This window comes from Melanerpes formicivorus, unplaced genomic scaffold (genome assembly GCF_026170545.1).
Source record: "Melanerpes formicivorus ecotype bairdi unplaced genomic scaffold, bMelFor1.0.p_v2 SCAF_6, whole genome shotgun sequence".
Taxonomy (NCBI): Eukaryota; Metazoa; Chordata; class Aves; order Piciformes; family Picidae; genus Melanerpes; species Melanerpes formicivorus.
In genome coordinates, this window is record NW_027142358.1 from 4642116 (window position 1) to 4930473 (window position 288358).

Here is a 288358-nt window from a genome sequence, read left to right on the forward strand (position 1 = left end):
CCCATGGGGCAATTAGATCTAAGTCTACACTGAGCTTTCTTTTTCACTCACATACCTCACTCACACTGTGTTGACACTCCTACACACGAGAGTAAATCCAGATCTTTATAACTGTAATCAGTAGCCTTCTTGTATAGCTCTCTTCATCTTCTTTCAGTTCACTTTTCTTTAAAATTTATCAGAGATACAGGACTTAAAAACAAGAGCCCATCTTTAATTACACAGCCTTGACTTCTGTAGAGCCTGTATTCCGAACAGAGCGCTCAGACCAGGAGCTCACAGCTCCCATGTGGGTGGAACACCAAAGACTGACAGCACCCAGCTGCAGATGCAGGACACAGCAGAGCAGCTCACCAGCCCAGAGCAGACACCCAGCTCTTTGTGGGTGACTGTTAACTGTCTGCCACAAAGCCCTTGCATAGCATGCAGCTGGCAGAAACCTTGTACTGGGGAAAACACACACAATTACCATTTCTGTCAGCTGCACCTAACACTCCCTTCCCTCTCCAATCATGCACTTATTACAAGTGCCCCTCTCCTTATGCATACAATGCCCTTCGTCTACCCTCACTACCACAGAACTTACACAATCCATCACAACAGCCTGCCTTATTGCTTACTTCCCAGGTCCCTCCCCACACACAAATACAAAATACCCCCACGCTGTTCCCATATTAACCTCGAGTTCCTGCTTCCCAAACCTCCCACACTGCTAGCTCATTGCTTCACCCTCCTCTGCTAATCCTCCCAGGCTCCCCTGCCCACTTCAATGGCCTTTGCTCCCTCACTTTCCAAACTCTCCTCACCTTCTCAACTTTCCTGCCATTTAAACTGCTTCTGGACATAAGGAGTGTCAGCAACAGACTTCTTGGCACCCCAAAAAGAACAGGCATCTACAGCTGCCTTCTTCTAAAGTACCCATGCCTCCAACACTGACATGCCCCCTGATATGGATAGCAGAATGCTTCAGAGAATGAAGCTGCACCTTGACTTGGCATATGGCTCCAGGTAAAGACTCACTTTAAGCTGAAAATACTGCCTGTGTATCATGTGGTCCTGATTAAGACCTATCAAATGGACCTGCTGCTTGTGCCAGTGAAGTAAATGATCACACTGGGAGCTTGTCATTTCCCACATAAGCCAGCATCTCGTCAGCTCTCGCAAGCTGGCAGTTGCAGAGGAATGGCAATCCAAGAGCCTCAGATTCTTCTAAAGCAGATGATGTCCTAAGGGATGTAAGATTTCAGTCCATTCTTCCCAATTCTGACATTTTCTCCTTATCTCCATGCCGCCCCACCCTGACTTTTACTACTCATGCACTTCTGATTCACTTTTTCTCCCTCGGTTTTAGCCACTGTGCCTTTTTTTCCATGGATGGGGTGTAATACTGCAATGACAACAGACAGCACAGATCATGTTTGAGCTCTCAGTTTCTTTACTTAGCACCATAATCTGAGTCGGCTAGTAGCGCTGCAGAGTTTTAAGGTAGGAAATGTGCCCATGCTCACCTGCCTGACTTCACTTCCACACAAACTTCTATGCAAACAGGTAGTTCAAAAGCTCACAGGCCAAGTTTCAGGAGAGCAGAAGAGCAAACCCAAAACTTTTAAACATGCAGTCCTTCTCTAAGAGGTTTTGAGCCTGTGCTTTAAAACAAACAGGCATTTGCACCTCTCAGCAGAGCAGCTGTACATTTTAATTGTGTGCCTGGCCAAACAGCATTTCTTTCTGTAACTTGATTTTATATGAGTCTAACTGCTGAAGACTTCCAAAGTTCAGACAGAGTCAAGCAGCCAGGGCAGGGAGGAAAAAGGAATAAAAAAAAAGCAGCCTACTGAAATGAGTTTTGCAGGAGCAACAATAAAATGGGAAATATTGCCTAAGTGCATTTATGGTCAAAGCTGACAGCTCAGCCTGTGATGACCAAAGGTAAACCAAGTTAGAAAATAAAGCTTGTTTTCCTTAGAGGCACAGGTCAAGTGAAAGAAAAACAACCAAACCCAACATGCATCTTCAGGGAAACACCACTCCAAATTCAGGCATTAAGACAGCGTTTTCTTGAAGGTTTGATTCAAATCAACATACCAACAACGGTCAAGCCTTACATACTTTCCTGCTAGCAGGGCAATGCCTGCCAGGCAGGCAGCCTACCAGAAAAGCCTAAAAATTCCAGCCTCCCATTTTGGCCTAGACTTGGATTGCAATTTCTGTCATCAGGGCACATTGTTTTGTTGCAGAAGCAATTTTTTTGCTAGTGACTAGGTCCCTGTGCTGAGTACAATTCATCCATACAGACAAAGTGGAAAAAGAGGGACATTAAGCTATTTGGATATAATAATGTCTTTATGGCTTTAGCTGCTTCTGAGCACTCCGAGTTCTGACCCTGAGCTGCTTTGGGATTTAACACTAAGGAATGCAGAAAATTGCTGATTTAAGTGTACTTCTTCATCCTAACTTGTGCACATTTCAAAAGACTGTATAGTTCTAGCTATCTTCAAAATTAACTTCAGAAATAGGTTCCCATTAGCATTAGCTATAAAAATAATACAGCAGAGACATAATTGTGGAGCTACAACAGAGGAAGTTATCTGTGTCAACAGACTGTTTTAACTAGCAACACAGGAGTCTTCTGCAGCACCACTACCACCTCCTGGTCAAGCCAAGCACGGCTGCAGGATGTACCACTGTCTCTTCCAACTGTGAACCATTTTGCCTTGAAGACAGGTAGCCCTTTTCTGTGCCCCAAGGTACGTTCTGCTATACAGGTTGTTAGAAACCTCACCTGCTCAACAAGCTGTCCCCTTCACTAGAGAGTATCACCCCTCCCACTCCACTGCTGCCCCACAGCAAGCACGTGGTGAGTTCCCCGTTGCACCAATTTTCCCTGGTGTTCCCCAAGCAGTCACATCTATTAGCTTCCCACTAGGAATTACAGCTGAGAGCCTCAATGTTAATGGCCACAGATTTTGGCTTAGATGAAAGGCGATCAAGTTGCCTTTTCTTTCTAAGTTAAGGAAACAAGTTCTATGGCATTTGTGACAAAATACTGTTGTCAATTCACATGCCTTCATTTGGCAACAGAGTTCTACATATGAAAAAATGTGATGTATAAACTCCAGGAAGACAGGATCAACTGCATTGTAAGAATATTACAGTAGTATAATTTTGTAGCCTGTAAATAATGGGGCTGTAATATTGCACTACAGTGCAAAAAGTAAGGATTTATGAAAAGATACAGTTTTGGTATCTACTCTGATCCCTGTGGATAAGGTGAAAGCACTGGACAGAGTCAGAAACATTCAGACATAGCACAAACATACCTGGACCTGCTTTGATCTCCCAACACACAGAAAAAGAACAGAATGTTGGCAAAAAAAGGGTATTGTTATAAAGAGTGCAGAGAATCTTCCTAACACCAGCTGTTCAATGAACTGTAAAACCTAAGAGTTTCAAAATTGTCATCTGTAAGGTAGCAGGAAGATGTCCTGCTTATACTGAGGATTTTCCCAGTAGAGCTTAAACGAACTTCTCTAGTCAAAGCATAGGAAAAGAAATGGGTGAAGACAAATCCAGTTTAAGGATGCAATTAATAAGAATTTCCAAACTTTAAGCATTAAAGGTCAGTTGTTTCAAGGTCTGGTTTTTCTTCAGCTAAGTAGCACAATGTGTTTGAATGAGGTGTTGAAACAGTGTGTGAAAAAGCGGTATCCTGAGCTAAACAAACCAAGAAAAAAACCCAAACCCAAAAATCTCTTAAAGGTAATTGTACCTTTAGCTTTTAGCCAATTGGGCATTGCAATTATTTTGGAATACTGTATACTATTTTTCTGTCAAACATTGTAACCAACTTGCCTCCCAGTATTCTTTTGAGCTAAACAGATCGTGCATTTCAGCCTCTCACTGCCAAGCAGCCTCTGAAGAGTGTATTTTAATTATCAAGTCACACACAAAGATGGAGACATGCCTTTTGTCCTCGGTCAGGATATCCTCTGAGGACATAAACCAAGCGTCACAGAACACTTGATATGTAAACAAACACAGCCACTCCAATGAAATCACCTTCCTGTGAAGACCTGGATGCTGACAACCACGAGGGACAGGATGTATGCAGGAGACGCCAATGCTCCTGGTAGTATTAAGACACTTTTCGGGTGCCAGCTTAATTTGCCTAGCTCGCAGGGTCACGGTCAAATTAATTACAGGATTTCCACCAGGAAGTACTTTTCCCCTTCCTGTTACAGGCTCGACAAAGCCACAGTTTTACCTTCTCCTTTGCTGTCCTGCTGCAAGAGCAAATAGCAAAACTTAAGTCTCTTCTAATTGTGTAGCACCGAGTTTTGCCTTGCTCTAGTATCACTTAGTCAGCCAGAAAGCATTACGTTTGGTACCGCCATGAACCAAGCTGTGAGCACGCGTCAGGTGCAGAGACTCTCAGGCCCCCTACCGCAGCGAACAGCTAAACAGCAGTAACCTGACATCACTGCTCTGAGAACAAAGACCTAAACCTTGCTCAAAAGCGGGACATTTCCATATCGTCAGCAGCTTCCACTCAATGCCAACCCTATCAGGGCAGCCGAGGTGAAAAGACAGGGCAGTTCGCACCCGGCCCAGCGCAGCGGCAGGAAGGAGGGCCAGGGCCGTTTGCTGCTAGCTTCTCCTCACACGGGACTCGCCAGCACACAAGAGAGCCGTTAGGGAACCCCCTTTTGGCGAGGGGACCTCCTGCCGCCTCCTGCCCCAGCACAGCGTAGCTAAGTCAGAGACACGACCGTCAGAGGCAACGGCTCGCCCCAGCCCGCTCCGCTCCGCCGCCCAGGGCCCTTCCCCAACGCCACGCGCCGCAGGTCCCCCCAGACGGAGCTCCCGCGTGGCCGCCCGCTCCCGCCCCACGACTCGCAAGGCGGTGATGGTAACGCCCCACGTGACCCGGAGGCCACGTGAAGTGGCGGAGGCGCTCGGCCAACCAACACCGCGCGCCGGTAGCACGTGACCGGTTGGGTGCTCTCGCGAGCGCCGCTGCGCGCCGGGCCTTTGCCCCGCCCCTACCCCCGGCGAAGGAGACGGAAGCGGCTTTGGCCCGACGGGATCTTGAGCGGCGTCACTCCGCTCTTCCCCCTGGCCCGGCCTGGGCCCCGTACCTCCGACGAGGTGAGAATCAGTGGCTGTTTGTCGGCTCCGCGCGTCCTTTTCTGTCCTTTGGCGGTCTTGTCCGTACCGATCTGAGGAAACTTGGGCCTAGGTCCAGGCCTAGGCCTCGGCCTCGGCTCAGCCCGAGCCTAGGCCTGTTCGTCGGCGCGGGCCCGTCCTCAGCGGCCAGGCTCTACATCCTCGCTGTTCCGCGGCGCCCTGAGGCGTACGGCTCAATCCGACAAGAAGCGGGTGGCGTTAGGCATGACTTGCCGCCGCGGGCCCTGGCGCCGGGCGGTTGGCTGCTGGGAACACACCCGGAGTGGCGTTTCATGGGTGCTGCACATGATTCCGCTGCTGCTGAGGCTTGTGGCAGCCAGAGGGGAAAAGGGTGGTTTTCTGAAGATGTGGGTAATTCTGGCGCTGGCTAAAGGCCCTGCTGGTTTCGTACTGTAAGATAACGTGATTTCCCGGTGCACGCACAGGCACGTGTTTAAGGGTTCCTTTATTCAGAAGTGTCTTGGTGGCAGTAGTTGAACAAAAACCAACAAGGTGAGCAGCTCTTTATATTCAAAGAGTGCATTATGGGAACGTAGTGAGTTGTATTTTTAACACTTCACTAGTATTCTTACTGTTACTTGTCCGTTTGACTTTACTTGCACAGCAGTACTTGATTAAAAAGGGCAAGCCTGTTGTTTTGATGTGCTGTGCCCCTGTGTTTCTTGCAGATGTCAGAAGACCTTGCTAAGCAGTTGGCTAGCTACAAAGCTCAGCTTCAGCAAGTTGAGGCTGCCTTATCTGGGAATGCAGAAAATGAAGACTTACTAAAACTGAAGAAAGACTTACAGGTGAGAACTCGAGGAGATGAGTAGCTGAAAAATTATGGTCTTTAGGAAGTGTTTCACCTTTCCTAATATTGGCATTGCAACAAAAATAGACATTTGGTGGCTCTATTACTTTTGATACAACTTGATACAATTATGGTAGGATTGGTTGGGGAAAAAAATTAAATGTGGGCTATTTTAAACCTCTCTTATGTATGAGTATAAAATAGGCACTAATTTATAGCACATTCTTCTGCTACAAAGGTTAGCTAGAATGATGACAGATATGCCAGTGCTGTCTGTACTGTCTGATTTTCTTTAGTTTTTAACCATTATTTATCAGAATTATTTTTGTTGTTGTTGCTTGTAGCAATGCTAAAGCCAGATGGTTGGGCTTAACGTTATGCTTTTCTGCCTGCTTTTGAGTTGTCAGTGCCTTTGATCCGGAATCTGTTTATTCATTTGCATTGCTATTGCTGGAAATTCAGATGTTAGGATGTAGTTCGGTGTTCCTGGTATAGCTAACTCTTGATTGTGTTATGGCTTTATATAAGAAAGAAGAGAGCTGTGTCCTTTCTTGGCCATCTGCAGTTTTTTAAGCATTTAAGAGCATGCTGCATTCCTAAGAGCTGAAGGCCATTTCTGATCTTCAGGGTATTGTTGAGTGGCAGGAAGACCACCAGCCTAATTTTACATTGATAAGTGGTCTTCTGAGTCTTGTGCACGTAAAGACACATTGGCATATAAGAAAACCCCAGCACTACTGTTAAAATTTGTCACAAGAGTGCAAGATGCTGCTTAATTTCTGTTGTGGATTGCTTTAGCTACTAGACCTTTCAATACCTTAAAACCATCCTGTTCAAGATTTGAGTCAGCACTGTTGTGTGTGGAGGTAACAGCAGTAAAAGCGATGCTTCAACCAGAGTATGCCTCAATTCTCTAGGATTTCTCTTAAATTACAGAGGCTTTGTGCCCACAAAGCACTTTATAGATCATCTTGATGTCCTTGGTTGTACACTGTTAAAAGCATGTGTATATGTTTATATTTTTAAAATGCACAGCAAAGCCCATATGGGATGATATTTCCGATACCAACACGACCTCGTCTTTGATATGCAGAGATCATTGATGTGAAAGGACAACTTGCAAACTTTTTAATAAAAGCTTTCTGCACAGAATGGGGAAGATCTTTACACTTTCGTCCCCAAAAGGTTTGCTATCCCTATGTTCCACCTTGAAAATGACAATGTTTTGCAGACTTAATATGTTGCCGGCCAAGCAGTTGTAGAAATGGGTTTGATGCTTCGGTGTCCCAACTGGACAGCTTTTTGTCTGGTCCAAAGGATTGTTATTATGTTATTGAAAGGTTTTTTTTTTCCCTTTTGCAAATAGGGATGGCACTAGTGGCTGGAGAGCTGCCAAGCAGAAAGGGACCTGGGGATGCTGATTGACAACCACCTAAACATGAGCCAGCAGTGTGCCCAGGTGGCCAAGAGGGCCAATGGCATCCTGGCCTGCATTAAGAATAGTGTGGCCAACAGGAGCAGGGAAGTCATTGTGCCCCTGTACTCTGCACTGGTTAGGCCACACCTTGAGTACTGTGTCCAGTTCTGGGCCCCTCAGTTTAAGAAGGACATTGAGACACTTGAACAAGGCTGGTGAGAGGCCTTGAGCACAAGCCCTATGAGGAGAGGCTGAGGGAGCTGGGATTGTTTACCCTGGAGAAGAGGAGGCTCAGGGGAGACCTCACTGCTCTCTACAACTACCTGAAGGGTGGTTGTAGCCAGGAGGGGATTGGTCTCTTCTTTGTAGCAACCAGAACAAGAGGACACAGTCTGAAGCTGTGCCAGGGGAAGTTTAGGCTCGAGGTGAGGAGAAAGTTCTTCACTGAGAGAGTCGATAGTCATTGGAATGGGCTGCCCAGGGAGGTGGTGGAGTCACCATCCCTGGAGGTGTTCAAGAGGGGATTGGATGTGGCACTTGGTGCCATGGTCTAGTCATGAGCTCTGTGGTGACAGGTTGGATCATCAAGATCTTTGAGGTCTCTTCCAACCTTGGTGATACTGTGATGTACTTAGCTTGTTCCTGAGTTTCGAGATAAAAATTCTTCTAAGTATTTTTTTGTGAAAGCTGAGCTTTTCCCTTTTTCACTGAAGCACTTCTAAGACAGTGTCCATGCATCCAAGGACCAACCTTACCTTTTGTGTCAAGTAGAATTGATAGTAGCTGTCATCTTCTGTAATTGGAGATGGTGGGCATCGTGTTCTGGAGTGTAGGGCTGGGTCTGGTTTGTAAAGACCAGTTGATCAGGGAAAAAAGTCAGGAAATTCTAACTCTGTGGGTCATATCTTCATGTCACAGGGATGTGGCAGCAAGCTGTGCTGTGCAGCTCATTTGTACTGAGTTGCTGTGGCAGTCTCAGTTGTGCTCAGAAATTGCCTTTGAACAAGCTGGTCTGTTAAAGACTTTAGAACTGCCTCATGAGTTACAATAAAATTAATGTTTCTTGTGTGCTTAGCATTATGATACTTAGATATCAGATGAAGATTTTTACCAAAAGTTTGCTGTTTCATGAAAAGTTTGCCTGGTGTACAAGTGACTTGAGAAAATGTAAAGAATTGTCATGATAGACTTGTCTGAAACGATTCACATCTGAGTTCCACAATAAGCCAACGATGACTGTGGCAAGAACAAGCCAACAGTTTCGTGTTACTGGTACAGTCTGTGTAGCTGAATCACTCACTGTCAGGTAGCTTGTGCCTGATGTATTGTATTTGACCTGCTGAAACAAGATAGCTGTTCCAAACCATGGTGTCTCTTGGATTCGCAGAATACAGCTTTCTGTATGCTGAAGGATAGTTTGTGATTTTGTGTGTGGGAGGGGAAATTAGGTTAATGCTGTGTGTTTTGTGGAGCACTCTCTAATTGGGTAACTTGATAAACAAAACCTGTTCTGGGCCAGCTGTAGTAGTACAGAGAATGGAGACCGCAGGAGCAGAACTAATTGGAAGCATATTTCTGTGCTTACAGTTACTACTGATTGTGCTTACTAGTGCACTTACTAGCTGTACCTCTAAAAGAGCAGAAGGTGTTGGAAATTCAGACATTAAGCAGAAGCAAACTTGTTAATTCCATTCATGCCAGCTGCATCAGATGAAAATGTGTATAAGTTGTAGTATTCACTTATTTGGGAACTGCTCCTGATCCTCTAAGGCAGTGAAAAAGGTCAGCTTTGCTGCTTTTTCCTGAACTAGTGCTTGCACGCCCACAACTGAACAGGATGTGAGACTGAGAGGAAAGCTTAGGCTCCACTGAGCCTCATTTGAATGTTGTTCATCTTGTAACCTCCTCCTGTTTACTGTTAGGAGAGTGACTGGTTTATGCCAAGATACTCAAACTGAAATATTTTTCTTCATCGAGGACTATTGAATTGCTTTGCATTGTACAGAAAGCTTAAAAGGCCTTTTAGGTGCTGTCTCCTTTGCCTAGAAACACTAGTGAAAACCATCGGTCCTGATTGTGCAGAGTGAGACTGTAATATTGACAGGAAGTTGGGGGGGAGGGTGGCTTTTGCTTATTCCTGTCTGGGAATGAATGCTATTTAAAAGACCTGGAGAAATCTATTAATTGTTACTTGTCTTGTTGGGATTAGTAAGGGAGGGCCTGACCTGAAACCTTGTGATCAGGAAATTTAGAGGAGAGCTAACACTTGCATCAAAATGACTTAAGGAAATATTTTTTTAAGACACTTTTTTGGTGGTGTTTTTTGGGTTTTTTTAAAATATGTATCTAAATACTTTCTGTGAAAGAAGGCTTTACAGGGTGGCAGTGGTGGAATGTACTTATCCACCCTGGCTTCAGGTGCTTCACATCAGGCAAGCCACATAATTTTGAGTAAACTGAAAAACATTTAATGACTTAGAAATGCTGCAGTTGTAGTTTCACATGTTTTAGAGGTTATATACATAATTTATCCAGCTAGCCTAAAGGGGAAAGGATGGAAGAAACTGCCAGCTACAGAGACAATAGCAGCATTAAGTCCTTTAAGGTTTTGTCTTTAGAGCACTGTCCTGCTGAACACTTGCTCTGCCCACGTGTGGGTTTTTTGGTCAATAACTAACCTCATGTGCAGCCACGTGTGCAGTCACATTGATTTGTATTTTGTTGTTAATTATTGAGGCCTTTGTGCCTCTCAGTGAACAATTCATCCAGAAAGAAAAGCTATAAAAATAACAGGTGACTTTTTGAAATGGGGAGCTTCACTGCATCCACCTTTTTAGGTATCTATTTACCATACATCGTTTAAAAATGACCAAAAAGCCAAACCAAACTTAGACCACTTTGCATCAGCAGTGAATTTAATACAGCAGCTTCAGTAAAACCAAACCAATAAGCTTGGGATAAAAATGTGCATGGTAACAGAGTTCAAGAAATTATTCTTTGTGGGTCTTTTGTCTTTTATAGGAAGTCATAGAACTAACCAAAGATCTTCTTTCAACACAACCTTCGGAAACTCTTACAAGTTCTGACAGTTCTGCTTCTGCTCTGCCCAGTCACTCCTGGAAGGTTGGAGATAGGTGCATGGCAATATGGAGTGAGGATGGACAGTAAGTGTAGAAAACTTCTCTAACAGTTACATGAAATAGTTCAATGGTAAGAGACTTTAATTCAGTTTGAACTGCATCTAGGGTGACTAAAAGCAAGAAGAAACTAGGAAATAAATACAATATTAGCTATCATTGTACTCTCTTAAAGGTCAGTAGATAAAAGCAGAGGGATGTGGAGGCATTGTCTAGAAATGCCTTGCTTGTCATTAACCTTATAAAAGTAAAGTTGCTTGAGTAACTTACCATTTATTAATGTAATAAATGGCAGACTTTAATGAACTGATCTGTCAGAGCAGTCTTGTGTGAAGGTTTTCAGGATGTATAATTCATAATTTATCATTACATTCATATATGTGTTACTGCTTGCAATCAGGAAAAAATCCTTGCTGTATCTCAGTTTCTGCCTCTGATTGGAATTATTATTTAATTGGAAAAGCTGCTTTTAGCCATGAAGTAACTAGCTGTGTGGTGTAAATACAGAATTAATCAACACACAGGTTTTTGACATAGCTGTTGATGTGCTGGGTAGAAAACAAACAGTGAACAGTTCTTCTGTTGCAGATTAAGTAAAATGCTTTTGTGTAAGAATTTGAACATTGAGTCTTGCTGTCTTAGGTCACCACTGGGTCACTTTTTTTTACCCTGTTCACTGGGTTAGTAGAGTAGAGGTTGGGGAAGAATGTACCAGTGTCCACTGAAGTGGACCTTACTGGACTTAAAGGAGTTGCTTTTTTTAAGCCTCTGTTGCAACATTTCTTAAGTGACTAGTGCTTCATGAAGGACTAGCCAGAGATTCATGTTTGTTGCCTCATTCAGTTTGGATTTCCATCTATTTTCATCTAACTCAGCTCAACGTGTTGGCTCAATAAAATTGCACAAGAAATTAATTTGGTTAATGTTACCTGGAATATTGTTCCTGAAACATCTCTGTTTCAGTCTTCTGTTTGCTTTAGGTCTATCTTTTTGCACTAAATTTAGACTCAGTTGTTTAATTTTGGAAATGCCACTTGTCTTTTTCTTTCCTCATTCCCATTTATGAGGACAATCTGCCCGAAAAGTTTCACACACCTAAGTATGAAATGGATGGATTTCTGCTCAAATTTAAAAACTGACATTTTAAATCACTAAGAAAACTTCTCATTTTATAAATTTGAAGAGGGAATATTTCAAAACCTTCGTTTTTTCATTAGTGCTTTTTTGTGTAGAGAAAAACAGAAGCAAAGCTTTGGTCTTATGAGCTGACATTTTGCAAGACTCCTCTGTGAATTCCTTGAAAGGCTCTCCTGTGAGTGCAGTGGTTTGTTGGGTCATCTGGCTTTTTTAATCCCATGACCTGCCAGAACTAGAACCAAATCAGGGGATTTGGTTAAATTGGCCCCAGCATTAATCATTAGTCTAACTATGAGGCCATTGCCTCTTGATGCTGAAGGTCAGCTACAGCGGATTCCAGTCTTTGTACTCGAATCCCTTTAAGAAAATAATCTCTTGCTAAGATTTGTGCATTGTCCCTGAAAATGAAGGCCAATGTTTGCAAATTTTTTGCTTAATGCCATTAGCTGGCTGACAGTGTAGGTGTTGAAGGGCTGAGTATTCAAGCTTTACTCACATGCTTACAGCCATGATATCTTTACAGGTGTTACGAAGCTGAGATTGAAGAAATAGATGAGGAGAACGGAACAGCTGCGGTCACGTTTGCTGGCTATGGCAACGCTGAAGTGACACCTCTGTTCAACCTAAAGCCTGTGGAAGAGGGAAGAAAAGCAAAAGAGGACAGTGGCAACAAACCCATGTCCAAGTAAGTGATAGAGGGGCAGAGGTCTGAAAGCTGCTTTGGGGTTTTTTGTTGTTGTTGGTTTGTGGGTTTTGTTTGCTGTTTGGTTGGGTTTTTTTTCCCTCCACAGGTATAAAATTCCATTAATGAAATTTTACCTCACTTTTGAAAATTTGCATCTCTTTAATGTCTTCACATATTTGCTGCAAAAAGGGTCTTAAATCCTTGTAGCACATGATGTTTGGTAGAGTATTGTGGCTGGTATTGTGTGGTACGTATCCTGGCAAGATGGTGTGGTGCACTTTGTTTTACTTAGCTTATGCTCTCTCAAGACACCAAGTTTGTAAGCCAAAAAAAGCTGGGGAGATGTGCTTTGCCCAGTATGCTGCTGTACCTGACACAGAAAGGTGTTTTTAGAGACTAAACCCAAGATGGGTTTGGTTGTTTTGTTTTTTTCTTAGGGGGAGAAGCAGTACAATTTCAGAGTTTGTTGTAGGCAATGATTTAATTCCTGAGAGATTGCTCTGAGAGGTGCTGCATTATGGCATAGATCCACTCCTTGAACTTTCTTCTTAGCAAAGTAACTTTTCCTTCCATTGCTGCCTAATACTTGATAGCCTGAGAGTCATGCAGACCTACAGAAAAGTTTAGGCTTTTCACACAAAGGGGCTGTTTAATTTTTTCAGATCTTAGATGTTTCTGAAGTATGGAAGTGCTGGTTGACAGTTCCATTCTCAGTTTCAGAAACAAGTAGCGTGCAGTCCCATAGGTTGCAGTATTTGGCATTGTCTTAGTCAGGTGGTGGTGGTTGTTCATATGCCCAAATATAGACTCATAGAATCAACCAGTTTGGAAAAGACCTCAGAGATTATCAAGTCCAACCCTATCAGCTAATACTAACACCTCATGACAACTAAACTATGGCTTCAAGTGCCACGTCCAATCTTTTCTTGAGCACCTCCAGGGACGGGGACTCCACCTCCCTGGGCAGCACATTCCAATGGGAAATTATCATAGTATCAGTCAGGGTTGGAAGGGACCACAAGGATCATCTAGTTCCAACCCCCCTGCCATGGGCAGGGACACCCCACACTAGATCAGGCTGGCCAGAGCCTCATCCAGCCTGGTCTTAAACACCTCCAGGGACGGGGCTTCAACCACCTCCATTTAGACTCAGTTCTGTGAAGAACTTTCTCCTCACCTCCAGCTTAAACTTCCCCTGGCACAGCTTGAGACTGTGTCCTCTTGATCTGGTGCTGGCTGCCTGGGAGAAGAGACCAATCCCCACCTATATAAACAAGCAATGTAATGTTTATATATGGAAAGACTGGGGGGTTAATTTCTCTTTTTCTATCAGTGAAGAATACTCCCAGGCTTCTTTTTCTGTCATACATTAATAGAGGACTGTTGTGCACTTCTGTCTCACAGGGGTTTTAGTTTCTTACAGGAAAAGGTACAAACAAAATGTCTTTTTTTCCTTCCCTCTAGAAAAGAGATGATAGCCCAGCAACGAGAGTATAAAAAGAAGAAAGCTTTGAAAAAAGCTCAGAGAATTAAAGAACTTGAACAAGAACGAGAGGACCAGAAAGTCAAGTGGCAACAATTTAACAACAGAGCCTATTCTAAAAACAAGAAAGGCCAGGTTTGTTTGGGTTTGTTACTATGTCAGTACCAGGGCCTACATTTCTGTGTGGTACTTTGGGAGAGAAGTAGTGGGTTTTAATGGGATTTAATTTAAATGGGGTTCATCTTTGGGATTCTGAAGTGTGCAGCTGGGTATTCTGTACACTGAAAAGGCCTGGATGACTTCAGGGGGCTGCTGCTCTTAAGAGGCTGAGCTTGCACTTGGCTTGGAGAGCTGGGGTCACTGTCAGTTGTCAGGTACTACTTGTTGGAGCTTAGAACTTGAAGGCCTGTCCAAGGCTGACTGCTTGCCATGTTTATGACCTGGCAGACAGAGCTCTAAGTAATTGCTCTGGAATAGCAAGGAGAGTGCAGGAAGGGCAGCAAGGACATTTTAAAGCCTTATTTAATTTTCATCATGGCTTGACTGGGAGCTGCTGGACATAGTGGTAAAACTTCTAATAATTGTTTGTAAGACAGAAATCACCTTGAGAGTGGCAGATTTAATTTCTTGTTGGCCTGACCCAAGGTCCTCGGTACCATGGTCACATTCAGTACTTGAGTGCCAGGAAGTTCCCAGCTCTGTTGTCTCGCTGATTGCACGTCATGGATGAGGCAGCCTTTAGAAAACATCCTGTCTATGGAGTTAAGAAGTGGAAGGTTTTGAAACACTTCCAAGGGTAATGTTTGCTTGATGTTGATGGTTGGTTGGTTGGTTTGTTTGTTAACAGCAAGTAAGTAATTATTCAGAAATGGCATTTTCTGTTCCATTTGCAGGTAAAGAGGAGTATTTTTGCCTCCCCTGAGAGTGTAACTGGCAAAGTTGGAGTTGGAACGTGCGGAATCGCAGACAAACCTATGACACAGTATCAAGATACCTCCAAATACAACGTTAGGCATTTGATGCCTCAGTAACAGGGGGAAAAGGTGGAATTTCATCTCTGCAGGGCTTTACACTTATCTTTTTATCATTATATTTTTCTAAAAGTAAATTATTTGTTAGCACATAGCAAATAGTCCATTTTGTCACCATCACTTTGGCTTCAGCTGATACAAGCCTTAAATCCCCAGATATTGATTTGACACCCCCCAGTCATTAACTTTTTTTTTTTGTAGGTGCATTAAAATCCATTCTGCAGGTAAATGCTTTCATGAACTGCTGTTACCTGTTACTTTGAAAGCAGTAGTTATCTGCAGCTTTCATCTCTGGAATCTTCCACTCATACCAGTAGTGAAGTTTAGTTGTCGTTGGGGTTTATTTGTTTTTGGTCGGTTTTTTCCCCCTTAAGAAAAGTGGTGGTATAAAAATGGCACCTTAACAGCCTCCCTTGTTTTGTAGTCACAGTGCTGTCTGCTGTCTCGACAACACACTCAGCACTGCAGAGCTGCTGCAGCTCTGGGAGAGAGCTAGACTCCATCAGAGCTTACAGGAGCATGGAATTGCTAAGGAAGTTCTAAATGACTGCCTTACAAATCCATTGAAGTTTGATTTGTACAGCTGTAAATGAGGGCAGAACAGGGCTGACAGAACTTTATTACTGATGATGATTCATGTGCTAGAAACAAATGAACTTGAATGCCAGTCTGCATTTCCTGTGCTAGAAGCTAAGCAGAGGAGACACTATTTTTTTTCTTTTTTTTTTTTTTCCCCTTAATCTATCAGATTTTCATCAGAACTTACTAAAATGTAACCAGAAAAAACATAGGACAAGCTCTTGAGACTCCCTTTTCAAAGCAGCACCCTTGTAACTATACACCCTGCCCCTCCCCAAGGAGGACAGCTTTGGGGAGCACAAATGGTTATGCTTTGGAAAGGAGCCATCCCCTCCCCTCCTGCAGATCTTACAGGTTTGATGGTACAGTCACTGACCTGGAGTACACCATACCAGCTCATGTCTTGGCCTCCTCCGTCCAGTCGAGTAGACCTGCAGCACAGCGGCACAAATGCCTAGATCCCACTTGGCTGTGAGTGAGTAAAGGCCAGTCAGAAGATCCTGCCCTTACATAACCGACCGGCCCTAGTGTTGGTTAGAACTTCAGCTGTATTGCAGTGCTGCTGAGCCCCTTCTGTTCTGTTCAGGAAAACAGGTGTAAGAGCTCTTGCTTTCTGTATTTCCTCTGTGATTTGCTTTCCTCTGTTCCTTGTTCTCTCACTTCTGGTAGCGGTGCCACCTCTGCCCCGTCATGTGTTTCACGCAGTTAATGGGTAGCCCTGTATACAATGTAGATATTATTTTTGTAAAATCTAGGGCCGAGTTAATGGACAGGAGGACATCAGCTGGTCCCCCCCTCCCCCATTGGGTAATTGAAGGGTGTTTCTTGTCCATTAACCCTGACCATTATTTCCCTGTATATTATGTTAATGTAGCTCATTTTGTAATTTGTTAACTAGATCAGGTCACGTCAGCAATTGTTGATGCACTGATTGGTGGAAATGTCCATCAGTTACCTGAGTCACAACTCAAGCTAAACTCTACAACTGGTAGTTTAGAATCCATACATAGGAAAAGGTTCTTCCTATAATGGGAGAAGGTGATTTTTATGAATACAAAGTGTGTTAATTTCAGTTTTGTATGTTTAACTTTTATTAAATAAAGTGTTTAAAATCTGCTGGACACACAGTATCATAGTATCAGTCAAGGCTGGAAGGGACCACAAGGATCAGCTAGTTCCAACCCCCCCTGCCATGGGCAGGGACACCCCACACTAGATCAGGCTGGCCAGAGCCTCATCCAGCCTGCTCTTAAACACCTCCAGGGATGGGGCCCCAACCACCTCCCTGGACAACCCATTCCAGGGCTTCACCACTCTCATGGGGAAGAACTTCCTCCTCCCCTCCAGCCTGAATCTCCCCACCTCCAGCTTCATTCCATTCCCCCTAGTCCTATCACTACCTGACATCCTGAGAAGTCCCTTCCCAGCCTTCCTGTAGGCCCCCTTCAGATACTGGAAGGCCACAGTTAGGTCACCTTGGAGCCTTCTCTTCTCCAGACTCAACAGCCCCAACTCCTTCAGTCTGTCCTCATAGGAGAGGTGCTCCAGCCCTCTGATCATCTTCGTGGCCCTTCTCTGGACATGTTCCAGCATGTCCATATCCCTCTTGTAATAGGGGCTCCAGAACTGGAGGCAGTACTCCAGGTGGGGTCTCACCAGAGCTGAGTAGAGGGGGAGGATCACCTCCCTTGACCTTGGCTCTTGGCAAAGTGAAAATCTGCATGGTGTGGGGGAAAAGCAGCAAATACAGAACCTGCTGCACAGAATGTCCTGCACCAAAGTACATCAAGGTAGGGCGTGAGAAAATAGCTTTTGCTTGGTTCCTCATCTTCACTGGGAGCAGGGGAGTTGTATTCTGTTGTGCATAAATTGAAAATAATCTGACTCTTCTGCTTTCTGGAAAGGGAATTTCTACTACAGCCTACCCCCTGTGGAAACAAGTCTCAGCAGTGACATTAAATAGATGATAGTCCTGCAGCACTGGCCACTGAGTGTGGGGGACGGTCACCTATTGTCTTTCACAGATGGCTGGGATACAGCGATACCCTCTCACCTCGCTGTCCAAAAGGAGCATCTTCCTGAAGTTAGAGCTGAAGCACTCTTTACTGTGCAGAACTGGAGTTCTCAGGAAACCATCTGAGCCTTTCCTTAATTCCACCTGTTCTTTAGAAAACAGAAAAATTCTTTCTCCAAGGAGCCGTAATCCCTGTCTGATCTGCACTACATGTGCTCGTTTTCTGGTCTAGTAAATGGTCTATCACAGGACTGTTTGGTCACTAGTCCTGAAGAGAACTTGAGGTGCAGCAAATCATTAGAATGCAATTATGTTAGAATGCAGTGTGAGCCTACCTCACTGTAACAGGCAGTCCACCCCAAGTTAAAACCTGTTGGTCTCTTGGCCTTTTCAAAGGAAAAAAATAAGCAAAACTCAGTACCTTGAGTAACTGCCACTCACCTCTCCTACCCTCTGGGTTGCCTAATGAACTTCACCTCTAACTCCACTGTTGGGCTCTGCAAACACTGAAAAAAAAGTTTTCATGTGCATTAGCCTTAAATGCCTCACCTGGACTAGACACTGACACAGTGATGGTGCTGTGGCTGGGGTGGGCTGCTCTATGGAAAAGAGAGGATTTTGGTAGTAAATTATTTAATTAAAAACCCCACAAACAGCCAAACTCTTCTCTTGGCCAAACAGCCATTATGCTGTTTCCTGATTGGCAGGTTCATGTCCAGCCTGGCTTTGGCTCACTCCCTCACATATTAAAATATAAATGAGTTAAGCAATGCTGGTAACTGCCAAAACAACAAACAAAATGTTACTTACTTATTTTACAAATGCTGAGGGGACCTGAAAGGTGTGGGAGTGTTTGGGTTGGTTTGTTGGGTTTTATTAGGTGCTCTAAACAATGAGAAATCTGATTTTTCAGAGCTCATGCTCCGCATTGACTTCCAGGCCTCTCTCAGAAAGCAGGATAAGCACCTACCCCACTACTAGCAAATCCCACTCTAAAGCAAACATTGCTTAGAAACACTGAAGTGGCAGAGGAAAAGTTAGAGCCATTGTGGAAAGGATATTTGTTGTAGAACAGAGCTTTGTCCTTTTCAGGTAAGGGCACTGCAAAGTGACCAGTATGGGCTACACGTTTCCTCTTAAGTTACTACAAGGAATAGTTCATCCAGTATAGCCTCATTCTTGTGCAAATTGTAATCTAGTGTGGAGACTAAACAGCACAAACTGGACTCAAATCTGGGCCTGCTCAAACATTTAAGTATTTAGAAGTCTTAAGGGCAGCAATGTTGAATTTTCATGGTCACAGCAATCCACTTCTCTCTTGCTTTCCCTTCTGCCAGAGTGCTGTCTCTTAACTCTCAGCGATCTCAACCTGCTCTCAGAGGTTTGTAAATACAAAAAAAGGACTTTAACTCAGAAGACTGCAATTTTGTGCTGGAGATGTTTAGAAGGCAAAACTGGTACCAAGCTTCTATGTTGCTCATTGATGTTTTACTCACCTGAATCAGCTTCATATCCTACAACAGCCTGAGATGAAGGAAAATCTTCCCCAGGGAAGGATCACTACCTTGCAGCTGGTGCTGCTCCTTGCATTGCAGTCTGTCCAATCCTTACCTGAGCTCTAAGAAGTTTGACTTGAAATTGCAAAATAAGGAGGAACACTTGCATGAGAATGATGGTAAACATCCCTGCCACATACCCAGTCTGACTACCTGTTAACATATGACCTGGTTAAGCAACTTTGCTGACACATCAAAACTCTGGCCTTGGGCTGAAGGCTCTGCTGCACCAAAGCACTCACATCAAGTCCCTTTTGTAAAGCAATTACCCTCCCACACCGAACTCACAATGGTTCCTTGGTCTGTGCAAAGCTTTCCCAGATGGACGCTGACAGAAATGTCTTGCTCTTATCTAGACTGAAAGGTGATGTTACCTTCCAAAGAGAAGTTCCCTGTGAGGAATGCGAGTGATGCCAAGTTTAAAACCTGACATTTTTATCAGACCTGCTGAAGATGTATTCCCTAGGGCAGTAAGTGCTATTTTGTACAGGTGTTCACCACTCCAGGAGAGGAAAGAACTTTTACATTTCCCTATTAAGTCCTCCAGGAGGAGATCCAAAACAATTCATTATTTTGAGACAAGTATTTTTGAAAAGAGGCTAAATGGAAAGAATTTCCTAGGGCTTAGCTAAACCGAGCACTAGCTAGAGTGCTACTAGTCCAAGTCATGAACTAGGTCTATGTACATTCAGACTAGCAACCCCAATGTTAAAACCACAATAAAATGCTTCAAATTCCTGCTTTGCCACAATGTCCCTGAAGATCAAAATTAATCCTTGCTGAAACACAGCCCTGCTGCAACAGCCACAACATCGATGAGCCCTCATGGAAGGGGTGAATTAAGCCCAAAGCTGGCTGCACATGCATGGAGTAGCTTTTTGGCTCACTAGTGTTTCTTTCATCAGGAATCATTGTGAGTGGGATCAGATAAATGATAAATCTGTCTCCTCTCAAGCCACCCCTGTAACTATCACTTCATGAAGAAGGCATGCTTGAGCTACTGCGTGCTGGAAGGCAGTAAGAAATGCCAGAATCCTTTAGCCCTGTCATGGTACAGTCAGATCTGTATGACAAAACATCCCAGAGGGCCTTACTGCAGAAAATACCAACCTGGGAGCATCCCCCAAAATGAGACTAGCATTATTACTAGTGCTCAGAGCCACTTCATCATTCTTCTCTGCCCAGTTTTTCTGAACCACCAGTGTCCACCACTTCTGCAATCCATTTGTGTGAGTATCATTCTTTTGCCCCTGTGGGGGCAGGAGAGGATCTGCCTGGCCTTAAACCAGGACATCACTTAACCTCATAATGGAGTTCTAGTTTTCACCATTCTCTCCCAGGAAGTGACCCCAGTTTCTCTTTCCAGTGACACATAGCTGGTGACAGAAAATACCTTATGATCTTGGGGAAAAAAAGACTGTCTCCATCTAGTCCACATGATGGATCCCACTTTCACTGAACCCAAACACTTCATCCATTTCAACGCGGCAACAGAGAAACACAGACTACAAACAGGGAGCAGCAAGTGCGAGAGAACAAAATGCAGGGAAGCAAGAGACTGGAGCTCAAACACAAACAACAGGAGAACACAGCCACAGAACCTGGAAAAATGATAGGTCTGTACAGTTAACCTGATTTCTAATGACCCCCAGATTTCTTGAGACAGATGGATTTGAGACCACTTTTGTCACTGACGTGCCTCTAATGGAACGGACATTAAAATGACCTTCAAGTGACAAGTCGCCACAGGATAACCATGACAAATGCAGCCAGATAGTCATCTCCAGCTTGTCTGCAGACACGAGATGACACACTGTAATACACTTGTGTCAAAAGGAGGAAAATGCTGGATGGTCTTTTTAATGGGTTTGTCCGTAGCAAAAGGACCTGCCAGGGATCTAATTTACACAGGGAAGACTTGACAGAATCGGCGTGTGAGGGAGCCGTGTGTGCATGTGTGAGCAATCTGCCTAAGGAAATGACATCCAATTCTGGTTTTATGGGAAAAGCCACCATGTCCTTGCAAAATGAAGAACAGAATACATTTAGGACTTCTATTACTCAACCCCACCCCCCCATACAACCCACCCCAAAAAACAACAACAAACCCCCCCAAACAAATGAAAAAACAACAGAAAAATAAAGCAGAAAACCCGTATCATCCATAAAGCAAACTATGGAAAACCTCACACAATGCTGCAAAGATTAAAGGAAAATGTGATTCCATGCCCAAATTACCATCTGGCCAGAGTTAAGTGTTACTCTGAATGAAACCAGTTGGTGTGGAGGGCAGAACCTAGGCCCAGAAAGCAGCGTTTCACTTGACTCTACTTGCAGAGGAGTAAAACGAGGCCTCAGATGCAGCACAAATCCCACACAGTTCTGCATTAAAACTATACTAGAGTTAGGAGCCCAAACAGCAAACATGCTTTCAGAGCCTTTATGTTTTAGGGTGAATGAAAATAACTTTTTAAAAATTATTTTTAAGGACAGTTTGGCAAAACAGAGACTAAGCTTCTGTGAGCACTTCTCTAGGGAAAACTGTTTAAGTCTGAATTGTCCTGTTGAGAGGACACAGTCTCGAACTGCACCAGGGGAAGTTTAGGCTTGAGGTGAGGAGAAAGTTCTCCACAGAAAGAGTTGTTGGCCATTGGACATGGCACTTGAAGCCATGGTTTAGTAGTCATGAGGTGTTGGGTGACAGGTTGGACTTGATGATCTCTGAAGTCTTTTCCAACCCTATAGATTCTATGATCTCTCAGAGTTCAGTAGCGTGATGGACTACGTCAGCTTCCAAATGGTAAGGGAGACTTGACCCTCCAGAGTTTGGATCTGCACCTTTGGATACTCACTCTGTTTCACAAGAGAGCAGGGTGGCTAGCAGCAGAAACATTGATAATACTTTGAACAGCGACAGGACCTTAAAGCAGATCTGGCACAGGGAGTTATTGTGCCTTGCTGCAACAGGGAGAATTTGGATTCATGCAGTTTTAGGCAATGGTCCTAATAGTTCCTTCTAAATGATGTCCTGCATAACCATACAAATTGGTGTGTCCACAAACAACTTAAATGTCTCTGAACAATTAGTCCAACATTTCAATGCAAAGAGACAAGACCAGGGACGGGAGATGCAAGGAATGCAACAGACCGTGTGAGGTGCAAGCATATAGGAAAGGCCAGAGCCCACAATGCAGTCATAAAGCAATGCAGGACCAACTCAGAGAAATGGTCCATCACATAAGAACCTATACAAACTCTAACTGAAACCTGTTAAGACCTGCCACAAAACTTCCCAGTGCCTGTGCAAGGAACTTCATGTCTTTAGCAGTTAATACAAAAGCTCTTTACTTTGTTTTATCCTTGGTCCTCTTCCTGGCTGGAATACTGCTGCTAGCTGAGCAGCTGGGTGGCTGGTGAAGCTCATCTGCTGTATTTTTCCCATTGCTTTTGCACTTGATATCAAGACTCCTTTGAGTCCACAAGGCTAGAGAAGGTTAGATAGCAAACCGGTGCTAGAGCATACAAACAAACATTTCAGATGCATTTACCCAGCCATAAATATGTCACTGTTTTATGCCCACTAGGAGAGTAAAGACATCCCCACCCCTTGAACTTCAGTGTTTCTTAGCTGTGGTATTTCTTTCCCAAGTGGCCATTTAAAACAAACAGAAATAACAGGGAAGAAGTGCTGGGACAGCTACAGAAACAAGGTCCTAAATAAGTAAACCTCATTGGCATTCAACTGCTCAGCACCAGTGGTCAATGCTTTCAAGGGCAGTAATAACAAAGAGATAAATAAGGCCTTACTAAAGTTTCCCACCTTTCACTTAGAAGACTGTCCCAAACCTTGCTCATTCAGAGACTGATGCCAAGCAGCATTTCTTCTTTGAAAATGCTCAGGTCCCACTTGTAAACCTAATGTTCAGCTCAGCCTGTGGCAAATTCCTGCTGCTGCCAGGTCACCTCCCAGAAGGAAGAAGAACAGATGTACTGAGCCACTGGATTACATACACAGGCATGAAAATAGATTTAACAGCAGCTATCTGATTCAGACTTAGTAAGCAAATTAAGTGAAAAAACCCAAACCAACCAACCCAACCCACCAAAATCATTGATTACATCCAGAGAAGGAGTACTTCTCTACTCAGGCACGGGGATGATACATTTTGGAGGAGAGTTGGAGGAAATAATCACAATATTTAAAAGATAAGCAACTCATCATAACCCAAGTCTACAACAGACTTGCTCAGGATCTTCTCATGGCAGGATCAAAGAGCACCAGAAGGACAAAGAGTCAGCTGAAGTGATAGGAATGACCAAGCTGGAAGAACACGACTCATTTCAGATACAGAAATGTTTAATGGCATTAAAGTGCTACTTTAATGGGGACCATATGCTAACATTTAAACACAATTCCACTGCACTGCTAAATATGGTTGTCTTTATTTTTATTTTCTTTTTTTTTTTTGTTATTTTATTTTACCTCTTTTTGCCCAGCCCTACCTAAAACAACAAAATAAAACTCTAAAAGGACTGAAATTAACAACCCATTCAAATCAGCAATAAGTTATGACTTTCATAAAGCATTTTTTTTCCTTCTTTTTTTCCTTCTTAGTAATGAGGGGTAGTTAAATTACTGAAGGAGATACAAAGTTTCAAACAATGCCATAGGTGAGGACTCTATTAAGGTGTGGGGTTTTGTTTGTCTTTTAAAGTTGGAAAACAATATAATCCTGGCCATCAAAAAGACAAAAATTGGGAAAAAAATAAAAATAAAAGCAAAGCCCTCAAAGTGCAGGTTAGAACGCTCCTCTCCAAGGAAAAGCAGAAAACATTTGCTACAACAGCTCTTAACAGCACCTGCACAGGTAAGATGGCAAGGCCCTTGGGAACAGGACGTGCAGTCAAAACGTTACATTAACATGAGAGACGTGCTGAGCTTAGCTAAGGTTAACTACTGGACTGGAACTTCAAAAGTAGCAAAGGGAATGATTCTAAAAAGAAAACCAAAGAAACCCCCACCAAACCTGGCCTCTTCCAGCTAGCACAGCCTTCATCCATCGTGCGCACGGCAAAAAGCATCTTTGCATTTCACTGGGTCAAGTGCTTCATCAAAAGAGAGATCTTTTCATGGCATAAATTTATATAAAAGACATCTACGGTTTCGTATGGACAAGCTCTAAAAAGACGCAGCAGACTTGGGGTGTTTGCCCTCCCAACACATTTACAAATGTTTATCAAAAAATCTCTTCAAATAAAAAGGTCATAGTGGCTCAGTATCCGGGCATGACTTCCTGTCATATCACCTCTCGTATGTGCTGGTTGCTCTCTGTCCTCAGCTGGTTGTGTGCCTGCGTTATGAGCACGCATCTACTGGGAGATCTGCTGCGGGCGCCACAGCCTGAGGCATGACACGGCCCAGGATGTGCTGGTAGATTACAAGCGCGCACCTCTCGCTTTAGCCACGCATCAGAGGTACTTGCTGTTTTTAAATGATGTCCAACAGAAAGCTGAGCTGAATGGTGTTCTCTCCTGAACATCTCTTTGCTGCCCTCCCCCTCTCTCTGGGCACAGAATGAGACCTTCCTCCTTATCGCCACTGTCATCCCTAGGCTACGTAAGCCTTCTTTAGATTTCCTAGAACGTTACGACAGCATCGGATTGTGATAAACTGTAGGACACGGTCCTTTTAGGACCACACAAAGCTCTTCAGAAGGGCCTAAACTAGGTTGTTCAACCTGAATGCACTAGAAGAAATTCGGACACTTCTCAAATCTCATGACGTAAAGAGAGGGATGAGTCTCTCGTATCCTCTTTCAAACAAATAAATTCAAAACAAAGTGTTTCATCACTAAGGTCTAGATCCGGGTCCCACAGAAACAAACAGATTTCACTGACTTCAAAGGGACTAGTGTTTGGTCTAACTTTTTGCCAGCAGGGACTGGGATTGGTTACATGACCAAATGAACACATGTGGGTTTCTGTGGAGGCTTCCTTTACCCAAAAAGCTTTATATACAGGTTTCTCCAGGACTAGCTGTCAATATGCATTTCTGAAAGAGGATACTGGCATCTAAGACCCAGTTTGATCGCCCCAGTAAAATCATTCACCCTGCACTGTTGCCTCACTTGGTTCTAGGAAGCAAATGAGAGCTTGACACTGGCGCTGGAGTAACCCTCGTCACTCCCAATACTCTGCAAGCTGCTGTGATCATCAATGTCACTGATGCTGGTTGTGCTGATATTGTCCACTTCTCCATGGGAGAACTCTGTGCTTTCAACGTCCACTTCAATCTCTTCTAAAACGGAAAACGAGAGAAAAGCACACAGGTTAGCACCACAGGCCAAACTGCCCCTTCAAGCCAGTGAGCTGCTGGGACTCCCACACTCAGGGATTAGGCAGCTTCCAGCAGGTAGACTTTCAGTTTTCTCCCTGGAATGGGGTGGGCAGTCAACATGATTTATAAAAAGACTAGACACCAGTTTGGAGTTTTTCTTAGGGACTTGGGGGTTGGACTAGAAGATCATTTCAGGTACCTTCCAGCCTCTAACACGCTGTGATTCTGTGACCTAGCAAAGGGGTTTGACTCCTCCAGCACACTTCAGCGTAGGTGGACCACCCCACACACTGAACTTGAATGTTACCTCTTTCTTTGGAGCTCTCCTACCTCAGTGTTGACAGCAAAATGAAACAGGTAAACCAGAGGGTAACAAAGAATATGGAGCATGAAGTTACCCTGAAATATGACACTTAATACAGTGTTGCCAAAACTGGGATCACTCACATTGGGCATTACAATGCATTATCATGGGGGATCTGGCTTACTCTCAGAGCTGCTCAGTGGATTTTAGACTATAGATCTTATTTTTAAGACCAGACATAGAAAGCAGAGATCCAATTAACCAGGTATCTTGGTTCATATTTTGTTTAGATTTTACAAAAGGAGTTTTATTTATTGGATTGGATTGGTTGGATGCTGCTTTGCAACATCTGTTTCAGTCCCATTGATACCTTCTCACATTGTCCTCTGAGTTGCCAAGAGATTCAGCAGACCAAGGAGCACCACGAGTATCTCAACTTTACCATCAAGTATTTATCTGTCATCTTGGGATCACTTTGTTTGTCCTAACTAATGCTTTGGCATTTTGGAGAGTGTTTCAGAGAAACAGGTCACTTTAAACACCACAGAAAACAGCTCAGGTTGACAACAGCAACACCTCTTCCAGATTTAACTAGGACTCATGCAAAACACTAACCCCTTCATAAATAACTGTGTGTCTGTACCTGTGCATGTGCACGTGTGTGAGCAAAATCAGCAGCCTAATCACCAAAGGCCCTAAGAAGGGGGTAGCTGAGACAAGAAATGGATGACTCTCATGCCCTGTGGATTCACTGCTCATTGAGGACACCCACCTCGCTCCGAGTCCGAGCGATCCGAGGAAATGGTAGATCCAATGCTGTCCATTCGTATTCGCTCTATCTCCTGAGGACCCTGTAGCTGTTCCAGTCTTCTCTTTAGGAATCTTTGTTCTCGTTCCAGGTTCTCAAGCTGGTGTTGGCTTCTCCTCTCAGCCTCTTCAAGTTTCTAACGTGAACAAGTTCATAATTAGTTTTGTTTTCCCCTCCTTCCCTCTCACTTCCACTGCCCAGCCACCTGCTTTGCTTAAGACCTTTCCAGGTCCTAGAAGTATTTAAGCTGCGAAAGAGCCCCGAAACAAGCTGCCTTGCATTCCCTAAGAACAATGCCATCTCCTCACACCTTTTCCACCTCCCAAGTGCTGAAAAATCATACACATTAGTACAAAGGGTCTCTGAGGACAGAGCCTCTCCAGGGGAAACCGTTTGAATTGCAGCAGTTTGTGGGTCATTCCACATGGGTTAAGTTACTTGCATTACCAAACCTATCCACGAAGGGGCCTCAATCCCTTAACCAAAGCAATTCAGGTTTTGTTATGATCCACTGTAACATAAAAACGTGCCTTGGGAGTTCAGTGCTCCTTGCTGCATGGTTTAGTAGGATTTCTCAGAAACAGTTTTCTATTCAGTAAGTGATTTACATAACTACTACAGATTTCTTTGATCACGGCTGGGAAATCTACCAGGGCACTGTTCTTTGTTTCCTACAACAAGCACATTGCATAAGGAGGAGTCATTTCAGGCTAACTCTATCCCCTCGGCAGTGCTTTTTCTCCTTCACCACCCATCCTCCCTCCCGCCATCCTGACCTGAGACAAAGTACTTCAGCCTCTTCCAGACACTGACAATGCTGCATTTTCTTTTCAGGCTTCTCTTTGCAAGAAATTAATCTAAAAGAGTGCAGGGCTAGCTGGCAGGTTCACACATGAAACCCCAGCAAGCCAATTCTGTCTCTCACTCTCGTGGTTTGTGCTAATGTTTTGCCAGTGGAAACTCACTAGCACACAGAAAAAAACACTGCATTGCCCATGAGAATGCAGCCATTTGAGAGCAGGTATGTTTGTCTTTGAAGAGATGCAGCTGTCAATGAACAATTACAATACAGAACAAGACCCCTGCCCTCCAAATCTGTACTTAATAGAGCTCATTATGAACTCCCTAACAACGTGGCTTGTAGCAAGGACAGATGATGAACCAAGGGGGCAAGGCTTTCTGGCTTGGTTTTTAAAAGATTTTAATCTCCTTCCACAGTTGCCTCCAGATAGGGAGAACAGCTGAATTGTACTTCCTACAGCCCAGACTGAAAGTAGCTGGGAAAAATCAGCTCTTACCTTGATATGTGCTTTGGCTTTGTTGAGCAGCCCAAGCGTTGTGTGCCTGGTGCAGTCTGGTCCTAGCGGTATCAGAACTTTCAAGCGCTCTAGACACAGGCGGAGGTGAGCTCGGCTGCAAGGGGAGAAGAGGAGGGTCAGAGCTGTGCTTTCAGAAAGGCAATGTCATTTCCTTCTCAACTTCCCTCCCAAAATGCAGTTTTCACATTTTCTTCTTTCTGCACACCACAAGACTCCCCACAGGTACCAGAACAGACTGCCACTAAGCTATTTATACTGCAAACATCATCTGCTCCCCAACACTTGCATTATTGCTAACCTCTGACAGACACTTTATTTTCTTGCTGTCTGAACTGATAATCTGGCTCATCTGGATGAACTTTGTGCAGGGCTAAGGCATGCAAGCACAGGGTGCAAGCATCTCATGGGTTTCTTCTTTCAGCTGTTTTGAATGACTGCTACCCCTTGCACTCTTGTGCATTGCTGGCTCTGGAACACCTGCTATAAACTGCTCTAAGCACTGTCTTTTGGCACAAAATTGAGAAGATCAGTGAGAAAAAATGGTCAGCCCAAACCAGCCAAATAGTCCCTGCTGGCAGAGGATCCAGAGGGATGGGGTTCCCAAGAACTGCTCTCTAACTCCTTCCTGGGCCCAGGTCTGGGGTTGCAAGGTCTGTGGGAACAAGAGAACCCAAGACCTTCCCCTGGGCAATCTTCTGACCTTGGCTCATGTCTACAAAGGCAGACTCAAGCACAACAGAGCTGCTGCTGATATGAGCCATTTTCTGCAGAATATGGAAACAAGTTCTGGCAAAAATGGTTCAGGCAGCAGTGGCAAAGCTCATCGTACTTGGGCTGCACAGGGAAGCTCCTCCTGCTGTGTTCTCCTCTGTATCACGTATGCAGAAATGAGCAGCAGATTTATGGAAAACTATCAAGTGTGGGTTGCCTTTTTTGCCTCCCTCTCTCTTTGCCAGACATTAATGATTTATGTCCAAACTTGTCATCCTAATCAATAACACAATGACATCAGCTCCACCATTCACATGCAACAAACACCGGTGCAAAGGAGTCCTGAAAGCCTATCCTGCCCCCTGCTCATGCACAAAGAAACCGAATCTTAGCCTGATCCATCTCAATGCAGGGGGAGAAAAAGGAAAAAGAAAAACCCAAGAGCAAACAAAACAAACAAAACCAGAGCACGGACAGTTCATTTCCATTTGTTTTTCAAATTCACTCTTGCACCCGCTTTGAAAGGGGTGGGGGAGAGGAGTCTGTAATCAGGCAATTATGTCAGTGACAAGCAAGGATGATTAAGGGTGGAAGGGTCAGGGGTTTTGCTGATGAACCGTCAGTGCAGGGGAGTTTCAGTAGTGGTGCTGTGGCTGCGAGCTCCTCACTGTTTCTGTTATAAATCTCTTTACGAAGGGTCCATCATTCTGCCTCAAGAACAGCCACAGGGCTGCGTGCCATCGGAAAGGGCCTTGAAGAGCACGTGGTTTTCATTAAATATTAACAGCTTGAGGGGTGGGGAAAGGCAAATCATAATAAAAAAAGAATCAAACTGAAAAAAATACTTATCACATCAATCTCATCTTTTACTTCTCGGCTTGCTCTAGGGCAAACCCTGCTCACATTAAACCCATATGGCTGACATGAGGGGTTGTTTGTCTACCTGGAAGCTCTTTTTCAATGTAGAGCTTAGAATCAAAGAATCAACCAGGTTGGAAAAGACCTCAGAGATCATCAAGTCCAACCTATTAGCTAATACCTAACACCTCATGACAACTAAACCATGGCTTCAAGAGCCACATCCAATCCCCTCTTGAACCCCTCCAGGGACAGTGACTCCACTACCTCCCTGGGCAGCACATTCCAATGGCAAACAACTCTTTCTGTGAAGAACTTTCTCCTCACCTTGAGCCTAAACTTCCCCTGGCGCAGCTTGAGACTGTGTCCTCTTGTTCTGCTGCTGGTTGCCTGGGAGAAGAGACCAACCCCCACCTGACTACAACCTCCTTGATCAACAGGAGTTGTGTGCACCCACTACAGGTGTTTGCCCAGTGTCCCATGATGGCCTGCATGGCCAGCAACAAACTGCTGGTTCACACTGTCACTACAGTTCATGTCATCCAACAGGAGACTGCACACTGACTTCTTGCAGCTAGACAAAGGAAGAGGAGGTTGATCTCATGGGTTAACAACACTCTGGGGTTTGAACCCAATTTTGGGTTCTATGTCACAGATTTCCTGAATGGCCGCAGAGGCAAGTCACCTAGGCAGAGAACTGTCAGAGCACAGCCAGCAAGCTGCAGTACAGAGCAGCACACGTCTCTTCACAGCATAAATATGAGCACATGCAGGATCAGTCCAAGTTAAAAATGCAGCTGTGTAAAGCCAAAGATGTGTGCACAGATCTGGGGGCTGAGAAGCAGGTTACACCTAAGAGGGGACTCATTAAATAGCACCTGCTGCAGGTAGGGACCACAGACTGCCCCCTGGCTCTGCTGGGCAGAAGCAGCTCCCAGCTCTTGGTTAAAATGTTTTTATTCCTGCAACACAAAACAAAAACCTTGGAGAATCAACATCTAACCAGTGTCAAATGTATCACAGCCCACTCCTGAATGTGGAGAGAAATGGACAACACATCTACAGCCTGAGCTTTGGGCTAAGCCCCAGCACTGGAGGTTTTACCAGGAACCAGAGAAGGTGCTACACCAGGAACCACAATTCCTGGAATGAGCAATCAGCTTTGGGCGGAGTGAGCACTGGCTGGATTGCAGACACCACAGTTAAAAGGATGGCACTGGTCTGCCATGTCAAAAGCTTGGTTAGTTGCAGACTTGATGAGAACAACCTGATATCTACATGCAAAGATCCAGCCATGTAATAAACACACTTCCCATTTTGTCTCAGTGCTATGGTGGTTTGAAGGTTACAGCATTCTGCTGGCCCTCATAAGGGCAGGTAGAAGACAAAGCAGCCAGAGGGTCTGTCCTCATAAGGACACTAGAGAAGTTTATAGAGAGTTATTTCCCCAGCACACACAGCCCCAAAGGGGACATTCCCCCAGTTCTGGATTCCCACACTGGCTCTCAAAGCCCAGAAGATTGGCCTAGGCTCACACAGGTGATTTTCACAGCAACTAGTCCTGGCAGCAACTCTGCTGGCCAGCTGCCAAATGCTGTGGCCTGCAGCAGGGGTGATGGTCTCTGCTGGCATACCAGACATCAGGAGAGGACACCTGGCTGTAACACTGGGTGTGAACACAAGCTGATAAACTCACAACGGCACATAGCAGGGCTCCTGCAAGGAGCTTACTGCAAGGGCAGGTGCTGTTGGCTGAGCCAAGGCAAGTTTGGAAAGGATTAGACCAAATCTATCACGTTTGTGCTGCTGCTGGATTTTCCCTTCATTCTGCACTCTGAGCTCTGATGCCACTGCAAACTGGGTGCATTCATCCCTCCAAGCACAGCCAGAACAAGGGCAACACACAGAGCTTTACACGAGCATCCAGCAGCAGGCCAGCACCAGTGCACAGGCTGCTGTGAGCCGGGGATGGCTGCTGTCAACCGGGGATGGCCTGGCCCTTCAGCCCCAGCAGCCACCTCCCACTGCCAGGGGGGACACTGGCAGGAACAGCCTGACCCAGTGCAGTGGGACAGTGAAAAGCAACCAGGCCCACAAACCATCTTGCATGTGAGTGTGGCTTTCCCTCAGTGAGATCAAATCAACCAGCTCCCCCAGCTCTCTTCCCTCTGCAGTGCTCAATACCTTGTCTCTTTATTTTAAAAATCTAGCATGGTCACAGTCCCTGACCTCTCTCAACTTCCAACAGCCCAAACAGGCCATGATGGCAAACCAGAGAGCACACAGGCAGGTCTGATGCACTGAGGGGTGGCTTCAGTAAAGCCCAGGGAAATAAATAATGAATCAATCTCTAGAGATCAAAAGCATCACAGCAAACTTCAGCAAAAGACCATCTGAGAAAGAAAGCAATCACAAACCTATTAATCTTTCTTATCAAGTCCTGGAGCTGTACCTGGACACCTGTAATCCCACAAGGTCAGGCCACCATGGGAATGTCTTTTCTCCTTGTTTACCTGGACTCTGCTGCAAAGGTGGCTTTACCTACGCCGCAGGCTCTTGTACTGAAGGAAAATGGCAGCAGTGTGCGGGCTCCAGACGGAGCCAGACAGCTTTCCATGCAAACCGCTGGATTATGCCAATATTCGACGCATCTGCCAATCTCTGCAAAAACAACTCTAAATGCCCACATTGTTATATAACAGAGAAACAACTCCAGCCTGGTGTGAAGGGCTGCTGCCTTGAGCCTGGGGAAGGCAGAGGAAGACAAGAGAATTCCAGTTTCAGCTGAGGCACAAGACGTTGCACGCTAGCTACAGGGGAGATGGGAGAAACTGGAGCCCTTTCCCCTGTCTAAGTAGCCTTGGAAAAACACCCAGGCTCTCACAGCCCGTGGGAGGTGCTGGATGTGCTGAAGAAGGAATCCAGGGATGATTTGAAAGGAGGAGGTGCTCCTCTTTCCCAAGAGTAAAGTGGGTCCAGCGACTCCTGCTACTCCTCCTGATGAGGAAGAAGATTCCCATGTAGGGCATCAGGGTGGCCAGAAAAAGAGCAGAGCACTTACATAAAACCAGCCCAAAGAGCTGAGGACAGCCTTTTATTTTGTTCCACCTGGCTACTCTAGCTAACATAGCACCACTCTGCCCATTCTGCTTCCTCCTCTGTGCAGGGCTGGGAGCCCAAAAGCCACGTTCCTCTGGGATGCAGAGGGGAAGCAGAGTGAGGATGCATTCTCATCTTTGCCAGGAGCTGCTGTGAGAAAAGATACATTAGCTCCTAAATGAACAAGCCAGGAGAGTGAACTAGAAGAAGGATGAGCAAGCTCAGCAGCCCCATAGTCCTGCTACAACAAGCTACAGGTGGCTGCATGTAGTAGAAGAGTGTGCTGGCTCCTAAAATGGCAGCCCCACTGCTGCCCACTGGACACGTGCAGTTCTCCCCACTTTCCCTTTGTGCTGTGTGAGAGCTGCATTCACATTAGCTAGTTCTACCCCAGCTCCTCTCCACGCCTGAGCCCCCAGACCCTCTGTCCTGAGCCTCTGTTGGAGAGGAGCCTGGCTCTCACCCTGTGCATCCCTTCCTTGCACTTGGCTCTGCCTGGCTGCAGAGGGCTGTAATTTCACAGCCTGCTCTCCTCTCCAGCTCCCAATGACATCATCCACTCTGATTATATAAAGCACTGGGAAGAAGCCTTTATTTATGCGTGCTTTTTGCTCATAGCTTCAGCTGTCTCACTGAACAACACGCATCCAAATTCTACTGCAGGAACCGTGCTCCCTTTTGCCTGGATCAAAACTGCAGTGCAGGACAAGGTATGAGTGCAAAAACTATTCCCCATTTCCTCTTCTCCAAGCTTTGTGTCTGCTGGTCAACAAACTGCTACACAGGGCTAGACATCTACCTACCTTCAATGCCCAAGGAAACCCCTCAAGGGGTTCAGCCAAGCCCCTGTGCACTCACGAACCACAGTGCACACACGCACACCCTCCCCCCAGGGTACATCCTCCTCTTGCAAACGTTGCAGCAATGCCTGCAGCCATTCCTGAATGTAAACATCCCTGGAGAGACTGCGGCTTCTTTGCTAGGACAGGTTCTGAGGTTGTGGGAGTTTTTCAGTCGAAGATTGTGGGTTTTTTTCCCAGCTTCCACCACGAGCAGAAGCAATGGAAACTGAGATGAGAAACTTTCTCTGCTGAGGAGTCAAACACATGTGCACACTTAACTCTGAAGCACTGGGTTTACCAGACTCGGCACTATCCCCTAGTCAGACACTGCTGACAGACTTTTGCTGAATCAAGGCCCAAGCATCTGCAAAACACACAGACACATGCACAGTCTTCCCATCTTTAAAAGCTTAAGCCTCCCTCCCAGCAGGATATGACCAACTTGCCTCTAGCAGCATTTCAAAATGCTGAATTATGATTTTTGCATGTTGAAAGAAGGGGGCATCTGAGGGAAAAGAAGAGCATTTCCCAGATATTTCTGTACTATGCCTGCAGGTCTATAGGGCTTGAATTCAACAGTGGACTTAAGCATGTGCTCAACATTAGGAATATGCTGAAGTCCCACTGAGGCTAAATCAGACACTTGATCTCCTAGGGATGTTAAAAAACCCAGAACCAAACCAAAAGAAAACCAGAACCAAACCAAAAGAAAACCAGAACCAAACCAAAAGAAAACCAGAACCAAACCAAGCACCAAAAGAACCAGCAGAAGGATTAACATGCAAAAGGACATCATCATACTTCCCCTCTGCCTTTTCCCCCCTCTTCCCTCTGCACCTTTACAGAGTCGAGTCTAATTTAACCCTGAAATTAGAAACCACCAACTTTGTTTGGATTTCAGAAGCAATAGATTGCTTAAAAAATTCAGGAGGGATCACTGGTTAAAGTAAGCAAGTCCTTGAGAAATGCAACTGACCCCACATCAATAATTCACTGGATGAGAATGATTTTGAGATAAAAGTAATAAGAAACACATGCAAAAACCACAGGGCAGGGAAAAATAGGGGAAAATAGGGTTTCCTTCTAAAAGTAATTTACAGGTCAGAAACATGCTTATCTCTACTAGCCAGCATTAAGACTTGATGTTTTTTCCTTACCTCTGTCTCTAACCCCTAACCAGGCTACCTCTCTGCAGCAGTATCTGCACCCCCCTGCACCCCCCTGCCCCCCCCGCCCCCGGCTTCACTGAGTGCTTCAGTGAAGGAAGAGCTTTTGCCAAGCACCTGGACAAGGGATGGAGAGGCAGCCAGGCAGAGGCTGTGCCTTCTCTGCTGCAGAGTGTTATGCAACCGCTGCGAGCCCTCCAGCCACGCGCAATAAAGCTGTGGTGGCGTCCAGCCAGCCTGCAATAAACACACTCACACCCGCTCACCCCGATTCCACAGGACACCAGAGAGACGAGACACGTTTGAGAAGGAAACCTGGCTCAGAAATATGCAGTTAAAAGTTAATAGTCTCCACCTGAGCTGTGAAATAATTCTAAACAACCCCTCCTTTCTGATTTAAATTGGGTCTCTTCTGACAATGATTTGTTTTCATGCCTTTGCTCTCAGTTGCAGGAGGTACACCCTCATGTGCCTCTTTGTTTCTAGTTAGTTTCTACGGATGACACTGTATTTGTATTCCAAATGCTAATAAAAATACCACGAAAAAAAAAAAATGAAGAAACTTTTAGATCTTTATGGGTTTTTTTTTAAAGCCTTTCTATCATTTAATGTAAAGAAAGACATGAAAACTTAGGGCCGACAATAAAAAGATTTGACGTACGTGAGTATTATAAATGACTGACTGGACAGATGGGCAGAGTCCAACAGGACGGCATTCAGCAAATCCAAGTGCTGGGTGCTGCACTGTGGCCACAACAACCCCATGCAGAGCTACAGGCTGGGGTCAGAGTGGCTGGAGAGCTGCCAAACAGAAAGGGACCTGGGGGTGCTGATTGACAGCTGCCTAAACATGAGCCACCAGTGTGCCCAGGCGGCCAAGAGGGCCAATGGCATCCTGGCCTGTATCAAGAACAGTGTGGCTAGCAGGAGCAGGGAATTCATTGTCACCCTGTACTCTGCATTGGTTAGGCCACACCTTGTGTACTGTGTCCAGTTCTGGGCCCCTCAGTTTAAGAAGGACATCAAGACACTTGAACGTGTCCAGAGAAGGGCAACGAGGCTGGGGAGAGGCCTTGAGCACAGCCCTGTGAGGAGAGGCTGAGGGAGCTGGGATTGTTTAGCCTGGAGAAGAGGAGGCTCAGGGGAGACCTCATTGCCCTCTACAACTACCTGAAGGGTGGTTGTAGCCAGGAGGGGGTTGGTCTCTTCTCCCAGGCAACCAGCACCAGAACAAGAGGACACAGTCTCAAGCTATGCCAGGGAAAGTTTAGGCTCGAGGTGAGGAGAAAGTTCTTCACTGAGAGAGTCGTTCGCCACTGGAATGCGCTGCCCAGGGAGGTGGTGGAGTCACCATCCCTGGAGGGGTTCAAGAGGGGATTGGATGTGGCACTTGGTGCCATGGTATAGTCATGAGGTCTGTGGTAATGGGTTGGACTTGATGATCTTTGAGATCTCTTCCAACCTTGGTGATACTGTGATAAAGAGGACTTTAAAAATAAAGAGTTCTGTGGGGAACATTTTCATCAGGATCCAAACCACATCAGATCTATCTGCAAAAGCTGAAGATGAACATGCACCCAACTGTACTCTCAAACTGAGGGCAGTCAAAAAAACCAATCACAAATGATGAGACCTATGGTTAAACAATAGTAAGGATATTAAAAATAAAACAAACAAACAAGGCAATGATGGAGCTTTTCAAAGTGACACAAATCAATGCTCCTCTGCCTTGTGACAAGCTCCATAAGGGGGAAATGACGAGCGCTCCAGAAAGCAGCATCCCGATTCCAGCCCATGAACACATGAATTACTAACAGCAATGTATCGATGAGCTCTGCAATGGCAGCGTTTTGTCCAGTCACAAAGGCAAAGACAAGGCACACTGGGAAGGAAAGCATCCTGCCAAACCAATGAAGTACTTGGCGAAAAGGGCCACTTCTGTAGGCACACAAACCCTACTCCACATATGCAACAGAAGCTGTAAGTCTTAAGGTAAGCAGCTGCCTGTCCAGCAGCAGCCTGTCCAGCATTTTCCTTCTGTTGCCTTTCTCCAGCAGTCTACTGGATTGGAATCTCTTGGAAAGAATACAGGTTTCCAGATTCACTGATGTCTAAACAGGATCTTGTGACTGCACTCAAGAGTTCCTAAATCAAGCAGATCCCAAATACTAGACTAAAACAACATTATGATTCTGAACTGATGTGTCTAGGGCTATTTTTATTCACACAATATCTTCTGAAGGGCCTTTGGGTCTTATTTGCTGCATATCTTTACGTTTTTCTCTTTGAACTAGAGGGTTAGAATACAGAAGCTTCATTTAAATGAGTAAAATAATAATAGGAGACCATCTGTAATCCCATGACTTCAAAAAACTAGGATGCTTAAAGGAATAGCAAAATAAAAACCCCAAATAAATAAATAAATGTTTGAATCCTGATGCTCCCAGTAATAAAAATAGTACCATTTTGGAAGATGCCTCCTCCAGAACGGACTCAGCTGTTTGGGAGCTTGACTACTCATCCTTTCCTAACCCCTTTGATCTTCAGAGGCACCAATACAACAGACCAATTCAATAAAGAAAGATCAAATACAACAGCCTGTGCTTCACAATGAAAAGGTGGTGGGAGCAGCACAGGTGCCCATCTGCCCAGTAGAGGAATGGAGTCAATCAATGCCTGGCATTTTCTCTCACCCCTTCATTTTCACCCAGATCTAGCACCAAGCTCTCAGTGCCCATCCCTCAGTTTCTCTTCCCTTCTCTCAGCTCCTCTGTGCCTTTTATTGAAAGCAGTTGCAAAGAAATGCCTAACAGCAACAGATGCTCTAGAGCAGTCTATTACTATTTATCAAAGTTAGTCACCCCCTGAAGTTATATATTGAGGATTATTATTGATCATGGCCATTAGCCATGAAGTATTTTAATCCTTGGTGAATATAATTAACTGAACTTTACAATAGCAGAATACACAATGTTACCAGCTAAACCTCTTTCAGGCTAAGCTGTGCTTACAACAGTATGTTAAACCCTATAGCTGTCCCAGGCCATAAATACTCTACACCACGTTCTCCTTCTGACCTAAAAACACTGCCCAGGTGCCACCAGTATGGTGTGGCAGTTTAGGCTGGGTGCCTCCTGTTACTGCCACGTAAGTTACACCTTCGGTGTCCTAAGTGTCCAACCCAGTAGGTGGACACAGGAAACAGCTTGTTTCTACCCATAATTCATGTCTCCTATAAATTCATCTACAAAGCCATTCTCTTCCTCTTTCTTCCCTCTCTGCTCCCCTGAGAGATGCTCCCTATTGGGTAATGGTGGGAGAGTATCTCAAGGTCTCTTAGGCCTGTCTAGGCCTAATGCCAGGAGGAGAAAGGGGTGAGGGGAGTCTCAGACCTGGCCAGCCTGAGACTAGCCTAGCAGTGCGGGGGTAAGAAACAGCCCTAGGGGTTTTTGGGTAGACCCTCAGGTGCGGAGAAGAGAAGTGTTGGGGGGGACCTTTGGGTGTAGTGTAAAGGACTCTCTATGCTTTGGGCTTCTTTGTCACTATGCTCTGTAGTTTCTGTGAAACACTAATTGCTTTTCCATTTAAACTTTCCATCACTTTCCAACCCGTTTGGGTGAGTGTCCTTCTTTTGCCCCTTTCAGGGGCAACAGAGGGTCTGTCCGGCCTCAAACCAGGACATATGGTCACATCTAGGTACCTCTTGCACAAGACCACTTGGCACCAACTTTTCAATGATGCTCACAACCACACAAGTATCACAGCTCTGCTTCCTTGGCAGCAAGATCCATCTCCAGTCCTGCCTTTGGCTATCGGGGAATGTGCAAAGCAAGCTGTAAACACCAACGTGCAACCCAGGCTGGTTAATTATAAAGCCCTGCCTAGCCCAGTCTAATAAAAACTCCATCTTTGTTAAAAGGTGCTTAAACATAGACCTGCTCTTTAAATAGCCAACGGTGTCCTGTGCCCTCATTCTCACTAATGCCATTATAATCATCCTTCCAGGGATACACAGTCTGCTCACAGCCGCAGAGTCTGGCCACACTGCTCCAACCAGCACGCAGTGTCCTCCTCCTCCTCCTCCATGCCTGCAAAGCAGCAGCACCATTCATCAGACACCTGCCTCGCCAGAGAGGAGGCAGTAACCTGCTTTGCAACCGTGTATGGATTTGCAGCTTTACTGCTAGAATTAGGTCACTGGCAAAGATAGCCAAGATTTTCCAAACTTGCCAGCTATTCTTGATTACTCTCTTCAGAGGTTTCCTGGCTAAGCACCATGCCTTTGAAAAGAAAGGAGGTATTTCAGGCTCCTGCAAGGTGTCTGCAGTCAGACATGGAGAAATGGGGATGCTCTCGCCTCACAATCCTTAACTGCCTCTTCTAAAACTGCCAGGCAACAGGAAGAGCTCTCCAGAGTTACTACCACTGAGTCCTTACAGCTTCTCAAAGATAAATCAGTGTTGGTGCAAACCTGAAAACATGAATTATCAGGGACCTGCAGAGACCCTTTAAGGCCACCTGCCCGCACTGAGACTGGAATAAACTGAGATATTTGGCAGCTTCCCATTAGGTAGCTGTGGAGTGCCTCTGGACTACTCTCCTGGCTACTGTGGAAAAGCTACCCAAGGCCCACAGGATGTCAGAGAAGTACAGGCACAGAGAGTCCCTCAAACCAGAACCTCTGTTTCTTCACAATACTACCAAAAGAGAGCCTGGGCTTTAGTGTCTACTAAATACAGTAAGGTTTTAAACTAGTAATGCCATCAAGTAGTCAAAAGAAGCAATCACATGCTTTGTAAGATGGACATTTGTCCAACAACGAAAGAGTAAAGGATGCTACCAACTTGCTATTTTGGAAAACATATTTTCTGTTTTCAAAGTAATGAGCATGGAATATGTTGATATCAGGAATATATTCTGATCTGGTACTATGTACTTTTTGTCATTAAAAGTTACACAGATAAGCTAGTGCTACTACAAGACAATTTGACTTTTACTGTTCAATAAAGTAAAACAGAGTTGTGGGTTTTTTTCCCACCCCATACATTTCTTTTCTGATGCTATATTCCAGCTTCCTCACCTCATGGAAGAAAAATCAAAATCCTGAGAGGAAAAAAACCCAAAACATTCTAAGAATGTGACCATTTGGAATAGCTGTTTACATGAAATCTTTTATGCCAGAAGGAAAGCATGTGCTCTTCATCTAATACCTCTTCACACTGTCAGAAATACTTAAGGAGTCATCAAATATCTGCAGTACCTTTCAGGTAGAGAGGGCACACATCTGGAACAGAGGAAGCCGTGCATGTAATTTCACCTTGTAAAATTGTTTTAAATTTAACCTCAAACTTCCCAGGAAAATGGAGTTGCCAGCTAAGGCCACTATCAGATGTATGGTTTGGAAAAAAGCTCTGGGAGGAAGGACTTAAGACATCCTATTGGATATAGGGGTCTTTTGTACTCAAAGGACAGCAATATTGTGTTTCAGAAGCTAGTGCTAACTCAAATTAACTATGTACGTCACTCAGCATGGGAACCTGAACAGAGAAGCACAGCTCCCAGCACTGTGATGGCAGATGAGTCACGTCCTGATCTCACAGATACAGAGGTACCAGAGAAGATATCTCGAAAGGAGGTACTGGAGTGTGTGAAAATACACCTTCATTCTGTTTAGCTGGTGTGGTGTGCTAATACAAACTCACTGTCAATACAGCTCTTCCAAAAGAGGAGCCGGGTTTGAAGGCCAGGAGATGTAAAGCTCCTCCAACCTCAGATGAGGAAAAAGTGTGAAGCTGGCCACTTGGAAACCATTTCCTTGGGCAGGAAGAAAGACAAAATTTATCCCTAAGACAAGAAAACTACTCAATTTTTTTGCAGCTCAACTGCAAAACTCTTAGTGTTTCCAACAGGACTCAAGAAGTCTTTACATTAAGCACAGAACATTCTACTCCACAAGTAAACTCTTTATCAGCTGGAGAAGATCATTATGACCCCTGCCTGAGTCAGCAATGCCACAGAGGGACACGATTTTAATTCCACCAAACCAAGAACAGCTGTAGTTGAATAAACTAACATTTGTGGGAGGATTAGCTGCCTTACACTCATTCACTCTCTATTCTCCCAGCAGGAAAAGGGTTAGGGTCCCACCTGGGAACAAACCAGACATTAAAAAGTTCATGGTTTGTTTGAGAAGAAAACTTAAAACAGAAAAAAAACAGAAAGAAAAAAACCCCAAAAAACAGAGTAGCTGGCACACACAGTCCTCAGGTTTGGTGGAAAGTAGTTTCCATTTGCTCAACTAGTAGAACACAAATATTAAGAACACAGCCATGAGAGCTTACAGCAATACCTGCAGCAGCACTGCATTATAATCACAATCACACCCTTCCTTCCCTGTTATTTTGTAGTGCTTGTTTCACTCACAGGGCCTCAAGAATAGAAGCAAAATAAATTGCTGCTCGATTATCAGATATCCTCCATACAATGTCCCAGTGTGAAATAATTTCTTGTTGGTGTGAAAAAAAATAAAAATCAGGGGTGTTAATAATAATTAAAACCCAAGAAACACAACAAAAAAGGGTAATTCTAATGGCAAACCATTCAGCTGGGGAGAGGCTCTGCTGGGCTTCCTTATCACAAGAGCCAAGTGGCAAACCAGAAGCGCAGATTCCTTGACGTTCCTAGTGCTGTGCTAGCCAGGAGCATGCACTTTCAGGAAGAGAGAGGCAGCAGCCAAATGGAGATGACATTTCAGCTCTCTCCACAAGCAGGAAAGGGTTATGCAGCAGGCAAGACCTTTAAGTGAGAGTTAGGAGACCTGTCCACAGACAGCTTGCATGACCTCAGGTAAATCCCCTGAGGAACTGAAGCACGCACTGCTCATCCACAAAATGCAGCTTATCCTAATTCCTTCACGGAATACTGCACAGCTAAATCCACTCTTGGTTTTCAGGTGCTCATATAGCTCAGTAATGACACTGGTATGTGAAGTGCCTAGAGAGTAGGACACTCTGGGAAGTTAATTCATTTAACTTTCTTTGCTAGTTAATGATGCCCAGAGTATAAAATGGCCACACTTCTCCCAACAGATCAATAACCCCTCACTGCTTCCCCCCCTGTATGCAGCAAAACCTGAGAGTTCTGTCCCAAGAAATCCCCAAGATGGAATTTCAGCAAAGTTCAAAGGAGTTTAGTCTGAATCAAGACCATCAGATGAAGGCTGCATTGTTCAAGCAATCAAACATCTTATTTCTTTAAAACATTTAGTTTCTGGTGTTCTACTGTTAACCCAGTAGGTCCAACAGATGATGCTTTAGGACCCTTGAAAACAAACAACCCAACCAACCCAACCAAAACCACCAGAGTGGCTCAGAGACTGATTAAAATCCCCCAAACATACACATCTACACAGGATGTTAATCCTCCCTTTCTATTTTTTTAGATTATGTAGGTTACAGTGGCTCATACACTGGTTTGATGTGGGGTACACAAACACTTCACTCTGGGTGCTGGGATTCAAGAGCCACAGACTATCACCAGAATTGCTGATAAAAAGACTACAGAAGCTGGCAAGATTATTCACATTTTTTACTTTAAATTACAGAATGGTTTAAACAAATGCACCTTTAAAAAAAAGGAAAGAGAAAAGCCTTTAAGAAATTCATTCAGCTTGCCTTCCATTGATTGCTGAAGGGAAGTGCAAGGCAGCACTGCCTCCACAGGCCTGAGAGCCAGCTTGGCAAGCTTATAGGCGTCCCCCACTTCTGTACAACAGCCTTCCATTCCACTCTGACTGCTGCCACCCACATACGATGTGTCAAACCTACAGTCTAACCCCCTTCCCACTCTGCTCTTTCCCCATCACATGTATTTTTCTCAGAGTCACTAAGTAAACCAACCCCACAACGCAAAGAAATTCCAGGAGGCACTCGTGATTCCAGAGGGCTTCACATGTTTTCCTGAAGATACCAGATTTCTCCTGTTCTCCCCCTTCACAATCCCTTCACTGAAAGACATCCCTATATGTGCTTTTTCCAGCGAACACCAAGCCTGTTAGCTGCTCCTCCAAGCCAAGGTAAGTTTAAAAGAGGTCCTGTCACAGAGAACAGGCTCTGCACGTTTCCTAACAGGGCCATATTACATAGAATATCCACCACGAAGTGTTGAAATCCTGTTTCCCACTTCTTTTGGCATCAGAGTTGCTTTTCTGGGTAGGTGAAGTGGCAATACATGCATCAAGAAAAGGAAGGATGAATTTTTTTTTTCCCCTTCTAATTGCTTATCTCAGCCAGAATTCCTCAGCATAATTGTAGGGTCTACACAGAGTCATTCTTGCTATGAAAGCCAATTATTATGTTCAGCATTTGGGACTCTTCCCCTCACACACACAGAGGCATTCAACTTCAGATGGCTTTTTTTTTTCCTCCTCTAGAACAACACTGAAATAATTTTATTCTTAGTTAGGCAGTAGGAGAAACTTTCCAGTGGTACCAACAGTTAATCAGGGCAATAGGTTGCTCTGCTTCCCCAGGCAATCCTGCTGTCACAGGCTTTTAAGGCCACGCTAGATCGGCATCTGTCAGGAAAGGTTTAGATAGAGCTTATCCTGCCTTGGGGAGTGGGGACAAACCAAATGACTCCTCTCAGCCCCATCTTTGACAGCTTCACAAACACCACATAAGTCAGAGTGCTGTTTCTTGCTCTCCTTTAGGCACAGGGCCCAAGCAGGCTGCACTGGCAGCATGGTAAGTTGCTGGAAAGCGAAGGACAATTTTCTATCTCTGAGCTATGACCCTGGTGACAGAGCAGTAGATTGGCTCCAGAGTGGCAGTTGTAGCTGCTGCGTGCAGCTGGGAAAGGGCAGCAATGCCACGTTGTGTGGGAGCAGGAAGGCAAAGGAAAAGGGAGGATCCTGAGGCATCTGCTAGGCACAGTTTCCATTAGCAGAATGAGACAATTCCCTGCTGTGCAGCTTGGTGAGGAAAGGACAGGAGCAAAGCAAACAGGAGGGGCTGCAGGGAAGAGGACCCCCCACCCCGAGCTGCTGAAAGCAGTTACACCACAGTCACCCTAGTGAGCTTCTCTGTATGCAGTTATGCAGCTGCAAACACGGGAAAGAGCAGCCAGCTCTGAAGAACGCCAGGATGAGAAACACTGGAAACACACACAGATCAAAGGGAAACACCAAGCTGTATACACAGCTGGGGCTGTCTTCCCCTGTTAAAAAGAGATGGGCATGTAGATTTTAATGGCAGGCTCTTTGTGTGTGCATGCACGTAATTGTGTGCATCTGTGCAAATGCCAGCACTCACCCCCTATTTGGCATTACTGACATGTGGCTAATGAATGGTGCTTTCTGATCTCTAGGAAGATTCCCATACAGCTGGGCAAAATCTGACTGGGCAACCCACAACTCGACCCATCCCAGGGGACAAGGCCAAATAGGTGGGAATGAAAGACCTGGGAAACAGGAAGAAACTTCTTTTTAGCCTCTGATTTCTCCAGTAAGCTTGCTATACCACTCCCCTTTTCAGAACAACTCATTTGAAGAATTTCACTGAGTTTCTAGAAGGAGCACAACGTTTCTCACCTAAGGGCTGGACTTTGGCCATGTGATTTTACAGCGAATCACCCCAAGCATTCAACAGGTTGTGCCTTTAAGTAGCATTGGAAAGTCCCACATGGGAGGAAAATGTGGTGGACATCTCCCAGGACTTCCTGGGAGTGTCAGAGCAATTCCTCCTGTGGTCTCAGTACAAAGAGCAGATGAACAGACTGCAGTAGCAGATGAGAATGCTGGTAGCTGCTTGTTCTCAGGTCCTGAGACACTCTTGACTGATCAGATCTTCTTCATTAAGCTCCTCAGGGCTGATATCGCCTCTGATACTCTCCTGTTCTGTTCCTTTTCTCTCCTGGGCTGCTCGCCCATACACAAATAAGCAACACAATCAAGTTTGGCATCAATTTCCTTTTCCTTTCTACATATACGTTGTGATGAGTGCATGGCTTTGCCAGCTTTCATCCTCACAGAATGGTCCTTGCCCTTTCTCTACAAACACATACAGTCATTCACATGAAGAGCAGCACGCATCAAATGCCCTCTTTTCATTGCTGCATTATTCACTGTCCTGGACAGTAAGCCATTGGGGTAGAGGAACCTTTGGCACTGCTCTCCAAATGACTAGGCGTAACTACAGCACTGTAGAGACAGCTTGGGAGCACCAACAATTGCCCAAGTGGAAGAGCAAGTATTCATCTGAGAGTCATTAAGAGCTGTGCTTCTAAATGATTCAGATGCTTTTAGATGTTCTACCCTAGCTCAGCAGCCAGTCAACTCAGAGACAGCAGCCTGCACTTGACTTTATAAGCATGACTATGTTTTGTGCAGCTGTTTACTACCTACCATGATAAAACCCCACACCCTTATCATATGAACTGTTATCAGCCTGGACCATGTGTGAACCCACTGATACCATTTGCAGAGTCTATCTGTATGAAAGTTACACTGCAGTTCAAGCTCACGTCCTGTTTCCACGGCAAGTTTCAGTGCATAAGCTTATTTTGTATCAATTTCTGCCTCCTCCTTTCCCTCAGCCCCTTTGGGGCAGCTGCCAGGTCGTTGTGTAAATGCTATATCCCCCTTCCTGCCTCAAGTTCTGTGAGCTGAACCTGCAATCTCCCCTTGACAGTGATCTCTTCTTCATTTTGAGACCTAAGGCACTCAAACTCCTGGGCAAAAAACCCAGTAAGAGCAAAAGGCTCTTTACAAAAGCTTTTCATTTTTTGCTAAATAAGTCATGGTGCTCTCAAAGGTAAATAATTAACAGGCGAGAGGGACAGAAAATCTTATTGAACAGCTAATAGGAACTGATGCTCAAGCTGCAGTATACACATGAAGAATACCTTCAAAAGATGGCCTTTAATATTTATTTATTTTTAATGGAACTTTGGGCAGAAGACCTGACTCCATTGCTCTGGGATCCAGGGACTTCTCTGCATTCCTCCAGACTTGGACAAATCCAAAACCTCCATAAAAGATTCAGCCTGCACCTGACAGGAACAAGTACTACTTCGGAAACAGGGGAGACTGCAATTTTGCACAGGCACTGTAAGGATCTACCAAAGAGCAAACACAGAGAGCACTAGGCAGAGGGGATCCGTATTTCTATACAAATTCACACTCCCAAGGCACATAAAAAAGGAGGCAGGTACATAACACCATCTGCTGTGTTCTGCCCTGACCTTAACTTAGCCCTGTCCACATTACCCAATGGCTTCATGAGAGGAGAATTCCTGACCCTTGGTTGCACATTGCCCACTGAATTGTTTTATGGTCATCACATGCACTGTTGGGAAGGAAACCTGCCTGGTCTGTTTGCCCATGGCTATGCAAACTGCTCAGCATGACCAGCACCATTTGCAGCCAGGCAACAACCACAGTGACTTTGGTTTCATTTCATAGACAAGCCATGAACATCTTTTACACAGTTGCACTAACCATCACAACACCTAAAGCAAGGGACTAGCCCATACTGGACCAAGCCTCACCAGCCAGCCACAGCAGCAAAGTGTGTGCCCTTCTTCTCTTTCAGAAGGGAAAAGGTATGAGAACAGCAAAACAGCAACACCTCCTGGCCCTGGGCAACACTGACATAGAATAGAATAGACTAGACTAGACTAGACTAGACCAGACCAGACAAAACCTTTGAGATCATTGACTCTAAAGGGAACACAAGGAGTGAGGAGGATGAAGTTTTGAAAGAAGCAGAGGTGGAAGAGATGCCACAGGATAAGTTATGTGAAGGAGAGAAAAAGCACACAACTGGCTGGAGGTGTGGATCAACTGGGCAAAGCAGTGGGTCAGTGCAAACTCCTTCCTTCATGCCATTCCTTCACACTATGTATTTCTGCTCCTCATCTGCTACATGGGGTGTCTGATTCTTCCCACTCCACCTTGGTGTATCATTGAGGTTATAGGTTCTCAAGATTGTGATACTTTGGTAGAAATGGGCCACGTACAGAAAGGAGAAGGAGAACATTTCTTGTCCGTGCTTCCTACGCACACTGAATTTCCTTTGCCTATCACAAGTCTGCAAGGGCTATGCTGTGCCCTTAATACACGTGCCAGATACAGATGTATTTACAGATATATACACAGATACAGATCAGCACACACAGCTCTAGCTTCTGCACCAAGGGTACAAAGTCCTGAAAGTTGCAGTTAACAGGTAATCTGTCTCAGAAATTATATTCCTATTACCTCATGTTCTCTAAGGCAGAAACTCCCCAAGTAGCTTGTATCTAGTAACACTTGCAGGTCCACGAGCAGTGTCAGTCACTTGAAGAAGAAAAGTTGTTTTATCAGAATTTCTGTCTCTTAGCACTCAAACAGCAGGAAAGAAAAAAAGAATTAAAAATATAAAAATAAAAGCCACTCCACCTCCTGCAAAGTCTCCACAGATGCATTTGGGGGCAATATGGCAAGTACAGAGCCCTGACTTGGCTGAACATGGAGCAAGGAAAGCTGAATGCTTGACTTCCTACCTGAGCCCAGATTCTCCCCTGGTCCAAGCTTGCTGCTTACAGAGGGGATTTGCCCAGTCTTTATTTTTTTCAAGACAGCAAACATACCTAACTGGAGAGGGAACAGCTTGAAAGAAAACTACAGCAACACACCCAAGTAGAAATTTGAGGAGGCAAGTTTGGGAAGAGATTGAAGAACAAACACTGGGAATGATGCACTCCAAATCAGATACGATCTAGGTACACAGGACTGCTTTCATTACACATCCCCAGCAACTACCAGACCCCCTCCTGGCCCCCTGAAAGCAGTAAATAGCCAGTAACACACCATCTGATACCTTTTCTATTCACTACTCTGGAAATCTTAAGCACAGGATACTGAATGCAAGAACTCAGCCAGTAAGTGAGCACAGTTGACTGCAGACCATGTTTCTTTCTAAGATGAGGGTTTCCTCTAAAGTCTCCTTTCTGGAAGGCAAGTCAACAAAAGGATTCTCAGCAGCAGACCATCATGGCATGGCCAAACAGATTGCACTAACAGTTCTTTCTACACTAGGGGCAGAGAACACATCAGAAAGTGTCCCAAAACCATATCTTAGTTGGGAAGGGCTTTGTGATAAATAGCTGTTTCTGAAGACTGGTTTATAACAGGGATTTTATTGTGCAACATTCTTGAAACAAAACCATTTTGCTTTGTGATAGTCTATCCAAAATAGTAGTATTGTTCTTTTTTTTTCTTCTCCAAGTGCTATAAAGAGGCACAGAGATCTGGGAGCAGAAGGGAAGGCAGGCATGCACTCATTCTTCACTGCATCACTTTGAATAATAATAAAAAAACCCATACAGAAACCAGAAATTCCAGTATGAGCAGTACTAAAGAACTTGGGGGGGGAAAAAGAGGATCATTTAGTTTCCTTCAAATTTTGGCATGGAAACTAACTGTCCCTTTTCAGCAGCTTTACTCAGAGTTCAAAATGTTCTACTGCCCAGCCACTGTCAAACAAAGCCTTTGCAGACTTTCAGTTGCAAGTGAATCAAACACTGCTTCTGCACAAGGCAGCACTTCACATGAACCAGTGTGGTGGTCAGCCAAAGAGATCGATCCCAGTTTCACAGCATCTGAATTGTGAGTTCCCAGAGCAACGCAAAAGGCAGATTGACACTAAACAGTGACTGCGCCTGAACACATCCAGAAGGAACATCTTTACAACAGCCTTACTCCATAAACTACAGGCTTTACTGTCTCTCTCTCCAGGTTAAGCAAAAAGAGGCACAGAAGAGCAATAAGTTATCCAGATCTCCTAACTAGAGGAACATGCTTCAGCTCTGCTGAAAATTGTTAGTCCCAGCTGAAAATGGAGCCATCTGTCATGCAAGCAACAGAGCCGAGAACAGCTAGCTACCTCCACCTCTTGTTCCACGCAGGCCACAGAGACAGAAGGGTTTAGCTGCAGCTCCCACAAGGAACAAGTTGGATCGGTTCATGCTCTGACCTTTGGGATGTGTCAAAGAAAGATGCGTGCTCAGCTGTGTTGGACAGGGTTCGACTGCTGCAGGGAATCTCACAGGTTCCAAGTTTTATTAATGAGGAAAACAATATGTACTGTCAACGTTTGCTACATGAAGTTAACACGAAAACAAAGCCCATTACAGAGAGCAAATGAAATTTACTGGATTAGTTTCTTGTTCCAGTTCTCCTGATAAATAGCACTAAACTCAACACCACATTGATTAGTTGGTTCAAGACAAACACTGATCAGATTGCCTTGGCAAGTATATATAGCACTGCAGAAGCACAATCATCCATGTCTATTCAGAGTAGCAGGGGTTCACTATACTTTCATTTCTCTTCCCTCTATCTTTTCCAGCTTAGACAGCTTGTCTGCACTTTTCAAACACCCTATGTTAAATGCTTTCCCCTCCTTCTCCTGCATTTTGCTAATAGACACATTCAAGCCCCTGCTCAAAAGAAACAGAATCAAACTGTGCAATTGCTGTGGAGCCTCAGAGGGCCCCACATTTCAGTGCAAGATAACCCAGGTGATGATTTTCTCCTCAGCATTCAGTAGGGTTTTACTTTATCTCATCTGCTACCTCTCATATGCAACCTAGCACAACAGCCAGCCCTGCATGAGGAACTGTTTTAAGAAACAGTCTGCAATGTAGAATCACATAAAGGAGAGAATGGGTGGGGACTCACCCACAAGACAAGGACCCTGGTAAGAGTCAGAAAGGCTAAAAACTACGGCACTCAATCATTTATGCTCTCCTTCTTTGCTTTGTTTCTGATCATCTCAAAAAGTACCAGAAAGAAATGACCTCACACTACTTCACTCTGTGCTCTGAGAATAGAATAGAATAGAATAGAACAGACCAGACCAGACCAGGTTGAAAGAGACCTTCAAGATCGTGTCCAACCTATCACCCAACACCACCTAATCAACTAAACACAACTCTTCAGCAAATTGGTTTAGAAGGAAATTTTGTCTCCTTTAGACTTTGTCCCTTTTTTTGTTTTGAGTTTTTTTTTTTAATGAGGTGATTTTGCAGAGACACAAATTACGTGAGATCTCCAGAAACACCACCATTTCAGTGATTCTCCATAGGTCTCCCTTCCTTCCTCAGATCTGTCTTTCGTTTGAACTAAATTATTGCTACTATGAGAAAAAAAAATGTGTCCTAATAACTCATTCTTTACCTAATTACCCAGCTTTGTTTCGCTTTTTTCTGCTGTATTACAACGCAAACACCACCAAACCCAAACAGATCTATCTAGGATATACAGAGAAGCTATTTTTAATCTTTGATACTTTTTTTTTTTAATGTAATTAATAGCTTTACAAACATCCTCCTTGTACTAGCAGGAGACAAAACTTTTCTGACAGACACCACCACCATGCTGGTCGACCAGAACTGCCACTTCACAAAGCAGCTGGGAAGTCATCTCAGTGCTGTGCACCTTCTCTCAATACCGCACCGACCACATCCTTCCAAAACTGGCGTGTGTCTGAAATGCTCAGAGGCAACAGTTAATTCAGCTCTCCACATAATACACATAATTTAAGCCTGAATTTTATTTGCCTCCCTTTTTCTGAGAAAAATACTAGAGTAGCAAAGCTGATCTGTCAGTCACTTGCTTTCTTTCAGAAAGTGATGAGATGCTGCTTACGAATCCCTTTCTTGGTAGGCACGTTGAAGGACTAAAAAGTATTGTTTTAGTTAAGCCTTGCAGCAGATGAGAAGCAGACTACTGGTTTCTTGCAAGCTCTGACTCATCCTGGGCAGAGATAAACTGAAACACATACCCACTAAAGATAAAACACAAACAATTTTCCAACATGAGGATTAATGACAGATAATAACTATAAATTAACTTTAATCTTTGACAAATCAAACAAAGCCCCTTAGATAAATGTCACTGCAATCTTTTCAGGTTTAAAAAAAAAAAGCCCCAAAACACCACAACAAAACCCCCCCCACAACAAATCAAAGCAGAAAGAGAAATCACCTACATTTTACAGCTAATATTTGGTACCAAACCAAGAAGCTTCTTAGCAGAACAACCGGAGTGTTCACACAACATTTACAAGGAGTGTTCAAAACACCGCTTCAATTTCTCAAATATAATTTCAGTTGCTTTTTAACATCAAAGGGGTCCAAGATTCTTAATCCTGATGCACTGAAACAACATCAGCTCTGCAATAGTTAGCCCTTAACTTAAATTGCATATTCAAGAAAGGAGGAGGAGAGCATTTTGGTTTTCTACTGTTCTCTCGCTACTGCTTGAAAGAAAGTCTGCGGAATTGTGCAACGGGTTCAGACAAAATTTAACTGAGCACAGGAAGGGTGCTGCTCACAGACAAGAAGGGAAAAACCAGAGTCAGAGACCTAATGGTGGACAATTTTGAAAATTATAGTGTGTGTCAATAATGGAGGTAACAGTGAGATTCAAAAGGAATAATCTCAGAAAATGAGCACCTGCCAGCCACAAAGCCATTAGTATCAGGGCTTTTATCTTTGCAACAGTTAAGTCTGGAGACACTGACAAACCTAATGACACAGCAAATAAAACATGGTGAAAATTTAAGTGGGAAGCAATCCCCTTCACTCAGAGAACACTGCTGTGGAGTATTCAGTGTTAAACTCGCTGTCCTAATCACTGCTAACAAACACTGCAAACCCAGCAGGGTCTAGCTGGGTTTGCAGATGTGCGTAGCTGATCAGGCCACAGAATCTGCATTAGGGGACAGATAATCCCAAACCAGAAGCAGCAGGCTCCTGACCAAAGATTCCTGATTATGGAGTTTGCCTGTACAGACCACCCAGGGTGATCAAATGTGTGCCCTTCACAGAAGGAGGAAAAACAAGGGCTTGTATAAACACGTCTGAGACACAGACCTGGAATACAGTGCCTTGGAATGGGAAGCTGTGGAAAAAAGACCTTCTGAGAAGGTCTTTTGATGGTTAGGAGTCTTCATTTAGTAGCAGGTGGGGACCAGGGAGCATGGCTGAGACAAGGAGAGGATGAGAGAGATACTACACTAACTGGGAAAGAGAAGACAAATGCTGTAGCAGGCAAACAGCTTGTCAACATTCAGAAAAAGATGGCATAAGTAAGCACAGGTAGTAATGAGAGTTATATAGAAATATATATATCACAAAGTGCTGGGTAGTATTCAGTCCTCATGGTGTCCCCATCCCAGGGAGTATTACTGTCCTCACTTAAAGGCAAGGAATCAAGGCAGAAACTTCCTCAACTCACACGGACATCTCTATCAGGCAAATCCTAAACCCATCAATACTTGCTAGTCCTTAGCTGGACAGTAAGTATTTAGCTGCTGAGATCTCACCCACAAGGAGCTGGAAGCATCAGTGCCTGCCCCACAAGCCTGAAGAGTGGAAGAAAGATGGTCACATATCCAGGCAAACCTGGCCAGTGTGGTAAGACCAGGTTGGTAGAGGGAAAGAGGGAGACAACTCTGCTCTAAAGCTGTACTGAGGGCAAGCAGTGTTTGCCATAACAATTAGATATGCAAATAAACACATTGAAAACTAGTGACAGTTTACTGTTGTCATGGAGAAAAAAGCACTCTCCATTCTGGGTCAGACCCAAGCACACTGCATTTTCTTTCCTTCAGTGATAAACTGTAGGGAGCACTGGAAAACCCAGGAGTCACCCACAGCTCAGCCTGGGACTGGAAAGGCTGAGACTTGACAATCAACACAGCCTTTGCTGCATCACCCCAGACGGGGCCATGACAGCTGTTTAGATCCTCAAAGGTACCAGAAGGTAAAAGCACAGCCTGCAAGAAAACAGCCACACCATGCAAAGGCCAAAATGGTTCCCAGCATTGCTGCTGCTGGTGGGGAAACTGAGGGTGACAATGAAGCACAGGATACTTAGCTCCAATTTCCTTGAAGCTGCCTGGCAAGATCTTGTCTGAATAGAAATACAAGGCTTGGCTTGAAGCCTTTGGGTATCTTTGGCCATCCTTATAGCCCTCCCAGCCCTTGTTAAATGATGGCTGCTAAGAGGGAAGAGGAGGCAATCAACCACTTTAGACTCAGCTTTCCCACCCTGGGGGTTTCTTCGTAGAAGCAGCTGGCCAGAGCACTGCCATTGTTCTAGCAGCCACAAAAAACCCACAGACATCCCCCTTAGCCCCCCTAAAATCCCATAGAAGAGCCAAGATAAGTTTATAATGGAAACCCTGACACAACCTTAACTATAGCATCCTGAATGGAAGGCGATAATCTGATCTGTGTGTGAACTAGCTCCCCTTGTCTCAGTGGTATTTATCTTACTTTAACTCCTGTTACAAAAGGGTTGAGTCACACAGCAGAGCTAGCCAAGTAACAAAACTGCAAGGCTTGCTAAAACTTCAGATTCAAGGATAAACAGGCACAATCCTGAAACAGGTTGGAAAAGAGAGTCTCCACAGGCGTGCTGGTAGCCAGACCTCCAAGTCCCCAGACAATGGTGTTTTCTTCTGCCTTGCAGAGATTATCACAGCCCAGCAGAGGGGTGGGAGGGAGAGGGTGTAGAGCATAGGGCTCTGCCCTTCGGTTCATGGTAACATGGTATTACCCAGGGCCCAAGAAACCTGATCCCGTAGCAACCTCATGTATGGAAAGTGCCCCAATCAGATTTCACTGTGTCAGGAGAAGAAGAGTATTTACTCTGCATACAGATTAGTCACAAAACTGGGTCACTTCTTTCCTTTTCAGAGAGAGGGGGAAAAAAACCAACCAAAACCAAGGCTTCTTTTTCGGATCTTTTTGTGTCTTCCTCTCTCCCCCCCCCCAAACTTCTAAAACTATGTGATGTGAAGTGTGGTCATTCACAGCTGTACAAGCTGCTCACACAGCACCTGCATGGGTAAGGTTAAAGCATATTCCCCTCGCTGGGCTTGCATTTCTCAGAACCCAGCTCCTTAGCTACTTACCGGTTCTTTTCCAGCTCGTTGTGCGTAGACCTGGAAGATAAACAAAAATTTGGATTAGCCATCTTTGACCTCTCAGCACCAAAGTTCAATTGCTGCAAGCTGTACACATCCCCAGTGGCATATCACAGCATAAAGCCAACCAGCTACATACGCGAAAACCTACGGCTACAACCTCAGCCTCCCTGCTGACAAAATTCCTCCCTCCAGTACTTACCTGCTGCATGCAAAGTTGGTGCTCTTACTGGAGCTATAGAAAGTGCTTCCTAGAGACTTAAATGCACACAAAATCCCCCAAAGGATCAATGACTATAACAGGGGACCAGTCAGGCATATCCAGACTAGTTCTGGCTCTGTCGCCATCTCAGTACATGAATGCAATTAAGTTCCTTTGTGCTTTAGTTTCTCCACTCGCCATGTAAAAATACCGGTATCATCTGCTGACACTGGAGCTCGTGGAGTATTAATGTATGCACATCAAATACATGGGATCCTCCCAGCAGAACTGGCTCTAAGGACAATCCCTGGGAGCCCTTCAGTGGCTACATGCTAGGTTTAGCAAACTCAGTAGAAGCAGTTATGTCCAGCCAGTACAGCCACATTTGCAAACATCAGTGTGGCATTGAATATCCCTTTCAGGATGTCTGGAAACCTCTCAGGGATTGAAGCAGCACTGCCACAGCACCAGCTTGGAGCAGAGCAAGTGACCCATAAAGTGGCACTGTGACCACTTTACAAAGGAGGGGGCTTTGTCTTTATACCTGCCCACCATGCCAAGCATGCTGCCAGCACTGTCCAATTCAGAGCTCACAGCTTGAAAATGAGACCAACTAGACCCAAAAGGGAAAGAGGCAAGTTCCTTCTCCTTCCCTCTGTGATGACAGGACAAGTGGCAAAAAAACAAAAAAGGCTTAAATCCTTTTTCTAACAATGTTATTAGTAACCCAGGTAAGGTTGTTGAGGATTATTTAAAAAGGATAGCCATTTACCCAACATTTCTCTTCAACAGAAGGTCACCTTAAAATAAAGAGTAAAAGGAGCCCAAGAGCTTAATAAAAAGGATCTATTTTCTGTAATTTGGCATCACATTTCTTCCGGAGCTCTGAGAAGATTATCCTCTATCCCCCATCTGGAGAATCCCACAGAGAATTCTACAATTAGGGAACTGAATGGAGGATGTGCTCCAAGGGAAACCCTGTCATAATTAAATGCTTCTCCAAAAAAAGGGAGGAGGAGTGCTTAACAGGTGTTAGAACCTCACTGAAGACGATGAATAAACCGCGGATGCCTGTGAAAAACAAGGTAAATGAGTCGTAGCTAGCCCTGGCTGAGAGCTGTGGGTGGCCAGAGGAAAAACAAAACCTTACCACATGTCTGTGCAAGGTACCTTGCACAGCAGGATATGGGACACCTTAAAGGCAAGGTACACTACAGCCCAACTCCTAAAGTTGAGTAAACTCCCAAAGCAAATCCTTTCCTCGCATGAAGAGAGGATTCCTGAAGTCTGGCTCTCAGGAATCAGAGACCCAAACATAACATTTAGGCCATAAAATCTCCCAGTTCAACCCCCTACCTCCCATGAAACCTGCAAAATCTATTTGTCCAGGCAACTTGGGTGCAAATTAACCCACTAGAGCTGAGCTGAGGCCCTTTAAATCACTGGCTGTACGTTCTCAGGAACACGCTCGTGGTTCTTATTTACTGCTTGTTCCCGCAGGAGCCTTTGAGCTCTTCTTGACTCTGACATTAGCAGTTATAAAGCCAGAGATATGCAGTGGCTTGAATTCCTGTATTATATCGAGCCAATTATTAAGGCCAGCACTGAAAGAACAAAGTTTGGCCCACTGCTGTGAACAAAATTAAACCAGCAGGTTCTTCATGCTCCTCTCACACAGGAGACTCTTTATTACCTATCTGCCTTCTGATGAACAAGACAACTGAGAGGGGTCACAGGCTTTTCACCAAGTCATGAAATTTATGCTGTGACTTTTACCCATATTGGTGGCAAGGAACAAAACAAATCCCAACCCCCACAACACTTTCCCACTGAAGCTGAATGCAAAGGAAAGAATCTCAGAAATGCTGAACAAATCCTGCTTCTCTTACCTGCTTTTGCTTTGCTTAGTCTTATGGATACATTTGGAAAAGTTTTAGTTTTCCCCTTTATCTAAATTTAGGACAAAAACCTAACCCCAGAACTGCTCCTCACTACCACTATTCACTCACTAGCTCTTATTTTCCATGCCAGTTTCCCTCTGCTTGAACAACAGATACAGGGGAAAAAAAAACCCTACCACCCTCTCTTCTGTTCATAATTCATTTCATTTCTGTAGCTCCTGATCTAGAGATTAATTTTCTCCCTTCATCTTTGTGCTGCACATGTTCCTAAGATTTATTTGGAGTTAAACAAGGACAGTACTGTCAATGAAGTGGAAAAAAGTACAGAAAGCTCTATTGATACTACATTCGGGGGGGGAAAAAAATGTTTTGAATAGGTACAGAAACAAATGTAACCGGACCTCTTGAACTGAGCTGGTCTTATCAACAGAGAACTTAAAGAGTATCACCAGGCTGAAATCAAAGCTCCATCCACGGCCAGCTTTTTGATGGGCACAGGATGAACATCACAACTGTAAACGATTGCAGCACTTGGAGAATGGTTCAGGGTTACTTGTCACGCACTGCATTTGCAACAGCAAGGTGCGTTCCGTGTGATGTTGCTTTGCTGCAGCTGATCGTCAGTCACAGCCTGTGTCACCTATCGAGGTGAGGACAGGGCTGGGGAGCGTGGAGCTCACATTCTTGCTGTCGGGCAGACAGGGCAAGCAGGACCTTGTCCCCACCTGCAAAGCTCAGACCAAGGCCAAGCGGGTATGGACACGTTCATGGAGGAAAACACAGGCCCAACCACACATACCATCACTGCTCAAAAAACTTCAGCTGCAATTTAAAAGTAGCTCAAGCACAAAGTGTCTGCAGGGTTCTCATTTACAAGTCAGGTTTCTATAGCAGTCAGTCCTTAACGGTAAATTTCGAGCACCCGAACAAATAACTCCTCCTAAACTCTGAATGGATGTTATATAAGGAGGAGGGTCCTGCTGGCTGGGTTTTGAAAACAGCTTGGGAAAAGATCAAGAAAGATTTTTAGAAGCTTAACAGAAAGGAGTCAAGCAAACAAAACAAAAACCAGCAGAGCAGTCCACAGCAACGTTTTAAACCAAAAGCTGAAAGAGAAGAAACTGAAGTTTATCCCTCCTCAGCCCAGACACCTGGAATGACATACAAAATAGGAAGAAACAGAGAAGCAGCAATTGTCAGTCACTCTGATCCAAGGTCAAAAGCAACAACATTTTTGCACTAGTTACCCTGATTCTGCCTGCAACTTGCTATTCAACACTGTAACAAAGTGTTGCTGAAACATTAAGCTACCCTGAATCCCCTCAGTTAATGAGGCACTGTAAATAATTTGTCATTTTATCCTATTTTGTTTACTTGATAAAAAATTCTCCCACCAAGGCACAAGCAGCCAAACTTTCCCCCAGCACAGGTAAGCCAACAACACAAACTGCATCAGGGAGGAACAAGCTCTAAAGAGCACTGAATTAATTTGTCATTGGATTTTTCACTGTAATTAAAATCACAAAGCTGCCACATGACATTAAACACAACTGACCTTTCTGGTTTACACATTTAATATTGATAAATAGCCCAAAGAATGCATTTGCAGCATATCTGCATTTTGGGTTGACTTCTTACTGAGGTAACTATTTTCTACTGGGAAAACTGAGTAAGCTGGAGTCCTTCTCCCATGTGATACACAGGTGGCATTTAGACCCAACGGACCTGTCATTTCCTTATACCTTGTCACCCTCCTGTCTGTCTCTGGCACCAGCTCCTGGCTCCACAGGAGCCCAGGACTCCAAAAAGCTCTATCAACACCATGGAGATAGCAGTGGCTCAGGAGATGCTGCTGACCCCAAGTACAGTCAGTTAAAGGAGGTGGGGAGAACAAAATGGCCTCTTCCTTAATGCCAACACAGAGCCAGTGCTTCTCCTCCAAATTCATTCACTTCACATTGATTTAACAAGAGGTTAAAATCAGGAAAGACATATCCCACCAGCTTGTGCAAACTAAGGCACAGTTACCTGAATCACATTTAGCAAAACAGCAAGAACATCCATTCACAGACCAGGCCACTGCTGCATCATCACACCACATGCAGCTTCATTCCTCTCCATTTCACAGACCTTTACCACCTTCTGGCTCTGCTGACACCCATTCACTTGCTCACCAAACTCCCCCGCAGGAAGACGTCTTTTTCCATTCCTCAAGCCAAGATCAACCAACCCTTCTGGAAGCAGTGAATTACATTACTGCTTTCTCTTTTATCTAAGTTAAAAGGAAGGGTGATCAACAGCTTTTTTCAATTTTAAATCCACCTGTGTCCACAAAGCAAAACTTACTGGTTGAAGAACCCCAATGGTTGTGCCAGGGTTTCAAGTAGCAGTGGATCAACACTGTAAGCAGTCTGTGAAACCAACTGCACAAGCCATAGTCTGGGAAGCCTCCGGAGAAGCTTCTCCAGCAGCAGTGCGTGAGTCTTTTGGCAAGACAAATGATAGCTGCACAAAAATCAAATCTTTCTGCCCACACTGAGATGCTCAAGGACTGAGTTTCTAAGGGAGCTGAGAAGCCACCTCTGAGAGGCCTTGGAACCTAGTTCTTCGAGGGCTGCACAGGAGCCTTTGGAACACAGCAGCTTATGGTACTTGGTGCTGTCAAAAGCTCCTACAGCAAGGAGCAAGATGCAACTAAAAAGGAGATGGCACAGCTGGAGCAGAAGTCCTGCTGCCATCTTTATGGCCTTTACAAGTACCAGACTCAAGTCTACCAACAGCCTCACCTCAGCCTTGCATATCAGCAAATCTAACAAAACATTTCCTTAGAAGCAATACTCAAGTCAGAAGTTACCTTAGTCATTACTATTCCATGATGTCCCTACACTGTCTGGCCTCAAAATCCAGAGCAAACACTTCTCCATGAGAAGCTGAAGTGAGAAGACAGAATAGTTTCACATTCTTGATGTCAATGGAGATCCCCCAGATTAACCTGGCCCCACATTATGCCTAGGTTTTTCTGACACTCTTAGATGGAAATTAATTAGATTCCTCCCAAGGCTCTGATTAAAGTTGTTTTCCCAGGATCAAGCCAGACCCTTTCCAAAGTTCACATTCTCTGTCTCCAGCAGGGAAGGGGACACAGCCATCCTGGCATCTGTCCATGTTTGTTCATCTTTGGAAAAGAAGAAGTGGCCTCTCAGTCCGTTTTCAGCCCAAGGAGAGGAAGTGAACTCCTGTGTGCAGTTCACAACTGCAGAGTGGCACCTAACTCTGGGATTTTACACAGTATCCTGAAAGCCTCCTCAAACACTCAGTCAAAAGTAACTTCAAAAGCTCCACTGCATGTATCTGTTGAAGAAGTAAATGTCTTCAGAGCCACCTACAGTATTTACACAGCTCCCCTCAGTTTGGGATCTGCTGGAGCTGGGCTCCCCAAAACCACAGCAGCAACCTGTTAAGCAGTACTTGGCTGCACTCTGCAGAGGAAAGGTTTTCCAAGCTAGGCCACACAACAGCAAGAATAATGTTTTGCATTCAGTGCTGCAATCTGGGGCCAGCAAAGCCATCCCCAGCTGCACCCTACAAGCTGGGAACAAGCATGCTGGTGTGGGCCTTCTCCTGTCCACCTGAGGCCCTAGGTGCAGAGGCTGGCCCTAGCCCCAGGCACCAGGGGAAAACTGCCCCTTCTCATATGCTCCCTCACGCAGGGCCCTGCACAGCCAAGAGGAACTGGGTTTGCTGAACAAGCAGCTATTCAATATTTTGTTTTCTGCTCATTGTTCAACGTGTGGCCTCAAGCCAAGCCCTGCTCTGAATACAGAACCGGTGCTTTCCTTACAGGCTTTCTGACAGGCTCACCGAGAGCAGTGGCGAGGCAGCTCACAAGCATTGTTTACTGTCAAGTACCCCTGCTTTCCAAAACAGAGGCTAAGGAGCAGGAAAATGAGAGTTGCAGCTTCTTGTCCCTCCAAGTGCCTCTACAAAGACCCCCAGGGGTCTGGTTTTCTGGGCCACTTTACACGTTCAAAGCACAGCTCCTGCTGATGGCCCTCAGGGCTGTGCATCATCAGCACTTCTGCAGCTCAGATCCCAGGCTCATGCCTTGGGGGAAAAAAATAAAATCCAAATATGAGGAACAAACTATTTGGGGGTCCTCTGTGACAAGCCAGGCTGAAATAAACTTGCTGAATATACACAGGGCTGCTGACAGGGGCCACATTGAAGCGAGTTCTCCAACGTGCTATATTCACTGCTCCATTCTTCTGCCTTCTAACTTGTGTGACAAGTGAGCAAAGGTCCTACAGAAACCACCACCTTCCTTTCTCAGGCCACAGTTAACCACATCAGAAGGGGCTCATGCATAGAGATCAGAAAAGGGTTGATGTATATTCATTCTGGGAGGTACTTTAGCAATTCCAGTAGAGAAACTCTAGCCCACCTCCCATGCAGCAGCCATCTCTCATGATTTATCTTGGACAAATTCAGGTAGATTCTCACTGGTCAGGGTGGGGAGGGTGGGGGAAAAGTTGCCTATCAGAAAAGGACCTCAGGGTGTTGGTTGACAGCTGTCTGAAAGGAGGTTGCATTGAGATGTGTGTTGGTTTCTTCTCTCTACTATCAGGTGATAGAATGAGGGGAAATGCCCTGGAATTGTGCCAGCAGAGGTTTAGTTCAGATATTAGGAAAATTCATTATGTAAAGAGTGGTCAGGCATTAGAATGCCTGGTGGTGGAGCCACAGTCCCTAAAGGTGTTCAAGAAATGTGTGGACATGGCACTTGGGAACATGGTTTAATGGCCATGTGGAGCTAGGTCGAGAGTTGGTCTCAGTGATCTTAAGAAGTCTTTTCCAACCAAGACAGTTCTATGATTCTGTATTTGTTGCATTTAACAAGCCAAGATTCCTGTCTATGATCCACAATGCAAGAGCCTCTTGTAGACAGACTCTTCATCTTACATCTTTTTTTCTTTCATTTTCTTAAAATCCATTCACTGAACCCCATTTTTCAGGACCTGGTGAGGAGAAGTTCCAGGTGGCTTCACCATGGCACCTCCAAGCTGTCCCACAAAGATAGAAGAGCATAGCACAGAATGAGCACATGAAATGCCAATACCTCTTCACACTGATATCAGGTCTGCACTGTCCCTCAGCTCTCTCAAGTGCTACTTGGGAAGGACAACCTTTCTACAAAATCATCATAAACAGGTCATTTAAAGCCAAATTAATTATGAAGTAGAACGAGGCACAGACTTCCTCCATCCCCTGCTAGCATCTTAGCATCTCTGTTAACAAAATCTTCTCTGCTGAATATTCAAGAGCAGGGTAAGGGCAAACAGATAGCTTTGTGTGGCTCCTTGTCCCACTGTCTTCCAGCAGGCTCCATGAGTCCCACTTCATGGTCATAGGCCCTTCCAAGGCTGCACCAGAATCAGTATCATAGTTGCTGGTACTTGCACAGCAGAAAGATTGCAGTGATTGACAGAAAGAGGAAAAAAAGGCACAGGAGGCAATTTTCAAATCTACCTAGAGAACTTGGGATCCCAGGTCTCATCTTTGCAAACAGCCACAAGGCTCAGAAACACCAATTCCACTTCATGAAAACAGCATTAGAAAAGTGTGCACATTACCCCAACATACAGATGGTGAGAAGCACGTAATGTACAGATGGCAGGACCCATGTAGGTCATCTGACATGCCCAGATCTCGCAGGCTTTCAGCAGCAGGCTCAGCAAACGATCCAAGAGCCCAGCATGCCAGCCCTCTGCCCTATACCTTGCTTCTTCCCACACATAACATTACCCTTTCAAGGAAGATGGTCACATCCAGAAATAGCCTTAGCAATGTCATCTGCAGAACAACAGCCTGTTTGGGGAACATGTACTTGTCTGCAGCATGCATCTTCTGACCTAAAGAAACTGCCTTCAGCTGCACTGGGGAAAATGAGGCTAAGTAAGCATCACCTGACTGAAATGCACTTTGGTTGAAAAGAAACTGATGGCATTTGTATGGCTGTGGGCCAGGACAGACTTCTTTCACTTCTATTTAGACTTGTTAGTTACCTCTCAGGTTACAACTATATTCCTGCAATACTGTGCCTGGAGATGGAAAAGAGGGGAATTACACTTGAAAATACATTACCATCACTGCTAGCTACACACTGTATTAAAGAAAGAATTACACTGGCTGTAACAATACCAGGAAGAGAACCCAGATTTCCTGATGTCTGGGGTTATGTTCTGTCAACAGGGACATACTCATCTAGCATCTGGGAGATCCATGAAAGGGGAAGGTTGAGAAAAACAGAAGAGCTCTTATTTCTTCTGTTCTTAGAGTACTGGCTCACAAGCAGGAGCAACTAACAGGAAGGCAGCGAGGTGGCTACCTCCTACTGCTCCCAGATGGCCAAGCTACTTGTGAAAGAGTTCATGAACTGCTGCAGCTTGTAGAGTTAACTGTTAAAGGCAAACCAGAACTGATGGTGTGTTACCTTACCATATCTATACACTGCCCAAGCACCTGGGCAGTGACAACTGAGTAGCAGTCTCAACAGCAATCCCAAATGCAAAGGGACAGATGACTAACTTCTCCTTTCTTGACAGTGTAACAGATGGAAGGAGATAAAAGAGAAGTGTTCAGAAAATAATCATCTTGCTTATGCAGAGGAACTTTAATCAAAACTGAGGCAAAAGAATTGCTCTCAGTCCACATACCTGCTTGTCACAGAGCAAGCAGCAAAGTATAAACAAGTAATTAAGATAATGCTGGAAATCATCTAAGCTACTTCAAAATGGGTTCATGAAGCAATAGAACTGAAGTGAAATCACTTTCAGGTCAGAGAATGGAAGTACAGTAGGGAGCAGAGAAATAAGACATGGGAATACATCCAGCAGGATGGAAAAAGCAGGCCTGTTCCCTCTGAGCTGATCAACAAGGCAGTGTCTCATAGAGAAGAGATCCGGGCAAAGGCCAGCCAAGTGCACAGCCCCAGAGACCTACAGCCTCTGATCAAGAGAGCCCAAAATAGTCAACAAAAACAAATCCTGTCTTTGTTGGTTCAAAGAAAGTAGGGAGTAGAAGCCAACATTCTCATGAGGAGAACAAACAAAAGCCACTCTCAGAATTTGGGGAGAAGTTTGTCAGGAGGAACCAGGCAATGATCAACAGAAGGAACTCAAATGAGCAAGACATGTAACTCAGCAACATAACATGAGCTGGTCTGTTTGGGTCAGAAAGAGAAATGGAGTGAGAAAGGAAAAAGTGAGTCTTACCTACAAACACAGGAGAAGATGGAAAACACACTACAGGTGACAACCAATTCACTGTCAAGCAAAGGATCAGGTCAAGTTAAATAAAAGCACAAAGGGTAAACTTCTGCATGTGTTGTGGATGAGGCATTACAGAGAAGATACAGAAAGGGTACAAACCTGTAGAGAGGAGACAAAAACACCCCAAAACATCTGACAAGAAGTACTACTTAAAACCAGGGAATTGACTGCACACTGAATGCAATGGGAATAGAAAATGAGGCAAATAGATTCACAGACTGCATTGGGTTGGAAGGGACCCTCAAAGGTCATCTTGTCCAACAACTCTGCAGTGAGCAGGGACACCTCCAGCTACATCAGGATGCTCAGGACCACATCAATTCTGGTCTTGAATGTCTCCAGGGATAGGGCCTCAGCCAGATCTCTGGGCAACCTGTTCCAGGATTTTACCACTCTCATTGTCAAGAACTTCCTCCTTATGTCCAACCTGAATCTACTCTGCTCCTCATTCTGTCACTACAAGCCCTTCTAAACAGTCCTTCCCCAGCCTTCCTGTAGGTCCCATCCCATTCAGGAAGTGATTCATAGAATGGTTTAAGTTGGAAAGGACCTTGAAGATCCACCTAGTTCCAACCCCTCTGCCATGGGCAGGAACACCTTCCACTAGACCTGGTTGTTCAAGGCTTCATCCAGTCTGAAATCCACAGCCTCCCTGGGCAACCTATTCCAGTGTCTCACCACCCTCACTGTAAAGAATTTCTTCCCAATATCTAGCCTAAATCTACCCTCCTCAAGCTTAAAGCCATTCCCTCTCCTCCTATCACTACAAGCCCTTGTAAAAAGTCCTTTCCCAGCTTTCTTGTAGGCCCCCTTCAGGTACTGGAAGGCTGCTCTAAGATCTCCCTGGAGGCTTCTTTTCTCCAGGCAGAACAGCCCCAACTCTTGTCTCCAGAGGGGAGGTTCTCCAGCCCTTTGATCATCTTCATGGCCCTCCTCTGGACCTGCACCAGCAACTCCACATCCCTCTTATGCTGGGGGCACCAGAACTGGATGCAGTAGTCCAGGTCTCATAAGAGCAGAGTAGAAGGGGAGAATCACCTCTCTCATCCTGCTGGTCACACTTCTTTTGATATAGCCCAGGACACAGTTGGCCTTCTGGGCTGCAAGTGCACATTGCCAGCTCATGTTGAGATTTTTATCAACTGACACCTTCAAGTCCTTCTCCTTGAGACACCTCTCGAGCCACTGGTTGCCCAGTCTGTATCTGCGCTTGGGATTGCTCTGACCCAGGTGTAGAACCTTGCACTTGGCCTTGTTGAATTTCATGAGGCTGGCTTGGGCCCACCTCTCGAGCCTGTCCAAGTCCCTCTGGATGGCATCTCTTCCCTCCAGCATGTCAACCAGACCACATAGCTTGGTGTCATCTGCAAACCTGCTGAGGGTGCACCAAATCCCACCGCCCATATCATTGACAATGATGTTAAACATCACTGGTCCCAGTACTGAGCTCTGGGGGATGCCACTTGTCACTGGTCTCCATTTGGACACTGAGCTGCTGAACACAACTCTGACTGTGGCCATCCAGCCAATTTCTTACCCAGCAAGATGATGTGTTTGACCCAAATATCATCCCTTCCATCCTAAATCTCTCTAGGAGCTGGAGCCAACAACCTTCACACTTCTAAAGACCCCAAGAACCAAGTTTCTTTCCACTACACTATCACTGTTAGCAGTGATGTATGGGAAGAGAGCAGAGCACAGCAGAGCAGAATGCTGCAACATGAACAGCATGAGACCTGACAGTCCCACTGCTGCCAAACAGTGCTCCTGTGCAGGCTTTCCCCAAATCTGAGAGCTCAAAGGAATCACAAGCCTTCAGCCTCGGAGAGTGACAACTCATGACAGATGCTGCAGCAGTGAGTTGTAGCCAAGTTGCAGATAACATCAACAAGTGGGCCTGCTTCTAGTTTACACAAAGGCATCTTCACACAATTCAGACAGAGACTACAAATTAAATTCTACATCTGCTGAAGGTATCATAGTATAAATTCAGCCCAGAACCACAGGCTGCTGCATAGACTCCCTGCTACACACATCTCCCTGCTCATGGCTCTATTATTAATACAAAAAGGAAAGCACACACTGCAGCTCTGCAGCCTCTGCTTGGAGGGCTATTCAAACAAACAAGGTGACAAAGGGTAGCAGAGCAGGTTCCCCCATGGAAACTCCTACACCAGCCCTGCTGTTCTGATGGCCTCATTCCTCAGGGACTGGGGTTTATGCTTCTCCTGCCATTTGCTAGGTTGAGCAGAGCAGGTTCCCCCATGGAAACTCCTACACCAGCCCTGCTATTCTGAGGGCTTCATTCCTTAGGGACTGGGGTTTATGCTTCTCCTGCCATTTGCTAGGTTGAGCAGAGCAGGTTCCCCCATGGAAACTCCTACATCAGCCCTGCTACTCTGAGGGCCTCATTCCTCAGGGACTGGGGTTTATGCTTCTCCTGCCATTTGCTAGGTTTATCCTCTGTTTTTTGCCTGGTAACCTGCCAGCTGTAGTACTACAAAGCCAACCATCACTGAATAGACATTGCATACAAAACCTCACTTATGTGGGGTGTTTTTTCCCCCCAAAACCACTGGCAGAATCTCAGCTTCTGATGCAGACTGGTAGAGATAAGGAAGGGCACAACTTAGGACCAGCAGGTTCAGGAACTCCAGCATCAGTATGACTTGCTTGCCTACATTTACAGATCACACTGGGGCAAATTACATCAAATAGGCAGATAGGATGTGTTGAGGCTGGACTGAGCTATTTCAGTACAGCCCTATCTGACAACTTGTTCTGATCAATGGTACCCCAGCACAAACCTACAGAAGATACTGGGATTTTAAACAAGGGCTGATGCCACCTCTGCTGCATGGACCAGCAGCCCATTTTCCCAGTCCACTATTCAAACTGCCACTATGCTATCTCAAAAAGAAGTCATGCTCACACCTGTATATAGTCAATACTGACAGCCAGTCCCTCTCAGCATCTCTAACAGAGAAGCAACCCTTAACAGTTCAGCCTTGTCTGGTTTTCCTTTATTGAAAAATTACCTAGAATATTCATGTATACTCTCTGCTGAAAGGCAAGACCCCATCTTCAGTTATTTCTAGACAAAACCTCAACAGCAGCATGAAGATGCCAGATAGTAATCACACTATTTGTACATTATCAAAATGTGGCATAAATCAAAACACAGCAGAGCAGATCTCATCCATTCTGTTTTACACATGTGGATTTGCATTCCATGAAGCAAAGCCAAGTCCTGAGCCATGAATAGAGCTCCCTGCTACTACAAGGATTGAGACAGAAAGCAGTCTCTACCCCCAGCATATCATACAAGGGCCAGATTATAACCCACCTACACACAGCAAGTCAAAATTCAACTCCCACCAGCTGTGGACTAAGGTGTGATCCAGCATGAGTGCAAGTGGCTAAGAAAACAAAAGAAAAGGAAAAAAGGTCCACAAACAAATAAACAAAGGAACAAATAACACCTGACAGAGGCTAGGAAGCAACAAAGCTGTAAACAAAGAGCCTCAGCTCTTTGGGACGTGAGGAAAGGGGTAGGGTCTTTGTGCAGAAAAGCAGACACAGTGGTTTGCTCTTTCAGGAATTTCTTGCACAAAATGTGCAAACCACTCAGCCCCCAGTAAAATAGAAATTACAGCACTGTCCTAACTCCAGAGGCTCTAAGAAGCACTGAAAATTGCCAGGTACTCAGCCATTAGCACAATAGGGGGAAGGGCAATGAACCTCCTCCAACAAAAACTAATGTATTTTATATATATATATATATATTTATAACTATGCTTAAGCAAGTGTTCACCAATCCCCCTACTCCTCCCTTGCAAAGAGAGGTACTGCTGCACAGCACTGCTGCTCTGGTAAATCAGGCATTCTTATGCACCAGACAGCCAAGGTTAACTTGCAGCTACATATGCCACATCCTTTCAACTTCTGCACCCACATTTGTGAACCTGTGGCACATTAAGCCATCACTTAAGGCATATGAGGTCCCTTATGCACATCCACCTGCCCCCATCTTTGCTCAAGGACATGGTGAGCAAATTAAGTTTAAAGCCAAGAACACCTGAGGGTTTCAACAGCACAGCCCCATTCCAATCCTCATAAAACAGCTTCAAAGGTTATGAGAGTGAAGGGCTACAGAGAAGATTCAGCACAAAACCAAGTGATGGGATTTACAAGTGTGGGGGGAAAAAAAAAATATCAAATGGGCAGAGGAGAGGGAAACACTAGAGAAAATGCATCACTAGAACAGCCAGAAGGGCAAAGAAACCCAGACACTAAGATTTTTCAAGACACCATATCCAAAATTCCTTACCATACCCATTAGAGCTGCTGATTTCAAGCTCTGCAGCAACCTGCAGTCAGACTGTAGATGTCCAAAACGCCCTTGGGAAGCAGCCTCAGACACAAGGGAGGATAATGGGAAGAGAGGAAAATGAAAGGAAAAAGAAACTGGACAGAGATCAAACCCTCCTCCATGGAGCTGAGCAATAGATTCTTTGAGTGCCCTTAACAACACAGGCCTCCTGGGAGAGCTGAAGGCTCCTAGCACTGCTGGGAGGGTGCTTGGCAATTCCCCAGGACCAGACCCAAAAACCAGCAGGCATTTCTACATAGCTGAGAGTCTAAATAAATAAACAAATGAAACCCCTCAAATTACAATCTGATGTTGTAACATCATTTCAGATGTTCTTATACATCCTAACTTCATTACACTGACTGTATTGGGGGGGGGGGGGGGAAGGGGGGAATAAAATCATTTAGCATCCCTGCTGTTTAGTTTATTTCCTGCTGACACAATGATTTAACTTGATTAAAAAGTCTTCTCAATTATTTCCATCAAAAATTTATAGATATCAAACCAGTCTAATCCTAACTAGCTATAATGAACAGTTGTTTAGAACTGTTCAGAACTGCCTATGCAGGATCCACAAGAGCAGTTTCCAGTACCACTGAATGCAAGTTAATGTATCCATAGTACCATACTCATAGCATGGACTCCTTTACTTCTCTAGCAAGGCAGCTTCTGTTCCAGAAATACCTTCAGAAGGAACAAACATTAAATTAAGTGGCACTGTATGTTACAATAAATCTCTGCTAATTTTTCTCAAGAGAAAACTTTTAAAAAGCAAAATTAATGTTGAATTTATGTGAGCTGGCCAAATAAATTGCTTGGGCTTTGCTTTTAACTATGTGCTAAATGGTTTGGGGTTGTTTTTTTAACAACTTTCTCTTGTTTATTGTGAAGTCCAGTTAACAATGGCTGTGATTCTCCACATAATTTTCCAAGGTGGCTAAGTTTTAGTACCTAAAGATCCCTGACTGCAGCAAGACTGCATATTCTTAAATATATTCAGGTCTTAACTCACAGCATGCCCACACTAGGCTTTTACAATACCCATGCAGAACACTACAGATCCATAGATAATGTCCCAGGGATTGCAAAGGGAAACCCCTCTGCAGCAACCTGCACGCTGTCAGTTGTGCAACTGAGACAAAGGGAGAGACAACCTGATGCAAAATGTCCCTCTTTAAAAATGCATCATGTAAATTAGAAACAGTAAGATATTTCCCCCACCCCCACCCCCCATCTTCACCGCAACTCCTCTGTTTGGGATATAAAAATAATTATTTTTCAGGGACTGGGAGACCATCACAGTTCTGTAAGATCTGCTCCACCACTGGCATGCAGAGCTGGGCTGTTTGTCCCTCAGAACTTTCTGGGTGTTTGTGCTATGACAGCACAGAGGCTGTTGGAAAGAAAAGAGCTGTCATGTCTGGGCTGCAAATTGCTGAAGGGAAATACCTGGATTCAAACTATGAATCAAAGAGGACCTGTAAATATCCTGCACTACAACCAGAAAGAGTGCAGACATGTCAGTTTCTAAATGTGTATAAATAAATAAAGGAGAAGAAAAATAAATAGAAGACAACTGTGCTTTGCCAAGGTTGCTTGAGAGACCCTTTTACAGGGGGCTTTTACAAGGTCTGTATCAGATCTAAAGAGGTATTTTCTCCATGCTAATGAAACATTTTCAGACAGCAGCAATCTAAGAAAAATCTCATGTCCACACATGAAATAGAAGTTTACCCCTCCATCAAAGGCTTGATATTTAATTCAAAGTCCACTCAGACTCTACTAAACAGAACTTACTGAATTGTCCCTTTGATTTTAACAGGAAGGAATGATACAGAGCCTTCCTTAAACAAGGCTGATGCTATACTCAGCATCACACAAAACACACTGCAGTGCATTTGGAGGCACCCTGAGCTTCACAGTTGTCACTTCCCGGCACTGCAGCCATCTGGAAGGCCTGCCATCTCCTACAGCAAGTGCAAGCTGCTACAACATGCACTAAAAGAAACTCCCCTTTCCAACTCTGGTGTGTGAGGTCTGAGCTCCCCAAAAGACTTGCTCTAGTGTCTTCCTGGAGTAGACCTGGCCCTGGTCACTCCCTGAGGCCAAAACAATCATGGGATGCAACACACTAACAATCTTGCTCTACAGATTCAGTTTGGCCTCAGTATTCCTTGTACAATGAAGGTTTAAAAAACAAACAAAAAAATAGAACACCCCTTTTCTGCTTCTCTGCTGCCTTTTCCTCCATACCAATCTATTTAGCTTGTCACTCTAAATGGCCTAGTGGGCTGATTTCAGCACAGAAAGGTGCCCCCCGAGAGCTGTGCCTGGGGGCTCTGTGCTGGCAGGGCATGCTGAGTGCCCAGACTCCTGGTATGGGGAGTGCTCTGCATCCTTCTCCAGCCTACAGGCTGCTGGATTTGGTGCTAAGGAGCTCCTGAGGGGGATGTGCTTCCAGCCCTCCTCTGGAGAAGGGCAGGTTGCCATGACAAAGGCCTTTGAGAGAAAGAGGTGTGGGATGGAAAAATAGTATGTGAGAAACCTAGAAGGGAAAAATACAGATCTTGGTTCAGCATTTGCAAGCATTTCCCAACACAAAGTCACTGGGATTTTGGTTCATGTGAAAGAGTAAAGAGCTACAACTGCCCTGCCATCCTAAGAGGATGGATGAAGGAGGGAAGCATATGCAAACATGCAGCATACAAAGAGATTAGGATACACTGATCCTGATGAAGCAAACTTCCCCACAGCAAAGTGTCCTAACATCACTTCAAACAACCTTTATTACCAAATGCTGCCAAAGCAGAATCACTGCAAAGACACCTTTCCCCTAGGCCTTCACAGGTACTTCCCAATGGCCTTAAGAAAGCTTTACTCACCTGAGCCACCTGCCACCATTTTATGGATTGCACAGGCCTTGTTGCAGTAAAAGCAAGCTTGTAACTACCTTTTCAAAATTACAGTCTGTTCCTAAAATTTCTCTATCCCAGAAGGTCTGAACAAGATCTGAACAATTGAACAGAAGGAAGCAAAAGAAAACTAAAAGAACAGGAACAAGAGGGGATCCCACCACAGCACCCAATGATAGACTTAATCCTGTCATCTCTCCTAGATTGCAGAAACCAAGAAACAGGGCACTGTATAATAAGAGAAGTGTCAAAACCATGACGTTCTACAATTACCAAGCAATTAGAAAGCTGGGAAATCCCACTGCCCTGGAAAAGCAGAGTGAAAGACAGCTTCGTTTCTCTGAAATGAATTTTTAACACATTGTACATAGCAGCCAGTCATCTCCCTCTCTCCCATTTGTTGTAGGGTATCCGTTTCAAAACATCATTTCCTTGCTTCAAATCATGCCTGTCATTACAATTCCAGAGCACCCAGGCTGCATGCACACTATCCCTTAAAAGCAGTGACTTCTGGGTTGGAAAGACATCAGCTGTATATAATGGGAATAGCTGTTGCCTACCTCCTCCCTAAACCCTATGAACAGATCTCCCTATTCCCCTTCCCTCTGCAGCATCTGAGCCTTGGCACAACGTCAGCTGGCAGTGCCACTTCAGATACAGCTCCCCCACGTCCCCTCTCCTCTCAGGGCTGTGGATGTAGTAGAGATGCTGTACCTGTGTGCTCCAGCTCTGCACCACCCTGTGCTCAGACTCAGACTCATCAAGTTTTCACCACAGGGTAAGTTCCTGTCCTCCACCTCCAGCTTTTCCCTCCAGCTCCATCCTCCCAACCAGTCAGCCAGCCCTGCACCCCACACTTTCCTGCCCACATCATACCTGTTGGCAAGACTTGCAGTGCTGCCACTGCCGCTGTGTTTTCTTGCTCGGCTCAGCCTCCGCGTGGGCTTTGGGTCTTGTAGTCCAGGACTCGGAACGGAGGGGAAGGTCGAGGCATAGCCATGTTCACACTCTGCATGAGAATCAACAGGCAGAACGTTAAAAAGACACAAAAAACAGGCTCATTAAAAATAAAATAAAATAAGAGTCAGCAAGCAGGCCTCACCACAAACCTGTCAGCCTAGATGGGGAGGCCCTTAACCACAACAGCTCAGGGAAACAACTGATGATGTATTCAGAGGGAAGTGGACTGGGAGGTGGAGAGAACAGAGGAAGGGGAGCATAAAGGCTTTGCCAACCTTGGAGGAAGGACACCACCACTCAAACACCTGAAAACATCAAAATAAAATATGACAGCCTAGAGCTCTCCTCACCTCTCTCCTGTCCAAGCTATCTGAACCGGGCAAACCAGACGTATCTCACTGTGCCAACAAGGTCTCCGCAAAGCCAGAGCCACCGTCCCTCCTGCCCAGTGGGGGACTTTAACACCAAGGCTCACTTTTTCTTCCAGAAATCGCATTCACCGCAATTTTCCCCTCTCTGCAAAGACCTTCCACCTCAGCCACCACCTCCAGGAGGACCTGTCAGCACTGTCCCTCATCAAATCCCTCGCTGTTAGGGATTTACCACCAGCCCACCAGCAAACACTCGCTCTGATCTCCTTCTTCAGGGTCACTCTCACCCCTCCGCGGGGATTTCTGACCCCAACCCCACTCCCCCCCACGGAGGGCTGTTATCCCAGCACTCCTCCTCCCTTCATTACCTCTCTCCCTTCGCTCCAGATACTCGGCCGCCTCCAGCAGCCGCTGGATGTTGATCATCTGGACCTGCTCCATGGCCCCCAGGCCGGCAGCCGGGGGACTCCGCAACCCCGAGCCCCCCTCCGCCCCCACGCTCCCAGCTCCCCCGCTGGAAACGGGGGCGGCTGTGGGGGGGAGGAGCGAGGGATCGCCGTCTCTCCCTAGTGCCCGGGCCTCCTCACACCGACAGCCCTCTCGTCCCGGGGGAGGGCGGCTCTCCTGGGAGGACGAGGAGTGGGCGCACGGAGGCAGGAAGGGAACACGCGAGGAAATACCGGAGGAAGGACCGGGACTCGGATCCTCCCTCTGGGGGAGGCAACGCGGCCAGAGCTGTTGCTGTTGCTGTTGCTGACCCAGACCAGTCCCTACCGCCCGCGCTCGCAACCCCCACGCCGGCCCGGCCCGCCGCGCAGCCCCCGCGCACCGGTCCCGGCCTGGATTTACCCCCACTTCGGGCCCTGCCAGGATCCAACCCCCTCGGGCCCTGCCTGGGCTCACCCCCTCCCGGACCGGCCCCTCAGCCCCGCGGCGGGACCAGCCCCCGCGGCCGCCCCGCCCCGCGCCCCCGCCGCCCCCGCCGCCTCGCACCACTTTGTTTACCTCCGCCCGGCGCTCACGGGAGCAGGGGCGGGGCGGGCTGCAGGGCTGACTGGGAAATGTAGTTCCCCCGCTGACCCGGCGCCGCGGGACGGCACTGGCCAGGGTCAGCGCCGAGAGCCACGCGTGAGGGCCCGGGCCGCCCCCGCGGCAGCGGCTGTTTCCCCTCACGCCTGAGGTGACAGCTTCGTGCCCACGCGGGCCCCGAGGTCTCGGCGGTCAGGCCCTGAGGAGATGGTCGCGTGCCAACACAGGCCCCGAGATGACGGCTCCGTGCCCGCTCCGGCCCTGAGGTGAGAGTGGCTCGCTCTGTCCTCCTCTCTTGCTCACAGGGCAAGCCCAGCAGCGCTCACAGTTCCTGTGCCCAGCTGTCCGTGGTGGGATGAGGACTTTCACCACGGCTGCCACCGCTGCATCTGAGGCAGCCACCCAAGGGCAGCAGCCCCCTGCCACACTATGGTTTTCAAAGTTTTTAACGACTACTTTTAAAATGTCTTGCTTAGTTAGGGTCTGCACGACAGAGCTCCATGCTCCAGCAACACGCTAGGGGCAAGACATGCCATCACCTAGAAAGAACCCGCAGGCACTTAATCCCTCTCCTTGTAAACACCAGGGCTTTCCACACGTTGGAGTGTCAGGGCTGTGGCAAGGATAAAGCAGCGAAAGGCTACGTAAGACAAAGCTGCTGCCACAGGGTGGGAGCTCCCCACATCCCACCTGTAGAGATGTAACAAAAGCAAAGTTGCCAGGCTCTGGGAAGTCACACCCAGAGTCTCTGATGACAGTGTTTTTGACGGGAGACAGAGGAGTAAGACCCATTTTTTAATGGGAACACAACCTTTTTTAAGATCATAGGCAAAACATGTCACAGAGAGCAATCTCAGTATGTACCACTCTCTATGTTTGAAGTAGCAGGTAAGCAAGTAAAAACGATGACCACCTCCACATTCAAACAAATACTGTCACACCTACACCTTTTCAGTCCCATCTCTGCTCTTCTCAGCATCTTAATAACATACTTATGCCCTGACTTTCATACAGGTACAAACATTCATAATCCCTTCTGGAACTCTGAATTCTGCCAACTACTTTAAAGTCTTCTAGAATGGAGCTTAACAAATTGTTAGCATTTAGTAGTATGATACCCATCTCTAAAATATTTGATTTATTGAGGGATCTCCCTCTTCATATGAGTACTATTCCCTTTGGTCATTTAATGAACAAGATAGGCCTGCTCTTGGCTTGAATTCTTTGTTCATTTTGTCTCCAAGATTGCCATTTCTAAGGGAGCAGGGGTTGTTTAGCCTGGAGAAGAGGAGGCTCAGGGGAGACCTCATTGATGTCTACAGCTACCTGAAGGGAGGTTGTAGCCAGGTGGGGGTCGGTCTGTTCTTCCAGGCAACCAGCAACAGAATGAGAACACAGTCTCAAGTTGTGCCAGGGGAGGTTCAGGCTGGATGTTAGGAAGAAGTTCTTCACAGAGAGAGTGATTTGCCATCAGAATGGGCTGCCTAGGGAGGTGATGGAGTTGCCATCCCTGGAGATCTTCAAGAAAAGACTGGATGAGGCACTTAGTTCCATGGTCCAGTTGATTGGATAGGGCTGGACAATAGGTTGGACTGGATGAGCTTGGAGGTCTCTTCCAACCTGGCTGATTCCATGATTCAACAATAGGAGAACATTAAAAACCAGAATCAGAACATCTGGAGCAAAAATCTGAATCTCTAAATCGATACTGATCATCTCCAATGATTATTTTTTCTTTAATGTGTAGTTCAAACAGGGGGGGTGTTTCATGGATCTCAACCTTCAAAAAAGCTGTGACTGGTTACATTTGCAAGCATTCATCTGTCAGAATGAAAGCTGGAAATGTACCTTTAAAAAAAAACACACAAAAGCTGGGATTGTCAATGGCTTGTTTCTGGTAGCAAGAGCTTTAAGCAAAGCACAAAATAGCAGGAGATTCATGACGAAGAGAGCAAGAGTTGGCAGCACTGGAGAAGGCCTGAAAAAAAAAGGGGATTCAGGGGAGCTAACTCTTATTTAAACACATTTTGCTGATTCACCATTTCTGAGGTTTCCTCAGAAAACTGCAGGCTTGCAGCTGATGGAGGTAAAAATAATAGCACTATTCAGTTCTTATACAGCCCTTTTCACTTCTGAGTCTCAAAGGGTTGATTTGTTTTGTTTCTCTTAAGATGGGATAGTTGAAGAATAAAGGCAGCTGGGATACCTTCAGGGACACACTTCCCTCCTTCTGCAGTGCGGAAATGGAAGCCCCAGTCCTCGCTCAGGCAGGACAGCCTCCATTCAAGCGCCTACACTGAGCCAGACCACAGCACTTGTTAAAACTAGCTTTTGGAGGGGCGGAGAACTCAAGGAAGGAAATATTCTCTCTCTCCTGACCTCTTTTTTTTTTCTACACTGGAAACTGCCAATAGAGCAGATTGTTAAAAGCACATGGAACGTTTGGCGTCTGAGCAGTCTCGGGGAGTACTTACATGATCTTGGACTGCTCACAAAGGAAAAAGGACACAGGTGCACACACTGCTCCCCGACAGCGGAGTTAACGCAAGAGCATTTCTGGGCTCTAACTGTGCTGCCTCTACTCGCTTCCAAAACCGGGGAGCCATTTGCCTCTTGGGATCAGAAATACTGAACATTAACACATGCCTCACCACAATCCCCCAAAACACCCATGGTGAATCCCCCAAATCCCTGCAAGACAGATTCTTGTCAGCATCCACCAACACTAGGGGGTTTTTTGGTGGCACATATGGAGATACGTGATGCCGCTTTAGGGATTAAATGGGGAAAGCCATAGCTAGAAAATGAAGGGGTAGTTTAGGATTGTAGCAAAGAGTCAGCCTCCTGAAGCTCGCTCAAGATACAAAATAAGGGAGTACAAAAGGAGGAGGACACTGAAACACATGGTAAATTAAATCGGCGCTGGAATGAAGTAGCAGCAGGGTCAGTTGCGTGTGAAATGATGTAGGATCAGCTCTTCCATTTACACATCAGCTCAGCTTCCAAGTCTTTGAAGTAAACAATGCACAATTAGAAAAAAAAATCTGTGTGAAACAAAGACAAATTTGAGAATAAACTGTGGGACATCTTCCCAAAGAAGGAGCCCTGAAGAGTCAGGCAAGCCAACCACAGAGCCTCAGCAGATCTGCAAAATCCTTCCGTTGCCATCCCAAGTGGTTGTGTGGGCAGGTCAGTCTGCAAAATGCCAGAGTTGTATGTGACAGAAACAAAAGTGGATGGAAAGTGAATGGCAAGAGGCCTGATGCTATTCAACTGCTGACCGAAAGTCCCCCCCAAGTAAATTTTAAATGTGGTTTGAGTAATCCACGGGCAACACTGGAGAAGGGCTAAGGGAAGAGTATTCTAGGGGAGAATGAGATCATTTAATTTAGTGGCTTCGAATGATCTGTAAGTACAGTTTTCTGATTATAAGTGCTTGCTGCTTGGCATCCCTTCTGGCAGCTGTGATTCACTTTCATTGTGTGTTCTGCTGCTTCGCCCTTTAGAAAGGGGCTTTTTACATTTTATTAAATGGCACTTCGGCAGCCCTCCATTTCCAGCCTTAATAATGGATTTGTTAATCTCCCTGATAGCCTTTCCCTCCTCCTTAGCAACAATTTAAATATCCAAGAAGAAATCTGCAGTGCAGAAATCAATTAATATTTACATCTGAAATGCTACTGTACTGTTTTAATCAAGTAGAACAGATGTGGTCCGTTTTTTACCAACATCACCATCACTTGCATCTTCCGTCGGGGAAATCTTCAAAGAGCTTTCCAGAAAGTAATGTTTTAAGCTTCTCAAGCCTACGACAACTTTAGCTCTTTTCTTTCCACTCTGCAGGAAGGGAAACTGAGGTGTAAGCTGCATAATCACTCACATGAAGACACACCCTAGGCCAGAGGTGGAACAGGAACACAGCTCTCAAACCGAGACGCCCAACCCTTTGCTTTGAACGCAAGGCTCAGAAATAACACAATGCTTTGCGACATCTATGTTACCATCAATAAGAGCAATCCTTTTGGTTCAACTGCCTCATTTTCCATCCCTTCTTTGGCTTTCTTTAAAATCCTCTGTTCTCAACTCTTTGCAGCCTCCAGGAGGAACATAAAGATGGCAACAGTTGCAAGAGCTTCATTTGCACACCTTCACACAAATCCTGCAAATTCTTAATACTGCTTTTAAAGCCTTGAAACCTAACACTCCTTCAACCAAGGCATGAATAGAGATCCATAACAGGAGTCATTCACAGATGCTTTCATATTAGTGATAAGATTCACTGATTTCCCAAATTTCTGGAGATGGGAGATCCATGTAACTCCCCTGTTTTTCTACCTAGGGGTACAACAGCTCTGGCATACCTGAACATCCCATCTACCAGCACGCACTGTAGAACACAGGTCTCTATTCTTGTACTCATGACTGTAACAGCTCAGTATTGGAGGACGTGTAGCAGCGGGCTGGAGAACATCCCAAGTTCTGCCTACTCAACACCCTTCTAATGTTCGCAGTACCTTCATCAAGGGACCTACACTGCCTATAGAATGTGGCCTCATTTCTCATCCAGGAGCCTCATTCTTTCACAAGGCATCAGATAATCCCTTTCAGCACTCCCACTGGTGCTTGGAACCCATCCATTGGTGAGGACAGACAAATCTCAGAGCCAAACCACCTGGATATCCAAGAGTCTGAACAGGAATAAAGCACATGCCATATACCTCACTCTGATTTAAAGACCAAGCTCTACGAATCAGGAAGACAAAAGCCACAGGTGCTCCATCTCTTTGGGCTATTTGCTCCTTTCCTCTGGGAGAGGTGTTGCTCTGTTTGCAGACCTGTGCTGTGCCCCAGTTTACTCAGAGTCAGTGATTTATTCTGTGACTCTGTTCAAGTCACTTCACTGACCCACCTGTGAAATAAGTCAAAGCACCTCCCATGAGAAAAAAAATGCAACAGGAAGAAGGTAGGATTCTCCAGCCAAGAGCAGAAGGTGCTTCTCCACCAGCTCTCAGGATGCTCTGCTGACAAGGATGTGATCAGTTCTCAGCAGTGCTTCTGGCACAGTCCCATGGGTTTACCTCTGCACCATCATTTCTCCCGCTGTGGCTTCCTTCTGAATTTTATGCTAAGGACCAAATAGCATGAGTCAAAATAACCCAACCTGGAAGTGGCAAACACATGAATCAATGGGGCCAGGTCACGAACCAAGAGGAATGAAAAGGGTTTATTGTGAGCTGGATGAAAATACATATGAATGGAGGAGCCCAGTTCTGCTTCACGTATCACATCGCTGTAAGATCCGAGAACATCAATACTGACCTTGAGCCACATCTTCAGATCTCATCGATTCAGTGGGAGCTCTACATACAAACTGAAGATAGTTTTGACTCCTTCTGCCTTCCACTAATTACAGGTTTCTGATACTTCTTTACTTTGGTTTGTCAAAAAAACAAAACAAAACACCCAAACAGCACATGAACAACAGAAGGGAGCCACATGATGAAGATACTGTTGACTCACCCTCAAGGCTCAGTTTTCTGCTCCTGACTTAAGAGAGAGGATTATTGAGGAGCAAAGGACAAATCTAAGGTCATTTATTTGTCATTCCCGGTTAGAAGCCAGCACTTGAAGAAGATCTAGTTATCTTCTGTGAGGGGCCACAGTCCACTGTCCCATTCCCACACACCTCTACTAGACTTGTGAATAAGGTCACTGCTGTTACACTGGTTGGCTGGCCTTCATACTTTGAGAGGAGGGTATGGCAACAGAGGTCTGTATCTGTAGTGAGATCAGTATATATTACATACCATGTCTATTACAGATAAGTCATCATATCCTAAGAATTCATCGTGTGTTTACGCAACTCCTACTGGCAAGAGCATGAGTTCATACACACAAAGGGGATGCTTGGCACACACTAAGCCTCAGCTGAGTTTACTCCAGGTCTCTCTGAAAACATCTTCCAAACGCCAGCATTTCAGCTGGTAGATTTCCAGCCATGCTTATTCATGAAATGGCATTTGCAGAGGTTACAGACGCAGCAACTCATCTGCCCTCAGCACAACTTTCATTTCTGAAAACAGCCAGTGTAATTTTTTTTCCCCATGCTGTTTCTTTTCCTTAGATACCAAGCTTAAATTTCTAGAAACAGGTCATTTGGAAACCTGTACTTGCCAGCTAGCAAGGTGTGCTGGGATTGGGTTTTGCAGTCTCGCCATGAGAACTGCAGCAAGCAGGCAGCACTGTTATTCCTTTTAGAGGCTCAGCTGAAAAAATAATTCTGTTATATTTCAGTAGCCAAAGTACTCCAGTTTACCCAAGCAGCCTGATAACAAGACTCTAGCCTCCCTCATTCACCATACCCTACTACAGAAAATGTGTATTCTTTTTTTGTTTGTTTTGGTAAAGGTGAGTGAATATTATGAAGGTGGTTTCAGTGCCGGTGTTGAAAGTGCCCTTTCCTGAAGCATACTCTCCCCCAGCCATAGCTCTGGATGGTATATCCTACTCTGCTCAATGGCTCTCAGCCCTGCGGTTCTGTTCCCAGCCAAACTGTGGACCCTCTGCAACTATTCTTGACCACGAAAAAGGGATGTGGGACCTATAAATGTAAAAAAAATCACCTCCTTGTTTCTCCCTGAGCACCAAGCAGGTAGGAAATTCCTGCCTTAACTGAAAATCCTGCCCTAGACATGGCAAGCTCCACATCCCATATCATACCACTGATCTGCAGGCAGTGGTGGCAAAGTGGTGTGTGCTGAGGGCTGAAAAGGGCCTTGTCGCTCCTCCTCTATTACCTAAAGGTGTGACAGTCATACTCTGGGATATCTGAGAGTTTCGATCCCCATTAGACAGGGTTGCCTCTGCCTCTCGGGGGGGGCCTCTACCAAACAGCACCCACTCTTGCTTGGGACAGCACTAAAAAGACGAGTAACCTGGTACAGCCATGAAAGGCTTGGAAGAAAAAATGCAGACAGCAAGTGTGGTTTACCAGAAACTGCATAAAACTGAGAAAACCACCTGAGCTCACCCAACAATAATAGCCCTTCCTTAAAATTCCTGCCTTTGGCTCCAAATCCCTTCAGCTCCCACACAGCTATGATTCTGATCCCAGCCAGCATCCTGGTGTTTCTTCCTTGCTTGACCCAGCCCTGTTCCCATTCCCTGTCCTGGCCAGGAGGAGACAAACACGTACCTGTCACCTCTGTTTTTTTAAGACTGCATTTCCTTGGGGCAGGGCACTGCCATTCCTCAGCACGTACAACACCCTGCACAACAGGGCTGTGACTCAGCCACCCTCCTGATGGGACTAACACCAAAACAGCTTGTTACAGCCCTGCGTGACACCACAGTCAAACGATCTGGGCATCCTGCAGGAAGCAGACAAGCACCAAGCCTGCCTGTGACCAACTTTGGACGCCATCTCCATCACCAAACTTTTTTGAGCTGGTCTCCTCTGTTACTGTTAATTGCCAGGTTGGATGTAATGAGAAGTGACCAACCATTACCAACATCTCTGCCAGGCAGCCAGCACAGGGTGCTATGAGCAACCACTCCTGCGCTGGCACGTGAAAGGGCATCGTATCCTCTTGGTGCATTAACCTGAGCTCCACATGCAAATATCTTCCCAGTGAGACTATGTATATACATTAGGACAGAGCTCTCCTGCTTCTGTGGGCATTCCTCAGCCTAGATAGGGCCCATCATGCTTGGAGATTGCTCTCCAATCCAAGCAGCATTTTTCTTTGTTTGGGAGCAACTCATAAAAGCTGCCTGGTTTATGACGGTCACGTTCTGAACGGCACGTCCAATAGTTAAACCTTCGGTTAAATGGGACTTTCCAACCTAGAATGTCCTGATTCCAAACTAAAATGTGGAAAGGTTTTGCAAAATTGCCTAATAGAAGTGAGGATTTTCAGTACTATATAGACCATGGTGATTGCTAGTGTAAAGCTTCAGTGAAAACAAGCTTGCGGGAATGGAGCTGCTTGGATGCAAACCCCTCCTTTCAAAAGTCAGCAATAAAAAGAATACTGTGTCTTGCTGTTCTGCTTGTTTTCCAGTTTCAAACAAGGAACTGCATAAAATGATGATTTTTTAAAAATGGAACATATGAAAGATTAGGTACCATCCATTTCAACGGCAAGAAAATTCTATCTATCCCACTCCCTCCCCCCCCAACCCCCGCACAATTTGTACAGTTTCCCTTCCAGACAGGAGGGCTCCTAAAGCAAAAACAACAAAACAAACCGAGCCAGCGGTCTCACACTTGATTTCCAAAGCAGCAGTCATGCTGCTTTCACACGCAAACCCGTTTTTTTGCTGGGAGCTCCTGTCATTCTCCTGCTCGCAGCCGCCGGCCGCGGTGCTGCTCAGCTCAGACGCACGGCTTTGCAGATTCATTACGAAACAACAATTAGCAGGTGAGAGAAAAACAACCCACCCTGCTCCCGCACGATTCAGCTTTCGAAAAACAGAAAAGCAGCCGGGATCTGTTCAGGGCGAGCGGACAAGAAGGGCTCTCGGCCCATCGACACAGCGGCTTGAGCGGCAGAGCAGCTTCTCTGCAGCGGGACCCCCTTCCCTGGAAGCCTGCGTGTACGCAGCTGTTCCCGCAGAACAAGGGCATCCTACAGCGTCACCTGCGCGGGACCTACAGCGGCCATGGGGACGGGCAGCGCGGAAAGGGTGACGGAGACGCGCCGTTAGGGTCTCGATCATCCCTTTGTAAAGTTAAACGGAAAACGAAACGCAACACACGCTCCGTGAAGAGGAGGAAAGCGGGGGAAAAGAAAACTGGGGAGGAAAGCGAGGAATAAAGAAGAAATTGTTATTTTTTAAAAATAAAAACAAAACACAGACTGAAAGAATAACAGGGGAATCGAAGCTAAACAACGGCAACGCGCCGGTGGGGGATCGGAGCGGCGTTTGTATGTGACCCCTCCCCGGGGGAACAGTGGTCCCCCCCCCCGCCGCCGGCTCGGCTCCGCTCCGCGTCCGCTCCGCGCACCGCTCGGCAACGCGTGACGTCACACGGGGGACCCCGGCGCCGTGCATTGGCGGAGAGGGCCTCTCGGCCCCGCCCCTCGGGCGACAGCCTCCAATCAACGCGGCGCTCTGCCTCCATGTGCGAACCATGTGGCCGCCGAGGCGGGGCGCCGGCGGGCGCAGCGCCGCGGGGCCGCGAGTGTCCGCTCGGCGCGGGGGGTTCCGCGGGCGCGCACCGCCGCGGGGGACTCGCCGGCCCCTTTGTTCCCGGCGCGCTTGTTCCCAACACTGCCGCTGTCCCTCGCAGCTCGCGCCTCAATCGAGACATCGCTCCGTGGGGGAAAGGCGCAGGCTACGCGCACCCTCCGCTCCCGCGGAATAGGAGGCTCGGCGGTGCGGGTGACCGCCGCCCCGCACCGGGCGCTCGCCTTGCCCTGCCCTGCCCTCTACTCCCCTCTCCTCCCCGTCGGCTACCTGGCGAGCGCTGCCGCTTGCCTACGTGACTCTGCCCATGCCCCGGCGGGGGGAGCGGGGACGTGTCACCGCCTCCTTCCTCGCCGCTCCGGCTCTGCCACCGGCTCTGGCTCCCCGCGGGGCCCTCCGGACCCTTTCGAGGCCCCATCCACTATCCGCCGAGCCCTGAGAAGCGGAGATGTCTGTGCTGCCCCCGCGCCGTTCCGCTCCGCTTTCCATCCCAAACTTTCCCCCCGGTCCTGGCCTCCCAGTCGTGGGGAAGGGGAGAGCGCGGAGGGGGTGTCCCACGCGTGCCTCCGCCACGGGGGGTGCAAGACGGCCCTGGCGCCCTTTGTCACTGTGCGCCCGGCCTCTGCAGCGAGCCAAAAGTTTGAGCTGTTATATTTTTCTCCCCTCCACACCCCTCCTTGCGCCGGTCACGCACTCGCCCGGCCCCAAGCCCGCACTTACTTTTATTCTCCTTCTCGATCCGCTCCAGATAGCTGGCGGCCTCCAGCAGCACCTGCACATTGTAGAGGAAGGTGTCCATGCCCGCCGCGGGGCTCGTGTTGCAGATGTCCCCAAGGGGGCACCGGGCCCCGCCGGCCGCCCCCTCTGCGCCCCGCGGTTCCCTCCGCGGCCGGCCGCGCTTCCCCATGTCCCGCCGCGTTGCCGCCTCCCTGTGCGGCGCTGCGTGCGCGTCTGTCCGTCTGTCCGTCTGACGGCGAGCCCGGCGGCCGCCGCGGTCCTAGCGCTGCCGTCCGCCCCGGCGCTCTGCCGCCCCACGGGCCGCCGCCGTCCCGCCCCCCCCGCGACTCGGCGGGGCGGCCCGGCCCGGCCGCGCCTGCGGAGTGCGAGCGCCGGCGGCTGCAGGGCTCTCGGGGACGGGGCGTGGGGTGGGGGGGGCGGTGTGAAGCGGCCGGAGGCGCTGGGGCAGGCTTGTCCGGGGCTGGGGGGACCAGTGGCAGACCAGCAATTCCGGGATGCTTTGCACCCTCCCCAGAGGCAAATGACCCACTGGAAACAGGGGAGTTGTGGCGCTGGCCGTGGTGGCACCGGGGATGCTGGCATGGTTCTGGCTATGCCAGTGGGAACGCTGCTGCAACGGAGAGGCATGGCCAGGCCCACCGTGCCCCCTGTCATCCCGTGCAACTCCTGTTACTGTCCGAAGGTTGTTCCCTGCTCAGGGACCCAGGGCGACCTCCGGGCCGGGTGCCTCTGCTACACCCAGTCTTGGGGGCCAGTGCTGCAGACACAGCCTGTAACTCCGATGGACCCATTAGCACAGCACATCCATAGTTCAACACCAAATTCCTTCCTTTTTTTGAGCAGTGCCCTCCAGAAAGCCGACTGTGGGCAATTAATAGATTATCTCTTTCCAAATCAAATGAAAGACGGAGAGCAGGCAGAGGGTGCACCAGCTCCTCCCAGACCCTGTCCATCCCTGCAGATCCGGGGTCAGGGCTGGGCACACCGTGCCTAGGGTGTATCCTTATTTCACCCTTGTTTTGCAGCCAGGCAAGTGGAGAAAGAGCACCTGTGCCGCAGGGAGAGAGAGCGCAGAGCCTGACCCAGCCTGAGCCGGAGGTGGAGGAGGAAGGCGAGGCTTCGCACTTCCACAAGCCATCTGTGATCTTGCATCTGTGAACTTTGAGGGGTCAGCGGGGGGGGGGGGGGGGAAGAGAGAGGAGGACCCTGCCGACAGAGAGCTGGCAGCAGGTGCCCTCTAACACCCTCCTTGCTCTGCTTCCATCCGTGGTGGCAACGCCCAAGCTGCGATACTATGCCGGCAGCACAAAACCCTGCTCCTGCCCGGCCAGTTCGGTTGGTCTGGGTCCGTAGAGGAGCCCTGGGGGGGAGTGGCCAGGATGAAGCATCCCCCCAGAGATGTGCTGGGGTGCAAGGACCTGCTAGTGCCCAGGTGCCACGGGGCTCTGAAGATCTCACCAGGCTCACTGGCTTTGCAGGTGCCAGCATTGGCTGGAGGTAAGGTAAGAAGAGAGGTCATGGTGTCATTATAAGAATGCCCTATTAGTAAGTGTTAATTGGTATCTGGAGCCTGCAGTGTCACGGGGACCTGAATCATCCAAGAGAGGAGGATGCCCCAAACTGCAGCACATACAATGAAGTCTCTCTAGCTGCCAGGTGCTGGGGGCTGACAGGCTATTTTTGGGAAGCATGGCTGCAGGACTTACATGACCTTTCCAGGGCACATGCTGGAGCCAGGCTGGGTCTCTGGATGGCTGAGCCCATCCTGTTCTGCGGCCACAGGTCTCTGGATGGCTCAGCCCTTCCTTTTCTGTGGCCATGTGGCATGTCTGTGGCAACACCACATAGCCAGCACATTCTTCCCTGGATGCTGCTGCATCAAAGATGCACCAACTTGTCTTGGCAGAGTTCTCCTACTGCCACCTGAAATGGGTTGATGGATGGCATGAGATGGACCAGCAGTGCCCAGAGATGGGAAGGTCATGGAAAATTAGGAAGTGTGAGAGGTCATAAAGTATCAGCTGGATTTGTGCATAGCCTGGAGAAGAGTGGGGAAGGCAGAGATGTGAGCATGGTGTGCCAGGAGTGGGACACCACTGCCAGGCTGGATTGTGCCCAGCACCTGCAGGTGTCTGGCCATCCGCAACAGCAAGATTTCAGATGGAAGAGCAGGCACTGACCAGTGCAGGAGGTGGGTGCCAGGCTGAACCATGAAGTACACCTAGGCAAGCAAAGAACTCAGAATGTAATTGTCTTTCATTATCTCCAGTAACTGGCTGAGACACAATTTCTGCCTCACAACTGTGCTCTGGCAAACACTCCCATTAAAACACCAGGCAGAAAGTCCCTGGCAGTCTAACCGTGCAGGGGCTGAGCTGAGGATGTGACTTTGCCCTGGTTGCATTGGCTGGAAACCTGGGCACACGTGGCTGCCCAGCTCAGTGCAGTGCTGAGCAGTGCAGTGCATCTTTCTGCTGGCTCACCAACAGGCAGAAGGCTTTCCATGGCCTTAGCTGGAAGCACAAGAAGTTGTTATTGAAACAGATCAAAGGCATCCAGCACCAGATTGCTTAAAAATCACATGATTTGAAAATCTCAGCTCCTCTCCCACAAGCAGCTGAGGATGTGTATGATCATCTGGAGTTCAGACAGTAGATCTTGTGCCTAATGGCAGCATCCTCTGTTCCCTACTGCATTTCTTGGTCCTCCTCATGCACACCCACGACCATTCCCCTGGGATTTTTTGAATGCTTTGTGTGAATTGATGCTGATTCAGCTGTTGGCAAGTGGGTTCTGCTTTTCCCAGTGTCACATCCCCAATTCAAAGCCAGAGTGATCATAATTTTGATTCTTTTCCCCTCTGGCTTAATTCTGAGGATTTGGGGGTTTTGTTTATTTGTTTTTAAGTTACTTTCACAGAGCAAAGCAATATAATTTACATATATCCACAAACAATTTGCTCTGGAAGGGTTCTCCCATGGCTGGCCAGAATGCAGATTGTCCCAGACACCCCTGAGGATCATGATGAGTCTGGTGCAGCTTTGAGCCTCAGTTACTGGCCTCAGAGCTCCTGTCTGAGGAGAACTGTGCCTTGGACTCTTGAACACTCTGTTTCTCCTAACATTTTCTCTCTGGACAGCCATCCTTGACCACCAGAAGCAGGGTGCTGAACTGGCCTTGCTGTGCTCATGTTTTGCTGCAGCAGCCCCAAATCACAGCTCCCATCTGAATCCTGAGAGTCCATGCATGGTTGTGTCTCTGGAAAGGTGTTGAAGGCTGTGCCTGGATACCTCCCATGGGGACAAAGGTCCTTGTCCCATGACAAGCCAGGGTAAGGTACTGCTTAGACTCTCACCTGTTGGTGATGCCAGGAAGTGAGAGAACACTTGCCTGTCCTGTCTGCTCCTGGAACAGAGTTTGTTAGGGAGTGCAGTAGGGAGATACCAGCGTGTCCAAGGGAATGGTGCAAGGGCAGGATTTCCAATGGAACTGGCTCAGAAGAAACCAGGACTGGGAGGTACACTGCAAAAAAGGGGGATGGTCAGGGAAAAATGCATGGACAGACCAGAGAGGCAGTGGAAAAGGAGCAGTAAGGGAGGAGGTTTTGCAGTATGACCAGCTCTGCACATCCAGCAGCAGTGGTCCAGCACCCCCATCCTCCACAGCCTTCTGAAAACAGTCCCTTAAGGGCCTGCTCTCTTTCTTTGCTTTCTCTTTTAACATTTGAGCTCACCCTGAAGTTTTGTTGTCATTTTTTTTTCTCCACAAGGGGATGTTGGAGCTGCTTCTCAGACAAAAGTGGAAGAACCGAGTGCAGTCCCATGGGCCCACAGGAGATGGGGTGACCCAGGCCAAGCCACTGGCACAGCCCCACTGCCCATGCTGTCAGCACAGCCACTGCTGCCCGGGCACATTGCCAAAGCATTGCTCACCACGTGGGAGATCCCTGGACCTTTTATCAGCAGCTGGTGGCCACGTGCTGCCCTCGGTACAGCATGGCACAAGGGGAGCACGGCCCAGGGGTGTGGAGCTTGGGTGCCCGTGGTGCTGCTGCCAAATTCACGCTCCTGAAAGGGAAAAATAGCCACTCCATCCTTTTGGGATGGCCAGATAAGAGGCAAGATTGCCAGAGTGCCTTTGTTTTGCAATGCTCCATAACGCAGCAAGATGAGTGAGGTCTTTTCCAACCTTACTGATTCTATGATTCTTTACTGTGAGGGTAGCAGAGCACTGGAACAGGCTGCCCAGAGGGGTTGTGGAGTCTCCTTCTCTGGAGACTTACAAGGCCTGTCTGGATGGGTTCCTCTGTGACCTGAGCTAGGTTTTATGGTCCTGCTCTGTCAGGGGGGTTGGACTCAATGATTTCTTTGGGTCCCTTCCAACCCCTGACATCCTGTGATCCTGTGATCCTGTGTGGGTTTAGGTGGAAAGCTGCCTGGTGGTGTCAGCAGCATGAGAAACCTTCCAGGTTACGAAGTGAGCATCCTAAAGCACTCTGCAGTGGGTGTCTTGTGTGTGTGTTGTGCCCTTGTTGGGCCAGACAGCAAAAAATGCAGCCACCACTCTGAGCATGAATGGTAAGTTCCATTTGGTGAGTGTATTCTGACATTGTTCTGGTGGTATTGTGCACTCACAGACACTATTTCCCCACAGCACAGAAGTTATCTGCTCAGTTGTTCCAGTAGCAGCACCAGTGTACATCACCCCCTGGACAGACCTAGCAGGGTTTGGAGGGGGGGGGCGTTGAAAGGGTGAGGGCCAGGACAACTCTGGGTTTTGGTCTGTAAAGGCTCCTGAAGGCACCTGCTCTCTCTCCACTCTGCCTAATCCTACAGTAATCCTTTTATGAAATTTCACCTGTCTTTACAAGTCTGCTGGTGCCCTTTGGAAGGACAAACTTGTTTTCCAAGCGATAATTATGGCGCCCATCTGCCAAGGGCAGGCGTTTCTCACTAGTGGCACAAGAGTGATAGCAGTGTATTAAAACGTTGTTTAGAGGCCTATCACAGCTCCTTTTATTTTTTGTCCTTCCCCCCCCCCTTATTGACACAGTTGTTGAGGTGATGGGCTAGAGCTGGTCTGGAGCAGTTGTACCTTGGAAAGGGGAGCAGATCTCTGGTGAATCCTGAATGATTCCTAAAGGTTTAACATTACTATTGGACCCAGGAAGTTTCTGAGCTCAGACCCAAGCCAAGAAGCTGTCTACAAGCTGTCTACAACTACCTGAAGGGAGGTTGTGGCCAGGTGGGAGTTGGTCTCTTCTCCCAGGCAACCAGCACCAGAACAAGAGGATACAGTCTCAAGCTGCACCAGGGGAGGTTTAGGCTGGATGTTAGGAAAAAGTTCTGCACAGAAAGAGAGATTAGACTTTGAAATGTGCTGCCCAGGGAGGTGGTGGAGTCACCATCACTGGAAGTGTTTAAGAAGAGACTGGATGGGGCGCTTGGTACCATGGTTTAGTTGGTTAGATGGTGTTGGACTTGATGATCTTAAAGATCTATTCATTCTATTCTATTCTATTCTATTCTATTCTATTCTATTCTATTCTATTCTATTCTATTCTATTCTATTCTCTGCTGCTGTTATTAGGGTGGTTATTCCAGCAGCACCATTAGCCCTTACAGACCCTTTGGGTGCCTGTATGGGATGTCCAGCACTGCCCTAAAAACTGCTGTGTGGGGGTTGGGGTCTTCCTGCACCAGCACCTTCACTGGGACACCCTGTGGTTTGCAGCAGGGAAGCAGAAAGCCTCCATCTGTGCTAAGCAGCATGGCTGTGAGGAGAAGCATTCTGTTTTTCAGCATTTCTTCTCCCATTCTGATACCAGCCTTTTCACTTCCAAATATCCAGGTGCTCATTTCTTTCATTTTCAGCCTGGTTTGCAAAAAAATCAGCCCCTGGATTTGGTACTCAGCAGTGTGCCAGGTTGTAAGGGCTTGCTTTGGAGATGAGCTCTGTTCCTGGAGATGCATTACTAGCATCACTATTAGTGGTCAGCCAAGTGGTCCCAGCCTGACGGTGAGCACACTTGCCCAGGTACAATTTAACTGGGGTACAGAAATCTGCCATCACAGAGTGATGCACAGAGGTCAGTGCAAGCTTCTATTTCATCTCTTCCATTTGCCATTTCTGTTGGAGACAGTTCATAATTCTGCTAAGGCCACTACTGAAAGTTGTCTTCATCATCTCAAGTCCAAACCACAGTCCCTATAGAGTAGCCAACACTGGGTCTGGGGTCTGGCTGCCAACAGGTTTGGGCTTTAGGAGGTCAGGAAGAAGTGGTTTTCCAACAGTAAGCTTCCCTGTCAGCCTCTATCCCTTGTGTGCTGACAGCACATCCATACAGCAGCTCCTGAGCCGCCGGGTGGGAGCAATACTTTGTCAAAGCAGCAGCAGCGTTTCTGTGGATGCTGGGGGCCCAGCCACCTTTTGGACACTTTCCCAGCACTCTTTCCTGATGACACTCATTCTGTGGTGGGTTATTTATGGGGAAGAATCCAGTGCTATTGACCGAATATTTCCCGTGTTCGAAAGAGAAAGGGGGAAAAAATCATGACAAGGAAAAAGAGAAGAGGTTTAAAGAAGATGTATTTTTCTCATGTTGCAATCAGATGAAGTTTTCCACTTTTTCAAAGCACAGATACATCTCATGGGCCATCAAACACCTATCCTCATTTTGAAGAGGAAGGGCAGATGAGGAGGAATGTTGCTGTTTTATTTTCCTCTGTGATATTCACCCAATTCATTTCAAACTCTGAGAAGAAGGTTTCCAATTCAACCAGTGTATTTTACAAGAGGTCAGCTGAGAAGTGTTCTGGGTGATGTTGCAATGGCCTGTGAGTATCTCTGCTTCTGAGCACCATTCACTAGTCAGTAATTAATAAACCAAACTCTCCCCAGCACTGAATACAGGTTCTCCCACTAGGCCCTTGGCTGCCACCTGCTCTTGCTGCCTGTTGTCCCTCAGCCTGAGGCATGACGTTGGACTTGGATTTGCAGCAGGGGCACGTGTTCTTTTGTGGGGCAGGTAGATGTTTGGATCCAAGGGTTGTGTCTCTCCTTAGTGATGATGTCGGAGCCTGAGTCTTGCCAGCGCTGGGGAATGCATCCAGCATTCTGGCATGAGGTCATCGTTTACCGTGACCTTTCACTGCACAGTTGCTCCCTGCACTTAAGCAAGAGATCAGAACGGCTCAGAGGTGCCACAAGAGAATGCACACTAGTTAGCGTTACAGGTGCCTGCCCCAGCACTCCTTATGCATGGGGTTGTTCCTTAGGCCCATGTGTGGTCCTAAAGGCTCCTTGCTGGATCTCAGGGAAGCCACTGGGTGGATCTCTTGCTGCCTGGCCCTGCAGCAGGCACAGCAGGCAGCAGGGAGGGTGCATTGCCTTTGCGATCTGTCGCTTGATGCTCTTTTGGTGTGTGTGTGCTAGAAATAACTAAACTAGAAAGGGTGTTGACATTCCCTCTTGCCTTTCCTGTCTGGCCCAGCCATACCATATATCTCAGATCCATTTATGTTGTTCTTATTTACAGCTTCATCCTTCAGGTACCTTTATGGCTCCTACTTCATTTCCATTGTAATCCCTCCTTGCAGGCTCCGTGTGTGCTGCATCCCGATCTCCTCCAGCATTCATTAAGCAAACCTGAGCTATGATCTCTCCTTTCACAATGAGCATTTTTTAATTTCCTCCTCAGCCTTCTAATTGCACTCCTGACTTTCCACCTTTGCAATTGTGAGTTTTCTGTCTCAGGGGCTGTGAGCTGTGCAAGCTCTTCTCGGCTCTTAGTAGTTCTTCACTGTGCTTAGCTGTTTGCAGTAGTTGCTACGCAGGACTGATATAAAAATAATGAAGCATTTTTTTTCCTGCCCATCCTTGAGGGAAAGCACACATATGGTCTAAAACTGCACTGTGCCAACAGAAAAAAGCACATCTCTTGGTGGGTGGATTCACTGATGAATAATTCTCAGCGGGTCTGGGTGGATGGGATCTACCACAGTGGGTGGGAGGATGAACGTGGTGAAAGGCTGGAGGGGATGTCCCCGGTGAAATGGGCCAAGTGGAAGGTCTAGTCCTCCAGCTGTTGAACTGAAAACTTGACACCACTCTTAGGAATACACTGACTGATCCTCAAGTCTAGACTGGCAGGTAAAGAGAAGGTCATTTGACATTGCTCCAGGCAGAAAGAGCTTGTAATATTTGCAGTGTGCAATTTTGTATGCTCTGGCTTTGGCATTTTATGTTAAACTTGACATCTGTGACACGCAACATGGCACTGAGGTTTGTGCTTTCTGGGCTGAGGGGCTGTCAGGCTGAGTCTTGCAGGAGGCACTGGGGAAAAGGCATGGAAAGAAGGGCCCACACCTCCCAGTGGATGGTAGTTTGAGCTGCTTCTCATTTCAAGCATTTTATCTCTGTTCCCCCAGCTGGCATTTAAACTGATTTCATAGTGAAAAAAGCCTTCCTGATGTTTTCATGCACTAGCTCAGGACAGGCTTCCCCAGGCACTGAGGGCTATGAAGCTGTGTGGCCCTGGGCCATGCACAGATTTTAGCTCCTCAGGTGCCTCATTTTTCCCTTTCACCTCCCTGGGTCTTGTGTTTCAGTGAGCTGGCTGCAGAAAATAAAGCCTAGAGGAAGAGAAAGGCAGCAGCTTTACAAGGAGGAATATCCTAAGAGGTTTCTAGCCTTCTCCTACAAGATGATTGAGTGCATGGAAATGATGCCCAGGGCAAGGATGGGGGCTCAGTTCTGCCCTCCCCAGGCAGAATTCTGAGTTTGGACTCATTGCACAGCCTGTATAAAGAGAAGACTCCAGTGTGTGCACAGACAAGTTTCTTCCATCATATTTTCTGGCTAAATTGGGCTTTCCCATAGCTGGGGCTAGCACTGAGGTCAAGAAATCCATCAGGGCACCGACAATAGTTGACTGCAACAATGGCAGCAACAAAATACTAGTGAAAAATTCCTCACTACCTTCCAAAGGGACCCCCCCAGTCATTCTGAATAAAAGCTTGGGAAAAGGTTTAAGTAAAATAAATAAATGAATAAGATTTTAGAAAAGAATGTCATGTGCTAAGAGGGTCATACCCAGACATGGTGTTGCTGCCTGCCTGCAGCCAGGAGGAGTCAGTGCCCAGGGAAGGACTGAAGGAGCCTGATGGGCACAGGCTGCTGGGGTGGTTTTGGGGGTCAGGGGGACACAAGGATGCTGCTCTTGGCCTTACCAGCATGCCACAGTGCATGGGGCAAAGCAGCCCCTGGCTGCAGTGCCAGCAGTGCTGGAGACTGGCTGGCAAAGGGAACAGGTGACTCAAGGGTGGCAGTGCTTCCCGGGAGGAGATCTGCCTTGGGAGTAACCTTGGCCAGTGTGACCAGCCCTTGGCTCAGCCAGGTTAGTGTGGTAGCGACTCATCCAGGGACCACTGTGAGTCTCATAATGCAATTATGGTAGCCTAACAATTTCCTTCCTTTCTCACCAGCATGTCCCTCCTCTGCCTCCATGGCCTGCAGCAGGGCTCGCTGTGCCTCTGCAGGCCACTGGCAGGCAGGGTTTGACCGCAGGAGCTGATGCAGGAGAGTTTCCTGTCACATCCCAAGAACGGAAAAAGCTCAGCAGCGTTTGGATGTAATTTTGTTCATCTTTACTCATGTGACATCCTCGCAGCCAAATACAAATAGACTGTTGCTGTTGCTACTCAGAGCACCTGGTGTTGTAAGGGGAGGGCAAAACCAGAGGGGATCTGCTGGGTCATTTAGTCCAACTATTCTGAGCAGCTGCGTCATATAATCCCCTTCACAAATTTCCCAGCCTCCTGGCAGCCCCCACCACTTAATACCCATTTGTTCGTGTGCCAGCGTTAGCTGCGGTTTAAAAGCTGTTCTCTCTCCTCAGTATTTCCCTACAGCTTCCTCTTCATCTCCCTCTGCCCCCTCTCACTGTAGCTAAGGAGAAGGATCTTGCCTCCTCCTAAATTTATCCCATCTGCCCCCCCCCCATCTTCACCATGGCCATGGATGATCATTGCACCAGCACCATGGGCTAGTCACTCTACCCTGGCTGCTGGTCTGCAGCCCACAGCCACACTGCATGGATGGCTTCTCATTTCTTTCCAGTCAGATGAGATCCCTCTGTCTTACACCTGTGGTGCCACAGCAAACCCCACTGCTGCCAGTCCCAATTCCCCTTTAGTACAGGTCCTTCATGCAGTGAGAGATCTGCTCTGCTTCCACTAACAACACCTTGCATGGTGCTGTCAGATACCTGTCTGAGGAAGCAATGTGTCCAGTGGCACTTCCTGGCCTAGAAAAAGCCCAGGTTGTAAAGAAAGTGCACATTGCACTTACAGCCCTTTCTCCTTTCTCTCCAGCCCTTTGATTGTTGTTTCCTCCAGGACCCCAGATGCTGTTGGATGCCCTAAAGAGTAAAAGGCTTGCAGAATAAAAGCAAATAAAATGCCCCAAAACCAGTGTGCAGTGCAGGAGAGAGTGACTGTGGCTCCCTGACATGGTTGGCCAGGCAGTGCACACCTTGCTTGAATCAGCATCTGACCAGGCAATGTCTCCAGCAGCAACACATTTGCTCCATGTTACTGACTTGCTGCCCTGCATTGGGTATTTCCCTCCCTACAGTCACTCTTCACTCAGGGCTCCAAAACCACTACAAACCTGCAGCTACTGATTCTCAGAAAGCCAGTGATAGAAAAGAGTACAAACTCTCTGCTCTGGATTTCAGGCTGCTGAACTGAGTGGCAGATGACTTGGTCCATGTTAGCCAGTTTAAACCTTTGGCTGTGATAAGACTCTGGTGATGATTTTCTCATGGCCTGCTCCAGCTGCCAAACCACTTTGCCACTTAAAACGATGTTTTTAAGATGCTGTTTGCAAAGGTATCTCTTTAAATCTAGCCAGAAATGCCCTCAGCACCTGCAGGAAGCTGATCTCTGAGATTTTGGTTCAAACCTACTCCCATTTATATGTATAACTCTCAGAAAACACTCCAGCCTACAGCAAGAGGGACCCAGCCCTCAGCATGCTCACAGCCTCCAGGGAGTGGGAGAAAAAATTATGTATTTGGCTTCCTGGGGCTAGGAACAGGACGTGTCACCTTCAAAACACCTGGGATGATTCAGTGTTGGAGGCTGAGTGGTGGAGACTTGAATGTGCTGCAGGCTGTGGCAGGTGAAGCAGGGTAGGGACAACAAATCCCAACTGGGGCTGGAGAATGGTGGTGGGACAGCACCAGAGCAAGCTCAGTGCCAGGAGCCTGGGCATGCTAGCACTGAAGAGGACACTGTAGAAACCCAGGGCTGACTCGATGGACAGCTGAGCTGAAGTACTTAATTATACTGGAGGTGTACAGGATGTGGCCACCTGGCACCACTGCCAGCAGGAAGAGACCACAGGGCTACAACGGCTGGAAAGCAGCTGGAGAAAGGCAGAGGCTGCAGGGTGGAAGCTGAGCCTCGTGGCTGCTGCTGAGCTGGCACCACAGAGGATGGGCCTCAGCAGCCCTTTGTGCTGAAGCCAAACTGGTGAAAACTCACTGCATCCAGGCACCATCCCTCCCTCCTTGCCTGCCAAGCCCTGCCCTGCAAGGGCTTCACCCAGCCAGGGCGGCCAGACATGGCAGAGGCTAGAGCAAGGGCATAAATAAAAAGGTTAATATTTTCCACTCGTCTCTCCCAGCTGCCATGCAGCTCGCAGCTGTTTCTCCCCAGTCAGGCTGGCCACAATACTCGTTGGGTTGGTATTTAATTGCCTCTCCCTAACGATGCATTAGGCAGGGTGTAATTTGCCAGCGCTGGCCAAACAATACAGATAAAGGCAGTTTGCACACAAAGGCAGCGGAGCAGAGAAACTGCCCCGTCTGATTCCGCTCCCCTTTGGAGCCGGTGGCTCCAGACATGGGCGGGATGCGAAGCGGCCGACGTCGTGGCCTTGGGGAGGAGGAAGGAAGATGCCAAATAACAGGAGGCACCCGCCTGTGCTGCCCTCAGCCGGGGTGAAGTCATCAGTGTCCCCAGCGTCACCAGGACTGGGCTGCCGTGTGCCAGCTGAGGGGCTGGCCGTGTGTTGTTACAGCTCAGTGCACCCCTTTCATTTGGCTTCCTTTTCCCCGAAGTTCAGGTATAAGGATACTGTAAGATTGCTCCCCCTACCATTGTTTAAGCACAGCAGCATGAGCACATGCATGGAAGAGTCCAGTGGAGAGCTACCAGGATGATTAAGGGACTGGAGCACTGCCCTATGAGGAGAGACTGAGAGCCCTGGGGCTTTCTACTATGGAGAAAAGAAGACTGAGAGGGGATTTAATAAATGTTTATCAATATCTGAGGGCTGGGGGTCAAGAGGCAGGGGACAGGCTCTGCTCACTTGCACCCTGTGATAGGACAAGGGGCAATGGATATAAACTACAACACAGGAGGTTCCACCTCAACATGAGGAGGAACTTCTTTGCTGTGAGGGACACAGAGCACTGGAACAGGCTGCCCAGAGAGGTTGTGGAGTTCCTTCTCTGGAGAATTTCAAGACCCATCTGGATGTGTTCCTGTGCAACCTGTGCTAGATTCTGTGGTCCTGCTCTGGCAGGGGGGTTGGACTTGATCTTCAGAGGTCCCTTCCAACCCCAAACATCCTATGATCCTATGAACTTCGTTCTTACTTGGGACTCACCCAGCTGGAGTTTTGAAACCCAACAGGTTTAATTTAGGAGGCAGAAAGGTTCCTGCAATACTGGTGTGGGTCCTTGGTGTTTCCTGAGACCTTGGCTTCAAGGGAAGCAGGTAAAAAGCAAACAAAAAGGGAAAAGCTTCATCTCACAGGCACAGCTTCTCATTCTGGCTGTCAGGAGCCATGATGCTCAGAGCATCTCTGCCCTCCTCAGCTCCTCTCAAAACCCAAAGTCCATCCAAGGGAGAGAGGTTTCACCCAGGTGCTCTAAATAAACAAGAAAGAGGGAGTTAAAAATTAGCCTGCCCTCACAATGCAAAAAAGACAAACCTGCCCTTCCTTGCACTGACCCAGGGCACAGAGCTGTGTTTATGACCATGTATAATACAGCCATGTATCATAAAGAAAGACACAGGCAATCCCCACAGACAAGGGCAGTCACACAGGTCACAGGTGGATTTGAGTGTTCCTTAAATATTTACACAAACTACACTGTTAAGAGTTTCTGCTAAAGGACTGCAAATTTCCTGCACACAGCAAGCTTTTAAATTGCCCAGAAATTAAATCTTGTCATTAACACTAGCAGGGGAACCACCTGGGTTTGGACACCCAAGTATCTTTAGGACCTCAGGGGGGTGTGCAATCCCACCTGTGCAGTAGTGGCTCCCATGGCTCACTCACTCGTGCGTGGGTCTGCAGGAGCCCAGCAGCTCAGCCCCACCCTGCAGAGGGAGACTTGTCTGAGGTAGAACCAGGCTCCTGGATCCTGTCCCCACACAAGTACAGGCACCAGTACAGGTTAGGGGCTGCCCTGCTGGAAAGCAGCTCCACAGAGAAAGACCTGAGAGTCCTAGTGGACAACAATGTGACCCTTGTGGCCAAGAGAGCCAGTGGTATCCTGGGGTGCATCGAGAAAAGTGTGTCCAGCAGGTCTGAGGAGGTTCTTCTGTATCTCTACTCTGCCCTGGTGAGACCACACCTGGAATACTGCATCCAGTTTTGGGTTCCCCAGTTCAAGAAAGACAGAGAACTGCTAGAGAGAATCCAATGCAGAGCCACGAGGATGATTAGGGGACTTGAGCATCTCCCCTGTGAAGAGAGACTGAGAGCCCTGGGGCTGTTTAGTCATGAGAAGAGAAGACTGAGAGGGGATCTCATCAATGTCTGTAAATGTCTGAGGGGTGGGTGTCAAGTGGAGGGGGCCAAGCTCTTTTCAGTGGTGCACAATAACAAGACAGGGAACAACAGGTTCAAGCTTGAACAGAGAAGACTTCACCTCAGCATGAGGAGAAACTTCTTTACCGTGAGGGTGACAGAGCACTGGAGCAGGCTGCCCAGGGAGGTTGTGCAGTCTCCTTTTCTGAAGACTTTCAAAACCCACCTGGATTCATTCCTGTGCAGACTACCCTAAGTGATCCTGCTTTGGCAGGGTGGTTGGACTCGATCTGTGGAGGTCCCTTCCAATCTCTAATGTACTGTGATACTGTGATACCACTCAGCATCCTCCTGCTGCCGCTAGCACGCCCCCCACCCCCGACGAAACCGGCTGCTTCGTCACCAGGTTGCACATTAACGCCCACACCTACGACTGGAGTAATTTATGAGGAACTGTCAGATAACCTTGTCCTGGCGCCCGGCATCCTGGCACCTGGCACCCAGCACCCGGCGTGCGCCTGGGCACGGGAGCTGCCTGTGACGCCTGCGCGGACGCAAGCTGAGAGGAAGCAAACGAAAAACAACAACAACAACAACAAGAAAAGAGGCTGTTTGAAGGTCTCTGGAACAGGAGGAAATCAAGGGTGTGTCAAGATGGAATAGCACAAAGCCAGCAGGGAAATGGGGTTTATTTATAAACTCTAGAGGAGTGCCATGAACAATGGAGTGGGTGGTTCTCATCCCACCCAGAAATGGAAAAGGAGCCCAGGCCCATCTGCCACCGGCACGGAGGGACAGGCCTGCTGGGGAGCCCTGGCCCGACACTCAGCTGTGGGATCCTGGAGAGCTCCAGAAAGGCAGCATCCATCCCTGGGCAAGTTTGGGGTTGCACCACTGTTCCTGCGCAGCGGCAGTCCTGAGCCTGTTTCAGAGCAGGTGATGCAAGAGCAAACCTTGCTTCTGCTCGCTGGGTGGGGTTGTCTTGCCCTCTGTTCCCCTCGCTGCTGCTCAGCCCTCGGACGGGACACAAAGGAGGTGCTGAAGTTGAGCCTTTTGACCCAGTGCCTGCGGACACAGGCTGGTGGTGCCAGGTCTAGACATGGCTTTAGGGACAAGAGGGACACAGCTAGAACTCGGTACATCAGTGAGTCAGGTATTTAAGGCCACAGGGTAAAGCTGAGTGCATAGGTAAGAGCCCTGCAAAGAAAGTTTGTGACTGCAGCTCCCTGCTGCCCAGGGCAATTGTAGACACATTCACAGATTCATAGAATGGTTTCCATCTGCATACCAGGGACATTCCTCTTCCTTCAAAAACATTCTGAGTTTAGCTTTTTTTTTCTTTTTTAATGACATTTGCATGAACATTTTCTCCTCCAGCAGAGATGGCTGAGGAAGATAGGAGTCCAGGAAGAGATGAAATGAAAATCACTGTACCACAGTACATCAGGGGTTGGAAGGGACCTCCAGAGATCATTGAGTCCAACCCCCCTGCCAAAGCAGGAGCACTTAGGGCAGTCCTCACAGGAATGCATCCAGGTAGGTTTTGAAAGTCTCCAGAGAAGGAGACTGCACAACTTCTCTGGACAGCCTGTTCCAGGCCTCTGTCACCCTCACTGTAAAGAAGGTTTTCCTCACGTTGAGGTGAAATCTCTGTTCAAGCTTGAACCTCTTGTTTCTTGTCTTATTGCTGTGCACCATTGAAAAGAGCTTGGCCCCCTCCACTTGACACCCACCCCTCAGATATTTATAGACATTGATGAGATCCCCTCTCAGTCCTCTCAAGACTAAACAGCCCCAGGGATTTAGGTCTCTCTTCATAGGGAAGATGCTGAAGATGTTTATGCTGAGAACTTTAGAAGCTTCAGTATGTACTTACAGGTACACCATAGACATGTATACCCCCACAAACACACGCTCTCATTTTTCCTATGCATGTCACACTTGCAGCTGGGTGAATTTGAGGATTGTACAGAATTAACCAGACTGGCAAGAAAACTGACAGGGACAGAGGATGGACCCTGTGACAGTGGAAGAGCAATGGGTGGAAAGGAGCTGTCAGGAGCTTGACATTATCCCTGCTGCCTTGCATGTGCAGCACTGGGCATCGCCCTACCCCAGGCTCCCAATCCTGGATCTCCAGTAAGGCAAGAGCATCCTTCCTGGCTGCTGGGGTTCTGGTCACAGCCCTGGCAGCACTGTGGTTAGCACAGGAGCTAAGAGGTGCTGTCATCCCTTTAGGACTGGTGGAGTTACAAAATCTAATCCTAAAATCAATTTGTAATCACATCTATCATGTTAAGAGGCAGCTGTCAAAAATGGCACACGTGTGTCTGCTCCTCAAAGAGCCTGGCCAGCATCACACAGCAAAACCTATTTAATCCTTGTGCTGGCACATGCTGGCAGGGGCAATGCTCTACACACTTCCCAGACCATTTTCTTTCTCTTTACATGGGGTTAAATGGGGACTATGCCCCATTTAACCTAAATTTCCCAGATATTAAGCCATTTGTGAGCTATAGAAACTCAGGCATTAGGGCAGGCAGAGTGGCTTTTGCAGCCCATCTGGCAGGGGAACAGCTTGTTGCTGGCTCACAGATATGGGGAATTTGCCCTTTTAAAATCCAGCTGAAAAACAAGTTAGTTCTGGCTGCCTCTGCCTGTCCATGCCCCAAAGCAGCTCAGAAAGGACAGCAGTGTCTCTGGTGCTCCTTCTAAGCCCTGCCTTCAGCGTCCATACCAGCCAAGAGGTGGCAGTGATGGGACTTGGGCACACCAGTTCCTGCTCTTAACACTTCTCCATCCATCCTGCTGCAGCTTGGGGTGTCCAGGGCTGCACCACACTCACACAGTGCCCAGGCAGCAACTGTGCAATATAGGAGGCTCAGCTCTTCCCAACAGCTCTATTACAGATCTCAGACTTCTGCTCAGTTATTTAATTATGGCAAGAATCACTTTTCCTTTAAGATTGCTGGAGTCAGCATCATCATGCAGGGATAATTAGCAGCCTCTTCTTCAAGCACCTACCTAGTCACAGAGTGGCTCCCAGAGAGGAACATCATTTCTCTGCCCAGCTAAGCAGGAGAAGGGCTTGGAGCTGCTTCTTACAGCATCCCCTCATTTCATTAAGAATGAAAGTCAAAGCACTGGAGATGCTCAAGATGACAAGTTCATGTTAAAACATAACAGCATTTAATGATCTAGCCACTGCAAAGAGCCACCTAATTTATCAGCCCACAAGGACAAGGTTATATGAGCCTGTCCCCTCTGCAGGCTTGGTGTGCCTCTGCATTGCAAATGTGTCATAGAATCAAAGAATTGTTAGGGTTGGAAGGGACCTCAAGGATCAGCTAGTTCCAACCCCCCTGCCATGGGCAAGGACACCTCACACTAGATCAGGTTGCCCAGAGCCACATCCAGCCTGGTCTTAAAAACCTCCAGGGATGGGGCTTCTACCACCTCCCTGGGCAACCTGTTCCAGTGTCTCACCACCCTCATGGGGAAGAACCTCTTCCCAACATTCAATCTGAATCTACCCACTTCTATTTTTTTCCATTCCCCCTAGTCCTGTCACTACCTGACACCCTAAAAAGTCCCTCCTCAGCTTTCTTGTAGGCCCCCTTCAGATACTGGAAGGCCACAAAAAGGTCTCCTCAGAGCCTTCTCTTCTCTAGACTGAGAAGCCCCAACTCTATTTCCTTAACATCCTCTGCTTGGTGTTGGGCTCTGCCCAGGCAGCTGCTGAGCTGCTGAGGGAGCACAGCACCGTGTTTCCATTCACCCAGACACCACTTTGGTTCTTTCATGTAATATTGATTTCTCAAGGTGAGTATTTTTTTCTGAGTGTCTAGTAAAGCAGCAATATTGAGAGCCTTGATTAGAGCTAAATGAGAGCAGGGAGTATTCTCAGGGAAGCAGCATATCCCTGCTTTGGGGGGCAGCACACAGGGTGCACTGGGATTAAAGGCTGAATCCTAATCTCTCTGGGGGTTAATGCAACACAGGTGGATTGCCAAAATCCACCCCAGAAAGGAGTTGGTAGTACATGATGAACCCCAGAGCTGTTCCATGTTGATGTGGGGTTCAGGGGGGCTGGAGGTGCTGCCTGGGAACCCAGTTCCTCTGGGGAAAACTTTGACCTGCTTGCACAAACCCTGCATGGGTCAAAGGCTCAGACAAGATTATTTTCACACAGATAAAGTTGCTGATCCCCTGTGTAAAACATGCTGATCTCTCCAGCCAGGCCGGATGCCTGTTACTGCCCTGTGCCACATGCCAGGGTGTGCAGTTGCTGTGTTCACACCAGCACCTGTGCAGGTTAAACTGGAGGAAGAGGCTGAAAGGAAAAGCAAAAGCTTTTGCATGCATACAGTGTACCTTGCTTTCAACTCGAGCCCAAAATAGCCTAGGTAAGAGAACCACCAAGAATATTTCCCCTTGTGACCCCTTGTTTGCACAAAGCTCATTTTAAATGAAGGGACAGGACACTTACCTCTTGAAGTATTCATCACAGGCTCAGCAGCCCCCAGGGAGTGGCTGGTCCTGCAGGTGTCCTCACCAGACCCACAGGCACAAGGATGCTGGCAGGGCAGGCCAGGTAACACTGACAGAGCACTTGCATCTTTGCCCCAGGAAGGCATTCAAGGCATCTCTGGTACCATAAAGCAACTCCAGAGGCAGAAATCCAGCCAAATGGAGTAAATCAGCCCCAAATACCTGGTTATATTAAACAAACCAACCAAAAAATTATCACTCCAGTAACCAAATATTCTTCTGTTACCCAAATCATGGAAGAGAGAAGTCTGCCTGGCATGCCTCTTCCAGCTAATTTGTGAAGCTGGCCACATTAAATATACCCAGGAAGGACCAAATGCTCCAGCTGAAGGTGAGTGATCACATTTAGGTGACATGCCAACCATGTTTAAATGGATGTGGTTACTTACTAGATGTAAGCACGGCTGAATACATCTAAATAAACTCTAATTGTTTATACAACATACCTCTAATGCTGCCTGAGTGTTGACTCTTACCAGCTTTAAAATAGAACTGAAGCCAGGCATGATAAATAATGTAATGGTTTTATACCTCTGCAGATAGAATTAGCATGTGTAATATATATATACACACACACATATACAAACATATATGTAATTATAGGCACTGGTGTTTGAGAGAGTTGCCTAGCCAGATGGAAAAGAGTAAGTACTGAAAACACTTTGCAGTTGCCTGCTGAAGAGAGAATGATGCATAAATTCGCTGGAATGAATTGGCAGCTGGTACTTGGGGAAGGGAACTCTTGCCCCACATCCCCAAACTGCTGAGTGCATTTGGCAGCCAACTTCTCCATGTCGTCCATTCACCTAAAGAAGAATTTGGGGTGGAAGTGTCCCACATCTAAGGGCAAAGCACTCTGTATAGCAGCAGCTGCTGCAGTGCACTCACATCACCTTTGTAGGTAATTTTTGGCATCCAGCAAAGATGCAACTCAGGAAACAATGGTCCTCTGAAGAACCTCAAGAGGTCCCAGTGCAGCACCTGCCCAAGTACACATCTGCATTCCTACAACACCCAAGTGATAAAAGCGGGGTCTGGGCTCTGTCCTCCCCACTCTGCCAGGCTCCTGCTTGGCCCACAAATCCCTCTGCACTGGTTGCTTGTACTGCAGACCTCACAGTCACCTTCAGATAAACAAGGTGTGCAGAGAAAGCCTTACCTGCTACTACTGCCTTCCATTTTCCACCTAATATGTCACACACAATGAACAGCATGGCAAATGTCCTCCATTTCATGACCCATCTGGGCTTCAACCTAGAGGTTTTTGGTGTGGGAAAGGTAAGAATTAATCCTTGTGCCTGGTCTTGCTGAAAAGGAGATACATAATACAGAATTAACCAGGTTGGAAAAGACCTTCGAGATCATCAAGTCCAACCTATCACCCAACACCATCTAATCAACTAAATCATGGCACCAAGTGCCTCATCCAGTCTCTTTTCAGACACTTCCAGTGATGATGACTCCACCACCTCCCTGGGCAGCCCATTCCAATGTCCAATCTCTCTTTCTGTGAAGAGTTTCTTCCTAACATCCAGCCTAAACCTTCCCTGGTGCAGTTTGAGACTGTGTCCTCTTGTGCTGGTTGCCTGGCAGAAGAGACTAACCCCTACCTGGCTACCACCTCCCTTCAGGTAGTTGTAGAGAGCAATGAGGTCTCCCCTGAGTGTCCTCTTCTCCAGGCTAAACAACCCCAGCTCCCTCAGCCTCCTCATGGGGCTTGTGCTCCAAACCCATGCAATGCCATGCAATTGCTTGTGCAGCTGATGCAAGTGCAAATGCACAATTTAAATGCATGTGTTTTCCAGTTTTCCCAAGGCAAGGCTCTGACTCAAGTTCAGTGTTCAGAACTTTGGTGCCTCAAGGAGCAGAGTTTCATGCCCAAGGAACCATTAGGCAGATAACATCTCAGCATGTGGAGGGGCACAGTGGTGGCTTCCAAAATGCAGGAAACGGTGCAGCAGCAAGGCAAGGCCACCCCACTGCCTCAGCTTAGAGACAGACTTCTTTATAGAGAGGGTTTTAAAAGCAAGCTATCTTTACAGGCAGGCATGGCTTGGGACTGAGTTTACATGAGTTTAATGAAGTTTGGAAAGTTTGCAGAACCTCTCTCATTTAGCTGTTATGGCAGAGGTAAACAGAATGAGGTCATGTCCCACACCACATGGCCATTGGTATGGGGACTCAAAGCATTCCCAAGTCTTAGTGCCAACATGTGAGACATGATGGGCAGGTCCCTGCCCCACCATTAACACTCACAGATCCTTAACCTGTTCATTAGGGGTCAGTTAGCTGCTCTCAACACCTTGGATGGAGAAAAGCAGACATATGAAGCAACCTCCTCATTCCCCTTGCTGTGGGAACACACAAAGGAGAGGGAAAGAGCTCAGCTACTAGGATGACCAACAGGTAACTCAGTCCTCAGAAGGCCCTCCAGCATAGCAGCCAGTTGCTGTGTTCCTGGCTTTTGGGACACCTTTTCCACTTGTAGCTCAGGACCTTTCAATACATCAAGCCAAGGGCTCCTCTGCACCTTGCCTGTGGAGAGAAATCAGGCTGGTAATTCCAGCACCTCACTTTAGGCAATGTTTTAACTTTCTGCACCTTTGGGATGAGAGGAATGTGTGCTGTGCATGGTGAGGAGGTCAGAGAGCAGCCAGCAGCTGACGTGCTGAAGGTCAAAACAAGCACCAGCTGGCAGCATCTGCTGGGCAGCAGAAGGCTCCTGCTCAGAGCCCTGCTTGAGACAATTTCAGTTATTCCTTATAGAGTTGAACTGCTTGCTGGCCTGATAACCTAGAGCACAAGGATTGGTTTTGCAAATCAAAACTTTGCAAAAGCTACAGCAGCAGCCAGCACCAGGCAGTCCTGCCAAGCTGCTCCTGCAAAGGCAAAAGGAAAGTCACCAGGAAGTTTTGACACTAAAGTGGGCAAGGCAGAAAGGTGCAGGATCCTTTGGCCCTGGTGGATAGTAGCTGTCTTCCCCTTGAGAGATGGGGAGTCCTGGGAAGGGCCTTCAGCAGCCCCTGACTTGTCCAGCCAGGGAAGGTGAGAGGCTGGGCAGCTCTAGCACAGCTGGGTTGAAACTTCTCAAGTCAGTTTCTCTTCACATCCCTCCATCTTGGTTCCCTCCTGGGACCAAGAGAAAACACTCCCTCCAAATATGGGAAGACCAGGACACAAAGCCAGGAGGGACAGCAATGGTAGCAGTGTGCCAGCTACAGCAAGGATTTTCAGGTGAGGTGCTCACCCCTGTGTGCAGCTGAAGCCAGCACATCCACTTTCCCCAGTCCCAAAGTGTTCCACAATGAAATAAAAGCTCCCCCAGGAGTTTGGCAAAACGTTACCTGACACAGACCACAGCCATTTCTGCACCAAAATTCAAATGCAGGTGTAGCTTGGAGCTCCTAAAACATGAGACTGGAGAAAGACCTTCTCTGTCTGGTGAAGCCTGAGCTCAGCCCAGACCTCAACTCTGCACAGCAAACATCCCAGCTGTGGTGGGCTGGCAGAGGATCTTCAGCATCTGGCCCTGGGCACCACTCCTTGACTGTGACACCAACATGTGAATCACAAAACCCTCTGCAGAAAGCCTGACAGCATTTTGACGATGAAATAAAATGAAGCAGAGTCAGACCAAAGAGACAACTTGCAGAGGAAGCACCATGCCACCAGCCCTGCACAGCTGTAGTGAGAAGCTTTTATGTTCACTCCAGCAGCCAAATTAACCCCTAATTGCTTTCCCCCCACTTTTGCATAGCAGCCATTCTCACAAAACTATAAAGGCCAAGGCATTTTTCACTTAACTTCTGCGGTGGAAGGAGACAGGAAAGGAAAAATAATAATAATTTTTAAAAGGATCAAAAAGGCAGAGAGCAGCCCCACAGCATGGGCACTGGGAGCACCCTGCAGACAGGCAAGTGCCACATCAGCCAGGGCAGTGGGATTTGGCCCATTTCCATTGCTCTGAACTGTGGGGATGTCGTCAGAGCTGAGACGTGTCTCCTGGAGCCCAGGCAGCCCAGCACAGCTGGCAGGGCAGGCAGGGCAATGAAGCTCAGCCCCACATTTGCTGGCTGCCAAACTTTGTTCTCTCCCTCCTTGCTTAATATAACTAACCTTAAAATAAAACAATAGCTGTGAGCTGCTGGCAGTGGAGGGATGTGAAGGGTGAGGAGCAGTGTTGGCTTCAGACAGAGCTCAGCAGCAGCTTCTGAGGCCCCTTTGGGCACATATGGGATTCAGTCACCCCCTAGGGTGGCCAGAGAGATGCAATACCAAGAGGGGTATAGCCTCTACTCACCTGGCCCCCAGAACAATGCTCCCCTATTCTGGCCAGAGCTTCATCAGGAGACAGGAGAAGAGCTGCACACAGAGGCTCCATGATGCCTGCACCCACTGCTGCTGGAGAGCATGCAGCCCTCCGGGTTATGTGTCTTCACAGGCTGTGACAGTGACCCCCAGGCACTTACCTTGTTGCATGGTCAGACCCTGTGTGAAACGCAGCCTGGGACTCTGCCAGGATGTGGTTTCCCTGCTCAGGCCACAGCTTGATGTAAAGCTGAGGATCTGCATGATGTGCTAATGTCAATGTCACACCTGAGCACGAGACCCTGGATGGGAAGATGCCTGTTTTCTCTTTCATATCAGCTTGAGCCTTTGGCTTTCCCTCCCCAAGTTTGATGCAGTACAAATGTTGGCCAGACATAGGAAGGAGAGACTAGAAAAGTCAAGCAAAACAGACCCAAAAGGAAGTTCTGCTAAACATGTGCTCCAGATGCTTCCAGCCATCATTTTTCCTTTATGTGCTTCATTTACTTACAAGCAGATCCCAAGTAAATAACATACTGACAACACCTTCACTTCTTAAAATGACAATCATGCCTTTCTTTTCCTCCCTCTTAAAATCAGCTCAGGGCATCTGTCCCTTTGACCATTCTCTTTCTCACCATCCATCCCACTGCCTTACCCAACTCCCTCCCAACCACTATTTTCCATGCCCAGCAGTTAACAATACAAACAGCTAAGCTTTTCCCTTCCAAAGTTTGATCAACAGAAAAGCAACTGTAACAAATCATACTGGAAGCCCAACCTGCCCCATATCTCATTTACAACAAAGCCAAGAAGATGACCCTCAAGCAAGAGTGTAAGAAGAGGGCAAGCATACAGTGATGCTTCACAAGACCTCGCCTTCAGCCTCCAACAAAGTGCAGTTCAGACTGAGAGGCCAAACTGTGCCTTTGGCAGAATTTACCAGCTGAAGAGAAAAGAGTAACAAAAGGGTTGGCAGTGGTGAGGCATGCCATTCTCTGCCAGAGGCTTGTGAAAATTCGGTACAAGTGTCCAAACTCTGTGGTTGAACTTCCAAAGCAGCAGTTTTGGTTTTTTTTTTTCCTAATATTTTAAGTATTTTCCTTCTCTGTAGACCTTTCCTGGAGACACAGCTGCTATGACTTCTGGTTCTCCATTCACACACCCACAGCTCAACCCCAGGGTGGGGGATCAGCAAGGCTCTGCCCTGACCCCCAACATATCTGGAGCTCTGCTACTTCTCATCTCTCATTCCCCTGCACCAGGAATTTCTGCCACTTCTGCCCCAACCACTCAGAAACTCTGAGACCTTCTGGCCTCTGGGTAATCTGGTTAGAGAGAAAATATGTGACATAAGGATAGTCTTCTGCTCGGTGGAGGATGTGGAAAAAAAAAGGGGGTGGGGAGGAGGAGAGCAGGGGAGACTTGCCTCCTGGCCAAAGCCCACTCCGCTGGTGGATTTTGAAACGAACCAATAGAGAGAGTGAGTCTGACAGCCAGATGTCTGCTTTCATCTCGCTGCGCTGGGACTGGAGTAAAGCCCACAAAAATCTCCACCAAAACACTTTCCTTGCGAGCTCTTTGTTAATGGCTTTCTGACTGCAGAGAACGAAGGCAGCAAACGTGAAAGTCTGATGCCATCTAAAGGCCGCTGGAATTTTCACCTTTCAAAGGCTGCGTTTGGCTTTGGGGCTCAACCACGATTTCAGAGCTTGAACCCTCCCATTTACATCGATCCCTGCAGACAAACAAAATGCTGTAACTGGCTGGAAAGGGACCTCGAGAATACATCCAAGGAAATATTTTCTCCAACCCCCTGCTTCAGCATATCTGCCCTGTGTAGCTCCCACCACTGTTGAGGCAGTAGTGTGTGTAAAGGATTAAAGATCTGCAGGGCTAACTCAAGAGTCAGCTGGGATGCATGAACAGAGCTGGTGGCACAAGCTGCCACCAGGTTTGCCCTCCAGTTCTCATCATCAGGCTTTGTTTTGTTTGCTAACATCTTAGATCAAACTTGACTGAAACTTTCCATGAGCAATACTGGTCCAGCCTGGCTTCCAAAGAGGGTGGTTGGAGGAAAGTAAGTGTTTCTCCACGACATCCTAGCAAATCTTCATCTTAGAAACCTGAGTTGCTGCTGGCTTTACAACTGAGATTAGAAATTGAGGCAAAGGGCTGAGCAACCTTAGTAGTAGGGATGAGCTTCCTGCTGTTCCTCCAAGAGCCTGTGCAAGTTTGGCTAATCTGCGAGTCTCTAAAACTAGGAGTTTATGAAGGTTCTGTGAAGCTAAAAGGTCAAGAGTGCCCATCTCCACTGAATGCCCTCCTGGCCTCCTCCACTGGGCTGCTTGCACCATTTCAGCTGTGCACATGGCAGTGCCCACAGACAGGCTGACTGCACTCCAGCTGCCTGTGTGCACATCTCGAGGCAGTTTCTAATTAGTGTGAGTCCTCCACCTCATTTAGCATACTGGATCCCCAACAGCCTCTGAAAGAGCAAATGCCAACCCATGCAACAGCCCTGTGGGTGAGGGGATGCATCTCCCTACCAGTCTGCAGGAAGGGAGAGGAATATCAGACCCACGTGCCCCACATGCTGGCATACAGCAGCCCCTTCTTCCTGTCCTTGGCTTCTTAGCAGTACATCATGGTGAAGAAATTTCCACAGGCTGAAACAGTGAAAACTCAGTTTTGCAAACAGGACACCTAGAAAACCTGAAAATCCTCAACTACTGAGAATCAGAGGAAACAGCTGCTTATGCTACATGTTCAGCAGTGTACAGTAACTCAGCTGGCAAGGCAGGAAAATCTTGGTCAGAATGGCCTCTTACAGCCTTCACCATGGCACAATCCTCTCTTCCTACAGCTTCTGAAACCTGACCTAAAGCATATCTCATTCTGCTGTTCTTGCTGATCAAGCAAAATCTGTTTTGCTGTGCAACACTTACCTCCAGAACAGGTGACAGTCTATAAAGAAGCCAGCAGGTGGTCACCCAGATCACAACAGAGATCTTAGTATGGCCATACATAGAAGTGGGGTAGAAAGCAGCTTCGTTTGTTTCTGAGTTAGAATCATAGAATCAATAAGGTTGGAAAAGACCTCAAAGACCATCAAGTCCAACCTGTCACACAAGACCTCATGACTACTAAACCATGGCACCAAGTGCCACGTCCAATCCCCTCTTGAACACCTCCAGGGATGGTGACTCCACCGGCTCCCTGGGCAGCACATTCCAATAGCAAACAACTTTCTCTGTGAAGAACTTTCTCCTCACCTCGAGCCTAAACTTCCGCTGGTGCAGCTTGAGACTGTGTCCTCTTGTTCTGGTGCTGGATGCATGAGAGAAGAGACCAACCCCCACCTGGCTACAACCTCCCTTCAGGTAGTCATAGACAGCAATAAGGTCTCCCCTGAGCCTCCTCTTCTCCAGGCTGGTCAGGCAAAGTTAATGCCGGGGGAGGGGGGAGAACTTCAACCCACCACAGCTGCACAACTCAAATTCTTTGTTTTTTCTTTATAAGGTTCTTGGATACCACTTTTCACAGCATCTACTGCTGCTGCTTTGCACTGCTCTCTTATGTTAACCATCCTAATAGTAGTAATTATTCCCTGTCATGTCAATGATCCCTTTTGAAGCTTGAGTGTTGTTTGGTGGTTTTTTTTTTTTTTTAAGGGCTCCTACTTGCTAAGGTTTAAGCCTTAATGTATGTTATATGCTTGTTATCTGCTTTCTACAAACCAAAGCATGGAAATAATCTCAAATCCTTATTGTAACACTGTGAAAAAGGAAGAGCCAAGTAAAAATGAAGGGTCTGTTGTGGTTTGTAGAATCTTGAGAATAAAGAGAGCTCAAAGAAAAGAAAACAACAACCTTACAGATGCACTTCACCTTAAAGTGTAAGCTCCTCCGTGTTGATACAGTGTCTGCTTTCATGTTACTGCAGCACTAAGTGGACTGTAGATGCTCCTGGAGACCAATCTTGGCTAAGATTCACTTAAAAGGCTAAACCAAAATTATCCTCCCACACGGGGACTGAGTTCATGAAACTGTCACCAGACTCAGAGGGCTGGATTTTGATTTTCCTGTAAACAGAAACAAAAGGCTGATTTGTGGAAAGACAATGAAAATAAACATTTGTTGAAGCCCTTAAAGACACTTCACAGAGTTGATACAGCTATAAAAACATAACACTGCAACTTCTGCAGCCTCAGAGGCTCCAAGGTATACCATATGCTGGCAGAGCATGACACAGATGTCTTGGAATAACTTTGCATTAAAAGCCTTCCCTCCAAAAAAAAAAAGCTTTGTTTTATCTAATGGGAGGGGGGGAAGGGTAATTCCCACAAGCTATCTCCATGTTGTGTACTTACACAGCACTTAAGCCACTTGAGGCCCAAGTCTCAGGCCATCATACATAAATCCATGCTGTGGAGCAGGAGACACAGACCAAAAAGATGGGAATCATGGCCCAGGAGAGAAGAGCCTGCAGCACAGACTCAGTGGGGTTCAAAACAACTGACACCACCATGTACTTTACCACAGGCCTGCCCTCTTTCATCTCCAGGAACTGTGACAGAGAAAACAACCATTCTCTAATCAAATCAGACTATTTTCTTGCAAAGCTTTCAGAATAGGCACCAGAAGTCATCTTGAGAATAAATTCTCGAGAAGCAATGTGCACAATCCAGTGGAGTGCCTGAGGGGTGGTACTGGGACCAGTGCTGTTCAATATATTCATCAGCGACCTGGATGAGGGCACCGAGTGCGCTGTCAGCAAGTTGGCGCCAAACTGGGTGGAGTGGCTGACACACAGGCAAGGTTGTGCTGCCGTGCAGTCAGACTTAGGCTGGGGAGTCGGGCAGGGAGGAACTGAATGAAATTCAACAAGGGCAAGTGTAGAATCTTGCACCTGGGAAAGAACAACGACATATATCAGAGTATAGGCTGGGGACTGACCCACTGGAGAGCAGTGAAGGGGAAAAGGACCTTGGAGTCCTAGTGGATGGAAGGTTGACCAGGAGCCAGCAATGTGCCCTTGTCTCCAAGGCGGCCAATGGTATCCTGGGCTGTATTAGAAGGGCTGTGGTTAGTAGGTTGAGAGAGGTTCTCCTTCCCCTCTACTCTGCCCTGGTGAGGCTGCATGTGGAATAATGTGTCCAATTCTGGGTCCCTCAGCTCAGGAAAGACCTCAGGGAACTGCATGGAAGAGCCCAGCATGGAAGAGTCCAGCACAGAGACAAAAATTAAGGAACATCTTCCTTATGAGGGCAGGCTGAGGGAGCTGGGGCTCTTTAGCTTGGAGAAGAGGAGACTAAGGGGGGACCTCATACATGTTTATAAATATGTGAAGGGTGAATGCCAAGAGGATGGAGCCAGGCTCTGCTCAGTGATGCCCAGTGACAGGATGAGGGGCAAGAGGTGGAAGCTAAGGCCTAAGAAGTTCCACGGAGACATGAAGAAAAGCATTTTTCCCTGTGAGGGTGACAGAACACTGGAACAGGCTGCCCAGGGCCATTGTGGAGTCTACCTCTCTGGATGTATTCAAAACCCACCTGGATGCATTCCTGTGTGATCTGGTATAGGTGATCCAGCTCTGGCAGGGGGGTTGGACTGGATGATCTTCAGAGGTCCCTTCCAACCCCTAACACAACCTGTGACAATCAGAGCATCTTCTCAACTTAGCAAGAGACACAGGAGCTGCGCCTGGACAAAAGGCTGCTCTACACCCATCCATCTATTTAAAATACTGTTTATTTGTGATTTAACATTAATTAGCATTACATCTATGAGCGATTTTCAGATAACATTTATATATTTTCTTTATTTTTTACTTGTTTTTTTTTTTGTTTTTTCCACAGGACACACAGGAGTTGGCTGGCTCATTCTTTACGCCGAAGCAAGTAAATAGAGGCATTAGCAAAACAAAACCAAACCAAAAGAGAGAGAGGAAAAACAAAAAAAAAGAAGAAGAAAAAAAGGTGCAAATAGTTCACTGTTGCATTTTAAAAAATAGTTCTGCACATTGCATTCATTTTAGATATATTCTTAAAAAAAAAAACAACCAAACCCCAACGTTATGAAAAGCGTAGTTCACAGGGTTACTGTTTCTACATAGGTTGTAATACAACACAAATAATGTAGAAGGTGAAAACAAACCAAAACGAAGCAACAAACAACCAACAACAACAAAAAAAACAACCCAACAAACCCAACGAAGTAAGCAACTGAAAGTTTCCACTATGATTAAAAAAAAAACAACAAACAAACAAACCCAAAACACTGATTCCAGTATTTAGTGAGAGCTAGGAAATAGTTTCCAGGATCCATTCCGACATCGCATTACCACACTGAACACGGTCAAAGCTAACCAGCCCCCAGAACATGCTATAATCAACATCGTGTTTTATTGTGTTTTTTTTGCATGCCAAACCACTCTCCAGCCATATTTAACAATTATATATTGTATAGTATTTCAACTGGCAATTTAGGAATCGCATGGATCATTAAAAAACAAAACAAAACAACCAAGGAAGATGTCCTCCCTACCGGGGATGATGATTTACAGACTATTCGACACAGCGAAGGAATAAAACCCCTCTATGTTAGCTTCTATGGTTAGTTTGTATTTACAATACAGTAAGAGGACTAAAATGACAATATCAGTAAAAATGAGGAAGCGGCAGGACAGCCTTTACCCATGGCACGAGGCTCTGATTTGCTCTGGGTTCATCCAAAGGACAACACAGATTCACGAGACCCTTTCAGAACTCAAATGAAAGCCAAGGGAAAAAAAACAAACCAAACCAAGCCCTACCCCGACGCGTTGCGCTTTGTATGGATCCGAGGTTTAGCTGGATGTCAGGAAAAAGTTCTTCACAGAAAGAGAGAGTGGCCATTGGAATGGGCTGCCCAGGGAGGTGGTGGAGTCACCATCACTGGAGGTGCTTAGGAAGAGAATGGATGGGGCGCTTGGTGCCATGGTTTAGTTGATTAGATGGTGTTGGGTGATAGGTTGGACTCGATCTCAAAGGCCTTTTCCAACCTGGTCAGTTCTATTCTATTGTAAAACCTCTGCTATGGAAATGTCACTTTGCTGATGTAATAAAAATATTCCACAATCCATACCATATACTTGGAAAAAAAAACAACCCCAAAACAAATCACACCCAACTTTTTCCTTTCTTTGTCTCTTCCTATTTCTCCTACTATTTCACTTTCCCTTTTAACAGCTTTTTGTTTCCTTCATTTGGTTGCCGTTAGGAGATTAGTTTTTCTTCATTCGTTAGCGATACCACGAGAGGAAGGGGGGAAACAAAAAAAAGTAAACCCCAAAACAACAAAACCCAAACACCACAAAAATAAACCCACACGCACTCTTTAAAAACACGAATCCAGCTCAATTTTATCTGCTTTTTAATCCTTTTGATTTCTAAGCCCCTGGATTCCTGAATTATAGTTAAAGTATACTCTAAACCAAGCATTCTTAAATACACTCTACTATTAAATGCTTGATTCACATGCTTATAATACCTTTATACTGAGCGGTATACAAACATTTGAACATATAAAATCTTTCTTTTTGTTTTGCCAGTTAAACTAAATTATCAATGTTAAGTGTATAAAATCCCCCCCTTTTCTTGAAAAATAAGGGTTTGCCCCCCCTCCCTCTCCCCCCCCTCCCCCCTCCCCCAAACTGATAGAATAAAAAAGAAGTCTTCAAAAATTATATTTCAATAAACCGAAATATTTGGCAAAAAAGTTACCGAAGAATGGAATTCTTTAGACATTTTGTATAATTCCAAATAAACTTTCTCTTACACAGTTCCCCCCACCCCCCTAATATTATGTGCCAGTGTATCATATTCTATATGATCTAACCTTAAAAAAAACACAACCAAGAGATCGATGGGTGTGTGTGCTGTTACTGCGCACCCACTCCCACAGGGGGTGCAGAAACAGGAAGGAGATGGTCAAAAACAAAACCACGATACAAAAATGTTATGGTCTGGTTACCACATGAGACAGTAGTTTAAAAAAAAAGTTACTCAGCTGTAACTCTCACAAAGACTTTGAACTGCACTGAGAATTTTAAGGTCTGCAAATTTACTCCAAGCAGCTCTGGCCGCTGCGTACTGTGAGGGGACGTGACCTTGCTGTGATGGCAACGGAGCACCGGCCGGTGCGGTTCTACGGGAGACCTTAATGAACGCTCCCAACCCTCACAGCAATTTTGGACACCTGTTAAGTGAGAGGTGAATTAATTTTCCATGAACATGAACATTTTATTTTACCTTTTTTTTTGTTTGTTTGTTTTAAATGTTTGGTTGGTTTTTGAATTCTTTTTTATGTTTTTAAAGCAAAACCTCTTCCAGTTCCTTTTCCTTGTAGGTTAAAAGTCCAGTTACTGCACACCCCTAACGCTAAGCTGTTAACGGTCAACTGAAAGGTTTCCAACGTGCAACGGCTCCTCACGCCAGAACTGCACTCATGCTTCAACTTTCTCCTTCTTTTTACTCTTCTTCAGGAAAGATGGGGTGCGGAATTTCTTCTTCTTCTTTGAGGGGGATTTGGAAGGTGACCCTTCAGGGGACAGGGCCTCTTCTATCTTTTCAGAGCTTTTAATTGTAATCTCCACGCTCTCCACAGTACTGGTGGTTAACTGACTGACTCTCTTGGTGAGGTCTTCTTCCACCTCATGGGCGTCTTCCTTGCCGTTCACCACCACGACTGGCATCTCCACAGAGATCAAGTTGGCATTCTGGATGTAGAGATCTTCGTGATTTTCTGAAAGAACAGGGGAATCTGAAATTACTTATGTACACTGCCATGCCAAAAGCCAGTACTGAAACAAAGTCTGCCAGTCTGGAAAGGGATCCAAAGAATCAAGTCCTTAGGAGCAGCTTTTCCCCCCTTTATTTGTGCACTTCACTCGTTACAAAACAAATACTGTGAAAATGCCATTAAGCAAAGTGGGCTGTAAAAAGTTAACCTTAGCTCTGTCAGGCTGCTCAAGCTATATACAACAGATACAAATACAGCCTGCACAGCACACACACACAGTCTCAAGCATGCTCAGAATTACACCTTACTGCAAGAGACTGATCTATGAAAACGCAGCCACTTCATACAGAAGTATTTAGTGCACTACCCACTCCAAAGGCCGCCTTAGACTTTGCTGGAGAAGCCTTAGACAACAAATAAATCTAATCTTAACATTTCCAATAGCATAAAAAAAGTTAACAGCTCTTCCCTCCACCTCATCAGTATTTAAATTTCAGTATATCCTGAGATATTTTCTGCTTGTGAGGATTACACACTAGAAAAAGATTGGGGAAAATAGTTTTCCAGAGTCCCACCCAGACTTGGTACAAGAAGGCTGCTTTTGGCTCAACCAGCTTCATGTGAGTGTAAAGGCTGCAGCAGCAGAGTGGCTGACTGAGGCTATCAGAGCCATTGGCATTGTACAGAAAGTCACGGAATACCTTCTAACTTTGATGGGACATTTTGCGGGGATTGAGTTTGTGACTGAATTTGTGACACAGAGGAACCGTCATCTGAGAACAATTCCTGTTCAGCATCTGCAGGACAAGATTTCAGTTAGTAGCCATGCAAAAGTAAAAAGTCAAGTAAGAGTGTCAGTGCTAGTACTACAAGATTTAGCTAGCATTGTGTTGCTCATGCTGACAACAACCTCAAGAAGTTACAATGCACAATTTCAACTCTACAGAATGATGTGTGTACACATTTTACCTGCTGACAAGCATTATGTATTAGTTTCTTAATAGAAAGCATTAAAAAGGGTAGCAGGGCTTGCATTCCAGGTAGCATGCCCCAACTAGCCACTAAGTCACACAGTTGCTGTTATAGAAAGTTATTACACTATGCCCAGAATGTGATCTGTGGCAAAGTTGGTTTGTTGCACAGTATTAGTGAAGATGAGTGCACAGGAAGTGATTAAATAAAAATCAGCCCTGAATTAGAATTTCCCTGTGGAACAAAAGTAGTGGAAGAAGACATAAAAAGTGAAAGCAGGTGAGTCTTGCACATAGGGAAAATAAAGGAAGACTAAAAGAAGCCAAAACCAAACAGCTCCAGAAACTTCTGGAAAGAAGTCGCAAATGTGTCCTCAAACCCACTGCAATTCAAGGGTCAAAAATGGAGATCTAATTGGCATAACTTTACCAAATGTAAAGTATCAAGGCACAGTTCCCTTTCCAAGTGAGTCTAGCAGCTTTTTGCTGGGAATTCTCATATCAGAACTGACACAAAAAGAACCCAGAAATCACAGAGCTTTTTTTCTCCTTTGCCATGTGTTTCAGAATCCAAGCAGCAAAGATCACTTTTCAGAGTCCTTCACCCAGATTACTCAGTGAGCTTCCACAAGGAAGTGGAAGGTTACCAGACTGGTTGTGGAGTTGTTATCCTTACAGGTATATTCAAGGCTCAGCTAGACAGACCTGAGCGACTTGATCTAACTTTGAATTCAACTTTGAGGAGGAGGTTGGACTAAGATGACCTTCACAGGCTCTTCCAACCTGCATTATTCTATGATTCCAATAGAAGGAGGAAGAATAAAGGGGAAAAATAAATGAATCACTAAAGGTCATTATGTAAAAGTGAGAGTTTGAAACTCCAAGTCTGCACAGACCTTTCACTGCTTTAATTTTAGCACTGACTGGAGTAGGAACAGAGAACACTTCACAAAAATGTCTACCTTCTCAAGGAATGGTCAGTTCTAAAGCCAAGAAGTGGCCAAAAATAAAAATGCCAATAGGCAGCATGCTAGCATTTGTTACAGCAGATATTTTCAACCTGGAAACGAGCTTATTGTTGAAGTGCAAACCCCAACATTTAAAAACACAGCACTGACCTTCTAACCCTTGCTGCTTGCGCTCAATTGTCCTCTTGTACTCTTCCAGTTCCTTTTCTGTGAGATGGCTGAATGGGTTTGGTGGTGCTGGTGGGGCATGCTCATCATCTTCAAATTGCATTGGCTGGAAAAGAGAAAACCACAACGTTTAAATAAAGAAGACAAAAAAGAGAAGTTAGCAAGAAGTACATGGCAAATCTCTTGCCTTTGCTCAACATTTGCTGATACCAGGCTGGCAGGGAACACAGGGGAAAAAAAAGCCTCACACGTGCATCCAGGCTAAAAGTATCCCATTTAATAAGCATTCAAATAGTAATGAACACTGACCACTGAGCTGTAAATCACCATCCTTTTGCAGCTGCACAATCATTATGTGAGGTTCTTTTTGTACCACGTGGAACAGCTAAAGGAGCAGAGAGCTGCCTGCAAAGCTTTCACTTCAGGGACTAACATAGCCTTCAGAGTTCTTTCAACAGGGATTCAAAAAGGTTTCCCATATTGTCTGCAAAATGCCTCAAGTTCTAGAATGATTTTTTTTCCTGTGCTCACACTCCAGTTTAAGAATCCAATTGGAAAACCTCTTCTGAGATGAATCTTAGAATGCCAACATTTAAATGACTTTCATACTGCAAGAAAATTCATTTGGAAAATAGTGTGGGCTTTCTGCCCCCCCTTGAAATAAATAAGCAAACTCAGTGTCATGTCAAAAGAATGCTAGAAACCAAAGTGAGGAAACAGATGCACTAGCCCACAGATGATGGGAAGGAAGCTCTTGAAATGATAAATTTCCAATTACAACTCAGCACAGTTTGTTAGATACATTCCTAATGGTATCTGCCCTGTTTGCAAGTAAGGATTTATTACTCAAGATAAGATGGGGTGGACAAGAAACTGGAAACTCTCCCTTGCAATAAGAAGTCTGTTTCCAATGTAATCTGCCTTCTCCAAGGTCTTAGACCCAGTTATTTCTGGGCCTCAATCATTTCGTTTAGCAGTGGTTTCCATTGACTGATGAAAGGACTATTTTTAGCACCGTGCACTGCAAAGTTCATCACTTGTTAGCTTAAATGGTCTTAGACAGGGGACCTGCTTCATTAATATTAATGGCAGGCAAACCTACCATGCATAGCTCCATTTAAAACTAACATTTTAAACCTCTGAAATGAGACATGAACAGTATGTACTATACATCCAAACCCTGGCACTGAAATAATCAGTGCTAACAAAAGCACTTAGAAAGAAGACAGCCCAAAGTGCCAAGGACAGGCAGCCAAATCATCTAAATATATGTAAATCAATTAATTATGTCCCACTCACTGGACTTGGCTTTTTATCCACAACAATTCCAGCCAGCAGCTGAGACTGTGGTCCCGCAGTCTTTAGGTCATATCGGTTTTGCTCCCTTATCTATACAGAGAAAAGAAATTGGGTTAGAAACAGTTCATTCTCTTCCTGTGTCCATCAGCAGTGAATGGCTGGAAAATAAAGCAGCTGCACCTAGAAGTTAAGATCTCTCCTTCTAAAGGCACTGCATACGCTGCTTAGCACTCTTGAGTTCTCTCAAATATCTGCCCCAGCTTCTGCACTTCATGTAACTCAGTAGTTAGAAATCAGCTCCAAGGAAAAGCATGTCTCTCAACCTGTCCTCTCCTTCCCCCAAAATAAGCACTCCATGTTAAAGTATTAGATATCTGTGAGCACAGAAGTTTCTGAAGGTCTCCCTTCTGTGAATACCTCACTGTTTTTCCCCAAGCCAACAGTCCCAGCTTCACATTGTCAGCGCTTGAGAGACAGACAGATCAGATATAAACACGAATACAGATGATAAAAAAAATCTACAGCAGAACAAAAAAATAGCAATAAACTATCTAATGAGACAGTGACATGCATCAATTGCAAAATCCTTGTCTGGGACTTGCATTGGTAATCTCTAGATGATTAGAGGGTTCCTTTCCAGTTCTCAGGAAGGGAGTTGCTCCTTCTGACTCCAGTTGAGCCCCCATGGATAACAATATGATGCTTTCCAAGAAACAGAAAAATATGTAATCAAATGGAAAGTATCCTGAGTATCTGCTAATATTGCTCTGCCTAGGGTGGAGTATTTGGTCAGTCAGTGTCTTATGTGCTGGAAGGGAAAAGCAGTGAGATACTTGTGTTTACAGAGAGGTCCAACAATAACTACCATTTTCTTTTTTTTTGACTGCCATTGGGAAGCAAGACTAGACCACAGAAACCTCAGCTTAATAAACACTAGGAAAATTCATACAGAACAGGCTGAGATTACAGCCTGAGGTTGAATCATGCTGTAAATGATGCACAGCAATTTAGTTCATGTTGACACCTAACTACCCACTAAAACGTATAATGGTAAATAGCTGGGACTACCATTTCCAATCTATCATTTCCAGAGTTAACATTTGCCCTCCAAACTACTGCACTCAAAATTTGTGTGTGTATATATATGTGTGTGGTGGGTTGAAATATTAGAATCATATATCATAGTATCATAGTATCATTCAGGGTTGGAAGGCACAACAAGGATCATCTAGTTCCAACCCCCCTGCCATGGCCAGGGACACCCCACACTAGATCAGCCTGGCCACAGCCTCATCCAGCCTGGGCTTAAACACCCCCAGGGACGGGGCCTCGACCACCTCCCTGGACAACACATTCCAGGGTTTCCCCACTCTCATGGGGAAGAACCTCCTCCTCACATCTAGCCTGAATCTCCCCACCTCCAGCTTCATTCCATTCCCCCTAGTCCTATCACTACCTGAGATCCTGAGAAGTCCTTCCCCAGCCTTCCTGTAGGCCCCCTTCAGATACTGGAAGGCCACAATTAGGTCAGCTCGGAGCCTTCTCTTCTGCAGACTGAACAGCCCCAACCCCCTCAGTCTGTCCTCATAGGAGAGGTGCTCCAGCCCTCTGATCATCCTTGTGGCCCTTCTCTGGACACGCTCCAGCATATGTGTGTGTGTGGCTTGTTGTGCCTCTGCATTGCAAACATGTCATAGAATCACAGAGTCACCAAGGTTGGAAGAGACCTCAAAGATCATAAGGTCCAACCTGTAATCATAGAATTGTTAAGGTTGGAAGAGACCTCAAGGATCATCTAGTTCCAACCCCCCTGCCATGGGCAGGGACACCTCACACAAGATCAGGTTCCTCAGAGCCACATCCAGCCTGGCCTCAACAACCTCCAGGGATGGGGTTTTCCACTACCTCCCTGGGCAACCTGTTCCAGTGTCTCACCACTGCCATGGGGAAGAACTTCTTCCTAACATCCAATCTGAACCTACTACTGCACCCTTATCTACAGATTTCACGTACATCATACATTTAAATAGCTGCTTTTTAGTGCCCCAAATCACACACAATGTTAGAAACTTAGCATTTGAAAATGTGACTTTACTGCTGTGTTAATTACTTGAGCATATAATTTTATTGGGAAACGTTACCGTTTTCATTCCATTACACTTTTTACCTTGTTTCTCTTTTCCAACACTTCACTTGGGTTTGTGTTTAGAGGAACAAATTGGTTTGGATCTTCAATTTTGATTGGTGTTCCTCCACTGATAGAGGAGTCATCAGCTTTCATCCACTTAAAGAAGAAAAAGAAAGAAAAAAAGGCAGCTAAAACCCTCAGCATGATGGAGAGAAACAATCCTCTGTATTGTCTTACTATTAAAGAATAGATAGAGACAAAGGACTTTCTGGCTTTATTCTCAATTTCACATGGCACCCACAAAATAATACAAATTCTTTACAGTTCTGTGTGTTTGCCCAAGAGGATTTCAGTTGCCTTGAGCATGCATCATCAACATTAAATACTGGAAGACATTCCTGAAAAAGGCAGTGCTAGCTGTCTGTTATGCAGGCACATTTAGAAAGGATCTGGCATATAGATCCACCAGCTCCAGAACCTTTTCAATGTAATCAGCTTCTGCCTCTGCTAATCACGCACTTGGCAGTTTTTTCACCTCTGTAAGCAGGGTTTTGAGTCGGCTGCTGAAGACGTTTCTCCCAAAGGCTGCCAGCAGGTGGAGCAAACGCTTTTTACTGTTGTACCATGCAACTGGGAGTAGCCTGAGTGCAAATACCAGGCTTCCTAACCCCACTAGAGCCACCTCTCTCCAGGCTGGAACACAGTGAAGGCATCTTGGTGAGCCGAAGAGGGAAAAAGTCTTGATCATTAAAAGTAGTAGCACCAGCAGACGACTCTAAGTCTGTTTTCAGGCGGCTCACAAACATGAAAGGGGCAGTTAGAGACAAATTAAAGCACGTCTCCCACGTGTAGAAAACAATCCATGGGCTGTTTAAAAACCTTACAATATTTGGTAGATAATTACTAGCACAAAAAGAAATAGTAGAAAACCTGTTTTCTACCTCAGGAATTAGAGCAGCTAGTAACAAAAGGGAAATGATGGTTAAATTTTATCATAAACTGTTACTTATCCAGTAAAACCCCTCTCCCCCAAACAGAGGGGCCTCTTAGTATTAATGTCATTAAGCCTCCCCAAAGCCTACTTTTATTTGCTTGATAAACTTATTTGCTAATCCTGACAAAGATTTCCTCATATAAACTATCTGTAATTTACTTTCAAGTAGTGCACAAACTAAGCAACTGTCCACACCATCTACCTACCGTGATCTTAGTCCTGGGACTGGTTTCCCCGTTCCAGGACTCCTCAGGCACATTAACTTTCAAGTATGTGTTTGGAGAGTTCAGCCATCTTGTCTTTTCCCTCTGTTGCCTCTGAGCCAGGAATTTCAGGGGGGAAAGCGGGATTGTATCATCTTCAAAGGAAAAAGCAGTTACAGTGGCTGGGATCTCAACATCACTCTTGTGTCTGGGTTTTTCCCTGACTAATGGTTGCCTATAGGCATAGCCAGTCCTGTATCCCTATAGGGAAGATATAAAAAGAGATCCAAAATATGTTTTAAAATAAATTTAAAATCAGATAAATCAGGAAATGGTACCCAAGAGGTCATGACAGTTCTGTGCTGCCTTGCATGCATTAGACAGGTTCACTGAGATGTTCAGAGAACAGGCTCGTGGTGCTGTCTATCCTTCCTCCATACTATTACCATTCTAGAGGCTGTGCAGTAGCCATTGGACAGAACCCTACTCACACTTTACCTTCCTCCCACCTTTGTGGATGCATGACCACCAAATGACTTCCTGCTCAGGTTATGACCTAGGCAGGTCATGAGAACATTGATCTGCCTTGCACAATGGCACATGCTAGTTCGTGACACTCCCTCATTCCTCACTCTGTTTGTATTGCAGGCTGTTCCAGAATTCATAGTGCAGTGAGATGGACATTTCAAACAAGTAATCACCTTACTTGCTAATTCTACAGCTAATAACAAAATACAGAGGCAATCTGCCATGTCTGTTTACTAGGTGGTGATTAAAATATAGCATTTTGATAGCAAAACCAAAAAGAGCAAACACATTTCTGAGATGGGATGGACAAAATTAAAGTTCAAAACCTAAACTCTTACCAAGACAGGATACTACTGACAGATACACTGACATAATTAAAAACTATGCTAAGCAGAAGGTATTTCATACACTATTACTTATTCTTTATTTGCAAGGAAAAAAAGTAATAATTAGCTTTGCAGAAGCTGTTCTTACAACTCAAATGAGACTATATGGACAAGACCATCAACATGCTCTCACCAGGTTGTCCAGCATCCTCATGAGTGCTTCAAATTCTTGCTCCCCAACTTTCCACTTGTGCTGTGAAGCCATATTAACTCCACCTCCTCCAGTTGCTGCCACACCATGTGTGGAAGGCTTGAACTTCTGCAGGTCCAGTACTAGGAGATTGTCTACCCCACCTGCTCCAGCTAATGCATGAACCTAGAGACATCAACAAGGGCATTTCATTTGTGAAAAAAAACTTTTGGACTCTCCACTTCTCTGAATTCACAGGAGAAACTACCCTGAACACATGCTGCAGTTATTTCTCAGGCTAGTCTTGTACTGGGCAAAAACCCCTATTAAAATAGTGATTCTTATGAAAAAGGATGATAATATCTACTAATAATTGCACTGTAAATGGAGTAAACTCAAATGCAAGCTTTCAGAGTAGCTCAAAAAGTTTTTTCTGCATCACAAGGGTAAATTAATTTTTTGTCTATATCCATTTCAAGATGAATGAGTGATTGAACTTGAAATGGCTGAGCACAAGAGACAAGGAAAGGACTGAAAGACTGCCATTTGCACCTCCCAGTGCCTACTTGGGAGGACATGATTCACTGGAGAACAAGTAGGAGCAAAGTGAAGTATCTAGGGACAGGTTGAAAAGTTATGGAAGGTGGGGACATTCAGTGGTCTCTCTCTGGTAGCTAGGTATTATCAATAACCTAACTAGGTAGTTAGACAAAACAAAGCCAACTGATTTTGGGACTCAAATTAACTTGAAATAAGCTACCCTCTGCCATTGCTCCAAAGACCTTCTGTTTATTTGGTTTTACAAATCTTTGAGATCACAGAGAGAAGTTTCTCTTTTTTTGTCACAACACTCAGCTTTGATAAATGAGCTGTTGACAGATCTGAAGTCACACTGCCACATGCAGCAAGTCCCAGCAAATCTATTATCTGACAGACTCTCTGCAGGAAGCTCACACTCCACAGCATGGAACAAAACCTGTGCCCTTTAGAGTGGAATGACACCAATACTCAGTCAAGGAAGAGTGATACAGTATTTGTTCTGTCACAGGTTGCCTGGAAGAAGAGACCAACCCCTACCTGGCTACAACCTCCCTTCAGGTAGTTGTAGACAGCAATAAGGTCTCCCCTGAGCGTCCTCTTCTGCAGGCTAAACAACCCCAGCTTCCTCAGCCTCTCCTCGTAGGGCTTGTGCTCAAGACCTCTCACCAGCCTTTTTGCTCTTATCTGGTGAGACCTTATTGCTGTGCAACCAGCACCAGAACAAGAGTACACAGTCTCAAGCTGCACCAGGGGAGGTTTAGGCTGGATGTTAGGAAGAAGTTCTTCACAGAAAGGATGATTGGCCATTGGGATGTGCTGCCCAGGAAGGTGGTAGAGTCACCATCACTGAAAGTGTTTGAGAAGAGAGTGGATGAGGCACTTGGTGCCATGGTTTAGTTGATTAGATGGTGTTGGTTGACAGGTTGGACTTGGTGATCTTAAAGGTCTTTTCCAACCTGATTAATTCTATTCGATTCAATTCAATTCTCTTTGACTTTGGCCTGGCACATGACTGCAGGATTCCACAACTCCAAGTATTTTGTTAATTAGAGATCTACCTATCTGGGATGTAATCTAGAACTCAGCAGCAGAAGTGTGTGAAATCAGATACAGATAAATTCTCTCTTACCTGTGTTTCACAGGCCAGCTGCACATTGAAAATATAGTGGAATGCTTCTTCTAGTGTCTCTCCTAGTGCTACCACACCATGGTTTCTCAAGACTAATACCTAGTAAATGAAGACACTAATGTTAAATGGTAGAAACTGGCACAGTACATGAAAATAATTTATTAAGAACTTGAATGAGGTCGAATACCTTGCAACTGGGTCCGAGAACCTTCTGAAGCTGAATTCTCTCTTCCTGTTCATCAAGAGACCCCTGGTAGTCATAGTAAGCAACATCTCCCAGAATCAGAGCCTCTTGTGATATGGGAAGGATGCCACACTTCATAGATGAAACCTATTTCAAGAAAATGAAGCACTAATAATTAGGGAAAAAAAATAATAAACTCTTAAAGCCCAGACCTCAGCCATGCAAGCCTCAGCAGGATGTACTTTGTTTCTTTGCCAGAAGACAGAAAAGTCTTCATAGCGAAAGCTCAGAAAGGATCAATACTTCCCCACTGCCTTAACCTAATTTGGAATAGGGTGACAGCAGTTGCTGTCCAATCTAGGGACAGATAATTATAGGAAAAGATCAATTATCCCAACTAAGTCAGTTTTTGTGGCTTTTATTGAGGTTTAATCCTCAGCATAAGCCTGCATAATGGCTTTTTCTTCTTTCCCACATTTACAACTCAAAACCACCTAATACTAAGGAAGTTACCAATACCTTTTTTTTTCAGTCTGTAGTCAAGGACTGCATGTGTATGCATTTACATATGTTTATATAAAATAGTACAAACTTATCTCAAAACAATTCTTTCAAGTCTCCTTATATTTTTATCCTTGTTACACAAAACATTTTTTAGCTTATGTTAACTGTGACTTGTTTAAACAGTGAGGTAAATCCAAACAGAACATAGCTACTAATTAAGCCACCTACAAATGGAGTTGCATAATGCAAATTAGGATGCATACAGCATACTATGTGGACTAAGATGCTGTAAATGAAGCCTATGTAAACTCTACATTTTACCTCCTCCCCAAGTATAACTGTATCTGAGCATCAGTTTATTCCTGTCCATTTCACTGTGGTGTCCCAGCCCTCTTTCTCTGTTCATTTAATAACATCACACCTCTCTTTACCAGTGTAGAATCCATGCTAAAACTGAAAATAGAACTGCTGTGAGCAGTGATTCAGATTCAGAAATGTGCTTTATGTTCATCAAGAAAACTGAACCTGATTTCTTTTACTCTTTATAGCAGAAGGAATACTTACAGCTGCTGTGGCAGGGGTATGTATGTGTATTACACATTTGACATCAGGGCGTGTAGAGTAGATGGCCACATGTGGACTGAATCCTGCATTGTCAATACTTAGAGTTGTACTTCCCTGGTCAACTACATCTCCTAGGATGTTTACTTTAACCTGGATAAGTCAAACAGAGGAACAATACTCAAAGTTTTCAACAACTGCCATTATCTACAAACTACCCTCCCTTTCTTACCTAGTACTGAATTTCCCCCCCACCCCCACATATTTAGGGCTCAGAGCACAAGTAAAGGAGAGTAGCCATGAATCTGTGTGTCAATAAACCATCCTGCTGTCCAAGCCCTAAACAGCTGTTGGAAGTCCAGCCATGGAAAAAATAAAGATGAGACCTGATACAACATATTTTCCTCTCTGAAGAAAATTCAGCCTCTGAGAGATTTCCATTAGGGGAATTAAATGCATAGGGAATTTTCAAGTTTAATGGAAACATTAAAATAATCATTCCTCTCTCAGCAAAACACAACAGCAGGGTCATATCAGGTCTTGGTCTCATGTTTGTATTTTGATTCTGTGTTTGCTGGTGTAATGCTATCAGTCTCAGACTGCTACCCCTTTCAACTGAAGTAGTTTCTTTACAGATAGATACTAACATGAAGAACATATGGCACGTTCTGCAGCAAGAGACGTGTGGCTTGCAGCTACCATTGCCTAAATGCCAATCTGCAACTTCACTCAGCTCCTTTGTTGTGCCTGGGGAAGATTACACAACTTTATTTCCCCACTTGTAAAGAGAAGAGAGCTGAGTCTACTAACACTACTCCTACAAAGTCATTTCATATGTATTACCATATTGTCAGGTTATAAAAGGTTGCAGTTACACTGAGGCTATTTGGTGAGCTTCATCACAGAGAAAGCAAAACTTTGCTGCTCCACATTGAAGCTGAATACAAAGGAACAGAAAGCAAAGCTAAACTCCAAAAGAAATGCTGAGGACAAAAGATGTTGTATCCAAACAGTTAATCAGCTTTTTATTTAGTGGGTAAAGATTGGAGAAAACAGATCCAAGCCCACACAAAAACCCCTCCAGCACGATTCCATTTAGAAATCTCTTTTAACAGCCATGAAGTCTTTCAGAAAACAGGCTGAGCCTTGCTCGTTGATATAGCAGGTGAATCACATACCAAATTAGAAGCTGAAGCTTCTGAGAAGGACAGACCTCTTGGAATGATTAAAATATGGTCATGTTCTTTGCTTACTCTTACCTGCAAAGGAGGAAGAAAAGGGATTACCAATGCAGTTTTGAATTCCATTATTCAGATGGAAAATTAGTTTTAATGAATAGATAAGACTCCAAATAAAACATTTGATTGTCTAAAATACTTACTGTGATATAGGCATTTGGCAGATGTGCCCACCCAAACAAGTCAGCCAATCTGTACAAACTGGCTAGCTTGCAACGGGTAAGTTTCTCTCCTTTAACAAATGAGGAGGTATCTATCCCAGGTAGGTCGTTGATTGGTGTAATCATTCCATGGCCTACAAAATGGATTAAAAAGATGATGGCCAGTCAGACAAGTAAATGATTTCTAGCTCTGCCATGATCTTCCAGAAGCAGCATGTTTAAACTGTTAGCACAGCAGGAGCAGCTATTGTTAGACTGGAATTGGCCTGCTGGGATTTCTAAGGTCTTCATGGAAAACTTCTGTTACTTTAAGACAACAGGAACCATATCCCTAATTTAATTCTTCACCTCTTTTTCAAACACAAGAGAGATGAAACAAAGGTTTCCTTTGAAGTACCATTTGGATTTTGAGCTCTCTCCTGATTCAAGAGCCTATACAGGACCTGGGACTGTGCCTTAAGGTGTTTGCCACTGATGAAGTATTTTTACACGTTACTTTGAAAAGCACAGAACATCACATTCATGCTGAACTTCTGACACCAGTATAAATAACTTAAAGAGATGTCTCAGTCTTAGCACTTTAATTTAGTCCTAATGGAGAAACTGAAATTAGTGTAAGAGTTCTCAAACCCTTGAACAGAAGGGATCACATCTTCACACCAATGTCACAAATATTGATTCATCTCCTTGACTGGTGTCTAGATAAACATACCCTTCTCCTCTTCACAAATACATGGTGTCCCTTTTGAGAACTACAGCCTTTGCTTCCAGGGAGAGTTATGACCAGAAGTAATTTTGCTTTTCAACAGAAAGACTCTGCACTTTGAGATTAGTCACCCTGTCCAGACCCCTGGACAAATGCATCAGGCAACAGCCAGACCCACAGTCTCACTAACCAGAGATGTGGAGATAAGACTTTTTGGGGGCTTTCTGTTGTTTTCTTCCACTTGTTTTGTTAAATGAAATCTGAAACACTACTATTTTGGGACAAATTCTCAAAAGATGCTGTCAGCTGCCAGTGTACTTCAGGCTTGTAAGCTCTCATATGATGTCCACCCACAGAACTGAAACCGACTTTAACGTTTCAGTGCTTCCTGAGTTGGAAAGAAGAACTTGGGTGTTAACTGAAAGATCCTAGTGACATCTTTATAACTAGAGTGCATACTACTAGTTGTTTTTAAATGTGGGAGCTGTTTGAGTAATGATTCAGTTTGCCAGGCTATTCTCCTCCCTCTATTCTTTCCTTTTTTTATATAACAATTTACATGCAAGAGTAGAAAAAGAAACAATTTAAAGGCTTATGTATTTCACATCTCAGTTTCTGCTCATGCTAGGCTGCTAATAGTAACAGGGCACAGCATTTTGTTCCCCATCTCAGTGAAACTTTTGTTAGTGAATTCTAGAATAGGTGAACAAAAGGGCTCAAAACATTTTGGATATTAAACAAATTATAGACTTTGAAAGAAAGAAAAGCCTAAAAAGGAAAGCTAAGGTCTGTACTGTCTCACAGCTGAAACAAGCTCTGAGAGAACAAACTGTGACAGAAGTCCTGAAAAAAGGAGATCCCAGCATTGGTAAGCCCTGGTGGTAGTGAAATGATTTTTAAAAGGATAGGTTAAAAAGTGCAATTCACATTCACTTACTGAGTGAAGATGAGGAAAAACCGGAAAAGGAGCTTGCTGTAATGTAGTCAGCAATCTGCTGCAACGCAAGCAGTCCACTGGGGTTATTGCCCTTCTTCATCTGTTCTTGAATAAGGCATTCCAGATCTTCTCTAAAGGCCTGCAGAAACATTTGAAAATCATCAAGGAAACCTGGCTTTGACAGAAATAAGATTATTATAGGTGGGGCTGGTAGCTTTGCCTGTTATTGATGTTACGTGAAACTTCCCCTTGGACCTTGTTTTTTAGCTGCTTATAACTTTGCCAAAATGTAACCTTTTGACCTAAATTATATATGCTAAGTACTGGCAGTTTGGGAGGTGGGAGGAAGGAGTTTGGTCACAACAGGTTAACTACTTCCCAGAACAAGAAAATATGAAATGTATTTTTGTGGATGATAACAGAACCCCACCTCCCCACACCCCCCAACTTTTTACCAATAATTAAAGAGTTCTCTGTATTTTGGAAGAGGTACCTGAAATTTGATCAGGATATGTTGTTCTTAGTGCTGAATACTTCTAAACTCTGTAACCCCCCTGGAAATCCATCCCAATGTGATAAAGTTATAAACAACTGGAAAACTGGAGCTCATCCACGCTCAAGGAGTATCACTGACAGGCAAAAACTAGGAGGAACGCTGGGATATCATCTCCTTTCTGTTTCTTTCCTTCTCCCAGAAGGAAAAACCTGTCCCATTTCTCCTGTATAAAGTGTCCATAACCCCAGGAGATAAATGCTTGCAGAATGTATAATGAAAAAGGTTTTTCCCAGCATCAAATTTAATATAGTAGGCACTGTGGGCAAAGCCTGCTCCTAGATGAACCACTAGCCACAACAAATGCCAGTCCTAGAACTGCTTCAGTACTCACATTTCTACATTAAGTAAATTCCACTGCTTTGCAATCTTCCCTTACAGGTTATATTTTCTAACCCTCTCATTAGTTCTTGGCAGCACCTTCCAGCTTGTGCCTGAACCAGAAGTACGCAAAGCTGCACACAACATGAGCTGAGCTATATTGTGAATGTTCTTGCTGGTTCATTCCAGAAAGACATTTGGTGTCTTTACCACGCAGCTGGCTCCTATTATAACTCCAGGCTATTCCCTCTGTGTAATTGCTCCTTTCACTTTGCCTTCCTTAGCAGAGGACTTGTTCTCAATTAAAAAAGAAAATAGTTCTGTGTGGCAAAAGGAATTTCTTCACTGTACTTCAATCCAGCCCTCCAAAACACCCCACTTTGGGGTTGAATCCATCACTCTCATGACACAGACTGTTTGTTAACGAGTTTTGACTACAAGAGAGTGCTACTAGCCTCCCAAAAAAACATTAGAATAGAATAGAATTAACCAGGTTGGAAAAGACCTCTGGGATCAAGTCCAACCTATCACCCAATACTATCTAATCAACTAAACCATGGCACCAAGTGCCTCATCCAGTCTCTTTTTAAACAAACACCTCCAGTGATGGTGACTCCCTGGGCAGCACATTCCAATGGCCAATCACTCTCTCTGTGAAGAATTTCTTCCTAACATCCAGCCCAAACCTCCCCTGGTGCAGCTTGAGACTGTGTCCTGCTGTTCTGGTGCTGCTTTTCTGGGAGATGAGACCAACCCCCACCTGGCTAGAGCCTCCCTTCAGGTAGTTGTAGACAGCAGTAAGGTCTCCCCTGAGTCTCCTCCAGGCTAATCAACCCCAGCTCCCTCAGCCTCTTCTCACAGGGCTTGTGCTCCAAACCCCTCACCGGCTTTGTTGCCCTTATCAAGACTCTACTTGTTATGGCCCCTCAGCTGGACAGCTGAGCACCTGTAACTACACTTTAATTTCCAAGTTCTCAGACACTCGTGATCTTCCTCAGAGTAATTTTGTCAGGACTGTGTGCACCTTAGACTTGGCAGATTTCCACAGGTCTCTAAAAACTCACATGGACTGACTACGCAGCAACCTGACTATGCAGCAACCTGTTACATGGATCTCTCAGTGGAGACCAGACTGGGCATGCTGCATCCCCCAAAGAGCTGAACAACCTCTTGCTAGCCTGAAGACACAGGTTTTTCTCTTTGGTGCCTGCTGTAGGTAAGATCTATGCAGTAGGGGAAAGGTGCAGATGCAGAAAAGAGGAGAAGAAACATGGAATTGATGAGAAAAGGAATCTTGCTGGGAATGGGAGAAAACAAGTAAAAGGCATGGGAGGTACATCAGCATTGAGAAGCCATAAGGGAAACTGATGGGATGTGTTTATGGGGACACAATTGTCAGAAAGGCAAACAAGGATTTGTGGTTAGAAAAACCACCCTGACTTTCAGCCCTCATCTCTCAGCAGATGAATGTGAAACCCACACCTTTCGATCAGATTCAGCTTTGAGGATGGCCATCATCAGGACTCCACGCATTCCAGTGGCAACATGGGTGTGATGTTTGCTGACAAAATAATGAGCATTGTCCCCAGCCTGGAACCTGAATACAGCTGCAAGCCCAGGCTGCTGGAAGTCAGACATGCAGAAGATGACCCTCTTGCACACAGATAATAACCTTTAAGCATACCACATTCCTTTAGTCCCCATGCCTCATTTGGCACACGGTGGCTAGTTCTCAGTAGGAAAGGAATTCAGTATTTTTTCTCCTGTTGCATGCTACTCGTACTCTGTGGCATGACAATGATTAGTTATCTGACAAGACTTTCCCTGGGCAGATAATTACTGTAAAACCAAGTGTTCCACAAGCACTATCTTACTGATCTCCAAAACACACCTTTCAGGTGCAGTAGGGCCCTGCCATCATTTCCACAGAGCAGGAGAGAGGAGGCTGAGCTTAGAGGCTTCCACCAGTTTGGGACATTCATGCTGAGGCCCAGAGCCCTGTTTGCAGAGTGCTGGACAGTGAGCAGCTTCTTGCATACTCAAAGCACAACCCTCAGGAAAAACTCAAGAGCAGGACTAAGTGTTTAATGTGCTGCTGTACTTCAGGGGCATACACAGCAAAAATAATTAATCACAATCTGAACAACCAGGTTAGTACCTGAATCTGAGCAACTCTCACTACAACCAATGTGGTTTGGAATGAAACTCAGATGCACTTGACTTAAGACAATCCTCTGTAGAAGACAAAGACTTTTCATATCACTAGAAGAAAGCATTTTCACAGTATCACAGTATAACTAAGGTTGGAAGAGACCTCGAGGATTATCGAGTCCAACCTATCAACACAGACCTCATGACTAGACCATAGCACCAAGTGCCACGTCCAATCCCCTCTTGAACACCTCCAGGGACAGTGACTCCACCACCTCCCTGGGCAGCACATTCCAGTGACAAACAACTCGCTTGGTGAAGAACTTTCTCCTCACCTCGAGTCCAAACCTCCCCTGGCACAGCTTGAGACTGTGTCCCCTTGTTCTGGTGCTGGTTGCCTGGGAGAAGAGACCAACCCCCTCCTGGCTACAACCACCTTTCAGGTAGTTGTAGAGGGCAATGAGGTCACCCCTGAGCCTCCTCTTCTCCAGGCTAAACAATCCCAGCTCCCTCAGCCTCTCCTCATAGGGCTTGTGCTCAAGGCCTCTCCCCAGCCTTGTTGCTCTTCTCTGGACATGTTCAAGTGTCTCAATGTCCTTCTTAAACTGAGGGACCCAGAACTGGACACAGTACTCAAGATAATGATGGTTGATTAATGATGGTTGATGGTTGAACAGCTCATACTGCATAGAATTACACAGAATCATAGAACAGGCTGGCTTGGGAGGGACCTCCAAAGGCCATCTAGTCCAACCCCCTCTGCAGTAAGGAGGGGCATTCTCATCTAGATCAAGCTGCCCAGAGCCCTGTCAAGCCTCATGTTGAATATCTCCAGGGATGGGTCCCCAACCACCTCTCTGGGCAACCTGTTCCAGTGTTACACTACCCTCGTGGTAAATAACTTGTTCCTAACATCCATAGGAAAAACAAAGAACAAACAAAAGACTCAAGGTCCTACCTTTGATTTCTACTAACCTGCTTGAAAGGTCAAAAAAGGTAGAATAACATCAGAGGTACTTCCTTGGTCCTTTACCCATCATCTCCTTCACCCTACAGAATGCTTCTTCACTAAAATAATCCCCCAAACCAGATTTTCTAGCATCAGTTATCCCAGGGTCAGCTCCCTTTTCTGCAAATGGTTCACCATGAGGCTATAGTTTCATGGCTCTTTGTCCCTCTATTACTGTGATCCATTAAGCAAGGAGAGACACAACCACTGCCTAATATATTTCATCAGCAAGCTACACCAACTCTTATTTTCAAGTTCAGCCATTCTAAGACATTAAATTACTTTGCAACTACTCCTGAAAGAGGCCCCCCCCTGCACGAAAACTCTGCCATTTCACACTCTGCAAAGGCTGAAATGCTCTTTCACTCTTGTTTACAATATGTACATAAGGAAACTGCACATTTGTAGTCTCCTGGGGGCCATATGGAAGGCAGAATTCACGGAATTCATGGAAGCATTTGCTTGGGAGGAGAAGGAGCAAAACCAGTTATCTGCATTACATTAAATCACACTTCAATTCAACAAGGACAACAAAAATGATCTGCAAAAACATTCACACTAAGCTCTTATTAGTCATAGTCAGACTTTTTTTTAAACCTGTAGGAGTAGTTACTTCTAGAGCATAAAGAAGGCACTATAATGTATTTTGGGTTGGTGTTTTTTTTCCTTCCCCACAGTTTTTTGTTGTTGTTTATTTTTTATTGTATTTTGAATTCTGCTTTCTGCTCATGCCATTTTCATTCTTCTGAGCTTAGTTTTGCTCCCTGATGCTGACTGTAGTAACTCGTACACTTGCTGAGGCTCCTCCAAATGAGGATTTAGTGTTGCAGCAACGATGTTGTTAAACTGAACAACTGAATTGAGGGTGGCTGTCAATGGGTCTACGTCCAAGTGGAGGCCAGTGACAAGCGGAGTCCCTCAGGGATCAGTCCTGGGACCTGTCTTGTTCAACATCTTTGTCAGTGACATGGACAGTGGCATTGAGTGCACCCTCAGCAAGTCTGCTGATGACACCAAGCTGTGTGGTGCAGCAGACACGCTGGAGGGAAGGGAGGCCATCCAGTGGGACCTTGACAGGCTGGAGAGGTGGGCCCATGACAACCTCATGAGGTTCAACAAGAGCAAGTGCAGGGTCCTGCGTCTGGGTCAGGTCTGGATCCCAAGCACCGATACAGGCTGGGCAGGGACTGGCTTGAGAGCAGCACTGAAGAAAAGGACCTGGGAGTGCTGGTGGATGAGAAGCTCAACATGAGCACTCAGTGTGCACTTGCAGCCCAGAAAGCCAATCACATCCTGGGCTGCAGCAAGAGAAGTGTAGCCAGCAGGTTGAGGGAGGTGATTCTCCCCCTCTACTCTACTCTGGTGAGACTGCACCTGGAGTACTGCATCCAGTTCTGGAGCCCCTATTACAGGAAGGATCTGGAGGTGCTGGAGCGTGTCCAGAGAAGGGTCATGAGGACGATCAGAGGGCTGGAGCTCCTCTCCTATGAGGAGAGACTGAGGGAGTTGGGGCTGTTCAGTCTGGAGAAGAGAAGGCTCCAAGGAGACCTAATTGTGGCCTTCCAGTATCTTATGGGGGCTACAAGAAAGCTGGGGAGGGACTTTTTAGGGTGTCAGAGAGTGATAGGACTAGGGGGAATGGAAAGAAAAAAAAGAAATTGTAGATTTGTATTGGATGTTAGGAAGAAGTTCTTCCCCATGAGGGTGGTGAGACACCAGAACAGGTTGCCCAGGGAGGTGGTGGAAGCCTCATGCCTGGAGATTTTTAAGGCCAGGCTGGATGTGTCTCTGGGCAGCCTGATGTAGTGTGAGGTGTCCCTGCCCATGGCAGGTGGGTTGGAACTGGATGATCCTTGAGGTCCCTTCCAACCTTAACATTTCTATGATTCTGTAAGTAGCTTGCCTTAAAAATCATTTTAAAAATAACAGAAGACAGGTAAGAGGAGACAGGGCAAGGAACAATTATGGAGACTTGAGCTGTAAAAGGCAGTTAAGGATATAGAGGAATGGCATGAAGTATGCCATTTATCCCCATGCCAGTGCACAACAGTCTTTTTTAGCAGACTGCAGCCTTCAGCATGTCACACACATGACTCACACACGTTCCTCCATGCACACTTATGAATATTTCAACACCTTTTGCTCACTGCTGCAGATATTTACAACTTAGATCTGTATGTCCATAGATAAACATCCCACATAATGCTAACACAACCTTCCTCCAATTCTGGTAATTCCTGATCAGCTCCCATGAAGGGCATCACCTTCTGGACAACAATTTACCTTAAACACTAGCCCATTAAGTGAATGATGTTTATTGGGGCCATACTAGTTTCTTTACAGACACTACCACACAGGGCTCTGATTTTGGGGACTGAGCCATTCAGCAACAGGAATCTGCTTTTGAAAAGCCTAACTGCAGCTTGTAGACCAAGCAGTTTGGCTTTGCTTCAAAATCATGAGAGTACAACATTTTTTATATATATATATATATATGGCATTACAAGACAACTGCCCACAAATGACCAATTGAAAGCCATGCTTGAGTGAGATGCTTTCAATAAAATGACAAACACTCTGCTCTGGCACAAAGCAGACATTTTTCCAGTGGAAAGGTCACTAGTAATTTCAGATGTAGTATTTGACAAGAAAATGCTGAGATAGGAGAAACTGTACTGTCAGATGAATGAAAAATGATGTTATTCAGCTGTCTGCTCAGCATTGCTCAATAAAAGGGAAAGTTTCAGCTCTGGGATTTAGATAGTTGTGAGGGTACACGTGTGTGGTTTTAAACCACTAATATCTTAGACATAAGATGATACTGTGACAAGACCAGCAAATTTTTACATCAGTAAAAGTGAACAGCACAGCATCTTGTGGCTGCCCATGCTCCCCATCAACACAGCCACCTTGCCAACACCTCTGGCTGTACTGCTTCTGGACTTGGCTTGTGCCTGCACTGGTGCTACAGGCAAGGCTGTCACCTAGATAACCTATCCACTGCAGCTGAGAATTGCTTCCTGTTTGCACAGGTATCCTTCTGCCTTCAGTGAGCTCACCTGTCCAACCAAGAACCAGTGTCCCACTTCATTTGTGCTGGAACAGCACTTCAAGCATTCTGCCCTAAGTTTGCATGGAGAACAGGTTGTGGTATAAAAACTGGGCCCACAACAGGCACTGGAAAGGAGCTAAAGCAATATTTTGGACAAGATGCACAACTGTAAGAATGAGGAGCAGAGCTTTTATTCACCTAGCAGGAGCTAGCCACCTAAGTGAGCCTCACCTCAGCATGCAACAGGCTGAAAAACTTCTCTGCCACTACTACCAGCTGAGGCTGCTCTCCTCAAAACTGCAGTGAGCTGAACTACATTAAGTTGCATTGGAGAAAAACATAGTTTTGCACTTAATATAATGAACAAAAGCATCCCCTGAATAGCCAAGCCTGTCAGCTGCTGACATGACTGCCCTGACCTGGCAGTGCACAGCTGCTTTGCCTTCATCTCACCCACCTTCTGAATGCCACTTTGCTACCTTGCACTGAAACATGAATTTCTTCACAACTCACCAGTAAAAATTTACAGAGCAGCTCTACTTGTTCCTAAAACAACTTCCAAAACTCCACTGTTTTCAAACTTCCTAAAAGGCCAGTCAGCTCTCCTATACCAGCTTAGCCATGCTTGCATGCTACTGCAGCCTGCAGAACAGATACAGCTTTTCTTGATGAAGCCATTAACTGCACAATTATACATAGAAGAATAGAATACGTAGAATAAACCAGGTTGGAAGAGACCTTCAGGATCATCGCGTCCAACCCATCAACCAATCCAACCCACCTAAACAACTAACCCATGGCACCAAGCACCTCATCAAGTCTATGTCTAGGTCTTTCTAATATAACAAAATTACTTCTCCAGAAATATTTGCAATCATCTTCCAAATACACATCATGAACTCAAGCAGTTTAGACGCAAAAAGCTTTTAACTTAGACTTGTGAGGGCTCTCTGAAAGTCAAGAGTGAAGTTACAAGCCTCAGTTCTGACTCATTTACTTCCATTTTCTTTCAGGACAGTCTAAGTGTGAGCAGACAGTGTAAATTTGGGCTTTAAAAAAAAATCAAAGCAACATTTGCACATACTAGTTGACTACTGGTATTTTTCAGTCAACATAAGCAGAAAAACTAGAATAACCAACTTGCTGGAATGACCTATTTTACATGTATGCACATTTATATCTAGCATAATGGTGCTAGAAAGTTTTAGTACTAATCTCTTCATCTTGGTAGGCAGCTCACTGAGGATGTTAAGTATGCAGGCTCCTAAGTATTTTGACTATCTTTTTTCTGGGCATTGTTTCTTGACCATTGATTTCTCCATGTAGTCATTGTTCACTCAAAAGCAGAAATACAATGGTAAGATTTCCACCCACCCCCCTGTAAATAGGGAAAAACAATGGTAGACAGGTCATCTACAAACACTCCACACCACTGCAAACCTCTAGGAGGAGAAAGCATGTGCTCCCATTATGGCTAATTAGAGTAAGGTCCAGCCAGCATGATAAGTCAGTCAACAGAAAAGCAGTTATGTGAGGTTCCCATGTCTAGTAAGAGCACTGCTGTCAGTCTAAATGCTGTGGAACACTACTGGAACCCCCCTCACCCATTTTCACATTTGCCCCTTTTTTGATCAGAGTTGAGATATTTTAAATACTTGTTTTTTTAAGGGGTCTAATTCAACTCATTTATACAGAGGTGTGCCCACAGGGAGGTTTTCTAAACCAAATTAGCACCATCAAAGAAAAGTTTCAAAACTTAACTGGTATTTTGTTCTTGAGAGCGAAGAGGAGACGCTAGCTTTGACTCCCGTGCTGTAAAGGCAGCTGCCCACGGAGAGGAAGACCTTCAGTGAAGCAGCCGATACGGCTTCCTAAGAGGCTGCTTCAAAACCAGGGTTTAGATACAAACAACCGGTGCCCTGAGTGGAAAAGGGTGGAGCTGGCCACAAAAAAACCGCCAGTGAGTTAAGGCTGGCGGGGAAAAGATAAGAGTCACAAAAAGCGTTTGTTAACACCACGAAGAAACCGGGAGGGGGAAGAGGGGAGGGCTCTGTGTTAAGACTGAAACAAACTGGGTCAGCAATAAACACAGGGAACTAGGTAAAGTTATAATAATCTCTTCACTTGCAGTGAAGCGTGTGAGTATCTGGGGTGGACTCAGTGACTTGACTGACAGTAAGCTGGTGTCACATACGGAGCTCAGCCTGCGCCGGTTTTTCCGGCTCCTCTAACCTCTACACACCAGCTTTCCTCTGAGAGCTGAAGCAGTGTGTTTACTCCTGCAATAAGCAGCCTAGAGATAACCCATGATTAAAGCAGAACTGAACTCCTTTGCACAGCCCATCTTCAGCACACCCAGCTCCCGAAGCCCCAGCAATCCCCACGCTCAGACAATTGCTGCTGTGAACCGAGGGTCTGGGTTCCTGCCTTGTGCTTTCTCAGGTAGGAAAGCAACGCTATGCAGCTTGCTAGATGACACAACTCCCAACATTCAAAACACTAGAAGAAATCAGATTTCAGGGTTTTTTTCAGGGATCTTACACATTTCTGAGCATAATTGTTTTGTTCAGTAAGAGCAGGGAGAGTAGGAACCCACGTGGTGGCAATGCATCAGGACAGAGGACGGGCAGAGGTCTTGCAGGATAGTCTGGATGCTCATGCTCCTGCAGCCAGGGAGGAAGGTCAGTCAGTCACAGCTTTCCAGAATTTTCCAGGAAAAGGACTTAAAAGTTAATACAGCTAAGTCCTTTACATTGATATTTATTACTTGTACTGCAGTGGAAGCCCCTCTTCCTGCTCTCCCCTGAACAATTTGATGCCTTTATTTGACACAATTTACAAGACTACTGAATGAAAGATGGTGGATTTTGTTGCAAAGCATTTTGCTTTATCTCCTTACCACTTACCTATGGAATTAATCCAGATCAGGGTGTTACTTACAATGAATAACTTCAAACACATCTGGGAGCATAGGAAAGCTGCCAGGCAACAAGAAGATGGATCTGATTGTTCAATGATTTGAATAATCTAAAGAACATGGTACCAAAAGTACAGGCAGGATCTGCAGATGCTCCCCTGAAGTAACAAAAACCTCAACGCCAAGCAGTTAGCAACCAACAGGAAGATTAGAAATATGGATGAAGTCAGGGTGAGGGCAGAAGGATTTGGAAATTGTTACCATTTGTATCTAATGAAACCACAGTTTAACCTAAATGGAAAGCAGCAACATGGAAATAAAAGAGGAATGAAAGGTGACTCTTGACAGAAGGAAGCAGGGACAAAATCTCACAATTGCACCTGTGGTTCAGGACACAGGTATGAACTGACCATGAATCTTCACAGCTATAGAAATGGAAGTTAGACCATGGAACTTCTTAGTTTCTCCTAGAGATCCAGTGGATATAGCCTTGATTTAAAATGTTGAGCTTGCCCAGTCCCCAGCGGGGACCTCAGAGGGACACTGCGTGTCGTATCTTAAATGACAGGCCAAGTTGAGCTCATTTCCCCTGGTGAACAGAATACTGCATAGGTTGTACGAGAAGAGCATGTGATTAAATAAGTTATTGTGATGAGGGAAGAGGGATATCAGAGGGATATCCCCAGAGGGATATCAGGACGATGTCAGAGAAAACTGAAGCCCGAGAAGAGAATTGCAATGTGAGAGGCCTACCCAGCTTGGTGGTTGCATGGGGATGGATAAGGTTGTGAGACCTTCCTGGTCAAAGGGTGACACTCCTGAAGGACATGAAAGGCTTTTGAACTTGTGGTGAAAGAATTGGAAGCTGCATCATGTGAGGAACTGAAAGGACAGTGATATTTTAAGAAAATGAACTGCCCCAAGAGGGAGTGGCACTGTGAAAATACTGCACATTCACTCAATACACAATAATGTAAGCTAGACAACTGCTAAAGCTGGGGAGAAAAAAAGAAATCAACCCATCCTTCATCTCTGTCCTGGTGGTTTGAAAATAACATAGCCAGAAAAATTCCAGTGTGGGTGGCTTTGCTTGTTTTTGGGGAGAAAAATCTGCCTGCACGCTCAGTCAGACCTCTGAATAGATGAGTAGCTAAACTAAACTTATCTCCTCATGCTTTTGGGCAAGACTAGCTGGTGGGAGAGGCAGGGGCGTGTATGCATGTACAAGGCAGGAAGGAAGAGCAGCAGAAGAAAGAACTTTTGAAGCTCAGCATAAAAAAAACCTCTCTGATTTTGCATTCAGGACAACCAGACCTGAAGCAGCACTCACATGCCATGGCAGCACCGTGGCAGGAATTGCTCCAAACACCTGGCAGAGCCACAATAGATTGGTACATTCTTTCTACATCCAACACGAAATTAAAGCAAAGCATAAAGAGATCCTGCCAAAGTGCTCAACTTTAAACCAAAAAAGCCTCAAATAACTGTGTTTCATATGTAAAAATCACAAGGGCACATTCATTGGGTCTTGACAAGCCACACAAGACTTTCAGTAGTGAGTTTAAAAGATAAACTGGGCACTTACCTTCCAATAATGGCCTATCTCTAAGTATTTCAGCTGTGCAACTCACTTCATACACTAACTTGACTACTCCAACATTTTCTTCATCAGTAAAAATAATTATCTCACATTACAGCCTCTCTTCTGGAGAAGACTGTATCCTCTCCCATGTCTGCTCTGGCCTGTATTTTTTCTTTAAATACAGTGATAAAAAGTGGACATAAGGTGCTCCTCCATGGAGCTTAAGCAGTGATCCTAATTTCCTCTCAGGTTACACACAGAGGCCTGTTAGCTAAAGCCTATAGCTATCTTTCCTGCTGGTTAGGTAATTATTTCACATGGTCTCACTTCGCTGGAAGCAGCGTGCCACTGCTGCCTGCCCACAGAAACACACACCACCTTCCCTTGCTGCTCCACGAGGGCTGTCAGGAGCTTCTCCCTTCTGTAAGTTCATGCAGCTCCTTGATGCTGAACTGACTGTTCTTCACACACCGTAACTGCACAACCATTGCTTATTTAAAGTGTTTTTGAAGCTTCTGGTTGCCATGGTGAGGGTACCAGAGAAGTGAAAGAAGGAAATGAAAGCCAGGAGCACAAGGACTTGTATACCATAACTGAAATAAGGGTTTAGATGATAGAATAGAATAAAATAGAATAGAATAGAGAATAGAATAGAATAGAATAGACCAGACCAGGTTGGAAGAGACCTTCAAGATCATCGTGTCCAACACCACCTAATCAACTAAACCATGCAACCAAGCAGCCTATCAAGTCTCCTCCTGAACACCTCCAGTGATGGTGACTCCACCACCTCCTCGGGCAGCCCATTCCAATGGGCAATCACAGATTAAGATTTACTCTTTGAAAGAGGTAGTTACTCTGTGTAACAAGCAATGTATGATTGTTTAGCATATAAAAAGGAAAAAAAAAGTCTGAAATTAAAAGTAGGTTAAGCTGGAAAACCTAAGAAAAGCTGATAAACCCATCTTGACAAATTTTGGATATATTACAGGTCAAGTATGTGAGATCCAGTGAAAAACAACAGAATTAGTTCAATGCCTACATGCAGCAATGACACAGCAGGCATTTCTGAAATATCTTTAATAGCAGTACCTCTGGATGCTGTCAGGCTGCTCAGACCCAGCAGATCTTAATTTCTTCCCACCTTTCTAACAGACACAGAACAAGGCACATGGAGGTCCTTTCAGACTCCCCAAGCCATCTGATGCTCACAGGTTACATCCAGCATTAAGAAAATGCGTCTGAGAATTCACTGATAACGTCAGGATATCCTTTGTGGGCACTGGTCATAACACTCCTATGACTTGCTTAAGACTTATTCTGAACAGACTTTATAGGTACAGACTTTAAGACATTAGCAATCATCAGAAGTAATGGGAACAGCTTTCCAGTAGCTTTTGAATTATTTACTTGAGGAAAGGGAAATTGCACATCAGAGGGGAGTAGTCAGCTTGCACATCAATATGTGCATCAAACAGCACATCAGAGAGATGCAGCAGTTTGATGTCTGAAGATGTCTGGTCAGGGCTGTGGCCTTTAAAATGCCATGTACTATACAAAACACACCGTGGTTCCTGAGATATATTCTCTAATTTATTTTCTTGCTGAAGGATTTAGATCTTCCTGCTTGAAAGAAAAAGGCATTTTAATAAAACAGATTAAATCAGTACCTAAGCTTCCCAGTATATGACAGTGATTAACCCTTTAGATTTACACCATAATCCTTTGCTCAGAGGAAGGGCACATTCAAACAAGCTCACCTCAAGCCCATACATGCTTGTGTGTTTTTAAGGAAGGCATTACCCTTGCTACATATGCTTCATATTTACTAATACCTGCCAGAAGATGAGTCAATGACTACTGCTCTGATGTGAAGGTAAGCATCTAAGACTGGTTGAAGATTTACCAGTGTGCAAGATCTTTAAAATGTGTGATAACCTCTCTTCCTCTTCTGCCAAACACCTTCAAACTATTTCCTCCTTGCTGACTGGAATAAACCAAAGAACCAACAAAGCTCTAGGCAAACTCCTCATGCAATGCAATTCTGCATCTATAGAACAAAAATGTTACATGCAATACTCTTTAATTCAACCCTGAACCTGTGTTACAAAGCCTGGCAACAGGAAAAGCCCTTTCTAGCCCTTTTGTGACAAATTTTAACTTCAGGACAAAACAAGGTAATAATTTCCAGTCCTATGAACACTATGGTACATTGTAGATGGAACTTGGAAGAAATAATGCAGTTTCTATCCCCAGGTCAGTTATGAAAGGCTGTGGATGTTGTTTACCTGGACTTTAGCAAAGCCTTTGACACTGTTTCCCACAGCATCCTCCTGGAGAAACTGGCTGTTCATGGCTTGGATGGGTGGATGCTTTGCTAAGTAAAAAAACTGGCTGGATGGCTGAGCACAAAGGGTGGTGATGAATGGAGTTAAATCCAGTTGGAAGCTGGTCACAAGTGGTGTTCCCAGGGCTCAGTTTTGGGGCCAGTTCTCTTTAATGTCTTATCAATGTTCTCAAGGACAAGACTGAAAACATTCTCAGTAAATTTGTAGATGACACTAAGCTGGGAGGGAGTGTTGATCAGCTCAAAGGTAGGAAGGCTCTGCAGAGGGATCTGGACTGGCTGGATCAATGGGCTGAGGTCAGTTGTATGAGGTTTAACAAGGCCATGTGCCAGGTCCTGCGCTTCAGTCACAACAACCCCAGGCAATGCTACAGGCCTGGGGCAGATGGGCTGGAAAGCTGCCCCACAGAGAAAGACCTGGGGGTGTTGATCACCGGCCAGCTGAACAGGGGCCAGCAGTCAGGCAGCCAAGAAGGCAAACAGCATGCTGGGCTGTAGGAGGAATAGTGTGTCCAGCAGGAGTAGGGTGATAGTGCCCTTGTATTCAACACTGGTGAGGCCATGTTTCAAATACTGTGTTCAGTTTTGGGCCACTCACTACAAGGACATTGGCATCATGGAGCAGGTCCATAGAAGGGCAAGGAAGCTGGTGAAGGGTCTAGAGAATAAGTCTTACGAGGAGCAGAGAAAACTGGGGTTGTTTAGCTTGAAGAAAAGGAGGGTGAGGGGAGACCTTACTGCTCTCTACAACCACCTGAAAGGAGGTCGTAGTGAGTTGGGTGTTGATCTTTTCTCCCTAGTAACAAGTGCTGAGAATAAACAGCTCAAGTTGCCCAGGTGAGGTTTAGATTGGATATCAAAAGAAACATTTTCACTGAAATGGTTATCGAACACTGGAATTGGTTCCACAAGGAGGTGGGTGAATCACCATCCCTAGAAGTGTTTTAAAGACACATAGATGTAGCACTAAGGGACATGGTTTAGCACCAGACTTGGTAATAAAGTTAAATGACCTTCAAGGTCTTTTCCAACTGAAATGGTTCTCTGACATTTGCTTGATAGACATTCAGCCAAAGATAGCGTATTTAAAAGTGCTTTTCTCAGAGGAGAAATCACAACAGGGTTCCTCTACGTTTTCTACATCAAGAAGAGTATCAAGAGCTACTTGAGGGGAACTGGTAGCTCAGACACCCCTTCTTCGTGCTTGATTGCACGCTCAGCTCCCAGGTTCCCGTTTCTCCCTGGCAGACACTAAAAGCCAAGCAGGCGGCAGGCCCCTGGCCTATTTGGACAACTGTTCTCTTATACAACAAAAACTTGCTATTTGTTTGGCAGCTCCAAACAGTCACTTGCCAAAAAGCGCTCCGCTCAGCTTCTTCTGTGGCAGGACACTAACGGCATTTGTCCTCCAACTTTCTGTTAAAGCAGTTACCTAGACAAAGAGGTGACCCATCTTCAGCCCCCCTTCTAAAACCTGCACACTGACACTACATCTGCTGAAAAACAACCACAGAGGCTGCAGCAAAGGGACGTGTATTACATTTGCCAGACTTGGCAAAAGGTCCCCCAGATTGCTAAGGAAATAGTTATGCTTATTAGATTCAACACTGCTGTTGAAAGGACAAAAAACCCCAACCAACCCCAAAACCCAACACATGTACAAACCCAAACAGGATCTCTGTAACTTATTTTTATCTGTTAAGATAAAGATCTAGTCTTTGCTGTGAGTCCTGGCTACTCAAAGTGAATATTTTAACAGGAAGCAGCAGACTGTGATCACATTTTACAATCAAATGTTTAACATAAAATTATCATTATTAAAGCATTATGCAATACCTCCTCAGAGCGCTGGCTTTGCAGCCAAGACCTTTTATAAAGAAAAGCTTGCACAAATTGACTTGAAAAGTAATAAATTCCTTAGTCAACAGGTTCACATTATACTCGGAGCAGCACAGGGATCCAAGAGGCACTCCACGACAACACTTTAGCAAACAATCCTGTTATTCATGGCTGACTATAATAGGGTGATTACTAACAGCTGTCTGCAATCTCATTACATATGGAAAGGATTCAAAAAAATTACAGAAGCAGCACCCCAACTTACAGAGCAACTGAAGAGAGATGTATCTGTAAAGCTGCTCAACCCCTTCCCAGTCCCATTATCCTCATTACTCATACTGCAGCCCAACACCCCCAAGAGGCTCACCCTCATAGTCCTTACTCACTCCCTGTGGTTCCAAAATACACATGACAATAGTTTCCAATGTATTCATCAGGTTAAACCCAAAGCATACATCTATTAAAACAGAAATTAAAACTAATAGAAACATTTTAATAGACTTAATTTCATATGGAGCCTACACAAGTAATGAACTTAGACAACCAGTAGATGAGTGTTAATTTGGTCAAGTAGAGGTATGATCATGCCAAGGACAAGAAGAGAACACAGTCTAGCTTTTAAACAAACTCAACCCAATTAAAAATATTACTTAAAGCATTCCTGATGCAAATGATAGGTTAATATTCAAACCCAGAAAGCAGCACATCATGTAGTGCTCTCATTTATTCCTATTTGACCAGTGACTCCTTCACTCTCTTCTCTGCCCCTAAGCTTTAATGAAGTACCCTGCAGCCAGGCCAGATCTTTTTGTAATGCTGCAGTGAAGCATAAAAATATAAAAGCATCAGGAGGAAAAACAACACTTATAAAGGCTGCTTGCTCACAGACCAAAAACTATGCAAACAAAATGCTGGGTAATTTGTTTAATGGCTCTTCTTAGAAGATGGTCCAGAGTTATTCTAGCTAGCTGTGATGGAGATATTCTGTCCTTTTTTCCCCCCAAGTCTCAAAAAGTTAATCAGGAATCTCAGAAAGTAACACTCTCTTTTTCTCATCCCCCCCCTTAATCCCACTCACAGGGCTCTGCAGGATCTGAGTGACCCTCTTCCTTTGCTCCATCATATTGAAGTCCTGTCTCAGGTCAGGAGACATGTTTCTCTCCCGAATATACTCGGGGTCATTCTCGTTGATGCGATCAAAGTACCGCTCTTTGTGAGGCATCGTGGATGAGGGGGGAGTAGTGATCACCACCTGGCTGGCATCAGTACTCATGCTTCAACGCTGCAGATGGTGGGCTTCACCTGAAACAAATTCAAAAAGAGGGAATGATCGCTAACCATTTAAAAGAGGGCATTCAATAGAAGTTCCAAGTTTGCATACAAAGTTCTTTTTCATCTCTGGAGAACAGCATCTAAAATGAAAGGAGTGTAAGTGAACAATTGCCATAATCAGAAAGCTAAGGAAAAATTACAGAAAAGAGTTTAAAAACCATTAATGAGTTCTCTCATAGTACATAACCATCTCTATTCAAGCCAAATAAAAACCCAACATCATCCAATTAAAAATTATGACATTAAATGACCATAATTTACTTTACAACAAACCTTCCTGCTGTACCATTTCACATTGCACTCATCACCTCCCCACCGCAGGTTTTCACTTAGCTTTTCTTCCAGACATGTTCAAACACACCCCCCCAGAAGACAGGGCCTCTGTCTGACATCCACTCAAAGCTCATCTCCCAGTTGGAATGAAGACATTCCTCAATTACAGCATTTTCCAGCTGTAACAGCCTCAGCTCAAAGACGAGGCATGAAGCCACTCAGGGGTGGCCAGGGCATCTCCACAGTCACTGGCCGATGCTTGCACTTTCAAAGGACACTCGGAGACACCAAGGGAACTGCAGAAAAGGTTCTACATTGGGGTGCACAGGACTGAGGCTGCATCCATGGCAAATAGCTGAGTTTCAGCTTTTCACCTCTTGTGTGCCATCGTATGCAAAGATTCTCACTGAAGCTCATTACATTAGGAAAACAAAACAAATACTCCAAAATAACCTTCATGTCTTGGTAGAAAGCTATGCTTAAAACCTCATTAGAGAAACCTGATAAGCATTTGTAAACACAAACAGAACTGGATCAAAAGCAAAAAGGCAGACACCTGAATTTTCATACAGAGAATAAGGCACAGAAGCACGGCCAGGAACACCATTCTTCAAAGGAGTACTGAAGAGGGATATTTTCTCAGGTTTGAAGAACAAAGAGAAGCAAGATTTGTAGGAAGAGATAGTGTACTATGAAAATGCATTCTTAGGATGCAAATATCCACATTCAATAATACAGTTCATATAAACATTTGCATCAAAATGTATTGGGTATGTAAATAATTCACATCTTCAGAAGAAGGGAAAAAACCAAAAGCCAAACATGAAGGAATTAGAGTTTTGGAGCAGTATTCAACAGTGTGGTTCAACATTATGGTATCAGTTGTTCAAAGTGTCCCTGCTCTGTGGCACAGTTCACCTATCCTTTCTTTGGGGTATTCTGTGAACAGTGAACTGACATGGAGCATCTGAACTCCTCCAGCTACCACCTCACATATTTTCCAGATGAAACATTTGAGGAGATTCCTGTTAAAACCAGCTTCAGCAGCCCAAGCCCTCCTCCTGCCTGTGACAAGCTTTTTGGTCCTTGGGCCGCACCCTCTGCTGCACAGCCACCCCCTGAACCAGGCTGGCAGGAGGACGCAGATTGGTTTGCAGCCAGTTTCCCACACTGATGCCCAAATGGCTTTGCTGGCATGCTGCAAGAAACAGCACATGGATGAAATCCTGGGGCACTGCAGCTCTGCTACCAAATCTGAAACCTCAGACAGAAAACAAGGCAGATACCAGGAAAAACATTAGCAGATAAAGGTACAAGAAATCTCAATCTATGACTTTCTCATATACTACAGATTTGAGATTGAAATGAAACACAACTAACACTCTTTCAATAGACAATCACTGAAGGTTGTAATTGACTTTGTTCCCTTATCATATTTCGGAGGGAGAAAATCTGGGGTGCAACATTATCCATTCATGCTGGAGACAAACGTTCTGGGATGTATAATTTGCATCCTGGAGACATGCTCCCATGAACTCCGATGGCTTTGAGACACAGACTGTGGAACTGCAGTGGTGAGTTGTGCATTTTCTGCTCAGGTTCAGGATAAATTCATTCAGCATTTGCTGACTGTCCCCCAGGAAGCCTGCTATGGGTAACCACCTTCAGGGTGCTTGGAAGATGACAAGGAGCCTGCCTCAAGGGAGTGAGAACTTTAGCAAAAGTATAAAAGGATCTTAAGTTTTTATACAGAATGAACTATTGTCTTTTCTAGCTGGGAACACTGAAGAACAACAATCATCTTTGTGGGACAGGGTATGGGGATATCACAGAATCACAGATTTGTTTGGGTTGGAAGGGACTTCTAAAGTCACCTCATCCAACTCTTCTGCAGTTAAGCAGAGACATACTCAACTAGATGAAGCTGCTCAGAGCCCCATCCAACATGACCCTGAATGCTTCCAGGGAAGGGGCACGTAACACCTGTGTGAGCAACCTGTTCCAGTGTTTCACTACCCTCACTGTAAAAGTGTCTTCTCTATATCTAGTCTAAATCTACCCTCTTTTGGTTTTAAACCATCACTCCTTCTATGATTACAGCTCAGCTTCCCTCTGTTCAAGTTATAAGAGGTACCCTTATAATCATAACCAGGCATTATGTCTCCCCTCTCATCTCTGCACAACACTTCTCCCCTTCTCCTCTCTCCTCCTCCCCTTCCCCCAGCACCCAAATATGTCAGGATATAAGCAGGAAAAAAAGAGCATCATAAGAAGACACAAGTCTGTGAGCTTACTCTCTAAATGCCACAAGGTAGGAAGAGCTCAAGACAGATTTCTTTCTCTATCAACAATGTTTTCCATGTGTATCAGAATAAGTGTCTCTACCTCAGACAGAACAGACATCCGCCAGCACCTGCTAGAAAGTGAAAGCACTCGAGAAATGCAGATAGCAAGAACTCTGCTCAAATCAGTGACTAGCTGTGACTCCTGCTCTTGTTACTTCTCCCCAGGAGCCACCTTATCCAACTGTTTTCTCAATCTGCTCCTGAATCCTCTCTAACCCCAAGAGGCAAACTTGCTCAACTGTTGATCCACTTGGATGGCTGGACTAACTACATGCATGTCTGAACTTCAAAATCCTTTATTGTTATTATAGGTTTGCAGGACCATAATTAGTTCAAGTCTGTTACCTTACAATTCATCCTTGCTGTGACAGAACAGCCCATTCATCTGTAAACACACACAAATGTGGCTGGCAATAAAATCCACAAAGGATTTGCTTTGGACTTCATTTTTTCTTCCTTCTTTGCAGACTGGTTTCTTACCTCTAGCCATTAAGAATACAGCATTGAAGTTCTTGTACTACTAAACCCCTTCCCATTACTGAACATAATACGGATATTGGGTCCAGTGGTTCTGATTAGGTCTGGTACAAGCTTGCTCTTCTGGGCTAGGGAGGCTCTCATTTAACTCCTACTGTTGGCTGGAAAACTGTCAAACAAATCAGCCATTCTTTTATTAGTTATTTGCATCATATGTTAATTTAAATACTTTTTCTTTTTTGGCAAAAGAGAACATTGGTTTAAAATGCACCCAGCTTTTTGGGATCTAAAAACCTGCATCTCCTTCTGAGCACAGGGTTGGCAATGATCTATAAGGAAGTACTTAGAGAAAATCCAGATCTCAAAATCTATTCATTGTGACTGGGGATTATCTTCCCCCCCTCACCCCCCCTTCTTTTTTTATTGCAATGTTCTTTTACCTGGACGTAAAATCAGCTTTGCTGCAAGACTACTTTTGACTTTCACCCTCTTCTATTGATGTTAATGAATTACAACAAGCAAGATACCACCTTCCTGAGGTACTAGCCAATGTTTCTTATGTTATACTGCGTAAGGGGTTCCAGAACTACGGTACAGGTGGAAATGAGAGAACATGCACCCCTCTAACAAGACACTATACCCACACTGGGCAGAAAAGACAAACATACACAGAGAAATCAAACCTAAACGGGGATCTGATTTTGACCACTCTTGCTTTGCTAAGACACACATTTTAGCCCCCATTTGCCCTAACACAAATTTCCTGTCAGGCCAAAAAGAGATTTGAAGTACACAGAACAGGAGACTTTCCCAGCTATGGTTCAACTACTCCAATTAGGGGCAAAAGAAACTAAAGCAGCACAAGTTAGCTTGTAAAAGTTTTTGTTAAACAGAATCTCCACCTGCTGAAAATAATTCTAGGGACCTGTGAGACAAAGAGGCTCCAAATTCTTGCTATAGGGTAACTTGTTAATCTAACCTCTGCTTCCCCCTGTCCAGTTATGCCCTCCTGGTTCATACCCAGATGAACTCTGATAGTACTACAAAAGAAAACAGGTCATGTCCTGTCATGCTTTGATGCCTTCTACAGCTCATGGGTTTGGCCTCTGTATTCTGTCCCGCGTTTTATGCCCGTAACTGGGCTACAGAGCAAAAGCAGAACATTCCACCTCTGTCAGGAGGCTGCACATCTCTCTACCTAGAGGTTTTATTTAACAAAAGATTCCCATTTATTCCAGGAACTTGGAACTGATGATTTTAGGCTGCAGCATTAAGTCCCAAGCATCCCCATCTGATACTTCATAAAGTCTATGTAACCTGCTGTGCTGCTTTTGTTGGAATAACTGTTTTCAATGTCAAATTACAAAAGCAGCTCAAAGATAATAATGAGGTCAGAAAAACAAAGAGTACTGAAGGGAAAAAAAGAAGAAAAGGCAAGAGACCAAATGCAAGGGAAAAAAAAAAGAATCTATCTTACCAAATAATATCCCAGAAAGCACTAATCTGAAAGATATCAACATATATCCATATACAGAGAGATAAATATGATCAGAAGAGAACATCAGAGAAGCAGAAAAGTCATGAAATTATTAGATCACCTAGCAACCAATCATTAACCTACCTTTTATGCTGATTTTTTATGGCTGGTTTCAGACATCTCCATTTCCTCTACGCAGTAAAATCCATCTGTTTGAGGGTTCCCAGCACTGCAAACCAGCAGTGTGCACACCACATCATTAACCAGATTTCAGGTCTGAGCACTCAAGACAGACTGCACTGCATCTGAGCAGTGGGTTTTTTTGAGGAGCATTTTGTGTTATTCTGCTCTTGCCTGCTTATTTTTAAGGAACAGCCTGCTCTTTATTCCCCCCCTGCAGTATCTTGTCTGCCAGGAGACTTGTTGGAAGCAGACTGGGTGTCTCTTGATCTCAGTTCCAGCCTCCCTATGAAGCAGGCAGGTTCCAGTCTGAATCAAAGCCTTTGCTTCAGCCAACACTGTGAGCTATGCAACTAAACTGGCATTAAAAAAATATGCTTAAGGAACGTGAAAGAATGGTTTAGAAGGACACAAAAATATGTAGGTGAATATGGACTGAGACAAGGGTGACCATTGCTATCTACTGGCATTAGAAAGCCAACTCTTCATTATCCCTCCTAAAAATGTTACCACTGACCTATAATTGAGTAGAGAAATTTCATCCAAATAAATTTCTTTTTGCAGATGAATTTCTCAAAATTATTATTTTTATCATTTTCCTGCTCAGGACATCAAATCCCATCAATACCTGAAAAAGTATTGAAAGTTTTTTTAGTTATTATTTTAACATTTAATGGGCTTGGGTTACATTTATCAGTCTCACACACTGGTAAGATGAGGAAAATGCGTGATCAGAGGTCAGCATTTTCTAAAAGGTTTTCTAAAATGTGCACAAGAGCAGGGAGGTCATTCTGCCCCTGTACTCAGCACTGGTACCTTGAGTACTGTGTCCAGTTCTGGGCCCTGCAGTTTAGGAAAGAGGTTGAGTTGCTGGAATGTGTCCAGAGAAGGGCAACAAAGCTGGTGAGGGGTTTGGAGCACAGCCCTATGAGGAACCCCAGCTGAGGGAGCTGGGGTTGATTAGCCTGGAGAAGAGGAGGCTCAGGGGAGACCTTATTGCTCTCTACAACTACCTGAAGGGAGGTTGTAGCCAGGTGGGGACTGGTCTCTTCTCCCAGGCAACCAGCACCAGAACAAGAGGACAGTCTCAAGCTGCACCGGGGAGGTTTAGGCTGGATGTTAGGAAGTTCTTCACTGAAAGAGTGATTGGCCATTGGAATGTGCTGCCCAGGGAGGTGGTGGAGTCACCATCACAGGAGGTGTTTAGGAAGAGTCTGGATGGGGCGCTTGGTGCCATGGTTTAGTTGATTAGATGGTGTTGGATGATAGGTCGGACTTGATCTCAAAAATGTCTTCCAACCTGGTTAATTCTATTCTATTCTAAATGCAATTTGTGGAAGTGAAAAGTAATTCTGTTGCCTGATTTTACTAACATACAGTGATTCTACACAGTAGCATTCAAGTCAAACTATTAAACTGTGTTCTTAAATTGACAAGGCAGTATTCACCCTCAAGTAGTCACAACCTCCTCAGCCATTCAATCTTTCTCCCTGTAATCTACTCTTCAGGTTCATAACAGCAGATGTCTGTAAGGGCAGAGGGTGGAATGGGTAGGCTAAGTTTAAGGGTTTGTTTGGGGTTGTTTTGTTGGTGGTGGTTTTGTTTGTTTAATTTTTAGGTGTGGATTTTCAAAATGGAATTATTTTCAGCTGTACCAGTGCTCCCAGCCAGTAAATGCATATCTACACAAATATTTGTGCTGAAACAAAGACAGTGATGATACACAGGTGTCTAACACCACTTCTTCCAGTAGCAATGCAGCCACAACCAATTTGTCATACTGCAGCCCAAACTGGTTACAAATCAAATATTCTAATCCAGTGCTGGGCATTTAAATTAAATCCTTCTGCCTTTACACAGAGTAAGCTAATAAAATAATCATCATCTCCTTTCAGGCACCACATTAAAGAGAGTGTGGCAGCAGTGTATGTTTTTCCTGAGAAACAAGAACTTGACTGTTTTTGTTTCTGAGTCAAATGAAAAGCATTATTTTGTTTTCCTTTCTGATTATATGGTACAGCATTGAAGTCAACACAGATATTCAAGATGTACAACTCACATTTTGCTCAGCGTAAGCTGGAATTGAGCCAGCTACTCTTTTTTATCAAAAACTAGTATAAGGTAGTAGGTTGCTGACAGCCAGGCAGCTATGTCTTTACCTGAAGATGTGACATTTTCTCTCCTAAGGAAGGCTGCTTAAAATGCAGCCAGCCTGTAGCAGGTGCAGTTTGCACCTCCACATTTGCAGGCCAGCCTGCCAACATTTTGCAGCACATGCAGTGGAAGGGAAAAAAAAATAATAAAAAAAATCAAGCCTGAGATGACAAGCTGATGTATCCAATATGCTCTACCACATGGCCATAAATGCCATTTACATGTGTTAAATCTCATGCTTTAACCCTGTAAGCCCAAACTGCTTTAATTATCCACACTCTGCTATTCCTTCACTGCTGCATGACAGTTTTAATGATGGGGAGAATCCTTGATAAGAGAGTTACGCCAGTTTCTAGGTGATAGGGTGATAAAAGACAATCATTCTTAAAAGAGCAACCTCTAGAGTTCAGATCCAAGGTCCCTCTTGCCCAATATTGAACCTTCTGTGCCGAGGAAGGGCTGGATGCAACATAGGTGTTTCCATTACAGTGTTGAATGACCCTTGAGCAGTTAGCAATATAGGGGGGGCTTTACTCCTTAACATGTTTTCATGTTTTTACTAAGTTGGACAGACAGCCAGAACATTTTGATTTTATACTGTGCTTTATAGACAACATGCAAGTCAGAACAAAGTCAGTCACACAAGCTAACTGTTTACAGAGAAGTAGTTCAAAGTTCTCTGGTGAAACGATGCACTCAGGTACTCCTGCACTGCAGCAGGAAGGGGATGGCTGCACTACGAGAAACATGACAAAGAACTGAAATATCAGGGGATTCATGTCACTTGATTATTCCTCACAAATCCTCTTTTACCATTGGACACAGCTCACCACACCAGTTATCTGTGACAGAGTGATACAAGCAAATAAAAAGCATTAACTTGTGAAAGATCACAGTAGATCATAGCACAAAAACCTTGCTTTAAGACAGGGAGGTCAGTCCCCCAACAGACATCACACTGGTTTGTTTTGACCCTTTCACTAAACTTGTTCCTTTAAAAAGAAAATTTTGTCTTTGGAAGTTATAGCACTTCCAATTATTTTATTTATTCAAGAAGGACATTGAGATACTTGAATGTGTCCAGAGAAGGGCAACAAAGCTAGTGAGAGGTCTCAAGTACAAGCCCTGTGAGAAGGGGCTGGGGGAGCTGGGGTTGTTTAGCCTGGAGGAGGCTCAGGGGAGACCCGTTATTGCTCTCTACAACTATCTGAAGGGTGGTTTTAGACAAGTGGGGGGTGGTCTCTTCTCCCAGGGAAGCATAGAATCGATAAGGTTGGAAAAGACCTCAAAGATCGTCAAGTCCAACCTGTCACACAAGACCTCATGACTACTAGACCATGGCACCAAGTGCCACATCTAATCCCCTCTTGAACAGAGTCCACCACCTCCCTGGGCAGCACATTCCAATGGCTAACAACTCTGTGAAGAACTTTCTCCTCACCTCAAGTCTAAACTTCCCCTGGCACAGCTTGAGACAACAGCAGTAACAGAACAAGGGGACAGAGTCAGCTGCACCAGGTGAAGTTTGAGCTGGAGGTGAGGAGAAAGTTCTTCACAGAAAGAGTAATTGGCCATTGAAATGTGCTGCCCAGGGAGGCAGTGGAGTCACTGTCCCTAAAGGTGTTCCAAAAAGGATTGGACATGGAACTTGAAGCCATGATTTAGTTAGTCATGAGGTGTTAGGTATTAGCTAATAGGTCAGACTTGATGATCTCTGAGGTCTTTTCCAACCTGGTTGATTCTATGATTCTATTTTTTAATACTACCTGTTTCAATGCAATTTAACAGAAACATTTTGAAAACTGAGATATATTTTGCTTGCCTGCAACCTTTATTTACATATGCAAGTGTCTGCATGTATTTTGAAACCACACTATGCTGCACTTCAAAGTGCTGAGAGTTGTCACTCTACTTGGGTACATACAGTGACTGATCTGAAATAGTGTGGAGTCCATGGATAGGGACTCTTTCCAAGGTAATTTAAAAAAATATAAGAAATATATGTATATAAAATCACCTCCTTCCACTGAGTGAAAACACCAGAAGAGCTACTAAAGTATTTGTTAAACTGTAAATAGCTTCTGTACTTGAAAAGCATGATAGGCCCCTCAGTTTAGGAAGGATGCTGACTTGCTGAAACGTGTCCAGAAAAGGGCAACAAAGTTGGTGAGGGGTTTGGAACATAAGCCCTTTGAGGAGATGCTGAGGAAGCTGGGGGTGCTTAGCTTAGAGAAGAAGAGGCTCAGGGGTGACCTTATTGCTGTCTACAACTACCTGAAGGCAGGTTGTAGACAGGCAGAAGTTGGTCTCTTCTCCCAGGCAACCAGCACCAGAACAAGAGGACACAGTCTCAAGCTGCACCAGGGGAGGTTTAGGCTGGATGTTAGGAAGAAGTTCTACACAGAGAGAGTGATTGGCCATTGGAATGGGCTGCCCAGGGAGGTGGTGGAGTCACCATCATTGGAGATGTTCAGGAGGAGACTTGGTGGGGTGCTTGGTGCCATGGGTTAGTTGATTTAGGTGGGTCGGATTGGTTGATAGGTTGGGTGTGATGATCTTGAAGGTCTCTTCCAACCTGGTCTGGTCTATTCTATTCTATTCTATTCTCTGACCTCACAGCCATTTTTTTCTCTGGTTTTCCTTCATTTTCTATGTTACACTGAAGTTCACCAAAAAAATCCACAGTAAAAATAAGTCCTATGATGAGAATGTAAGTTTTTCTTGGTTGAAGCTGTTTTTCTATAGCAACATTAACATTTCATGCACAGGACATGAGATCACTCACAACCACCTGAGCACTGAGCTTAAATAACTTGCTTCTATCCAAAGGCAAGGCTGCTGTTTGGGACATGTCCTCACTGTAGCAGAAAGCTAAGGAGATGTACAGCAGCTGACAGGGCAAAGAAAACCTCTTCCTATGGCATATGCAAAAAAGTGTCATCACACAAAGCACAGATGCACTGCATGACAAGTTCTTCCTCCCTTAACATTCTTCTTTCTTTTCCCACCTCCCAGCCTCCACCACTCCAGAGGATTTGGCAAAGACCAGAGCAACATGAATTAATGCAGATTTTCAAGCTGCAAGCTTTCTGAAGCTGTATTCCCTTACAGTGTTTTAGGACTTGTACAAAGGAGAAGGATCTGAATGCGGAAGACCTCTCATAGGAGTCAACCAACACAGTGATGGCAGCAGGAGCTTTCACTCATGACCACTCTCAGCCAAATCACAGACAGCAGGAGCCCTTGAGCTGCAAGAATTCAATCAAGTCTCCTCTAGAAGTGCATTGTTTGCAAATCCATTGGAAGCTAAAAGCAATGTCTCTTTCCCAGTGCCACCCTGAAACTTAGACATTGTATAAAGAATAAACTATGTACCTAAATTTAATTATTTTTAGCAGTATATTATAAATCCACCCATCACAATCATCTCTAACCAGTAGTTCAACCTTAGACAGCACATGAACATGGCCAGCATGCCAGCAGCCTGTGGCACCACAGGAAGGTCCAGACACTCCTGCACAGCTCCCAGCAGCACAGCCTGCTTCAAAGAGCTAGCTTGTGGGTCAAGCAGGGCCCTGATGGGCTCTCCAAGACTGCCAATGCATTTCAGCTCTTACTGGACCTGTTTTGCTACCCTCTCTTTATTAGATGACAGCATTTACTCACCCATGCCAAACCCATTTAGGTGCCTGGAATAAAAGTAATAATAATTATCAATATTGCATATTTCAAAGAATCCATCAGTGAGTGCAGCACTTACTGGGAATTAATGTCCTGTATTTATCCATTCCCAACACTAACTGATACTGTGCAGAGTTAGTATCAACAATGGATACAAGAAAACTACACTGAATAGACCACACCTTGAATCCTGTGTCCAGTTCTGGGCCCCTCAGTTTAGGAAAGAGGTTGACTTGCTGGAACGTGTCCAGAGAAGGGCAAAAAAGTTGGTGAGGGGTTTGGAGCACAAGCCCTATGAGGAGAGGCTGAGGGAGCTGGGGTTGCTTAGCCTGGAAGAGGCTCAGAGAAGACCTTATTGCTCTCTACAACTTCCTGAAAGAAGGTTGTAGCCAGGTGGGGGTTGGTTTCTTCTCCCAGGCAACCAGCACCAGAACAAGAGGACACAGTCTCGAGCTGCAGCAGAGGAGGTTTAGGCTGGATGTTAGGAAGAAATTCTTCACAGAAAGAGTGATTGGCCATTGGAATGTGCTGCCCAGGGAGGTGGTGGAGTCACCATCCCTGGAGAAAAGACTGGGTGAGGTGCTTAGTGCTATGGTTTAGTTGATTAGATAGTGTTAGGTGATAGGTTGGACTCAATCTCAAAGGTCTTTTCCAACCTGGTTAATTCTATTCTATGCTACACCTGAAACGCAAAAATGAGATTTGCAAAGGAACCCCTTAAAACATCAGGGAACTTTAGCCCTAAATGCATATTTCAGTTTTATTATAAAACCAGAAGTGAAAACATGAGATAAAATACTAGTGTGCAATAGGAATAACTGCATTTTACCTTTTTTTTTTTACTTTTAAGGATTCTAAATGCAACATAAATAGTGCAGCACCAAAGTTGCTTCAACTTCTGATTCTCACATTCCTACTCATATTCATGCTACAAAGGGGATAGAGGAAATTGCAAGTGAGAAGAAACAAAAGAAAACAACAAACAACAGTATTTTGAATTCATCTAGTTTGAAAAACTCTGGTAATGAAAAAAAGAATCAGGTGGTATTTTGCCAAATATTGCAACTTTAAGACAACATAAAGCCTGCCTTCCTTTTTTTTTTCCTAAGGAAAAAACACAATTTAGCTCTGCTTATCTGTATAATCACCTGTGGGTAAGTTATCTAAAAATATTTCACGAGTCAGTAGACAGCAGAGAGCCAAATTAAGAGATTATGTTCTGTTAGCACTTATCCGTATTAAGCTGTGAAAGTACGCAGAGACATAACCCCCACACACAGTCCAGCAAAGGCTGAAAAGTCTCCCTCAAGCCTTTGAAAGAGATGAAACTTAGGTTCCTCCATTATATAAATAAAGAAATTATCTGTGCAAAAAAGGGGAAGAAAAAACCAAAGACAGCTGGAAAAGCTGATTGCAGTCAAAACCCTTTCACATTTTGCAGCTCTCCTCTTTTCCCTCACTTCCAACTTGAGGCCTCCAGCTTTTTCTGGTAACGTTTATCTTGGGCTGCCTCTGAACTGCACAGATGAAGAGGGAAACAACTTCACACAGAGCTATCAAGTAAAAGAACCAAGTTTGTTATGCAAATAGTTTTTTTACACATCCCATTGATTTACACCAAGCTGGCAACTGCCATTTGGAATCATGAGGGCTTCCTCACATCTGCAAGAGCCATCCTTGGTCGCTGGTACAACGTGTGACATGAGATAGCAGGGACAACTCTTATTGATCCCAGGGCACATCAAAAGCCTTCTTGATTGATAGCAGTTTGATTATTCTGAGAAATGTCATGGCCACAGCAGCTGCCTCCTGGGTTTGGCTGGAGGCTGCGATGGTGGGCAACCCAGATGATCGACACAAGGCAACTGCTGGATGTTACAAACTTTCACACAGAACAACCAATCTCACGTATGGCAGCACGCAGCCAAACCTTTTTATAGCCCAAACCCCTGGAGTGCCTTCTCTTCACATCAAATCCTGACCTTTCTCACCGCCACCAGCCCTGCATGAATCCCATTTTAAGACACCCGCCACGCATTGACCAGAGCGAACTGCGGCTCAGCGCCCTCTGTAACTTGTAAGTGAGGAATGGGAAATCTGGCCAACAGCTAATCTCAGTGGTGACATTTGTAACTGGAGACTTCAAGAAAAGATGAAATTGTGCCAGGTCTTCGATCATAAAGTCTTCAGGACAAGCTGTATCTTTATTTATATTGAGCACCACACCCTGCACGCTTCCCCCCAGTTCATCTTGGGATCTCTGAATCATTCCACTATAAATTTTAAGTCACATTAACACACCACTATCAGCTTGACCATGTCAAAATGAATTGGCCAGCTTCTCAAAAAGGGAATTTTAACACTTCACTGACTTGTACTTACATTCTCACATTAAACAGGAAACAGCAGCATTTAAATAAAAAGAAGCTGATTTATAACAGTTAAGAGTCACAAAAGAATATCTCAGATCACACAATTACATATACTGATTTCCACATGCAGAGCAGGCATAGTGAGACCATTATGCTTGTAGAATAGAATAAACCAGGTTGTATTAAGGTTTTTAAGTGTAGTTTTAAAATCGTAATTTCAGGGCTCAATGAAAGCATGAGACAAATGATGCCAGCCAAGCCCAAGTTTGACTATGTAGCAGGCACACTGCCACTGACCGGCAAAAGAAAAGGATGGGGTTAAAAAAATCACAAACCCTAGGCATCTCAAGGAAAAAAGGAAAGGCTTTGTTGGTAGGATACAGCTTGTATCAGCCATGGGATGGCCTAAGGGACAAAAAAGTATAAATCACTACTCCAAAATCATACTGACAGTGTCTTGTCCTTTCTCACCTCACTCAGTCTCCAAAGGATCTTGCTTTTTTTTCCTCCCTTGCTAGACATTTTTTTCCTCTCTTTGGTGCATTTGCAAACATAAATGTCACCAAAAAAAGTTAGCAGACATGCAAAATTTGATTGAGGTTATGGTCACATGCCTAGTAAGTATAAAATAATCATCTTTAAAGGACTTAAGATAAGCACACCTTATGCTAGAGTTTTTCATGTTTTCCTGGCTGGAAAGCCTGCCCCTCCAAACTCACATGCTTCAGCTCCCCACCTCTGAAAATGCCATTCCTTAGCTGTGCCAGAACACCTCTCCGTGAAGCTAGGGTCTAAACTGGAAACCAGGATTAAAAATAATTTGGGCTAGGAGGACAGGATAGGGCAGAGAAGGGCCACATGGAAGCTCAGGGGGCAGCCAGGTTCTCCCTCTTGAACATTTAAAAAGGCAGCTGCTTAATTTGAGTTCAAAGCATGTTGCTTTGATTAACCCTAGGAAATCCCTAGGATTTATGGTGGTGCAGCAACACTTTCTGTGCTTACCCATGTTGCCAATATTGTCTTCAGCTTGCTTCCAAATAACTAAAATCCCCAATCAAGCACTGAATAAGTAAGTAGAAATGGTTTAATTAGCAGTAACGTTTAATCTACATAAATAGGTGCTTTAATCTCAACTGACTTGACCTGCATTTGACCTGCTTCTCCTCTGTCCACCTTTTGCTCATGCTACTAGAACAGCAAATTGAATTTAGAGAGCCAAATGTCTTCTTTACCTTCAGGAATGGAAAATTACTCCACTTAATTTCAAGCAAGCCAGAAGGGTCATTTTGGACTTTGCTACAGCACCAAACAGAGAAGCAGATGCACCCAGAACAGCAGCCAACACATCCCTGAACAAGTGCTGAAGAGTTACTAACAAAAGCTTTGGTAGGACACACAGCGAGGGCTATGGTGACTCAGCATTCAGCACAGCAGAAAAAGCAGGGCTCTTATAAAAGTAAAATCCAGACTATATAATTTGGTTATTATCCTTTTCCAGTCCAAACAAGCAATTACTTGCTTTTATCCCACAATTCTCCATCATCACTTGTAAGCACTGTAAGTCTGGATGAAACAAGACACTCCAAAACAAGCCACAGCATTATCACAGAGCATGGATGGATGCACCCTGGCATCCATCAAAAATCCTGGGGACTTGTGAACATCTGCAATGGTTGTTTCGAGTATGCAAAACCAGCTTGACACTGAACACTTCTCCTTGAGGTTTAAACCACCCTCTTTTCTCTCCTAGGCAGTTGCACTGAAGCCTGAATATTTTTATGTCCAAAGATGAGCTGGTGCAACATAGTGAGGATAGAGCTTCCTAGCAGTCAAGGCAGCCCAAACACCACCCACCAGAGACTGCTTCAGAAGAGACCTTTTACTACAATGTTGTCATGCAAGTGAATAAAAGCTGCTTCATTCTTTCTTTTCAATGAGAAACAAACCAGGCACTCCAATGAGTTGCAGCATTGGTGACTTAAGACAAGTTGCAAAGACCTTCACAGACAGAGTTGTTAGCCATTGGAATGTCCTGCCCAGGGAGGTGGTGGAGTCACAGTCCCTGGAGATGTTCAAGAGGGGACTGGATGTGACACTTGGTGCCATGGTTTAGTAGTCTGAGGTCTTGTGTGACAGGTTGGACTTGATGATCTGCTTATGTGTATATTGAATGTAAGTATCATGTTACCCATGCACTGGGGGACCTGGGGGTACTGGTCGATGGTAGGCTGAACATGAGCCTGCAGTGTGCCCAGGCAGCCAAGAGTGCCAGTGGCATCCTGGCCTGTATCAGGAACAGGGTGGACAGCAGAAGGAGGAAGGTCATTATGCCCCTGCACACTGCACTGGTTAGGCCACACCTCAAGTACTGCGTCCACTTCTGGGCTCCTCAGTTTAGGAAAGATGTTGACTTGCTGGAACATGTCCAGAGAAGGGCAACAAAGCTGGGGAGGGGTTTGGAACATAAACCCTATGAAGAGAGGCTGAGGGAGGTGAGGTTGCTTAGCCTGGAGAAGAGGAGGCTCAGAGGAGACCTTCTTGCTGTCTATAACTACCTGGAGGGAGATTGTAGACAGGTGGGGGCTGGTCTCTTCTCCCAGGCAACCAGTACCAGAACAAGAGGACACAGTCTCAGGCTGCACCAGGGGAGGTTCAGACTGGATGTTAGGAAGAAATTCTACACAGAGAGAGTGATTGCCCATTGGAATGTGCTGCCCAGGGAGGTGGTGGAGTCACCATCATTGGAGGTGTTTAGGAAGAGACTGGATGGGGTGCTTGGTTGCATGGTTTAGTTGATTAGGTGGTGTTGGATGATGGGTTGGATGCAATGATCTTGAAGGTCTCTTCCAACCTGGTCTATTCTATTCACTGGAGTTCAGAGGATGAGTGCAGAAAGATGTAGGGGGAAATTTTTTCTTTCAATTGCATTGTTGTGAATCATAAGCAATGGATTAAAAAAAAAAAAAAATCAATTAACAAATGCTGTAAAAACAGCATTGTGCTCTGAGCTTTGGTGATGCTTACTGTTGAATATTTGAGTAACTCATGGAAACCAGCCCAGGTAAACATGGTATGTCAGCTTATGATGTGAGAAAATTCCTGATATTAAAAAAATTGACTGAGGATAGATTACATCTGCTCAAAGAGTGACAGTAAACCACATCTCTTCTGTGGGTTTCAGTTACCTCCTTCACTCACACGCTGGGTGACTTGTTCTGTTTTTTAAACTTCTCTAGAATCCCAAGATTAGTGGGAATTAAAGGGCTCTGTATCAATATAAAAACATGCCAAAGAATACCACAAAACTTGATTAATCAAGTGCTGAATAATAGGTGATTAGACATCTGCCAAAGGCCCATTCCTGACAGCTCTCACAGACGTGCTAGAATGATGTGGAGGACAACACCAACCCAGGGTGGCCAAAGCTCTGCTTTAAGACACAGTGTGATACAGAAGAACCTCATCTTGTTTGGAACTCACTTCCTAATCCAGATAGGAAACTGGAGGATCTCCTCAATGTAAGAAGGACATTGAGGCACTCGAACGTGTCCAGAGAAGGGCAACAAGGCTGCATGAGGGTTTGCAGCACAAGCCCTATGAGGAGAGGCTGAGGGAGCTGGGGTTGATTAGCCTGGAGAAGAGGAGGCTCAGGGGAGACCTTATTGCTCTCTACAACTACCTGAAAGGAGGTTGTAGCCAGGTGGGGGTTGGTCTCTTCTCCCAGGCAACCAGCACCGGAACAAGAGGACACAGTCTCAAGCTGCACTAGGGGAAGTTTAGGCTTGAGGTGAGGAGAAAGTTCTTCCCAGAAAGTAATTTGCCATTGGAATGTGCTGCCCAGGGTGGTGGTGGAGTTACTGTCCCAGGGGTATTAAAAAAAAAAAAAGCCTGGATGTGGCACTTGCAGCCATGGTTTAGTTGTCATGAGGTATTAGGTAATAGGTTGGACTTGATGATCTCTGGAAAAGACCTCAACCTGGTTGATTCTATGATCTCTCTGGTCCCAAAGGTTTTGGAGGAGCAGCAGTGGATGCTGCTTTTAGAGATTTGGGTTTGTTTTTTTAATGCACTGCTCCGATTTGTTAATTTACTGCTTTATTTTGGGCAGAGAGATAGCTGGATCATTATTTTTATCTTAATTATTCAGTGATGCTTCCAGTATGCATTGGAACAAGCAGTTAAAATGCCATTTGTGGGTACTTGTGGGCTTTATTTGTTTTGCTCCTTTTAATTTGCTGGCAAACTGCTCTGGGATTTTGCTTTCTGTCTGCCTCATCAGCATTATGTTCTCTCTTGGTGGTGAAATATCAAAACTGATTAGAGTTTGTACTGCAAAGCAGTCAGGAAGAAGTGATGAAAAGCATGCAAAATTTTGTGCTACAAGAAGTGACTTTCTTGAGACTTCTAGCTTCAAATTTAGAAAGCTGGAATTCATAATGAAAACCACTGCTACCTGTCCCTTACAGAGAGCAATTATGCAGAGGAGGGCAATGAAGCTGGTGAGGGGCCTGGAGAATAAATCTTATTAAGAAGGACTGAAGGAGCTGGGGCTGTTTAGTTTGAAGAAGAGGAAGCTAAGCAGAGGCCTCAACACTCTCTAGGACTACCTAAAAGGACATGTTAGAGAGGTTGGTGTCGGTCTCTTCTCACAGGTAATTAGCAATAAACCAAGAAGGAATGGCTTCAAACTGCACCAGGGTAGGTTTAGACTAGACATTGGGGGGGGGGGGGGGGGCGGGGGGGAATTCGCAGAAAGAGTGGTCAGGCATTAGAATAGAATAAACCAGGTTGGAAGAGACCTTCAAGATCATCATGTCCAACCTATCATCCAACACCACCTAATCAACTAACCCATGCAACCAAGCACCCTGACAAGTCTCCTCCTGAACACCTCCAGTGATGGCAACTCCACCACCTCCCCAGGCAGCCCATTCCAATGGGCAATCACTCTCTCTGTGTAAAACTTCCTCCTGACCTCCAGCCTGAACTACCCCTGGCACAGCCTGAGACTGTGTCCTCTTGTTCTGGTGCTGGCTGCCTGGGAAAAGAGACCAACCTCTGCCTGTTTACAACCTCCCTTCAGGTAGTTGTAGGGAGCAATAAGGTCACCCCTCAGTCTCCTCCTCTCCAGGCTAAGCAACCCCAGCTCCCTCAGCCTCTCCTCATAGGGCTTGTCTTCCAAGCCCCTCACCAACTTCGTTGCCCTTCTCTGGACTCGTTCCAGCAAGTCAACGTTGCCCAGGAAGGTGGTTAAGTCTCCATCCCTGAACGTGTTTAAAGGCTGTTTATACATGGTTTAGGGATGAACTTTGTAGAGTAGGGTTAATGGTTGTACTTGGTGATCCCAGTGCTTTTTTCCAACCTGTATGATTCTATACAGTTAAGCTATATGGAACCTGAAGATATGTTTTGTAATGTCCATCCTGTGTTCATTTTCACTTGATATTCAAAGTGTTGTTCGTAATCAGTACTGGACTAGAAAACTAGCAGTTTGTAAACTGAAATGAATGGAGCTAGTCCAACAGGTACAAAGCTTTTGATAATTATCCATCTGATATCCAAACAAAAAAACATGAGACAGAGAAAGGTAAGTGAACAAATTCATCCCCTCCTGGCATGGTGTAGCAGGTTATAGGCAAGCCCAGCTGCCCAGAATTAAGTCAACAGCTATGCTGTGCTAAGAGTGCATTTCATCTTTTCATTCTGTATTAGAAACTATTACCCCAACCAGTAGGCACACATCAGCTGTTTCACCCTCATTTGGAACATACACAAAAAGAAGTTATTGAGTGCTGCTCTGTGTATTGTGACAGCACAACTATGAAAGCTTTCAAAACTACATTTTTTTTTGGAAATATAATTAATGCCTCAGGGTTCTTTGTCCATATTAGAAGGGAACATTTTAAGACACCTAAGAAGGTTTCGTCCTTTTTGCAGCCAAGTATAAAATGCTTTGCACTTGAGAATTGAAATTGTTGTCTGGTTCTGCAAATTTGATCAGAAGTTCAATTCATTATGTACACCTACACTGGACTTCAAGGTATTGCCCAGTTATTTAACAGATAGAATGAGCAACCTGTACCACTCTTCTGCCTCAGCATCAAAACACTACATCTTTCTCTTCTAACCAGATACCAACTCTTGCAATGTACATATTATAGGCTACTTTAAGCCAAACTTGGTACAAAATATAAGTTAAAAAGTTAGGTGGCAAGAGTGAATACCTGCACAGTATGATCAGACAAGATCTTATTTTCGCAGAGCAGGTGAGCAACAAACAGTACATACAGCATGAGCCCAGATACAGTACTACCCTAGGTGATCCTGCTTTGGCAGGGGGGTTGGACCTGGTGATCTCTTGAGGTCCCTTCCAGCCCCTGCTGTACTGTGATACAAGCACAGAACTAAGTTCAATCACTTCAAAACCCCTCCTACGATGATTAAGCTGGACTGATGAACAAGCACAATGTTGCCGATGTGGATAGTCAAATGGGAACTTGGACAATCACACAGAAGAGCCAATACTCCTCTTCAACAAATAGTGTTTATGCCCAGGGTGGTAGTACTTCCTGAAACATGAATAAACAAAGCAAGAGATGTTTGGAAACTGAAATTTGTAGCTTAAAAGACAACATGAACTGTCAAAGGCTAGCCAAAGTTTAAGCTGGTGTCTATAAATAGCATCAGTACATCCTTCTGAGGAGAGGAGCATTCAGAGTTCCCCAAGTGCCAGTTAACCAAATGACCTGAAGGAGTCAGGTCTGCCTGAGCAATAAAAGCACTCAACAGAATTAGGAATTATACCAGCAGGGAAAGAATGACTTGTTTTTGGTCTTTTGTGCCCTGTTCTTCCATCTCCAATTGCATCACTACCACTAGCAACAAAAAATAAGAAAAAAAAAATAATTGAAATCATGACATTCAAGTGATTCCTCTGTGAAAAACCCCAAACCAACAAAACCCACAAAAACCCCCACCACATTTTCACTGTTACTCTTGCAGGTCATCTGACTTCCTCACTGCAACCATGACAAATGCACTGTCAGGAAAAAAAGTCCCTAGAAGCACGGAATTCTGAACAAATTGTTACACAGGCTCAGTATCAGTTAAGAAATATAGCTGCCCTGAAACATGTAAGAGAAAACAAAAGGGCCTCTACAATAGTATAACCTTTGCCTCTGTCTGCTAGCATCACAGTTTACATGGTTTCCATGGAAACCCTCTGCAAACATATGAATGTGCTTGTTGCACTAGATGTTGAACAGAAAATCCTTTGTGGCAACTCTGGAGGGCCATGGCCAGTGCCAACCTCCTAGAGGAATAATGCCCTTCACTATGCCTTGCCCAGCAGGCTCATGACACACACTCTCACATGGCCACAGCTGCTGCCATCACTTGTTTTCCCTCAACTGTTAAAAAACCCAACCCAAAACACAAAAAACCACCCCAACAGAGATGCACAACCTAACTTTCAAAAATTCCTTCCTGCATGGAAAGTCCTGTTTGCCCCTCACCCCACCCTCTCCAACCGATGGCAAAGTCCCCAGTACTGGGATCTCAAATGCAACCCAAGAGCTCCAGAGGGAGGGCACTGACTGGGAGGCATCCAGGAGGCTTCCAGGCAGGGTGTTGGGGAATACATTTACATAATGAGGAGACAGCTACCCAGAAAGTGAATGGTGCAATTCTTTATTGCTGTGTACTTCCAGAAAAACACATTAAAAAAAAAGTAAAGTTCTCAGTATGTGACAGGGACATCAATCCAGACGTCAACACTAGCTTCATCATAACCTTGTTGTTTCTCACCATGAAAAGACCAATTTATCTACAAATAACTCACATCCTGGAGGGACTCCTCCTCCAGCAAGAGAGGCAAGAAAACTCTATCCAAGACAGTCTACAATGTCATCAGGAAGGCTGGTTTTCTTTGTTGGTCATTAAGGGTGTGTAGGTGAAAGCTGAGACACTTAGAAACTTGTTTTGATTCTACAAGTGAGAGTCTACTGCCAAACACCTGAATGCTACGTCCACATCTGATTTCCCTCAAAACGCACATTGGTTCTGCAGCTTTACATGTTCAACCAGAGTATGGAAAGTGTTTCAAGTGAAATGACTGAAAGGCACACCTATAAGACTAATGGCACACATAGCTTGAGCATGTCTTGTTTGTAAATTAAAGCATTCCCCCATACCCTCATTTCTCTAAACCAAATCCCTAGTACAGCCAGTGTGACTCCAATTTCCAAGATATCAATAGCACAATGTATTTAATTGCTTACAGATGTGCAGCCTTGGGAAGGACCATGGCTCCAGAGGCTGCAGTCAAGATTAAAATCAGGTCTGCAGACTCTGGATGGAAGGTGAAAGCCTGCCTGTCCCATTCCATGTACAACTGGAGAGGCCTTTTTGCTTGTGATTGGATACTTCTCCTGCAACGCAGCCATTTCCAGTCACTCTTATGTACACAATGACAAAAAACACCCCCCCACACACCACAACAACCACACACAACTCCCTGCCCCCAACCCCAAATCAAACCCAAACAAACAAAAAGCCATCAATGATGTAATAATTTTGTTTCAAGAGCTGCTGAATGAAGGAAGACAGATTTTGTATCAGGAAGAAAGAAAAAACCAACATCAAAAGCTATCAAACACCACTTTCACTTTGCCAACGTTCTTGATTTCTAAGTTCCTGTCACTTTTACAAGAGACATCCTCTTCCCAGGCCACCCCTCACCTCCCACCCACCCACCACCAGCCCGGGCCCCATGCACCAGCCACAAAATTAGCTCTGAGGGTGGCCAAGTTCTCCTCTCAGCACAGCCTGCACAATGAAGCACAGTGGGGTCAGCCACAGCTCTAACGCTTTAATGGCCTATTGTTCCCCGGCCGTTGGCTCAGTGAGATAAAACACCTAAAGCCGGAGTTTCCTGAGGGGAAAGCGAATTCCCAGCGTGTGTGTGTGTCGCAGGACGTTGGCTAAGGGCTCGGCTTTGCAGGGGGCTGGCCCGCCCCACAGCCCAGCAGGCAAACGGAGGGTTTGTTTTTCCACGCAGGCGGTTTGCAGGAACATCTGCTCAGGGAAGCGGTGGTGTGGCTCTTGCCTATCACTGCCTGCGGATCCTTCCCTGCGGATCTGTGTGAGCCCGATTTTACTCCCTCTACACGTGGCTATCACCAGATAGTACGTGGAGGGTCCTTCAGGTAAAGCTTGGCTGGTATTTATCAATGTTTATGATATGGTCCCTGCCTTAAATTGTAAAAAGATTGACAATGCAATAGTTGTTACTGAGCTGCGGTAAATTTCCATGGAGCAGGGAGCCAGGGCATGGGCTCCAGGCAGGGCAGCCTGACAGAGAAGCTGGAGCACCCTCAACATCACATCTACCATGTTATAGGTATTAGTACTGGGATGGAAGAAAGGACACAACAGGCAAGAGTTAATCCATCGATACAGGAAATTACAAAATTGAGAAGTCACACGTTTTATATTTTTACTACATCCTCTTGTCCAATAAAGAAGTGCACTGAACATCATTAATGTCCCACTAATGAGACACCCAGCTGCCCAGAACACAGCAATAATGAACGTGAGCTCTGTTTCCACCCAATCTACCAGAAAGATTTGTAAGGGTCTGCGTTCCCCCTGAAACAAACACATGACTCCCATTAGTCTTAATAAAGGACGAGTGCATTCACTGGGAGAGAAGTTTCCCAAGGTTGCATAACTGAACTGTGGCATGCTGAAGACAGTGTAGACTGCTAAGACAAGCTACTCATCCCAAAAGTACACTGATAGCCTAAGCTATTTAATAGTTTTCCCATTAATTGGTTCAACTTTTCTCCTAGTTAGCACATCCTTGCTTTAAGCTGGAGGAAAATTTCAGAACTTGTCTTGCAGCAAGACTAAGGAAAAGCAAATCAGATAGTGGGATGATTAGCTCCTATTTTTAGGCTGGAAAACGTTATTATTTCAAAGATGCACTTTATCTTAATGCATTGTCCTCTGCATACTGTTCTTGAATATAAATTCTTACTTCTGTAACAATGCAAATTTGTTGACAGGATTACAGGTTAAAGTTTATCTTTCAGGCTGTTTCCCTCCCACCAGTCAGAAAAATCTTGTCACGTCAATTTATATCCCTTTCAGTGCTCAGCAAGGCGAGGAAACAGAATGGAGTGCCAGAACGTGGAAACAATGAAAAAAAACAAACCAAAACACCCCCCCCCAAAAAAAACAACCAACCCCCACAACAGCAACAAGAAAAACCCTAACTGCTCGACTGAGTGTCTGACTCCTAGGCTAAGCTCTGCATGCCCTCACAAAACACAGAGTAACACCGCATTGCAAAACTGCACTGAAGAAAACTCTAAATCCCAGGTGTTGAAAGCATAATTAACCTACTAGAAGTTAGAAGCTTTTTCTTCATCTTTTCTCCCCAGTTCAAGTTTATGCATTTTGAAATACGTGGGTCTTTGTCTTATTTTGAGGGGTTTGCTTGGTTCTGGACACCAGAAAAATCGAATTTCATAGGCAATTTAAGAATAGTTTAATAGTCATGTGTTTATCATGAGAACATGATGTCATCTAAGACGATCAATGCCACTGTAGTATGTATCAATGAAGGCTGCTTCATGCATCCTGATATAGCTTTAAATAAGAGCAGACTTTTCTATTATCTCCCACTGCAATGACTAATGCAGGAGGATATCTAGTCTGCTACTACTTACACACACGATAACACACATGATAAAAGTCCATTATCGCACACACTTACAGAAGCTGAACTACTTTGATACAAAAAACCGAGATAGGGAGCCAGCGCAGCAATTGCTGTAACTGTGGGACTGGTGCTGTGCTGCATTTCAGAATCATGTGTTAAAGCGTATTTCCCAAATTAAATCAATATTATCTACCTATTTCTGCTCAACTTAAAAAAAAAACCAAAACAACCACCACCAAACAAAAAACCCAACTAACCAAAACAAACAAACAAAAAAAAAAACCCAGGCAAAACAATACACCAAAAGCCAAACCAACAAACAAAACAAAGCCCCACCCCAAACCCCTCAAAACAATCCCAACCACAAAACAAGAATAAAGCAAATGTATTTAAGTTCACAGAGTTAAAACTAAAACCTCAAAAGCCAGTACAGCAAATCCTAGTAGTGCACCACAGCAGAAGTCAACCCCGTGCCTGATGTGGTTGTGCTCACTTTAGCTGTCAGTGTACATGCAAAACTCAGCCCAGCCCTGCTGAGGCTGGCAGTCTCCTTGACTTAAGTGGGAGCAAAATCAGATCACAAATTCCTCAAAACAAATTAATATGTAGAACATCTAAGGCAAATTGAGTAACTGACTCATGGATTACACATATTAACTGCACTGGAAAACCCCATTCAAGCAGAGAAATTGTAACTCACCAGTTGTGCCATGACATGGGCGATAAAAAGCCTGAAATCGAAAACAATCAAAATACAAGACAACTTTCTGCAGCATCCCATCCCCAACCATTCTGTCAAATCCACAAGGGCAATGGCACAAAGCATCTTTATGACAGAAATAAAAGGCTCTTTTAAATGCTGCTTTTATTTTTTATTGAATGAACCCACTCTTACACAAAGTTCATGCAACGATGTCTCGAGCGTCAGTACTGCCAAACTCTGTATTTGATTAGTCAGCTAAGGCACATACAGTTAGTATTTCAGATTGCTCTGCAAGTAACTACCTCATGTAGCAAGGCTGGTGGTTAAGACACTGGACTCCAGTATGCAGAGAGATGTAGCTGTCAGAAAGATTAAAATCTTTTCAATGTTTTCCCATCACTGACCAACCATTTCTCTGCTCCAAGTCACTGGTAAAACTTAAGGGAGCTGCAAACCAAAGCCACAGACTCCTCCCTGCTACAGTATTAGCATTTTGTGTGGTTGACTCCTCTCACAAAATTAGTAATCTTTACTAACTCTGTTCCTCCCTCCAAGGAAGCACATTGCACCACACCTCCCAATTGTTTTAGAAGTACATATATACAAAGACCACAGCTGAAAGAGATATCATCAGATGTGGCAAGTCCAGAGAAATCTTGACCTAAATATTTTTGAAGTTTATTCATGAGAAAAGGGTGGAGGAAGAAACCACAGTTACAAGATTCACAAACACGAACTCATTTCTGGGTTTGCAAAGCAAATCGTGACAACAGTCTGTCACATAACCCATAGGAACATGCAGCTGTGGACTCCCTGGTTCGAGATAATCATTGCTGAATTAAATCTTACTGCCCAGCTACTATTATCAGTTCGTAAAAATTGGCTGGGTTTTGGTTCAGCCACTTTTAGTCTCTCAGACAGGCACTACATTAAAGTGAACCAGAAGTGAACCAGTGAAACACGAAGCCAGCGCAGAAAGCAGCCAGTTCCTAAACTTCAGCAACTTCTTGCACTACAAAGCAATTAAGATGTTCTCATACATTGTTTAGCATCTTGAAATACACATAGAGGGTCACTGGCCATAAAAACAACTGCAACGCTATCACTTCTTAACTCTTTACTAACAAGATACACCAGAGTACACAACCCAACACTGTATTCCGATACTCAGGCTTCTCTGTCAAAACATTGACAAAAGAGACTTTCTGCTAAAAACACTCCAGAAAGCTTTTACACTTCAGTTTTGAAGAACATATCTTCCTTTTCCCTTTCTCCCAAACACCACCCACTCTTCCAAACAAATAAGTAATCCACTGTTGCACAGGAATTTTAATTGTTTCCATAACTTCTGTTACCTGCCAAAAAAGTACTTAGCGTGACACACAGAGGACAGGGTGCCTATGAAGCATGCATACTTAGAATAAATTATGAAGATACATCTATATGCCCACAGAGTTATACATTTATAACATACAATTTATGTAATAGTTAACTTTTGCACAGCTATAAAAACTAGAAGCCTTTGAAAGAGGCAGCCTTTCGTCTTTGAAGTAACAGCCACAGTTCGAGCATACTTGACTCTCAGGCTCAGATTTACAGTGGAGTTACTACAGCTGAACTGCCTGCGTGCCATGAAAGCCAGGCTTGGTTTGGGGTCACTCGTGTGCTGCTAGCCACTGCAGAGGCAGGTTGGCAGTGGAAACCCCTTGCATGACAAGCCAAGCTAGGATGCACTCCTTTGTTTTAGCATCAAGCAGAGGCACGCAGATCTCCACAGCAGTCTCTGCAGCAGTTTGGCTGATGGGGGTGCTGTGACTGGAAGCCTGGCTCCTTTCAACAGTTCCATAACTTTTTGGGGTTTTCTTGGTCTGTCACCCCTTCCTCTCCCTGTGCAGTATTTCTTACCACAAATAATGGCCCTGGGCTTCAGTGGGACATTTGAAATACTCATCTTGTGGTCGAAGTAATTGCACAATACAAGCCGGTGGGGACATTTTCAGCATATTTGTACAACTTAATTTGTTCAACTTAATTTGTTCAGTTAGTAGGACCAGGTCTTAAAACTACTAAGATTTTTCTCCAGCATTTGTTTAAGTAAACAATCCATTCTACTTATCAGACTGTTTATAAACATACAACATGCAATTCCTCTGTATCAGTAAAATCCTTAAGATAGCTGTAGCTGTTTTGGCAGAAGAGCTTATAGATGTTCCTGAGTAAATTGCATGGCAGCATAAACCTGCCAGAAAGTGAGGTGTGACAATTCCATAATGCCAAAGTACAGATAGAACAGTTTAACAAACAAGGGGTGGGAGGGGGAAGAGGGAGAGGAAAGGGGAACCTGTGGATTTACAGGATGGAAGCTAACAAAATATTATCTTTAACAACAGATGCTACCCATTTTCCCACTGATTTGACAACCAACCCCAGCATGCTGCAGCTTCTGACACCATTAGCGCTCAGAATCTCCTTTTGGCAAGGTTTTTTTGATTTGTGATGGGTGGTTTGTTTTTGCATTGTGATGGGCTGGGCAAAGCCTCGAGGCAGACACACAGCCCTGTGGATAACATGTGTATTTTCCAACCCCATGATAAATTTCCCATAACTGCTGGCCCCGAACGTGACTTTCAGCAACTTGAGCGTTTCACATTTGTCTGCAAACAACATCGCATTTGATGTACTAGCTCTAAGACTACAGACGGGAGACAACCATTCTCACAACAGATTACTTTCACCGCTCAACTTCAGAAAGTTCCAAGTGTTGCCTGCTGAAAGCCAGGTCTCCCCTAAAAGATTTCAAGCTGGGAATCAGTTGCTTTTGGAAGATGCCACTGCAACACCAGTATCAAGAGTGATGGCTGTTACAGCTTAAGAGAGGCTTTCTTTTGAATGCAAATCCTAACAAATGTACCTATTTCAGGACTTTTTGCATCACTGCCGCCGAGAAGGTCCATGCTGTTTTCAAAGCCTAAAAAACTTGCCTTTCACAGCTGCAGAGGAAATGACAAGAGAAGAAAAACACAGGCAGTGTATATCAGCAATTAATTCCATCCACAACTGCCCAGCTGTTTGTGCATGGAGGAACCGGCCTGTTTCCTCTCTGAGCTTTTGCCACTGAAAGCTGATACGGCACTTTCAGAGACGTGGGCCGTGGGTAACGCGTTAGGAATGTGCGCGAGATCACACAGAGCTGCTGAAGAAATGAAATCCAGACCAGAGCGCTGCGTATCTCTGTTATGAGGATAGAGTTATCTCGGGGAGAGGGCAGCAAGAGGTGGGGAAAGGGATGGGGAGCTGCCAGCAAAGCCAGGTTCAGCATGGAGAACGGAACAGGCTGCCCAGAAGGGTTGTGCAGTCTCCTTCTCCTCTGGAGACTTTCAAAACTCACCTGGGTGCATTCCTGTGTGGACAACCCTAAGTGATCCTGCTTTGGAAGGGGGGTTGGACCTGATGATCTCTGGAGATCCCTTCCAACCTCTAATGTACTGTGATACTGTGACATGACCATCACTTACTGGCAAGAGACAAGGTAGGATACTCTCAGAATCCTGCCATCTCTATCAGTTCTGCCAAGATGTTTTTAGGTTGATGCCAAACAGGTAGATTGGCAGACACTTCATGAAAGCTATTGCTTTCACTTAAGATCAGTGCTTTTACAATGAAGTTGAAGACTTGACTCCATCTCTATTATCATGTGTAATTACCCATACATAGTAAGAAATCTTAACAATCCTTGCAGCCATGAAGCTCTGAAACTTAAGGCAAAATCCAACCCTTTAGAGTCTTTAGTATGAATAATGTCTTTTCTTGTAATCTCCTGAGTGGCATGAGACATACAGAGTATATAAGAGGGGGATGCTATGGGTAACATCTACAAACCCAACCTCATTGAGCGTCTGGAAACATCCTCCCATTGTGAAATACACTCAGCAGGCTACATCCACAGTACATTAACATTCAAACCCATAGAGTTTTTTCCTCCCTTCATCCAAGTTGGCCCCTATGTCAAAATTCCAGATTATCCATATGGATTCCTTATTGCTGAGCAAAGCCACGCAGCAAAGCTTTTTAGTATACATTACTGACTTATTTTCCTTCAGCTCCAATGTCACCAGTTAAAAAGAGCTCTTCTGATCTTCAGTAAGAGTAGGTCACCAGTAGGTTTGCTGGACCACTCAACCAGAAGCAACATCTCAAACTGCGCCAATATTCAGGACAGCACTAATAGGAAGATATCTGCAGCTGATTGTTTACAGGAGCAAGACCTGAGGTAAGAAGGAACTACTGAAGGGCTGTTTCCTTGACAAAAAGGCATTCTCAAGTACCCTCTTGTGCATTTTGCTGATAAAATTTGGTCTGCTAAAACTACAGGTTTGCATGTAGAAAGAAACATAGCAGAAATAAGACTGCAATAATGTGTCCATACAGTAATAAAACTAATGTGAAAGTGATATTTTTTTAGTGAACAAAACTGATGAAATGTTTAAACATTACCTTTTCTAAACATGATTCTCTGAATTTTAGGCCAATGCTCTGGAAGAATGGTATCACCCCTGAAACACCTAGACAAGCAGTGTTATCAGTGAGAAAATGCAAAACCAGAGAAGTTTCAGTGAATCAGTTTCCCAATGACAGCAAATCCAAATCCTGTGGTTGGCTGGATAGTATGAATTCACACAAATGGCTTTAAATACATTCTCTCTTTACTCCCCTAGAACCAATGACTCAATGGATAAACACAAGCAGTCCATTTTATTTTCTTTTTTAAAAGCAGAAGTATAACACACTTGAGCCTGCAAGCAATCTCACTGTATTGTTGCAGAAATAGTTCCACCGCTGCTTGAAAGCACGAAGAGCACTCATTCCTTCCATAATCTCACTTCTAGCTGCTCAACATAAGGCAAACCCATTAGGGGATGATTTCTTGCATTATTCACTGTCTGCCACAGCAAAACCTGATGTGCTCACATGTATGGATAGAAACATATACAACAAGCTTCTGTATGATAACCATCCAGTTTTACACTGGGGAAGAAGGCATGAGGGGAACAAGGTGGAAGCAAGGTCACACAGCCAACAGTTGCACTGAGCAGAACCAAGGCCTTCAAAGCACTTAGGTCAGCTCTCCAAGGCTTAGTTCTTTTTACATGAAGTGCTGCAGTGCAAGTAATTAATAATGATAATAATTATAATGATTCCTTGCATTACTTCATATAGTACTTATCCTAAATATGCAATACAAGACAAAACTACACTTTGAAAACAGAAGTTTTAATCCAAAAAAACTATAAGGATTAAAGGCTTTTAGACCTACCTCAAAGTTTAAGATACTTCAGCAAACTAATGCACAGTGACAGTGTTGCAACTGCTTGAAGAAAATAAGTATCTTAGAAACTCTTCCCATACTTACTAAAATAAGTATTAAACCAGTAGTTACTGCTTTCAAAATTGTTCCCCAGCCTCAGTCTTCAGCATTATTTTAATAGAAGGCTGCAAAATTATTGTCAGAGGATGAAGGCAACAAAGGAAACTTCACTGCAGCAGTAAAACTCAGCTGAGCACTACAAACAGAAATCATTCAGGTGGAACTTGCAGGTGTATGTATGCCAACTAGCTAGCTAAACAACTGTTTGCTGACTAGTTTCTTCTCATCTTCCTTCCACAGAGCAAATTCTTTATTATGCAGCAAATTTATCTAGCATCTATGCATTACTTAAACATAGAAGATGTGTCCCAAAAATAAATGCAACTCCTCTGCTCTTAAGGATTGAGCATTTAAATTTAGGCAAGATGTTTCAAGATGGAGATAAGTTTAAGTGACTAAGTCTAAATATCAGATGCAGAGAGGGTTCCAAGCCCGATGTATCACTTACATCCCAAAATAGACTTAAGGGCGAGGAGTAGTGAGGTGTTAAGTGGTGCATAGCTCTTGGATTTGCTACACAGCACGAAATTCCACACTGAAGGAATGTAAAAGTGGTTTAGAAAACCCCTAGTTTTCACATTTAGCTGTAACATGAAACTGTATTTACTCATGCTAAGACAGTGCCCACATGAATGAATAAGCAACACATACCACCTACCTCGGAATAGTTGCTGGTACACGGAAGGTGCCTGGCAGCACCTAGAAATACTTGCATTGCATAATGGCTAAGGATAAATCTTGACTTGCTAGAGGTGTTAATACTTTATTGTTAAATAATTTGTGAGTCACTTGGAATGATAAAAGTTTCTCTCTCTCTCTGGAATTTGAATCAGGAACAAAGTTGCTCAATGCCTAAAGTTTCCCAGTCTAAAAGGAAAATTCCTAGGTCCTGAAGCAATTCAAATTCATTTATCATTCACATTATGTGTGAACTATTGAAACTTAATATCTTCACGTTCAGAATTTGTTCATGGATTCACCAGCTCTTGCAAGCATGACCCTTTTTGCCTAAATTTAGGTCTGGAACACAAGCCCTGTGAGGGAGCTGGGATTTTTAACCTGGAGGAGGCTCAGAAGAGACCTTATTGCTGTCTACAACTACCTGAAGGGTGGTTGTAAGCCAGGTGGGGGTTGGTCTCTTCTCCCCAGCAACAAAAGAAGAGGACAGTCTCAAGCTGTGTAGGGGGAAGTTTAGGCTTGATCTTAGGAAGAAGTTTTTCACAGAAAGAGAGGTTGCCCATTGGTGGAATCAACATCCCTGAAGATGTTTAAGAAAAGACTAGATGAGGCATTTAATGCCATGGTCTAGTTGATTAGTTAGGGTTGGGCGATCAGTTGGAATTGATCTTGGAGTTCTCTTCCAACCTGGTTGATTCTGTGATTAATTGCCTAAGTAAATTCTCTTTCTAGAATGATGTGAGTAATTTTCTAGACTTCATTTGCTGCACTGCAGACATGTAGATTACAACAGAGGCCTCTAATTCACAAGTAGACATCCATATTGCAGACCTCTCAAGTTAAGCAAGACATGCTGCTCAAACGCTAGCCACATGTGAGGCTGAGGAAACACAAGAGATCATTCACCCATTTTAAACACCAAGGGGAGAAAGAAAAAGGCAAATTATGGATTTATAAACAAGAAACTACTCATTGAATTCTTGCAATTGACATAGCATGACAGGTAGTACATTCTTCTATGCATCTCACTAACTTCAGAGGCAAAGGGGTCTTTTACAAGCCATATTACATACTAATTTTCTGCACTGTGATACAGCATGGAATAGAATGGGGAGCTAGCAGTACAAGGCAAATACTAAGACCTGGCAACAGTAGTGTGTGTGTGTGTGTGCAGACTAAAATATGCTGTGAGACACTGTCGCCATGCACAAACAAGATTTCAGAATACCAAGTGCATTAGCTGCTAACATAACAAATGTTAACTGAAAATACATTTTTTATTCCTTAAAGAACACAAATTTCTCAAGTGCCAGCATGTATGGAGTAGAGCAGAAGGGAAAGCAAAGGGAGGAGGAATAAGGGGAAACAGTAGATTTAAATTTTATTTGGTTTGTGATCAAAACACAAACTTTCTTGATTGGGAAAATGTGCATCCACAGAGACTACTATAAAATAACCAAGTTTAAGGAAAAAAAAGTTGTTTAACAAGTTCCATAAAAGACTTCTCAGGCAAAAATGCTGCCTTGCCTCCTGCTTCCATTAACTGCTTGAAGCTAACATACATATCAAAGACTGTCTCCTGTATTTTATTATTGATGTCAAGAAAGAAAAATGATCTCAAGAGTTAGCAAATGCATTACACAGCTTTTGGACATCAATGTGGTACTGAAGTCTTTACATTTCAGTGTTAGCATGACATGTAAAATAAGCAAAGTACTCATTTATACCAGAAATCCTTTAACAGCCCATGTTGAAAGTTGAGCTAAAGCAACAAACCTCTCATGCCAATCAGCCTGCTACAAGCACCTTGCCCTACTCCCCACAGTACAGAGCTTACTGCTGTGAAATGTAGTGAGTGTACTGCACTAAAGTGTATCTGGGGAAAGCTAACTTAAGCTCACCTCCTTACAGGGCAGCTAGATAATGTGGGGTTGAATTGGCATCACTCATGGCAAACGTGCAACACTAAGTTAAGTGAGGATTAAAGGATTGTTGAACACTTTGCTAAATCATGTAAGTTTATCAGTACCTACCTACAAACGTGCTTTCTTCTGTGTGCAGAAGCAGTGCAAATATGGTGTATTATGCTTTAAAGAGAATCATCATATATATGAGATGATGATGATCATATATCATCATTTATTTCTCTGTCCAGAGAAAAGCAAAGAAGCTGGTGAGGAGTTTGGAGAGCACATCATGTGAGGAGGGGCTGAGGGAACTGGGATTGTTCAGTCTAGAGAAGAGAAGGCTAAGTGGAGATCTTACTGTTCTCTACAACTACCTGAAAGGAGATTGTAGTAAGGCTGGTGTTGGTGTCTCCTCCCAACTAACTAGTGCTAGAATGAGAGGAAATAGGCTTAGGTTGTGCCAGGGGAGGTTTAGATTGGACATTAAGAAGAACTCCTTTATTGAAAGCAGTGAGGCATTGGAACAGGCTGCCCAGGGAGATGGTGGAGTCACCATCCCTGGGGGTGTTCAAGAAGCCTGTAGATGTGGCGCTTCAGCATACAGTTAGTGGTTGTGGTAGCTGAGTTATGGTTGAAATTGATCTTAAAAGTCCTTTTCAACCTTAATGATTCTATGAGCAGCATAAATTTATACACTGTATCTCCCCAAAGCCTCAAAGACAGAGCTAGTCAAAGAATGTTTCTGTGAAATAACCCAAACACTTTGGTAATCTTCCCTCATGTTATGATTCCTTGGTACAGAATTACTATATAGCTGACAGATGGAGGACAAGGCCTTTTGGCTGGTCTGCTAAATCTGTTCCACTTTAAAGCTCTTTCACCATCATTAAAGCATTAAAATTATTACACAAATCAGTATTAAGTTGTTTTGGTTTGTTGTTTTTTTGCCCCCCTCCCCCCCCCCCCCAGTGACTGATCTTTTTGAACATCCACAGGTCATCAGCAACTTCAGACACTTGATGAAAGGCAAGCTCTTCCTAGGATAAGCAGCTGAAAAAAATCCCTCACAGCATACAGCCTTACTGCTCTGTGCAACTGTTTACTACAAGCAAGGCATCATGAAAATAAGTGTATCAAACAGCTCCCTTTTGATCAGGTATTTTTCTCTTTTGCAGAAGTGTAGCTAGCAAAATGCCCATTTCTTCTCAATTAATGAATTCACATGCTTATGATGAACTTGTAGGAGGGGAAGGAAAAGATGTCTCATTCTAATACAAACTTTCCACACCGAAGAAACTTTAAAAAGTATTAAGTATACATGCAAAGCTAGACACCTTGAAGGGGATGTACCCATGGAATAGCTTGTATGAAGCCACTATTAGTCCAGAGAATCCTTTTTTACCTGATGATTTTGTATTCTCTTACCAAGGGGGGGTGGGGAAGAAAAGATAAATGGCCACATACATCCTGTTCAATGTTGTGCCAATCATGTACAAAGACAGGAGAAAACTCAGACTGGGTAAATTTCATAGAAGAAACAGACCATGCCACATTAAGCAAAAAAACTAAGCTTCTAAGCTTCACCTACATCTTGTTGTCAGAACTTGACCAAAACTGAGCTAACACTCACATCTAAGTTAATGTGTTGGCAGCCATAGATTTTTGGCTACATACAAACCATTTAGTGGCCTAGATGCAGTACAGCTAATCTCAGTTCACTTTTTTTACAATCCAATTGTTTATTGACATCTAAAATCTACACTCCTGTACAGTATACTGTTTCTGGATAATAAATATTCACTTTTCACAGTAAATTGTTCTGCAACAAGGTGAATATGGGTTGTTTTTTTTCCAACATTTGATACCACTGCCAGGTTCAGTTCTGCAAGATGAAGAAGAGAAAAAAGGGGAGACCCAGTTAATTGCATGTGCCACACCATAAGGCTAAAGACCAACTATTTGAAAAGTACACATGCAGTTCTCAAATCATGAGATAAACCATGTGTCCACATGTTTACCAGTTTTGTGGTCTTTGTTCCTCATGAAACCTACCAACTTGCCTGTACAGACCTGCTAGCTTGTGGTACCCTGACTATCTCTGGAATGCTTTTAATATAATGAAATTGTGTTTGCCTACTCCCCTGCCTCTGATCCTGCTGCACTTAAGTAACAGATCACAGTTGCCAGATCACTGTTGTCACATGCATTTACCTTAAGATCCAGAGAAGGGCAACGAGGCTGGTGAGAGAGGCCTCGAGCACAAGCCCTATGAGGAGAGGCCAAGGGAGCTGGGATTGTTTAGCCTAGAGAAGAGAAGGCTCAGCGAAGACCTTATTGCTCTCTACAACTACCTGAAAGGAGGTTGTAGCCAGGTGGGGGTTGGTCTCTTCTCTCAGGCAGCCAGCACCAGAACAAGAGGACACAGTCTCAAGCTGTACCAGGCGAAGTTTAAGGTTGAGGAATGGAGAAAGTTCAGAGACAGTTGTTAGCCATTGGAGTGGGCTGCCCAGGGAGGTGGTGGAGTCACAGTCCCTGGAGACGTTCAAAAAGGGATTGGACATGGCACTTGAAAGCCATGGTTTAGTAGTCATGAGGTCTTGGGTGACAGGGTGGTCTTGATGATCTCTGAGGTCTTTTCCAACCTTACTGATTCTACAATCTCTTGGGGCAAATGTTATCTACTCCTAGCAATCTGCTAGCTACTACTTTTTGGGTTCTAAAACCTTTTTCTACTATTTCAATTCAAGACCAGTTCTCAAAATATCACTTAAAGTGAAGTTCCTACAATAAAAGTCTCCCAGGAAACTCAGCTTGGATACAAATGATTTAGTTTTCATTCTGTACCTTATCTTCACCAAGCACTTTTACTTTCAGTCATCTATCAGCTCTCCAGTCTGTCTGGCAGAACATCCATTTCTGATGTACATGAAATGATTCAATTTAAATGACTTATTATAGGCTCTCATACCTTTAGGAAATTGTTTCTCAATCTCTTTTGGCCAGACTTATTATACTTTTAAATTTAATTTGCAAGAGATTTTCTCCTTCCTGTTTTCTTTGGAGAAAGCTTCAACTTCTGAAAGATGTCTTCTTTCCAAGAGATTCCCTAACTCTGCTATATATTAACAAAAACATAGAAACAAGCAACAAAAAAGTTAGAAGCCTTTGGTAGATGGCACATTTTATGCAACTAATTCACAACATTTAAGGAGCTGCTTTACTACCTGCAAGCTTCAACTTTGCAACAAGCATTCTCATTTTTATGGCTAGCAAAGGTAGAAGGCGGGCATGGAAAGTGCTGTGTTCAGTTCTCCAGCTGAGGTGTTCCCAAAGAACTTTTGGTTCAGCCATACAAACATACTTATTTGGAGCTAGCTAAGAACCAGTTCTGCTATCCCAGACCTTATATGCCAACAAACTCAGTGTGAAGCCACTGCCTCCTACAAGCTTGAGACTGGTATCAACAGGCTTCCTCCTCTGAAACCACTCAAGAAGTTTCCTCATTATGTACCTTCATGGTAGCAGATTACTACTTCAAACATCAAGGTTATTTGTTCAATGTATTCTAACCAGGATCAAAAGTACGGTGAGTAACAATGATTCAGATCATGTGCTTCGTAGTTTTAAAAGTTTTTCAAAAGGAACATGTATTAAAAGACTGTAAGCAGGATACAGAAGGGTTTGCTTTGTTGTCCTCACATGTAACATTTGGGGGCTTGATTGCTTTAGTTTACAGAAGAATTAACTCAATCTTAAGTTATAGCCTATGCCAAATATAAATGGTCTATTGTCATTTTTATAATTAAGGATGGTTAGCTGAGAGTAAACACATTTGATTCCACAGTCATCATTCACTGATTCATGTAGCTGCACTACTGGTAATCCAGAAACATGGATAAACTGAACTTCAAAGAAGCAGTTATGGATGACTTATTACCTGTATAGACAAGCTTCAAACTGAACCATCTGCCATGAAACCCTACTTGCCTCTGTTAATGTGGGTTTCATGTCTCTGGGCAATCACAGAAACTATTGACCCCAGAAAACAGTTCATGAATGCAAAGCATGAAGAAACCAGACTTGCACTTATGCTGTGCTAGTGGTTTTATCCTCATCCTCCTTCAACCAAAACTCTCCTCAGCCTAAAGATGACAACACAAATCATGTTTCCTAGCACTCTACACTGATAACCAACAGAAACCATAGTGTTGGAAAGTCTCAGTTAACAGTATAAACACTTTAGGAAGAACAGAATTAAGGAAGTGTGGCAGCAAATAACTTGACTGACATAGTTGTGTACCTTGGCATGTCAGATTAAAACTAAGCCAAGGCTTAAAACTACTTCCACATTTAGACTGTTTTCTGTGAAGAATTACTGGTCATTAACAGATAAAAACACTTCATGTTACTACAACAGAACTGTTGCAAAGTAAATCCAGCTTCAGCAGAGGGGAAACAAAAGGCTGTGTGTTTATTAAACTGACTATCTAAACATCAACATTTGCTAAGAAGATGGTCATCACTGGGTACAGTTCAACGAGTGAAGAGGGGGAACAAAATTGAGTGAAGGGAGCTGTCACTGAAATTATTTCCATCAGTATAGAGTGTGAGAGAGTTTTAAGGCTTAGAATGTCTTTGGGTTTTTATCCAGCCTACTCTGGCGTGGCTTTATTTGTAAGATGAGTGGAGTGAATGAGGAGTAAGTGTTGAAATACTGATTTTTTTCCAGTCTCCACTGTAAAGCTCATTGCTGTGACTGTCAAACAGACTTACTCCTGAGCTCAGGAGCAATTAAGAAAAAATAAGCACAATGTGGTAAAGATAGGGTGACATAATTAACCCCATTTTGTTAATAGCTATAATGCAAGCAAAATGGAATACTTTTGCCTTTTGGAGACAATATTTAATTTATGCTAGATCTCTTCTCTTGTACTTAAAAACTTACTGGGTTTTGAGATAAAACAGCCTGCAATTTCTAGTCAGCATTTCCAGCTTTAATTCCAGCATCACATAGAGAGTGTTGAAAACCTGAGCCCCACATCACAAGCTACTGAATAATTGTATGAACTGCCTTTTTTGCAGAGCTCTTTGTTAATTCATAATTAACAGGATTTGATAACACAATCTGTACTACTAAACTCTAACAGCCTGCTTGCATCAACTGAAAAAGGACAAGTTATATTTGGTGAACTCCAGAGCTCCAAAGCATCTCTCCCATGCCCAATAGCACCCACTCCTACAATGCCGTCTGGGGATGCCCACCAAGCTCCTCTGACCCCTTTTGTAATCAGAGACTTCACATGAACCTTGTTCTCTTCCTCCCTCCTGCCTTGCATGAAGTTACTTTATCACAAAGACCGGGGAATCTGACAGGGAGTGAGATATAGAAACTTATCTGCTGCCAGCAAACTGTTTCCACAATAGAGGCATCGGAAAGGGAAAACGGCAGAGAGCAATCCAACACTCTTCAACACCTTCCAAGCACTTGTGTGAATTAAAAAAAGTTATGGGGAAGCACCAAAAATTCAGGATATTAACATTTAAAAATAAAGCCTCCAAAATATACACTAGCTGGGAGAACCTGAATGTCTTTTCCTACATCCACAGCAGAAGTAATGCCTTCAGAAACTCTGCACAAAGCCAAAGATTAGCACCATGCCACAGGCAGAATTCTTGCTTTGAGCACCATGTTCACATCTGAAAAGGTTGCATGAATTTGGATAAGCCCTCCTTAGTATTAAGAATCATAGAAGAAACACCAATTCTGAAAGTATCCTAGATTGATGTTTTCCTGTTTTAATTTAAAAGCTTCCTCATCCTTAATTACTAAGTTGTTCTCCTCCAGCTTTCCACCACAGTGGGAGAAGCACTGCAAGGGCACAAGCTTAGGCTGATCAGGACAGAGAACTTTTGGGGCCTGGCTCTTTTGAGACAGGACAATCATCACTTGGTGCTGAGGATACGGAGAACCAGGTTCTATTCTGTAAAGTCAATCCACATTAAAAATTATGGTGGTCTTAAAATAATAATAATTAAATACACACCCACCAACACATAACTCTTTCATTTTAGTAAATCAACAGGAGCTACAAACAACGCAAGAGCTTTTCCAGGAGAAAGGCAAAAACTAGAAACCTGGAACAGGATCTCCTCTTGTCCTTTTTTTTTTTTTTTCTTTTAATGTATTCTCTCCAATTACTTTAGCTTGCACAATAAACATCCCACATTGTATTTCATAGTTTTTTATGAGTACCTGGGCAGAGCTCCAGTACTTTGATGCAACTGCTCACAATGAACAGCTCAGTTAAGCGTGAGCACTACCCCTAGCAGGGAAAGCTGGAGAGGTGTAGGAGATAGAGCTTTGTTGTCATGTCCAGTACAGGACGGGGTTGAGGCTGGCCAAGTAAATAAGAATAGAGCTCCTGAAAGTTTCTTTACCTCAACAGGGAAAGTCTAACAAAGGAAGGCCTCCAGAAAAAGACAGCTGTCTTCACAATGAGTGCGGTTATCTTTTTCCCATGTGAGTAAGAAGAGTGCAGACATTGTACGAATAAATATTACCACCTGCACCTACAAATATTTAGTGAGAAGATTAAGTCAAAGAAGACTTTTCTGTATTAATGCTTTTCATACTAGGAAACAAAGAAAAAGTTTCAGACATTCACTGTGGAGAATAAGGCATCAGATTACATGAATTTGAAATGTGCATGAGCCCAACTGTGTGTTCAGTTTTGTTTGCTGTCAGACTACAAGATCAACCTCTTCTTACAATTTACTGGAGATGGACTTTTAAGTTAGAAATACACTTTTGTCTCAGGTATTTTGCTTCCTCATTCATGCCAACAGGATTATGTAGAGTCACTGACACTTGAAGAGCACCTGCTGGGTGAGTTAAGTGGCCTCAGTTAAAGACATGACCAAAATATGGAAATTCACCCTGATCATGGGACTCGGAGGGAACAAAGTGACATTTAACAGCAGAATCTCAGGCCTACAGGGTGCTAGAGTATGGTTCTGACAGAGCTGAAAATTGAGAGAAGATGAGAAACTTGTCTTCCCACCTTTGCATGAAATACTACACATCCAGGAGCGAACACTTAACTACTAAGTTTCCTTTGCTCAAGCCTAGAAAGGGATGTGCTTAAAGGGATTCTGAGCCACTGTTAATCCCAATTCCTCCTTGCTGGACTGGAAGGGTGAGCGAGGGCTGGAAGGAAAGTGGAGACAGACGTGTTGAAAGATGCATTGGTGCAGGGGGGAAGCATTCAAGAACATGCTTAAAATAGTTTCACAAACAACATCTAGTCACTCTAGGCTTAGAAAGGCCAAGGGCTCAAAAACAACACTGAAACAGCCTGGTTAAAAACATGACTTTCACAAGTGCTGCTACAGTGATCCTGCCAAACACACATCCCCATACCCTCTCTGTGTGTGCATAAATAGAGGACTAGGACACTAAAGAGTGACATTGAGTAGGGTAGAGAAAAATTTGGGTGAACTCCACATTGGTGATATGCAAAAATACTTTGGTAACTGTTCTCCCCTGGGATGATAGGTTGGACGCGATGATCTTGAAGGTCTCTTCCAACCTGGTTTATTCTACTCTATCTTGACCTCTTCAGTAGTAGTGTAAAGGGGATTTGAGAGGTTTGATTTCTAGCAAAATGAGTACTGTTAACTAGGGTATTAAAACGTTCCTTGTATCAGAGAAAAACGTTAAAAGCCATTTTTGAAAAGGCAATTTCACAAGCTTGAAGTACAGTTTTGTTAGATGGTTCCAGAAAATGGCCCCAACAGGTCCCTTGAATGTTTTAACAGTCTAAGCTTTCCTCACACAAGCCACATGGGACAACAGGACCTGAAGGGAGTGTACCTGACCAACAGCTAAAAAATCAACACTGAAAAATCAACACTGAATTTTACTTAACCAGGTTAAATGGTTTGGGGTAATGCAGCCAGCCTTTCTATTTCAGGGAGAACTAGGGGGTTTGTTTTAAGACAAATTCAGGTGATAAATTTGAATACAGGTTTAGATTAATCTGTCATTGTAATATATTTTTATACTCTTTGTTTTCAGGCTGTTTCTGAGGGCAGGAAATAAAAAGGCAGTCATCTTAGTGCCTTCTCCCATCATTATAATGCAATACTCCAGATCAGAGTTGCCAAATAAGCTTCTAAACACCAAGGTTATGTTCTTCATCATCTGTGGCTCTGCCTCTCAAGTGAGCTCTACTCACATTAAAAGGGCCAGGGGCTGTCCTCAGGCATAGCCCCCTCTCTTTGAAGATGAAGCCCCAGCTACATTTTATGGGAAAGACCTCTGGGTTCATACCTTTGCCAAACTGTGTAGCAGGTTTAAACAATTATGCAAGACTCTGGATTTGAATTCCAGGTTCCTCTTACTCAGTCTCAAGTTTTAAAAACAATATTTTTCTTTCTTCTAGGGCATTCCTGAAAGAAGTGTTCTAAATAGTGATGATACAAAGTCATTAAAGAAACAAAAAAAAGTCAGAGTTTAAACAGTGTTCACAGATTATGAATAAAGAAACCCTTCCCATATGGAAAAGTTTTGTAGAAAATGACATTTCTTTTCAATAGGAGTTAATCAGAAAGGCAGTAGAGAATTCTGACTGCTTCAGAGAGAGGAGAATCAAAGCTCCTGGGATATGTTACACAAAAGAGCAATTGCAAAGAAGGAAGAACAGTTTCTTCTGAAACTTAACTATTAGCTGTTTTCTGAAATGGCTGAGAAAGTCTGCAGTTTGGAGCCAGCCACATGTTACTTATCAATGTTTCAATGCAGGGTAAGAAAGGCCATGTCTGGTTCCTTTTGCAATAGGGAAAAAAAAAAATAATCTCTTTTGAAGTCCTCTGAGGAACTGATCAGGGAGAAAGTGTCAGGAAAAGAACCTTGACAGGTTTTGCACAGTGAGGGGTAAAAAAAAAATGTCTGGAGCAAAATCTCTTGTCTGAATTGGGCAAAGAGATAGAAACCTCTCCTTCATCACAGGAGACACCAGATAAAGTCTGAGACTCTCTTGTATCTTTTTTCCAGCCACGCATTAATCTTACTGGCAGCCTGCAGGAGAGGCCAGTCCAGCAGGGAAGGGAACACAACCATGCTACAGCTCCATGTGCAGGAGAGTCTCCCAAGAAAACAACTTTTAAACATCCAAACATCACAGAAGACCTCAGTTTAAAGGTGGGAGTGACCACCTGAATTACCTTAAAGCAAAAGTCAAAGGACCAAGATCATTTCTTCACATGAAAGGCATTGATACACACATCACTGCCAGCATCACTGTTCTGCTTAGGGGCAGCTTCTCTCTCCTGCATTTTTAATTCTGTGCAAATAACTAACCTGAGAAGTTCCACATCACATGAAGTGTAGTTACTCACCAGCAGGTTAAGAACTACACACATTTCATTTTCACCACCACTGTCACTCTGCCCTTTCTTTTGAATTCCCACTCTCTTGAAAACATCAAAAAGAAAAACACCCATTATTTTTTCCCCTCCTCAAAGTTAAATGCTTGATATATGCAGCCTCTAAAAGCTGTATTAGAATACTGAGAGATTGCTCCTATAGATGACGTACTCTTAATTGGGGCAAACTACTTTTGCATGTGTGGCATAAGCAACTTATTCTGTTAAAAATACACAAACTTAGTATTAACTCATCAGGGTAGAAAGCTCCAGAATTCACTACACCACTCCTCAAACATCATGTATTCTCAGGGGAAAAAGGCAGCTCAACACAATCTGAAGTACACAGAAGGACGCAGTAAGCACCTGCCATTGTCTTTGCATTCTGATACAGCGAATGTTTTGACTACTTCCTTACTTGTGCCTCAGAGCATTGCATTTGCAGGGATTATTTTAATACAGCCTTTTTAGTTACTTAAGAAGCATGAAAACCTAAGTTGTAACACTGTCTTATTTTAATCAAGGGATGGGAAGCTATATAAAAACACTGGTAAAAACCAAAATCAACCACCTACAATCTTTACCTAGGGATTCTAGTACCTAATGTCTTAAGACATTGCACACTGTTTGCCACCTACTCGTATGAAAATGGAAGCCACAACACAGTAACACTTGTAAGAAAATAGCCAGAACTTCTGGAAAACGGTATGAAACAAACAGTTCTTCACTTGTGAAATACAGATTACTGCTCAGGTCTTTCTGCCTTCATATTCCTCTGCGTCTGTAGGAACTGTACATGTAATTGTTAGACAACGTGCTCAAGTCTGCTGATTATTGTGATGAATGTCAAAGCTTCAAGAACCACATTCACTTATAGCTGATGATATTTATTGTCAGCTAGCCAGTGCACCCATTTGTACAACTAAGTCATATCCACCCCACTGCATCCGGAAGTTGTAGGACACCTTGATATCCTTGCACATAAAAGTTCCATTGCATATCTAGAGCAAATACTATGCAGTATTGTTCAGACTCTTGCACACACACCAAAACTAAAGTATGATTTCATCCCATAAAAGCTTTTTGCACAACATATGAGATTAATGTTATTGTAGGTTGGGTTTTTTGTCTGTGCTTTAATCCAAATGCTCTAAAGCAACCATTTGCTGATTCAGTACCCCTCCTCCCCCTTAAAATCATTACACTAAATAATGAGCAAGAACACAGTCAAGAAGTCAGGCAGTAAAGTGTTTTAGGTACCTTGATTTTTTTTCTCCACAGCTCTCCTTGCTCCTGTAATGTCTTTGACCTATAAAAGAAAAGAAATTACTGACTCCTTTTCAATATTACTGGAATATACTGTACACTTAAAGTGCCAGAAAGCATTAAACACACAGTTTTTGAACTCTTCTTTCAGAATATTTCCTTGAATTACATTTTACTTTGCATTATATCATAACATTCTTCACATATAAAAATCTCAGGAGGTAAGTCTCATTTAAGAGCACCTAGATGGGAATCTCACCATTTTGCCTCATGCACACCAGGTTACAAATCAGAAGGTAAAATCCAGCCCACCTGCCTTATTTTTAAAGCAGAGCCTAACAGCCAGAATTCCTCTTCATGGCCAGCAGAAGTTGAACTTTAGAGCACTCACTATGCTGCTGAGCAGGCCAGCTCTGGTCGGGTGGGGAGCCAGGAAAAAGAACACAGTACTGCCCTTTGAAGGCTGACAACTGCTGGTGTGCAAAGTTCATAAGGAAACAAGTGCCTTGTCCTGACCCTTTCCCACCAGTGAGCAGCTCTGTGTTTTCCTCTTGCCTTTAACTTCTAACACGCAAGTAAAACAAGTAAATAGAATAGCAATTGTTTACTTCCATCATCTTTTGTCTTCTCACAGCCTTTGAGCACAAGTCACCATTAACCAAACCTGACAAATATATTTCTACCATCTTCCCTTTTCCCTCAACCATTCCTCTGAGGAAAAACAGTTATTTCCTGGGAGACAGGGACCAAGAGCCAGACTTCCTGATTTCACACATGCATACAAAACATATGCTACCTTCTTTTTTTAAGATCTATATGTTGCAAATTAAGCATTTTATGAATTGTGTAAACATGGAGCTCAGCCTATCATCAGGCACAGGCAGCACTTCTCACCAACCTGTTAACCCGTTTTTACTCACTAGGTTGTAGCAGCATCTTTCAATCACTACCTTCTCCTTTTTATTATAGAATAGAATTAACCAGGTTGGAAGAGACCAAGATCATCGTGTCCAACCTATCATCCAACACCACCTAATCAACTAAACCATGCAACCAAGCACCCTATCAAGTCTACTCCTAAACACCTCCAGTGATGGTGACGCCCCCACATCCCCAGGCAGCCTATTCCAACGGGCAATCACACTTTCTATGAAGAACTTCCTAACCACCAGCCTAAATCTCCCCTGCCACAGCTTGAGACTATGTCCTCTTGTTCTGGTTGCCTGGGAGAAGAGACCAACCCCCACTTGGCTACAACCTCCCGTCAGGTAGTTGTAGAGAGCAATAAGGTCTGCCCTGAGCCTCCTCTTCTCCAGGCTAAGCAACCCCAGCTCCCTCAGTCTCTCACAGAACTTGTGCTCGAGGTTCCTCACCAACTTTGTTGCCCTTCTCTGGACACATTCCAGCAAGTCAACATCCTTCCTGAACTGAGGGGCCCAGAACTGGATGCAGGACTCAAGGTGTGGCCTAACCAGTACAGTGTACAGGGGCAGAATGACCTCCCTGTTCCTGCTGACCACACTGTTCCTGATACAGGCCAGGATGCCATTGAATTATTATTCTTTCATGACTTGAGTACAGGACCCTCAAGCACTACTGTTTAGGTCTTCCCAGTACATTGTACTACAAGCACTTGCCCAGTCTCAAGACTTCAGCAGGCTGGCTACCTCATTCCCCAGCACTGCTAAAAGATGGATTATTCAGAGTTTTCTAGGAACTTCAGCAGTAAAGAATTGACTTCCAAAAAAAGCGTGCACAAAAAGAAGGCAGGTACAGTTATACAAAGTACTGTAAGACATGACTGTCACGAGACACTCTGAAGCAAAAGAAAAATCCCAAAGATTCCAAGGCAACCATGGTTAAAACAAGATGTTACTGCCTGTGTGCTCACATTGTGTTTTCCCTGAATTGCCTTGTTACAGAAAGTCAGCTCTCTGCTCCCTTGAAAAATAGATGTTGCCATAAATATGGCATTATTACATAACATATAATCAGCATTACTACAGGTAAACAGCCACAAACCTATTTCATCTACTTTTAGATCTGACAGGAATACAGATGTGTGGGACAGAATTGGCTCTAGCCAGGTGCTCTGCACGAGGCTTGGGTATATTTGCTTCTTTTGCTCTCCTGCCAACTGCTCCCTGGCAGAGCAGCACATGAAGAGGTGGCAAGCGACTGGGGAAAGAGAAGGAAGCGTATTGGCATCAAACTGCCATGTTAGAGCAGAAGCCCTCCAGGGCATCAGGAATTTAAACACTTTAACGTGACTGTTTATTCTTGGCACGAGTACAGTTTATTTTTCATCTACTTCACAGTGCTAGAGATAAGGGACTGCTATTTCTATGCAAGTTCCCGATATGTTATTTTAAGCACAGCCATCACCCGCCAGAAGAGAAGCATCTTGCAGGCTAGCAGCTACTGTTTCTAGAGGGCCACTAGACAGACCACTCTCAGACAGGAAAATTTTAAATTCTCTCCAATTTTGCCATCTTCAAGACTAACAGCAGTGGTTGCCAGAACACAGATGCCTATTTATGATGGTGTTTATCATTGCTTCAGCCCCACTAGAGCTGCATGGCACTGCTCGCTCCTACGGAGGACACTGTGGCCCCAAGTAAGAGATGGACAGCTTACCTGTCTGTCCCCCCACCTCTGGGGGCTGGACAAGTTGGAGACCCTACAGAAAGGAGACAGTACAGGAAACAGCTGAAGCCATGATCTCTGGCTCAAGCACCATATGCTTTCAAGCAGATTTTTCTGGCCTTTTTCTTTTTCACAACCCTTCTCCCAAGTACCACTTGATGCACTTCCACAGGCTCTTCCTCCCTTCCCAACTCAAAATTCTCATCATTACAACCACCCAAGCAACAAACCAACAACACACCCTTGACAACCTTGAAACTAGCATGCCATGATGTAATTCACCCCACTTAATCCACCAGGGTCTTTTCATCCCACTCTACCCCACCCTTTGAATAAGGGCAAGAAATGTAGACACTGGCCAGCAGCCATCCTCACTGTGCTTAGCATTCTTCAGGTCACCTTCACAGCTCTTAGTCCTCAAATAAATGCCTGTGTCACCAAAATAATTATATTATCTGCATGCTTTATTACTGGATGTATCAAGACTGGGAAAAAAAAAAGAAAGTCTGAGAAGAAAAGAATTTCACACAGTAAAGAACCAACTCAAAAGCAGCTCTTTCAGTTATTTCCCTGATCTGAGGCAATCTTGGATGAGTTAATTCAGAAGAGGGATGGATTTTTAACTCAAGATATGGCAGCAGACAACTCTTAGAACGTGAACAGCTTCAGAAGAAGCTGGACTACAGCTGAATTAATTCAAATGTCAAATATCAGACATTACACAAATCCTAATAGGACGCTGGAAAAGAAAGCACAAATTAAATGTTAAATAAGGGCTGTAGGACAAAAGGATTTGTGTGTGTGTGTGTATCAGAGATTTCTCTCTTTGAGAATTGGGTATTTGAGAGCTAGCTGTCCCCCACTCAGAGAAGCAACATTTTAAAGCTGCATCCAGAAACTATGAGCAACCAGTGATAGATGGTCATGGAACTGATGGGATATCCCCAAAGAAACATCCCCTGGAATGAAAATAAAACCTTCAACTACTCATTACAATATATGCTGGTCAACCATTAGGAAAATACACTGCTGGTTTGAATCCAAATCTTGAGTACAAAAAGTAAAGCCCTAGTAAATATTTAAGAGATGTTTGAGTCTTAAACTGAAGAGCTGGCAACTATTTTTTTTCCTCTTTTAAACAAACAAAACCATCAAAAGATTGTGCAATTCTAAGAGCCCTTAAGGAAACAATTGGGAATTTTTCATAACATGGCATTTCCTTATACCACTGACCACAGGAATGCAAACAGTTCCACCAAAAAGAGATTTCTTCATTGGAAACAACTGACAATCTAACCACGTTTCCATCTTTTCCACTCTCAGGGCTCAGCATACAAAAGAGATGATATAATAGAATACAGAAGTCTCATACCAGGGCCACAAGATAGCTTTCCTGAACCTCAGCATCTGAGAGACTTTACAAGAATGTATTTTCTGAGGGTTAGAAAGAGAACTTGTTTAATTCTTTAGCACCTCTTCTAATTTATTTTTACACTGTAATTTCTATTGATTTGTTGGATTTTTCCCAAAATACTTTCAGCATCTCTATCACCCAGAAACACACCTCTAGCCCCCAACCATAGCTCAGTGTATCAGTCCTGCAGCATTCCCTTATAGCAAGTTGAGTAACAACCCTTCTTACCATGTGGATGAAAAAACTATCCCCTTGGGCTGGATTTGGCTGGGATAGAGTTAATTTTCCTCACAGTTGCTAATATGGGACTGTGTTTTGGATATCAGTGCTGTTTCCAGCACAAAATTCGGAGATGTTTTAGCTATTACAGAGTCACAGAATTATTGAGACTGGAAAAGACCACTGAGATCATCAAGTGCAGCCTATGATCTAACACCTTGACATCAGCTAAACCATGCCACCAAGTGTCACTTCCAATCTTTTCTTTAAAAACCTTTTCTTAAAGACTGACTTAATCACCTCCCGGGGCAGTCCATTCCAGTGCCTATTGCTGAGCAATGCTTACAGAGTCAAGGCCTTTTCTGCCGCTCACACCACCAGCAAGTACACTAGGGGTGCACAAAAAGGTGGGAGGGGACACAGCAGAGATAGCTGATCTCAGTTTAAATGGATATTGTATGCTACATGACATCATGCTCAGCATATAAAGCCAGGGAAAGAAGGAGAAAAGAGCAAAGAGAGGGATGGTGTTTGTCTTCCCAAGTAACTGTGACATGCAACAGAGCCTTGCTCTCGTGGAGACAGCAGAACGCTTGCCTGTCACTGAGAAACAGACAATTAATTCCTTCTTTTGCATTGCTTGTATATGTGGCTTCTGCTTCACCAGTTAAAATGTCTTTATCTCAACTCACAAGTTCTCATTTTCACTCTTCTCATTCTCTCTCTCCCATTCCACTAGAAAGACAGTGAGCAAGCAGCTGTGTGGGGCTTAGTTGCCCACTGGGGTTAAACCATGACACACCTATGGCAGCCTAATGAGTAGACTTCCTCACCAGCCTCTCTGTTTGGATTATTTGAGCACTGCCAACTGACACTATGAATCCCCCCACCAACTGAACGGGAAATGTTGGTGTATGGGTATGAGCAATAGCACTCTAAGTACTTACAGTCTACCAGCCTTCAGACTCTGCATGAGACCAAGTATCAGAGGTACCCTAAGGGAAAGGCAAGACAGGCCTTATAAAGGGACTTCATTTTTCTGACAGCTAATTAACAAGTCATTCTCAGGGAGAAGGCAATTTACACCCTGTGCTGAGCTCCATGCTGCAGAGAGAAAAACTGAACATAAGCAATGATAAAAAGAGACTATGATCAGAATTCAGGAAGGCACCAGATGTGCTAAAAGGTACTAATCATTGGCACCCTGACAAATATCTGTCATTGCAAATTTGCAACTCAATTAAGCCAAGATTTGAATCAGGGTTACAACTGTTCTTAATTTTCTCCATTGCATCTGAAGGAAAGCAAGAGAACCAAGTAATAAAAACAGAGCTGAAATGTGCTGCAAAGAAACCAAATTGTTTTCAAAAGGAAAAACCAAAACAAAACCCATGAAAGACAAAGCTTTATGGAGTTAGCATGCCAAACAAGTCCAGAATTTTCAAAAGACAGACAAATGTCTTAACTTCAGATAAAGATGTTAAAAGACTTGGCTTGCGTGCGAGAGTGTTTGCAATCTATGGCAGAGGGATTATTACCCTAGTAGCCAAGGAAACCATTCCTCTAATTACAAGATTTCCAATTCTGCAATTCCCCTTTTAGGGGGAAATGTGGAAAAGTCCTTGATGCTCTTCAAATAGAGAATGGGATAAGGCTTTGGGGTCCCATACATAGACAAAGAGGGCCACAAGGCTTTGACAATCAACTTGCTCTAGAGGCACTGTGGAGGGAGAGATCATCATAAACAAAACATGTCTATGCTGCACTTTAATCTTTTGAGATGATAAATGCATTTGCCATTGCAAATCCCCCATGATGTTTTCACACACAAAACCATTTATCAGGAGTTAACTGAACAGGAAGCTAAAAGTTTCAAGCTAGGCTTTATCTGAACTATTGCATCTCTTCATCTTTTCTTTCAAAGACATGCACACTGAACTCTTGAAGAGCTGACCTTTCATCACAGCATGCTTTTGGAGAGCTCAGCTTTTCTACAGTTACAAACCTATGAACCCTCCCTTCCTTTCTAGATGACGTTGAAGATGTAAACACAAATTATATGAAGAAGTAGCTTGGCTTAATTACACAGCAAAAATTATCTTCCCGTTTATCTTAACTAGATAACCAAAACCATCCACATCAGGTGATATACTAAAAGACTGTTCTGAGATTTTAAGTCTACTGAAAAACTATAATTTTTCTTACTGTCAGGGAAAAATGTACACCAAAAGCTTTTCAGTTGAAATCCTACTGGTGATGCTATAGAGAGGTACCCAAACTCTGCAGACTGCAAGGCAAGGCAGTAGTTGGACCACACCACGTATTTCCACAATTAGAACACAGCAATATTAAGCCACACAAGAAAATATTTGCTGGTTTTCATCAAAATTAACAGTTCATTTCTATTTTTGCCTGCAGTCACTGAACCAAGATGCATGCTCAGAAGAGCAAGGCACTACTGGGCAGAGACCACATAACATTCATGCTCAAGCTGCGTTGGCACTACAGTCAGTGGAAGTCTGGTGTTGGTAAGGAAGCAGAGATGGGATTTTAGGGAGAAAGATTTTCCAGCAGCTTTGATTTGTAACATCTGAAAAGCTTTACTGACTTCTGGCTGAACTAGATACATATGAAAATGAAGATGCTAATTCAAACTTGCTATATTGTTTATCCCATGTTACATTTGTCATCTGACAGAAATCCCAGTACTAAAGGGTCAATTCAGTGTTGTAAATAATACAGAATCATAGAACTGGAAGGGACCTCAAGGATCATCTAGTTCCAACCCCCCTGCAGGGACCCCTCACACTAGATCAGGTTGCTCAGAGCCATATCCAGCCTAGCCTTAAAAATCTCCAGGGATGGGGCTTCCACCACCTCCCTGGGCAACCTGTTCCAGTGTCTCACCACCCCCACAATGAAGAGCTTCTTCCTAACATCCAATCTGAATCTACCCATTTCTAATTTTTGTGGGTTTTTGTTGTCCCACTCCCCCATCCCCCTTTCCATTCCCCCCAGTCCTATCATTACCTGACACCCTAGAAAGTCCCTCACCAGATACTGGCCCCCTTCAGATACTGGAAGGACACAATAAGGTCTCCTAGGAGCCTTCCCTTCTCCAGACTGAATAGCCTCAACTCTCTGGTATCTAATTAATAACCATTTCTCAGCAAGGCTATAAAAGTAGTTTCAGGAGGAGTATTTTAAGTATTGCATTACACAATTTTCACATAAATACAGCCCAAGCAGTGAGAAATGGCAGTTTCAGAAGTCATTAGTTACCAGCAGTCCCCTCCAAGTGAGGAGGTCCCAGCTGACTGGCAGATGTGATGCCCATCTACAAGAAGGGGCAGAAGAACTACAGACTTGTCATTCTGACCTCAGTCTTGGGAGCAGATAATCTTGAATACCATTATGCAGCATGTACAGGACAACCAGGTGATCAGACCCCATCAGCATAGGTCTGTGAAGGGCAGGTCCTACTTGACAAGCTGACCTGCTTAGTGGAGGAAGGAAAGCCTGTGGATGTTGTTCATTCAGATGCGAGTGAAGTAACTGATACTGTTGTCCACAGCACCCTCCTGGAGAAACTGGAGAATGGCTTGGATGCATGGACACATTGCTGGGTCAAAAACTGGCTGGGTTGCTGAGCCCCAGGAGTGGTGGTAAATGGAGATAAATTCAGTTGGTGGCTGGTGACAAGTGGTGCTCCCCAGGGCTCAGCTTTGGGGCCAGTCTTTAATATTTTAAATGTGATCTGCACAGAGGCTTGTGATGCCCCTACTGGAGCAGAACTACTAAGAACTGTACATGCACTGATCATTAAGTATTTTTTCCTCAGCTATAAAGCACCAAAGCCATGATTTATTGAAACAAGCTGTATTTGGAAGTTAAGGTTATGATTTGTTTACAAACTGACCAACTCCACTAGTGAAAGACAAACAGATTTTTATCAGTACTCTTCCTACTTTATTCTGATATTATCAACAGAAATGTGGTCTCTCTATATTCTTTAATGTAAATCACTCTCATGAAGTGCTCACTCCAGCCCCCAAGCCTGAGAAAGTAGAAACCAACTATGTTATTTTTTTTTTAAGGAAGAAAAAAAATCACTTGTTCACTTTTGACTTCTACAAAGCTTAATTCATCCAACCTCCACCCTACCCCTGGGAGCATCTTGTACTTTCCAGCCATCTGGACTATATTTACTTTACTAAGAAGAAAGTTAAAATTGCTCATGAACAAAGAAAAAAACCCTTCCTATCTTCCTGTCTTCTCTGCACAGTTATTTTCTAAGTTCTTGTTTTCTCAAAAAAAAAAAATAATTATGCCCTCTGGGGAACTCAGATCATCTTCCTTGTGACCCCTGCTGAGGTCATACAACCTTCTTCAGGCACCATTTTCTGGTATTGCCTTTTTTCTTTTTAACAAAGTGAAACTACTTTCCTCCTCCTCCCCCCCCCCCCCCCCCCCCCCCCTTCCAGTTTTCAGCTTCACAAAAGCCCTCACAAAGAGCATGAAAATTCACTTATGATGGATTAGGACAGTAGCCATTGTAGCAAAGTGTTTATTTAGACAGTAAAAGTGACAACTCTGCAAATGAACTGAACTACTGCCAAACTAAGATCAGAGACTAATTTTAAGAGGAACATAAACAAATACTCATTTTCGAAGTCACACATTTTGATGGTGGCCCTCCCTCTCCCTGGTAGCTCATTGCTGCTGCAGGACTGCTGCACTTCTCTTCCTCCACCTTCCCTCAAAACGCCGGTGCTGTGACTCCCCTCCCAATGCTGCTGATGTGAGTGTGCCAAGAAAGGCTTGCAGAAAAAGGACAAACTGCAGCAGACAGGCAAGTACCTCCAACTGGTTTTTACTTCCAGCCACATGTTCTTCAAACCCACGTGCTTTTATCTGGGCTGCTGTATAATGCTTCCCTCTTAATGCATTTTATAACCCTATTTTTCAAGGCACACTATCTCTTTCAATCAAGGGCAGTCAATTATAGCTTATCATTAAAAGCTATTTTCAGCTTTATCCTACTCCACTGGACATGCACCAGAAACCTGCATCAAGTTTCAATGGGAGCCAGATAGGCCTCTTTGTTACAGAGGGAATTCACGAAAGCAATGAGCAACGACTGATATGCAGCTAACTTTTTCCTTAGGAATTCAAGGCTCCCAAGCTTTGCGATGCTTGACCCAAACATCTAATTAATTTCAAAATTTAACTCAGTTTAGTGAGGTTAATTTAGCACCTGTGCTAAGGTAAAAAAAACCCCAATGTAGAACTACACAGAAACAAACCAAACATGTGCTAGAATTAGAATACCTTTCTAGAAGGATGATTGCTTAAAGAATTACCTGCTGTTTATTTTGGGGTTAAATCTGAGTTTAATTCAAAGAAGTGACCCTTCAGAGGTGCAATGATACTTGATGTGATCATTAAAGATCTTTTGTTTCTTCAACTGCTCTCCCGGAATACCAAGGAGAAGTTCAATCACAGATGAGCAGGAGGGTACATGCCGCAACCACAGTGAGTTCAGAGTAGGAAGTGCAAAGCGTAAGGAACCACTAATTAAAAGTGTGACAAAGTAACTACTGAAATGACTCACTCAGATACCACCAAATATAACATAATGCCTAATTGTTTTTCTATAAATCTCTAGCCACACAAATGCTTAGACCAGAACAGTTAAAGGGACAATGCCAGCGCAGAAGCACTCCCCTTACTGACATTTACCTTTTCCACATCTGTGCTGTTAACAAAACTAAATCTGCTTCTCTGCATTGGCAGTTGCCAGCTTCTAGACTAATTCAAGGTTATCCCTTCCTGGTTTTTTTTTGGTTCTTTGCCTCCAAACCCACAAAGGGCCATCAGTATGAGTAAACACATTTTGTCATTAAAATTAGTGGAAGCAGAGTGAAGATACAACACATCTCTACTTCAGGGAAGCAATGCCAAATTACTTATCAGAAACAAAACCCCAGGAGGTCTGTTACCAGTTGAGCAATACCTCCACTAACAAGGACTTCTCTCCCCTTTGTGTGATTTCAAGCTGTTCAAGTTTTCCCCAGAATCTGTAATCCTTTTTATTTCAGAAGGGAAGATGTGGACAATAATCAATTAGGCAACAATTTCCTCTTCTTGAGAAACAAGCTGAAAGATTCATGCAAGCTACTAAAAATAAGTTTCATTTCCAGCAATGACAACTCCTTGCAGTTTAATCAAAGTAATAGCAATCACACCCTAGTGGGCTCTGTTCTCTAGAGCATCTGAGTTGGAAAGTGATTAGTAAGAGAAGATTCACTGCAGAGAAGAATCTGCAAAGAAGTGAGGACCAATATATCTGAACCTAGCGTGCATCAGTTTGATTTTACATGTTTCTAGCAGAAAGAACACAAAGTGACTTGATTCTCAGTCTGCAGCTATGGTTTGATGTTCGTTTCTAAGGAAACGGGACAGAATCTGAGCAAACAGTTTCTGGGTTTGTGCTGCTTCTGTGGCAAGCCCAGCACCAGCTGCAGAAGGTGCAGAAAGCAAAATATCTCTAAACTGATTGAGGAATCAAATCTTGAGCATCCTGAACTAGCAGTGTAACTAGCAACCTCCCTGATGAGGCACACCTATTTGAGGAGGGACAGCACCGAGATGTAAGCAGGATACAACCCCACTCACTACCAGAACCAGCCTACTCCTCTCAACAACAGTGCAAGAAGAGGCACTAAAAATAACCTATAATACAGTTGGCACTTAATATAGTCTGCTCCTTCATGCATGCTACAGTTCCTCTGACTTTTGAAAAAAATAAAATTGACTGCCCATCTCTCATGGCTCCTTTTCAGGGGGGAAACTTTAACCAGCAAAGCAGTAGAACATTTAATTTCTCCCCCCCCCAATAACAAAAAAAAAAGGGGGGGGGGGGGGGCAGGTAAGAAGTGCCTATTTTCAGGCTTTTCCACACCACAAACTCTAGCTGGATTTCCCTGCCACTAGGAATCCTGGACTTCAGAGAGGGTCCCCCTTAAGCTTCCTTGCCAGTGAAGCTAATGGCATGGGGCTGCTTTGGACGTTCTCCCCAGCCAGTGCTGTGCCCTGTGCGTAGGGATCACACTCAGACACAAAGAGCAGCTGCACTATGGAACTCCACAAGATTGCCTCCTCCAGGCCAAAATAATCAGAACTCTTTGGAGAGCTTAAAACTTCAGAAGCACATGGTGCACTTTAAAAAACCCTGAAATAAAACATTCCTTCCTCCAACCAGCTACATAACCCACTGCTTAGCAACTAGGTTTCACATAAGTATGTACCTAGGAGAGGCAAAGCAAATCTTGCTAACTATCACTCTCACAACACAGCAAAACAGTTATTGTGGGTATACACAAGGTATTAAAGCAGTTTTCTTAAATTCATGTTTCCAAGTAAATCCACATCTCTTATATTCATTAAAACTTGGACCCTGAATTGAAAATAAAATTTCTAAAGCAGTTTCAATACAGGTGTTCAGGTGAGGCTAATTTCAGTTCCAGAACACATGCCCCTCAGTTTGCAGTATGTGCTGCATTGGTTTGGGTAGAGTTTTTTGGGGTTTTTTTGCACAACTGTCTGTTTTTCAGAAAGAAAACACCAATGCACCTCAAAACAGTGTCAGAACTGACTTCCACAAGGATTTAGGCAAGCCAGAGATAAAAGCCCAAGCTGAAATCCCCAGTGTTACCACAGGCCACATTATTACTTCACTACGCTATTCCACTGCAGAATGCATGTCAATACCCACCTCACTCTCTACATCAAGCTGATCCCATTTGCAGCACAAAAAGCTGCAAAGTAAACCCTTCTGACCCACCTCCCAAATTAATTATGCAAGTGCTCTATGAAAGCACATGGATTCAGATTAGTTATTACTCCAAATTTTTAAACCCCTGCACAGATACTCTGAAAGGAAGAAGCAAGCACATGCCTAATTATACACATTGAATAATCCAGATAATGGCCTGTCACATGCATCACTGAATGCAAATCAGAATGATGGGTTTAGCTGTAAACACAAAAGTGGAAATGTCATAACTTTGATCTCAAAGCATAATTGTTTCTTTATTCAAAATGTCCTTAAAGGAAAGCTGAACTCCAAAAAAATAAAATAAATAAATAAAATCCTGTGCCCAGGGCCACTTGCTGCTTTGGAAAGAAAGCAGTTGGCATAGCCAGAAAAAGTAATTAACCTGCTAATGCCTGCTGTGGAAATGAGCCCCTAACATCAACCCCAGACATGTTTAGAATCATAGATTTGTTAGGGTTGGAAGGGACCTCAAGGATCAGCTAGCTCCAACCTCCCTGACATGGGCAGGGACACCTCACACTAGATCAGGTTGCTCACAGCCACATCCAGCCTGGCCTTGAAAGCCTCCAGGGATGAGGCTTCCAACACCTCCCTGGTCAACCTGTTCCAGCATCTCACCACCCTCACAGTGAAGAGCTTCTTCCTAACATCCAATCTGAATCTACCCATTTCTATTTTTTTTTCTGCCCTTCCCCCTAGTCCTATCATTACCCGACACCCTAATAAGTCCTTCCCCAGCTTTCTTGTAGGCCCCCTTCAGATACTGGAAGGCCAAAATTAGGTCTCCTCAGAGCCTTCTCTTCTCCAGACTGAACAGCCCCAACTCCCTCAGTCTGTAAGGATTTTCTTCATTTCACACTATGATGGTTTGTTTGTTGTTACACACAAACCCCACGCAAGCAAACCTTGCAGAAAAATCAAGACACATGAAAGGATGGGCTAAAACTGAACAGGTAGAAGTAGATGAGAATGCCCAGGTCAGACCTGCCAGGGAGGCAGCAGGAAGCACTACTATTTTGCCTGGTGCTGCAGAAATTCCTTATACTGCTGTCCACGCTACAAAGCCAAATTTCAACATGCCTTAAAACACATTTCAAGGTAAATGTTTTTAAGGGAAGATGACATCTTTAATAAGACAGCCTAACTTTCTTGAGCTGTGAAACTAACTACCAGTTGGTTAAAGACAAAAATGTACTTTCAGTGGCTACACAATGAGAGTAGCTATTTCAGGTATAAATGCAAGGAGAGTGTCTGTCTGCTGTATGACACAGCAGTCTCCACTTCCCCTCCTCAGGCTTTACTTTCTAAGACCTTTTACCACTTACAGGTGAAACACAAGATACTAAGCTTCAGGTTCAGATTATACTAGCTTCAAGGTATGAAGCAATTCTATAAACATAACAATAGAAGAGAATAAATGCACTGCATCTTAACTGACATAACTGGAATAGCTTTAGGGATCGACCCAACGAACACACTGCTGCTGCACAGTTTTGCCCGGTTGGATTTCCATGTTGAGACAATAGAGAGATCCTGTCAGACACTGCTGCAACAGCTACTCTAACAAGGTTTACTGAAGCAATCTTTGTTTGTCATTCACCATAGAGATTCCAGTTTTCCAAAGTGGGGGGGGGGAACAAACAATCTAAACCCACGCAGGACCAATAGAAGCATGTGCAAGCATTACGGTCAGTTTACACAAGATGTAAACAAGAATACCCAAATTTACTTGCATTCAGAAGACAAACCTTGGTGAATGCCTGAACTGAGCAAAGCACCAGAAGATTGCTCAGTTTGCCTTATTTTCACCACCAAAAAAAACCCAAAAGGAAATTCTTACATTTCAGCTCTGGAAGATACTTAATTTCACAATACATAGGTCAACCTTTCTTGAACAAAGTTATCACAGTGGAAGAACATAATCAGTTAAACTTTCTCTTCCCTTTCAGAAATCAAGAGAGTTCTTTTTTTTCCCCCTCAATTGAAATGGAACATCATCTGCAACTAAGTCAAACTGACTCACTGTCTCCTCCAGCACAGTTCCAGCAAAGCCCTTTTGTTTTCCCTCCTTCAAAACTAAGTTGAAATGATACTCAAGTGTACAGTTAGGACAGTACAAATGTAAGTTATGCAAAAAGGATGCTATTTAGTTTTATGTTCTTCCCTCAAGAAACAGAAGAGAAGACCTCATTTGGTTTTGATTTCCCCTCCTCAGCTCTTGAAAAGTTAAATCAAACCATGCCAGCCCACCCCTCGCCTTCCAGTAGCTGCCTTTTTAATACACTCCTCAGCTCTGGCTAAGGCATTTATTGTTAGGTGATCGGTTGGACTTGATCTTGGAAGTCTCTTCCAACCTGATGGATTGATAGAAAGAATAACAACACTGTATTAAGTCAAGGGAGACCTCATTGCTGTCTACAACTACCTGAAAGGATGTTTTAGAGAGGCTGGTGCTGGTCTCTTCTCACAGGTAATTAGTGATGGAACCAGAGGGAATGGCTGCAACTGAGTAGGTTTAGACTAGACATTAGGAAAAAACATTTTCCACAGCAAGAGTGGCAGGCATTGGAATGTGCTGCCCAGGGAGGTGGTTGAGTCACCAACCCTGGATGTGTTTCAAGGTCATTTGGATGTGGTGCTTGGGGATATGGTTTAGGGGTGAACTTTGCAGAGTAGGGTTATCAGTTGGACTCAGTGATCCTGAAGGTCTCTTCCAACCCAAATGTTTCTATGTTCTATGATACCTAACATACCATCCCTATTCTTCCCAGCCATCTGCTCTTTCCTCACTTGCTGTTCCACTCAGCAAGCTCTCATTGCTTGTTCCATTTCTGCTTGGCAAAATGCACAAGTTCAGGTCTGTGTATGAAAACCACCAAAACTGCCTGACAAACACCTTAGGAACTGCAAGTTGCAGTATTTTAGCATCTTGAACATCCTCCTGTGTTTGTGTCAACCTGCGCTGGCAGAGTACAGTTATGCAGTTCAGTTTCCTAATTTAATAGTTCCTCCTCCTCCTTTTCCAAGATTATTCTCGTCCTTAAAAACAGGAAGTCATTAAGTTTATTCTAAATGAAAATTTACTCATTGCCATGCCTGCTACACAGTGACTAGTGGGTGGTCTCAATCTGAATCCACTCCCTGACCAGCAAGGGCTTCCCTTGCAGAAGCTATCAAAGCACAGCCTCAGAGACAAAGGACTGGGAAGGTAAAAACAAGTAGCTGTTATAATTACACTTCAATGGTTTTAATAGTTTTTAAATAAACCAAACTAACATGCCCACAAAAACCTCACAAACATTTTCTTTCAGTACTTCATCAAATGGTTTCCCTAAATTATACCAGAAATTGGCTAATGCTGTACATGAGGTGAGTAACCTTTGTTGCAGTAATTCACATGTTTATTTCTGCCAGGGTGTGATTGAACAATGAAGTTGATGGCCCACCAGCATCCTTCACTCATGACCTTCAGAACACCACCTACAACTGCCTGTGATCCCTCTCCAACATGCCAACTTGGCATCATACAGTTCTTGGTCATGAGCAGCTAAACAAGTTTCCTCTTACTTTTGATAAGCCTTTAAAAAAAAATAGTGTTTGATAATACATGAAAGGGTGGCTCCCAAAAGACTGCCCATACACAGAACATTTGACTTGCTGTCCCCAGACTATGATAAAAACCTGTCACTTGTCATTCAAGTTTGTCACACTAATCCCAATTCACTGCAGTTGCCCTTTTGCAGAAATAAATTAGACCCCAGGAGAAATCATAGTATCATTCAGGGTTGGAAGGGACAACAAGGATCATCTAGTTCCAACCCCCCTGCCATGGGCAGGGACACCCCACACTAGATCAGGCTGGACAGAGCCTCATCCAGCCTGGGCTTAAACACCTCCAGGGACAGGGCATCAACCACCTCCCTGGACAACCCATTCCAGGGTTTCACCACTCTCATGGTGAAGAGCCTCCTCCTCACATCCAGCCTGAATCTCCCCACCTCCAGCTTCATTCCATTCCCCCTAGTCCTATCACTACCTGAGATCCTGAGAAGTCCTTCCCCAGCCTTCCTGTAGGCCCCCTTCAGATACTGGAAGGCCACAATTAGGTCAGCTCGGAGCCTTCTCTTCTGCAGACTGAACAGCCCCAACTCCTTCAGTCTGTCCTCATAGGAGAGGTGCTCCAGCCCTCTGATCATCCTTGTGGCCCTTCTCTGGACACGTTCCAGCACCTCCACATCCCTCTTGTAATAGGGGCTCCAGAACTGGACACAGTACTCCAGGTGGGGTCTCACCAGGGCTGAGTAGAGGGGGAGGATCACCTCCCTCGACCTGCTAGCCACACTTCTCCTGATGCAGCCCAGGATCTGATTGGCTTTGCGGGCTGCAAGTGCACACTGAGAGCTCATGTTGAGCTTTTTGTCCACCAGCACCCCCAAGTCTCTCTCCTCAGGGCTGCTTTCCAGCCAGTCACTGCCCAGCCTGGATTTGTGCCTGGGATTGCCTTGACCCAGATGCAGGACCCTGCACTTGCTCTTATTGAACTTCATGAGGTTGGCCTGTGCCCACCTCTCCAGCCTGTCAAGGTCCCTCTGGATGGCCTCCCTTCCCTCCAGCGTGTCTGCTGCACCACACAGCTTGGTGTCATCAGCAAACTTGCTGAGGGTGCACTCAATGCCACTGTCCATGTCACCCACAAAGATGTTGAACAAGACAGGTCCCAGGACTGATCCTTGAGGGACTCCACTTGTCCCTGGCTTCCACTGGGACATGGAGCCATTGACAGCCACTCTTTGGGTGCGGCCATCAAGCCAGTTCCTTATCCATCTAGTGGTCCACCCATCAAACCCATGTGTCACCAGTTTGGAGACCAGGATGTGGTGTGGGACAGTGTCCAAGGCTTTGCTCAGGTCCAGGTAAACGACATCAGTTGCTCACCCCTCATCTATTAATGTTGTCACCTGCTCATAGAAGGCAACCAGGTTGGTCAGGCAGGATTTGCCCTTGGCAAAGCCATGCTGACTGTTCCAAATCACTTCTTCACTATTCTTCTGAGCCAGTAGTGCCTCCAGGAAGATCTGCTCCATGATCTTTCCAGGCACAGAGGTGAGACTGATGGGCCTGTAGTTCCCTGGTTCGAACTCAAGTCCATCAGCACAAAGTCTCAATCGTTTCTTTCCACACCATCTATCTGTATTACAGTAAAATAGGTTTCCTCCTAACCCCAAGATTTTAATTATTAAATAATATTTGGAAGAATTCAAGAACTGTCTTCTCAGGAGAGAGCTGTAAAGCAGCTCCTCAGTAATCCTGAGCACTGTGAGGAAACTTGAACGCTCCTCCAGGACGCCCACGTGCTTCCCGTGAACAAGCAGTGTTTAGAATTATCTGGAGATGTCTTCCGAAGTGCTGAGATGATGATTTCTGTGCATTTTTGATGCTCTATGAATCACCAAGAACAGAGCACGAAGCCAAGAAACAGTAAAACGTGCACATGTACAAACAAATCAGACTAAGGCAAGACCTACCAAAATATGTCCTGGTCACATCAGGAAAAGACCAAGGGGAACTGACACATTGTGCCACTTCCACGTGAGACTCTTTACTTTTGTTTGGACTCACAGATCAATACAAATGTCAGGAATTAATAAAGCCAGCAGTACAGATCAGCTCTCCCGAGACCAGCCACATCTGTTCCATAATGCCAAGCTGCCAGCTGGATGGAGTCCCAAAAGCCTTTAAAGGGTCATCGTGCACAGCAAAAGCTTGTACTCGGCTAAAAACCTTTTAGCCTAGCAACTAAAAAGGTAATAGGTATTCTGTTAATTACATTAAGTAATTAAGTCATGTTTAGCTCTGTTAATTAGGATGCCTAATTTTAAAAGGTCTAATAGCTACAGTATTTAAATTCCTGTTTTGTTCTGGTATTGCAGCAGAAATCTGTTCTAAGCCACTGCCATGCTCATGAATGAGTCAAAAGAAAAAAGTTATGCTGTTAACAGATAAGCTATCAGTTTAAATGCAAAGAGTAAGAGAAAGCATTGCTTGTTGAACACTGTGCATTCTAAGCAACACTAATGTGTGAGTATTCAATTGAAAGACCCCAAATGAAAGACACCCAGGATCTCAGATGCAATCCACACCAGGATATTTTATCTAGGTACAAATTGTCAAAGTGTTCTTCCTTTGTGCTCATTTGATCAGAGCTTGTCATGGAAAGAAATAAACCCTACTGTAGATGACATTTGCCTCCCTTCCCAGTATGCCCCTAGCTGACACACGAAGCATAAAAGCTCCCATCAAGTTTCTGACAGAAGACACTATTTCTGAAATAACTGTCTGCTGGCCTACACGGAAATTGCTCCTTCTAAATATTTCAGTCAGGAGTACAGAACTGTACGTGCTCAGTTAAACACTGCTTCACCTACAGCTTTTTCCACAGCTGCATGTGGCCCAACTTGCACATGGGAAAGCCAAATGACACCCTTGAATGCCTTGGGTGGGTATGTGCTAAATAGATCTGCTGTTGGGCATTACACCAGCCAAAAACCTCACTATTCAGCTTCCCCTGCTCCAAGGGCATCACAGTTCCAGTACTCTTCTTATTACAGGAAATCATGCTTTTGGTGTTCACAAGGTATTCTTATCTTCTGGCTGTTTTTCAAGTTAAATCCAAAGGGTGAATCCAGGCTGGACCTCTTCACAAGCCTCACAGACAGCTTGTTCTGTAAGGAAAAGCCACTTTTAAGAGTGTAATTAAGATCAACCTGATGAAATTAGTCTAAACCATTGATGCAAACTACTGCTGCGCATTCTGTTCTATTAGAAGCAAACCACTGCTCCCAAATTTTACTCACAGCAATGCTCCCGTGAAGGTTTGTCACTGCATAGCATTGCTCTGAAGCGCTCCATGGGGTCAGGAGTGGTACGAGCATTGCAGGGCCCCTACAGCATGTGGGACGCCACCCGTGAAGGCACATGGAAGCCTCTCCTCAATCAGCAATTCAGCTACCAATTTTATATCCCTTTAAGCAGGGCTTATTAACCACACTACATAGTACCAGGGGCTGGCCATCTGGAAATGCAGATGTCATCTGCTCACCTTTGTAATCTGCTGTAAGGTTTGTCAGACAAGGACATATTTCATCTTGCGGCGCTATATAAATAAACAAAGCATTAAAAACAATCAGTTTTATCTGACTGGGGTTATGTCATATGGCTTGCTTTCCTTATGCAAGAAAACACATACATAAAGTGCAACCAGATGCTGCTGGCAGAGTATCCATTTAATATGGACTCATTTCTAAAAACATTATTACAGATGTGGCCTGCATCGTGAACCCAATGTTTAAGGAAAAGTTCTCTCTATATAGTCACTTCACTCAACTTCTATGTTTTCATCAAGTCTCTTAACTCACAAAAAGCAATTGCTTTCTAGAACTAAAAGTTACACCCTCTTCCCTTTCACACACCTACCACAAAAATAATTACAGCATACTCTTATCAAAAAAAGATGTTCATGGAGTCATAGAACAGTTTGGGCTGGAAGGGACCTCAAAGATCATCTAATCCCAGTCCCCCTGGCATTGATCATAAATACCTTTTCCAACCACAATGATTATAATAAAACTCAAGCTATTTTCATAGGACAGGACAGAAACATCACAGGAAGTGATAAAATGATTCCCCATCTAAACCCAGAGTATTTTCATTGTGTTTGAGATCCAGGTATTCAAGAACAGTCCTCGTAAGAAGCCTGCTACTGACCTAGATCAGACAAGTTGCTGCTCATATAGAGAGCATAATGTTGAAGAAAAATTATATAGAGATGATAAAAATATAAATGTATCTATATAAATTTATTTATATAAACCAATTTATGCTCATATGAAATTACACTAGTAAAAATTCAATGGTTCACAGCTGATGAAGTTTGTGTTGGCAATGTATTTATCCAATGAACTAAAGCACCTGGAAGCTAGTTTAATTACCAGTGACTCCATGTAAAAATCAGTTGAAAAGAAAATAACCCCTTCCCCCAACTATCATTTAATGAGACCTTAAACAACCAAAACTAACTCTTTCAGAGGGCATTGTCCCTTAAGAGCACCTAGATTTAATAGATGAAGCTCAAGTATGTGATTAATCTAGATTATCTTTTCCAAACAAGGTATTAAAAGGTCATCTGAAATGATGAATAATAAAACCCAAACAACCAAAACAAAAAAACCACACACAAAAAACAAACAAACAAGAGAAAAGAAGGAAGAGTCCTATTGTCACTTATGAAATACAGTGTCAGCTTCAATTTTAAAACCCTCTCACTATCAGCCAGTTTCTCATCAACAAGTACATAATTGCATTGGCTCCTAGAGGCAGAAAGGTCAGACAACTTGATTTTTCTATTTGAAGTGTCCCACAAAACCTTTAACAAGAGCTTCAAACATCCATTACACCTGCATTTAGTAACATTTTCAACAAGACTAGAAGAAAACACACATAGCTGTACAAACAGTCTTCAGCAGCTGAATCAGATTGATTTAAAGCGCAGTTAGACCCAACAACTTGTTCAGAGAGGAAACTTTGAGGAAGGATAAAAAAAGCAATTTGAGCCCAGGGCTCAAAGTACTCATTCCAGCACCAGGAGGAAAAGGTTTCCTCAGCAAGAGAGGCTCCTAGATCATCTAAACACCAAGGCTCAGCTATGCCTTCACCCGAGCTTTTACAGCTACTACAGTTAGGGTGAGTGATCCAGGTGAGCAGTTTGGCCCATGTGCTGTCAAGTGGAGGGGGCCAAGCTCTTTTTGGTGGTGGACATTAATAAAACCAGAAACAAGGAGGTCAAGTTTGAACGTGGAAGATTTCACCACCACGTAAGGAGAAACTTCTTTACAGTGAGGGTTATGGAGCACTGGAACAGGCTGCCCAGGGAGGTTGTGGAGTCTCCTTCTCCAGGGACTTCCAAAAGCCTGCTGGATGCATTTCTGTGCAGACTACCCCAAGTGATCCTGCTTTGGCAGGGGGGGAGTTGGACCTGATGATCTCGAGGCCCCTTCCAGCTTCTAATGTATTGTGATACTGTGGTACTGTGAATATGTCTATGTGGTACCTAAAAATTGCTTCCAAGCTTCAACTGCTATAGCCTCACTTAAAAGATGAGCCTGCTAGGCAGGTGCACTTGCCTACTATTTATTTCAGAAGCTTGTAGCAAAGCTTTTTCTTCAAATGTAAAAGAAATCCCTGTCTAAGAACATTGAGTTGACCAGTTCTGAAGCTTACTTATGGGGGGGAGGGGGTGGTAGGGAAAACAATGGAGAATGTCTGTGCATTTGTTTGGTTTCCTAAGAAGGAAGACAAAGAAAAATTCAACTGTTTGAGAACCCAAAACATAGAGGTGGTTTCTGGACACAGTAAATCAACTGCAAAATCTTCCTTCGTTTGCTGGGTGCCAACTATTTCATGTGAACTGTATCACTCTTCCTAGAAATGGTGAATACCAGCAGCTGTAACATGAGGACAGGATAAAATACCTGAAAAGGAGAAATATAACAGCTCTAACACTTACATAGCTTGGATTAAAACATTTAAAGAACAATCTCACAGCCCAAGTCTTTCCAGATCTTCAGCCAATATGCAGGTGGGATATTTAAATACAACAGCAACCTGAATCATGAGCTGAGAACTAAACAGAGAATTGTTACCTGAGTGCTATCTGCACAGATATGAGGACCCATGGATCCAGAGCCCACCATACAAAGAATTTGTATGCAGGCATTATAACCTAAGTGTGCTATTCACTACTCTGCTGGGGCACCTTAATTAGCCAGCCAAGCCTGAGCCGAGTTTGTCTTATTTTAAGGCTTCCGGCATCCATGGAGAGTTCTTCAGAAAGCAATTCAAAGCAGGAATGTGATTAAGGGGAAAGCCTCAGCTGGCTGAGCGGTGTGAATACCTCCTTGCCTTTCCGCTCCCTTACAGACTGAGCCAAAGAAAGATGCCATGGCTCAACAGAAAGCCTCAGTAGCTGTGGATCGGAGTTCAGTGCAAACCACCCCTCGGGAGATGCTACAAGGAAATCACTGCATGTCACAACCGAGATTTCTCCTTTCCTGCTTTTGTACTCTCCCCCAAATCTAACAAATAAGCTGAAGAAGGCACTTTAATTAGAAAGCTGCACAATTGCACATTTTCTGTCAAGTCTGTGCTAGTTCAGTTTGCCACAAAGGATAAACAACTAGAAAATTAGATCCTCTTAAATACCATCACTCAGGAAACTTGCTCTCACACAACTGCAAGATAAATTATTTGAAGATATCAGCTGTAACTTCCCCCCCCCCCCCCCCATGGAATTACACAACCTTGCAACCCCCAAAATCCACAGGCTCCTGCGGGTGACTACGGTCTTCCAACGCATCCATATTCATTTTTGCCTCTGGTCAGAAGTGGGCATTGCAATAAGTTTCTGGACTGACAAATCCTACTTTTACAAGTGCTTTAATAATTTAGGCACTTCAGGGCCAACTTTACTTTCTTACATAATATCTTATTGCTGTAATCCACAGAAATATTTGCAGAAGTTTATCCTTGGGGCGATATGTAGTTTTACTCCTCCTCTCAGCATACTTTTTTCTTTCAAGTAGACTCACATGGTACCACATGCATATTATGGCACAAAAAGCCTAAAAGACCTGTACTCATTAAACTTGACCATAATGTACATTGCTAACACTACAAGTGTTAACACCCCACACAGAGGTGGGGTTTTTTTTTGGCCCCATGAGGAATCCTGTTTTCTTCTTCTGGAGTGTTATAAGATAACCCAAGGCAAAGGCTGCAGTGACTTCTACCATGGACTGGAAAAACATGAGAACACACAAAAAATGAGTTAGAGTTATGTAGTTTGAACACAAGTAAAAGAAAGAGCATTAGGAAAAGTTCTTCTAGATTCCTATGAATAAAAAAGTAGATAATGTATGTTGAAGAGCATATGCAGAAACAGATGGAGAGAGGAAAGAGTTTTGTGTACTGCATAGTGGGTATGATTCAGTTGTTGCAGCCATTTTCACCAATGCACAAGGACACAGAAGGTATCAAGAACAACAAGGGGAGGAAAAAGCTCCCTGGAACACTCTAAGAGAATTACAAGGACATTAAAATGATGGTTATAGTTTTTACTTCACCAGCTTTACTGTGTTTCCCATTCATTTGTAAATGTCAAATATAATACTATGGGTTTTCCTCCTCCTCCTCTCTCCTTGAAGAGTGTCTGCAGAAAATTGCAGTACTGCATACTCTCTACCCTGGAAGACCAACGTTCTGGCAGAGCAAAGGCAGTGAGAAACAAATTCAGCATCATCACTCTTCTGGCAGTGCTCAACATCAGAAAGGGAGAAAACCACCAGCATACACTGTCTTCACACTGCTTCTGGCTGAGAGGCACCATCATTTATTTATAGAACATCTCAGTAAGTTTGCTTGCATCCTAAAGTATGTTTCAATGATTTGACTCCTATTTTACCATAGTACAATTAATATTCTATGACTTCAGTGTAAGTGAGAGATACCATTAACAGTCAGCAGACACAGCTAATCAGAAGCAACAGCAACAAGGGTCAGGTACTCAACTGTGCCAGAAAGCAGCACTGCTTCTCACCGAGCATGAGCTGAAAGCTTGGAACAAGGTTTCAGGAACCTCAGGCACAGACAGGTCTATTATGCTGGCTTCAGTTATAGTCCTTCCAGTGAATCTGGATGTCTCCCATTGACTTCACTCCTCTAATTGCACTTGAATCAAAGGGACTTTCCGAGCAAGCCAGAATTCAGGATAAATGCACAAAGATAGAATACAGAGATTGCCCAAATTGTCTGCTATTGGTCTTTCAGTTACTTCAGGCACTCAAACTTCTTCAGTTTTAAACTCTGCTTAGAGCAAAATGAACAAATGCCATAAAACAGCTTGATGGAAAAATCCATCGTCAGCCAAATCTGGCGTTGTTTGCTTCAGTTGTATGGAATCGTTATGTCCGGTCCTTGGATCCTCTTTATTATACCCTCATTTCCCCTGACTGAAGAAACCTCTGTAACAGAACACCCTCAGGAGCCCTAATTTAACAAAGACAGCATCCAAACTTGACATAACTCTATGAATGAAGTCAGTAGTCTGGGTACGGTTGAGTTTAAAAGAAGTTTCCAATGGACAAAAAGAAAAACTCCATATGATAATAAATCTTTTTATGAATAAGCTTAATAATCTTCCTCTTGCTACAAAAAATGTAATCAAGTTTTCATTGCCAAGAACTGAAAAAAAAGGACAGAAAAGCCACACAGATAAAAGTAGTATTTCCAAGAAGTTTTACCTTTTCTTTGCCTATGGCCTATCTCTCATTAATGAAGACCTTAAGAGCACCAGTGCTTGAAATGAATCTTTAGAAAGGGAGAAGCAGGGCCAAATCAAGACTGAAGTGAGACAAGACAAATGCATAGGAATTACTACTGAGCTCCTTCCTGTGCTTTACCATCATGAGAAGGCAACAGCCTTCACGGCAGTCACACAGAGCCAGGGCTGCTGGAGTGTACACACCACTTTCCTCCCCCTACAGAAATCAGGTATTTGATAACCCCAAACTACTCATCTTACACGAGGACAGTGATTGCACCCAACACTGTCCTAGTGGTCTGAACAAAAGCAGAAGTGCTGCCACTCCTGTTCATACATTCAAAAGGTGCTCAGCACAACAACCAGCTCTCTCAACCCATTTGGCTCATCACATTTAACTTTTAGGGGCTCTGTTTTGGTTTTCTTAACATCAAAATGCTGCCAACAGAAAACAAGTTCACACCAGGGGTGATATGTGCAACAGGCAAAGTAATTTTCAGAAGCTCTTTCTATTCAAGTCAGTATCAGGTCGTCCAACAAGCTGACACAGCCAGAGCTGTTATTTTTAAACACAGTCATACTCTATTTAACTAAAGCATCTTTACTCTGACTGAGCCAGTATTACTTTGATAAGACTCCTTAAGTATCTACACTGAAGCCTACATATCACATCAAACACAGAAAACACCCACTTTTGAAGATGACACTTTATTACAACTAGGAAAGAGAGGGGAAAAAAGGTCCAGGAAAAAGCTAGGGCAACCCAGCACCGAGGAGCATAAAGTGCTGTCTGCAGGACAGCTATTCATGCTGTGAATTTGTATCATTCGCCACCTGCACAGAGACTAACTGGAACAATTTCAGTCAACTTAAGCAGCGAACAGCTTTCTGCTGTTGGAAACTCAGCATTACACTTCTAAAACAACTCTTCTGCCAAGTTTGTTGGTAGCAACACTAAGTTTTCCTACACATCATTTAACTGCTGAAAACCTGGATAGAAGAAGAAAGGCAGTATCATTTTCGAAGGCATGTAAAAAGACTTCTAGTTACAGTTACACAATGTTTTTGGGAGGCAAGCTCAGCTATGCTGAACACTTTTGTATCCAATGTAAATCTTATTTTTACACAAAGTTATCTTGTTCATTATTAGAACCAAGTGCAACCTCATACTTTCCTTTCACCAAAGCAGTAATTTGTTCTTTCTGTTCCTGAACCTGTAGGCACTAATCTACCTGACGCAATGAAGTTTTCCCAGGTTTAGCCCCCATTTCTTATACTCAACTATGAAACAGAGCCAAGAAAATAAGAGCAGCAATGGTACATGCCATTCAACAGTGAAAACCTTTTTATTTGACAACAGAAAATTTAGTCCTGCATCTTGCAATGTGCACGTACGCTACAGACTCTGGACATGAGGAAGCAGAAAGCAAGCCCAAGCATCCAACACCTCCTCACCACCCAGAGCCACCACTCACTGGCAACATTAGAGCTGGGATATGGGTGCATATCATAAAAGCCCAAGAGTAGCTCAGACCAGCACATTAACATTATTTTATTTAGAATATTTGAAGTTTGTGTAGTTTCTCTAAAACATCACATTTATCCCAAAGAGTCTCCCTTTAAACATCACTGCCTGTCCTCAGACAGGGCATTGGGAGAGTATGGGGAAGCTTCCTAACCTAGCAGCTGCCACATCGTATCTCAAAGCCTAGAAAAAAGGCTTTTTCATTCCTTTGTTTCTACAAACAGGTCTTCTTGCAGAAGGCTCAACTCACACATTCCATTAGTATTTTTACTTTGCTGCCCAGTTCTGCAGGTGGAACACTGCAGAGCTATCATGACTGAGGAATTAAGGGGATGGAATCAACCTGAAGCTCAGAGCTGACAGTTTCCCCATCTTTCCTCTGTCACCCACAGGTTCTCACTGCTGCCTTCAGCAACTCACACTTCAGTGCTCACTGAACCTTCTTGAGCTAATTCAACTTATTAAAGAGTTAATGTACAGAGGGGGAAGGGGGATGAGAGGATGTATTTTGCTGCAATTCAGAGTCAATTGCATAAGTTCAGTGAGCAGCAAGAGCTTACACAAGAGACGATGCAGCAGGACAACATGGCCAGGAGGAAAAGGCAGGATATTGCCTTTAGCTTGGTTGCAACATACAACTCAAATATTTCAATCAGGTGGAAATCAGGGTCCTAGAGAAGGCCGACTGTATTAAAGAGGTGATTAAATTCACTGAAATGGTGACATGCAGACTTTATTCGACTGGGTTCTTAAATAGGATTACAGGGCTTTAATTTGTTTCTTTAAATTGGTTTTAGAGAGAGATGAAAAAAGTTTGGAGAGTGGTGGAATAACCTTGGAGGGAGTACACAACATTATTTCATGACAACCATGATAGTTTCCCCAACACAAATATATGCTGGTACACATTCTTCAAGTTAACCAATAAACTGAAGAGCCATAAAAAGGAACTACTTAACAGTATGCATTTTTACCTTGTAACTAGTAATTCTGTAGCTTTAATTTCATCTTTGAATTATCAGTTATAAAGAACAAGTAACAGTGGCAGCACTCTATATTACAGGAGGGGCAAACAAAGAGGAAAGCTTTATCTAACTCTATTAAAGTAATAATGGACTGGCTTTTTTGTTTTGTTTTTTTAAAAAAGGACAACAACCACAAAACTTCCTTCAAAGAGAGTTTTATAGCTGACTGCCAGCAGGGTGTGGGCTGAAGCTAAAAAACTTTGAAATAGGTCCCTGTGAAATCTGAAACCAAAATACACCAAAGGTCACCTCTCTGAAGAACCCTCTTGTCTGTATGCATACTATAAGCAAAGCTCTGTTAGTTCAGCCTCGGTAATAATGTAATTCAACTTACCCCCTGGGAGTAGCAACAACATCAGGTTTCTGCTACAAAGATAAATGCTCTGCACACAATACCTGTTACTATAGGTTTGTGGCATGTCTGATAGTAGCCAGACACTAGTGTTACATGCTATACCTCAAGCTCTTTTTTTCTTGTTAAAGACTAACCCAGGCTATAAATACAACATTGTTATTCTTACTGCCACCTCTAGCTAATTCTTTTTGGTCAACAGAGTCTTATGCAACACACTAGCCAATACTAATAGGAAAGGAAGCAGCACATCTGATTTTTAAAAGTAACTACTATTTCTTCCTCTTAAAAGGAGAGTATTTCAACCCTTTTCAACAGGCAAACACAATTCTTCCAGCAGAGAGACAGGATCTTCTAGGACAAGATCCACTATGCTCTGTTGAGCCTTGTGGGCTCCTGTGAGACAGTTCACAGACCCAAGCTTAGAGACATGTGCCATATAGCAACTGAGATTCTTGAAAAGGGCAGCCCATATACACATTGCTCTGCAGACACATATGGGCTAGGCAGTCTATACAAAAAAAACTGGGCAGTCCAAGCTGCTGGCACTTGAACCATTGGGTGCATCTGGGCTTCTGCTCACCTTTCCTACAGTGCAAAGCACTTCCACCTCCTGCATCTCCACTGAGAGCACTTCCTCCCTTTTGCTCTGAGTTATGGTCATATGTGTTTGCCAGCTGAAAAGAGATTTGGGAATCTTCACATCCATGCAAATTTCACAACACATAGGACTTAAATGTTGAACACCCTGGCTGGAAGACATTTAGTATAGAAGACATCCTGCTGTACTTAATGGTCTCCATTGGCTACTTTGGGTCCACTGAGATAGCGTCTTGATCCAGGCAACTGGGAGACTTTCAGACACAGGATCCTACCTGGCAATGCAGCAAGAATAACTTGATTTGATTAGAAGCACTGACACACAATGAAATGTTTACTGACAAAGAACAGAAAACAAACAAACAAACCACCACAGAGCATTTTCTGCTGAAAATGGTGCAGTGCTTAAGAAGAACTAAGCAGTCTTTGAAATCGAGTCCTCAACCAGGAGCTGTATTAGGGCACGTAAAATTAGGGACATGGCTGTTTAAAAAACATCCAAGCTTAAACAAACACACACAGAACGTAACATGTATGCAATAGCCATTTAAAGAGGAAGTAATATTTCAGGGTTTTCCCCAAGTGCTTGCCCCACAGGAAAATATGATGTTAAAAGGGAACCCACATTGCCTCTCTGCCACCTAAGGCCAAATTACCCAGGCACCTATTAAAAAACCCTCCTGATGTTTTACAGCTTAAACATTTTATACAGTTAAACTGACTTGTCTCGAGTTCACATGCCTTATGTTACTTGATATGTTGTAACTAGGAAGTTACCTGGACTCATTTCAAGATTTTTTTTAAACTGATCTGGTTTTGAGTGCAGCCTCACTCATGCTAGCACCACACAGATGTATTCAATCTCTTTGCATGCTACAAAACTATTTAAGCACAGTTCAAAACAGAGTTGAAAAAGGAGGTGGGAACCTGCCTGCCAGAACACTAGATTTGGTTTCTGGGTTTGGGCTATTTCTCTTAAAACCTTACAGATTTCCATGTATTTGCAAGTTCCCCTGCACATTTCTTTTTCACTCAATACCAGACCCATGATTTTGATCAGATTGACAAGGAACAAGCCAAATATTTAAAGAAACTGGATGGTTACAGGCGTGCTTTGCTTTACAAAACACTGTACTAACTATTATTAAAGCATGTATCACAACTTCATTTTCCTTCCTCAGCTGCTAAGAATTAAAGCACTGCAATAAAAACATTTATGAACATTTAAATTTGAATGAGTAATCTACTTTGGACACTTTGTCTTGGGAGAGGTGGGGTTTTGTTCCAAATCATGCACGTGCAGAGGTATCTGCCAAGCTCTCCAACTGTGTCACTCCAGTCCTTAAGCCATTTAACACAGAACATGCATGTGTCCTTTGAATGCCAAGTCAGCTACGTGTCAAAGACAAACAGCTCTGGATAGTCAATCCATAGCAATCAGCACGTCAGTAACAAACCCAATTTGTATTCAGTATTATGCTGATGGACGGGAATGGAAGACTGTAAAGAAATTAGCATATACCCACAGATTCTTTCACAACCTCAGTAATTCTAGGAGTAAGAAAAATTACACAACCTTTGGTGTGAAAATACAGTTTGTCCTAAGAGACAACAGCTTCCAATTAGTAAATGAATTAAAGACCATGAACATCATCTGCTTGCTATCCTGACAGCTGGGTAAAAAAGGAGAAGATACTTGCGGCACCAGAGTAGTTTTGCCTTTGCATATGCTTTTAGACAAACAGGCATTTAAAGACAGCTGCCACTGAAAGCCAGAAATTGTACAAATTATCTGTGAACGTTACAAAGACAATAACTAATTAACTGGATATGTCATACTATGCTTCATACACGACCAAGATCTGAAACAGGGTGATGGGCTTGTTGTGGGCACTATCAATTTTGTCATACCAGTTCAACTAGTTATTCTTCTGTTATAGCAGCAATACTACAGAGGGGATAATGTTGTAACTGGTTAACATGGGAGTGCCAGCTACTCGTACACAGCTTCTTGCACCCTCAACTTCAGCACCATCATAGAAATTGGAGATAACACAGCTGAAGAAAACCAAACCATACTCTCGCTGGACAGGCTACCAGACTGCGCAGCCACCAAATAAAGTTTGCCTCTTCCATGAATGAAGATTTTTTTGGCTTGGTTTTGGTGGTTTAGGACACACAGTAGGTAGCCAGGCACATAGCAGTCATTGCTACATTAAAAGAGGGCTGGCTTACATTGTGGTTTATTCCTCCTTTAGCACGGATCAGGATCCTGGAGAGGAATTGCTACGTAGTTCATTAGCACACTTAAAAACAGTTGCGTATCTAAGTCAGGAAAATACAGAGGTACTTGTGAGGTCACTTCTTCTGTGTCATTGTATTTGGTTTTAGGCAGAGCTGGATACACTGCCTTGTATTGTCTGCTGTTTCCGCCCCCAAATCCTATTTTCAGTCTCACCTAATTTTTCATGTGTTAAGCTGAGGTGTCTGCTAGATCTGAATCATCCAAGCCAAAAACACTTCCACTCTTCCTGACAAGGGTTCATAAGTATACTTTCTGATGCTATTGTTTAATTTTTAAATCAAGGACCTTTCCTTTGGAAAGCACTACCCAGCTTTCAAATACTTGACTTTAAGGCCTTACCAATGCTTTTTATAAATGCAGAGGGTTTTGTATATAAATCCATGAAGACTGAAACGTCATAGAAGTTGCTAAGGAAGTACTGGGATACTGGATTATGTGAAACTATGTTAATATCAGCAGTCTTTCTGAACCTAGCCAACTCACAATTCTCATTGATCTAGAAAGCATTTGACTCTCACAGACAACGTCAGTACTAAATCATTTCCACTGCATTCTGTCAAGACTTCTAGAGCTGCCAAAAAAGAGGCATCTCATCAAAAGCCAGTCCACATTTGGGGGTTAGAGGAAGTTGTGTGGGACACAATTTCTAGTTAATATTCTTCCTTTCTTGCTTTGTATTACAAGTAAAACATGCTTTATCTAGTAATCTCTTCTGTTTTGCACTCTGTTCATCATCTGAAAGACATGCACAGGAAAACTTGGTTGGGTGGTAACCACCCCACTTCCAGAATGGACATGTACTGAACATCCACAAATGCATGATGTGGATCCAACCGTCTTCTAAACTGTTGTACTTAGTATGATAGCTATAGATGATATGCATAGGAATGCTTGCTTCCTAAAAAGAGAGAAAAAACCCAACACAAACCCACATGTAATAAATACATGTAACATTAAAAAAAAGAGAGACCAATTGCTACAGGTATAGTTGAGGACAATAAGCACAGATTTCCACAGCAATTCTGTGGCCAACAGAGCAGACAGTTCATCTGTCCTCTGCAGTGCCAGCTGCCATTAACACTAACACTGTTCTAGGTACTCATGCAGGGCATCACAGCAACAGTAAGACCATCAGTAAGCTGCCATCAAATATGGTATTTCAGGCTGCCACATACTTCAGCTGGAAAAGTATCTGCAGTAGGTTCTGACTGCAGAAGGGAAAAGGGATTTGCCAGCTGTTAGCTGCTGCAGGTCAAGAAAACAATGTGAAAAGATTCAAAGCAAACTGGAGCTTTTACACCAGTTGGCAATTCACTGATCTTCACCTCAACCTGCTGATTCACAAAAAAGCTACCTGATGCTTTGATGTCACTAAGATTTTAACACATTGAAGGATACAAGGCAAGAAAAGTTTTTTTTCTTAGGCAGGACCAGAACAGTTTAAGGGACTGAAACAAAGAACAAGGTTATTATATTTCCCTGATTAGCGCTTTTCAACAGCTGACTGCATCCTTGTCAAGCAGAATTGACATTACAACCATAAGACACATACCATATTTAATATGCTCCTGGAGTCCTAACTGAACAGATACCCAAACCATATCTATCAAACAACAAAGATACAGGTTGGAAAAAAATAACCAACACCACAAAACAACCAACCAGGAGCCACCATCCCCACACTGAGGTTTGAAGCTCTCAAGCTTTCTTTCACTAACTGTTCAAAGAATTTGAAGAAAATGTCAACTTTTTTCCATAGTAAACATATTTCAGTTTGAGGATTTCAAAGAGACAGTCCCCCAGCAGCCTAGATTAAGAGCATGCCAGAAGATATTTTCTTATCTAACCCAATGAAAATTGTTTTGTCTTAACTAATAATGCAGACTGCAAGTTATCCATAAAACAGACGTACACTTGCTTGGATATCTTTAAAAGAAATAGCTCAAATCTCATTTATGATGAATTAGGTTATCTTGAATACAAAATAAAAAAGAATCAGAAGTGTCTCTCCATATGCCAAGTGACTCAAAGTTAATATAAGAAGCAGAGTAGACTCTGTGGCAAACAGATCCAACATTAATACACAATGAGTAAGTTACTGCTTGTTGCCTAAGGGTCAAGCAGCTTTTATTCCCCCTCATCTGCCAAAAAAATGCTACACAAAGAACAACTATCCCCCCCAAGAACCCTACCAGAAGCCATACCACCACCCCTCAAACAACAACTAGCATTCCAAAACACAGCTTGAAGAAAAGCCTGTGATGTAATGGGAAACAGTGTTATTAAATAATATGGATTGCATGCTTCTAAATCAATACCAAAACAATGGCCGACTCAGTTTGAAACAGCAGCACCATGAACATGCAAAAGTGACTTAGAATAAGGGAAATAATAACCAGAGGTCACTATGACTGCTAAAGTTACAGCTCATTTTTTTAAAGAAACAACATTTTTTACCCACTGCAAAAGAAGCTAGCAAAGGCATTTTCATACACCAGCTCAAAGCAACTTACTATCCTAAATTAAGCTTTTTTCCCCCCCTTCCAACACCATCCACTGCAGGGCAAGCACATTTGTTGCAGTTTTAGCTAGCAGCAATGATTTTAATAAGGGGAAAAAACCCAGCAGCCTTCTCTCTTCATTAATTTCAGGTTTTGCTCTGTAAAACATTCTGCTCACAAAATGAAACAAACTACAGTTGGCTTGTTGTAAAAAAAAAGACATAATTTGTCCCTTACATACTAATTTCTGATGATTTTCAGAACAAACAGTGTCTTACCCCAGGTCATTTGGCCTGTAACAAGTTGAGCTGAACAAAAGCAGGCAGCCCTGCATGCAATGTCACCTCTAACATCACATGCAACAGGGACAGTTCCAGCACAGTTAGGCTGAACCCAGCTCAGTTCATCCAGCCCTGGCGAACAAGCAGGCTCGTTTCATACCAGCAAAGGGTGGACAGCAGAGCTGCAGTACACCTCGCAGACTGACAGTGAAACATCCCCACTCACCCAAATCGCCCAGGTCCACCCACTCTACAAGCAATGCAAAATCTCTGGCATGAAAGGCACCACCCGGATGCCCTCTTTGGGTTAGACGATCACTATATGCGACAGCCTAACTGCACCACCCTAAAACCATCATTTCCTTTAAAATGTCAGCTGCCTCAATCCTCAGGCAAGAGTCAAGGATAATGACTGATTTAACCAAGAGACCATTAAATCCCCAGATATCCTAAAGTGTAGCAGCACTCCATCTATTGGTCAAGAATTAAGGACGTGCTTAATCATTATCATCATGCACTAACCTCAGTCATTAAACAGCCCCTAAATAGCCCACTCCTCCTTCTGTGCTTAGTGCTTCATGTTCTCCCAGCAAAAGTACAACACACTGTCTTCTGATAAATAATGTCAGCATTATGAAAAGTGAGAAATGTGTGAAGTTAAAACTGGTATCCACTATTACTCACACAACTATCACTTTGTTTCATTGACACACACTCCTTACTCAGAGAGGCATTGAGGAAACTGGCTGACAAAGAGCCCACAGCATTCCCAGAGTTCACACCACCTCACCCTGTAAGCACTGAGTGCCACCAAGAAGACTCAAATGAGGAGCTCACATGGTGCTTCCAAACAGGCCACTTACAGAATGGGGTGTGCAGACCAGAGAACTCCCCAACAGAAAAGACCTGTTGGCAAATCCTGGCAGACAGGTGAAAGGGAGCTCTTCACTGCAGATCCACTGCCAAATCAGCAGCACACTAACTGCCCCAGCTCACACTGTCCCTCTCCCAAAGCCACCACCATCCCTTCCCAGATGACACAACGGCCATGCATTTGCCACACAGTGCTTTATTCCAGTTACCAGCAGCATCTAGACCAGAAGGCAGATGAGACAGCTTGAAGCTGCCTCATGTGCACCAAAGCCCTTTTTTTCAAAGGCTGAGGTCACATTTATCACCTTCATTCCTTTAGCACCAAAGCTTATTTTACTTCTCCCACACAATGAGCAATTCTGCAATTTCATACATGCATGTTTTATAACCCATGGCAAGTTATTTTTTGGCCAGGTATTCATTGCCATTGATTTTATCTATTTGTCTTAAAACTTAACTCCTCCACACAGTGGCATCGCACAGTTAAATCATCATCCTACACATTATACCTCTGCTTGGTATCATATTGCTACCTTCTAGACGTGAGCCCAGGACTTGCAGATGAAAAACAAAATCAGTCAGTAAATTCAAGCCCAGTTTCTCTGTACCATAACAATGCTGAGGAGACAGAAACTGAAGTAACCCACCTCTATGACCAGCTGCAGCAGCTACAGCTTGTGAGGTATGCGCTGCAGCCCCCCTCCCCAGAGAGGCAGCCCAAGGCTTCCCTGCTAAAAATCACATTCATTTAGTCATGCAGATCCTGCCTGCCCCCAAGTCTGGGATGAACATCAACTAATAAATCTGCTCTGAATTCCTAAACAAGCTTTTTCACACGAGACAAACAGAGTCTTGTGGGGGAGACCCAAACTGAAGAACAAACTCCCAAGAGGCCGACAGAGATCCTCATTTCTGGAGCCTAAAGTTCAAGACAGCGATCTTCAGTTTTGTCCTCGCCGTTACAAACGCACAAGGAACACAATTCCCAGCTGTTGAGCAAAGCCGGAGCTGTGCGAGCAGGGCAGATGCTGGTCACGCCAGCAGGTACGCAGTGCCGTGATCAGAATTCCTGCGCTCGCACTTGGGCATCGCGTTCCTCGCACCACCCTACACGGCAAAGGTGAAGTCGGGCGCGATCAAACATAGAAAGCAGCCTAAAGAACACTGATTTTAGGAAGTTTTTTTGGAAGACTCACAGGGAGCCGGCAGCCTTGCGGTGGAGCAAGGGCAGTCTGCAATTACAATAATTACTTTCGAGGTTTTATTTGATTCGCAGAGCTGCCGAGCAGAGGCACGTTATTTAAAGCCGTGTCCTTTCCAGCTCGGCGCGGAGGCAGAGCGCCGGCACTGCAGCATCTCCCCCGGCCAAGGGCTGGCGTACACCCGCCGAGAAGTTCCCCCTCCGCCCCACGGCGGCCGCAGTCCCCCGCCACCGCCTCCACCCGCCTCCAGCCGCGGCCCCGCGCCAGCCTCGCTGTCGTGAAGCGGCGGAGGGAACGGGGGGCGCGCGCCAGGCCTCCAGACGCCCCTTCCCCAACAGCGGCCGCAGCGCTGCAACCGCCGCTACCGCCCGCGCGCGGCGAGAAAGGAGAAGATTCCCCCCGCCCGCTCCTCTCCCCACACCGCGGGAGCGTTACCTCGGCGGGCCCGCGCCTTTGTGCCTCAGTCCATCCCTCCTCGCCAGCGGCGGGAGCCCCAGCACCACCGCGGCGGGCGGGCGGGGAAAGGGGCGGCGCACTATATGGCAGGAAGGGACACCTGGGCTCCGCCCCCCGCGCCCGCCCGCCCGCTTTGGCTCACTATCTGGCAGCGAGCGGCGGCTAGCCCCTGGCCCTTCCCCCGTCGCCCCTCGGCCAAGTTTGAAGCCGGGGAAGGGCGAGAGTGGAGCGGCGACGGCCCTCTTCACCCTCCCCCTACTTCAAACTTGGCCGAGGGGTGGTTGCCCTCCATTGTTGTCCCCGGCCCAACTCCCCGCGTCTCGGCCGCGGTTGTACCTGCAGTGTGGGGCGTGCAACCCCGCTCGTCCCCGGCGTAAGCATCCTCCGGGGAGCCTTTATGTCTGAAGTGCCATGGGCAAGCGGGGTCTGGCTTCAGGAGATGGATTCTGCAATGCACGGTGCAGACCTGAGGTGGTGGTGGTGGAATAAAATGAGGTGTACGTGTGAACAATGAATAAACACGAAACTGAAAACCGAAAGAAGTAAAAAAAAAAAAAACCAAACACTGTTTTGAAACAAAATCTTGATCTAAACAGTCTTTTCTGCTGAAAGGCAGCAGAAGGCTGCTCCAGATGGCTGCTGAGGAGAAAAATCTTGCATCTGCGGGGAGAAAGTAGCCCTGGCTAAAAAAAGCTGCACAAAATGCAAATGTCTTTTTATCAAAACCTGCCCTTTCTTCCTTTCTTTTGGCTTCGTGTAATTGTTCTGCTCCACAGCTGAAATCATCTCTGTCTTGGTTCCCCACCCAAAGATACTGGTTTCTTGGTTTTAGGAGTGATTTGTTTACTGGCTCTGACCAGCCATTTGAAGTTACAGAGGCACTGGTGCTAGTTGTTCTTTATATGCAAAACCGTCTGCATTTTAATTATATTTTTAATTATTTTTAAAACTCAGAAGATATGCTTGAAAGGCTTAATAGTTCCCTTTGAAATCAGCAATATTGCTTACAACTAACTTCGGGTAGGTTTGGGGACAAAACCTTTCAGTTCTGCATACTTACTTTTAAGGAGCTCCTCAAGAACTGCGATCAGAGGGAAATGAGCAGGGAGGGAGCAAGGGCAGGGTGAAGACACAACCGGCCTGAGGCCCTCTTCTGATGAAGTCACCGAAGAGGCTCCAGCCCTGCTGTCTGCTGCCATCGCACCAGTACAGGAGCTGCACATCCCTCACAGGACGCTCCCTCAAGAGCTGGAGACGTACTTGGAGAAAAAAGTGCTTGAGGCACCAAAGTATCCAGCCATGGGGTATTTGATTTGGACAGGAAAAGGATGCAGAACATGTTTTAAGTTTGCAAATTTATACCCAGCGCTGAGATGGCTTCACCTGACCAGACCAGCACTGCAGGAAGCTGTAGATACTGGCCACTAATATTGGAATGAAGTGGTACCAGCATCTGTTATTTAGATGTTAAAATACAAGACGTTTAACTATCTAGTGGTTGTAGGAAATGAAAACTTACCTTGGGCAGAGGAAGAATATGTATTTACATGCAGCATACACTATGAAGATTGAAGCAATTTGTTTTCTCCAATTTGCATATTTATTCAGTACAGCAATCATGAAATTACTAAGGCTCTTCCTTCCATGTTCATCCCCTCTTTTTTATTTCCTTAAAAAAAAAAAAAATACAGCTGCATCATGCTTTGATAAACTTTTGACCTGCAAAGGCCAAGAAATGACAAACTTTAGGTGTGATTTTGAAAGTGAGGGTGATACGGCAATGAAATTGGTTAATCAGGATGTGAAACTGGTGGATCAGGATGTCTGTGCTCTGGTCCAGACAACAGCTTAGCTAGAGATGGTGCTGGCACAAGAACAATTGGGAATGAACAAGATTAAGATGGAAATTATCTAATGGTTGCTAACCATTAGAACAGTCAAATTCTACCATTTCCGGGGGGTGGGGAAAGGGGAATTGGGAATGGAAAAATCTTACTGCTTTTGAGATTGAGTTTATTAAAGTCATTATACAATGTATTGCCTAGGACAGCAGGGGACAGACTTGATGTCTCAGGAGCTTGATTTGAGAGGTAGGGTTCTGCGTGACATTGATCATACACCTTGAAATTTGAATTTCAGAGGCAGCGGTTGCTTATCCCAGCAGAATGCTTTCAGGCATGTAAAGATGCCTTTTGTGTTTATTTTAGGGTGAGTTTTCTTCTCCTGGGCATGTGGATGAGTTTTACTTGAGTCCTAGGAAGATTATGAGGATGACAAATTCTCATGATTCAGGCTCAAGCAGGATCAAGAAGAAACATTTCCGCATGAGGAAGACTTCTCCCATTAGTTCTGGAGGTTTTGTTTCCTCCTTTGAAACAACTGCCAGGTGCTGCTGGAGAGTCATTGGCTTTGGCCAGTTCTAGCTAGGCAGGTCTCTGTGCTGCAGCTCTTGCAGATGATGCGGCAAATGGAGATCTCTGCTTGGGCTGTCTGCCTGCAGGCTTCCGTGTGCTTAGGGGCTGCTTCATAGACATAATTTTGTGGAGTAGGAGAGGTAACATCTAGAGCAGGGAGGACAGATAATAGCCAGGACTGTTTTTTTTGGGGTCAGACTATAGCTTATTATTAAAAAAAACCCCAAGCACTTAGCAGGTGAAATTAAACCCTTAGTAAGCTACCACAGCATTGCAGTTTTAGACAGTGGGTCCTCAGACATACATCTGGCTCTGTTACTCCCTCTGGACTTCACAGCATTGCTCACTGTCCACTAAATAGATTGCAAAAAAGCCACACAACAGGTTAAGAGTTTCCTTTTTCAGGGCCCAGTTTGGCAGAAATACTTACCAGTTTACATAGTACCGCAGCCTTTTCACCCTACATAAAGCCATGTGTCTAATCAGTGGACCTAGCTGAGCTACTCATTAGAAACTTGGCCAAACCACAAACATTTGTTTCCTTGCTTTATGCCAAACTCTGAGAAAGGAGGAGGGAGTGGCATGGAGCTCATGTTAATGAGTTCTTCATTCCCCACAGAGAGATAATCAGAGCACTGCTCAGAGATTCATCACCATTTTTTATTAGCACTTTAATGACCTACATGTTGGGGTTTTTTTAAAAAGAAGTGACTTCAGCTAAGATCTAGATAATTCCTCATGCAGCTGTGGTTTAGGAAGTAGCTCAGGGGATGTGCATGCCAAATTACTTAGCTACAGTTAAAAAAATACATATACACCACAAGATTTCCTGGGTGCCTCCTTTTCCAATCAAGGGCATTATGTCCTCAATCTGCCTCTTCTGGGTTATGTGGGCGGTGGTTTGGTTCCTTTTCCAATCTTTGCAGCTCTGTGAGCCATGCAGCAAAACACCAATCAGAGGTGGTACTTCATGTTCCCTGTGGACAAAGGACCGTAACAGCTCCCTGACCCCAGTCACTCTGGGAGGCAGCCTCCCTTGGGAGCAATAAAAGGCATTTCCAGGGATCAGCACTGGTCCTACAAGACCAGCTTCAGAGAATTTTCTAAATGCAAGAGGGCTGGAACCTTTTCCACACTGCTGCAGGGTGAACCACTAGCCAAAGGCATTTCCTGGTGCTTGCTGAGGAGCCTGTGGTTCCATGTACACAGCAGAAGACCTCGATGCAACCATTTGTGTGTTACAGCAAGAGCTGATAGTGGAAGAGTGCTTTTATGAGCTTGGCAGAAGCTGTTCAGAAATTACCCAAAGTTTGGTGTTTGCAAATACCTCCTTCCATGGTGGAAGTCAGTAATGGCAGCTGTTCCAGAGTCTCTCTGGTTTAAAAGGGAGGGAGCTGCTGGCCTTTTGCTGTCATTCAGGACGACCATCAGCTGGAAATTACAGCACAATCTCTTCCCATGCCTCCCCCACTCCCCAGTGGCCAGATTTCCTTCTGGTCTTCTGGAGAGAACTGTGAGAACATATACATTAAAGGCAGGGATGCAGTTAAGTACTGCAGAATAAGCAGGGTTATGAGAGTATTATAAAGGAATACTCTTTACTTTTTCCTGAATCAAACCCCAAGTGTTTCCTGTCAGATCTCAGTACAATGGGACACAAATGCACAGTCCATTACATTCACATTTCCTCCAAAATGCTGTCTCTTTCCTTCGAACACAGAGGACAGGAAAGGATGCTTTCTGTCCCCAGTCATGTCTCTCAGCTGATTTTACCTCCATCTGAAAAGAGATTTAAGACAGTCAGCATTTACTGTCCTCAGTAGGTTGCCTCCCTTCTAATGCCTCAGGATAGGAGAGTTTGTAAATATGGAGGAATTCCTTTGAAATCAAAGAGAGCTTCACTAGGGTAACATCAGCATGAACGGAAGCAAAATGAGGTCTGTGGGGACTAAAATGTTAAGGCTGTGGAAAAAGAAAATCAAGATTCACAGCACTAGTTCAGAAGAATAGTAGCTCATATATAAGAACCCCATAGTTCTCATTTCCTCCCTATCCCTTCAGGACAGGAAAGAACATCCTGCTCTTCTAATATGAGCAAAATACAAGTTATTTTTGGAAGTAAAACCTCATGTTCAGAGCCTATTTTTTTAAAAGACATCTCTAGTCTGTTATTTTGATGATGCATTTTGGGGCACAACACATCCTTTTGCATCAAGAAACCCATGTTTGTCAGCTCAGTACCTTGGGTAAAAGTTTTATGTTGGTTGAACAAGAAGGTAGGGCTTCTGTCAGCACATTAACTGTGACTTGAAGCTGAACTGTCACCTCTGACAGGGGTGTTCTGCCGCTGGACCCATGCCTGGTGGAAAGCATAGTACAATTGCCTGGGGGAGCAGAGCATGGAAGTGTGAGAACATTAGGTCATGGGCTGGGGGATGTGAGTGTTGATTCAGTAGCTTTCTGTACCTATCCTGGGCTCTGGGCTAAGTGTCCACTTTCTTCTTTATCCCAAGACAATTTGGATATGGGACATTGCTAGAGTCACACCACCCTCAGTGTTGACATATCTTTGCACACTGTGCTTGTTCTACCTCTGGAGAGCAGCATATGACACAATTTCCTGGACAAAAGTATTGAAGTTTAGAGCATCAGGTGAAATTCAGGGCCTTTTGGGCAAACTGTTGCTTTTCCTACTTGATTCACAGATTGCATTGGGTTGGAAGGGACCCAACAACCCTGCAGTCAGCAGGGACACCTCCAGCCACCTCCAGTGGCTGCCCAGGGCCACATCAAGTCTGATCTTGAATATCTCCAAGGACAGAGCCTCAACCACATCCCTGGGCATTCTGTTCCAGTATTTTACCACTCTCATTGCAAAGAACTTCTTCCTTAAGTCCAACCTAAATCTACCCTGCTCCAGTTTAAAACCATTGCCCCTTGTCCTGTCACTACAAGCCCTCCTAAACAGTCTTTTCCCAGCTTTCCTGTGGGTTCTCTTCAGATACTGAAATGTAGCTATAAGGTCTCCCAGGAACTATAAGGTCTCCTTCTCTTCTCCAGGATGAACAGCCCCAATGCTTTGAGCCTGTCTTCATAGGAGCTGTCTGACAGTGTTTGTGGCCCTACTCTGGACCGGCTCCAGCAGGTCCATGTCGCTCTTGTTGGGGGCCACAGAGCTGGGCACAGTACTCCAGGTGAGGTCTCACCAGAGCAGAGTGGCAAAATCCCCTCTCTTGACCTGCTGGCTATGCTTCTTTTGATGCAGCCCAGAATGCCATTTTTCTTCTCAGCTCCAAGTGTGCATTGTTGGCTCATGTCCAGCTTCTTGTCCCCCTGGTTCCCCCAAGTCCTTTTCTGCAGAGCTGCTCTCTCTCAGCCTGTATTGATATCGAGTACTGCCCTGAGCCTGGGTGATCACTTGATGGATGACTTTAAAGGACAGCACAGAGATCAAATCGGCCTCAGATTTCTTAACAGGCACCAGCAATATTATTTGTGCACAGGTAACTGTTACTGCCAAAGCCTCCTTTGAAGCACAAAAGATCGAAGAACGTATGTTAGTGCAATCTCTAACGAAAAAGATAAACAAATTGTAGAAAGGTTAATGATTCACCAATTCAAGATTAACAAACGGCTAGTGTACTACAAAGAGTTCCACTTCCCCTTTAAAAACGATTCATAGAGTGTAAGATTTTAGCTCCTCTCAGTGTCCAGGGCCCCAAATACCTCAGCAAACTCTAGGGAATGACCTCATCTGTAGTTTCTGAGTGTATTCCCAGGGATGTGTAATGCTAGGAAGGGCCGGATGGAAAGCCAGGGAGCAGGATCTTGCTGCCCCAGCGTGGCAGGGCTCCCCAAAGAGCAGCATGGGCCAGCAGTGCCTATGCTGACCTACATGTCCCTCACCCGTGGCAAGCAAGTGTCCTGTCACTGCAGCCATTGAGAGCATGCTGGAAAAATCCATCTAGAGATATTCCTATGAAGTCAGTGGATTACACACATACTTGAAGCGCTGATTTCCCTGGCGGGACAAACTATATGCAGTGGTTTTCATACTAAAGGATGTGAGATTACTTCTGCTGACTGTCTTGGTTTGCTCTCAGACAGGAAACGCAGAAGGGCAGAGGGACTGCTGATCAGGTCTGTGCAAACACACTGGAAACTCAAAACAAATCAGTCACAGAGGTATGTGGGTAATGTGCAAGAGAAAAACCTTTGCTTATCTTTGCCTGGCAAATCCTGGTAATACTTCAGGATGTGTTTTAATCAGCTTCAAGTCTGTATTTTTCTCTGCTGAAAACTTACCCTAAATTGCAGTCAGTGGTTTTAACCAGGGTATCTGAACTCTCTAGGACACCACAGGGGAAAGATAAATGGATCTACACAGCAGACTTCAGTGTCACAGCCATTTTGCTAAGGGAGATAAGGAAACTGTGGAGGAATAAAAGCACAAATTCCCTTTAACCACAGCAATGTGTAATTCTACGTACCATCACTTATATACTAGAAAATACACAGATCCACTATCTAAGTAGAGCTCTGAATGTGGGTAAGCCAGTGCTACACAGCAGAAGAAACAGCTGAAACTACTGCACAGAAAACAGACCTTGGATTGTCTAAAGATAGATGACAAAAAGCTATCAAACATCAACAGAGTTTCCTAGGCTTCACCAGAGGGGAGATACATCAGTACAAATTGAGTCTCTGGTCCCCTGTAGCTCTGCAAATCATCAAGAAAGACATTAATGTCATTAGAAAACCCAACAAACGTGCCTATACTTATTACTTGTTTGTAATAAGATTTGGCTAGTGTATAATTAGTAGGCTGCTGAAGTATTTTACGACCTCTGCGAACAGTCTGTCTGCCATGCTTGAGGTTCACCGGAAAATTCCTGTTCATTCCATGTGGTTACAACTTCCCCATCAGTTCCTATCCCCTCAGATGGACTAACATTAGCATATGCAACATATCATACAAACCCATGTGAACTCTCTCTATATATATATATGCACAACATTAGTTTAGTTTGATTATTTATTCTATGAGGATAGTCTTTGATCAGGAATGCTTGTTTCCCAAGAGGCAATAACACTCTCCTGTCAAGCAGGGCAGTGAGTTATGTTGTGTATTTGTAGTATGTACACACAGGATTACCCATTAGCTGGCTCCAACACATCTCATTGTGTATGGCTGATCAAGCTGGTTCTCTGTCCTTCTGCTGGGATACTTTTTCTAAAGGCTTGAGTATGGCTGCAGTGATTTATTCAAGCATGTGCCTAACTAAGGATATGCATAACTCTAAAGAGGCTGGAATTGGACATGTGCTGAACTGGAGTCCTGGTTCGGGTCCCAGTGTTGAAAACATGAACTGAGTGACAGCAAATGGCACTGGACAAGACTGAAATTTGTGGCAGGGCTTCACAGAATGCTGGAGGGGCTTCAGTCTTCGGTGTAGGCATTGATGGTGCTGGATGGGAAAATGATGTAGAAATGTTCAGTAAATGAGCATGGTGGTGTTGGAGTTGGCCTTCTATCAAGCCAAACTGTAGCTACAGATTCAGCATCTGCCTGGCTTTTGGGCAGGAAACCAGCTCCAGACCTTGCAGTTCTAATCCATTTTTCTACAGCTTCTGGGGGTCTTCTCCAAGCTGTTGAATGTAGAAATGAGAACTGGCAATTTTACTTCCTTTTCTAACACCAGAGGTGAAAAGAGGCCAGCATGCAGCCAAAAAAAGGGGGTTGTGAGTCAGCTGGGAGTTTCTGAGCATGATACCCTTACTTGGATTGAGCGATCCAGTTGCCAAGGCTGGGGATGGCTACTGAGAGCCAGCTCACAGGTTTCCTTACAGGGTCCTCTGTGCTGTGCTCTGAAGCTCAGCTCAGTGATATGAGTGCTTTGGGAAGCTGGCATAGAGGAACTTGTTTAATGATCCAGCCTCTGTCACTTGCACTGATGCTGTGAAAGCTGCTCTTGGTTTACAAATGTGGATCCCAGACCTTGCCTCTCTGCCTTGTGAGAGAAACCTTGGGGCAGTAATGTGCTGAGACCCTGGGAGTGGTTCCTCCTCCTCTCAAGGGTGAACAATATGGTCCCTTCACTTGTGATATTATTATCAGTGATTCAAAAAGAGATAGCAAAAATACTTTCCTTGCTGTGTAACGAGCTTCCTATCAGAGAAATCCAGCTGCAGATATGATACTCATGCTCTGATGCTTTCCAGGCTTACCAGACATTTTGGATGCTAACGGAAATATAACAAACACTAAGTGTTAAAAAACCCTAAAACAGCTGTAACAAAATGGGTCTGTAGTCCTGTCACTGCTGTGAACTTTGCATATCACAGTATCACAGTGTCACGGTATCGCTAAGGTTGGAAGAGACCTCGAGGATCATCGAGTCCAACCTGTCACCACAGACCTCATGACTAGACCATGGCACCAAGTGCCACGTCCAATCCCCTCTTGAACACCTCCAGGGATGGTGACTCCACCACCTCCCTGGGCAGCCCATTCCAATGACGAATGACTCTCTCGGTGAAGAACTTTCTCCTCACCTCAAGCCTAAACCTCCCCTGGCGCAGCTTGAGACTGTGTCCTCTTGTCCTGGTGCTGGTTGCCTGGGAGAAGAGACCAACCCCTTCCTGGCTACAACCACCTTTCAGGTAGTTGTAGAGGGCAATGAGGTCTCCCCTGAGCCTCCTCTTCTCCAGGCTAAACAATCCCAGCTCCCTCAGCCTCTCCTCACAGGGCTTGTGCTCAAGGCCTCTCCCCAGTTTTGTTGCCCTTCTCTGGACACGTTCAAGTGTCTTGATGTCTTTCTTAAATATGAACATGGGCAAGTCTTCAGGAGAAAACGTGAAATTTACATTCCCACATATGAGAGCCCAAGTTTTCAGATGTCCTGATGGACAATCTTTCAAATCCCAGTGCAGCAGGTATTGCCATCATTCAGGACCTGTCTTCCTCCTGGGTGTTCATCTGACTGAGATGTCCTGAGCCACTGATTTCTCCAATTGGATCTGACACTTTGTGCTTCTGCTTTGAAGCCTGCTAGCAGGCAGGCAACAGCAGCCAGCTTTTCTTGCAGAGTCCTTCCGATTTGTCGGGAACATTAATTTCTCTCAAACAAAGTCAAATGGATGATTCAAGACTAATAAACTGCTCTGAGCACTCTGCATTATCAGAGGAAATAGTTAGAGGCTGAAGTCTTGGTCCCTAACAAGTCTTTGCGAGGATCTCAACGTGTCTTGCCAAGACCTAGTAATTCCCTTGCAGCCAATGCTACATTCCTTAGAGGCCATAAAGCAAGACTGAAGAAGGGGATCATGTGGATCAGTTCAAGCTGAATTAGCTACTCCAGAGAAACTCCCCAAGCATATGACCTCTCTGGAAACACAGATGTGAAGTAACAAAACCCACCAGATTTTGGTGAATCCATTCAAGACACCTACTGTCAAGGTGTCTCATGTACAAATGAGAGGAACAGATTTTCAGAAAAAGAAATTAAAAACTGCCCATGCAATGAAATAGTCTTAGGAGAACAACTGGCCTTGATGATTTGGGTTAAAAAAGGGAACCAGGGAAGAGGATGTTGCCATGACTAGATTTTCTTTTGCCTGCTCTCCTGTGAGGAAAGTGTCAGGAGAAGAAAACCAGAAAAATGCTAAACATTGCCTGCAATGTAACTAATTATGCAAAGTACTGTCCTTCTGGGAGCTGCCTATGGTAGGGTAAACATGACCTTCAGAAGATGAACAGCAGGTTTTCAATTATGGCACTTAAGACCTCCGTAGTGGGGATAATGAGAAAATAGTGTAACTCAGATGGCCCTTTTAAGATGTGCCTTTTATTTAGCAACAACAAGAGCCTTCAGACTGGTACTCTTGTGAGCACTCAAGGTGTGCACAGTAAAGAGCAGTGCAAAGATCTCCCAAAACAGGCTCCAGTAGCAATGGCGCATGGTTTGGCCTGGTGAGGCAAGGCAGTCCCTTAGACACTGGATTGATCCCATTGCTGTGCCTCTACTAAATTACTGTGTGGCTAATTAGCTGCAGAAGTAGCCTTGGTGGTCTGCTAGCTGTGCTACCTCTGTGCCACACATTATTGCTGGACTATTTCTCCAGCCTGAAGGGCAAGGGGAATTTTACCAGCAGCTTCAGTGAGAACATGCCAGCAGGCAGTGCTTTGCTTCTCACACACTAAGAATCTTTACTTGGTTCACCAGTCATTGTTCTGACAGTTGTCTCATTTATTCACTTTTTACATCAAAATCCATTCCTCTTCCGCCTTAAGCTTCAGCATGTGCTAATAGTATTAATCATTCTGGAAATAACTCTGTCTACTCTGGTATCAGTAACTATCATGATGATACACTGTCCCAGCTCCACATTGTTTCCCTGCTCTCTGAGAGTGGGTATCAACTGAATAGGTGCACATCAGGGAGGAAGGGTAGAAGGCAGAAGAAAGCAGACAGGGATGCCCTTGGGTTGTACTTCCATGTTTTGGAATGTGTATCAAGCAAGGTGCACTTAGCTGCACTGCAATTCAGCCATGGTTTCTTATGGGGGGAGTGTCTGAGCTTCCTTTATCTGTCCTATATGTCCTAAAGGAGACATCATACAACATGCCTGGGGAGGTAAAGGTGGTCTAGAAACCTTCCAAGAAGCGTCCTACTGTCACAGGTACCAAGAGATCTGCAGCCAAGAGAGCCAGGTCTTGGAAATGCTCTGGGATCCTGCAGATCAAGAAGTGTTGATCTTACTAAGTAACCTGCCCATCTGGTTTTGCTTTTTTATTAGACAGACTTCTGTGTATGCATCTCTTAAGAAAAATGAGGGATATTCTGGAGAGCTTTGAAACCTTCTCCTGGATATATTAAGAAGTAACACCATGTGTGGAATCACCAGCAGAGAAACCAAAATAAGATTAAAAATAGACTTTCCTTTTGCTCTCTTATTCAACAAATTGCTTATGCCTAGTTCCAGGATTCTCATGTTTCTCTACCTAATGGACAGTCTTCCCACAAAATCATCCTCTGGGGCAATGTCACGTCCCCTGCAAAATTTCCTGAGCCACGTTTTCTCTTCTTTCTGGTCATGCAATATCTCACAGCTAGCTATGACGCCTGTGGAAACATGCCAGTGACGGTAGTAAGGTTGCAAGTAACATATTGCTTGTTTCTTTGACTGAAAAAGAAAAAATAATATGGTAACAAGCATATGACCAATCCCCTGCCTGCTTCTTGGCTTACGGCTTAAGAATTTCATATTAGTACAAAAGTATTTCACAGTTAATGAAATGCTTTACCTTTATGAAGGTCAATAGAATCGGCTCTGCCCGTGATGCATGCAAAACCAATTCCAGTACAACTGGCAAATCACTTCCCTATCTCAGTTTCCCATTTCTAAACAGTACAAAGTACTTGCAGACGTGACTTGAACACAATCCACAGCAGATGCCGGAAGAACAAACTCCTCCATAGGGCATGTCGTGATCTCAGGTGTACTGCTGCACGCTGCTGCTACACTGCAAGATGCACATGATGGCATAGTCTTTTGAGCAGGAAAATAAAAGGTCATTTTTAGCTATGGATAGTCCATGAAAATGTAAAATGCATGGGTCATAAGTAGGAGTGGATCAGAATATCCCTATGGTAATGGTTTAAGAAATAGTATGCCTTTTTTCACAAATCAATTGACAAGTCAACAAGTCCACCTGAGATTGTTGTGTACCTGTTTGAGACACTTCAGTAGGACTTGCATTTTAGTACCCTAGTGCCCCATAGCACATATCAAAATACTGTATTGATAGTTGAAAGTAACTTAATTACCTGGTTTCTTCAGAGCTGTTCATCTGTTTTGACTCTGTGGTCCTGGTGGGGTAGTACTCTTCCTTCAAGTCAGAGCATACTGTCAACATTAAGAGTGAATCATAGTCAGAGGAGAATAATCAGCTTGCAGCTTCATCTCTTTTCCAACCAACATTTTGCCATGGAGTATGTTTTAAAAGGCTGGAAATGAACATGAAATTGGAAGTTAACTGAGCTACTTCATGGATTTCACTACAGCAGCAACAATGCCTGCGTCACTGAACAAATTTACTGACAAAACGATTTTTGCTGTCAGCACCACTGGGCGAAAGCCAAAGCTCCCATTCAAACCACAGCAGTACTGCACAAGTTAAACAAATGCAAAAAATGAGAACTTTGTCATTTTATTTTTCACTCCCTCCAGAAATGTGGCACAGTTCTTGCATTACAAGCTAAGACATCCAATTCAACCACATTGTTTTGTAATTGGAAGCTTTCCTTTACCTGTTGCTTGACATTAACCCCTTGCTCCTCCTCTGGACCCTCTCCTCCATTTCCACGCTTCTCTTTCCCTTCTGTTGCTTCACTCTTTAAGTTAACATTACTTTCAAAATTACTTTTAATCAGGGAGCCTGCTGGCACGAGCTGTCAGCAGTATTCATTTCTCTAGGCTCTTGCCTTATGTTGCATTGCCTTGGCAACGAGATTTAGCAGCAAGGCAACAGCCTTGAACTTGTCAGAGTCTGTTGCAATGCGCTGAGCGTGTATTACTCTCTGGCACCTCGGGTTGCTATAACAACTCCTAACAATAAAACTCATCTCCCAGCTTTAAATACAGGAACTTTTACAGTCTGTTTCCTGGCAGGGCTGCAGCAACGTTACGTGAATCCTGGCTGTGCTTGTTTTGTCGCCTTCTTCCTTTTTGCACATGATAGTAGCCTCCAGGAGCAAGAGGCCAAGGGAAGGAGCTCAGCAAAGGGTAACATGGCTGTGGCAGTGAGTGTGGGCTGAAAGGGAGCCTGGGAGGACAAAAGGCTGAGTGACTGTAGGGACAATGCAGAGCCCCAGCAGCAAACACCAAATGCTCCAGACTGCAGACTGTGCCCAGGGATGCTCAGTGCCTGCCCACACCAGGCTTTTTACCTGGCTCCAGCAAAATACACCCTCTGTGTGTGGCTGGTAATGGCATCCTGGAGAGAAGACTGCAGCCATCAGAGAAGCACTTTTGGTCTCCATCAGCAACTCCTGCAAACACTCAGCTGGCATTAGTGATGAGAATAAAGGAGCAATGCTATTGTGGAGAGACATGCAGAGGACCAGTGCTTGTCCTTGTTTCATCCAGTTCTGCTCAGCAGAAGATGTCATGACACAAATGTCACAAATTAAGCCTGAATCACTGGTGTTAGATATTGAAAATCCCCCTTTTATCAGAGACAAGGTTTTCAGTATCAGAGGAGGCTTTTGTAAGGAACATTTTCAGTCAATGGAAAGGCAGGGCGAGGGTGTAAATTGAGCCAGTGCAGCATCAGGAACTGTGGACATTTCCCAGCAGCTTGCCCACTTGTCCTGTCACACCTCCTTCCTGTGGCTTCATTTGTGAGGACAGCGCAAAGCACTCATCCTTTTCCTGTATGTCACAATTGTGAGTACCTTGGGCAGGCTTAACATCATTCTCACTTTTCCATAGCATGGGTCATATTTTTTCAAAGGGACAGAATTCATAATCCACGACTCAAACAATGGGAGGGCTTGTTTAAGAATAACTCAGGATACAGCACATTTCAAGTGCAGCAAGGGATGCAAACAGGAACAGGAAAGAAGCAGCAGATCTTTCCTCCTGTATGAGTGGAGCTCAGCTCCTGCAGCCAGGAAGCACTGGCGGTGATATTGCACTTGGCAAGATGTGGGAGGAGGCAGAGCTCTGTCTGAGTGAAGGTCTGTTTGTACAGACAGATTTTAAAATGTAAAAATGGTGCTTTTCATTTTCCACAAATGCTGCCAGATGAAGGCCAGTGGTTGCAGGTGGCAGCATTTGTGGCTGGAGGTCTGGTCTCACGTTGTTTTCCAGCAACTGCCACCCCACACGGCAGAGACCCCAAGCACAGAGCACTGTCAGGACCCACGTGTCTTGCAGAAAGGACCCCAAACAGGACCCCAAGAGTAATGATTTCCTGCTGGTGGTAACATAATCAGTGCATGGCAGAAAAGTTGCAGGCAAGGAGCATCCCTGGATATGCACCACCTTTCTACAGAGACCCTTTTCAATACTTCATTTGCTTTTGTAGGCTCATGATTTCGCCTGCACAGAGTTTTGAGTAAATATTTTCCATATTGAGTTGCTACAAGCCAAGCAGCTGATCTGACAGGGATGCAACAGCCCCCAAACTTCTCTGCAGCTTCTCACATTTCATGTTTCATTCGAGAAAAACAAAATCAGCCCAGTTTATTTGGCTCCTCATGTGGAGACATGGCTTCAAAGATAAAAACAACTAATCAAACATAATGAGCTTTTGTTTTAAGGAAAACAGCTAACTTGAAAAATCCAGGGTTCTTTTCTGCAGCTGGATCTCAGGACAGCAGTGTCCAGAGACCTGAAATATCATAGACAGGGTCTCAGAGAGTCCCAGACCTCTCACAGATATGGAATGGAATGGAATGGAATGGAATGGAATGGAATGGAATGGAATGGAATGGAATAGAATAGAATAGAATAGAATAGAATAGAATAGAATAGGAATTAACCATATTGGAAAAGACCTTTGAGATCATCGAGTCCAACCTATCATCCAACACCATCTAATCAACTAAACCATGGCACCAAGCACCCCATCCAGTCTCTTCCTAAACACCTCCAGTGATGGTGACTCCACCATCTCCCTGGGCAGCACATTCCAATGGCCAATCACTCTTTCTCTGAAGAACTTCTTCCTAACATCCGGCCTAAACTTCCCCTGGCACAGCCTGAGATTGTGTCCTCTTGTTCTGGTGCTGGTGGGAAAAGAGGCCAACCTCCACCTGGCTACAACCTCCCTTCAGGTAGTTGTAGACAGCAGTAAAGTCTCCCCTGAGCCTCCTCTTCTCCAGGCTAAACAGCCCCAGCTCCCTCAGTCTCTCCTCATAGGGCTTGTGCTTGAGGCTTCTCCCCAGCCTCATTGCCCTTCTCTAGACACGTTCAAGAGTCTCAATGTCCTTCTTAAATTGAGGGGCCCAGAACTGGACACAGTACACAAGGTGTGGCCTAACCAGTGCCTCCTTGCTCCTGCTGGCCATACTGATACAGGCCAGGATGCCATTGGCCTTCTTGGCCACCTGGTCACACTGCTGGCTCATGTTCAGCCTACTATCAACCAGTACCCCCAGGTCCCTCTCTGCCTGGCTGCTCTCCAGCCACTCTGACCCCAGCCTGTAGCACTGCATGGAGTTGCTGTGGCCAATGTGTAGAACCCGGTACTTAGATGTGTTAAATCTCACACCCTTGGACTCTGTCCATCTGTCCAGCCTGTCAAGGTCCCTCTGAAGAGCTCTCCAACCCTCTAACAGATCAACACTTGCCCCCAGCTTGGTGTCATCTGCAAATGTACTGATGATGGACTCAATGCCCTCATCAAGATCATCGATAAAGCTATTAAAGAGCATGGGGCCCAGCACTGATCCCTGGGGGACACCACTAGTGACTGGCTGCCAGCTGGATGTGGCACCATTCACCACCATTTTCTGGGCATGGCCCTCCACTTAGACACCTGCTTCATTAGTTTTATTGCCAGAGTAGATAAGGAAAACTTCTGTGATAAAAATGCTTCCCAGATGTTGGTCCAAAACACAGGCAGGTCGCTGCACCCTGTTACTGTTTTTGCTTGTGAAAACTTAGAGAAAGAATGACATCATGTGAGCCAAATAAAAGTCTCTTTTGTGCAATAAGCATCATTTTCATATTTAAATATGGAATATATCCATAAATACATGGAATTCATCAGGATATACTTCCTCAACAGTGTAGAGTTTTATGCAAGCTGAATAAATGATGTCCCAAGGCACTTAACAGGGCACCAGTGACCACCATGGTCCCTTTTGCATGCATTAGATCTAGCTTTTCCCACCATTTTTCCTCCTAGAATAGGCAAGGGAAAACTAAAGTCCTGGAAATGGCCACAAGGCTCACATTTCACTTGCAAACAGGCGAGTGCAGGTGAGCAGAGATGTGTGTGCAGTTTGGTGTTGAAAGAGAGCTAGGCAGAGAGCTTAGCAAACATTTCATTTTCATCCTTGTCGTTAAAGGTTTACAAGTGAAGTCCTAACATCTGGTATTTGACTGAAAAGAGCAGACGTGGAAGTACTCAGATATCTACCTGGCCTGCTGCTGCCTCCCTTTCCTTTCCAAATGCAGCTGCTGGGAACCACCCAACCATGATCAACTTCCAGTACTGGCTGGATAAATTGTCCTCCCAAGAAAAACTAAGATAAGATCTCAAGATAGGCTTGTTTCTTCTCTCCTTGCTATCTTTTCCCCCAAACACGCCATTTGTTGTTGCCGTTTCTAGTTTCACTGTTTCCAAACACACCAAATTTATTTTAAACAGGATCCAAAAGAACTCATGCCACATGTTTGAAACCTCCACTTAACTCAGAGCTGAGAGCTTAAAATACAAACAACTTCCTGCTGCACCATTCTCAGGCCCTTCCTTGCCTTGGCACATTACAGCAGTGCCGTTATATGCAACCAAAACACTGGCATTAACTGCCGTTAGGTAATTTTCTAGGGTGTAAAAAGGAAGAAAGCTGGAGTTGAAAATCCTTGCTCTCTCCCACATGGACAGAGGTGTGCCACCAGGCTGGGAGGATGTGACCTTGCTGATCCAGTAGAGAGGCAGGAATGCAGCCAAACTCGTGGCAGGGCTTTTGTGAGTAAAACAACTTTCACGTAAAGGTTTGCAGGACAGCCCCTACAAAACACAACCACAAGTGGTCAGTTATTGTCTGGGCAATCCCAGTGCTGTTGGCACAGAAGCTCTTCAGCCATGTGTACAACCTCGTAAAGTGTGTTCTGGACCCACGTTGGACCTCCTGTGGGTCTCCCAAGATGTTTCATGGCTTAGAAGCAGTGTCAAGGCTGCAGCACTGTGAGACTATGGCCATGGGAGAACCATGAAGTGCCAGTGACTCCAGATCCTGGGGTGGGAAAGCAGAGCTGGGAGCATCTTTTCTCCTGTCCAGTGTCCAGATGTCCCAGGCTAGTAGGACACTGTGACCTAAAATCTAGGTTAAGCATGACCTGAGCTGTAGCATCCCCTGTCCAGGGTAAGAGCTATAGATGCTCAGTCCTGTGATATAATTCCTTGTTTCCTGTTGCTGTCTCCCACAGCATCCTGATGGTTGCTTTCAGGGGACAAGTGGTGTGCTGCAGTTGCAGACTGGTTACTGGATTGGCCTCTGGCACCACGGTCTCACCAAGGTGCCAGACAGCTCCCATTTTGAAAAGGCTGTGGGCTTGCTCTAGGTGGGCAGGGCTAATGTTAACAGTCTAAATTTCACAGGTGCCCAATAGGAGAAGGTCAGTGAAATGAAAGTTACAACCACAATAAAGGTATCATGGACTTAGGAGGGTTGATAAGATAAAAGGAGTTCTTTTATGGCTTATTTCCGGTCTCGATCACTTGATACAGATCAAGATTACAACAGAGTTAATGGCTGTGTCACTTAGTAGGGTTGGTCTCAGGCAATTTTGGTTGCTACTTGTCAGATCTTTCTACCTTGCCTCTCTCTTTTGTGATCTGATGCAAACACAGCTTTGTAAGAATGTAAGAGACAGCACAACTAGGACAATTTAATTAAAGCAAGGTAGACTGAAGTGCTTTCTTAGAATACCTTTCCTAACAGAATGTGCACCATTTTAGCTGAGATCAAACAGCCCCTTAGAAAGGACAGTTTCATCTCTAACCATTTCACATTATATATCATAGACAGCACTGCCTGATAAATTAATTATTAAAGTGTTTTACATTATCTACATTGGCAAGTTCATTAAGGCCACTTCAAAGCTTCCTAGAGACCCAGAACGCCCAGGAAAGAAGCATAAAACATTTTGGCTTAACTGGAAAGCTCATTCCACTTTCTCTTATTTAACATATTAGTCATGTATTATTCAAATGAAATAAATTGTGCTGCCTCCTGTGCTCATCCGGCCAAAGCCTTTAGCAGAAATCCATTGCCTTGTTCAGCCAGGGCACCCAACAGCCTCCACACACAGGGGCCATGTCTCAGCACCAGTCCCCCATCCACCTCAGACTCCCCCCGCCAGGGCTCATCCAGAGGCTTAACAATGGTCCTGCTGAGTCAGGCCACTGGTGGTAATGGGATGCACACAGTGCTTAGATCTAGATCTCTGCAGACAGGCAGGACACCAGTCCATGTGGCACAGTCACGCCTCCACCTGTAAAATGTCTGTTTACTGCAGAGAACCTGTCACAAGCATAATCAGATGTCTGGCCTGAATACATCTTTTCTTACAAGACTACACTTCTGAAATGAGGTTCTTATGCAGAATACTCATCAGTTTGCCATTATTAATTCAACCAGGAAGGGAAATAAATTAGTCTAAATTTTAGTGCTCAATGAGTCAGAACCAGTTAGGAGTCACCTTTGGGCACAGAAGGCTTCACAATATGGCTCTGCAATACCAGGCACTCAGTAGCAACTAAAAGGATCTTGCACTGTTTTCCCTTCTATTTTCTGCTTCCTTTAGCACATTTTTAGGAGATGGGAATGCAGACTTTTTTTTTTTAAAGCGTTATTAAATCAAGATCTTCATCAGGAAGACAGAATGGGGACATGTCTTGGTCACCAAACAATGCAGTAAGATGTTTTCAGTGGTGGCTTAAATTATTTCACGTTAAATTAGAGAGAGAGAGATCAATATCACATTGATAGTCTGTCCACAGTGGCACTTGTTATTCCTGCCCTGAGCTGGGACCAAGCTAGAGAAAATTAATCAAAGGTTTGCTCCCTTCTCACTCTGGGATTGTAGGGGAACTACAGGAGGCAGAACAGGTCTGTTCTCATGTTGCACCTGCTGTCCTCAGACTGTTTGTGGACAGGCAGGATGGCATCTCCAGACCTGGAGGAATTAAGGAGGCAGGGTCAACGGAGATGCTGAGCTTTCCCTGACCTGTCTTTTCCCTGGTATGCTGGGCTCTGTGAGCAGCCTGATTATTACAAGCTGTGGGCACTCCACTCCCCAAGCTGCACTCCCACATAGGAGATGTATTTTCTTTCCTCACTGTATTTGATTTCTGCTGCTCCCACGATCCGTTAGCTAACCCAAACTGATTTAATAATGATTCACTGGCAAAAAATACTCAAACAAACAACCACACTGGCACAGGCAGTAAAATTACCTTGCATTTAGCCACTGTCCTGAATTCAGCCAAACCACCAAGTCTGCAAAGCAAGAAGGGAAGAGGCCAGACACCCTTAGCTGTGCCCATGGGAAGTCAGTGTGTAGCATTGTGGACCATTCCATGGTCTCCTGTCCACTTGGGTACAACGTGCACAAGCCAGGAAGCACAGGGGAGTAAAAGGCATCCTTGTGGTGCAGCATGACTTTGTGAGGTAGAAAGACACATGATGAACATTTGAAATGATTTGGACTGATCCATCCCTCCTTGGGCCAGCGCAGAGCTCCAGCAGGTGCAGCTCTCCACAACCTTCTGTTAAGAGCTGCAGCCAAATGCAAAAATCCGACCCCAAGTATTATTATGAAAGGACCATTTTACAACCCTGATTGGATTCAGCTGCGGAGTTCACCATCAGCAAGTGATCTCCATGGTCATCATGCCAATGTTGCGGTGCTTTTAAACCTGGCATGTGCTTTAGTGTGAGCATTGCTGGATTCTGGCTGGTTTCCAAGAAATTAATCTTCTCAGCAAATATTCTGCAGTGTGAGCATAATGTGGTCTGTAATACAAATGCAAAACATGGCTGCAGTTTACCCTGAGGGGGACAGTGATGTGATGACTTAAATAGACCTTTCTGTCCCACACTGCTGGGATTGTATAAATAGTTTGTGAGCAAGGCTGGAAGATGGGGTGAGAATAATTGTGAAATGGCAATTAACTTCACCCAAAGAGATGAATGTGGAAAGAAAAACTCTTCCTGCTCCACCAGTCCTGATCACTAGCGCTCCAGTACTCTCCTACCGAGTGCCCATGGTGCATGGAAGGCACTGAACAAACATGGATCCCATCAAGCACATTTTTTTTCCTCTCTTCATCCTCTGCAGTCATAGTTACACTGGGTGCACTGATGAACTCCATAGAAGAGGGATGGCTGCAGCATTGTCACCATGTGTGAGCTGGAAGGTCCCCGGGGTACCAACTGCTGCAAAGTGAACCCCTTCAGCCTGGACACAGTTACAAAGCAGATTATTTGCTTTTGTTGCAACCTTTCTTGGTGGTGATATTTTGGTTTCTGTAACGGCCTCCTGGTTTTGGCAATGACTTACAACGCACCTGTAAAAATTCTGCCGGGGCAGAGGAGAGTAGTGGCATGTATTTATTTTCCTTAGGGAGCAGCCATTGTAAATGGCCAGACTTCACAGCAGTTGCACTCACTCTTCTTACAAATATGACCCTTCTCCCTTACAGATGTGGCAATTTATCTTGAAAAGCAGACGGCGCGCTTTCTGATGAGGCTTTAGGCAAAGTCACAGGAGTCCCGACATTTTCCTGGAGCTGTGCTCAGCACCAGACACCAAGCTACGGGCTACCTCAAGTCTGTCAGTTTGGTGCTAGGGCTCACATTAGCTACCCCAGCACCTCCGGCCCTGCCCTGTCTCCTTCTCCTCCCGGTCTCAAGCAGCTCCAAAACACCAGCGAGGCCGGAGGCCGACAGAGCTGCGCGGGGTGAGGAGGGCGCGGAGCCGGAAAGCTCAAATCCCCGCTCCAGATGGTCTGTTTGGAAGAGGCAAGCGGATCAGAGGAGAATGCACACCCAGGCTCTGGGACCCGGCGATTCACTCCGCTCCGTTTTTACCCGGTGGGAGGCACGGGCAGCCGCCAAACGCCTACGCTTCCCGGTCGGTTGCAACACACTCGGCCTGCCCTACGTTTCACCCCGTCTTTGTCCCTCTTCTCCCGGAAGACGGAATCCTCCGCCCTCAGATCCTTGTCCGGGCTCGTCCGGCGGGGACTGCGCCGAGCACCGGGCTGCGAGCGGCCGGGGCGGGAGAATGGGAAGGGACAGGGAGAACGTCCCCGCTGGGCCCAGGAGAACGGCCCCGCTGGGCTGGGCAGTGCGGCGGCGGCGGGGTGCCGGCGGGAACGCTGCGCGCAGTGCGCGTCCGGCTCCCAGTCCCGCTGCCGGCGCTGCTTCACCGCCTCGCGCCGCCGGCTCCCCCGTGACGTCACCGCGACGTCAACGGCGGATGGCCGCGGCAGCCCACGTGAGCGCCGACGTCGCAGCGGCGGACGCGGGCGGGCGGGCGGCAGGTGAGGACCGCGGGGCGGGGGCAGGCCCCGGTGGGTGCTGCCGGGTTAGTGGCAGAGGAGGTTCAGTCTAGGTGAGGGCGCGGCCGCGGGGGCTTCGGCACGACCTAGGCACGGCCTCCCCTTCCGGCTCTGTTAGCTGGACCCTGGCAGGGCCTCCGGGCCCAGTCGGGGTCTCCAGGCCCGAGTGTCTTCGTCACCCGTCTATGAGGCATTTGGCTGAGTGGGAGCAGGCTAGGCTGGAGGGTTTCGGTGAATTTGGGATGCAATTTGGGAGGCAAGCGGTGGGGTTTGTGACTCATTACACGTTGCCAGCCCAGGCCACAGAGGCCTGGCTGTGAGGCTCTTAAAATGGAAGCTTACCTGCTCATTGAACAACTTCATTCATAAAAGACAAAACGAAGAGGAAATCAGCAAGAGGATGAGCCTGTGTGAAGCAAACAGGACATAAACGCTCAGGGTGGTCTAACACAGCAGCCAAAGGCAGACCCAGATGTAGCCTGACCTCCTGTCCACGCTTCCCACCCCCGCCGTGGCACTGACGCACACACTGACACAACGGGGCTGGTGTCCCCGAGCCTCCCCGGTGCTGGCGCCTGGGGTTGCAGCATCCTATCAGTCTCTGTCCACGTGGAAGGCAGAGGGAGGTGTCTGGTTCCTCTGGCAGCATTTTCGTGGTCCCTCTTTGCCCTGCATGCGTGATGGAGATGCTGTCAAGGCAGAATGTGGCATGGGCTCTTGGAAGACTTAAACCCGAATGGACTATAGATAATACGTGTCTAGAGATTGACAGATTTTGGGGTCCACTTGTCATCATGCTGCAGTGCACGTTACTTCTGCTTTGCCTTAGTTTTGCCATCTGTAAAATGGGGTGTGGCCTCTGGGCAGAATGAAAACATGGGTGTAAAACAGCAGACCCTGGCAAGATCTAATTGTCAGTCTTGACAAGCAAATGACAAGCCCTTGTGATGTTCCTCCCCCCCCCATGGTTCACCCTCAGTGTATCTCTAATCTTTCTAGTGGAATGCAGTGTCAATGCATTTTCAGCTCTTTGTTGGGGAATAAATGTTTTATGGGGGGCAAAGTTTGTTAGTTCTATCATTTTTGCCCTTTGCTTTCTCAGGCACAGTAGAGTTTTATGAAGGCCAAGCTAAGAGCTGAATGGTATCTTGTGTGAACAGAGGCAAGAGGCATCCAGACGTGGGGATCTACAGAGGCAGGTAACCAGCAGTTTGATACCTTTGAAAAAACTAGGACAGGAAATGGCTCTGCTTAGTGCATTGCTAAAGCTGCTACCTTGATTTCAGCTGTTTGGTTTTAATCACTGGAGTGATTAAATAATGATAGAGGAGCTGGTTTAACTTTACAGAGGCTTATAATTATGGCCAAGAAATGAAAAGTCACCTGTTAAAAATTATAGAGGGACCAGAGTAAATGCCTACCAAAGATCTGTGAGAAAATAGCTCTATTTCTCTGGAAGCTAAAGAACAATTTTAATTGGAAAGTTTGTGAGGATTTTTTCAAGTGATTTCTTATTCTACAGGGGTTATCTCAAATAGATGTCTTCCTTAGTATGGGTTTTGTTGTTTATCTAGCTTAGTTGTGTTTGTAATATCACAAGCAAATCTTTCAACAGTGAGAGTACATTGTAAATTACTTTTTTTTGTCCTTGAAATTCTTGCCTGCTAAGAAAACCATAGCTGTCAGCAAGCAGCTTTATTAAAAGGCAAAGCCTTGTCATTTTTTGCCTATTTAAATGAGCCTTCCAGGATTCTGGAGACAAAGCACAGGTCAAGAAAGGAAGCTGTGTCCTTCTGAGTTTGTAGAAGGAGATTCTTTTCTGCTGGCTAGTCACTATGTTGTTGCTCTCTCTCCTTTGTGTTGTTTGGGGTTTTTTTCTGTATGAACATAAATCAGCATCAATGTTACAGAATGTTACAGCAGAGCGTTACCAAGGACAGACAGAAACGATCACCGTGTAATAAAGTTCAGTGTAGCCTGCAAACACTGTATAAAGCTATGAAATGTGTCCTGGAAATAAATCTGAGGTGTAGTCTAATCCCAGCAAAGGCACTGCAGTCAAGATACCAATTTGAGGATTTAGTGGGTGGTGATTTTTGAGCTTAATTTGCTTCTTGCGGTCTGAGTTTTAAACAAGTGTACCTGTGGGCAGACAGTCACACGTAGGTCTAGATGTATGAATGGTGATCTTGGGTTGAGATGTTTGCATCCAACTGAATCAGGTCTTGATTAATTTCTTGCCTTGGTCATGGTGCTGCCGTTTGACCTTGGTCAAATCATGTCTTCCTATGGCTTGTGAAATGGAGGCAGCTTTTCTGAGTTCCTATTTAGATGGCAAACATCACAGTGCAGGGACTGTGTCTTAATTGCGTTTTGGCATAAAACTGTAATGGCACTTGGGGCTCCTCGTAGTTACTAAAGTGTAAATCAAATAAGTGCCTGGAGAAGCAAAACATGTTTGAAACTTGAATGCTACGTGCTTCTCCCATCTATGATCTGTTTGTGAAACGAGCCATGAAATGAACTGGTCAAAACAAAATACTGCATAGCATGCCATTCCAGCAGCACAGAGCCTACACACCTTGCCCTGGAAAGTGGCAGCATTGAAGTTGTAAGATCCCAGCATGATCTTAGAAATGTGAAAGGTAGACAGCTGGGAGGAGAATTACTCTGCTTTGGGCACCCTTTGGAGATGTAAGTAAAGAAAAGATGAGGAACTTTTGAAGAGGTTCAGGTTGCCTGATTTTCATGGACTTTCATGCCTGACCTCCCTCACAGCTTGAACCTCCCCTGCACTCGGTCAGTGCCTTCCACTGCAGCCTTCACTCTTGCCAGCATGGCAGCTTGGCCTGGTGCATCACTACACGGTGCTCACAGTGGGCCCTGCCTGTTGATGGTTTCTAAGCAGCAAATTGAGAGCCTGATGTTCACTGCAATGCCAAAGACAAATTTGTTGCAAAACCACAGCAAGGGAAGACAACTGACCACTGCCCTCTGATCTGCTGTCTTCCATTCACACTGTGCCCCACCACTGCCTGCCTGACATGTGCTGAGATCTGCAGAGCATTTATTTGCCAAAGGTCTTTAGAGAAGGCTCCCTTAAGCCTTCCTACCAATGCCCTGGCAGTCACTTGAGAGCTCAGTGGGCTTTCCCTCCTGTTCTGCTTTTGTGTAGGTGAGCTCACATGCAGCTCAGAAGTAAATATGGCCAGTGAGTGCATCACTGTGTATGTCCTTGGAAGCAGATTTCTTTTGCCTGAGTTAATCTGGTCACCAATTCACTATGAAACCCTGGGCTAGAGTGAAACTTGTAATAATTGCATTTCTCACTGTCCCAGTTCTGAGTCACTGACACGCATGGCTTGCTGTCCCAGCAGCCTGTGTTCCTTTGGCGCACAAGCCACAGTATCTCTACCCCTAGAGTGAAAAAAAGTGAAGGTTTCTCTCTGTCCACATGATAGGTGGGGCTACATCTGGTCTGTGGGTTCTTGGGACTATCAACATCACATGCTGAGACCTTTCTTGGCTGTCAGGGAACAGGTCTGAGGTGCTCTGGTTCTGGTGCTATCCACATGCAAGAAGGGTTGTCAAGTGTGTTCAGCTTGTGTGTGACACCCTTGAGCATGCCCGTCCTTCACCAAATGGGAAAGGTCCTTTACTGAACAGACCAGCTTTGACTTTCGGCATCAACCTGATCCTTCATTCTCAAGGAACATAAGTGAAGTGACAAGACAGGAAAGACTCTGGGCTCGAAGGGATGATAGAATAGACTAGAATAGAATAGACCAGACCAGACCAGGTTGGAAGAGACCTTCAAGATCATCGCGTCCAACCTATCAACCAATCCAATCCACCTAAACAACTAACCCATGGCACCAAGCACCCCATCAAGTCTCCTCCTGAACACCTCCAACGATGGTGACTCCACCACCTCCTCGGGCAGCCCATTCCAATGGGCAATCACTCTTCCTGTATAGAACTTCTTCCTAACATCCAGCCTAAACCTCCCCTGGCTCAGCCTGAGACTGTGTCCTCTTGTTCTGGTGCTGTCTGCCTGGGAGAAATGATGTTAACACAGTTGTCTGCAAGGGAAATTTCCAGTGTTGGTGTCCTCCAACTTGTGCCTGTGAGTGGCCTGGGATGACTGGACAGTCTCTAGAATTTTTATTTTGCTTTAGTTGCAGGTAGGAAGATGAGTCCCAAAATTACAACAGAGCTGCTGAAGCAACTGAGGCAGGTGATGAAGAGTCCCAAGTATGTCCAGGAGCCTATCCAAGCCTACATAGTGCCCTCTGGAGATGCCCATCAGGTATGTACATATGTCTGGAGGATTAGGAATGATTGCACTTTCCATTTTTGCAAAAAAAATACAGACAGACAGGGGTGACTAGAGTCATCCTTCATTCACTTGCTTTAATGGTTCTAGCATAAAAAGCTGGGTAACCTGAGAAGCATCAAGTTGGAAAAAGTTTCTGGAGTCTGTTCAGGAGACTGAGGTTTTTATATTCTTGTAACAAATCAGTGTGGAGCTTCCACCAGCAGCTTCTCATCAGATTGTCTCCAGGGAGCTCATGCTGCACAAAAGGAAGCTTGCCAGAGCACTTGCTGTCCCCATCCTGGCTGTTGGGAAAAATGGATTTACTGGGGGGAGGAAAAGACATTATCTGGGTTTTAGTTTCCCCATTAGCACCTCCTCACCAACACATATTCTTTAGCTAGATGGTGAAGGATTTGTTGCAGAGTGTCCCTTTTGCTAGATCCAGTTCTTGCTGGAGTTTTCTGCCTTATGCTAAAGCTCTTCAGATGCCGTGCAGAGGGGCCTTTAGAGAAAGCAGGGAAGTAACAGGCCACAGCAACACTTTGCTTTCAGAGCTGCTGTGCATCAGCTTTTTCTGTGCAGTCAAGAGAGAAGTCTGGGTGTAGGGTGGTAACCTGGGGTGTAACTGTGTTGTGTGCTGCTGCTTCCACTGTTCAAATTTATGTAGTCCATGACATCAATTTTAAATTGCTAAGCTGCCTTTTACCTCCCCTGCCTGCTCGTGTGCTAGTTTCACTCTTTGCTTTCTTAGGGGACCCAAGAACTGCCAAGGGTCTTTCCCTCCTCAACCATTTTCAGGAAACAAAAGACCTGAAGCTTTCCTGGCTCACATCCAAAGCTCCCTTTTACCTCAGGGTGCACTAGAGCAAAATGCAACTGAATCGGAACCTTTGCCCTTGACTTGGCACTGGGGTGAACCACGTTCAGGCTTGCCTGCGCCCTGGGACTGTATGTGCAGCATCATGTTTCCTCATAGGGAGATCCAAACTTGGGCAGGTAGAGGGAAGGCGTTTTCTGCAGCTGCTATTGTCTGCTGCATTCCTGCCTCGAGCTGCCTCTGTCCATATATAACTCTGGTTTCATTTCACTAGACATTAAATGCTGTCATGTGAGTTGAAGAATGTGACCCTCAGGACTTCTGGGTTTTTCTGTTGCTTTCTTTTCCTTGACAGAGTGCAGTTAAGCAGAGAACCCCATGTAGCTATTTCCTGCTGGGCAAGTTGGTCAGGTTTCTCTGCAGAGTGAATCTATCTGAATGGAAATGATTACTAAAAGCTGCTGGTTCTGGCGCCTCCTGAGCAGCTATTGCAGGATGTTGTCTGTGAAATTTGGAAGTTGGTGCACTTTTAGGGATTGGCAGAAACCTGTTGATCCCAGAACTGGATTACTGATTGCTGGTAAATTGTGATCAGCTGAGATTTATTTGCAGCTTCCCCACAATCCGAGCAAGGGTTTGTTTCCTCTATGCAAATAGGAACTTTACAGCCCCGCAGTCAGGTTTCGCTCCTGGACAATTCCCTTTGTGACTCTGGTTTAATGGTACCCAAGCTTTTGGTGACTCCAGCCATTTCCTCTCCACAGCCCAAGCTACTTGCTGCTGCCCTGTCTCTCAGCAATTCCTGAGGGCTGTCCTGGGATCCACATCAGAGAACTTGTCAACAAAGAGGCCTTGCCTGCTTGTGGCGTTGACACAGGGTTTAGACTGGGGGAAACTTCATTATCTAGGTTGCAAAGGAGTCCCTGGATTGGGCTGATGCTGATACAGCCCCAACGCTGCATCTTACTGACTAATTCCTCTTTGTAACACTAAGAATGTTTGAGCTCTGAACTCTGTGATGCTTTTAATACTAGTTTTCCTGCCAAGGCTAGAAGGCTTAGGTTATAATACTGCCAGGAGGCTTGCCATCAGTTGTATCCCTTGCTTTCCATGCTTAGTTTTATAAGGAGCTGAAAGACTTGCAGAGCTTCTCAAACACAGCTGGCTCTGACTCTGGCTTAACCAAGGCTGCTAATGCCTTGGATTTGTGGCTCTGGCAGCCAGGCCTGAAACTTTTGATGCTGATGATAAGAAGTCAGAAGAAACAAACCTTGGGGACCTGGGTGATCCAAAGGCTGGTGAGAAAGGAGGGCACTCCCAGCCAAAAATGGGCTGAAATCCATACAAAGAGCCTTACTTCCTTTCATGAGTGCTAGGTGGATCTTGGGCTGGAAGTGTCGAAGGATCGTTATGGGGTGAAATGCACCAAAGCCCTTCTTATGGTTTGGTTGAAAATGCCTGTGTGAGCTTTTGGGATGTTGCAGTGGTAAATGCAGGATCTGTTTTTGTGTTGTGCTACCCAGTTTACATTGAACCTGGAGTTTGCCCATATGGGAATGTTCAGAGACTGGAGGAGCTTTCTCCTTAATGGGAGGGAATGATGTTTGGATTAGAGCTTGGGTTTGGAACCAGTCACAGCTTAACTGGGGCTGGCTTCCACCCCTAGGCCTTGACTCAGTGAAAACAAATTTGGTCAGATCTGGCTAGTCTTTCACATCAGGGAAGCACCTGCCCAGCTCAGGGCCCTGTGTTTGGGTTGGCAGAGATGCTGTTTCTGCTCAGGGCTGTCTTCTCTGACACAGGCTTGTTCTGAGCTGAGGAATCAGCAGAGTTGTAAAGCAAGAGGTGTCTTGTACACACGTTGCACTGACCTGTTCCAGATCTTACCAATGTGGTTAGGGTTTTGGCAGTGAATACTGACCTCCCTCCCCGTACACAGCAGTGTTTGTTCTTTAATGGCATCAGTGTCCTAGCTCTAAGGACAGTGAGCTGCACTTTACATTGCTGATCTTGGTTGACATTAGTGTTGAATATGCTATAAGTTGTTAATGGCCTAACCATGCAGGCTCTGGTGAGAAGCACCACTGATTTTTGGGGGTTCATCCTGGTTTAGCTGAGGTTTTTTTCTGATGCAGGTCCCAGTTTTGTCTGTGTGTCAAGGACTGACAGGTGTGGTGGAAAGCAGACATGAAAAGCTGGGTTGAAGGCCATCAGAGCTGCAAGAGAAGCCCCAGGGACATACCTTGTTCTGACTGTGCTGTGTCCTGTGCTTTGTGTGGCGTACGCAGGTGTTTCCCTTGTAATTTTAGCTCGTGCAAAGCATGGGCTCATCTTTGCACAGTGGGGGTTGCTGCATGGAAGAGAACAGGTGGGTGTGCAAGAGTTCACACTGACAGATGAATGAACCATCTTCCCTTCCAGATCCCTCATACTCTCTTTTAAATCCTATCTGTTTCATGGTAAACTCTTACAATACTGCCTGGATTTGTCTATGAATTGGATAGCATGAGGTATTTCCCACATAATCAAGGTCTTAGTTAATTTAGGTCAGCCCTTTTACCAGATCTAAAACTGATAGGCTTCTTTTCTTCCTTTTAGATTGAAAAAATAAAATAATTTGTTTGAATCCATTTCTTTGTTCTGTGCTCTTAATGCAGTAGCTCAGTGTTAACCCTTCCTATGAACTGCCATTCTGCACGGGCACGTTAGGTTGCAGTCTCTGATGTGTTGGTCAAGCAGAGGGAAGTGAAACCATTGATCTGATTTGAGGTGTGCTTAGTGACACAATTTCCCACAGTGGGAAATTTCCACCATCCCCTCTGGGTGTTAAACTACAGGAGGTGATGTCCCAGCTTTTTGCTGAGAAGTGTAGGAGATGGGGAGTAGTGGCAGTCAACTGGCCGAATTGTTGTTTGGAGATGGGGAAATGGGGAATTCTCAGGTTTGGCATCACTCTGCCTTTATTGTTCTGTCTTGCTGCTTTGAGATCGGCAGCCAGGGAAATGGCCGCTTGATTCTGTTCCCCAAACAACTTTGTCCTCTCTATCTGCTGAGGGAGTTAGTGGTGATGCCAGTGCTGTGGTGGGCAGATCCACCCCAGCAGCTAGAGAGGTGCAGAGGACTCCTAAGGTCTCCTGACCCTTCTCTTCCCCACAGCTGCTGAGCATATGTCACAGTCCTGTCAGGCTGGACAGGAAGAGGCACAGGGAACTGGGCTGGCTGAACTAAGGGCACCCATAATCTCAATATCCACTCTATTTCTGCCAACTTACATTAGTGTTTGGATAAAATAGGGGATTTCTTGGAAGCATTTCCCAGGAATCTTCCCCTGGCAATCAGGAGAAAAGCTACTTAGCCAAATCCTCTCTTTGACCGTGGGTTTTACTGTCCCAAGGCCCAGTTTCGGAATGTTAGTGCTGAGTAGTTGGTAGTTGCTGCTTAGGGTGCCTCCCCAGGAAGGGAGAGGCATATCTATTCTGGAGGGGTTTTGTCTGTGGGGTGATTGGAAATAGAGTTGTTCCTGGGTGCTGTAATTTGTGCTTCTCATTCACTCCATTGCTTTCAACCCTCTGCCTTCTTTAGAGCAGTGAAGAGTAACAGATTTGAAGGGAGTGTTTTCTAGCAATCAGATGATTTAAAAATAACCATGACCAAGGACAGGAAAATGCAGTATGTATCACAGTAAGAACTAGAACCAACCAAGAATTGAGCTGTGATTTCTCAGCTCAGTCCATAAAAAGTTTCTTTTGCACAGCTTGGTGCAGAGAAACTTTATGGGCAGAGAAAGAGACTTTGGCTTCAGACCATTCGAAGGTACAAATCCAGGGGGTTTGCAGATCAAACATCAACACTGTCAGCCTGGATTAAGCTGATTTGCTGAGTTGTACTAATTAATTAACAGGCCTACTGAGCAGTTCTGACCTCCAAACTTGCCAGGATGGAATCCCATAAAAATGTTGTGTGGGCCATTGCAAGGTACAGTTTCTCTTTTAGTTTTGGCAGCTCCTGTGGCTGTCAGATATCTCTGCATTCTCAGGTTCTTCTGTAATGCTGCCAACAATTACGTCCACAAACACAAGTTGTGATGGGTTTGGGTTGAGGATGGACTAGTAGTCTTTGATTCCCTATCACCCATCAAAACTTGTTCTGGTGGTTTCTGGTGTAGTTGGGTTTTGGGTAGACAGGGGATCATGGAATTGTTGGGGTTGGAAGGGACCTCAAGGCTCATCTAGTTCCAACCCCCCTGCCATGGGCAGGGACACCTCACACTAGATCAAGTTGGTCAGAGCCACATCGAGCCTGGCCTTAAAAACCTCCAGGGATGGGGCTTCTACCACCTCCCTGGGCAACCTGTTCCAGTGTCTCACCACCCTCATGGTGAAGAACTTCTTCCTAACATCCAATCTGAATCTCCCCATTTCTATTTTTGTTCCCTTCCCCCTATCATTACCTGACACCCTAAAAAGTCCCTCCCCAGCTTTCCTGATCAGCGCCTAATTAAACATGAACCTCAGACTAAAGGTTTTAACCCAGCTTGATGATTTGCTTTCAATGTTATTGTTGTGGGAAAGAAGGTCTTGAAGGAATTGTTACAACAGCCAGTGAGTGGACTCCACTGGAGATGGTGAGTTTTACAGATCCTATGTGCTGATTACTCACCTCTCTGAGATCAAGGGGTGCTTCTAGTTTCTCTTCCTTTCCCATTGCAGCTTCAAAGGCAGCATTTGTTTGTTGCCCAAAGGGGAGGCTGAGTGTGAAATAAACATCTGCAAACTCTGAAGCACTTCACTGTTTACAGACATTTGTGGGAGAAGAGTGCTGCAGCTTCAAGAAAAAAACAAACCCCCCTAGTTGGACATAAATGCAATATAATCACAGATGATTAAATGTTCCAGCAAAACAGAGCCTAGGATTTTTTAACTCATTTTGTTCTCTCTGTGGTGTCCTTTAGGAGAAGAAGCTTATCAAAGAATTTCTCATCAGCTGATCTTCCCCAGCCCCTCACTGCTATAAATAATTGCTGCCTTTTGTTTTCCAGAGTGAGTACATGGCACCCTGTGATTGCAGACGGGCGTTCATCTCCGGATTTGATGGCTCTGCAGGTATCTTTCCAGAACTTGGGTTCTTGCTAATGTATTAATTCCCCTGTAAAGAAACAGTCTCATTCATGGCATAGAGGCAGAAGGGGAAAGGAGCCCTCTCCAGCTTGTTGGAACTGCTTTCTTCCCGTTTCAGTGTCTGCAGTATTCTGTCTTGGCTACCCACTGGAATTATGTAATGACAGAGCAACAACAAGTTTTCAGAAAATGTATGACCCCTGACTGAACCTCTCATCAAGTAAAATCCTGTTAACCCTTTAGTGTGCTGCTTGTAAGCTGTGCTACTTCCATTTCGTGCGCAGCCAGCGCGAACAGCTTGTGGCATTGCCTGTTTGGGCTGGGTGAAGAGTAGGTGGGCTCCAGCTAGCCTTTCTGTTTAACCACAGCCAGGGCCAGGAACACTCCCATTTGGAAACTGAGCACTGTGGAAAAGCTTGCTTATCTTGCTGAGACAGGATGTTTTCTTGGCTGTAGGATAGGTCTGTGTTTCAGGAGACCTAGTTTTTACCCTGACCGTGCCCTAAGCTCTGCAACTTACTCTGCTATGTGAGTACTGGAAAGTCACTTTAGTCTTCTGAGGTCTTTCCCCTCGCCCCAGTTGTAAACTGGTTTCATAAATGCTGCTGCCTGTGTGTTTGGAGAGTCCATTCATCAGTTCCTATGAACTACTCTGGGACCTCATGTGGAAGGTGATAAATCCAGGGCTGTGGGCTGCTGTTAATGGGTAACATGAATCCTATATTAATTTCATGCCTTCTGCATGGCCTCTTCATTACCTTCCTCTCTATTTTGAGCCCTCGTAAGGCCTGTGCTCCCAGCCTAGCATCAGCAGATCAGTGATGTTTCACACAGGGGCTCACCTTGTGGTCTTGTTGCACCTTTAAAAGTTGGAGCAGCTTAAAATGGGCTTAATTTGGGGGGGGAGTTTGGTAGAAGACAGTTAATATTTGGAAACTGCTCTGCTAATCTGGACTTCAGTTTCTGGTGGCAGAGGGTATAGTCAAGGTGCACAGACTCAGAAGAGTTGGACTCAGTTTCTATTTGTGCCATGGTTGGTATTTTTTTTCCACTCACCAAGGGCTAGGCAGCTATAGTACCTTGCTGAGATGTCATTGCCCCTCAGCTGTCTGCTTGTGTCTCTCCATCTGGAGTCAGGAATGGGACAGATACTGAAACCAGCAGAAGTTGTTTGTTCGTATTTCATGTTCAGCCATATCTCCTCGAGCTGTAACATTTGGGAAAGGGGTGCAGCTGACAGCTGGGAGTAATGCCTACCTCTGCTAGCCTAGGAACAGCTGGTTTTGTGGATGGCTAGAGCCCAGGCTTCCTCCCCTTAAGAAGATGTGATGGAAACTGGGGATATACAGTATGTATTGCTGTGACAATAGCCAAGTGAAGACCACAGCCTCTGTTACAGAGGTTTGGAAAGCCCTATTTACCTGGTTCCACTGACTGGCTGAGGTATGCTTAAGTTCAGTTCATCTGAGGCAGTTCATTAGGCTACATCCTGGTGCATACTGTCTGATTTGGAAGGTTGGGATGCAGGGGAAACTGAATATCTCCACTGAAACTGGACTGACTTTTGAGCAGTGAGCAGAGCTGCCTTTTGGGGGATTGGAGCACATTCCAAACGGGCTTCTGCTGTCTGTGTCCCTGTGTGGTGGCTCCCCACCTCTAAGTCAACTCATTTTTCTGCCCCCTTGCCTAGGTACTGCCATAGTGACTGAGCAGCATGCAGCCATGTGGACAGATGGACGCTACTTCCTGCAGGCTGCACATCAAATGGATAACAACTGGACACTCATGAGAATGGGTATGCAGGAGGCTGGGATACTGCTTCACTGGTAAACAGAGAACAGGCTGCTTGGTGACTTTGCACACGTTACAGCTTGGGCTGTAGGTGTACCCCATCATGCAGGGGCTTAGGGACTTCTTTGATACATTGCTGCTTCTGTGTCCTATGAGTCTTCTTGGCTCACAGCTTCAAGTAGATATCTCTGATGTGTCAGCTTGGACTTTTGGGTGATGTGGGAGTGCTTCAGTTTGACTGCTTTTTTGTTTTTCAAAATTGGTGTAGGTCTGAAAGATACACCAACTCAGGAAGACTGGTTAGTGAGTGTGCTCCCAGAAGGCTCGAAGGTGGGAGTGGACCCATTCATTATTCCAGCTGGTTGGTTTTACTTTATTTTGTAATTGTAGATTGGACAACTAGATTTTACTTCTCTGCTTCTCTGGCTAATCTGTTGTGTGATGGCATGTAGCTTACTATGTTTCAGTCCAGATGAGGTGATGGGCTAAACTATGATGAAAAACAGGTTGGAATTTGACTTTTAGGCATGCATCACGAGAGCTCCACTGCATTGTGTTGACTCTGAAAGACAAGGGGTGAGGAATACTCTCTGGGCTCACAGTGACCTTACCCAAAAAGCAGAACCTTGATCTGTAAGAGATTCTAAGATCTTTTTGTTTGTGCCTGTGGCTTGTCATGGACACTTTGGTACAAAGTTGCTGAATGCCTTGTCCAGTGTGTGAGCCACAAAACCCAGGCAAAACTCACATCATTACTCTCACTCAGTGGTCTTGGCATCTCTGCAGCTTTCTCTGTAAGAAGCAGCTTCCTAGAGATTTACCATTCGTATCAGATGAATGAGTATCCATCTACTTATGTTTCCCAGTCCAAAGGTCACTGGGGAAACATTTGCTTGATTCAGATGAGCTAAAGATCAGTTTTGTGGCTGTATGGAAGCCTATCTCATCTAGCTTAGATCTAGCATATAGTTCTGCACTAGGATAGAGGACATGCTTACAGCAGCCTCATGTGGCTTCTTCTGGTGACTTCTGTCTCTTAGCTGAAGCAGTTCTTTGGCTCAAACATGAGACTGGGGCTGGGAGGTTTCGTACCTGCTGCTGGCTGCATTTGTGGAGCTGTAATTGCAATAGGTTTTGCTTTGTTTTTTAAGGGAATGGGAAGAAGGAGAGGATGTAAAGAAATGAAGTCACTCAGATTCTTGAGTTTGCCCTCTGTGAATGGGGACATTGTTGAAGCAGTGTGTGTCCTTTAAAGCCATCACTCTTGACTCTTTTCCCTTTGGCAGACCAGTGGAAGAGTATGTCCAAAGCCTTGAGAAGTGCTGGCCACAACCTTGTGCCTGTCAAAGAAAACCTGATTGATACAATCTGGACAGACTGTCCTCAGCGCCCCTGCAAGCCTCTCATCCCACTCGACCTCAGTTACACAGGTGAGAAGCTTAACTCCCAACAGACAGGAACTGTTTCTCCTGCCCTATCCCTCTTTGCTTTCCTCTAACAAAGTAGGGTAAGAAACAATTACTGCAGCGCAATGTGATCCACTATGAAAAGGTCAAGCAGGTGACTGGACTTCAACTTACGACCTCATCTTCCTCACAACTCCAAATAAGCTTTTGCTAGAGGCTGGGTAACTTCAAATCCATGGCTGTCTGGAAGGCAGTTAATTTACATAGCTCCTATCAGTTACTCAAAAGGAGTGAAGAGCACAAGCACAGTGTGCTTTGGATACCTCCAAAGTCCAGTGTGGTGATCTGTGTCATCATCCCCAGTAAAGTTGGTGACTGTATCTTTTCATACTGTGTTTTTCAGGGGTCAGCTGGAGAGACAAAATTGTAGCCCTCCGTTCAAAAATGGCTGAGAGGAAAGTCCTGTGGTTTGTGGTAACAGCCTTGGATGAAGTAGCATGTAAGTCTTCACATCTCCTTTCTCCTTTCTTCCTACAAAATAAATGTCCTTCTTGCCTTGGAAAGGGAGAACCTTACCAGGGTGAGAGGCACTTAAAACATTGTTTGTTAGAGGTCATTTAACTTGCATGGAGTGCAGTGGTTCTAACAGGTCACAAACAGCAAGGCTGTGTTTCTGCATGGTGCCTTATTACACCAGCACAGCTCCTGAGTACATTTTCGGTGAGGGAAATGCAGCAAACCACCACCTTTGGAAAGACAACCCAGGCAAAGGGAAACAAAAGTTGTATTTAAAGCCTGAGGCAGTTTGAAAGAGAAAAGAAAGACTCCTGCGATTTTCTGGCTGTAAAATACCCTGATACTGCCTCACCCTGTGGGAAGATGGAGACTGTTTTCTGCTGTGGAGGCTGGGTTATAAACAAAGCAATGCAACATGTGGCTTTGTATACATAAGGCAAGGGTGGGATACACAGCATTCACAGTAATCATCCTAATCATCATGACTTTTTAAGTCACACTATCTCTCCAGTGTTTGGCAAATGCTTTGATTGAAACAAGTAAGTCAGGGTTCAACTTGTATTTCCAGATCATTTCAACCCAGGGTCCCACTAGAGAGTGTCCTCCATGTTTTGGGCCTCAGAATGTCTAGATCTCCACATCCTGGCCCTCAGCCCAGTGTGTGGGAAGGGAAAAAGGACAGAAACAGCAATGGTTTCCCTGGGACTGTTGTTATTAGTGCTTTGTATCCTTTGTGCAGAAATCACTGGTGTGCAGCCTGATGCAGTAGGAACACAGCACTGGCAGAGTGAGTGCTGCTAATGTCTGTGCCCCATGTCTGGTCTGGAAAGGTAGACTTGAAGGTGGTGTGTTCTGAGCTCCAGCACTGCCAGTGCAGCATCTCTGGCTCTGGGTGAAGCCAGCTTGCTGATTTCCATGGGCTCTCTTGGATCTGGGACACTGAGCAATGAGTTTGTTTCATTAAAAGAGTGCTTCTGAGAGTGGTGAATATGACTCTTCCCTGGGGAGGGCTGCATGAGCAGAGATTGTTTGTCTCACCTTTTCAGGCGCATCTCCAATTAAATTAATGATAAATTGGTGCCCTGAGGTGGTTTCAGATTAAATGTCTCCAGCAAAGCCAAGCTTGGTTATAAATCAAGGGTTTTAAGATGGACCGGAGGAGATCATGAGAGAAGCTTACTGCTTATGCCTAATTGATTTCCTGTTCTAAAGGGAGAAGAGGGAGAAATTGTCTTTAATTTTATCCAATTCATTTCACTGTATTAAACTCCAGACAAGTTTTTGGTGACAGAAAGAGAGCCACAGAGGAGGCCATTGCCTCCTTACTGCATTGGAAGTTGGCTGAGCAAGGAAGTTTGTACCCATGCAGTAAAGAGTTCTTTGTGGCTCTTTCTGCTTTCAAGTGACCTACTCCTTCCCTGGGGAGAATCAAACTATTTTCAGTTTGTGTCAGAATTTGCACAGCTCAATGAATAAAGAGCTGGGTGGGTTGTGATTTTAGGACATGTTGGTTCTTTTCCCAGCTGTCCTGCTGGCTGGTGCCTTGAGTAACTCATTTCAACTAATTGGGTACCCTGGGGTTTTTATTGGACCTCAAAATGAGGAGTTTGGAGATGCTGGACATCTTTTTCTCTTGACTTTGCCTGGAGTTGTGTGGGATAAAATCTTTGGGGGAAAAAAAATCCCCAAACCCTGAGGTTATGCAGCCTTAATCTGAGATTTTGAGGCACCTAAATGAGAGGCCTTTTTGGAGCATTTTAGTCTTGCCCATTGTGTCTTCCTGTTCCCTCAAGTATGGAGAGAAGGATTGGAATGAAATGATAACTTGTAACTCTGAAATTTTCTGGCTGTTGAGAAGTGAACTTTTGTTACATGGAAGAGACCAGAAATGGCAAATGCTACTGTTTTTTCCACATGTCCTTGTCTTTTTTGCCTGTGTCTGCTTTCTTCCAAGCCAGTCCCACGGCAGAACCCCGAATTTCTTTGCCCGATAGGTGTTTAAACTGCGATTCTGGTGCCATCTGCTGGCCACAACTTAGAATTGGTGGAAAAGCAGCAGGACGTGGGACAGCTGGCTGGGAGCTGGGCTCACAGCCTGCCCCCGCGACGACTCATTGCTTGACTGTGCTTTGCTGAGATTGGTTTTGGCTTTCTCTAATGTTGCAAAAGATGAAGCAGGACGGTGATTCTTGGCATTCTTATTTTCCAGGGCTTTTCAACCTCCGAGGCTCTGATGTTGAGTACAATCCTGTGTTTTTTGCATACGCTGTCATAGGAATGAACACAATCAGGTGCTTGTATTCCCCTCTTCTGGCCCCCAAGATGCAATTTTTGTGGGACAGCTGTTCTAACAATGCATGTGTCTTTTCAAAGTGCCTATGCTCACACACTTTGGTGTCCTTTCTGAGCACTTTTGTCTTTTGCATTAATTATTCTTCTCCTCCAGTCAGAGGCAGTGAGGCAGCCAAGAGCTCTGCTGTGCTGCTCACTACCTCAGCTGACTTGTTGGGTGACCTTGGGCATGATTTTTAGAGTGCTGGAGCACCTCTCCTATGAGGACAGATTGATGGAGTTGGGGCTGTTCAGGCTGCAGAAGAGAAGGCTCTGAGGAGACCTAATTGTGGCCTTCCAGTATCTGAAGGGGACCTACAAGGAAGCTGGGGAGGGACTTTTTAGGGTGTCAGGTAGTGATAGGACTAGGGGGAAAGGAAAAATAGAAGTGAGTATATTCATCTTGGATGCTGTGTTCTTCCCCATGAGGGTGGTGAGACACTGGAACACATTGCCGAAGGAGGTGGTGGAGGCCCCATCCCTGGAGGTTTATAAAGCCAGGCTGGATGTGGCTCTGAGCAACCTAATGTAGTGTGAGGTGTCCCTGCCCATGGCAGGAGGGTTGGAACTAGGTGATCCTTGAGGTCCCTTCCAACCCTAACAATTCTATGATTCTGTGATGGCTGACCCCTGTGTCTGTCACTGTGAGATAACACAGGGGGCCCTTGGAGCCCTGGGTGGAATGAGCAAGAGCCATCTCGGGCCTGGGCAGTGGAAAAATTCTCATGTCATTGGTGAGTCACTGCAGAACTACAGAAACTGTGGTGACTGCCCTGTATAATGAACCTCAGCAAGTACAAATTGTTAGAGGCATCTCCAAGCTCCTAGCCAGATGCATCTGAGGTAAAAAGTGGATGGTTGAGTACAGGTTGTGTGTGAAAGCTGAGCCAAACTGTTCAGTGAAAGCAAGAACAATATGATACTTAAAGAACAGTAGCTTTCCCACTTCCAGATGTTGCCCTTAAAAATTAGAGAATGGCCATTTTTTACTTCTGTTACTCTCACCTGCTTGAAGCACAGTGATGGGATACAGCTGCAGCTGCATTGAATGTATTATACAAAAGAAAAATGCTGTCAGCTCCTTCCCTCTCAGCTGGGTGCTACATCTTCATTTCAAAGCAGGATTTAAGCTGTGTGCAGGCCAGTGGTTAAAACAATATAGGACAAGGTAGAGCATATAGTTAATGAATGCCTTTCTCCCTGAAATGACAGCAGAATGGTTTCTCCTTCACTCCTTTACTCCAGCTGTTGTCAGATGTGGTCCTACTTACCTGCTCTGTCTGATGTGCTTCTCAGGCTCTTCATTGATGGTGACCGGATGATGGACCCGGCGGTGAGGGAGCACTTACAGCTTGACTCCACCCTGGAGCCTGAGTTTAAAATCCATGTGATGCCCTATGGATCTATCCTATCAGAGCTGCAGGCTGTTGGTACAGGCCTCTCACCCAAGGAGAAAGTGTGGCTCAGTGACAAATCCAGCTATGCTCTGACTGAGGCCATTCCCAAGGTTAGTGGCCCTTACAAGGGAAAATACTTTTCTCCTCTCTGCTCAGCATGGTCAGGAATGGTATTGAGGGCAACTGGCCTCAGCAAAGCATGGTGCTGGCTGGAGCTTGTGCAGAAGGGATCCAGCCATGCTGAAGTATTGAGGAGTGGTTAATCCTGGGGTTGCTCTCGCTGGAGCTGCCCTTCCAGCTTGCTAAGCTGATTTACCCAAAGAATTGTCAGCTTAAGGCAAGTGCAGTGGGAGAGGGGAGGGAGAAAGGCAGCAGGGTGAACTCAGGTCATTCTGCCCATGGCTGGAGCATCAGCCTTATGTGGACCAGCAGTAAGAGCTGGGAAACTTGGAGAAAATGAATCAGGAAAGTTGAGCAAGACTTTTGTGACTTTTGATCTGAGTGTCTGAAGATAATTCCCCTTATTTATTTCAGTGGCTTGAGGCACTGGCTTGAGGCACTATTCAAGCAACATGCAACATCTGGTACCAAAGACAGGAGGGACAGGGCAACAGAGTTGTTGCAGCAGGGAACCTTGTGAGGACACAGATCACCTGCAGGCACTGGTTGTCCATGCAGTGTGTCTGTCTGCCAAGGGACAGTTGTAACAAGTAAAGCTCTACAGAAATTATTCTGATGCTACATTTTACCCTTGTACTTGACCATGACTGTCTAGGAGTCTTGCAGTCCACCAAACATTCCAGCAGTCATGAAAGGATATACCTGAGGAAGGACACAGCAGCAGCCATGCACAAATAGGCCAATTTCCATGCATCTTGTGTACAGCTCTTGTTTGCTAGAGATCCCATTTGCTGGAATGCCATCCAGTTTACAGAGATACCTAGTACCTAACAGTTACTTTGAGTAAATATGTTTGGAAGTCAGGGACTGGTGAGTATTTTCCAAATGCTGCCTTGGAAGATGAGACCCTCTGAACAGAATCTATGCTTGTACTGGGGTGCTAAACAGTTTGGGCTTCTCACCTGAGAATTACAGGTCTCAGGTGAAGGGATTGCTGGAAGGAAGACTAAGTTGTAAAAGGTATTTGGCTACAAGCTCATGTTCACCCACCACCAGGTTTCTGCCACCACCAGACAAGCAGATCTCTCCTGCCTGTGTTATGTACTGCAGGTGTGTGTATGGTACAGCCATACCCACAACAACAGGGCTAACTGCAGGGGTCTGAGGGCTTTTCTGGTTAAGCCACGTCTTGGCTTTGTGTCTTCCAAAAGACAGAAGCCCAAATGCAGGGTCTGTTTGTGTATTCCCAGGCTGCCACAGTTTCATTCTAGCACAAATCTCATCTCCAGCTTACATAGCCTAAATAGCAGAAACCATACATCATTCTACTCCAGTGCTCCCTTACATCCTTTAATACCTTCATTGCACTTTGTGCATCAGGGCAGGTGGTAAAAACAAAACAGGTCTGGAAAGATTTGCTGTTTTCAGTGAACCCCTTCAATGTAGGATGTGTCTCTCTGTGCCTTTGCACTGGCTTGAGGGAAACATACAATTGACCTTTTTGCTTTAAAACCCAGCAAGGCATTTACATGAGCAAGACAGACGGATTTTTGGCCCTGCTCAGGATTAACTCTTCTGACACCATCAATCCATTCCTAGGTGCAAATGGCCTCAGTACTGACATTTTGCTTAGTCTTGTTTTGTCCAGGGTATCAGAAAGCATAGAGTCTATGAACCATTGAGAATAAAATGTTGTTACTCTTTTGCCTTCAGAGTAGAGTACCCCTTGCTGTAGTTGGAATCAGTGGGCTAGCATCAGTTTGAGTAAGTTGCTGTAGATGATTTACACAGAGCATATGGTAGGTCTGGCCTAGATTAAGGAGTGTAGTGAGTTGTAGCCACATTATTTATCATGTTGGCACTGGAAGTTGTAGTCATTACAGTGCTACATGACCTCTGTATGCTGTGGGGGAGTCCCTGCCTCGAAGAGCTCTGTGCAATAGAAAGCCGGAGAGGAAGGTCTGAAACTTCTTGATTAAAAAACACTTGAAGAGTCACCAAAAGAGCCAGAGGTTTTCATGTTCCTCATACTGGACATTTTTCTCCAGTTCTATACCACTTTACACCAGCTGAGCAACTGGCCTGGGGTGCTTTGAAGAGCCCCAGTGCTGGAAGTCCATCTATTGTCTGTCTCCATCCAAGCCAAATATTGACACTGGCAAGAGTCCAGTCCATTATTAAATGCAGATCTACAAACCCTTTATAGGTTTGCCTGCAGCAGCTGCATGTAAGTACACTTTTTCCACAGAAGATTAATAGAACCTATCAGGATCTGTAAAAGGCAGGCCAGTCTAGGAATCTGACTGTTCAGAAGATTTGTCCTGACTCTGAAACAAGGGCTTCCCTGACTTTGTTGTGGCTTCTGCAGTACTTCATTTTCTGCATAATGTAGTGTCATTGTCTTGCTGGTTTTAAGAATTTGAAAGGATTTGTGTGAAATTGATCTGTTCTGAGGATTTACCAGACCTTTCCCATGAGTTTGAGTGCTGCTTATTTGTATGTTTATTTAGAATAGGAAAACAGTGTGTTGCTTGGGCTGTGCTTGAGTAGGTGCTCATCCCATCTCTTGGTACATGATGGGTAAAGCAGAGGGCTGTGGTACGTAAGATTCAATTTTTAATCCTTCTCTGATGCCAAGTGTGACACAATTTGTGCAAGTCACTTCAGTGAAATTTTGAAGACATGCTCAGAACCAGCCAAACATTCCTGCTAATCTAAGGACAGCAGATGACTGGGGAAGTGCACAGTGGTACAGGATCAGTTACAAGTTCTTAATGCAGGGCCCTCTTACCCAGGCACAGAAAGCTTTGTCTCAAATGGCTGATGTAAGCTTGTTTCAGGAGTGGGCAGTATGCAAAGCTCAGCTTTGTAAAGGCCTTTCATGATTTGTGGGGCTTTGATGCGTTTGTCTGAGCTGCTGATCGTTAAGAAGTGGTGATGGTCAGTGCAGGAGGAGCTAGAGCCTTGAGGGCCTGCCAGGTTCAACTCCAGTGCTTGGTACCTGGGCTGGGTACCCTTTGTTCCCTGCTGCTTGAGGGTGACAGGTAGCAAGTCAAGGTGGCTTTTTTAGATCTGTTTACATAACCTAAGTTCCACCTTAGTCCCTGGAATTGGTGTGTCTTATTGGCCATCTCTGGGCCTTTAGTATGCATCAGCAACAGGAAACTCATGGCTCAGACATGGATATGTATGGTATTTAGGATACCCAAACCTTCACCCTCTTCATAACAAGCTGCTGACTCTTTAGTTCCTTAGATTTCCCTGTGTCTGTTCTTCCTTCAGGCATGGACTGCTGCTTCTCTTTCCCCCCCTGCCAGTGCACTTAGCTGACTACTGGCAACCAGTGTCTCACAGTGCTGAAGGTTGAGAGAGACTGCCAAAGTAAAAATTGTGGCCAGGCTGAGTTATTAAACCTGTTGGATTAAGTAGTTTGACTAATCCACAAGTAATCCCTGTCCTTCTGCTGCAGGCTTACCGATACCTCACCCTGTATACCCCCATCTGCATCGCAAAGGCTGTGAAGAACGCATCGGAAACAGAAGGCATGAGAAGAGCACATGTAAGTGAAGCCTTCAGAGCCTCCTTGCACAGGACAAGCAGTGTCCTTTACATTTAGGGAAAGAAATGGCACTTCCCTTTCAGTTTTAGTATTTTGGATTAAAAACCAAACTATTTGGATGGCAGTAGATTTGCAGATAACACCAAGTTGGGAGCAGGGGTTGATCATTTAGAGGGTGGAAGGGCTCTCCAGAGGGACCTTGACAGGCTGGACAGATGGGCGGAGTCCAACAGGATGGCATTCAACAAGTCCAAGTGCTGCACTTTGGTCACAACAACCCCATGCAGTGCTACAGGCTGGCGTTGGAGTAGCTGGAGAGCAGCCAGGCAGAAAGGGACCTGGGGGTACTGATTGACCGCCAGCTGAACATGAGCCAGCAGTGTGCCCAGGTGGCCAAGAAGGCCAATGGCATCCTGGCCTGGATCGGGAATAGTACGGCCAGCAGGAGCAGGGAAATCTTTGTGCCCTGTGCTCAGCACTGGTTAGGCCACACCCTGAGTACTGTGTCCAGTTCTGGGCCCCTCAATTGAAGAAGGTCATTGAGACTCTTGAATGTGTCCAGAGAAGGGCAACAAGGCTGGGGAGAGGCCTTGAGCACAAGCCCTATGAGGAGAGGCTGAGGGAGCTGGGATTGTTTAGCCTGGAGAAGAGGAGGCTCAGAGTAGACTTTATTGCTCTCTACAATTACCTGAAAGGGAGGTTGTAGCCAGGTGGGGGTTGGTCTCTTCTCCCAGGCAACCAGCACCAGAACAAGAGGACACAGTCTCAGGCTGGACCAAGGGAAATTTAGGTGTGAGGTGAGGAGAAAGTTCTTCACAGAGAGAGTTGTTAGCCATTGGAATGTGCTGCCCAGGGAGGTGGTGGAGTCAGTGCCCCTGGAGGTATGCAAAAAGGGATCGGACGTGGCACTTGGTGCCATGGTTTAGTAGTCATGAGGTGTTGGGTGACAGGTTGGACTTGATGATCTTTGAGGTCTTTTCCAACCTTATTGTTTCTATGATTCTATGAAATGTTTTTCTGTCAGACATGTACTGCTGCTGAAGCAGGGGTTTTTTGCTTATTTAGCATTCCCTTGGAGTAAAGGACAACATTTGTAATAATGTGAAGATCCAACCCTGCTCTGTTGGGAGGCTGTGCAGACTTGAGAAGTGTTGTTTAGGGTATGGACCCTCAAGGAGATGTTGCTTCCCCTTTGCTAGTTCTGTTGTCTTTCTCAGTGGTGTTTTCCAACTGTTATCCCTTGAATAAACACAGAAAATCTTCAACACATGGTGCAAAACACAGGCCAAGATGTTCAGAAGCAGCCAGTGTCTTCAAAGCACTCTGTCTGTCATTATCATGACACTGGAAATGAAGCTGATTTCACAGGAAGCTATGTATTTTCCAGCAAAGAAGCTGCCTGTGAAATGGGTGCATGGTAGGGCTGAAGTTTTCTGTATTTCCTGTTAATTTTCTTGCAGCAGTTTTCACAACAGAAAAAAATGTGCCAGCTAAGGCAGGGCTGGCAATTCTAGACTTGTCTCATAATTTCTGCTGGCTTCTTGGGATCTGCTGCTTTCTATTTCAATGCTTTTCGTTCCCTGCTATTTAAGTGTAAGTAAAAATACTTGTGCTGAACAGGGACACTTCTATCACCCACCTCCTGAGGAGGTGGGGTAAAGCCAATGTTTGCTGAGTACTAAATGATTCTTCACAGTGAGATACTTCCCAGCAGCAAACTTTTATCAGTGTTTATTTAATTTTCCAGATACACATTCCCAATACTTGTATTAATTACAGGATGCAGAACCTGGAAAGATCTCATAGTTCTTCACAGAAGTTCTTCATAGAAAGAGTGATTGGCCATTGGAATGTGCTGCCCAGGGAGGTGGTGGAGTCACCATCACTGGAGGTGTTTAGGAAGAGACTGGATGGGGTGCTTGGTGCCATGGTTTAGTTGATTAGATGGTGTTGGATGATAGATTGGACTCGATGATCTCAAAGGTCTTTTCCAACCTGGTCTACTCCCATTCCATTCCCATTCCCATTCCATTCTTAGATCATCCCTTTGTGTTTCTGAACCTTGCAGGTTGAATCTTTTGCTTCAAACCCTGTTTTTACCAGGCTTGCTAAATCTATTCTCTTTTCTTTTAATGTAGATTAAAGATGCTGTTGCCCTGTGTGAACTCTTCAACTGGCTGGAGAAAGAGGTATTGTGTTATTTTTTTTTAACTGGAGATGTTATTGCTATGTGCAATTCTTCATCAGCATAAACTTTCTGGTAGTCTTTATAGTGCCTTTGCTAAAAGTGGGGAAACAGTTGTGATTTTATCTGTTTTTTGAGGCAGATTTCAATCATCCTTTCATCCAAGGCTGAATGAATGTTTTGGAAAACATACTCCCATTAATTTTACACAGAACAAAGCCAAAGCAGGTGAGAAATGACCTGAACAGGCATAATATGGTGTTAGTACTGTCTTGTTCTGGTTTTGTAGTGTAAGTCATGAATTAATAACCAGTTTGGTGCGATACTTTGGGATTGCTCTCATGATAATCAGTTTTGCCTGCCAGTGTGGATAAATTTGGCATTTAGGAATGAAGAGCTGCAGTTATGCTCATGTGCAGTGAGAACAGGGTAAAGACAAATGGCTCATGTTTCCTCTGGCTTAGGAGTACACGGTGAAGGTGCAGAATGCCAGGTAGCATCTGTGCCACTGCATCTCTTGAGTTAATTGAATGTGCCTATGGAGGTGGCTTGCTGACTTCCAGAAGGTGCCTTTTTACATGTCTGAACACTTCAAGAAGTCTGCTGCAGGGGTTATGAAGCCTAGCTCTTGCTCCCTTTTGCCTGTTGTCCAGTCCTGGGGAAGTTGTATTTATCAAATGCCTAAAGTACAATTTAGCATCCTTTGGTTTTTCCTGCAACTGCTTCAATTTCTGATTTGAAAGCATAAAAATCCTGCTAATTCCATGGGCTGTTGGAGAGAACTGTGGAAGCTTTGTGTACCCTGTCTGTGAAGAGATGTTGCCTTGTGAGATGTTAGCTCTGTACATAACTCAGTGAAGCAAATAGTGCATCAAGTACTCCCTAGTCAGGGTTGCTGTGACTGTTTCTGCTTCCTGCTTCTCACATGCCCTACACAGTATTTCTAGGTTTGGTGTTTGTCATCCCTGAAGAATGAGAACAGAAAACCTGGAAAGAGGCCACTTCAGGATGAGGTTTAATAATGCACAGATGAGGCCCAGTGCTTAAGCATGTAGCATTTTCTTTGCTTGCTGGTGTACTAATTCAACTTCATCTTTGTCCACTAGGTTCCAAAGGGAACAGTGACAGAAATAATTGCTGCAGACAAAGCAGAAGAGTTTCGCAGGTAATAAGTCAATCCTCTGTGTGGGTGTTTTCTGGGGGGAGTTTTGATTCTTTGTTTTTACTTTGTTCTTTAGCAATCCAGCTCATTGGCAGGTATATTATTACCTGAGCACAAACCATTACTACAAGATTTTTATCAATACTTGAATGAATTGGGGAAGAATTTGATCTCTTGGGAGATACAAGTCCCAGCCTACTGGATAGTGTGTGCTTTCCTATTGAGGTAGCTAAGAAAGAGTGCTGCAGGTTAGGACACTTAATTGAGAGAGAGTGACTTTCTTAACAGAGGAGGTGATGTAAGAGTTAGATTTTCTCCTTTTCTGATGTGCATATGTACATCAGCAGGACAGAAAGCAGATTTCCACACGGCTGGGAGGAGAGCACTTTCATCTGCAGGATTCTCCTACCTGGGAGTACTTGCCCAAATGGCTTTCAAGGCTAAGAGGAAGGATGAAATGATGTGAAATGGAGTATGGGACACTCCAAGTGCCTGGTGTGCACCTCTTGCTTGTGCTGTAGTGATCACTTTGTTTTTTTCTTTCAGCCAACAGAAAGACTTTGTTGAATTGAGTTTTGCTACCATTTCAAGCACGGGTCCAAATGGAGCCATCATTCACTACACGTAAGAGAAACGACTTCTCCTTTTGTCCTTCAGCAGACACTCTTGGAATGTGCCGTCTAGCTTCTTTCTGGAGTCACAACAGACTACTCCAGGGAGACGCAGTCACTGTTGGTTGCCATCTCACTTTATTCCACCCAAACTTCCACTTACTAAATAAAGATCTCTCCCTACTGTCAGCATACATGTATTATGATGATGATCTGCTCAGGGGCCATAGAAGAGGGCTATTTTGGGGGTGGAAGTCTGGGAAGGACAAGTATGAAGTGCAAACTGTTCTGAAATATGTCCAGGAACAGATGTTGAGAGTTTTGCTGGAGGCAACAAAGCTATTCTCTGTACTGTAGCACTATTTACTGTAGACCAATACACTCCACAGTATTATCCCTGGCTCAGCGTGTGTGGGATTTCTGTTGCTGCCACAAGAAATCAGAGCTGACACATCCAAGCTTGCACTTAATATGTTTTCTGGACTGCAGACATGAGATGGAGACCTTAAAACTGTGGAACAAAAAACTTTGTGTTTAATTGAACAGACCAGTTCCTGAGACCAACAGAACCCTTTCTGTGAACGAGATCTACCTCCTGGACTCAGGAGCGCAGTACAAGTAAGTGGAATAAATGGTGCTGAACCTCTGCCTTTTCTGCTTCTAGTGACCACCTGCAGTGTTAGCTCACAGTTGCTGTAGCAAGCATGGCAGCATGCAGTTTTGTGTGCAGTGCCATTTCATGGAGAGCCTGCTCGTTGTATCCCCTCTGGGGAGGGAATTGGTGGGATTCTGAGTGTAGCCAAGTGCATTAGCCAATGGGTGAGTGATCTGTGACAGGAGGTGCCAAGTTAGGCTCAAGGCAACAGCCTAGGGATGCTCACAAGCCCTGTCTTGGCTAGAAGATGAGAGCTAAAAGTAGAGTTTCCATCTGAGTCTCATTGCTAGTGCGATGGTAGCATTACTGTAGCTGGTGGGGAGTGTTTCTGTCTGTTGCAGCTCTGTCTACCTGGTGAATTGTTGTTAGAGCTGCAGGGGAGACTGCCTTGTTTTTACCTTTGGCTGCCTACACAGCAGCCTGTACAGCTGAGTACAGCACCTACCCTGCCAGCATCTGTCTGCCCTGTGGGCAGATTTGACTGATATTAAGGTCAGAACAAGGTGGGGCAAAGGAACATTACAGCACTGCCCTGTGGTGTGCTTTGCCTTTCCAGAGGGAGACTCAGAAGCAGAGTTTCTCATCCCAGTGGCCACTTGGGTCTCAGGTATGATTTTGGGAAGGCGTCAGGTCTGTTGACTCACTCAGTGCTGTGTGGACAGTGTCATTCAATGGCCTCAATCTCTGTAGCTGTTTACTGTGTAACTCTGACTCCATGGAGAATGAAAGAAGTGATGTTTTTAACCAATGTAAATAGATGAGAAGTGGCTTGTTCAGAAAGATGCAGGACAGGCCTGGCTGCTCTTTTGAGACAAGCTTTGTCTTTAGAGCTATGCCTTTTTGTTCTTTCAGTCAGGAAGAGCTTTGAAAAGAACCATACAGACATCCTTTGATAAGATTTTTACAAGGAGATCTTTTTCCCTCTCCTCTGATGGCCTAATTAACAATTTCCTTAGTGCCACTATGAAAAGCAGCCCTTTGAATACAGTATAAGCTGGACATCAATGGCACTTAACACGGCATTGTGGCAGGGATGCTCTGCTCGTCCCTGCTGAGAAGTTAAACCCTGAGTTCTTTGTGACCATGGTCTGTTGTGTGCTGGCGAAAAGCGTAGGCACAGGAGTAAGAGTTTCAAGGGAACTCATTATTTCAAGAGCCTCTGTGTTTTTGACAGCAGGCTCAAAATTATGTTTGTAGAAGGAACATTGAACGAGCTTCTAACGTCTGAGTCTAACCCCTATCCAAATACAGGATAACTTCTAGAAATCGTAACACAAAACATCCTGAGGATGAAAGGGCACTGCACCTCCTTACACTTCCCTTTCCTGAGCTAGTAGCTTTAATTTGTGCATTAGTATATCTCTTTAGGCTGCTCATAGGTCATCACAGGAAATTTCACTTCAACTTGAGGAAAAACTTTTTTACTATGAGAGCGACAGAGCCCTGGAACAGGCTGCCCAGGGAGGTGGTGGAGCCTTCTTCTCTGGACATCTTCAAAACCTCCTGTGTGACCTGCCCTGAATTTGCAAATTTGCAGATGACACCAAGTTAGGGGCAGATGTTAGTCAGTTAGAGGGTAGAAAGGCTCTGCAGAGGGACCTCGACTGACTGGACAGATGGGCAGAATCCAACGGGATGGCATTCAACAAGTCCAAGTGCTGAGTGCTGCACTTTGGCTATGGCAATCCCATGCAGAGCTACAGGTTGGGGTCAGTGTGGCTGGAGAGCTCCCAAACAGAGAGGGACCTGGGGGTGCTGATTGACAGCCACCTAAACATGAGCCAGCAGTGTGCCCAGGTGGCCAAGAAGGCCAATGGCATCCTGGCCTGTATTAGGAATAGTGTGGCCAGCAGGAGCAGGGAGGTCATTATGCCCCTGTACTCTGCCTTGGTTAGGCCACACCTTGAGTACTGTGTCCAGTTCTGGGCCCCTTACATTAAGAAGGACATTGAGACACTTGAACGTGTCCAGAGAAGGGCAACAAGGCTGGGGAGAGGCCTTGAACACCAGCCCTATGAGGAGAGGCTGAGGGAGCTGGGGTTGTTTAGCCTGGAGAAGAAGAGGCTCAGAGGAGACTTTATTGCTCTCTACAATTACCTGACAGGGAGGTTGTAGCCAGGTAGGGGTTGGTCTCTTCTCCCAGGCAACCAGCACCAGAACAAGAGGACACAGTCTCAAGCTGCGCCAGGGGAAGTTTAGGCTGGAGGTGAGGAGAAAGTTCTTCACTGAGAGAGTCATTAGTCATTGGAATGTGCTGCCCAGCGAGGTGGTGGAGTCACCATCCCTGGAGGTGTTCAAGAGGAGATTGGATGTGGCACTTGGTGCCATGGTCTAGTCATGAGGTGTTGGGTGACAGGTTGGACTTGATGATCCTTGAGGTCTCTTCCAACCTTGGCGATACTGTGATACTAAGTGGTCATGTTTTGAAGGGGGGTTGGACTTGATGATCTCTGGAGGTCCCTTCCAACCCCTATCATTCTATGGTCTTCCATACAAATAGACTAAATTTGGCCTTCTCTGTGCTGTTCTCAACGTGCAGGTAGCAGTTGCTAAACCTCAAATTAGAATCTTTTTTTTTTCATGAGCAGTTCAGATTCTAAGTTGCAAAGACCTTTGGGATGGATATGGGTGAAAGCTAACACTTTGAATATGTCCTTATTGCTACATCTGGGACGTGTGTTCAGCAATTTGTGAGATTAAGAACTGTTACACCATCAGTTCTGTGTCACACAGAGCAGGTGACTTTACCCAAATAAGCTTTTGCTTAGCTTGCTGCAGCGTGGTTGGGTTTTCTGTGTATTCTCACTTTGTTCTTTCCTTTTCCCCCATCCCTTTGCTTCCTGCATCTTTGTTTGCCTCTGAAGAGATGGTACAACAGATGTGACCAGGACAATGCATTTTGGCACACCGTCAGCCTATGAAAAGGTAGGTTTGGGATCTCAGTGTACTTTGCAATCTGACCCTTATTATTACAGGTACTTAAACAAATTAGTAATGTTCCCTGTTGCTATGTAATCAAGTGCTCTATCAAGTATAATTTATGTAATAATATGTGACAGCATCTTGATAAAGACTGAAAAGGAGGCTGTCAGACTTCCAAAATATAAACTAAATGATTCAGAGAGCGACACCTTTGTCTTCAGGTGCACAGCTTTCATCTGCAATGTGACAGGTCTCTTCTATGAAACAATAAAATCAGCAGGCTGAGGACAGACAGGCTTCTGTCCAGCACTGGAGTAGAGAGGTGCTTAATTTACTGCAAAGATTGGTGTCTAATGCAAGGCTGCACTGGTGGTTTGTGTCTAGTGTACCATATCAAAAACCAGTCTCAGACTTACCTGAGAAGGTCTGTGTTGGAAATTCAGCAATGTGATTTTGATAATTTCAAATTGCTTCTTTAATTAAAACTAATTTCCCCATTATAGTTCATTCAGTGATGGAAATATGCTGGGGAAGTGAAACCACAGCCATGAAGAAAATCAGGCGTGTAGGTCAGGTGAATACTGCTGCTAAACCTGCAGTCTGAGTTTATGACACACTCTCCACAAGATTCTGAGAGTAATTTAAACTCCTCCTCTTCATGGTTGGCTTTGGCATTGCCAGCCATAGGAGGGCATGAGCAAGTCTTTCCAGATACTCTGCAATTTGCTACAAGATGCAGGTGTTTCTTTCCTTTTCCTGATCTAGTTGAGGATGCCTCTGCTTACTGCAGAGGGGGTGGACTAGGTGACCTTTGGAGATCCCTTCCAACCCAGACCATTCTGTGATTTCTGAAAGGACAGAATTTTCTCTCCCCATGTTCACTTGTGGCACATTTCTTTGACAGGAGTGCTTCACCTATGTCCTGAAGGGACATATAGCTGTGAGTGCAGCCATCTTCCCAAATGGAACCAAAGGTAGGTTTGTGGATTGGAGTATTGTAATCACAGCAGTGACCTCTGAGGAACCTTAAGGGTCTGAGATCAATGTTTGGTTGACAGGTCCACGTGTCATGCAGATGTTGCTGTAACTGTGTCTGTTTCCATCACAACATTTTGGATTCTGGGTTATTGATGCCTTCTCCCTCAGCACTGACCAGCGCTGAAAATTCTGAGGAGAGAAGTCTGAAGGGTGTTCAAAGTGCTCTGGTTCTAGGGTCATAAGTGACTTTAATCAGTCAATGGTACTCTGACATGGCTGTGGCCTTTCTGTTGTCTTTATGTTTTCACTTATGGCCCTATCAAAGTGAGAGGTCACTTCCTAGCTTCAAAAAGACTGGCTAATTCTCTTCCAGTTAATGTAGAGTCTCTTTTATTGTTGAACAGCGTGGGAAAATGGGCACACAAAAGAGCTGCTTTGATTTTGTGCCAGGAGAAGCTGTGACATACATTCACCTCTGGTGAATTCAGTGCAGAGCTGTTCTCTCCCTGCTCAGACACCTTGCATAAAGGTGCCTCTTTTCAGTGTTTTCTCCAGTTTGCATTCTTGGGTAGGTGAGGAAAAAGCAGTGGTGCAGTGGTATGAAAAACCTTGAATTAAATTGGAGGGTGTCTGAACTTGAATATATGGACTTGGTGTTCATAGGAGCATAGCATTGTTCTAGATGGAAAAGACCTCTGAGATCATTGATTCCAACCATCAATTTAAGACCACCATGGATATTAAACCATGTCCCAAAGTGCCATTCTCTGCATTCTAATGGAAATAACCTGAAATGACCATCCAGGCAAGACGTCAGGCTGATTCCTTCACGGAGTACTAGGACGGAATTCTCTGGGGGACATATGATCACTGGATTCATTCCTGAAAACCCCAGTGGACCCAGCAGCTGTGCAATGTTTCTGTTACAGACCACCTTCTAGAAAGCTGTTTCTAACAGAAAGAGAAAATCCTGAGTTGAGTGAGGGCTTGAATTGACTTGCCAAATCTGCCCTGTAACTTCTAACAATCCAGTGACTTCTTTCTTTGGTTGCAGGGCGTGTGTGTGAGAGGGTGGTGGTGATCGGTTCTTTTGTTTGCTTTCTTGTGTTTTCCAGGTTTGAGCTTTCAGTATGATTGTCAGCATCTCTGAGGGGTCTTGAATTGATCACATTCTCTTTCCATTTCTGTCTCTGACCTGCAGGTCACCTTCTAGATTCCTTTGCCCGTTCTGCCCTGTGGGACTGTGGTTTGGATTACCTGCATGGAACGGGACACGGAGTTGGCTCTTTCCTAAACGTACATGAGGGTCCTTGTGGCATTAGCTACAAAACTTTTGCAGATGAGCCCTTGGAAGCTGGCATGATCCTCTCTGATGGTATTTAGCATTGCTGATTCTCTCTGGTGTTACTGGGGGAGGGACCAAGCTCTTTGAAATAAAGAAAGGCATAAATCTGACAATGGTGTAAATGAAAAGTGGGATCACAGGCTCTAGTCCTGCCTCCTCAGTTTGTTACTTTAATTCTTAGTTAAACTCTCTAGGTAAAGACTCTTATTTTACCTCTTTCACCTTCCATAAACCATCATTTCAGTTGGGTGCTGGTGGCCTGCTTCCTGCTCTCTACAGTGCAAAGCTTAGCAGAGCTGTGCTACTGGCAAGCCCAGTTCTGGCATGCTGCCTCTCATTCTGCAGTGAAGGAGCTGGCTACAGTACAAGGTGGACACTAAGCTTTCAGGAGCTAATCCTGTCTTTGCTATGGCCTATTTGAGGCAGCTGTTAAATCTTTACATGCCTTATTTTTCCAGTAGTGAATTAACAGCCTGCTGGAGTTTGCTGAGAGACTTGCATTCCTTCAGGGCTGCAAAGTCCTCCCAGGGAGTCAAGGGAGCACTCTCTAAAAGAAGTGTTTTGGAGGAGGGGGTTACCCACCTGCCTTCCATAAAGGCATTAATATTTCCAGGGTTTCTGGTATTTGGAACACATCTACTCTGTACTTTCTCTTGACTTGCAAGGAGACTCTCTTGAGCTCAGGGGCTGTCTGTCTTGTTTCTCCTTGCTCGGGGGGGCTTCTGTGCAGATTAAATAAAGTCAGAAATCTGGTGCCTCTGTGGATGCCTGATGTCAAGATTGCTTAGTGACTTCAGAGGACTAAAGCTACAGAGGGGAATTTTGGCCATAGGGAGTAAGTATTTGCTCAGTGCAGCTCTGTGGCTTTGTTAATTACTGTCTGTTTTTGCAGAGCCTGGGTATTATGAAGATGGGTCTTTCGGGATCCGAATAGAAAATGTTGTCCTTGTGATCCCTGCTGAAACCAAGGTGAATGACCTGCTCAAGATGCACCCTCCTCCATGACTCACTGGTTGTAAAACTTACTGAGGTGGGACCATATTACAGACAGTTGAATCCTACTCAAGACTCCTGGTCATCAAAACCCCGCTGTGGTGAAAACTAATTCCAAGTCTCCCTTGCTGATGGGAGCACAGAAGACAGCTCTGCTTCTGCAGAGTTTCCGTAGGTTGAAATGGTTATGGGAGAGTCCTTTTAAGATATTTTTTTGTTTGGCTGTCAAAGACCAGATGCATCTTTAATTCAGCCTCTTGGAGCTGCTGCTGTAGAGTTGGTTGATCTTCTCAGGTCAGGATTTCATTCTCTGGTAGAGTCCTCAGTGGTAGTAGAAGCAGCACTACAGACTGATTTTGGTGTTACAATTGCCAACCTGCCCGGGCTGTGCTTTTAGAAATGCCAAACTGAAAATGACCATGTAGTCTTCAAGGGGAGTCCAGTCCAATTGTGACCTGGGACATGGCCTTTGAAAAGCAGCCATTGACAGAAATAACTGAGGTCTATATTGAGACTCTTTGCTTGAGCTATAAGGAAAATATTCCTGTAAGCAGCTGCCCTCTCATCTGCCTGTTACATGTGGTGTTCTGTAGTGGTGACAGGAACTAAGGAGTGAAGGTGATCTAGTTAGAGCTGTTTCTAGAGATTTACCATCCCATTTGTCTCTCTAATGCAGTACAATTTCAAAAACAGAGGGAGCCTGACTTTTGAACCCTTAACCCTGGTTCCAATCCAGACAAAGATGATTGATGTTAACTTGCTGACACAAAAAGAGGTAAGTGAAACAGTAGGTTTGCATTGCTTGCTTTGTGCTAGAACCAGCCTGTGCTACTCTGTTTACAGAAGCCACTGGCCCCTGTTCCTTTTCATAGATCCAAAGAGCAATCCTGAACAGTCTGACTTTATCTGAAAATTTGAGTGGCTGGGTGGATTAGACAAACTCTCCAGAGGTCCTTCCAGTCTTTATTACTCTACAATGAAGGCTGTGATGACCTCTCTAATGATGCTGCTTTGGTAGTTCCCTTGACACCATATTTGCTACTATCCTACTCCTGCCTTCATTTGCTTCTGTGAGACTATCATGCTGTCTCATCAGAAACTTACACTGATGACCCATTTTGTTTGTATCTACTCATGACCAATCCCATTCAGCCATACACATGTGCATACAGAGTCTGAGCAGGCATTAATGATAGCTGCTCAGCACCTCAGCTATCACCAAACACCTTTGCACTCTAAACTTTCTGTTCACATCTCACACCTGTTTCATCTTGTTATTCTACCATACTCCATGTTTGCCTCAACCCATCCTATTTTCTGGATGATAATCCTATTTGCATTTCCTGTTTCTGAAGAGGAGTATGAAGAGTACCAAGATCTGCCAAAAGGTTACCTGTTCAGATCAGTAGGGCAACTTGTGTTTCAGGACTTCATTCTTTCTGTTGCAGATGTGCAAAGCTGTTTACCAGAATGTACTCTTTTGACTTCCTAGAGGCAGTCATTTGCAGAGACTTTAAATACTCATCAACTGAAATGAACCTTGCCTCCCCTCAAAACCTAGGACAAACTGTTTCAGTTCCCTACTCTCACCAAATTCACAAGTCACTTCCATAGACCTGGGGCTTTTTAGCCTGGAGAAGACTGAGAGGGGCTTTCATAAATGTTTATAAATATCTGAGGGCTGGATGTCAAGAGGGAAGGGACAGGTTCTTCTCTGTTGCACAAGAACAAGGGGCAGTGGATATAAAATATAGCACAGGAGGTCCCACTTCAACATGAGGAGGAAATTCTTCACTGTGAGGGTCACAGAGCACTGGAACAGGCTCCCCAGAGAGGTTGTGGAGACTCCTCTGGAGACTTTCAAGACCCATCTGGATGTGTTCCTGTGTGACCTATGATAGATTCTATAGTTCTGCTCTGTCAGGGGGATTGGACTTGATGATCTTTGGAGGTCCCTTCCAGCCCCTAACATCCTGTGATACGTTAGAGATCTGTCTCTTTGTGACAGGATCCCATAGCAGCCTAACGGCACAATGCCAAGGAGCACAAGGGCTTACAAATGTCTTTGGCTGTACACAGCTTGACTGTTCCACATTTGTGCTGAATGTCATACCCTTCCCTTTCTCTAGTGTAACTGGGTGAACAGCTACCATCACAAGTGCAGGGAAGTAATTGGAGCAGAACTGGAGAGGCAAGGCCGGCACGAAGCTCTGCAGTGGCTCATCCGGGAGACGGAGCCTCTCATCAAAGTTCAGTAGCAGCACAGCGGTGTGCAGAACGGTCTGGTGTCACAGTAATCCACGTCTTCTTGACCCTTGATGTCACTTGGGAGAATGTTCTTCAATAAACCTTTGGAAATCAGGAGGGGATTTCATGTCATGTTCCTCTCCCTGTAGCACGTGTGGGTAATGTGGGGGTGAGGAGGGCTGCTGTCTCAACAGTTGTTGGGGCTTTTTTTGTGGGGGAGGGGTTGAGAATAGAAAGCAAGCAAAGAAACAAAACAGCATGTTGCCTTTGAATCAGGGGTCTTACTAAAATAATGGTTCTAAGAGACAATACTGGAATATTTTATACTGTCTGGTTTTTCACTGTGAAAACTCAGTATTTTTGCATACTTGGGTTCCAGTTGCTAAGATGCTACCCACACAGCAGGACTGATCACTGAATAAAAGATTCCAACCCACTGTTTGCTCTGTCTGCCTTTACTTGTAGTCGCTGATGTGTTGGCTTTGACCAGATAATTCCACCCTTATGTGGGCATTGAGCTCAGACAGTGAAGAAATATGTGTAGGGCTGCCTTGTGCTAGGCTCTGGGCAGATGTTACAGAGAGGCCTGGCAAGAGCAGTCAGTTCTGCCTGTGCTTTGTGAAAGACTGGGCAAGGGATGTGGTAACACTCAGCAGAGGTTTATGTGTGCAGGGTGCCCAGGCCAGTACTTTTGTCTGTTGTTATGACTTACTGAGTACTTGTCTAACCCTTGGCAGTGCAGGATGTGTGGGCAGTATAAGGGAATTACAGCTCTTCCTGGACACAAAGCAATTATCAAGTTAAAAAAAAAACAAGGCAAGCATACAATGGACAAAAGAAGACCTCTGGAACTTTGCTTCAAAATCAGCCTGGCCTCGGCCGTGCTCTGGGTTGCCAGGCGGTGCACAGCGACACCTGGTGGTTATACGAGCTACTGCAAGTCACAGAGGGAGGAGCTCCTCCCACCCCTGGTCTCTGCTCTGCCGGCGTCTGAAAATCAAGCTCATCAAAGCACTGTCAATAGCGGTATATGAAGGGGTAAAAATATGCTTGCTTAAGGGAGCAGGCATTCCTAGCATTTACACTGAAAAACTGAAGTTCTGTTACATCTGAAAGGAGCAATTGGGTAACAGCACAACAAGAGGACACAGTCTCAAGCAGTGCCAGGGCTTTAGGCTGGATGTCAGGAAGAAGTTCTTCACAGAAAGAGTGGCCATTGGAATGTGCTGCCCAGGGAGGTGGTGGAGTCACCATCCCTGGTGGTGTTTAGGAAGAGACTGGTTGGGGTGCTTGGTGCCATGGTTTAGTTGATTAGATGGTGTTGGGTTGGACTCGATGCTCTCAAAGGTCTTTTCCAATCTGGTTAATTGTATTCTAATTCCTGATATTTTAAAGAAATATTATGTGCAAATGGAAATATTGATATGCACAACTTTCTTCCCTCTTTGCCTCCCAAGAAATTCTGAGAGGGAAATACTAATCCCTCTTAAATAGTATGAAATCATTATTTGCCTTGAGAGTTCTGGAGGGAAGCAGTATCCCCTAGCCAGAGCAGTACTGGACAGGGAAACAAAGTTGCTGGTTTCCTGGCTGTTACCCAAGGTGGTGATGAAAGTGCAAAAAAGTGCTTTAAAAAGTCACTTTCACACTCCAGTCTGTGCAGATAGGGGTAGGTATTTAAACAGCTGAAGGCTATCCCGCCACCACCTGGTCAGCTTTCATCTCAGCTGTGCTGTGGGAAATCCAACTTGCACATCAACCTGTCTGCAGTGTCTCGTGACTATGTGCTATTGACTGAAACAGATTAGGGAAAACATTTCTACCCCAGGTGTCTATTGCCTCTGTAGGTACTGACTATGCCAGAGGATCAAATGACAAGTGGGGTATCTCTGAGCAGGTGCCAAATCATGAGTTTCCCAGCAACAGCAATTGCATGCAGTGAGGCTGAACGACTGGGGAGTCGTCAGCCAAATGCTGCAGACTCCCCCTGGCTGGGTGAGAGACCTCTGCAGCTGGGACATGGCCGTTCTCCAGGGTGATGGTGGAAGTTCAAGCACATGAATCTCCTAGTCTGCTAGACCCATGGGGAGCTGTGCTGCTGACCACAGATGTTCCCAAGAACAGTGTCCTGGATGTCTGGGCAAAGATCCAGAGAGGGTAGGTCTCTCCTCGAACTCAAAGGCAAGTGTTTCCCACGGGAAGGCAGAGGAGAAAAGATGTCTACCAAATGTTGAAATACAACAGCCAGGGAACCTTATGTCCTCTTGACCCAAAGCCATTCTTGTCTCCAGCACCTCGGTGAGGGGGAGCACATGACATGGAAAGCAATTTGCTGGGCTGAACACGAGTAAGCAGTGTGCTCAAGTGGCCAAGAAGGCCACCAGCATCCTGGCCTGCATCAGGAGTATCACAGTATCACAGTATAACTTAGGTTGGAAAGGACCTCGAGGATCATTGAGTCCAACCCATCAACACAGACCCCATGACTACACCATGGCACCAAGTGCCACATCCAATCTCCTCTTGAACGCCTCCAGGGACGGTGACTCCACCACCTCCCTGGGCAGCACATTCCTATGACGAATGACTCGCTTGGTGAAGAACTTCCAGCAGGATTAGAGGGGCGATTGTCCCACTGTGGTCAGCACTGATGTACCTTGTGTACTGTGTTCAGAGAGTGAGTGCTGCAGTATAAGAAGAGACATTGAGCTGCTGGAGGGTGTCCAGAGAAGGGCAATGAAACTGTTGAGAGGTCTTGGGACAGGACTTCAGCAACTACAAAGGCCTGAAGGCCTATGTGGCCACCCTGACTGATGGCACCAGAGCACTTCCCTCACTGTCCCTTGGCCAGCTGTTTGTCAGCCTTGTCCTGGAAATCTCCATCTATTCTGTTACTGTGTCTGAAATTCTTTGTTTCCCTGGGAATAAAAATGTTACAGCAGGAGACAGATCCTATTTTTCAGTGCGGAAAATCCACACTGGCTTTATCGTTCAGTCACAAACCATGGCATGTGCTCTGGCAACGTGCCTGTTGGCCTACAAGGCTTTTGAGGCAAACAGACCATTTCTCCTTGAGCAGAAGAACTCATGTTCATTCATCACTAGCCACAAATGCCCCTTCCCTCCGTGAGCCCAGCGAATGCTTTACTTCTCCACAATCACTCCTTCAGTCTGAGGGTACTACCTGAAGTGTGCCTGGCAGCAGTAAAATCCAGCTGTTTTTTTAACATAAATGGCTCATAACTCACCCCTAATGGAAACCTCACTCTTGTTCACATGACTATGAAACCCATCACTTTCCATGACAGCTAGTGGAGCAAGTTTTGATTTACTTCACCCCAGCCTTGGAAAGAAAAAGGAAACTCCTAAGAGTACTGTTGGTGAGGACCTCCTCAGCAAACCCATGGGACCAGGCTGGTGTTCAGGCTGCACACAGTCAGTTAGTTGCCCAGTAATAGTGAGAGGCTGGGATACCTCCTGGGACACCGATGCTTGCTTCTGCAGCAGATAGTGACAGTGAGAGCCAGGCTGTTGAAACAGCCAAATAATAAAGCTCCTCTGAAGATTAGGAGATAGAATAGAATAGAATAGAATAGAATAGAATAGAATAGAATAGAATAGAATAGAATAGAATAGAATAGAATAGACCAGACCAGACCAGGTTGGAAAAGACCTTCGAAATCATCAAGTCCAACCTATCATCCAACACCATCTAATCAACTAAACCATGGCACCAAGCACCCCATCCAGTCTCTTCCTAAACACCTCCAGTGATGGTGACTCCACCACCTTCCTGGGCAGCACATTCCAATGGCCGATCTTTCTTTCTGGGAAGAACTTCTCACCTCCAGCCCAAACCTCCCCTGGCACAGCTTAGAGTCATAGAATCAATAAGGTTGGAAAAGACTTCAAAGATCATCAAGTCCAACCTGTCTCCCAAGACCTCGTGACAACTAAACCATGGCACCAAGTGCCATGCCCAGTCCCCTCTTGGTCCCCTCCAGGGACAGTGACTCCACCACCTCCCTGGGCAGCCCATTCCAATGGCCAACAACTCTCTCTGTGAAGAACTTTCTCCTCACCTTGAGCCTAAACTTGCTCTGGTGTCCTCTTGTTCTGGTGCTGGATGCATGAGAGAAGAGTCCTGCTGGCTACAACCTCCCTTCAGGTAGTTGTTCTTTCCTTTGATACTGCTTCTCTGTCATGAGGTGCTTTGATGTGTCTCCTCTGAGCGGTGTGTGGAAGACACATTTTGAAGGATGATCTTGAAAGGCTGAATGAGGCTCCTCAGTCATTCAGGAGACTGCCTGAAACATGCCTGTGTGCTGGCTCCTGATGTCTGTGCCCAACACCATCTTCTCTTTGTACTCAGTGAGTGCAAGTTGGCTGAGAGTGTGAAGGATTGTTGCTGTTTATTTTTTTCTGACTTACAGTATTTCACACCTCATTTCCAGAGTTCTCCATCTTCTTTTTGGGAGAAGATATTGCAGGCCTGGGCATCTGGTAGAGATGTCTGGAGATCAGGAGTTAAATAAGTTGCTTCATGTCTCTGCCCTCAGCTTGTTTTACATGATTAGGACAAAACTCCCCATGGCCTTGCATGTGAAAAAAAATGAAACAAGAGCCTCTGGAGAGTACAAATATGAACTGGGTTAGTGATTAATTAAGTTGCCTATTAACAGTTGTGTAGTGGCCTGGAAGAATTTTAATGTACCAATTAAAACAAGGAGCTATCTCCTCGCCTTTCCACCACCTCTGGGGATGCTGTCAAGAACAGGGACCTTGCAGATCAAATGCTGTTTGTTTTGCTCCTTCCAGCTTGTTAAAATACTGTTCTAAATTTGGCATATGGTGGATGCCCACGGACATGTTTGCTTCTACCAGGCAGTGAAGTGATGTCTGTCTGATGCGGAATAGCATGGGAAAGAAATAGGACTGTAGTGCTGTCTGACTGCGTAAAACCTCCTGCTCTCTCAGGGTCTCTGTGCCACTGCATGAAGAAGAGCGGGTTGGTGACTGCATGGCAGCTCTGCGCTGGCAGTGGGAGTGTTGGTTTGGCACATATGGCCTGGACAGACAGTGTGGGCTCACAGCATGTGTTTGGAAGGGAGATGCTGGGTTATCTGGCCTGTTGGTTGGCTGCCCTGTCTCCATGTTGTACTCCAGGAGTTTGCCCAGCTCCATTGTAAGCTGCAAGGATGGTGAATCCCCCTCCAAATGTGGGGCTAGGGTGGTGGTCAGAGAGTGTGGCTGCTCTCACCAGTAGGAACCTTCTGATTTACAGAAGATAGTCAAGGCCATTTTAGTGCCATTTGCTCTTTCTCTCTAGTTGTTCACCCTCCTAAATGCACTGTTGAGGAGGGGCTGTATCTTCTGCCTCTAACCAGCCAAACTCACACTGTGCCACTGCTGTGTCCCAGCTCCCACTCATCCTTCCCACTCCAGGAGGAACTTGTGAGAGGACTTCTTAGCAAAATCACAAAGACTTTAACCATCACATTCCTTGAGAGACAGATTTTTTGAAGAGGAGGAAGAAATTCAACTGCAGGCTTGGCATGGCATGTTATATTCTCAGATGCATCTAATGTATCTTGAACTGGGACAAGCCAAGCTCAACCACATTGCCCTAAAAAGAAAGGACTGAGCAGAAAGGGTGGATGAAACCTCACTGTCTGGTGGAGAAGGTGCTCATGGAGAACAGGAACCATCAGTCCTCTCTTATCCAAACATCACATGATGTCTTTTAGAGAAGTGGAAGGCTGCAGGACAAAACAGCTCAGCTTGGGCAGGAGGAGAGGAAGGGCAGCCCTCAGAAAGATAGCAGGGTGGTGGTTCCTCTGCATACACCCTGGGACTTTGTATGGGAGACAAGCAGATTTCCAGCCATATCCCTTTGTGGTGGGCTTGGCCAGAGAAACAGGGACACTGGCAGAAGTGTCTAAAGGAGATTTACACTGAACAATCCTACTGATGGAGAGGTCAGCCCATGGCATCAACTCTCTTCTGCTTGCCACTCAGGCAAAAGAAGCAGGCCAGTGGTAGGAGAGGCAATAGCAAGGATTAGAACGTGGGCTCAGAGAAATGTGAAAAGAAAGGTCCAAACTTCTCTAACAAGCCATTAGCCTGATGAAGAGAGGACCCTGTGTCTCCCCACTCACGGCCCAGACCTTGATCAGGGGTGAATGTAGGTACATATAACACTGACAGTGATCCTGCCCACAAACACACCGGAGCCTACAGATCCAGCAGGGAGCAGCCTCTCAGTCAAGTTTCAGAGAGAAACATTATTTATTTGTTTGTTTGTTTGTTTGTTTATTTATGCATTTATCTATTTATTCATTTAAATTTCCTGTATTTTACTGATCTAAGGGCTGGCAAAGACTGCAGTAGGGTTTGGTTCCTCAGGACTGCCCATCTCCAGCTCCCCTGGGAGCATAGGATCCTTAGCGCATTCACTCCTGAGATGCTCTGTCTGCAGAGCAATTTCTGTGCTCAGACAGCATTTGAAGAAAAAAATAATCCAATCCCATCCATTTTTCATGCACCTGCCAGTGGCTTGCTCTGGCCCCTGCCCTCATGGGAGCATTTTGCCTGCAGAGCCTGAAGGCAGGTAACCTCCCATGTGCATGCTCAGCTGTAAGCCCTTGCTTGCAGTAGTCTCTGGGGCAGTTTATATAGGCCAGGAACCAGGTGAACACACACCCAGGTCCCTGTGACTGCCACACACCAATCTGGGGCCAGCATGTTGCAAACATCTCTTCCAGGGAAGTGGTGGAGTCACCATCACTGGAGGAAGAGACTGGATGGGGCACTTGGTGCCATGGTTTAGTTGATTAGATAGTGTTGGATGATAGGTGGGACTCAATGATCTCAAAGGTCTTTTCCAACCTGCTTAATTCTGTATCTATTCTATTGTATTCAATTCCATTCCAATCCATTCCCAAAGCAGAGCATCAGCTGACTGGAAGTATTCTACCATGAGCCTTCAATATACTTCCCATCACCCCATCACCATGTCATGCAGCCCTGGCAGGGCATCCCCAGAGCTGGAGCAAGCCCTCACTTGCAGTGTCCCGACCATCTGTTCATCCTCTCTCCTGTGCAGATGTTGTTGTCCCTTCTGAGATGGCAGGGGACTCAGTTAGTCTCCTTTGTTCCCATTTGTTTTTGGAGCACATCTTCTGATAAACACCCTTGCCTTCCTCTTGAGGTCTGAATACAAAATGAGCTGAGGAATTTTGGATGAGGGTAGCATTAGTTCACAGTGCCACAATCTTCTAGGAGGGGGCTTAAGGAGCTTGGAGTGATTGCGAGAATATCTCCACTCAAATCCAAACAGGCAGCTCAGTAAGTGCAAAGTTAAGGGAAGTGTCCTCATCCCCTTGTATCCTATTAATATTTAGGGCTGGGCATCAATTATTCATCCCTTCAGGGTGTGCTTTTATCATCTTAGTGTGACAGGATTAGCTTGTGCACCTTCTCCAGGCACTCAGAAAAGACCATTTAATAATATTTGTGAACTTTCATATCCGAGTGGCCTTTTGCAAGCAAAACACCTGCCATGCCTTTGGTCAGGAAATGCCAATCTTCCCCATCCCCACCTGCAGCTTCTTTAAGACCACAGAGAGCTGAGTCTTAGTAGATGCACAGAATGCAGAATTAACCAGGTTGGAAAAGACTTAAGAGATCATCAAGTCCAGCCTATCACCCAACAACATCTAATCAACTAAACCATGGCACTAAGTGCCTCATCCAGTCTCTTTTTAAACACCTCCAGTGATGGTGACTTCACCACCTCCCTGGGCAGCACATTCCCTCTTCTTCAATCACTCTTTCTGGGAAGAACTTCTTCCTAACACCCAGCCTAAACCTCCCCTGGCACAGCTTGAGATGGTGTCCCCTTGTTCTGGTGCTGGTGACCAGCACCAGAACAAGGGGACACCGTCTCAAGCTGCGCCAGGGGAAGTTTAGGCTTGAGGTGAGGAGAAAGTTCTTCGCCGAGAGAGTCATTAGTCATTGGAATGTGCTGCCCAGGGAGGTGGTTGAGTCACCGTCCCTGGAGGTGTTCAAGAGGAGATTGGATGTGGCACTTGGTGCCATGGTCTAGTCATGAGGTCTGTGGTGACAGGTTGGACTCGATGATCCTCGAGGTCTCTTCCAACTTTTGTGATACTGTGATACTGTGTGGTTGCTGTCCCAGATGAGGCATTAACAAGACAGCTAAAGCTGTTTTGAGCCACTGCCCCTTTGTCCTCCCTCTCTGTTACAGGGTCCGGATTGAGGCTGAGGAGCCTAATAGGTAGGCGCCGTCGAGGCTGCCTGGAGGGGAGTGGAAGCTGAACCCGATCCCCAGGCCTCACGTCTCAGAGAGGCGACTGCCAGTGCCAGACGCCATGAGAGAAGGGGTGTGTAGGTTACTTGCCACATAAACATTTGAACTGATTGGCAGGAGTTGAACGGCCAATGTGCCATTGGGCCGTTCCATTTGCAAGAAGGAAATTTATAGGGGAAGAGCTCCTATACCTTTGGCTCGTTACACCCGTAGCTTGCTGCCTCCTCACTCTCTCTTTCCCCTCTCTCTTCCCCCTCTCTCTTCCCCCATTCATAGTTTCATAGCTTCATAGTTTCATAGTTTCATTCAGGGTTGGAAGGGACCACAAGGATCATCTAGTTCCAACCCCCCTGCCATGGGCAGGGACACCCCACAC

General features: G+C 44.9%; 4 protein-coding genes across 11 annotated transcripts; 2 read left to right on the top strand and 2 right to left on the bottom strand.

Annotated features, from left to right (window-relative positions):
• Window positions 1-5037: 5037 nt before the first annotated feature.
• SMNDC1 (survival motor neuron domain containing 1) lies at window positions 5038-16567 on the top strand. Its single transcript, XM_068139398.1, has 6 exons — window positions 5038-5148; window positions 5856-5975; window positions 10416-10558; window positions 12192-12353; window positions 13818-13971; window positions 14730-16567. The coding sequence occupies exons 2-6, from the start codon at window positions 5856-5858 to the stop codon at window positions 14865-14867; spliced, it is 717 nt and encodes a 238-aa protein (XP_067995499.1). The 5' UTR covers window positions 5038-5148; the 3' UTR covers window positions 14868-16567.
• Window positions 16568-23440: 6873 nt separating this feature from the next.
• Window positions 23441-82740, bottom strand: MXI1 (MAX interactor 1, dimerization protein). Of its 2 annotated transcripts, none has more exons than XM_068139399.1 (6): window positions 82428-82740; window positions 71032-71164; window positions 53429-53458; window positions 27764-27878; window positions 26430-26601; window positions 23441-25314 (listed from the first exon to the last, which is right to left on the bottom strand). In XM_068139399.1, the coding sequence occupies exons 1-6, from the start codon at window positions 82612-82614 to the stop codon at window positions 25151-25153; spliced, it is 801 nt and encodes a 266-aa protein (XP_067995500.1). In that variant the 5' UTR covers window positions 82615-82740; the 3' UTR covers window positions 23441-25150. The 2 variants fall into 2 exon arrangements, with proteins under 2 accessions (XP_067995500.1, XP_067995501.1); XM_068139400.1 differs by lacking the exon at window positions 82428-82740 and adding an exon at window positions 71855-72362.
• A 30088-nt stretch (window positions 82741-112828) lies between these two features.
• Window positions 112829-223897, bottom strand: ADD3 (adducin 3). Of its 7 annotated transcripts, none has more exons than XM_068139403.1 (16): window positions 223794-223897; window positions 187840-187888; window positions 144502-144725; window positions 127653-127791; window positions 125992-126143; window positions 125789-125869; window positions 124614-124763; window positions 123549-123692; window positions 123362-123460; window positions 121696-121878; window positions 120652-120909; window positions 119491-119607; window positions 117324-117413; window positions 116007-116130; window positions 114619-114714; window positions 112829-113920 (listed from the first exon to the last, which is right to left on the bottom strand). In XM_068139403.1, exons 3-16 carry the CDS (start codon window positions 144694-144696, stop codon window positions 113622-113624), a joined length of 2127 nt encoding a protein of 708 aa, XP_067995504.1. In that variant the 5' UTR covers window positions 144697-144725; window positions 187840-187888; window positions 223794-223897; the 3' UTR covers window positions 112829-113621. The 7 variants fall into 7 exon arrangements, with proteins under 7 accessions (XP_067995504.1, XP_067995502.1, XP_067995505.1 ...); XM_068139401.1 differs by lacking the exon at window positions 223794-223897 and adding an exon at window positions 223437-223523; XM_068139404.1 differs by lacking the exon at window positions 187840-187888 and having other exon boundaries at window positions 223794-223885.
• A 21208-nt stretch (window positions 223898-245105) lies between these two features.
• Window positions 245106-280087, top strand: XPNPEP1 (X-prolyl aminopeptidase 1). The gene is made up of 21 exons (XM_068139409.1): window positions 245106-245162; window positions 246283-246379; window positions 249359-249489; window positions 255354-255417; window positions 257123-257227; window positions 257492-257584; window positions 258510-258653; window positions 259033-259128; window positions 261355-261436; window positions 262773-262983; window positions 266463-266552; window positions 268691-268741; window positions 269844-269902; window positions 270446-270523; window positions 271057-271128; window positions 274030-274090; window positions 274992-275061; window positions 276267-276440; window positions 277303-277379; window positions 278080-278178; window positions 279533-280087. Exons 3-21 carry the CDS (start codon window positions 249373-249375, stop codon window positions 279659-279661), a joined length of 1872 nt encoding a protein of 623 aa, XP_067995510.1. The 5' UTR covers window positions 245106-245162; window positions 246283-246379; window positions 249359-249372; the 3' UTR covers window positions 279662-280087.
• The last annotated feature ends 8271 nt before the right edge of the window (window positions 280088-288358 follow it).

Coding starts and splice junctions, on each gene's coding strand:
- MXI1 (XM_068139399.1), bottom strand. CDS start 82,614: ATGGGGAAGCGCGGCCGGCCGCGGAGGGAACCGCGGGGCGCAGAGGGG. Junction 71,165..82,427: donor GATCGAGAAGGAGAATAAAA/GTAAGTGCGGGC, acceptor ATTCTCATGCAG/AGTGTGAACATGGCTATGCC. Junction 26,602..27,763: donor AAGCCAAAGCACATATCAAG/GTAAGAGCTGAT, acceptor TGTTCACGTTAG/AAACTTGAAGAGGCTGAGAG.
- ADD3 (XM_068139403.1), bottom strand. CDS start 144,696: ATGAGTACTGATGCCAGCCAGGTGGTGATCACTACTCCCCCCTCATCC. Junction 125,870..125,991: donor TGCCAAATGCCTATATCACA/GTAAGTATTTTA, acceptor CCTCCTTTGCAG/GTAAGAGTAAGCAAAGAACA. Junction 123,693..124,613: donor ATACCCCTGCCACAGCAGCT/GTAAGTATTCCT, acceptor TTCTTGAAATAG/GTTTCATCTATGAAGTGTGG.
- XPNPEP1 (XM_068139409.1), top strand. CDS start 249,373: ATGAGTCCCAAAATTACAACAGAGCTGCTGAAGCAACTGAGGCAGGTG. Junction 269,903..270,445: donor AAAGCAGAAGAGTTTCGCAG/GTAATAAGTCAA, acceptor TTTTTCTTTCAG/CCAACAGAAAGACTTTGTTG. Junction 270,524..271,056: donor GGAGCCATCATTCACTACAC/GTAAGAGAAACG, acceptor TTAATTGAACAG/ACCAGTTCCTGAGACCAACA.
- SMNDC1 (XM_068139398.1), top strand. CDS start 5,856: ATGTCAGAAGACCTTGCTAAGCAGTTGGCTAGCTACAAAGCTCAGCTT. Junction 5,976..10,415: donor AACTGAAGAAAGACTTACAG/GTGAGAACTCGA, acceptor TGTCTTTTATAG/GAAGTCATAGAACTAACCAA. Junction 10,559..12,191: donor ATATGGAGTGAGGATGGACA/GTAAGTGTAGAA, acceptor ATATCTTTACAG/GTGTTACGAAGCTGAGATTG.